At 44.5% G+C, this 288,358-nt stretch overlaps 6 protein-coding genes and 1 long non-coding RNA gene across 16 annotated transcripts; 5 read left to right on the forward strand and 2 right to left on the reverse strand.

Moving 5' to 3' along the window:
* Positions 1–14,585: 14,585 nt before the first annotated feature.
* Positions 14,586–39,121, forward strand: LOC139054656 (uncharacterized). 2 transcript variants are annotated; one of them, XM_070532037.1, is made up of 6 exons: positions 14,586–14,859; positions 22,288–22,468; positions 32,415–32,616; positions 34,503–34,785; positions 37,666–37,957; positions 38,997–39,121. In XM_070532037.1, exons 1-5 carry the CDS (start codon positions 14,692–14,694, stop codon positions 37,939–37,941), a joined length of 1,110 nt encoding a protein of 369 aa, XP_070388138.1. In that variant the 5' UTR covers positions 14,586–14,691; the 3' UTR covers positions 37,942–37,957; positions 38,997–39,121. The 2 variants fall into 2 exon arrangements, with proteins under 2 accessions (XP_070388138.1, XP_070388139.1); XM_070532038.1 differs by having other exon boundaries at positions 22,288–22,453.
* A 27,922-nt stretch (positions 39,122–67,043) lies between these two features.
* cutlet (chromosome transmission fidelity protein 18 homolog) lies at positions 67,044–205,189 on the reverse strand. The gene is made up of 22 exons (XM_070539145.1): positions 204,913–205,189; positions 195,817–195,969; positions 187,228–187,544; positions 179,737–179,817; positions 163,897–164,094; positions 157,975–158,124; positions 153,277–153,309; positions 151,077–151,174; positions 148,846–148,969; positions 141,459–141,574; positions 135,132–135,225; positions 133,870–133,968; positions 133,610–133,737; positions 130,861–130,926; positions 118,415–118,526; positions 116,924–117,094; positions 114,481–114,630; positions 94,313–94,443; positions 86,864–86,948; positions 74,642–74,776; positions 74,231–74,288; positions 67,044–67,426 (listed from the first exon to the last, which is right to left on the reverse strand). Exons 1-22 carry the CDS (start codon positions 204,986–204,988, stop codon positions 67,317–67,319), a joined length of 2,685 nt encoding a protein of 894 aa, XP_070395246.1. The 5' UTR covers positions 204,989–205,189; the 3' UTR covers positions 67,044–67,316.
* On the reverse strand, positions 176,996–178,690 carry LOC139054728 (piggyBac transposable element-derived protein 4-like). The gene is made up of 2 exons (XM_070532269.1): positions 178,315–178,690; positions 176,996–178,229 (listed from the first exon to the last, which is right to left on the reverse strand). The coding sequence occupies exons 1-2, from the start codon at positions 178,500–178,502 to the stop codon at positions 176,996–176,998; spliced, it is 1,422 nt and encodes a 473-aa protein (XP_070388370.1). The 5' UTR covers positions 178,503–178,690.
* Positions 205,190–205,334: 145 nt separating the features above from the next.
* Positions 205,335–214,024, forward strand: LOC139060191 (uncharacterized). Of its 3 annotated transcripts, none has more exons than XR_011514654.1 (3): positions 205,341–206,616; positions 206,748–207,043; positions 212,534–212,814. It is a non-coding gene; the product is annotated as an uncharacterized lncRNA (long non-coding RNA). The 3 variants fall into 3 exon arrangements; XR_011514653.1 differs by lacking the exon at positions 212,534–212,814 and adding an exon at positions 213,893–214,024 and having other exon boundaries at positions 205,342–206,616; XR_011514655.1 differs by lacking the exons at positions 206,748–207,043; positions 212,534–212,814 and adding an exon at positions 213,893–214,024 and having other exon boundaries at positions 205,335–206,616.
* Positions 214,025–226,856: 12,832 nt separating this feature from the next.
* LOC139060192 (polyisoprenoid diphosphate/phosphate phosphohydrolase PLPP6-like) lies at positions 226,857–246,303 on the forward strand. The gene is made up of 3 exons (XM_070539150.1): positions 226,857–226,951; positions 231,500–231,752; positions 232,940–246,303. Exons 2-3 carry the CDS (start codon positions 231,518–231,520, stop codon positions 233,350–233,352), a joined length of 648 nt encoding a protein of 215 aa, XP_070395251.1. The 5' UTR covers positions 226,857–226,951; positions 231,500–231,517; the 3' UTR covers positions 233,353–246,303.
* A 16,226-nt stretch (positions 246,304–262,529) lies between these two features.
* Positions 262,530–270,319, forward strand: LOC139060194 (uncharacterized). 5 transcript variants are annotated; one of them, XM_070539158.1, is made up of 12 exons: positions 262,530–267,224; positions 267,370–267,460; positions 267,801–267,984; positions 268,299–268,475; positions 268,700–268,768; positions 268,832–268,939; positions 269,025–269,081; positions 269,165–269,203; positions 269,269–269,480; positions 269,771–269,930; positions 270,003–270,093; positions 270,223–270,319. In XM_070539158.1, exons 2-12 carry the CDS (start codon positions 267,458–267,460, stop codon positions 270,263–270,265), a joined length of 1,143 nt encoding a protein of 380 aa, XP_070395259.1. In that variant the 5' UTR covers positions 262,530–267,224; positions 267,370–267,457; the 3' UTR covers positions 270,266–270,319. The 5 variants fall into 5 exon arrangements, with proteins under 5 accessions (XP_070395259.1, XP_070395256.1, XP_070395258.1 ...); XM_070539155.1 differs by having other exon boundaries at positions 267,370–267,984; XM_070539157.1 differs by lacking the exon at positions 267,370–267,460 and having other exon boundaries at positions 270,003–270,125.
* Positions 270,320–273,328: 3,009 nt separating this feature from the next.
* LOC135918213 (uncharacterized) lies at positions 273,329–286,469 on the forward strand. 3 transcript variants are annotated; one of them, XR_010569600.1, is made up of 5 exons: positions 273,329–273,800; positions 274,341–274,385; positions 274,447–274,618; positions 281,361–282,522; positions 282,948–286,469. XR_010569600.1 is itself a non-coding variant. In XM_065451906.1 (4 exons), the coding sequence occupies exons 1-4, from the start codon at positions 273,525–273,527 to the stop codon at positions 282,437–282,439; spliced, it is 1,572 nt and encodes a 523-aa protein (XP_065307978.1). In that variant the 5' UTR covers positions 273,329–273,524; the 3' UTR covers positions 282,440–286,469. The 3 variants fall into 3 exon arrangements, 1 of the variants encoding a protein (XP_065307978.1); XR_010569601.1 differs by having other exon boundaries at positions 285,778–286,469; XM_065451906.1 differs by having other exon boundaries at positions 281,361–286,469.
* Positions 286,470–288,358: the final 1,889 nt, after the last annotated feature.

Below are 288,358 nucleotides of genomic sequence, written 5' to 3' on the forward strand. Positions count from 1 at the left end.
TCATGTCGCTGAATACAGAAAAATGCAAAATAATCTCCTTCACACGCAAGCATAACATTTCCAACTACTGCTACGCCATTAACAATAACCAACTGTCGCAGGCATCATCTTATAAGTACCTTGGTATTAATTTCACACCCAGCCTCTCCTGGTCTCACCATATAACCACCATATGCGCAAGAGCTTCAAAATCTTTAGGATATCTACGTCGGAATTTACATAACTGTCCCACTCACGTTCGTCAACTAGCTCATCAGACCTTCGTTCGCCCACAGCTTGCATTCGCTACATCTATCTGGTCCCCCAGAACAATTATTTAATTAACATGCTTGAAGCGGTTCAGAATAGAGCCGCCCGTTTCATTTCACGCAATTATGGCAACCATAACAGCATAACGCAAATTAAGCTCAATCTTTCACTTGAACCCCTTAGTGCTCGTCGCGACATTGCCCTTTTATGCACTTTTCACAAATACGCATATATTCCTTCATCATTCCCACTTCACCTTGATGCTCCTTCCATTACATCACGTCGGTTGCATAATCATTTAAGTTTCACGTGATTATATGGGTCAACTCACGCCTTCAGTTCATCTGCTCTTCCTCTCACGATACGTTTGTGGAATGGTCTTCCAGACAACATCGCATCCGAACTAGACCACGATAGTTTCCGTCAACTTCTACACTCTTTCTTTTCGCAATAAAAACTTGCCACTAGTTTTTCCAATTTTCTTTTACTTCTTGTGTCATGTCCTGTATCTCACCCATGTATTTATTTATCTGTTATGTTTAGCGCTTTGAGACCAAAGACATCCATCATTTTTTTGTACCACTGCACGTGTTTTTCTGTATTTGTTTTTTTACCAGTATCCCACTTTGTACCCGACTGTATTTTTTATATTGAAAAATGTTTTTACTGTACACGCGATTAGTCCCTGCGTTTTTTATCAAGCACTACCGTTGTGCATCTTTGAAACACTGCCTACTGTTTCTGCGCCTAGAATCCCCACATTTCGCTGTCTATCCTTGGTTGTAATTTCTTTTCTTTTTACTGTCGTCATTGTGATTAGTACACTCTATAGTTTTTGTGTGCAGTTTCGCCATATGTATAATGCCAGCCAATATTTTTTTCGCGTTGTCCTCTTTCCTGCCCAACATTATATTGCAGTCATACCACTTTATCATCGATTCCTCCATTTGTTTGTGTTAAATTGCAAATTCCTTATATCCCCTTCAGAGGCATTTAAATCTCGCCAAGAGCTGGCGCTTTTTGTGCCTAAATCTGAGAAGACGGATGTGGAGTTTCACCGCATTACGTATGTGTACCGTGGTGAAGCGGTAAAGCTTCACAGTCGTCATTATTGAACGTATATAATATGTATTGCGGTGACAGTATTAGAAAATGACGTCAAATAGAGCGCCCCTGCAATTTTAATCAATCAGACGGCGCAGATATATATATATATATATATATATATATATATATATATATATATATATATATATATATATATATATATATATATATATATATATAAAAAGACGGCAGCAACGTTAACCAGTCATGAGTCCGGTTGACGTTGGGGGAAAGCGAAAGGGGAGGAGAAAGAAAAGAGAAAGGGGGTATAGAGACGTGAACGCACATTACTACAGGGTCAAAGGCGCTCGTACAAACCAGACGTTCTCAGAAAGCATAGAAGTGCCTTTACTGCCTTCTGAGTCAATGATCGGTGGAGACAGTGTTCTAGTATGTCTCTCCACTCAGAGGACGATCATCTAGTTTCCTGAATGCGTTGGACATATATTGTGTTTCAAATAGAGGACAGCGGCACAATAAGTGGTCAATGTTCTCCTCGAATCCGCGGACACTACATGTGGGACTGTTAGCCATGCCAATTAGTGCAGAATAAGCTTTCGTGAAGGCAACTCCCAACCACAACCGACACAGAAGAGACGATTCGCGCCGGTCCAGTGCGGTCGGAGGTCCGAGTTGCAGCGAAGGGTTTAGTCGGTGCACTCTGGTGCACCTTATATGTGCAGTAGTCCACTCAGCTAACAAGAGTGTGCGTGCTAGATTGCGAAGCTGTCTCACAGCATCGGCCCTTGAGAGAGGAATGGGGACGCAGCGGTCTTGTTGGCTTGACGTCCGAGCTGCCTTATCTGCGTCATCATTTCCAATGATACCTCAATGGTCTGGTATCCATTCAAAAAAAGGCCTTTCTGTCTCAAGTGATGGATAAGTTTCACGATTTCGCACGTCAGCTGATCCTGAGTTCCATGTCTGAGAAACGACTGCACACATTGTAAGGTCGGCCTTGAATCGCAAAAGACTGCCCATTTTCCAGGACTCTGTATTTATCACATGAAGCGCATCGCAGAGAGCCACGAGCTCTGCAGCTGTAGACATGGTGGTATGGGAAGTCTTGAACTGTTGGATTATTCCCATTGTTGGTATAACTGCAGCCCCACTGGAACCGGTTGATGTAGTTGAGCCATCATTACAGACGTGTGTTCAGTCGCTGTATTTCTCGTACAAGAGGAGTAAACTAGGCTGCTTGAGAGCATATGGCAGTAAGTCTTACTTTTTATGAAGTCCTGGAGATTGTGAGGTTTACTTGAGTGCGGCTCACACATCCTGGATGAATCGAATGTCTTGCCGCAGGTGCGTAACCTTACCTGAGAGAGGCACGATGCGCGAAGACAGTTGCACTGAATGTCGTGCAGGGCCTTTCTACAGGGAGACTTGCGACATGGTGGGTAGGCGTCCTGGCGAAGTGTCTTATATGCACACGCATTGTTTCAATGGTAATGTACGTTCTGACAGTGTAATCCTGAGCGATTGCAATAACTTCTGTCGTTGGCGCGCTTCGCGGTAGACCAAGGCATATCTTGAGGACTTGGGCTTGGATGCCTTAGATTGTAGCTAGGTTAGTTCTGCAGGTGTTAGAGACGACCGGCAGGTTGTAGCGCAGGAATCCAATAAAGAGGACCCTGTACACCTATAGAGTGTATTGACGCTCCTCAGGTCTTTCTTGCCAAGAACTTAAACATTTAGCAAATACCCGTCAGTCGTTTTCACGCGAGGGGTCCAGGAGAGATTTCTGTCAATAACCACCCCCGAAAATCCGTGACTTGTGCTGTACTAGATCAGCTATTCCTCGATAGATATCACGTATGGTGGCATCAATTTCCTGGTAAATGCCACCACGACAAACTTTTCACATGATATTTGAAGTCCTTGTTCCCGAAGGTAAGATGATGCTAAAATGCCTGCCTTCTGAAGCCGCGCGCGAAGCTGAAGTCGCGTCACACCCGACGTTCAAATAAAAATGTCGCCGGCATAGATGGAGAACCGAACGATGTATGGAAAGATGTCGGCGAGTCCAATGAGTGTTACGGGATGAAGAGCGTTGGGTTCAGTACTCCGCACTGAGGTGCGCCACGGTTACTGTAATGCTGGGAGGTTGGTCCATCCTCGGCAAGTATGGAAAATGATCTCATTTGTAGGTAGGTACTAACACAGAAATATATCTTGGCGTCAGGTCCTACTGCGCCTCTAACGTGCTAAATATCGCTTCGTGCGTTACATTATCATATCCTCCTGTAACATCCAGAAACAGGGCAGCAGATAATCTTTCGCAGGACTTCTATTGATCGATGCACGTCACCAACTCGATAACGTTGTCTACGGAAGAACGGCGACGTCTGAAACCGGCCATTGCGTCTGGTATAATGTTCAAGGTACCATTATAATCTTGCGAGAACCATCCTCCCCATTAGTTTTGCAATGCAGCTGGCAAGCGCAATTGGTCGGTATGATGCAATGTCTATAGATGACTGAGCAGTCGAATTAGGCGACTGGTCTTCAATTCCTGCGGAACCGTATATGTCTGTCAGGAGCTGTTAAACAAGAGAAGGATCACTTTCTGAGCCTCTTCGCCAAGATTACATGAGGCACGGTAGGATATACTGTCGAGTCCTGGCGATGACGAACTCTTGCACAAGGCCAGTGCAGCTTCCAGTGCGTCCACAGTGAAAGGACTGTCTATGCGGGGATCACTTGAAATCGGTGAGTGGTCGAGCGTCGATGTTCCAGCGGACCTAGTTTCACCAGCAGTCCTCCTGCAGAAATCGTCAGCGACGTCAATCGCTCTCCATTGTTGGTGAGGGGTCAAAGACTTGAAAGGGTGGGGCTGCTGAGGGGTGCCACGGAGACCGCGAACAGTTCTCCATATGTGAAACAAAGGTTTTTTTGGATGCAAAGTTTCGCAGGACATCAATCTTTGTGATGCGATTTTGTCCATGCGACGCTGAATTTTGCGTTCTTCTGGATAACCTCAAGCTGTATACAGACTTTGTGCGCCTGTATCCTCGGTCTCCACGGTGACGAATCGCATGAAGCTTCTCCATCTCGATGTCGGATTCGGTGCGCGTAGACGTTCTCGAAAGCGAATGCGTGGCAGCCTCTAGGACACCCTTTATAGTGTCCTCTAGGCTAGAGGACAATCCATCACGATAGCCGTCTTCGACCACTGATTTGAGCATCTGGAAGTTGATATAATGAGTGGCACCGGCTAACTTGGAGCCCGTCAGCTCTTCAGTCCTAAGATAAGTGGGGAGGTGGTCACTTGCCCGTGTTTCAATATCCTAAAGCCATCTAACCTTTCTGGTGAAGGAGCGTGAAACAAAGGTGAGTTCCAGGCAGCTATTGTAGGCAGTTCCACGCGCAGAAAGGTGGCGCTTCCATCATTTAACAAGCACAGTTCATGTGGGCAAATGACACTAATCTTCTGCCCTTCGAGTTTATCATAGAGCTTCCCCAGAGTTAGTGGTGGGCATAAAAATCTCCAGACATCACCCAAGGCTGCAGAGTCGCTGTCGTGATTCGCCGTAACCGCTCGCAGTTCAGCCGACTCGAGGACGATATGTAGGCTCCACCTACTGTCAAAGTGAACTTGCCTTTCTTCACTGTCAGACATCCGTACTGCTTTTCATGGTCAGGTGGCACTGGATGACGGACATACGTAAGATCACGTCGCACAAAAACGATAATCTTGCTTCATTATCCGTGTGTGGCGGACATGAATCACTCATAACTGAACAGTCTGATGTGAGCTCATAGGAGGCTCGCAAATGACGATAATGGGGAACTGATTCATGAGCACAAACTGTCGAAAGTCCGGCATGCGTGACTTAAGCCCTCTGACGCTCCACTGAAATATCGACACGTTCCAGACCTCGTTATGAAACGGCGTAGGATCTCCAGGGCACCTGATCGTCAGCTCTGTGGATCTCCAGGATGAAAGCTGGACTGGAGCCAGTGCGGTCCGTGGGTCGGGGCCGCCGAGGCCGGGTGTATAACATCGGATGTACGCGGACAGCCAATCCTGTATGCGAACAGAACCTCCCCCCACCCCTCCAACGCACGCGGAGGCCTCGGCGAGCCCGCAACGAACGGATCAGTCCGCGTTCCAGCTTTAGTGCCCCTTCACCGCAACACTCTGTGTACGCTCCACCACATTATGCAAATGTACTGTGGTGAAGCCAATATGAAACACGTATAAGATCTTTGCTGATAACGGTAGGTAGGTAGATTCCTGTCTTGCTTTGTTTCTGTGCGACATTGTACCACCTTCACGATCGACCCACATCGAAACGGAAATACATATGCTTGCTTTACACACCCATTTGCTCACCTTACACATTGGCCCGCCATATTGGTAACGTTTCGCAGAACCCAAGCAGTGCTGGATCCCGAACGTGGTACAACGTCGCATAGCTTCTACATAGCGCTAGCTGCTACGAGGATGGATGGATGGAGTAACTTTATAGAAAGGTCCTGCGAGCTACGGGGCGCAAGGTCCCATAGAGCGGGCTACTCCCACGTTGGGACCGGGGAGTTGTAACTCCCTGGCCGCATCGTGGGCTCGCTGGACGGCCCATAGCTGCTCCGCCAGGTCCGTGCTGCGTAATGCGTCTTGTAGCCTGGCGGAGTCTTGATCCTTGTTTGCGTGGGTCCGACCACACGGCCAGAGCAAGTGATGTACGTCTAGTGTTCTATGGCAATTTTCGCAATATGATGTTTTGTATAGGTCAGGCATGTAGTGATGTAGTCTGTTCTGCGTGGGGGACGTGTTTGTTTGAAGCATTCTGAACGTCAGGGCTTGAGGCCTGGTGAGCTTATTGTGAGGTGTGCTGTATATTCTGCGGTCTAGATAGAAGTGCTTTATGATCTCGTTATAGGTGGAGGGAGGGTCCCGATTCTCGCTGGGATGGTCACGACCAGAATAGGTGGCGTCGCGGAAGATTAGGTCTCGCGCGCTCCTGTGAGCCATCTCATTGAGATTGCGAGGGGCGTCCTCGATCTCTCCGAGGTGTGCCGGGAACCAGCAGATGGTGTGATGCTGCAGCGGTGCGGATCGATTGATTATTTGTAGTGCTTGTCTTGCAACTGTTCCTTTCTGAAAGGCTTTGACGGCCGAGCGTGAATCGCTGTAGACGTGGGTGGTGGTCGGGTCTGTGAGGGCGAGTGCGATGGCAACCTGTTCTGCTATCTCGGACTTGTGGGTCTTGACTGTGAGAGCGTTTCTCACTTGACCTTGCTTATTGATCGTGGTGGCAACGAAGGCCTTCCTGGTTGGGTACTGTGCCGCGTCAACGAAACAGGCTAGGATTTTCTTATCACGTATTTCGCGCAGGATGAACGATCCGCGTGCCAGCCTTCTGGGTTGATGGTGCGTGGGGTTCATGTTCCGCGGTAGTGGGCGAACCGTGTAGGAGTTGCGTGTGTCCGTCGGAACGCTTTGATATAGATTCTCGATTGCTGTGGTGTCATGGCCTAGTTTGGCTAGAATTTCTCTACCCGGTTTGGTTCCAGAGAGTCTTGTCCATTGAGCCCGTTCTTGAGCTTCGGCGATTTCTTCAAGTGTGTTGTGTACCCCCAGTTGCAGCAGGAGCTCTGTCTCGGTGTTCTTGGGGATTCCCAGCACTAGTTTGACTAGCTTCCTCAGTTGTACATTGAGTTTGTCCTTCTCCGCTACCTTCCATCTCTGCATGGCCGCCTCGTAGGTGAAGTGGCATAGCGCAAAGGCGTGTGTTAGCTTGAGGAGATTTTCTTCCTTAAGGCCGTGTTGTCTGTTGGCTACGCGTCGTATGAGATTCAAGGCATTATTCGACTTTGTCACGATCTTCTCCACTGTAGCGGCGTTAGAGCCGTTGCTCTCAATGAACATCCCAAGGACTCTGATTTTGGTGACGTGTGGAATGGTTCCGCCGTCTTTTGTTCTTAGAGTAACGACGTGTGTGTCTCTGATTTCGTTCTTTGGTTTGGTTTGGTTTGCTACGAGGAAAGGACTGGGGAATGTGAGCCGACCTGAAGGACGTGTAGTCTAAGAAAGCGTCTCAAAGGGCTAATTACGACGACGGAAGAATGGGAGACACTGGTACGCGCTATTTTCTGACAATCATTTTACTGCCTAAAACGCGGCAGCCATGCTGCCGCCATTTTTTTATAGTGTATAATAATCCATCCGATCCTAGAGCATCTATAGTGTAGGTACAAAAGGTAGCAGTAATGTTTCAGGAGACATCGTCTCAGAAATTATGTAATGAAAGCAATACGTCTGAAACGTAGTGTAATCCTTATGCAAGCATTAACATGCTCAAGAGTTCGGCTTGTCGTTGTGATTATTATTATTATTATTATTATTATTATTATTGTTGTTGTTGTTGTTGTTGTTGTTGTATGCGTTGCCTACAGCTGTTCCTGGCCCCACAAAATAAAGTTTAATTGTTTAATAATAATAATAATAATAATAATAATAATAATAATAATAATAATAATAATAATAATAATTTAATGATTAATCTTCTTTTGTCTATGCGGTATCTAGCATGGTGTGCCTTAAGGTTCCGTGTTAGGTCCGATTCTCTTCTTAATGTCCATCGATGACGTTTTCTCAGCAATCTTCTTTACGTTGACAACATCAAAATATTTAAGGAGATACGCGAGGTACGTTCGATTCACCTGCATCACCTCAACCAGTTCACTAGGTGCTGCTCATTGCCGTTCGTTTCAGCGGTGCAGCAATGGCGCCCTCTGAACCATGCCGTTCGGTTCAAAAGGTGCAGCGCTGGTTCACGATCTTTTTCTGCACCCTCTCCGCGGTGGGTGCCGGCTTGGTGCAGAGGTACGGGCGGTAAGCAGCAGCGCAGCAGACGGCACAGCACACATGCGCAAGCGCCGTTCAAAGGCGTGTGTGTGCCGTGTCTGTGCAAGCCGCGGGTGTATTAACGCCTCAGAAGCCGATCATGCCAGCAGCTCAGGACCTCTCAAACTTACGCACTCCGTGCACGTTAGCTGGGCAAAAACATAACGCCTGCACCGCGTCTGCACCTTGACATTCGTTTCGAGTGTCGCTCTGCGCCTGCGCCGCGGAAATTGCGCTGCACGATTCTCCGAGAGGGGAAGGGGGACAGTTGTCATCTTTTCCGATGCCTCCGCCCCGTGGTCAGACTAAACGCCGCACGCAACAGCCGCGTCACATCGGGGAGGAGCTTTGCGCCGATCCCCACTATCTTGCATGCGTAATCATGCGAACGACAATTAAAATTTGGAGTCGGCTATCTCGGAGCACAGACATGCTAGAAGAATTCACCCAACTGATACTGTGTAGAAGCACGACTGCCTCTGGCTTTTCAATACAAACATACACACTTACTGCAGTCACAATAAAAAGTTAATTATTCGATTTTAGTTAATTGGGCTGCCGACAGCGATAATTGTCATCTCTCTTTTTGTCCCCCTGGCCACATAACTTATTTGCACAGGTGGCCTTTGCGTGCCTCCCTGTGCCTAATTTTAAGAAAACCACAAAGCTTAATTTTGAATACATTGTATACAATAGAGTAGAAACAGTAGCTGACCAGGAAAAATTACATGGAAACTTGCAGAAGATAAAGAAATGGCATGATGAATGGCAAATGGAGCTAAATCTACTAAAAACCGTAGTTATGGCAGTCTCTCGAAAGAAAAATCCTTTAAACTACTCTTACTACATTGATAATTAGGCACATAAAAGAGTTGAAGAGCATAAGTACCTCGGCTTGATTTTTTCAAAAGATCTTCGCTGGAACGATCACACAGATTACGTGTGTTCTAAGGCCAGCAAGTCGCTCTGGTGTCCCAGGCGCAATTTGCCCTTCGCGACACAAGAAATAAAATGTTTAGCGTATAAAACACTAATTAGGCCAATAATTGAACATGCAAAGGTTGTCTGAGATCCTTTCTCTGCTACAAGCATATCAAAAATCGAAAAAATCCAGCGTCTAGCAGTCAGATTTATATTCAATAAATAGTGGCGGTCAGATTTCCCTTCTCAACTGTGTGTACTTACAGACCTACCTACTTTACAGGCTAGGACTAAATACGAAAGGTGGAAATACCTATGTCTTATTATTCATCATCGCATATAAAATATGTGGACTATTTTAAAATGTTTCGCAGTGAGACCTCTAGGCACGGTCATTCAATGGTTATTTGTACTACTGCCGTTCGTACTGACTATTTTAAGTATAGCTTCTTCCCAAGAGCTATCAGCGAATGGAATTCTCTGCCTGAAGAAGCCGTCTCATCCTCATCAGCTGAACCATTCATAAAACACATAGCTGACATACTTATTTGTGACATACTGAGTTCAAGCGGTAACTTGTACAAATGAAGGACTTGTTCTCTCGTGCTATCCATGCGTCTGTGGCATAATGTGTCGAGCATCGGTCTGCTGCGCCCCCTGGGCGACCTTGATTAAAATTCCACCACCGGACACGTATGTCTTTGTTATTGCGCAATTTAAGCTACCCGGACGGACGCCGGACGTGCGAAGAAAATGCGGGAAGTTCTCATTAAAAAAAGCACTAATTAATGGTGAATTTTGCAGCTATAGTAACGAAAAATCGCCTCAACCTCGGAATAAAGCCCCAGCTTGCCACCGACGCACAAAGCACTAAGACAATGCAGTGAAAGTATGCATAGGGGCGAGCCACGAAATAAAGATGTGAAATGTGTCTCCATGAAATTAATTAAATTAAGAAAGCAGCACTCGAGGAAGAATGGCGCAAACCAACAGGGACGAGATAGAAAAACGTGAACGAGCACAGTTGATGTTTTTGTATGTCGTCCCTTTCCGTTGGCGCCATTCTTCCTTGAGTATGGATTACCTACACGCGCAACAGTCAGTACTTCTGAGAAAGCGGTCTCCACATAAGAAAGATTGAAGAAGTGTATTAACTGCTAATAGAACGGAAAATTGGTCTAATTGGTTTACACTAAGCATGATGGCGTGTAGCGTCACAAAACGGCACTGTAGGGGTTGGAGGACGGGACTTCGGGATGGAAACCACAAACTTGGGAGGAATTTATTCTACATTATGTACAGGGACGTGAGCGTCAATTAACAGTCGTATTGTCATTACGGGCCGGCAGCAACTCGGACGCTGCGGCCCGCGGCAAGAAGTTCGAGAGAGGTGAAACAGGGAATCAGGGCATGTCCCAGAATCCTCAGGTCTCTCTGGAAGGCTTCTTATAAGCCCTTCGAGCACTGCAAGTCACGTCATGTTTGACCAATGGGAGAGTCCACTCCGATGACGCCACTTGCAGCCAATGGTAGGCGCCCGTGTCGTGGTGTCACACCTGGCGGGGCTCTCTGCTGTCTTGCCTCGCAGACTGGCAATCCACTTGTAGGCTGGAGAAGGAGCGGGGGGGGCGCTCGTGCACCTGCTTCATTGTCGGATGCCCACCTGCTCCCGGTGACTCGGCTCCGCAGCGGTGGCAAATGCCTTCTTCAAAGACGAAGGGGGTCGATTGAGCTCCATTGTCCCAGGCCCCCTTCTAATCCCGGCGACGCACGAACTTGTTGCCTTAAACTTGTTTGCTCGGCCGCTTCTCTGGAATGCGCTTTCCTGCTCCTGCATTCCTCAATTAGCTGTGCTGCCACTCGAAGCGGTTTGGGGAACTCGAAGTAGCCTCAGGAACCAGCTCCATATCTAACAGCACACAATAACGAACAAGGGACACATCTTGTTCCTTGTTGTGCGTCCCTTCGTTCTTGTGTCGTTTCGTCGCGCTACTTACCATTACGCTTAATGACTACTAACAAGGCGAGAATCGTGTTCGAATGACACGAGACTGTTTTGGTCCCGTTGGTGATTTTTTTTTCCCGCGCGTTGCTTGATTGCGCAGGCTCTCGCCTGCGTTCTAACAGCGCCTCAGTAAGGCCAAGTTAAAACGTGCCATGCGTCTCAACGCGCTCGCTTGCCCGCGACATGTGACGTGTGCAACGACGCACGCACTAGGCACACCTTTAGCCAACCAGAACCGTGGCTTCCGGCAAGCGTACTCGTCCGGGCTCGATTCCCCACCCAGGTCGTTATTTAACCAATTTTCTTTTTAAGTGTATTATTTGCTTTGCTTACGGGAACCACCCTGAGAAGTGCGACATCAAACCGAGCATTTTGCGACGTGTTTTTACTGTTTCCACCATCGGCAACTCCTTGATTACGCAATGCTTCCATGACTGGTGGCATCTTTACTGAATCAAATGCCTTTTATATTCAAATCATTTGATTTGTATTAATCAAAAGCCATATATATTGGTCGATTGTACTCCGCAGATTTCTCAGTACCTTATTGATGACATGGACGTGATCCATTGTAGGACGTCCTTCCTGGAGCCAGACGGTTCCCTTGGTTGATTGAAGTCAAGTTTTGTCCTGATTATGTTGGCATTCCTCCAACTCTCTGGTGCACTTGAAGTCGTGAAGTATTGCGTACAAAGGGCCGCAAGCTTTTCAAGCATAATATATCCTCCACCTTTGATGAAATCGACTGTTATTCCATTTTCTGCCGCTTTTCCACGGGATATGTCTTGCAAGGCACTTCTAACTTCATCGCTAGATATAGAAGGAACTTCTGTATCCTGTTCATCCTAAATTACTGTGCTAAATTACTTGGACACAAATACTCCGAGTATCGGCTGATTAGACGGACGGACGGACAGACAGATGCAATGTTTATATAGGGCAACACTACATAACAAACACAGAATTAGAACGATAGTACCGTCAGTTTTTTTGTAACTCTTATTAAGTTTCACAACAAGACCTGCCACCCTCTTGTTAATGCTATAGAATTCCTGTATGTTACCAGCTATATTCTTATTAATCAAGAATCCGACTCCTAGTTCTCGTCTCTCCGCTAAGCCCCGGTAGTACAGGACGTGCCCGCTTTTTAGCACTGTGTATGCTCCTTTTGGCCTCCTAACTTCACTGAGCCCTATGACATCCCATTTACTGGCCTCTAATTCCTCCAATAGCACTGCTAGACTCGCCTCACTAGATAACGTTCTAGCGTTAAACGTTGCTAGGTTCATATTCCAATGGCGGCCTGTCCGGAGCCAGGGATTCTTAGCACCCTCTGATGCGTCGCAGGTCTGACCGCCGCCGTGGTCAGTTGCTTAGCGGCTGCTGGGGACTGAGGGCCGGGGTTTGATTGTTGTATTCATATAGGAGGTTGTGGCCAAGTACTGCACCAGGGTGGCCAATCCTGCTCTGGTGAGAGAGTGTGTTACCGGTTCTGGTCACCGGGATCAGGCCACACTCCAGGCCTGTTTATGGAATTTTATCAACACGCGGATATTTTTTTCTTTTTTTTCAATCCGGTGGGATGTTGCGCGGCACCGGGATTCGAACCACGGACCTCTTGCCCGCGAGGCGGGTGTTCTAGCTCTATGCCACCGCTGCGCCCACTTGAGTGCCCACTTCGGACTATGTTACGTTTTTCAGCTGGACTGGAGTGTGTGGGAGCTATGGCGTCAACACGCGCCACGTACCCACGAGGGCGACTGGTCACGCGGAAGGAGATAATACCTTTAAAGAAAGAGATGACGGAAAGAAAGAACCAATTTTAGGTCGCACAACTAGAGTAAAACATGATTTCATAGTACAAACACCAAACGAGAAAGCGCACGACGATCTGCACTCAAAGCAGCCCAATTTTATAAACACACGAATGAACGTGCGGAGAGCAAGCAAATAGAACGATCCCTTGGCTGGCACTCAACTGAAGTGCACCGAATGACAAGACCGTGGCCCGAGAGCTTCAGGCCAGGACTGCTTCCAAATTTTTTCACCTCTCGAGTGGGGCCACCAACGGAAAACCACATGACCATTTCGCTCCCGCATCTGCGCCTGTTTTTCACTGCTCATCACTGCTCCAACACGATGGGGATGGGGGACGAGGAAAATTTAAAAGCGAAAATTGTTTTCTTTCTTTATTTCCGCCTACTTCTACGCCATCCCCCCTTTTCTTTTTTTTTGTCAACCTGCCATAACACTAGAGGCAACGGCACATACCCGCAATGATGATGTGATTTCTGAAGAAGGGAAATAAATCCTGTGGCAGTGGGCTTCGTAAGTAATGTTTTCATCCTGAAGGGAAAACTAACGTACAAAAATGCACCGATGATTGCGACACTCCTTAATGCGAAATTTGAGCGCAGCTAGGGTAGCCAACCGGGCTCAGTCCTGGTTAACCTCCCTGCCTTCCATTTATCATTTGCTTTCTCTCACATCCTTTTCCTCTGCCCGGCGGATCCTCCTCCGCGGGGCCTGGAGCACCTTACTACTTGGGAGGCTTGGGAGACCCTATTGCGCTCCGAGGACCCGGCCAAGCAAGCCATCGCCACAGGCCGGGCTGCCAGCGTCATGAGCCTCCGGGACATGAACGTTTGAGTGCAGTGGGGCCGTGCGGGGGCCCAAGGACCTGCGTGTCCGCAACTCCCCTGTGTGCAATAAAGTTATCACCACCACTCTCTCTCCTTTTCTTCTTTTTTTTTGAGCGCAGCTGTATAGGTATTTTAATTTCGCGATATATTGGCTGGCGCAGACAATCTGTCCCGTGCGGCACGTTGCAAAGGGAGCGAAGTGTGGCGTGACTGCCTCGCTGATCGGAAGATCGCGAGAAGAAGTGCGTGGGGTAGCAGCCGCAGACAGACTTCCGCTACACCCCCCCCCCCCCTTTCCATGCAACGCTTTGTTTCCATACAGAAGACGCGCGCTACTCTGGCGCCATCTCGTAGACGTTGTCACTGCAAAGCACCGCGTGGGCGGCACTACCCTTTTCTTTTCACGCTTTCACCACACCCTCCTCCTCCGCTTTCCTCCTCACGCTCTCTTCGCTCTCGCCGTTATTTTTTTTTTTATCCCCCGCTGCGTTCCGCGTTCGCTCTCATCTTTCTCTGTGATCCTTCGCTCGGTTACGAGGTAGGAAGTCGACGCCGATGGTCGCCGCAGGAACGGGTGCCTAAGAACTGCGCTCTAAAAAAAGTGTCTTGCTCAAGGCGAACGCTGAACTGTTGTGAGGCAGAAAGATTGACCAAGAATGGGCGGTGAAAAGTGAAGAGAATACAAAAGCAAAAGGAAGGGGGTGGGGCGAGAAAAATTGGAGTGTTTACCAATAGGGTCGATGAAGAGCGAGACGCATCCCTCACAGTGGGTATGTGCCACAGATTCTACGTGGGGTCATTATCGTCATCATCACGAAGTCGGCACGCGCGCACGGCTGACAAAGCCTCCCCTAGCAGGCTCACCAACTATTTGGTGCGAAAGGCCGGCTGCAGCCCGATCTTGACGTCTCGCGATGGACGTTAGCCCCATCGCCACCAAGGATTTCGTGGTGGAGAGCGTGCTGGAGTACCTGGACACTGACGAGCTGTTCGCGTGCGCCGAGGTGAACCGGTTGTGGCAGTCGATCGCTCTGTCGCTACTGCGAAAAAAACTCATATCCGTCTCTGTCTGCTGCGTGTCGGTAAGTCGATTTAATTTCGACCCACTGCGCTCATCGGTAGAGCCAGAAAGGCAGTCACATTGTGTGCCGACATTTCTGTTTGTATTCGTAGCGGTAATTGACTGTTTATGGGAGTATACGGAAAGGGAAGGAAAGGAAATTACGGCGGACTGCACTGTAACTGCCTGGCGCAGGCTGCTGGCACTTGAACGGCAGTCGACAGTGGGTGAACGGGGCTAGGGGAGTAAAAGGACAGGGAAGATAGAGGAGTCGATATATAGCTATATATAAAACTATTTTCTTCGCGGCGTTAATACCGAAAAAGGCGCACAGGGAAACATAGGGTTAAACGAACGAAAAGGATCTGTCCTGTTCTCTGCAGCTACGACTGCTCAAGTAAGCCTGTTTCAGATAGTTGCTTAACGACTACGCCTACCCTAAACCGAATGCCCACGTTCTATCGAGATGGTGGGAGTTGCACTTGCGCTCAGAAACCCTCCATGGCACAGATTTCAGGATTACTCGGCGGTTGAAGAGGTGCACAATTTCCAGAAAAGAACAAGGAGCTGGAGCGCGCTGCTTTTAGACGACGTAGGGTTTTTGATTAGGGAGATAGTTCTCTTACTGTGTATTTAGTTTTGAGGCTTTACTTACTAGCTTCTGTATCACTTTTATTGCCTGACTTCAAATACCGAAACCCCTTATTGGGGCCCAGAGACGTTATTTCTTGGCCTTTCTGAACAGGTATTGACTCTTTGGAAACAGTCATTATTGATGCTGGTTTTAAGTTTTTTAGACTACTTCCTCTCCTCCAAACACCTTCAGAAGAGTGCACCAATAAAGCTTGCAGAAATATGAAACTTTCGCAGACAATAAATAAAGATGGTTGAGCTTCATGAACGCAGCAACTTGTCGGAAACCTTGTTTTCCTTACTAAAGCACACAATAGTTGTATCCGCAAATAGTATTTCACACTGCTGATGGTTCATCTACCAAGAAGGACCAGAGAGCGTTTCTTACGAGTGTCCCACATTCTCGTAAAATCAGCTGTTGATACCGCTAGCATGTAGTGTTTTGCTCGTTTCGAAGGCATTCAGATAAGCTAAACGTAGGTACCACATGCTCTTGCGCCGAATGGACAACCTTGTGCTGTTTTAAAAAAGCGCCACTAGGAGGCGTGCATCATAGTCATATAACGACAAAAAACGGAGACGTACAAAAGCACAGTTCGATCAGGGTTGTGGGAGTTCATAGTGTTTTTTTTATTGTTTGGCCTAGGTGGGACATTAATTAGGCAGTATAATAGGAAGAGCTTGGTGGTGCAACCCACCACCCCGTTTCAAAGGGGACGCTCATAACATCCATCCATCCATCATAATTTTGACACGTAAAACCCCAGATTTATTCTTAAGCATGCGAGGCAACCTGACTCGTCTGGACGTCAACGAAGACGTGTCCTTTGCGGCGGAAATAACACTGAAACTGACGCATCTGAAGCTTTCGCGTAGCTTCATACTTGGCGAATATGATGCCATGATATTCAAACCTTTACTTTCTTCATTCTATTCATGTATATTCTCGTGATAGGCGAAATTACAGGCGTAGCGGTAGGAGATAGGAAAACTACAGTAATGGATTCTATAGCAAGCGCGTGCAGCTTACCCTAGTTGAAATTAAGGCGCAGAATAATGGACTTATGTAGGTCATGTAATGCGGATTGGATAACCGGTGGTCTACTAGAGTAATTAAATTTGTGCGAAAGGTAGCGAACTGGCAGTTAAATTAGATGGAGCGATGAAATTATCGGAAATTTGCAAACATAGAACGGTGTCGGCTGACATAATACAAGCGTAACTGAATCGATGGCACATGGCGTCGTGCTGCAAGTGGGCGTAATGATGGTGGTATAGTTGGTAGCCGGAAGCGGTGACTAAGCAGAAAGTTTTATTCCTCTCTTCGTTTAAACGCAGTAATGCAGTGTATACCGTATGTGCATATGGAAAACGATGTGGGCTGAAGCAAATTATTGCTTCTTTATCGGAAAAATAACAAAATATGTAATTTAAATTAGAGAAATCAAACGAAGAGATAGATTTTCAAGTAAGAAAACAAAAGCCGGTTGAGCGGCTATCCGCAAGTGGAAAGGCGAAACGGCGTTTATGACAAGAAACATTGTATTGACGTCTAACGCTCCTTGCATGTATATTATTTGTATTATTTGCAAATAGTTATCTGTTTTTCCTCCAAAACGTGGCAATTTTGGCTTCTCGTCTATAAGGTTTCGATGGCGAAAAGAGCATACAATTTGCCTTTTTTATGTTAGTGCGCCTGCCTTCTTAACTTTTCGAGCGCGATCGAAGCACAGCGCATAACTAATGACTACACAGAAGGTACGAAGTGAAGCGTGTTTGAGAATGACGTATGGCAGCGCCCAATCTGCATTAGGGTCGATCTCTATCGACTCGAGCTCAATAGAAAGCGCGTGTGTGACGGGGCCATGCATCCGAACAACGCAACCCTGAAATATAGGATGTTCTTTTAGCTTCACAAAATTTTAAAAATTCCCTATGGCAGATAGCACAATTCTAAGCATTGTTCTAAATTATTCGATGAGGCGACCATTAGTTTTACGAGAAATCATAATGCATAATTTAAAATTTAACGTAATTGCACTGATTAGAGTTCTAAATAATTATTTTACGGCACATATTTAATCTACGAACTGTAGCTAGTACGTCCGCCGCCGACGAAGACGACGAAGAAACCATCTCGACGACCTAATGAAAACACGCCGCCATCCCGACGAAGTCGCGAAGCCAAGACTACACCGACGAAAGACGGCTTGATGACGCGACGTTCCAGCTTCAGTTCAACGCGGCGCAGCCGTGATCCGACGCCAAGACACAACTGCAACGCCAGACAAAGAACCACCGACCTCGACGTACTTCTCGACGGCCACGCAGTCACTGCCTTAGTCGATACAGGGGCCGATTACTCTGTAATGAGTGGACACATCGCCGCCCAGTTGAAGAAGGTTAAGACTGCGTTAAGACTGCATAATTCGGACCGCTGGAGGACATCTCATTACGCCGACTGGAATCTGCACGGCAAGAATAACCGTTCATGACCGGACTTACCCTGCCACCTTCGTTATCCTCGAACAGTGTTCACGAGACGTCATTCTCGGCATGGACTTCCTGAACAAACACGGCGCAATCATAAACCTGAAGTCGAAATCGATAACGCTGTCGGAAGATCAAGCGATACCGCCGGAGAGCTTTCGTAGTCACCACGCCTTCAATGTTCTCGAAGATCAAGTGAGCATCCCGCCTCGCTCGAGCATTGTTATTTCGGTCGGCACCGAAACACCCGCTGACGTAGAAGGCGTCATCGAAGGCGAGCAACGTCTACTGCTAGACCGTGAAATTTGCGTCGCAAGAGGGATCGCTCGACTGCATGGAGGGAAAACTGAAGTGTTGCTGACAAACTTCAGCCGAGAGTTCAAGCACATCAACAAGGGCACGAAGATCGCGTACATCGAGGAAATTCTGGAAACCAGTAATGCGTTTGTCCTCTCGGATTCCGCCGCATCTACCCCGACGACCATGGTTCCCGAACCAGACTACGACATTAATCCAAGTCTCCCCGTTATTAAGCAACAGCAGCTCAGAAGTCTGCTCCAACGATACAAAGGCTGCTTTTCGACGTCATCGAGGATTCGACAAACACCAGTCGCCAAGCATCGCATAATAACCGAAGACTGCGCTCGACCACTCCGCCAGAGCCCTTACCGAGTTTCGCCGCGAGAACGCGAAGCTATAAGAGAACAAGTCGACGAAATGCTGCGCGACGACATCATCCAGCCGTCGAAAAGCCCGTGGGCATCCCCTGTTGTCCTGGTGAAGAAAAAGGACGGAACCCTACGTTTCTGCGTCGATTATCGTCGTCTGAACAAGATCACGAAGAAGGACGTATACCCCCTCCCACGGATAGACGACGCATTGGATCGGCTCTGCAACGCTAAATACTTCTCGTCAATGGACCTCAAGTCTGGCTATTGGCAAATAGAAGTCGACGAAAGAGATCGCGAAAAGACGGCCTTCATCACCCCAGACGGCCTCTACGAGTTCAAGGTTATGCCATTCGGATTGTGCTCGGCGCCTGCAACGTTCCAGCGCGTGATGGACACGGTTTTAGCAGGATTGAAGTGGCAGACATGTCTCGTTTGCTTGGATGACGTCGTTGTATTCGCCGGAAATTTCGACGATCACCTGAGGCGGCTTGCGACAGTACTAGAGGCCATCAAGTCATCAGGGCTCACTCCGAAGCCGGAAAAGTGCCGCTTTGCTTACGATGAGCTTCTGTTCCTAGGCCATGTTATCAGCAAATCTGGTGTCCGCCCAGACCCGCAAAAGACAGCTGCCATCGCACAGTTCCCGCAACCCATCGACAAGAAGGCAGTGCGTAGATTCCTTGGCATGTGTGCCTACTATAGGCGCTTTGTCAAGGACTTTTCACGCATTGACGAGCCGTTGACACGTCTAACTAAATGTGATGTTGAGTTCAAGTGGGAAACGCCGCAGGCCGACGCATTTGAAGAACTCAAACGACGCATGCAGTCGCCGCCGGTGCTTGCGCACTTCGATGAGTACGCCGATACAGAAATCCATACTGACGCCAGTAGCCAGGGCCTCGGTGCCGTTCTAGTCCAGAGGAGAAACGGAGTCGAACAGGTGATAGCTTACGCTAGCCGGTCGCTGTCAAAAGCGGAAGGCAACTATTTTACGACCGAAAAGGAATGCCTCGCCATCGTTTGGGCTACAGCAAAATTTCGCCCTTATCTTTATAGCAGGCCATTCAAAGTCGTCAGTGACCATCACGCGTTGTGTTGGCTAGCGAATATAAAGGATCCTTCAGGGCGACTGGCACGGTGGAGCCTCAGACTACAATAATACGACATCACTGTAACCTACAAGTCCGGACGAAAACACTCCGATGCCGATTGTCTATCACGCGCACCCATTGACCCGCCGCCGCAAGATGACGAGAATGGCGACGCTTCCTTGGAATGATAAGCGCGGAAGACTTCGCCGAACAGCAACGGGCAGACCCGGAGCTAAAAGGCCTCGTCGAATATTTGGAAGGGCACACCGACGTTGTCCCCAGGGCATTTAAGCGCGGATTATCTTCCTTCACGCTTCAAAACAATCTACTCGTGAAGAAGAACTTCTCACCAGTCCGCGCCAATTACCTTCTTGTTGTCCCGTCAGGACTTCGTCCAGAAGTATTGCACGCCCTACACGACGATCCGACCGCTGGACACCTCGGATTTTCCCGGACACTATCGAGGATACAAGAAAAGTATTATTGGCCGCGCCTGACCGCCGACGTCGCCCGTTATGTCAGAACATGCCGAGACTGTCAGCGACGCAAGACACCGCCGACGAGGCCAGCCGGATTACTACAGCCAATCGAGCCTCCTTGCCGACCATTCCAGCAGATCGGGATGGACTTGCTGGGACCCTTTCCGACGTCAATAACCGGAAATAAGTGGATCGTCGTGGCGACGGACTACCTCACCCGCTTCGCTGAAACAAAAGCACTGCCGAAAGGTAGCGCAGCCGAAGTGGCGAAATTCTTTGTCGAAAACATCCTGCTGCGACATGGCGCCCCAGAAGTCCTCATCACCGACAGAGGAACGGCCTTTACAGCTGAGCTCACCCAAGCCATTCTGAAATACAGTCAGACAAGGCACAGGAGGACAACGGCCTACCATCCGCAGACGAATGGTCTTACGGAGCGGCTGAACAAGACCCTCGCCGACATGCTAGCGATGTACGTCGACGTCGAACACAAGACCTGGGATGCCGTGCTGCCGTACGTAACATTCGCTTACAACACGGCGGTGCAAGAAACAACGCAGATCACGCCGTTCAAGCTGGTCTACGGCAGGAACCCGACGACGACGCTCGACGCCATGCTGCCGCACGTCACTGACGAGGAGAATGTTGACGTCGCTAGCTATCTCCAGCGCGCCGAAGAAGCCCGACAGCTCGCCCGCCTGCGGATCAAGAACCAGCAGAGGACCGACAGCCGACACTACAACCTCCGACGACGCTTCGTCGAGTACCAGCCCGGCGACCGTGTTTGGGTATGGACCCCGATACGCCGACGAGGACTGAGTGAGAAACTACTGCGACGCTATTTCGGACCCTACAAGGTCATCCGACGTATTGGCGCACTGGACTATGAGGTCGTGCCAGACGGCATTTCGCATTCACAGTGGCGCCGCGCACGATCTGAAGTGGTCCACGTGGTGCGCCTTAAACCCTTTTACGGACGCTGACGAACTTATTATTTTTTTCTGTGCTACAAGTGTTTTTGTTTATTGCTTTCGTTTGTTTGCAGCATCGGGTCGATGCTTTTTAAGAGGGGGGTATTGACACGTGTACTTATCTTTATCGGGCGACCACGTTTCGCCGCTTAAGAAATGTAATCGCACAGCGCGGCATGCGCCTGCATGTATCCGAAGTTTCTGGAAAGTTATCGATGCTTCTACCCGGCTGTCTGTTGTCGCCGAACCTTGTGTTATCTAATTTCATCGCGTGACGCGAATGGTGTAGAACATTGTGGAAGGCACGCGGGCCCGAACGATTAGTCTGGAACATTCGACGACTGCTGTATAAAAGCCGACGCGCTTTACCCGCTGATCAGATTTACGACGATCGCCGACTGTTCGCCGCTCTCGTTCTGCTTTAAGTGTAGCCTGTTTTGTGGGCACAGGTTCGCCCAATAAAAGCTAGTTTTGCTTTTCACAGTACTGCTACTGTGTTCTTTGACGTCACGACCACGTGACAATATATCGACTTAGCACGAATACTGTGGATGGCACCGGTTTCGAGATGTGTACCGTCAAATTTGCTGTAAAAATGCACTGTCGTTCTACTTACTTTTTTAAAACGAAAACGCAGTTTTAAGCATTGAAGCACAAAAGTAACTGGAACGCCAATGCATATGGTCGGGCACTTTGAAAATTAGTATCTCGAAACTGGCGTAGTCCCGAGAATTCGTTCTAAGTTGAGATGCCTTGCATGCTCACTAGCTACAATTTTTAGGTTTAGATATGTGCCGCAAAGTAGGTAATTAAGAAGTTAGCATAGTTATGTTAATTATTCAATTCGGTATTTTGATTTCTCGCAGAAGTAATGACCAGCTCATCTAGCAATCTAGATCAAGAGCTAGAATTGTGCTATCTGCCACAGGCAATTTTTAAAATGTGGTGCTGCTAAAAAGAAAGGAAAATAAAGAAAACAGCATGGGAAAGACCTCGCCACATGGCCTAAAGCCAGCGTTGCGCAATGGCCTTTTATAGCAATATGATCTGCTTCTGCGAGCGACTGCTCTTCGTTGCGAACAGCAGAGCAACGCGCGTCTACCACGCATGCGCAGGAAGCGGAGCAGTCCCTCCCGGAATCTGTGCTGGGCAACGTTCACGTGTGTGTTGACATCTTCTGCTCCAAGTTTTCGCGCTTCCGAAACATCGCGCGCATGGCCGGAATGCGACCTACACTCATCTTTCTCTCTTACCACGCCAACCTCATCGAGGACCAACGAGGTACGTCTATGTCAGGTAACTGCCATAATTTTGCAAGAAAGTGCGATTATTTCCGCAAAAAAAAAGTTAATTTGACAATTACTTGGCACGCATTTGACGAGTTTGCCTTATCCGAATGATGCGGCTGATCGCTAAAGAAAGAGCATGATTCACAGGACACCTTAAGTTTCCGTGCAATAGTTGTTCCACAGCTTCGCAACATGAATTTTGCGCGAAATAACAACCAGCCGCGAAACAGCAATTTCAAGAGCCCTTCGGCGTCTTTGCCTTTGACAGTGATTACGGCGTAAGGAGGCAGTGAGAAATGTTAACGGCCGTATGGCTTCTGCTCGAAATTCCCTTAAGAGGAAGCTTTAGCTCGAGTGCTCCTATCTAAATACATGTAAAAGGAGAATTCGTTTTTTTCGGCAACCACTGCACCAAATTTGACGAGGTTTGTTGCATTTAAAAGAAAACCTTAAGATCTAGTGACTGTTGGTTTCGAATTTTTGAGTTAGGTCGTGAATTTTTTATTAAAAATTGGCGAAAATCGAAAATTTTCAAAAAAACGAAACTATCAAGTTTCCAACTCTGTAACTCAACCACTAAAAATGATAATACAATTCTGTGAATTGCATCTAGTAGTACATCCAAAGCGGACAAAATTGATATGTTACGCATTAATATAAAAAAATTTAATCATAGGGAAATACAACTTTTGCAAAACCGTTGTAACCAACGTAACAAATTCACGTAAGATGTAAAATGACATATTGAATTTGTCCGCTTTGAATGATCTAATGAATGCCGTTTGCAGAACCACGATATCAGTTCTTTATGCATATCTATGAATTTGTAAACTTCGTGCTTCTATTCTTTTCAAACGGTCAAATATTTGAAAATCGTTTTAAGAAAATTCAAGCCCTAAATCAAAATTCCGCTCCCGACAGTCACTAGAATTTAACTTTCTCTTTCAAATGCAACAAATTTCATCAAAATCGGTTCAGGGGTTATCTCATAAAAACATTTTTGCGTTTTATATGTGTTTGCATAGGCCGCGTCGGAGTTGGGCCCGAGCTAAAGCTTCCTCTCAACACCACTGTGTAAAACGAAGGGACGGAGAACTGCATGGGATGGTCTAGTGTTAGCTTAAAGCTAAATGCTTTAGTAGACTTAACTGGTTTGGAAACAAGTCTTTTCATGCATAGCTTGTCATATATACCCTGTATTTCGGCAAAAACTATAAGTAACCCTTGAAAACAATAAGGTTATGATAGCAATTATACCGACACTCCAGGCGCCTTTCCACCGTCGCCGTGATGTCCCGAATGAAGGGAAAGTAGAGGAAAATGAGCAGCCTGCGCGTCGTATGTCGGCGGTCAAGTGATTTGCGAGAGCGCAAGCATGCAATGGTGAGGAGAAGGATGATGGCTTGGTGCATGGAGGAAGGAAAGGGACCGGTATTCCTAATATTTTACCTTGATCCTCCAAGTGTTAAGTCCAAGTCCAAGTGCCAAGTCCAAGTCCAAGTGCCACTTGGAGCGCGCCGTCGTCTTATCTTCTCGCGCACCCATGCAATGCTGGAGGCCATGTGAACGAGCAAGCGCTGCTGCGCGGCTCGCCTTTGTTCCAGGAAAATTATTTTTCTTCACTAGTCTTATGCCGGTCTCACATAGGCAATTTCGACCATGATCAAGCCCGATCGGGATCAAATTCTTCGATCGCGACTGCCTCCCTTCCGCGAGCTCGTGCAAATGAACCAATCGCGATCGAAGAGTTTGCATGGTCCCAGTCGAGTTTGATGCGGTCGAAATCACCTTTGCAACACCGGTATATTTTCTTTCTGAATATTTTCTTTCTGGACCACGGGTCGAAGCTTCGGGGAGTGTGTAATTCATGGCAGGAATTGAGAACGTTTAAAACGACAGAAAGCTGAGCCAGTTGGTAAGGATTCATGATGCAAAAAAAGATGTGAGGCGTGCATACAGGACACAAGAGTAGAGAAGTGGACAACGCTAACACCGGTCAAGCGTTCGTGTTGTCCACTTCTCTACTATTGTGTCCTGTCTGCACGCCTCACATCTTTTTTGCATAATGAAAATGAGAACAATGCCAGAGACGAGGAATCGGGAAAGCGCACCGTGTTTGTTTTCCTCCTGTTTGCGTACTCCGCACTGCTCATTTTAGCTCTGGAGCAGATATGGCTTTCGAAGCTGCGCTGTAAGTTGAGGTCGGGCATGAAATATGCGGTAGCTGGCCCATGCCGTCGTCCAACTCATCCACGCTAAGGATATTGTTGAAGGGAGGGACTTGTTCTAATCGAGAACGAGGAATACGGGTTTTATATATGTACAATATTTGCACGAAGACAGGAGATACATTTCATCAGTCTAGCAAGACTGATAAGTGAAGCACACCGGAACAGCCCAAAGCGGCTGCTTAAAAACCCTCTGTCCTCTCTAGATCCCTAGGTGAGGGAAAACTGCCGTTCAACCTTCGTCCAAAGGGAGCGTCCAAAGTCATCGTAGTCGACCCGTCTTTGAGGGGAAGGGTTCACACATTCACTTCCGCACTTTGGTTTCACTGAACACAACGAGATGAGCGTGTCCTAGTAGACAGGGGTTGATACGCTTGACCCAAACAGGCGCCTCTTGATTCCAGAGCTGACCCTGCAGTTAGCCGCCGCGTCTGCCATTTGACTGTGAAGATTTCTGGGGCCCGTGAGAAAGTGCCGCCAAATACCCTTTTCCAGGAGTTATCTTGCTCCAAGTAGACCATGTAGGCGACGGCGAAGCAACTAACAATACTCAGTCCGCAGAACGTGGCTAGCCTCGCTGGCGCTCTTAAGCTGTCCGAGGAGGCGCATTGTTGGCTTCCCAAAACTTGTCGCAGCGGGCCGGGAAGGGTTAGAAGGTCGCTTCTCCGTAGGAGGCACTCCCGCAGGTCGATCGAAACAACTGCAACGGGCTGAGAAAGCTTTGCAGGTCAGTACCCCTGCAGGCCGATCGTAACAGCTCCTCCATAGCCCGGAAAATCTCGACTGGCCAGTGCTGATAACCGCTGGGCAGGAAGAGAATGGCTGGTGGCAAGGGGGGGGGATGCCACCAGCCATTCCACCAGACTTGGCTTGCCGCGACCAGCTGTGAAATAATGACACCGCCCCAAAACATCCAACAATGACAGGCAACTGCAAAGCGAACCCGACAACACAATGCCGTATCTTGGATCTCACTTTAGACCTGCCAGGCTTCAAAGAAAACATAAGTGCAGGAATAACAAATGCTGCATTTCGCTATGCCAAATATTTGAAGAAATTTCGTGGTGACAAATTGAGAAATCATGGATGGAGTCCTGCTAAATGAAAGGGCATCTTCTTGACTTAAGAAAATTAACAATAACAACACCAAAATTTAGGCTGGATTCCTAAACGCAGAATTAAAATTAGCCGGCTCAAACCATCCGCATTTCTATGCAACTTTCCCTTCTTATATCTAACGGAGAAGTTGTATTCTTGGAGAGTGAGGCTCCATCGGAGCAAGCGGCCGTTTTTGTGTGACATTTGATTAAGCCACGTCAGAGGACAGTGGTCGGTCTCGATGATGAACCTCACTCCGTACAAGTAACACAACAACTTCTGGGTTGCCCAAACTAAACAAGCACATTCCTTCTCTGAAGCGTTGTAGGCTTCCTCTCTCACAGTTAGTTTACCGCTGGCATAGGGGATAGGATGTTCCTCATTATCGCCGCCGACCTGACTAAGTACCACGCCCATACCTCTGTCGCTTGCGTCGCACTGAACTATGAGTTCCTTTGTGTAGTCTGGCGCTCGAAGCACAGGACGAGAAACCAATTGCGTTTTCAAACCTTGGAAAGCGTCCTCTTTGTCCTTATCCCAGTGCACGCTATTCGTCGCTTCCTTTCGGAGGGCGTCTCTTAAAGCACTTGCTGTTTGCGAGTAATTAGGAATGTACCGCTGATAGTACCCCACAAGTCCCAAAAAGGAACGAATGTCTGTTTTCGTGCGCGGCTGTGAAAAATCTCCAATCGTAGCTATCTTCAGCTCGGCCGGCCGTCTCGTGCCCTGGCCGACAACATGGCCCAGATAAGTAACCTGCGAACAACCAAACCTACACTTTTCCGCTTTCATCGTTAAGCATGCTTTCCTCAACCATGAGAACACTTGTTCGAAGTGTTCTCACGGCTACTGTTTCCAGCTGTCCGAAAAAAAATTGCTACATCATCAAGATATGGCAAGGTGAACTCCTGCAAGTCTTTTAGGACAACATCCCTTAACTTAGAGAAGCTAAACGGCGCGTTCTACAGCCCGAAGCTGAGGGCGAGAGGGCGAAAAGTGCTTACAGGTGGGATGAACGCGGCATAGTGGCTGGCACTTTCTTAAAGGGGAACTTGCCAATATCCCTGCACGAGATCTATAGTTGAAATGTATTTAGCAGCGCTAACTCTTTCGATTCGTTCCTCAATGTTGGGTATCGGGTACAGATGATCCCTAGTGATGGCATTTAACCTCCTGTAGTCAACACACGGACGAGTGTCCTTATTAGGGGTTTCTACAAGTATTAGCGGTGATGTGTAGTCACTCTCAGCGGGCTGAATAACTCCCAACTCTAGCATGCGCTGTATCTCTGCCTCCATAATTTCTCTCTATCGTGGAGACACTCTGTAGGGCTTTGATCTTATGGGTTCGTTGATGTCAGCTCTACTTCATGCGTTATTAGTTCGGTTCTACCTGGCCGATCGCTGAATCTATCGAGATATTCCCCTAACAGCCCTCTTAGCTCATCATCTAGCTGCTCGGGTCTGAGAGCGTGCGAGCTTACCGACTGTTTTACCACTTCTTCCAAGCTGATTTCAGAGTTGGAGGTCGCCTTATACTCATTAAACTCGGTACTAGTGTCGTCCTGCACCTTGATGGTACAGTTCACAACTCCTCTCCGCTCCACGTACGGCTTCATCAAATTGCAGTGGTATATCCTCACCTCCTTCCTGCGACCGGGCAATTTCAGAGCGTAGTTAGTATCTGAAAGTTTGGGCAACACTTTAACAGGTCCGTCCCAGTGAACTTCAAGCTGGTTCTTTCTTGAAGGTTTCAGGATCATTACCTGGTCTCCGGCGTTAAACATTCCAAGACTCACATTCTTGTCGTAATAGAACTTGGCGTTCTTTTGAGCTGCTCCCATGTTCTTTTCGACTAGTTCTTGCCATGGGTTGCACTTAGCCGTTACAGCAGATTTAGCACGTATTCTACCACTGTTGGACTCTCTCCTCTTTCCTCCCACATATCTCTTAACATTCTCAGTGGAGAACGGAGGTTCCTCCCATACACTAGTTCTGCTGGTGAGAACCCTGTAGCCTAATCAGGAACCGTTCGTAAAGCAAACAAAGTGGCCGGAAAACAATTCTCCTAGTCCTCCTTGTACTATTTGACTGATGGTGATAGACGGAACTGTGTATCAACTTTACCCAGCACTTTTGTAAGAATGTGGGAGTCAGTGCGCTGGTGAATACTGACCCTTGATCCGCCTGAATTTCGGCTGGAAACCCAACTCGTGCGAATACTGTCAAAAGCGCGTCTACTAATTCGGTGAAACTGAGCACTTTCAGAGGGAATGCTTCTGGAAACTTTGTACCCGGACACAGCATGGTAAACAAGTACTGGTAACCCGACTTTGTCTTTGGTAGAGGCCCTAATGTGTCTATCAGAAGTCGTCTAAAATGTTCTGATATTAAGGGCACTACTTTTAGTGTAGTTTTCCAGGTTTCTCCTGGTTTACCCGAGAGCTGGCACGCGTCGCATGATCTTACAAAGTTTTCTACGTCTTTGAAACAGCCAGGCCAGTAGTATTCCATAAGCAATCTTTCCTTCGATTTGTTTATGCCTAGGTGGCCAGACCACCCATTTCCATGACAGAGACTCAAAAAGTCCTCCTTGTACTTAGTAGGCACGCCTAACTGATCTAGAATCTTTCCCTTTCGGTCTCTGTAGTGCCGATACAACAACCCTCCTCTCTCTTGTATCGTCACGTTGCGCCTAGCAATGCCTTCTTTAGCTGTGTGATGCAATTTGGCAAAGCTGTCATCATTCTTTTTCTCGGCTGCCAGTGACTCTCTGTCCACAGGTAAGATGTCATCAAAGTTCTTTGAGGACGGTGACAGTAACGACCCTGTCTCGCTTGCGAGTGCGTCAGTTGGCTCTTCCTGCAGGCGTGAACTTTGACACCCTAGTGATACGCTTTCATTGAGCGGGTCAGCTGGCAGGCTTTCCTCAGCCGTTTTTTCGTCCCTCGAGCCTAGCTCGGATTCGGTTACTATAGTTACCTCTTACCGCGATTTTACGAGCTTGGCCTCGCGTCAACGCCTGTACTACGCCCTTTCCCAGTGATTGGAAAAAATCTAAGGGCACTGCAGCGACAAAAGTTTGGAAACTGCAGCCTCGGTCACTAGCTCCCCAAACGGCCCACTTAGTTTGACTTTCGGCATGAGCAGACACAAGCTGTGTTCTTCTACAACCTGTTCGATCCATGCTACTTCTCCCGTCACGTAAGACGGATGGACAATGTCCATAGTGGCGGCACTGTCTCCCAGCACCCGGCATGGTTTGCCATTAACTTGCAGGTCGAGAAAATATGGGCTTAAACGTTCCATATTCTCGTCTTTTTCATCCACGTAGGAGAAAACTACGCTAGGCTTCCCGCAGTTTACAGCGATATGCCCGAGTTTGTGGCACTTATAGCAGCGCATCGGTCTAAAAGATTCGAACTTTCTTTTCTGCTCTTTTTGTACGGTTTCCTAGTTTGATTTCTCTTCGCTCTTTTCTGAAGTCTTTTCCTCCACGTCTACAGACTCCGGTCGTCTAGTCTGCGAACCTTTTTGAACTGAAATTGTTTCCGTGGTCCATTTCGACCGTCCCAATATACATCCTCGGCGTTCAGCTTACTACGCGTTGTGTACTCTTCGGCTAATTCAGCCGCCCTTTCCACAGTGTTTACGTTTGCTCTGTCTTGCACCCACACCTTCACAGATTGTGGGGTGCTCTTGTAAAGCTGCTCTAGGCAGATGCATTCAACAATGATGTCTCTGCTCTCGTACGCTTCCGCGCTTTTCAACCACTCGACTAAGTTGGCCTTTAAGCTATATTCAAACTCGAATATACCTCGCTATCCTTCTTGCCTGTGCTTCTAAACCTTTGCCGAAAAGCTTCGGCTGAAAGGCGGTACTTCTTCAAAAGACTAACCTTAACCTTTGCATAATCATATGCATCTTGTGCACTGAGTCTGGCGATTACTTCCGCAGCCTCACACGGCAAATAGACAGCAACCGCTGTGCCCAAGTACTCGGACCGAAGTTAATCTTCTCCCAAGTCCTTTCAAAATTTCCTAGGAATAAGCCCATGTTGTTCCCGACCTCAAATGGCTTTAACAGCCTGTCCATGCGGTATCACTCTGCCTCACTTTATCGTTCCAGAGGCCCTTTACTTCCTTGAGTCAACTCCAAACGTTTTCTTTCAAGGTCAATTTGCATTTTTCTTAGCTCACGTTCCTCTCTGTCCCGTTTCTTTCTTTTCCTAAGAAGTTCTAATCCAATTTCAATGTCCTCATCACTGGCCTGTTCAGAAATCAGCTGCAATAATTCCGATTTTAGCATTTCCTTGCGTACCTCTAGGCCCAGTTCCTCACCAACAATCAACAATTCGTCTCCCAGTAGTGTCCTTAACTCCATGATTGCTGCTTTACAGCCTTGATCATGCTCGCTACACATACCTAGGTAAACACAACCTAGCTAACAATCAACAATCTAGCTTCCCTACAGTTCTAAACAGAACAACCACAAAATGAGACTTGGTCTCATCGAGAACGAGAAATATAGGATTTATTTACGCTATCTACATGAGAATGTTACAGTTCATCAGTCTAGCATGACTGAGAGAGAATGCACACTCAGCAGCGGCGCCATGGCTGCTTATAAACACTTTGTCATCCCTAGATCCCTAGGTGAGGGAAAACGGCCGTTCAACCGTCGACCAATTCGGAGCGTCCAAAGTATTCGTAGCCGAGCCGCCTATGAGGGGGAGGGTGTACACACTCACTTCCGCACAGGTTTCAATGACCACACAAAGGTGAGAGGGTTTTCGCAGATACGGGTCTTGCCCCGACCAGGCGCCTCTTCATCCTAGTGTTGACTTCGCAGACAGTGGCCGCTGCGTCTGTCCGTTGACTGACGGCTTCGAAGACCTGTGAGACGGCGCCGCAAAACACTTTATTCCAGGAGTTCCACCGCTTCAAACAAACCGTGACGGTGACGGCTAATCTACTAACAACACTTGGTCCGCCGACTGCGTCTGGACATCCCGGCGCCGCTCGCTTGGTGATGCGGCGTATTGTCGTTCTCAGAAAGCGAGTCGACGCAGCAGGCCGGGCGCGTTCAAGGTCTAGTTCTCCGAATATCGCCACCCCCGCATCTGTGGCTGGCTGGGAAAATTTAGTAGGTCGGTACCCTTGCAGGCCGTTAGTAACAACACACACTGGACTTATTTGCTACCAGAAGAGCACGTCGCTCGTTGGAAACGTCGAGCTTTCATGAGACCTTGCGACAGGGTCTCAACGCAAAGGTTTGTTCGGCAGCTAGGTACTATCTGAACGATAGAAGTGGGATTGGATTCTGAATATTGAGGAACCATATATATGCTCGATATATGATTTTTCGGTTATTGAAACCAAGAACATCCGATATTGCATACCGTGTCTATCCAGATATACCCGTCGAAGCACTATCTGCCAGTCGCATGTAATACTGCACATACGAAACTGATCAAGCGGCGCGAAAGAAGACGTGGGAAAAAAGGGGTATGAAGCAGCAGTTGACTTGTCCTTCCGGTGAAAGTAGTTTCGTGTATACTTTTGTTCTCCTATCGTTCCCATTCTTTAATAATACGAGAGGAATCAATGTACTATAGGTCCGCAGGCGTGTACATTTAACGCGTACCACGTCGAAGTATACTGCCTGCCATAAGGCTATACCTCTCATGAGGATAACCTCTATAACGCGCGCATTTTTTTTATTATTGTACTACAACTTATATACGGGGTGACCATTTTTAAGTTTTCCAGAATCTTGAAAAAATCGCCTGTGGCTGATAGCACAATTGTTGTCCTTGAGCTGGATCATTCGAAGAGGCAGGCATTACTAGCACAAGAAATCAAAACACATATTTTAATTAACAAAAATTCACGAATTACCTTTTAGGGTTATTACTTTATGGCACGTACTGCAATTTACGAATCGTAGCCAGTGAGCTTGCAAGACGTATCCACTTAGAATGAATCTCCATTATGACACCAGTTGCGAGATATTATTTTCCATTGTGTGGGACGAAACACATGGACGTTCCAGTTACTTTTGACCTTCGTTGCATAAAAGCACGTTTGTTTAAAAAAGTAAAGAGGACAACAGTGCATTTTCACGGTGAGTTTTATGGCGCATACTTCCAAACTGGTGTCATTCTGGAAATTCATTTCAAGTGCATACGCCTTGCAAACTCACGGGCTGCAATTCGTAAATTGCAATGTGTGTTGTAAAGTAATTAATAAGCAGTTAATTAGTTATTTTTAATTAGATTAATATGCGTTTCAATTTCACGTGCAAGTAATGCCCGCCTCTCTGAATGATCCAACTCAAGGACTATAGCTATGGTATTTGCGATTATCACCCCCCCCCCCCCCCCCAGCTACGGAGCAGTGCCCTTCCCCTCCCAAACCTCACACTTTTTTGTTCCTTTCTTTTCCCTCGGCACATGGACCGAAGATCGTCATTTACGAAAATTCTATTCTGAAGGCCACAAAAACGTCAAAATGTGCCCCCCTCCCCCCAATAGTAAATGTTTCCGTTGTAAGGTCACTGCGCAATACGAGCACATCTCCACAGAGAAAGACGCGCCCCTTTCTATCGTCTTCGGCTTTCCTCGCAGTGACGCAGTGCCTGCGCAGACTGCTTCCTCCCGACTCGGTGATTATCTACTTCAAACTGGAACTCGTCCGACCCGCCGACGAATCCGACGACGGCACGCACGAAGGCATCTTCGGCGAGTTCCTTTTCCACGCCGACACGATTCTGCCCGCGCCGGCGACGTACGACGAGTCCTGTGAAGAGAAGCCGCCGGACAGCCCCGGGTGAGTGAGTCCATTTATGCCGCCACGGGCGGTTCGTCGTTGCGGGGCTTCTGTGGTCCCGGTCAGAGCAGTTACGATGCTGAAATTGCCGGCAGCGCAGTAACGCGCTGTGACAGCACCGTGTCTGTCTTCTTCCCCCCCCCCTTTTTTTTTCTTTCTTTTTTACGGAATAAATTTTGTTGGAAGTGGCGCTCTGTGTGTGTTGTCGTTTTCGCACCTTTTACCTAAAAATACCAAACCGACACGCCCCAATTTCCGTCCTAATGAAACTGATGAGATTTGACGTCCTACAGGGGCTATGAGAGATGTCGTGTGGTGTAGGCGCTCCCGATTTAAATTTGGACCCCCCTCACGAGTTTCTTTGTCGCGCATGCCCAAAGCACTGAGCGAGCAGAAAGGGACCCGAGGGGCCCCGAATTTTGCCAGCCACATTCATTTGAAGCCAACAGACAATGGAGTCAGGGAAAGCATAGAGAAAAAGCGTTTTTTGTATTCCGCCCCCACTGGAATGCGGCCACTGCGGCCGGCTGCAATGTTGCGCTTCAATTTGACAGTTGTACCAGTTGCAGTTCATATTTGACATGTATGAGGTATGGGCTTAAATTTATGCCTTACTTTTGGCATAAGATGGCCATAGTTTTCCTCGCGCCAGAAAACCAGCCCTCATTTAGTCCGATCATCCGGAAAAGCCTATATGGGACAAGACTATATTTGAGCGAGAAGCCACCAGTGAGAGAAAAAATGAAACATTGATTTTTGGCGTCGTAGACCACCTGCTAAAGAAGTGCTCTAGTTACGGTGCAAGCGAGTGTTAAGGGGCTCTGATATGAATTGTTGTTCGTTTCTGTAATTGTGCGCCTGCGAGACACTCGATCTTGTTGCTGGAATCACTGCAGTAATATTCTAGGCGTCGTCCGCGTGGGCATTGATCGAGAAAGCACAGTTTCCCGACAGCTGTGGCTCAAGGCCTGTGGCTGTTTGTGCCGTGCGCACTCGTTGAACAACGCCGGCGAATTCTTGCAAAGACGCAGCCTGTAGAAAAAAAAAAGCGAATGTTTCAGCCAGGGCGAAAAATACGGCGGATGAGTCGGCGCGGATGCGACACGCCCCGTTGCTCTTTGTGGCGTCAAGAACGGGCCCCGCGCAGGTTTCTCAAAAACGCTTTGAATGTCTCCATTATTTCTGCGTGAAATAATGCTTCTGCGACTCGCTCACTCAAGGAACAGCCACCCAAGGAACCCTGCACAAGCCGCATTACACATAACAGGACCAGTAAATGTAACGATTCTATGTCAACGCTATTCCTTTTCGCTTTTCGTCATTGGTCCTAGCGAGATTCCGCCAACGCTATCACCAAGGTCGGCCGGCCATGAATGTTAGTGAAAGGAAAGGAACCCTTACATTGCACCGGCCTAGCTGTTGAGAAGTTAGCAGTTGATAACGATCGAGAATCGTTGCGCACTCTCACCCACCATCAATTCGCACTGCTGAGCACGTGGTCGCGGTTCCGACTCGCAGCCTCGGCTGCCGCATTCTCGTGGAAGGGAAGCGCAAGAACGCTGCCCCCCCCCCCCCCCCCCGGAGCACTGTCACTTCGATGCACATTTTACAACCACGTGTGTCGAAATTAACACACGGCTCTATACCACGCCCCTCCTCGTAGCTCGTACATGTATAGTTATCGGATGTACGATAATTAGTTGATTTTCAAGAGAGTTTGCCGTTGGGCTAGTTGGGACACTGTATTAAGGTCGAAAGCAGCACAACTAACGGAACAAGCAAGGGATCGGCAATTGATTAGCCGGACAATATGAAATAACATTAATGGAAAGGCCGGCAGAGTTTGTTCGTGCGCGCTATGTATAGAGCACGCCATCTTCGCCCAGCCCGTCCAACCAGAGCAATGAGCCGCAACTTCATCCCGACGAGGAGCCAGCCGCACCGGCGTTGCCCGCGCCGGCCCCCGACGAAGGGTCCCCACCGGTGACGGCGCCGCTCACCTGGCCTCGGCCCCTTCTCCCGCCTAGCGGTGACAGCAATGGCGCCGTGTTCCACAACGTGCTGCCGGGAGTGCTTATGTTTCAAGCCCTGCACGTTACCGAGGCCAGCCTGGAGGCGGACTCGTCCACCTCCTGCTTCACCGAGGAGGCCACACACAGGAACGTGCAGGTGAGTTGTCACGTGTGGAGGCGCTTTCGAGCGCGTGCGCGGTTTCCACCAGATTCGTTCGCCCCGCTATTGGTAGCGAGGACCACCCGGACTTTGCAATCACACGGAGACGCGTGTACCAGAAGCTGTTTGTGCCCGCGGAATGACGCGCAAGGTGCCGACCAATATGGGTCTAAGTGGCATCGACATTGTATGTGTAACGGAGCAAACTTTCTCAACGTATTTCATTATGTTGTGAATACGGCCACACGTTCCCACTTGGCGACAGCTGTTTACGAAGTAAAAGAGGAGTGTGCTGTTTTGTCTGTTGTATATACCTTCCCAAGTTGCGACTGATCGTATTAGTGTAGCTGTGGTCTGATGAAATTACTGTAAAAAAATTCGAGGCAGTTGCTGCGTCATGAGCGTGTTGTGGGCCTTTGAAATAGTGATGGTTATTACCACCTATAGCTCAGATTTTCTACTTTTCTGCTGAATTTATTCTTGAGCCCAAAATCCATGGTTTGAGCAAACAAACCATCGACTCTAAAAAAAAGGTATATCATTCCTCTAAAATGTTCTTTTTTTTTTCATTGCGTGTTCCCTATTTTTACGCCACCGATCCTCCGTCCGTGTTTTACTATTCTCCATCGCCGGCTTCATTCACCTCTCCCCTACTAACTTTAAGAATATAGGCCTCAGGCAGGCTAACTATACGTCCTCATTTACCTCTGGATGGATACTGCAACGTCATTAAATACTACGGTTTCATATCATATACAGAAACCAAATTACTCATACGCGAAAGCGCTGACACTTTTCACCATGGCCTAGCAGTGTCAAGGCAGGCAACGTATCTATAAAAAGCTGCGACAAGATATCGCTAATTCTTTGTCTTTAAATGTAGGTGAGCCTATGTAAAAGCCGATTCATAATGCAAAAAAGGGGTAAGGCGTGTAGACACGGACACAAGAGAAGTTCACGACACGAACGCCGACTATCACCTGAAGAAAGCATTAAGGCGAAAAAAAGAAAGACACAAAACTCTGCGCATGCTCTGGAATGGTAGCACCACGTGTCACTCGTGTATACGTGCCGGTCTACGTGAGAGCGCCATGGCTTACACATGGTGCCACAGAGCACGAAATATAAATGGGGAGACATCTAGACTATCACAAGAAGCCTTGTGATCGTCTTGATGTCTCCCTATTTGCCATTCGTGTTCTCTGGCGCCGTATTACATGCTAAGGTTGGACTGCATTACTGCGTAGGTTACTTAACTGCTTCGCTATAGTTACTGCGATGCTTTGTAGCTTTGTGGCGTCTGAAAGGGATTAGATGTGGTCGGTTGTGGCGATCGGGCTGTGGAGAGGATGGTGCGGATGGTCAGGAGAGGGTGAGGAGTGGCGCCGAGTGGATGAAGGCTGGAAGAGAGGTAGTAACGCGCGCCGCTTGGTTAGCGCAAACGTTGACGTCATCAGATCGCGGCGGGTGGAGCGGACACGACCTGATGATATGACGTACTATGGGAATCGCTTAATTCCCGTAGTGTGAGTGTGCGATATCTACTTTTTTTTTGTATGTGTGCTCCCGACGAAGATCAAGTAGCATGGCAGTATCTGCATCGAGGCGGGCGCCCTCTGCGCCGCAGTGTTGTCACGATGTAGCTATGGAAACCACGACAGGCCGTCAAAGCTAACTTCAAAAGATAGCCTGCCACTGCGTTCTTTAGTGCGAAAGTAGCTCGCAAAGTTTGTCGTTGCGTTCTGCGTATTTGCTCTGGACCTGCTATGTTATAGCGAATGTTTTGCATAAGCGTGCGTATTGTGCCATTTGACCTCCTCTGTATGGCATACGAGCCCATTTAAGTGCCAAGTGCATTAACAAGTGGCCAGTCAATAAGAGCTGGATATTCATTTTGCGAGGTGCTTGTCGTGCATGACCTTTCTGCTTCACAAGGCTCCGAAGCACTGAGTCATGGCAACACGCATCATGTGCCAAATAACGGCTAGATGGCATCTAAACACACTACTTTGTACCGTTTGTATATCATGAAACAACATACCAACCTGCATAAAATGAAGATGAGCGTCTACTAAATCTGTGCACAGTGCTTGGATACTGGATGTAGGCAGCGCGCGCAGTGCGAAGGCGATTAAAACAGTTAACGTGTTTTGCCTCGACAGGTGTAAGCTCGAAGCACATATTGCTCCATGGAGCAATTATGGCTACCTGCGATACTACACACTGGAATAGACGGTTAGACCACTCTGAATTACGCGGTAGGTAATCAACATATATATTACGTCTCAAAAGTATGCCGTGGGCCGCGCAGATTGCACACAAATGTTCGAGTGTCACTGCGTATATGAAATCGTGTCCGCCTGGACCATGCATCGAACATGCACCGAAGGTTTCTTTACGCGTCGCTTACTTTTACGATTTGCGCGATGTTGGCGCTGCCATGTAAATCAATTATGGGACAAAGTATGCAAAAAGGACACTGCAGCGTCAAGCAAAGGCGCTCGCTCACTATATAGACTATGCATAAACTATTGATGTTTTGAACAGAAACATGGTTGACCCGGCGCGGTGGCTACTTTCGCGTTCAGCTGCCGAGCACGAGGGCACCGCATTCTGACGGCAGCGAAATGCAACAGCGCTTGTTCACTTAGAATGGAGTGCGCGTTAACAGAAAAAGTCTCAGACGGCCAAAATTAATCTGCAGCCCTTGGCTAAACGGCGGCGTCGTACCTCGCAGCCTACAGCGCTGCATTGAGCCACGGCAAACGTGGTCAAATTGCGTTTTGAACTCGAGGGTCGTGCGTGCATCTGCCGCGCTCTGCACATAGTTTATTTCCTGAGCTGAAACGAATTGACTTCTCGGGGGGTGTTCTACAGGTGACGTCGGCGGCGATCTTCAACACAATGCCGAGCAGCCGGCTGATGCCGTTCATGCGCAGCCTGAGCGAGAATTTCGGCTCGACAACCAACACCATCGCAGTGGCATTCCCGCGGGACCAGGAAGAGGCGCGGCAAGAGCTGGAAGCCTTCGAATGCGTCTTCCCCAGCGTGCCGGCGCTGGCGAACCAGGCCACCGAATTCAACGTCGACGGCCAGTATGCACCGCACGGCCGGCTCAAGCTCATCCTGCTTCTCATCAAGCTCCTCGACTGAGCAGGCGGCTGCACACGTAAATGCCATCAGCGTCTTTATTGTCTCCTGCACACACTATGAGATCGCCAAAGCACCTCGAGCTCGAATTGTTGGTGCAGCGATGGAATACATGGTATTTAACCCATAGTGAACGATCCCGACGCAAGCACAGAGTCGAGGCTTTCGTCACCCGTGTCTTTGCGCTGTGATCACTCGCTTCGCGCTAAATTTGATTCCCTCCATCATCGAAGCATGTTATAGTATATACAACTAGCATGAAGGAAGGGGCCGCGCCCAGAAAGAGTATACGCGTAGGTGGCATAGGCAAATGGGAGTCAGCCCCAGTTTCAACTGACAAATTGCGAGTTTTCTCAGGTTGGTACACCGACTGTCGTACAGAGGCCGACAGAGCACACGCTATATAGGGTCGAAAAAGTATCTCACGCATGGGCGGTACACGACTCCCAGGTGTGCAACGAAAGATAATCACTCAGGTAAAAAAAAAATCGAATCATACGTTTTAGCAAATGTTTTCGGTAAGGTATGAAGGATAACAAAACACACTTGCAACATTTCTATAGCGTACCTCGAGGGAGTTGTTTTCGAACACACTTTTCTGACAGTGTGTCTGGCAAAAGTATGGCTCCTTGTGCGGTGCATACAGAAATGCAAATATTCAAGGCATCCTACATGCATGCTTGCTCCGCACTTGCGCGTGGTTCGCGCAGCGCTCGCACCGTCTTTTCATTCCTGTGTCATTTCATAAGCGCTAAGGTCATGAAGCAGTTATCTGCGTCTCACTCCTCAACCGCGCTCAGAGTCATAGATAATATTTTTTTTCTGCTGTACTAATAGATATTTCAGCCACGTCCCGCACAATGGATGTGCAAAAAAAGCTCACGAACTCAACATTGCAATGACAGAGCAAAATACGAGACAAAGTAAAGCTGACGATACAGATGCTGGCTGTCAACTCCTGAACGCAGTATCATTTTGCGCTTTTGGACATATATGTGCAGTATAGCATTAGAATTTTGTACCAGAGTCTTTCGTCGTCTTTTTTTCCCTTTCCTCAGATCCGAGCAGTGGTGCGAAGATGGACGACTGGGCGTCTTCGTCGGATGCTTGCCCGCATGTGTACACAACTTTGTACATATCATACAACAATCGGCCGCCTGCACACAGCGTTTTATGCTTTTCGTGTGCGTGGTTGTTATTGCATCTTCTTGCTGTACACAAGTTCGCCGCCTCCAAGCTACCACTGTGAAGGCCGCCTACAATCGTAAATCCACTAATGCACAGGCTTCTATACACATTAATGCGTAAGGCACTACCGCTTCATCCAGCTTTTCTCTGATAGCCAAGTCGCATTAGCAGTGACACCTTTACGTCAGAACTTATAGCGGTGTTTGAATAGTGCAATTTCCGAGTCGAATCAAATACGAATATTCGAAAAAGAAAAAAAGAAAACCACAAGCAACGAATATCAAATCGGATATCGATTTTTTTTTCTCATTTCTAAAGCGACATGAAGTATGAAAGGTTCCGCGCAGTCCGGTTGGTTAAACAAAAGAAGGAAATCAGGCTTATATACATTTGCAGATGCACGTAAAACAGTTCACGAATACAAATCCGGAAAACTGAGAAGCTTGCAAACGATAAACAACTGCTCTCAATTATATGGAGCACCATGACAATGACAGGAATGAAGCAAGGAAACAGCGGCCACCAGGTGCAGGCAGTGTTGCCTTTGCTGAAGGAGAGAAGTGCGATATACAATATGATTGTATGAATGAAGTATGATTGTTTAAAGGGTCGCAAACATGGTGAGACAGGCTAAATATTAAATCGCAACAAATTACTATACAGGCTGCCTACAAGTGAGCCATTCAATTGAGTGACTAGAAATTATTACGCAGAAGTTATCTGCCCCATACGTTCGCTTAGAAACTGGTGTCCCTGCACCACAACCCTAGTCATACTGCATCAAGATCATTCGGAACAGTCCTCACATCCATCGTTGTGCGTCCCTCGAAACTCGAATAGGTCTTTTTAACCCTTATATATTCTAAAGAAACGATTATTTGAGAACTTCGAATAGTGAGTTCTCCAATCGAATGGTAATCGAAAAAAAGCAGGGACTATTCGATTCTTATTCAAAATTTCTAATCATCGCACATTCCTACTTATAAACAGCCTTGCTTCCTATATTCACATTTTAATTCAATCGTGTGAAGGAACTGCGTACGTCTTAGTAAACTTGTACTTTTAAGAAGCTATGCCTTTGATCCCCACTTTTTTCAGCTGCAGTGACAATTTTCGGGCTGCGCGAATATTCGATAATTCATAGGGATGTGCGAATACTTGAAAATTTCCAATAACGGATCGAATAGTGTCCTATTCAATTCGGTCTTCGAATCGAATAGTCTCCATTCGTAAATGCGAATACTTTTCGAATATTTCAAAACATCAAATGCACGAAATTATACATTAAATTGGAGCCAAAAGTACGGTGCGTTTTCACTCCCGCTGACATAATAGAGACATAAAACGTGAGAACTCGTGCAGTAGAGTAGGCTACGTAGCCTAGGTAGCCATATTTTAGAGGCTATATCACTCGCGCTCTCCTGTGCATGCGAAAAAACTACGTGTTTCTCAAAATGCACCATTCACGCTTTTGTTAAACAGGGCTTTATTATGTAATATCCAATGACAGAAACTTGCTAACCATAAAAATACTAGGATGCGGACATCGTTTTACATTAATTGTGATAACGGCTGTTCAGTATTCCAAAACTATTTGAGAACTATTCGACGTTCGATTCGATTGGCTTCTGGCACTATTTGATTCGTATTCGATTCGGTCTAAAAAAATCCCTACTCGCATGCGCCTAATATTTAGAGTACGAAACTCTTCTTTGCAATTAGATTCGTATCCAATTCGAGTGTTCACTATACGAAACTGTCGAACATACGTTTCTATTTAAACGTAAGGGATAACAGCATGACAACAGCACTTACTCGAGCCGCGGCGAAGAAAGGCCAACGTAAACGCCGATTTGTCTTAATTTGCTCTGCTTCGTGCATTACAGCTCCGATTGCTGCATAGAGGTACGGACGCATCAGTGAGCGCGTGGCGCAGCCAAATTTTGCACAAGAGCACCTAGCCTATCGGCAATTTGCTGTCTCGATTTAAGGAATGCACTTTTTTTATGTGACCAATCTCATGTCGGTTGCATCTCTTTAATCCGACTTGCAGTGCTGTAGTATTGCGCATGGCTCCTTCAACCAACACAACCCTGTGTGCATATGCTGATGTGTAGTTCTCTTGTTTCGACTATTACCGATCATTGTCACAAGGTATATGAAAGTTGTTTATTATTCACAAGCTTCTCAGCTGACCGAACGTCGAGTTGTGAGCTGGACAAATAACAAAAAATAAACCTCTCTTTTACCAGACTGCAAGACTCCTCAAACTTTATATTTCACTTTGTTTTGAAATGAGAAAATATTTCATGTTCGATTCGATATTCGGATCATGATTTTCCATCATGATTCGAAGGCCGTTTTTCACAAATAGTGGCATTCGATCCAGAACTTATCACTATTCGAACACGCCTAAATATTGTAAATCATGCTTCCTATCAATAACATGTAGAACATGCATGTTATTCGACAACGATGCAGGCGTCGCTGAGGAAAGAACGCATAGTATTAAACGTTAAAGTAGGTGCACATGTGACTGATAACGATTATCGTTGTACGGTTAAAGTACGCTACACGAAAAGTTAACGCTCCTAGAGGCTTTCGAAGTGGATATATTCGAGGAGGCAGGCAGGACGCCCGCACGTCTTCACTTTTTGCTTTTACTGTGTAACATGCCACCCGCGGTTACATGTGAAACATAACGAGGTTCTTGACAGGGTCAGAACGTCGATGTCACCGCAAAACGTGAAGAAATAACATGCATAAAAACACGGCTTTTCACGAATAAAAGTTCACGCACGGGAGTACTTTAATAACCTCCGCGCTACCCCCCCCCCCCCTTTGGAGCAGGACCGGTATGGACAAAACAGTTTGTGTACTAAAGCAATTCATACGAACATGCCTCGTCCAATCTGACAGCGAACGAAGTTATCGATGGCAGCCGCGGCCAATGACAAGCCGCTTTTGCCAAAGTAAAGATGCGTAAATTTCGTCCCAGTTTCGCAAGCTGCATATCCTTTCCCCGAAGGCAGGCGTGACAGACGTGCTCGCGTACAATAGGCACCTGGGGCTGAAGCTTTCCACAATTGACAGCAGGGCCGGTATAATGTGAGGATTCCGCGCAATTATGTTCCTCTGTCATCCACAGTTCAGAGCCAGCTGCAGTCTCGGTAATAACAAGGGCGGAGTGCCACTCAGATCATTGACGAAACTTGAGAAGGAATAGCACTGGCATACAATGGTTACATTACGCCGACCCAAGGACAGCAGCGCCAGAAAACACAGTAGTACAGCTGAGCGGAATCTTGTAGATTACTGCTGGGGCACAGCAGATGAATGTGATAATGCGTAATATGCTAACCGTATTGGATTGGGTTTCCTTCTTCGATTGCGCGTACCCACTGCGGGGGATTGGCCAAGATTTGGACGGTATTAGGAAGATGTTGGTATTACAGAAACTGGTTAAAGTGTCATGTGGAAACGGATAAAAATAATGTTTGAAGAACTTAAGGAAAACGTCTTGAAACAACTATGAATTCCTCCACGGCTTAGCAGACATCCCTGTAGTAGTTGCCAAAAGAGGAGGCTCCTAGAGAAAGGATACTTAAAATGGAGAAATATAAACCAAGTTGTGTGAACGTTGGTTCTAAGATGTTTTTCCTTAAAGCAGAAAAACGGCGGCAGAATAAGAAAAGATGATCGATGGTTTTATCTACTGCACAGAATGGGCACAGAGGGGAGGGTGCCAGACCAACCCTGTGACGATAAAAGTTTAATGACGGTGTTCGACAGCATAACCGGGTAATATTACTTCAGTTTTTCTGGTGTGAAAGGAATTTTTGTGCCAAGGGAATAGGAGGTGTCGATATTCTGAGAATTTGCTATCGCTGGATTCAAAAAGTCTAGAGCAATTGCATATCTCCTGCATTTAGTAGAAGTTATATAAGCTGATGCCGGAAATAATGATAGCACAGGTCCATTGAGGGCCGCTCTCGCGAGACTGTTAGCCATCTCGTTTATCTACAATCCCCCATGATCAGGCACCCAAAGTAATCTAATTAAATTTATGTGGTCAGGCACTAGAAAATTAAGTGAACGTAAAAGGCTAGCACCACTATTTGTTGTGAGCGATGTACACAAAGATAAAGAATCCGTTATTATCACTACCATCGATATCGATGAGTTTAGCTTACGTAAGGCTCATACAACAGCTAGAAATTCATCTTCAAATGCGTACAAGTAGTCCGGAATCCTAATTGAGAATGACCAGTCTAGAGCAGGAGTGAAAATGCCAATTTCAAATTTTTCTCCACACTGCGAGGCGTCTGTTGCGATGACCGTATTTATACCTAAACTCAATAAATGATCTTGAAATAGCCCATTTAATATATGTCGAGAGAGAAATTTTGCATTATTAGGGTAGATGTCCATCGCATATTATTTGTAGACTGTTTCGCACATCACAAATAGGTGGCACCTCCCAAATAAGTACATTTAAGGGGTTATTCAATGTTTGCACAAAGACCACCTGTGGTGTATGAAACCGGGGCCAGTGTACTCCAAAAAATGATGCAGGCTGGGAAATGAATATGTTTTCCAATCTTCTAATAGGGGATTTGTACATATTTAAGAATGTTTGCACCGTCATCAACCGAACCCTGCACAATATTGAGGGCAAGCTGACTTCTTGATCTAATACATTATTAGCCACAAATTTCGGCAATCCGCAGCACAATCGCAGGGCTTCCCGCTCAATCAGAACAAGGGGGCGTAATTCATAAGCTGGCGAACGAGAAAAGAGCACACGTCCAAATTCTAAAATAGGCCGCACGTGCATTTAAAAATCATTATTAGAGGGTCTCTCTGCATCCCCGACCAACTGTTGCACAGCTTACCTAGCATCCCAACTGATATCACTCCTTTTTTAACTATATGTGGTCAATATGGCCAAGCCAACTGAGGGAACCGTCAGCGACTACACCTAAGTAATTTACCGACTCCACTTGAGGTATAGTCTCGAGACGGTAGGATAGCGATATATTAACGGGATTGTTAAGGGGGAAAACCAATATTGAGCATTTTCTCACGTTAAGTGAAAGGCGAATCTTGTTTAACCAGCTTTCTATGGCGTAAAGATAGTTCTGTAGTCGATAATGTAGGGTGTGAATATCGCTGTCTGATGCATAGAAAGCAATGTCGCCTGCGTATACATATGTTTGTACATCTGGATGCCGAGGAATGGAACTCATCAGAACGTTAAATAATAATGGAGAAATGACAGTTCCTTGAGGAACACCTCGTGATTGATTATGTATGCTCGAAGAAAAGCCTCTTAGAGAGCAGTAAAATTTCCGCCCATTTAGAAATTCACATTACCAGTTTACAAAGTCATTTGAAAACTCTATATTTCGTAACATATCCAATAAAATTACATATCTACCATGTCGTAAGCTTTGGAGATGTCTAGTGTCACAATAGTATCTATCTGCCTTTGGCGCCATGCTGATTTTGTTCTACTCTCTAAGCCCAAGTGAGCATGCCAAATAGAACATGATGGTCGGAATCCAATTTGGCAGGAATTAAGCAAGTCCTTGGTGTCTACAAATTTTAGCATACGGGCATATAGTATTCTTTCAATTAATTTCACCGAATTTGAGGTTAGCGCGATTGGCTTAATGTTATCTATTGTATATCCTTCCCCACGGTCTTTAAGAAGTGGAATTATTTTCGCAATTTTTCATGAAGACGGAATCCACGAAAATCTAATTGAGTGACTTATAATAGCTAAAAGGTCATCTGGAGCTCACTTAAATAAAATTTTGATCATGGCAGAGGTTACCCATTCTGCTCCGGGAGCTGAGCCTGGCAGTCGCTCCACGATTTCGGCCAATTCTAACATGGCAATTTCTATAAAATCATGTGATGTCCTTCGTAACCTGGACCAATGTGTCAAAACTGACGAAAATCTAACTTCTAATCCCTTCGCGATTTCTTCTAGTGACTGTTTCCTTTTATTACTACTCAAGACTATGCAGTCTATATTAATTGGATGCCGAAGGACTTTTCTACTGCGGAGAAAACTGAATAAAGCGCGTTTATTTTCATTGGTAAATAGGAAGTCAAAATGCTTGCAGTCGTATTCTTCTTTGGCTTTTGAAACTGTATGTTTAAAGGTGACTCGAAAAAATTGATAATCGCTCCAAATTTTGGGACTCTGGTTATGTAATTTTTTTCCAAGCGGCTTTTCTCTTTCTATAATCACGAGCGCATTCTTCATTCCACCAAGAGCTATAGGACAGTCATTTCCTTCTTCTTCGAGCTCCCGCTTTTAGTTGTGACTGTGGCGAATTTAACCAACGTACAGTTAGCAGAGCTGTGCACGATCTCGTATATTACTGCTATGGCTAGCAGATGAATCGGATAATGTGCAATGCTATAAGCGTATTAACATCGAGTCATTTTTTTCCAAGCTCCAACTGCTGCTTGCGGACGCTAGCAGCAGTGACCCGAGCCAAAGAGATTCATTGAAGAGCGGCACGTATACTCAGTGGCACGTATCCGGTGGACCATGCATGCTGGCGTCAAAGAGGTTAACTGAAGAGCGGCATGTAGCCAATGTCAGATACTTAATGACCGAAGTTGGTCCGACGGTTGGTTACGAATCAAGTTCTCTCGGCAAAGCAGCTTTCGGTTAAACGCGTACAAACAGATAAACATACCGCAAACTGGGTGAAGATCCCGAATAATGCTAATCGCGTTGAAAACACGAAGTGCCCGTCCCACGCATTTGTTTGCACTGTTCATGTGTTTCACGGCGCGACACTTCCGCTCGCTCATCGCGAAGCAACAGAGCCCGAGATCGGCAAATGTTAATACGTACACGGCTGACCGAGATGCACTGACTGGTCACGGTCGCCTTCGAACGTGGCAGTGTAACGTGTATTGGGCGCACGTTGACAAAACCCTAGCAGTCAAAATTAATCAGGAGTCCCCCACTAAGGCGTATACCTCAGATCGTGGTTTTGGCAGGTAAAACCCCAGAATTTAAAGCTCGAAGCTTGGGAATTGGACTGGCAGAGGCTCGACGCGTAATAAGCCGACGAGACGTGAACAGTGCGCGCTGTCTATTGATATTCTTAAAATGGAGGAAGGAAGTAAACTAAGAGGGAGCATGAGGTCGCGCAGCCAATCTTCGTAAGCTAAGGCTGGCTATAATGCCGGTATATATATCGTTTTCTCCAGCTCGGTTTTATCCCTTATCACCTACCGCTCACGACTGGCCGATCGTGGTGATGACGTACAGGGGAAAGTGCACCTATAGGACCGCCGACACAGAGCAAATGGTCCCTTTGGCTTTTTTTCTCTCCTGTTCCTCCAAAATGCTGTCCAACATGTGACACTGCGCTCAGCGCACCGGGGCCCAGTGTGGTTTGCGGTGGGTTTAATCGATGCCCACTTTCTCCGATGCATTTGCCAGTACCCGAAGAAACGCACATTCTCTCCCTATATGCACGGGCAACTTCAGTCGTTTATTGCAACGTATACGTTTATCGTCTTCGTTGCAACGCGGTAGCGCGGCACCTATAGCGGCACCCATAATCTTTTCGGAAGTGCATGCACTGCTCGGAGGTCGAAGATATATGATCACGTGCTAGGCCGACTTTTTCTGGTTTCGATTTCATGACACGACACGATTTCCTTCTCAGCCCTAGAGACCGGTGTCGGCGACACAGGTGGCACATTGAAAAGGTCGCAGCGTCATCTGGTCACGACAGCAACTGCCGGAGAATTAAGGCATACCATTTCTCGCAGGCCCTAGCGTTCCTCCGTGTCCGCCCGCACGAGTCACAAGGTTTTCACGAGCCGTGCCTACAGCATCGGAGCCACACACTCATCTAAGAGCTAGGCGTTACTGTTGGCACATCGCCCAAAGCAGCGATTCTTACTTTTCTCAGTCCTTTCATCCTACAGCGGCGCGTCTTAAATGCGTGCGCGACTGAAGACCGTGTGCGTGCGAAGTAAGCAAGCTGCATGGACATGTAAATACAATGCCCGCGACTACTTCGCTGTCTTTCCCACCGATTTCGTGATTGCCTCGCCATACAAAGCAGCGGTCAAGAACGCGCACGCTTGTGCACGAGCGCTGTCACCGCTCCGTTGTGTAATGCCGAGCGAGCGAAAAAGCAACCGGCTTGCCGAAAAGCGGCGGTGACGCTTGCCGCCCCTACTTGCGAAATCAGGACGGCTCGTCGTCGGCCAGCCAGCTGCGCTTTGCGGCGGCATGTGAATTGCGCAACGATGCAAGAGGAGCGGAACCAAGTCGCGAACACGAGCGCGCATTTTTCTGCAGCGCACTCGATTTTCAAGACGCCAGCAATTTGAACTTTCTTTCTTTCTCTCTCTCTCTCTCTCTCTCCTTTTCTTTTTTTCGCCAGCAAACTGGAGTTATCATCCATGTAATGGGGCTGAACGTGTCCACAGCATGTGCGCTCGCATGAATGTCCAACGATTTTCGTAAATTTTTTCCTTTCTTTTTTCTTTTTTGCAAATCACGCGGTGGTGTGAGGAACCGAACCAGCAGTTATCCGGCTTCCAAGCCGAGCGCTTTAACCACTCGTTTGCCTTTAACTGCATGGAAACTATAGGAAACGGTCTGAAGGTGTTCATCTCCGGCCGAGTATATCCCCAGGCTACGCAGAGCAATGCTCAGTAGGAAGGAAAGGAGTTCGGCGCGTATATATATATATATATATATATATATATATATATATATATATATATATATATATATATATATATATATATATATATACAAAGCTGGCGCACTCATGCGGTTCTCTGATTTCATTCCGTCAATTACTACGATCAGAAGTTATCAGACGCTTTCTCGCACCTCTTTTCATCATGCACAGGCTCTCATATCTTCGAGCTGCCGCCCTAGCTGGCGTTTTCGAAGAGCACACAACCGCTGTTGCGGCTAGGGTAGCGTTCAAGGCCTGAAATTCCCCAAGCCCATCGACTACTACGTCAGGTTGTAGAAAGTGAGGGAAAAAGGATTTACTTAGCTTAGTTACACGGCCCCAGTACGGAAGTCCACTCCATGCAGGTCATAGTTAAACGTCTCAGTTCACATCAGGGGCCCTATAACGTAAAACTATTCCAATATGTTTTTATTCCAATCTCCTGACGTCAAATTTGAGTAACCACCGACGCAAGCATCGGGCGGTCACCCGCAGGGTTGTCTGAACAAACCAATCAGACGCTCTCCTCGTTCATAGGAGGTCACTTTTGTTTGCTTGAAAAACGAATAACATTGCGCACACTGAGCGGCTTGTCGTATCTAATTGGCTGACAAGAGGCGAGGAGAACGCTCAAGTGGAGAGGAATTCACTGGGGCAGAGCCAGTGTACTGAAAATTGATACCCGGATGAAAGGGGTGGTGCTGGCGTCTGCGATTGGTCGGCTTTCCCTTACTTAGCTTGTGGTGGCTGGTCGAAAATCACGGCGGCATGCAACGGAAGCTTAAGAATGACGCTAAAACTGACCCTCAGCAATGAAGGGTTGGCAGAATGAGGTGGTAAACGTGCCGCAAGGGCTCGAAAACGTTACACGGCCACGCAAGAAGTTTTATTATACGCAAATACACCCACGCTCTCCGGCAGGTGCGAGTAGCCAGCGTCTCAGCGATCGGCGGCAGCCATCTTTTATTCCTTTCGGAACGGGGCAGCCTGCGGCTATTCCGAAGAAAATTCAGTTTTGTTCGGCATATTAATGCATCTTTATCGCGTACACGTCACTTTGACGCGGTGAGTTTGTGCGGTTTTGTGACGTCGCGTGACAGGCAGCGGAAGTGGGTGCAGCCCGAAAACTTTTTACCAATAGCCGATGGCTAATGGCGAAAATGGGTCGAATCAGAAATAACTGTTTTTCTTTTTTCTGTGAAATCATGCATAATCAGTGTGTACACATCATATCAGATGGGGAGGTATCGCGGTTTTCGTGACGTCGCATGAGAGACAGGTGAAGTGGGCGTGGTCGAAAGAAGTTTTTGACCAATCGTGGAGGGCTGATAGGAGAATTGGAATAGAAAAGCTTGGAATAGTTTTACGTTATAGCGCCCCAGGACCCTCTGTCCTCACTCTAGAAAAGTATCTGCTTTTAATACCCTCGTCTTCCCTGGCGAGTCGACTAGGGAATCTGAAGACTGTCCAGCAGCAAATCACCATCATCAATTCCGTTGCATTACCACACCTATGCTCACCGTAACCCGCAGTAACTCCGCCTCCGAAGAAACTGGTTTGGAATCTCTGGAAAGAAATCAACCGGCGACTCCTAGTTCATTCGTCGTTGCCCCCCCCCCCCGCCCCCTTTCTTCTTCGCTCCGGCTGCCAGGTGAAGGGCGGGCTGAGGGCCTTTCGTGGAACCCTGCAACAGCCGGTTAACACGCTGTCTTGACGGCTGAATAAGTGTCGATGGATGGGGGGTGATTTGGCTCGTCTAATTAACTGCGCCTATCATTGTGGAAAGTTTCGCGCGCACTGAACGAAGAGAGAGAAGGACACAAAGACCAGCGCAAACTGCGCTGGTCTTTGTGTTCTTTTCTTATTGTCTTCGTTCAGTGTGCGCAAACTGCGCTGGTCCTTGTGTCATTTTCTTGTTGTCTTCGTTTAGTGCGCGCAAAACTTTCCACAACGAAGTTAAACCAACTAGTCCGCCTTTCAGTCTTACTGCGGCTAATAATTTGTTGTCGTGGTTCCCTCCTTTTCATCCTTTTCTCAGGTTTCTAGGTAATGGTGGGGTGAGCGCGTTTAGTCGTTGTCCACGCCGCGTTGACACCTCGATAGGAGGTGCGATGGCTTGACACGTGGCAAACGTTCAATTAACACCCTTGGTGGTGTTCATACGTAACAAACACCTCCGCCGCCAAGAGATCCGACCTGAGGGTGACCACATGTCAGGTTGCCCGAAGCATCGATGTTCGGTCACGGCCTCGGGTATCATTCTAGTTCTGATAGCTGATGTCACACGGCAGTCCGAGGGCCCAGCCGTCGCTTCGCTGTGTCCACCTCCCCGGGAATGCACAGGCACACACACACTCGTCGGCGTGCCCGAGCAACACGCCTACCGGACGCTATGATACCGTATCGCTTTACAATGTTTTACCCCTCTCTCTGTCTTCCTCCTTTCTAGTCGTGGTCAGCTCTCTACAACAGAGAAATAGGTTGCCTAACTTAATAACATCCCTAGCGATATATACAAAACACGTTTCTAAAAAAGCACAAAAAAACTCTGAGCTCGTGGCTCCGACCCAGCTCGTCTGATTTCTGATTCCAGCCAAATGCGATCATCTCATTCGTCTCCCGTTTCTTTCCGACATTTGCTTCAGCCATGCAAGAGGGTCATGGTCACTCTGGACCGTGAATTTAGCGCCTTCAATATCGCATCCTAGCCTTTGGATTGCCCCCCATTCCATGCAAAAACATTCTTTCTCCGAGGTGCCAAACGCCTCTTCCCGCGGTGTCAGTTTTCGACTGAGGTATCGAAGAGGGTGCGCTTCACCGCTTTCGTTAGTTTGGGCAAGGACGATACCTTGACCACGGTTGCTGGCGTCACACCAGGGAATGCATTCTGTGCAGAAGTCTGGCGAGACAAGTGAAGACAAAGCTTTCTTCTCGAGCAATCCACATATTCCGAATAAGCTCCGCTAATCTTCAACTCTTGTGCGACTCACGCACTAACCCTCTTTCTATTGTCCACAAAAGACCGGCACTAATGAAAAAAAAAAAAGGTGCTGCGTAGATTACGCGTTTCAATCTGCACGAAGATTCGAGCTTAGTTCTAACTTCTAACCAACGCTTTGTTTTTTTGTGTCCGAGCATGATACACATCAAAGGGACAGTACTAATCTTTCTAAATCGTGCGTTTAACAGCGGCTCCGCTAAATAACGCGTCTCCCCCCCTCAAAAAAAAAAACATCAAACATTATCGCGACCATTTCAAAAGTGAACTGCTGCTCAAGTGCGCGACTAAAGGTTTCAAACAATTAACCTAGAAAGGGCGGTGCAAGCGAATTTTTTAAAAAATGAAGCCTATCTACTACAAAAGCGACATATCGAAAAACAACGTTTCCAAATGTTACGAGCGCGAAAACGATACCTTAAACCGTATACTCGAGGCGGGCGCTGTCTGAAAGCTCCTGTCAAACTTGTCGACCCGGGAATACAAATGGCACGTATGTCATTCCCCTCGCTGCAGATCCCCGATACCATTCGCGCTGTCACCTGCCTTTCTGGCATTGCCCTCGGAATGCACTGCTTGGTAGGACGACGTCGCGTCACCTGACCGCCCGCGTTCTCCTCTGTCACACCGGCTACACCTCGAAAAGAACTAAACGAGGGGGAACATAATTGCCCCCTGGCTTTTGTCCTCTTCCGCGCCGAACGTCGCTTTCTTTTCAACCTCGTCTGACGACTGGGACGCGCTCTTCGGGCCCAATGGAAAGCGTCTTCCTTAGCATTTGAGGGTCACATTCTCTCGGTAAATACGTCAGCCCAGGGTTTCTTTGTTACTGATTTAAATTTTTCAGAATGACTTATTTTGAGAAAGAAAAACGCGCAAATAATTTATTTGGTGACAATAAAGCAACAATTTTATAAACATGTGCAGTTTTATACATGCTTTAATTTCTGAATACACGGATAAAATAGCATAAATATTTTTTAATGTGATAAAATTCACACAACTTATGTTTTTGTTCAGATTGGCTTGGCACAGCCCGTATTGTGAAACAGTGCGTTTCACTATCCGCTTTTATTCATCTGTCGTGCGGAGGGCGCGATCCCAGCTAGCAAAGACTGCGATACGGCGGCGTCCTGACCACGTCCAAACCAATGAAGAAAGGTCAGAAAAATGTAAAAAAAAAACCAGCGGATCATTAAATAATACGGCCCCACGAACGCGCGGTCATAGCAGAGGCGAGGCACACCATGTACGCGCCCGCAAGCAAACTCAGTAGTGTGCACCGGTTAGAAAAAAAGAAGTGAGCGGAAAGCTTTGCAATAATCAATTGTTAGATCACTAGACGAGATTATTTCAGGTGGGGGAGGGGTAGTCTGTAAATGTCCACCTAGTGGACATGTCCATTTCCGCTGCTGCTGAAGTGCTGATTGGCTGAGCTATGGAACAAGCGAGACAGGCCCCAAGCCAGTCTCCTTCTCACTCGTACAGCTCTAGCCAATCAGCGGCGGCAGAATACACTTACAGAATCCTCCCCTCCCCCCCCCCCCCGCTTTATTTCACGCGCGTCTCGCAAAATAAGTCACGCACGCTCGACAGTATCGCCGGTTTGCTAGCGCCTGCCTGTAAACAAAGTTCTCGCACGCCTACATGCAGGAGAGCCATGCGGGGCGGGGGGGGGGGGGGGCATTATCACCATCATCATCAGCCTCTTTTATGTCCACTGCAAAAGGACGAATGCTTCTCAGATAGCGCTAACGCTTGGAGTGATAAGAAACAAGATAGCGATCAGTTTTCCCAACGCCCATAACTCGAAACAAGCGCTAGAATGCCGATTATAAAGTGCGCAAGCGCGGGCGTGATAATGAGGCAGTATTGACAGGCGGAGCGGGCGTACTCCCAAACAACCGCAGTGGGAGCCACCATGGAGCGAAGCGAAAAATCAGTTTTGGCCGTGGTTTTGGCGGAAGTTGCAAAAGCTCCAGAGCGACGCTGGGAAGGCGTTTTATTGTCAAAAGGCGCGTTTTTTCAAACGTTCGGTCGCTGCCGTACAGGCACGGCGGCGACCCTCAATGGGTTAATGCGAAGCATATTATGTCACTCCCCGGGTTTTGTTACCTCGTTGTCCATCCGGGTTGCCTCAGCGTCCTTCAGTACCCCGCGTGTGGATGTGTAGGTCATGTCTCTGCACTGATCTGTCATGCGTTGCACTCCAGATGGCGTGAAGCATTCCACGGGAATGTACACCATACCGTTCTAACAGAATGTACACAATAGAATAAAATACTATACATCCAACGAACGTAAATATTTAAAAGAAAAAAATATATTTGAATAAGCTCACAATGCTTTCGACGAAATGCAAAATCCCTAAGTGCGTTTCTCTACTCAGCTCGTCTAACCTACCCGAGATGGTAACCCTCAATCGTGAGTAAGCCGTCAGGGGGGTGGTCTCTGAGGGTGCGGATTCGTGTCATCATACCTGCTGTTCTCCGTTCCTCGCACCATCTGTTGGATTTCCAAGGTTGGAAGTTTCCTGCGGCACGCCCAGTACCAGGTAGGTCCTGGGCTCTACCAGGTATAGGTGTCGCAAACCTCCAACGCTCTCCGGCCAGAGATGATGTTGCGTGCTGTTTTGAGCTAATCTGAAGTCCGTCTCGATCATGTAAGCACGATCTTTCTCATAACCCCAAAGGAAGAGCTCGAGTGGAGGGAGGTCAGGTGACCTATCCGGCCAATTAGCAGGCTCGTGCCTTCCAATCTATTTATTGCGCATGAGAAGTCGCATCCAGCCAGTTTCGTGCTCCGCTGCTGCTGTGTGCTGGTGCATGCCCCATCTTGCTGATGCTGCAGAAGTGGAAGAGACGACAGCGGGACTTCGCTGAGAAACTCATCTACCACTCCTTCGAGGATTTTGTCCACGTAACGCTGTCCAGTCAGTGTGTGATCGAAGAAGGTAGTACCAGAGTCCTTCAAGTAGGACTGACTATAGCACCGGAGTAAATTCCGCACCCCACATTGAACGACCACTGGTACTGGTGCCGATTGCGCTTTACCCAGTGTGCATTGTAGTCACTCCAATAGTGTGCATTATGCAAATTTACCTGGGCGTTTCTGTGAAACTTGGCTCCATCTGTGCACATGTTGTTGCTTAAAAAGTCCGGTGACTCATCGGCTTTTGTGAGGACCCCAATTCGAGAAATCTAGAGGGTTCTACTGGTCCCTATCTTATAAGCATTGGTGCTGGTTGAGGTGCTACGGCTGAAAGGCCTTGTCATTTAGAATCCTCCAAACTGATGACTTGGAAATCGGTGCCAGGGCGGCCACGTCCCGCATGCTAGCATGAGGGTTTGAGGCCATAAATGCTAGAACATCAGTGCGTAGGCTAGGAATCAAAGATGGAATCCTCCGCCGCTGTTTCTTGAAGCTGCCGGTTTGTCTCAGGTCTTCATAATTTCTGATGATAGTCGATGCGTTTGGTCGACCGCCACACTTCCATGACTGATATATATTTGCGGCCTTCCTGTTGTTGCCATTTGCAGCTCCCAAGGCAAGGATCATGTTTTGCTTCTGCTCATTAGAGAAAGACATGGCGACTGGGATGAAACAAAACGCACCTTTAAACATTTGCGCTGACGTTGTCAACTCGCTTTTGTGGCGATAAGTTTCATGGCAAAAAACAAAACAAACAAACAAAAAACATCCGCGCACTTTATTTACGCTAAGACAACAGGTATAATGGCTTGTTTCCCACTAACACCAAACGCGACACGTTACTTCGGCCGAGGCGCGGCAGATAAGGCCGATCCCGATGGTTCTCTTTATTTCCTTTATTTCGTTCTGGATAACTCAGAGAGAGCTTGTTCGAGGGCGCTGCTTTATGATGCGGGCGGGAGCACATACACGTGGTATTCTCCCTTTCGCAGGGTTTATTTATCACTTGGAAAAAATTAGTACGCAATTAGTACGTCGCTGAAAATATCGCAGTTACAAGTCCCTTGGCTGTGCCCACAAATGCCTCATTGACATTTTGGTAATTAGGATAGTACATCTCGAGTTAGATAATTACAATTGCCTAATTAAATCTCAGTAACGAAAAAATTATTGGCAGCTATTCCACTTTGGTGGAAACAATATGCACTAGGTTTTCTGCGAGTAACACATTGCTTTTTTTTAATCTTAAATCTTCGTGCAAGGTATTTGATTGCGGTACCCTGTATACATTTATGACCTTTGCATGCAAGTGACGATGTTTCCATCTCTAATAGATGTAAATTATTAGAAGTGGTTTTTTTTTCATGAGTCGTTAGCATTGCTTACTTGAAAGAGAAGCGATACTGAGACACATTTCATGTGCATTTCACACGGCGTTGATAAACGACTCTGCCAAAGGGGTCACTGAAGTCTACAGATTTTTTTTATTTCAGGGTCAAAAAAGCACGCAAAGCATTTTGAAGCGAGGTGAACATACATCAACATATTCACTCTCCAGGCACAAGTTATCCATACCTTTAGAAATAATTGTTAATTGGCTACCTCCTTCTCTCTAAGAAATATAATAACCTTTTTGTCCTGCGTATGTATTTAAATATATTGTATATGTGCATGGTGTTTACAGTGGAAGTTTAAAAGAATGTTGAAGTGAGAAATTACGGATGAGGCAGCCGCCGCTGGTACTTCTAATGCATTTGTCCTCATATTGTCAGGATTTGCGGAAATAAAGCGAAAGTATGAATTAAAATCCGTGCACGTACGCGCCAAAAATGATGCAGTAAGTTATTAGCCACGCTAAAATTTTAAGTGAAAAGGTCGAGGCAAGTCAAAAGAAATCTCAGATGATGCGGGCAACAGAACTCTGGTAATGACACGTTAGGTGTGTGTGGGGGGGGGGGAGGGGGAGGCGTCGGCATCGCCGGGGGGGGGGGGGAGAGCTCGGGCTTTGGAGCCCCCAACCCCCCACCACCCTCGTATCCGTCGCCTATATATGCTGAAATGGTGGCGTTGCAAGGAACCGAGCGCAACGTGCCGCTCTAGGAATGGTAGAAACGCTGGAAAAGGGGTTTATGTTTAAGTTTCCGCCTAAGAGAATGATGTTTTCTGGTATATTCAAATTAGAATCCGACGCTATCATGTCTAGGTTGTACTTTAGATTTTTTTTACGCATCTTACTTTGAGGAATTTAATTATTTCAGTAACGCCTCTGCGCCACGCGGAGGGCCTGCGTGGTTGTAGTTAGGAATGAATTTTCGCTATACGACGCCCTTAAAGTGACCCTGAAACGATTTTGACGATTTTCTACAAACGTACTGAGTCGTTAGAGTGGGTTCTTGTGATCATTAATTGACGCATCTAAGTGCTTCGCGTAAAGCGTGTAATTTATTATAAGATTTTTAAAATGCACATCGCTGCCGATCGCAGCACACTGCGCGGCGGAATTTTAAGCCGCCCCTACCCATATGACGCAAATCGCCCATATGACGTCAGTGGGGCGAGCTATCCGATTGGCTGACCTGGGCGCGTGATCGATAATTTTTCCAACTTTAAGGTAAACAAATGATGTTCGTAATAGTTGGAATGTTAGTTAATTTGTTTTTATAAGAAGAAAGTAACATAAAGGGAATGCACAAGAATATTTTTTCAGTACAATTAAGCACTTCCGGCACACAGCAAGTGCCGTTTGCTTGTGTTAGAACGTGCTCCGTCTTTGACGAGAGCTCCGCCGTCAGTGGCGGTCTGTCTTTTCGCGAGCGCAATGATTCGACTTTCTTGCGTTGTTGACTGCAAACGTACCGACTGGCAATATGTCAAGCTGCGACATAGTGTCCTTCTGCAAGCCAGTAGACGAGCGGACTGGCTGCAGCGCATCGGACTGCCGCTATCCGATCGGCGCCAAGATTTGCGCGATTGCGGCCGTCGCTTTACACCGGAAGATTACTAAGGCAATAGCGTTTCGCGAGTCCGGTATTAGGGCAAACGCAAGCGCGAAGGGGACAGGGCCTGGCCGTGTCCCGTTGCGTGTCGTTTCATGGGATGAACAGAAGCGCAGATGTGAATGGTCTGCGGTGCAGCCACCTGGTGGCACAGAGCTCAACCAGGCACAGTAGCAGTAACAAAATGTATTCGTCTTTGCTGCTGGTGTAAATTCCTCGCAGGAGTGTAACCGTTAACACGTTCTTTTTGTAAATGTTTAACATGTTTTACACTTGGTTAGAGCAATATTAGCTCTTTCTTTGGCTGGTTAAGCTCTGCGCCAACGGGTGGCTGGACCGTGGAGACCGATCAGGCAGCTCGCGTACGTCTACGCTTCATCAGTTCCTTCATCAGCTTGAGTTTATGCTTCCACCGTTCCGTCGAAACGTTCCGCTAGTGTTTGGTTAACGAAATACCAGACACATTCGGCGCTACGACAGAATGCTCGCAACGCACGCTACTTCGATAGCTCTCGCTTGGGGTCGACGGCCAAGCGGCTAGTGGAGAGGTTTCGCGCGGGCGGGCTCCAAAACAACAGGAAGTAGAGGATGTGACGTCGCATCGTGACGCAGAACCAGTGAAGGCGGAGCTTAGCCCCGATGGCTCGGTGAACGAGTTGGAGGAAAAGCATCGCTAGGGAGGAGGGTAACTTGTAATCACTTGTAGCTCCTTTAATACGTAACACTTCACTTAAATTGTCGTGCGAATGCTGTACTTAAGCTGTACCCTACGCGTCTACAAAATTTGTCCAAACCGTTTCAGGGGCCCTTTAACGCTATCGCGTTAAAATTGAAAGCTGTGTCTAAGCTGCCAGGCGACAAAATGTCGAGCATGTCACGTACATTTTCGGAAGTCGTTTTAAAGGGGCCCTGAACCACTTTTTATGGAGGCGGAGAAAGACACCCGAAGTGAAAAATGGGCTTGAAGAAAAAACCACAAAAAAAGAGACGCACACAGGAAACATACAAGACAGGAAAGAGCCTCTTTCCTGTCTTGTATGTTTCCTGCGTGAGTCTTTATTTGGCTGTTTTTTTTTTCTTAAATACAATGCACCAACTAGCCCAACAACGCGTTTTACTGAAAAACAGGCTATTTTTTAAATACCTTGTGGCATAAAGTACTTCAAAGCGTTCATCAGAAGCCGAGTTCTTGACAATCAAACACGGCATCCGCTTTGCTCCTGTTCCTTCTTCAGTGCCCTGCACTGCGAAGGCTACGTGGTAGTGGGGCGTGCCTACAACGCTCCGCCTTCTATGTGTCACTTTGGCGCGCAGTTCAAATTTTTTGACTTTAACGTAGACGCCACGACTTCCGATTTTGCTGCCTACGACGCGCTAAACGCAAGCCTAGACGCAAGTCAAACGCGCTTGTCCTCAGCGAGCCGCAGTGCGCTTAGCCAGTGGACTTGTGGCGGCACCTCGCGGCGGCCGTGGTATCTACGCTACGTAGCAGACTGCAGCTATCAATAGCAGCCGCGTACAGGAATCCGCTTTATTACGAAATAACGCGTGCAGAAGAGAATGAGGAGCAGGCTTCAGTTGGAAAAAGAGCGTTTGAAAGAAAGATGACTTCGCGCTCCGCTTGTGAGCTCCATGCGCCGCGTACGACAGCAAAACTTGGCTGAGATGTTCACAGCAGCGTATGCTACCCGCGGACTATGTTAGTTCACCAAGCCTGAGGGGTGGTTTCGGGCCCCTTTAAGAGACCATGTGACAATATGGGCAATAGTTTTTATCACAGTGTAGGTCATCGATATCAGGTCGAGCTTTCGCATTCAATTTTATTACTAAGCCAATCTACGCCACCGGAGTAATTATCTGCTTGCGCTTCGCGTCGCCGCTCTAGCGTTGAGAGGAGGAAAGCGGCGACAGGTTTCTCCTCCGCTTTCCTCCCTCACCCACGAAAACGTCTCAAACGTGAAAACTCGCACTCGTACAAAACGTGAGTAAACGTGGTGCAAGAGCACTCATGCGTGCCGCCATGAATGCAATGAAGGTCGCCGCATTCTGCCGTTTCACTCGATGATGATTTTTATTGGTAATCCCCCATACAGTTTCATACAATAGCTATTAAAGGGAACTCTGGCGCTGGTACCCATGGGAGCTGCAATCGGGGTGGTTCAGCCTGCATAAAAATCATGGGAAATACATGGATTTGCCTAAACTTCATCTTTCTGGCATCAAGCGGCTTCGTGAGTTGGTAAACTCATTTTCAACAAGGTACTGTGTAATAAATAATTAAGTAAACATTATTAAACCTCTCCGACGGCAGGATTCGAACACAGGGCCTCTACCAAAGAAGCCCGATATTGAAACCATTACGCCTCGGTCGCATTTTTTTTCTTTATTGTTACGCCACGGACGCATGCTTCAAAAAGTGGCACAGAACGCCCTTATGAATTTCTCGCGAGCTAATCAGCGCGCTGAGACGCTTGGCGCGTTTCGATTTGGCCACCTCGACAGGCTGAACCATTGCATTTAGTAACAATTGAGTGTTTATTTATTTTTATTTTTTATTTAGAAAACACCTTACAGGCCCTGTCGGGCATTGAGTAAGGGGGGCAATGTAACAAAAAACTGTGAAGTACAATGGAAACAACTCAAAAATAAACCTAAGACAACTGTACAGTGGCTGAACTAAAAACAAAACAAATCACAGCATGATCAAGCATAGCAGATATATAAAAGGAAGGAGATTATGTAAAAAGCACGCACAGGCGTTCACGAAATATTTTACGATCAGTTATCGTGACGATATCATCGGGAAGACCATTCCAGTGGGATATGGCACGAGGTACAGCAGATAAATTGAAAGCAGTGGTGTTACCCAAAATGCGCTTGAAGCTAAAATGATCGTAATCTAGAGGACGTACGGACGGGGGTTTCGAGGGGTAATATGCATGGCTTATCGGAATGAACATATTTGTGAAATAGACAGAGCAAAGCAATCTTGCGGCGGATGTCTAGGGGCTGTAAAGAAATATTGAGCTTGATCTGCGTTATACTTGACTTTCGATCAAAATTCCTAGTTATATATCGGGCAGCTCTGTTCTGGATGCGTTCCAGCATGGTTATTAAATATTCTTGGTGTGGTGACCATACAGCTGATGCAAATTCTAATTGCGGGCGTACGAATGTCAGGTATGCTAATTTACGCACGTCAGCAGATGAATTTCGCAAGTTGCGCCTCAGAAAGCCAAGGGTTTTAGATGCAGTTGCGCAAATTGTAGTGATATGCGGAGACCAAGAAAGGTTACTAGTGAGGTTTACACCAAGGTATTTGTAAGTAGTGGTACGTGACAGGTTCGTGTTATTTATGGTGTATGTGAATATGGAGCTAGTGCGCTTGCGTGAGAACGATATATTATTACATTTGGAAGGGTTAAGAGACATTTTCCATATATTACACCAGTCGGTAATAATGTGAAGGTCATGCTGCAAGGCGGTATGATCGTTAATAGAATTAATTGGTCGGTAAACAACGCAATCGTCGGCGAACAGTCATATGCAGGAGTAAATGTTTGAAGGTAGGTCGTTAATAAATAGGAAAAGCAGAGGCCCCAACACACTCCCCTGTGGTACACCAGACGTGACCTCAGTGACAGGAGGAGGACAATTGTTAAAGGGACCCTGAAACGATTTTGGCGATTTTCTACAAACATACTGAGCCGTTAGAGTAGGTTCTTCTGATCATTAATTGATGCATCTAAGTGCTCTGCGTAAAGCGTGTAATTTATTATAAGGTTTTAAAAATACACATCGCTGCCGATCGCAGCGCACTGCTCGGCGGAATTTTAAGCCGCCCCTACCCATATGATGCAAATAACCCATATTACGTCACATGGGCGAGCTATCTGATTGGCTGACCAGGGCGCGTGGTCGATAATTTTTCCAACTTTATGGTGAACAAATGATGCTCGTAATAGTTGGAATGTTAGTTACTTTGTTTTTGTAAAAAGAAAATAACTTAAAGAGAATACACAAGAATAGTTTTTTAGTACACTTCAGCACTTCCGGCACACAGCAAGTGTCGTCTGCTTGTGTTACAACGTACTCCATTTTGACGAGAGCTCCGCGGTCAGAGTCGGTCTCAGTCTTTTCGCGAGCACTATGATTCGACTTTGTTGCCTTGTGGACTGCAAACCTAGCGACCTGCAAACCACGAGTCCAGTATTAGGGCAAACGCAAGCGCAAGGGGACAGGGTCTGGCCGCTTGACTGTGCCGGGATGAGCCACGAGATGAGAAAGGCAAATGTGAACGGTCTGCACGGTGCAGCCACCTGGTGGCACAGAGCTCAACCATACACAGTAGCAGCAACGAAGTGTATTCTTTGCTGCTGGTGTGTATTTTTCGCAGGAGTGTAATCATCAACACGTTGATTTATAAATGTTTAAAATGCTTTACACTTGGTTAGAGCAATATTAGCGCTTTGTTTGACTGGTTAAGCGCTGCGCCAGCAAGTGTCTGGACCGTGCAGACCGATCAGGCTGCTCACGTACGTCTACGCTAAAGTTCCTTCATCAGCTTGAGTTTATGCCTCCAGTCATTTGCCGAAATGACCAGCTTGCCTGTTTTTAGCGGAGTACCGGACACGTTCGGCGCTACGACAGAATGCTCGCAACGCACGCTGCTTCGATAGCTCTCGGTCGACGGCCAAGCGGCTAGCGGAGAGGTCTCGCGCGGGAGGGGGCGTGCTCCTAAACAACCGGAAGTGAGCGATGTGACTTCGCATCGTGACGCTGAACCAGTGAAGGCGGAGCTTAGCGCCGCTCGCTCGGCGAGCGAGTTGGAGGAAAAGCATAGCTAGGGAGGAGGGTAACTTCTAATCGCTTGCAGCTCCATTAATACGTAACGCTTCACTTAAATTGTGGTGCGAATGTTCTACTTAAGCTGTACCCTACGCGCCTACAAAATTTGTCCGAACCGTATCAGGGGCCCTTTAACAACGGTAAATTGGCGACGAAGCGATAAAAAGTTTCCAAGCCAAGAAAGGGTTAGTGAGTCGATACCTAGATGAGATATTTTAGAAATGAGCCGGCAATGGGCAACGCGATCAAATGGTTTTGAAAAGTCCAGGAAAATGGCGTCTATTTGTTGACTGTTGTTCATACTGCTGTGTAGATCGGTGGTAAACGCAGAGTAAAAGTGTTCGCAGAGTATTCTGCATTTAGAAAAGTACACTGCTCTCAAATATAGGACAATGAAGGCAGATAAAGCGTATAATAAACAAGGCCACAAGAGCGTCTGAATACACAAGCACGAAAATCGGACAAATCCATGTACTTCCCATCATTCCCATTCCTATCGTATCATTCCCATGGTGGCTGAACGATCGCAGCGCCAGAGTTCCCTCCAGTGAAATTCTATGGTACCACCGTTGAAACGGCTACTCTAGGCGTTGCATAATTCTGTAATGTCGGCATTTTCAACCAATCAGGGGTGCCCAGAGGGCTGCTACGGCTTCTCAGATTGGCTAAAAATGTCGCCATTAGAAGAGAATTTGACAATATAGCACCTCAGGATGTTTCCGTGAAGGCAGCGCCGCTTGTGTGACCTTTTTTGCATCGTAATAAGCACAAAGAAAAGCACAATTGCTTCTAAAATATAACGAATGGGATTTTAAACAATAACTATAGTTCACATAACCACACTTACGCCAATCTGTGGTCACGTAGTTGGGACTTCACGATAGCACCAGTTTCACCGCAATGTATCGCGACCTACCGTTCTTTGCAACTTTCTGTACTAACTTAAAATTACAGTTCCCATTTAAACCGCGAACAGCATAGCAACAGCGAATAGCAGGGCCACGCAACTGTCTCTTGGAATGCAAGCTATTAATATCAGGCTCGCTGTTCAGGGAAGCGCGTTTCCGTGATCTTGATACGCAAAAAAGTCGCAGTTTCGTCCGAGTCGCAGCATCGAACACAGCCATAATAAGTAAGGATAGTTTTATCGGCCGTATAAACTTGTAAACATTCGCTTACTAAATAAATTAACAGGATAGTGTCAGCAGGCACAAGCAAACATGCACACATCACACTCGATGGCCGCGGGCTCTTGTCAAAACGCTGGCGTGAGGAAACGCGGCAGCAGCAGCAAGCGAAGTGACCTTCGTGCTGGCTATCGCTTTAACGTAAACTGAGCGGCGAGGACGCAGTACACGCAAAGCTACGAGCCGTCGGCCCACCCTAGACGGTGGCCCCAAACAAGATCCCATTAAAGATATACCCCGCGCGGCCGCACGCGGCTGCCCAAGTACAACGCTCTCCCTACATCCCCTCCTCCCAGTTCCTTGCGCACGATGGAAGACAGCGCGCTTCCTCCCCGCTTTCCTCCGTTGCACACGTGAGATTGAACCGCGATCGTCGGCTCAACCTTGCACGCTTTTCCTCGTACGTACAGCATAGGGCGCGCGGCGACAGTTATCGCCCTTAGACATTATAGGGAACACCACGGCAACGGCGACGACAAAACTGCGCCTGCAGTGTCCACACAATTGCTATCGCAATAATAATTGCCGGGATCTACTCACGCATCGTGGAAAGTACATGCGTGCTGTTATCGCCACCGCTCGGATCAGTAAAAGATGAACAAATTGCTTTCTGACTTGAGACTGTTGATGGCGCTATTATCGCGTGCGCACGGGTACGTAGTCACATGATATTTACCATATTTCGCGGGCTTCTCTATTTGCCGGAAAAAAGCAAATTCGAGATGTGTACCTTGCTGGTAACACTTCATCTGACGTGCCTTACATTCTATACCACCTAATTGACATATTGACAATTAAAACCATTAATAAGTTAGATGATTACTTTTGATTTAATAATCGGATGGAAGGGGCAAGAAAATTACTAGCGGTTCCTCAACAAGACTATAAACTACATGCACTTTGGTTTATTCTTGCATAATGATCTGCATTTATTTAAAGCTGGGTGAGTGTTTGTTTGGACAACCTGTATAGCTTCCTGAAGCCAGCAGAAGCTCAGTTCTAGTCAGTGCAAAAGATAGCTTTATTCTGCCACTGGCGAAGTTCTGTTGTATGGACATGTGTCTATGTGACACTGCGAGTAGTTGTGGCTTCGAGGAAGTTGCTCAAGGATTAATTTCTGTTGGAGCACAACATGGCAATACATATCCAGACAAAAGATGTCTTTCCTCATTACACCGCTCTCACTAGAAAAGGAACTAGTAGTGCAAGCCCAAGATAAGCTCACACTGGATATTTGGCAGCGAGGACTGAAGGCCATTGCATTGTGACTGATAAGTGAGCTGGTGATTTTTTGCAAAACCACTTATATGACTGCTGCAGCTCATTATTCTGATAGCCAGTGGCGCATGCACTCAATTGTTGCTATTACATGTGGTTTTCCACATGGATGAAAGCCCAGGGAGAATATCCCTAAAGAACTGCAGCAGTGTTTTGCTTTGCAAAGCTCAGAAAGGACAGTGTAGAGCTGCCAAAAGCAACATTTGCCACTAACCAGGGTGCAAATGTTATTGGGCCCTGAAGCCCTACTTTCTCATTAAGCAGAATTCTCCACAACAAGATTTCAGAACATTTCGTGCAATAAGAGGTCCTGTTAGCATATGAAAACCTTTAAAATGTGAAGGTTCTTGTTCAGTACCTCAAGCAAAGTAGACTGACAGCCCACTTAGCCATTGCGTTTGGCAGGGAGTTCCAACAAGGTGTAACTCAAGACCCTCACAATGTGATCAATTCAGTATAAGGAGAACTCTGATAGACACTGCTGGAAACACGAAACCCGGCTATTGTAGAGAGCATAATTCAGAACGCTGAAAGACCTAACTGATACCTTGCAAGCGTTATCTAGAACAAGCACCCTAGAAGAAAATTGGTCAAAATTGCAGCTGGTCACCTTGCATATTCAGAAACTTGAAAGGACAACTAAGGAAGACTTTGGGGCCTTTCTGTGCAAAGCACAGAAAGAAGCAAGATTCAAGAGTGGGTACTGCACTTTTTGAAAATGAAAGTCAAGCTGACATTGGAGAGCAAGATTCTCTGTCTTCAATTTCGGCAATTGTGCACAGTTGCACCTTCAGAAAGCAAAGAAATGTACAAAGTATATAAGCCAGTTCATTGCATCATATCCAGAGCTGCTGAAGGATATGGGCCACGAAGAGACTCCCACAAAGATGCCGGCCATATATCTTATCAATTCAGTGGAGTGACGACAAATGCACAGTGAATGAGATTGAAGATGGACTAAACATATACCTGTCTGATGAAACATCACATTGTTTTACACTGAACTTATTAAAGCTTTGGAGAGACAAAGAAACAAGATATCTCAAAGACCTGAGATAATGGACAATTTAGTGTTTTTGAACAAGAATTTGTGACACCTAACGCGCAACCTTTACTTAGATGAGAATAAATTGCTGTTTGCTGCATATTAGAATTCATGGCAGGGCTTGGGCTTCTGGCGCTGCCAATCAGGCAAGGTCAGGCAGGCATGTTGCTTGTAGCATTGGGCCAGCTTGTGTCTGTATTGGTGGCGCGTACAAAATTAATGATCTGGTCTACAAACTGTGTATTACCTTTACTTGACATTATACTGCAATTGCAGTGATTCGAGCTGCTGTTACATATGAGAAAATCATTCTATAGTTAGCGACAGCAGTGATAAACAAGCTAAGATTACATAGAATTTGAAATATAGTGCCAAAGGTTATATTTATTTTGAAACTTAATTCTGGGGGTTTTATGTGCCAAAACCACAACCTGAATATGAAGCACACGGTAGTGGGGAGCTCCAGATTAATTTTGACCACCTGTGGTTCTTTAGCATGCAATCAACGCATAGTACAGGACCACTTTTGCATTCTGCCCTCACTGGAATGCGGTTTCCTTGGCCGGAACCAAACCCACAACCTCGATTTCAGCAATGTAACACCATAACCACTGAGGCTACCGCAGCAGATCAAGGTTGTATTTACCATACTGTGCAGAGAAAAATTCTACAGGAAAATCTGGCCAGTTTATAGCACAACAGAGACAATGTAGGCTGAACAAAATGCTTACAAAAGTAAACATTGCGTGCAGACTTTCAAGGGTTACACAACATTCATTTGATATGCGTTCCATTTTCAATATTGTTTTCAAAATGATATGCTACACTATTTGCTTCATGGATGAACACATGGCTCCTCAATGACATTTGCTTCAAATGACACTTGCAGATACAGTCATGGCACTCGCATCATCCGTAGGGAGAGTTTGCAAAGTTATCCAGACACTGTTGCTTGTGTGAAAGGTGGCACAAAGATTCTGCAGAAACTGTTAGGCAAAAGCGGCACTAAAAGTGAATTCCCAGGAAGACCTAAAAAGCTAGTGCACTGAAATACAAACATAAAGGTGTTATCAAGTTTACGCTCCTCACAATGCAGACTTTTAGGTTAATCACTGTCACAATTTAACTTAAATATGAATATCAAGAGGGTTACTTGATAAATGAATCTGGGAAATGGTGCTGAATAGCTTGTCAAAAGAATTGCCGTGCACAATATTTTATTTGGATGCAGAAGTGTACGTAAGCTCTCAATCAGGTGAGAGGGAAAAGCAGATGGAGTGTCAAGTGTGGTTTTCTTTCCTGCTTTATCCAGTACTCTTGAGGAAATTGGTGAGAAGAAAACATTGCCAATTATAAACTGCATAGTTATGTTTATATTATATATATATATATATATATATATATATATATATATATATATATATATATATATATATATATATATATATATATATATATATATATATATACCCACTAAGCCCGTGACTGACAAAAAATATAATACTAGTAATAGCTGTAATGACTGTAGTAACTGATGACAAAAAGAATATGATGTTGAAAGTACTTTGACACAATGTTTTTACAAACTGTCGTGTGATCTTCATCCTGTTAAAATGTGCCCATTAATTGAAGTGCTCTTCGTACCAGAGCTGCGGATAGCATAAACAATAAACAGCTGTGTTTTCAGTCAAACTAGTATGGTTATACAAGAAGTGAAAACAAGGATGCATTTATGTTTCTTAATATGTGCCCGATTGCCAATCCAAGTCACTTTTTCTTTCCTGCCATGATATGTTGCTCCACAATAACTGACTGCATGTAATGAAGAGTAATATTGCCACTCAGTTGTACAAGGAACGTTCCAACACACACTATAAGGAAACCACAAAATCACACAGGGTCACACAGCATTTAAAGAGCATACATGAGGAACAGACATTGCTCCAAAAGGCAAAGAAAGCTAAGAAAAGCAAATAAGGCAACAGACCCAAATGTCATTAAGTGCTTACAAAAATCACATTCTTACACTGGGAAATAAATCAGTCCAAGATCAGGTCTCATCCAAGATCAGGTCGCATCCTTCAGTAAGAGAGAGCTGGACATGAGGCCAAATTTAAGATCACAGACACATTAACACACAATTGCAGAAAAATTTACATCTAACAATTACAAGAGATCCTTCATGCGCACTGTCCTTCGGACGGCATTGCTGAAGCCTTCTTTGAACTGGTACCAGACCTGTGCAGCTGGAATAATGCTCCCAGCACTGGTAGGCTCTGAAAAAGAAACCATAAAGTGCTCCTTTATTAAAGGATGTGGGACTTGTAGAAATTATTGCTGCCACAATTTCTTGTGCGAGTTCATTTGGAAAACTAATCTGTAAGATGTCAGTACCAAACATTTTCTGGGAATGTGTAAAATTGCAAATTTAGGTTGTTGTAGTCTTGGCATAATGAAATCGCCGTTTAATTAAATTTTAGGCTAGCAGTGAAATTTGGATACACCAAGGTTTGACTGGAGTCTCTTAATGCATTGTTGGTACCGTGGTGGCTGCATTTCAATGGGGACAAAATGCAAAAAACGCTCTTGCACTTAGGTTTCGATACATATTAAAGAATCGCACATTATGAAAATTAATATGGAGCCCTCCACTAGAGGATTTCTCATAGCCCTAGCATTGGTGTGGAAAATTTTTTAATCAATTTAATATGCTAAACATTACAGCAGAAATTAACAGTACCATAAGTAAGCCTATTTTGGCTCACAAAGTGCCAGTCTGTGCCTCCTCCAGTATGCCTAAAGTCATAGACATGAGTTTTCAGTATATTTAGGCATACTCAAAGTTGCAAAGCTGCCTGTGCTGCATCATGCCTCAATGAATGGTAATCTGGAGAAATGAAATTGAAATAAAATATGATTACAGGGCTCACAGCAGCTTTTATAGAAAAACAAAAATGTCTACGAATTTTTAAGGACTTTGAAGGTCCTGACATAGTATCTTCAAGAGTATAGATGTTTCCAACGAGGCTTCCTTGGGCATCGCCTAATGTCCTCTGGATTGTTGTGAACTACATGAGCGCCAGCTCAAGAACACTGCAAAAGTGTCAGTACACAAGCTCTGTATTTATGCGTAACAGTCCAGAGAGGAGGCACTCTTTTCTCCCAATGGAAAGGTCAACAGCAATATTGTGTTTGATTCATTTACAGGGTTTATTATCCCAAAGCAAACACTGGGGCTATAAGAGACGCTGTAGTCAAGGGCTCTGGATTAATTTTGACTACCTTGAAGTTATTTAATGTGAACCTAAAGTACACTAGCATTTTTGCATTTTGCCCCACTCAATATGCAACCGCCACAGCTGGGAACGAAACCTATGACCTTGTCCTCAGCATCAGAGTGCCACAGCCACTAAACCAACAATGGTGAGTCAAGTATGAGGCTTTCAGACTTGCGGCAAAGAGGGTTGATATGGCGTGAACAAGGTGCATTGAGCTTGGCATCCACATCACATCGACTTTCTTTTCATTCTTGTCAAACAAATTGCAGTGTGCATGACCTGTTCTGTGCTTAAATGGCAGTAAATCAGTTCTCAGTGGCCAGACTTGCCATGTGTCCAACTGCAGCAGCAATACAATGGATGACACACATCTTGGAATTTATCCTCAAGGAAAAAAAAAGGGGGGGGGGAGGGATGCAGATGAATAAAGCACATCAGCTGTGCCAATTCAAGTAGCTGATATTCTTTGTGGGAGCCTTGCAAGCACCACGAGGTCGGCAACACTCACTTCAACTATTGCAGCGGGCATGCCTACATGGTGTACCTACCTACGATCTTTTTGTATCACATTCTGCACAACACGTCGAGGCATGGCATATCATTAATAGCGGAAGGACGTGCACAAGTAAGCCCTTGATTATTTTTTATTAAGAGGAATTGCTGTGCCTAAAGAGTTATCTTTCTCGAGCACCCACATGTGTCCTTGATTGACAGATTGGTGCTGCCTTCCCTGGAACCTGTGCATATAGGTTTTGTCTTCCTTCTCTTTATTTTTTTTCTTTTGCCACTGTTCAAACTTCCAGTTGGTATTCAGCATTTGTGTTGTCCTCCTCACTGTACTTGTGCCCGTGTTTGCATGCCTGCCTTTCCAAACCATCGACAATTCTTTAGGCACCGATCACACTTGCAGCATACAAAGCTCCCCAGGCGTGGTGCACTCAGCAAACAAAGTTAAAATGGGTGTTTTGCTCGAAACTTGTGAGCAGTTTAAATGTGAAAGTGATTCAAAAGCAAGAGAAAATTCTCTCTTTTGGAACAGCCTTAAGCACTGCGAGAGAAACACTACAGGCTCAACATTCTACGATGATGATGATGTGTAGTGTTTTATGGCGCAAGGGCCAGGTTTGGCCAAAGAGCGCCATGACAAGTGGTAGTGTTAACGATGTATTACGGAAGATGTGACTTGGCTGTAAAGTGGCCTAAAAATAGTCGCTGTAAGGTGCGTAAAATCTGCGTGCTATAAAATTATGGCGATGACTAATGACGGATACTATGTACATTAAAATCCATCGTAAAAGAATGATGCAAAATAGAAAATATATAAGATTCTAAAATTCACTAGAGCACCACTGCCTCGTTAGAGCCCTTGAGACACAAGGGCCCAGAGGCATGTGCTACATAAAACATTTATCACAGTGGCATCCTCTGGAAAGAGGATGCGCTACGAGTTTAATGGTCTTATTACATGTAGGACAACGTCATTTAAAAAGTTGAGGATCGCCTTGGTGTCAAAAAGCGGTTCCTTACCAAGAAACATAGCCGGGTGTAAAGGGATGTAATGTTGGTAAGCAAACAGAAAATGTTTCTTTCTCTCCGTTTCGGCTTCCCGACACTCCAGGAGCACGTGGAGGACGGTAAGCCTCTTGCCGCATCTACCACAGATTGGGGGTTCACTTCCGGTAAGTAGATAATTATGGGTGCCAAATGTGTGTCCTATTCTGAGGCGACAGAATAGGACATCTGTTCGCCGAGATTTTGTTGGCGAGGGCCAAGAACCTAACTGCGGTTTTATAACGTGCAGCTTATTATTTATTTCTGCGTCCCACATGCGTTGCCAGTGGTTTCGCAGTTTCTTTCGTATGTAAGGTTTCAGATCTGTGAGAGGCACCAAAGCAGTATTATTAACAGCAGGGAGTGCAATTGACGTAGCCATCTGGTCTGCCAAAACGTTACCTTCGATTCCCCTGTGGCCGGGTACCCAGCATATGATGATTTGCTGGTTAGATAGATAAGCTTTGCACATGTCCGAATAGACCTCAGTAAGCACAGGATTTTTATGTTTGTAGGCTGACATCAAGGCCTTCACCACACTTAGGGAGTCAGTATATATAACGGCCTTTTGGAGTTTTGATTTCTTTATATGCTTTACAGCTGACCATACAGCGTAGGCCTCTGCCGTAAAGATACTTGTTTCTGGATGTAGTACATCGGATTCCGAAAAAGAGGGACCGACGGCTGCATAGGATACTCCGGCATGTGACTTGGAAGCGTCTGTGTAGAACTCTGTGCATGAATGCTTGTACTGAAGTTCTAGGAAATGCATTCGAATTTCTACCTCTGGAGCATGCTTTGAAACTTTTAGAAAGGATACGTCACATTCTGTGACCTGCCAGTCCCAAGGAGGTAATAGCTTGGTTGGGCGCATTAAGCGGTGCTCCAAGAGTGGGACATGCATATCATCGCTAAGCTCCTTCACACTCAGCGTGAAAGGCTGTCTTATAGACGGACGGTTTCGGAAAACTGTAGCACACGTTATATCAGTGACAGTATTAAAACATGGATGTTCAGGATTAGAGTGCACTTTAAGAAAATACGTAAAGCTGATGTATGATCTCTGCAAGTGGAGCGGCCACTCATTCGATTCGGCATATAAGCTTTCAATCGGGCTTGTTCTGAAAGTGCCAGTTGCTAAGCGGATGCCCAGATGATGGACAAGATCCAGCATCCTTAGCACGCTCGGGGCGGCAGAGTTGTACACTACGGCACCATAGTCCAATCGTGACCGAATTAGGCTCTTGTAGATATTCATTAGACACTTTCTGTCACTACCCCACGTAGTCTTGGATAGAAGTTTCATTAGGTTCATTGTTTTTAGACATTTTTCTTTCAGATATTTAATGTGTGGTATGAAAGTGAGTCTATCGTCAAGTATAATACCTAGGAATTTGTGCTCCTTGTGCTCCATTCTACAGCACTGTGATTACGGTGCACAAACGAGTACCCACACATTTTTCTTTTCTCATATCTAAAAGGCTTTCGTTGGGACAGTGGGAGTTGAAAGACCTTATTTATATGTAATACTCGCAAACCTTTGTTAACTGTTGTTCACTAATTATGCAACTAAACAATACAAAATGCACTGTGCCCTGCTCTTTAAGATGGCCAGTAAAACGCTTTTAGTGGTGCTCTTCTGAAGTGCACTAGCCAGCATATTTTTGAAGTTTGGCTGAAGTTAGCAGGGAAACCCTGTATATGTGACATTCTATTCAAACTAATATCTCTTTCATGCTTACCGCTCATCGTGGTAACCTGATGCCTATATGAAAATTTGAAATGCCACATTACACTTTTGAGTGCAACAGCACATGCAGCAGCACATTTCCTTTGTGCTGCCAGATGCTCTGACACATAATATGCAATTTCATTACAAATAGGCTGTGACTGCATGAATTTTGCATCCACTGCTGGTCCACTGCACAGAAGTGGACCAGCAGCTTCATTTGCACTAGGCCTGACGGTTGCCTTAGATGCTTAGATGCTTTTAGCATTGTTATAGGTGTTTTAACCATGGCTAGAACTTGCCTTGTAAATAAATGTATTTTGGATTACAAGCGAAGATTTGTACATTTACATGCATTCTCATCCCCAACGGTGTGGCCCAACACAGGAGTGTTCTGGTACAGTCTATGCTGGTTACAATGGACCCGCGTACAAGAGACATTTAGATTAACAGACCACATTTCAGCCTTAGTTTGTTCTACCTATTTTACTAATGCAACGAAGTTCACCTTTAACGGATCGTGCTACTATGACAACTATCGGCTACAGCGGACGAAATTAGCGGCAATTTTTGTCAAAATCGGGCATATAAAATGGACGTTTGCTGTGTCGACATGGGCTGGCAACTGACTTGCGAGGGTCAGCTGACGATCACGACTCAATAATATCATGCGAGCGAGAGAGGGAGGAAAACAGGGCGAAGCGCGCAGTCTTTCACGCACGAGGCACGGGAGGAGGTTCTACTTGGTGGCTGCTGTTAACGGCGCGGCCGTGCAGGTGCTGTATCTTAAAAGCAGTCTGTAATGTGGAAAATGTGCGTCCAGCACCAGCAGCTTCGTATGTGCTGTGCTTTCGACGTTTAGTTTGTGTTGAAGCGAGAGAGAGCCCGAAGGTCAATTCGCTCTGCGCTGCTGCCGCGCTTATCTTGCTTAATTTGTTATCGCAATCGATGCTTCGCCTTTCAGGCGAAACTGCTTCATTTTGTTTGTTTTTTACTTTGGACGTTTGTCACTCAATCTTTGCAATAAAGTTGTTAGACATCGCAAAGAAAGTTTCGGAAGTGAGGAATTTCGGATATTACAGACTTCAGATAAAACTGACGTTTTTTGTCGGTTTATGAGGGTCCCTTATAGTGAGAGCCGACTGTATTCACATCGTGGATGACTGCGTGGTGGCCAGTGTTGCAGAGAAGCCCCTTATCTGATAGGCTACAGCATCCTTAACTGAGCACAAGTACATGGGATTGGATCCTAGCCGCCAGTGCCATATTACAGATGCAGAAGACAAAAATGCTTGTGTACTTTAAATGCACACTAAAGGATCATGGGCAGTCAAAATTACCATGAAGGCGTACTACAAAAGTGTCCCTTGTAGCCTATAGTGTTGGTTTGAGAAGTTAAATCCCATCAACATTATTATTATATCTCACCAGCATGAAGCTGTCTATGGGCAGAAATTAAATCTATGACATTTGAAACTTCACTCTCGCAGCCTCTGTCAGCAGAGACAGTGTACATATAGTGCATTATTGCACTCAGTATGAGCTACATGAAAATGCATGGAAAAGCGGTCATGCATTATAGCTCACACTGAGCGAAATGATCCGAATGTGTCATCACTGGGGAAATTGGGCAAACACAAGGGAAAATATGTTTGAGTAGCGTTTACAGGCACATTAATTAAGCTGGAATTTTTTCCTGAATGAAGCAGCTCTTAAAAAAGCGCTGACAAAAAAATTTGTCTGGATTCTTTTTTTTCATGGATAGCAGCTGTAAACCCAGTAATTGCAGCATGCAGTCTAAATTCCTGAAAAATACTACAAATAATTACATAATCTTTCATTGCGGCCAGTTTAAAATGAATACCAAGTGCAGTATTGCTTTGGACATGAAGTAGCAAGCAGGTTACATAATGAAAATTAGAAGTGGCGGTCACACGGTACCATGCGTCACTGACAGGTACACCAGTTCGCTTGGCACAGTAAACACCAAGGGCCCACTGTGACTGTGCCAGTGATAGACGAGAACACTGGGCGCTCAATGGGACAAGTGTGTTCTCAGAGAATACAACAGCAGCAGACCAGGCTTACACCACATTAAATTCAAAGCACAGAGTAAAAGACAATGAAAGCGATAATTTAGCAGCACATCCCCAGCTTTGGACTGACACAGTCATGGTGCAGCCTTCAATTGCAAACACTAGGCTGATTGGCATGTGCGTCAGTAGTTTGTAATGCCACATGGCCACCAACGGAACAAGCTTCCTGCTCCCATGCCTTAAATTCCACTGCACTCGGTACATATTTTAAACTGGTTGCATGAAAAGATAACAAATTCGCAATTTTCTGCATCCTCAAGAAATTAAGGCTTCATTCCATAATCACAGAAGTGACAGTTATACCTAACAAAAAAAAAGGAGAGGAAAGAAAGAAAGAAAGCAAGACACACGGTTTTCAAGTGTACGATCCTTAATGAAATAAATACAGCATGTTGAATGGCCGATGTAACAGTAGCAACAACTCACCTGTCACATTGGTCACAACAGGTTTCTCAATGACACGGCCAAAGAAGTCAACGAATACCTGCAGATATAAATAAATATTGTGAGGTGCTACCTCATCCACCACAAAAACTTAATTTTCACAAGTCACTTTATTAACAACATGCCCAATGCCATTACAAAGGACACTTCCTGCTTGCAACATTAAACAATGCACCTACATACTGGCTGGTCATAACAATTCAAATATGGGCTGTTAACACAACCAATTAAAATTGCGAACAAAGCATACACCTGCATACACAGCTGTTTTAGAGTCTAGAAACTTTCCTGGGTCTATCATATTGCAGTTTGTTTTGTTCACGTGAACCCTAAGTAAAAAAGTGTAAAGTGTTTGATTACAGTGGCCCTTTGGAAGTAGTCCTTGTGTCTTACCCTAGCTGGCGGCTCGATAATCTTTGGTGCCGGCTTCAGTGCTGGTATGCTGCCTGTGCTACCAGGTGCAGTTGTTGAATGCCTTGCAACTGGTACCTCTGATGAGTCGCTTTTCCTCATTTTCTCCACTTCTAACTGAAAGGAGCCACACAAGACATGTCAGTATGAGCCAACCCAACATTATGCAATGTGCTGCACTGTAACTTTGTCTAAGCATAAATACACATGAATATTCTGTTTTGCTTCAGGACAGTGTTTCTTAAACTGTGGTCCACAGACCACCAGAAATGCTGGAAGAGATTCCAAATGGTCCCACGGTGACTGAAAAAGCACATTGCAGGGACTGCTGAAGTGACATGCTAAGCTCAAACTGGTGATGGTCGATACTCCTGTGGAGACAACACAGCATAAAAATAGGGGCTTTTTTTTCCCCTCTTTCTTTAGAGGTGCATGCAGCAGTGTTATCAAAAGAGCACTGAATTTTTGTTTTGTTTAAGTATGCCTGACGTTATAGTGCAGTGCAGGGATAAAAAAAGAAAAAGAAGAAGAACACTTATTCGTATTTTATTTGCAATGCAAGATATCATACAAGTCACATTATTCTTATACAGTACAACATCGTTATGACTGAAAATTGAAGCATATCCAATTTTATCCATACCTGCGAAAGCTTCCTTCTATCATACTCCCAATACTGAGAGGCTGTTGGCATCACGGTGCGGGTGGAATTGCAAGTAAGTGTGCCTATGTTACTGAGAAATGCGAAATGTAATGCTCAATGTTTAACGTGTCAACAGCCCTTGACAGGGCCAATTGCAGCCCTAATCGAGACATTGGTAAATGTCCTTTGGAGACGCAACTACATAAGAACACCATTTGTAATGTACAAACAAGTGCCACAGCTGTGTGGGAAACTCCCTGCTACATATGAACTAGGTAAAACTGCGGTGGCAAACCCGGGGAAAGTGGCAAAAACGCCAAGTCCACATGCTACACCTGGGCGACTGTAATTTGATACAATGCATTAAATTTAAAAAAACCCTTGCAAGGACTCATAACATGGTGTCAGAGATCGGCCCACCAAGCTTTGGTTACACAGTCTTAGGGATAGACCAAGTTTTGGTTACACTACCCCCTGGTTCAATCTCCTATTTTCTAATATCGCCTTAGTTTTTCCAGTATCTTAAATGGTTATTTTTCTGTGACACCTGAAAGTGGGAAAAATAGGGCAAGGTTTGGGCTTCCTACAAAACATAGTCAAGGGTTATAAAATAGCATATGTCGCTCCTTATGGACAAAATTGCAAATAAGCTCAAAAATGATATTGTTTTATATAATACTTAAAGAAAACTTCTTAATCCTGACTATTATTATTGAAAACATCAATAAGTGGTTTCCTAAAAAAGCACATGAGTGAAATTGATGAAAATTACAATAGGGCCTAAATACTAGCATTCCAAACATCCTTTTGCTTCTTTCCGTACGTACAAGAGAAATGTTGTATGTGCAGAGTTTTGGTGTACAAGCAGTGAAAACAGTTCTAAACATGCTTTTTAGCATTGGAGACGGTCAATGTGCATGAAATATGGTCAGGATGCAAACCACCCTTGGAAAAAAAAGAAAAGTGTAAAACATTAAACTTCTCCTGCTACGTAGGTGGTACCCTTGTGAGCTTCCTCCAAGCAGGCTTTCTATGCTGCACTGTGATGACAAGATGCACCTTCAGCTCTCTTTTTTTCAGATATTCTTCCGATGCTTCTTTGGTCTGTCTGGTGGATCATACTGAATAAACTTCTTAGTTGAAAGGATACCCAGCTCCTGTAGAACCACCTCGAAGTTCTTGTGGCCTTTGTTGAACCACAGTATGGATATAGAAGTGGCCATCTCCACAAGAGTGTGTGAATTCGGCTGGGCACTGGTGAAAATTTGAGAATGAGCTGGTGCCAACTCAGTCAGGGCTAGTCCTCACTTGACTGCCGTTGAAGCCACAAAGACAGCTTCAAACACGTTAGTATGCGAGTAGCATCTACAAGCGAGATAGGGGCGGCGAATTTTGTGGATCAACTGCCAAAAAGGAATGTGGCAGGGCGGCAGTGCTGCGCGCCGTGCAGGGGCAAACAGTCAGCGATGCGGTGTTGACACAGTACTAATGTTTGCTTTAAGTGCGGACAGAAAGGGCACTTGGCAAGAGTTTGCGGCGACTCGACAGTGGGCCAGAGAAATTGGATGAAACCGCATGCACTGCACAGAATGGACAATGTTCCCAAGAAACAGCCGGATGGCATGGATATTTAGGAAGACATGTGAACAATACAAGCGGCTGGACCCAAGCCCATGCAGGTACAAGCCTTCATTAATGAAGCACCACTCGTGATGGAATTAAAGGGACACTAAAGGCAAATATTAAGTAAAGCTAAAGTGATAGTTTAATGCTAAAAAATGCCTAAGACATCAATATTATCGCGAACTAAGTTTTAGTAATCAAGAAATTGAGGTAAATGCAGAACACGATTTGCGACTCACTAGGGACGTTCAAGTACAAGCCCGATGACGAAGGCACTCCTCATTTTATTTCTGTTGCTAGCATACAACTTCTCATAATAACACGATAATTGCACTGCGTTATAAGATGAAAGAAAATGCTACTTGTTCAGTTCAATTCAATGTTTAGAAAAAAGAACTCATTGACGTTAAAACACATTGGTAGGCTAGTTGGTTTTAATCCATGATAGAATGTGTAAGCACGACTGAACAAGGACGTAGAAAGAAACATACACTATAGATTTTATTTTTGCACACATCGATAAATATATACAGAATGAGTGGAAACAAACAAGACAACAAAAAAGAGCATTCAGTGGTGCATGTCGACGAGCCGTACACGTGTCCAAGGCATGATCAAAACATACACTGCAATAGTTACAACAATAAAATGGGAATCGTATCTCTTTTCCAGATAGCGACACTGGTGGCTTGTTCAAGCACCTTTCCTCTAATTTTGCGATTTCATAGGCCTCCATAATCTCCCTTGTCATCCTGCTATAAGCCCTATACAAAATAGAAGTACTTTCAAACATGGGTTTGCAAGGGCAATCTCGGCAATGAATGCCGAAATGGCCCGAGATTACTCTAGTGACGTTATATTGATGCTCTTTTAGTCTCTCACTGAAGCATCTGCCAGTTTGACCAACATGTGTTCTTCTGCACAAAAGCAGAATGGCGTTGTTGTGCCCGTACAACCAGCCCACATTCCGAATCTACAAGATGCAGAATTTATCCTGCGAATGCCCTTTGGACAAACCCGGTGCTGCACCGCAAGGCACAGCGCCCTAACGCTCTCTTGACAAGTCAAGATGCTGCGCCGCCAGGCAGCGGGGTCCTGTGGAGGAGCATCGGCGAGCGACATGTCCAAACGTGCAGCAAATTGCTAAACAGCCATGCGCTGGTCTCCCTTGCCTCTGGAGGTCACCGCGCGCGGCAAACTTGAAGTGGGTGGCCAGCACGGTCGCTGGTTGGACCTATTGGACGACCGTCAGGTGCTGGATTTGTATTGAGCCGTTTGAGTGACAACCGTTTCTTGGGGCTTCATAAGCCCCAACGCTGCCGCCTGGAGAACCGGACCCACCGAACCACCGTGAGCCGAGTGCCACTCTTGAGTGGAGTGAGATGTGTTACGCGTTGGAGTCTCGCCGGACGTCGCCGTGCGGGAACAGTCGCGTTTGCTGTTAGCTCTCGGCCCCCGTGCCAATCCGATCTTGTCCTGTATAATGATCTGTATATAGTGTATAAAGTCCCTTTTGTTATTCTCACCGACGCCTGACTCGGAGTCTTCGCTACCGACTAGAGAGCTGGCAACACTCTGTCATGAAATGGGTGACGAGCGCTACGGGACCACCTTAATGTCGCAACAGTGCAGACGTTATGAGTGCAGAGAGAGAGAGGAAACTTCATTCAAAGTCCTGGCTGGGGTAAAGGGAGGCAGGGGGCCGGGAGACTAGCCCCACTGGAGCCTCCCTTTCTCAGGCAGCGGCCAGACCTTGAGTGTTGGTGGCGGCGGCGGCCAGCCGGACAACCCAGATTTGATCCTTCAGGCATTCACTAAGCAGCATGGCCTCCCACTGCTCGGGCATGGTGATTCTGAATGTAGGATTGGTGCTGTGTTTGATGGTGTGTGGTGCTGCGGGGCATGCCCAGATAATGTGGTCGAGGTCTACGCATGGCATGTGCCATGTTTTGCAGCTTGGTGTGGAGGCATCGGGGTAGATGTGATGAGACAGGGATGGAGTAGGAAAGGTTGACATCTGTAAGAGCCACTTCGTGGTCAACTGATGCTTGTTGAGAAATTTGTCAAGAGGGGGGTATTTGAGGTGGGCTTTACAGTAGTACGTGAGGATCTTGCCAAAAGTGATCATATGCTCGCGAGTGGCTGCACCAGGAGGCTACGGCCTCATGATCAGGGGCTTGTGGATGGTGAGACTATCCGGAAAACTGCTGGCCAGAAGAGGAGCGACGTGCCTGGTGGATGCTTGCTCGGGCAGCACCGTGCGCAGCTTTGTTTCCGGTAAGTGGCTCGGGGCCCACATCAGGTGGACGCTGCAGCGACGGGAGGGATGTGTGCCGGTGAGACTGCGGTGCGCTTGGGATGAGATGAGTCCTCTGGTATAGTTACGTATGGCCGTCTTTTAAACAGTGATGATGCACGATGCAGTAGTCGATGCATAGGCGAGAGCTATAGAAGCCTCTTTGCCTTTTTCAGGATGAGTACTGCATAGGGAGCTGGTTATGTTGATATCGTTTCGAGCCCGTGATTGCAAGTGTCTTGGCTAAGTAGTCCGTGGTGTCGACATAAGCCACGTGCAAAGCGCCCTCATACCTATTGCCGAGTTACTGAGACCTTGCGGTGTGACGTGCTGTATTGTAGTCGGGGTGCATGTTCTTTGGGAGAGGGGCAATCAGGAAAGTGTCGTGAATGTCCAGCGGTATGGGAAGCTTGACTCCAGCCTGCGTGAGGTAAGGGATGCTCAGCTTACTGAGGACTTTGCATCCTGTCGTGGTGTGGGAGAAGTGTTCGTAGTGAGCTAGGCGCCGAGCCTCGATGAGCTCGTTAAGGGTATTATGGAACCATAACTCAGCCAGCTTTACATTGGCGGTGTTGGGCGGAAGGTGGAGTGCTTGTTTGTATGCTTTCTTGATGATGATATCAATCTTGTGTTTCGCAGCATGTGAGAGGCATAGGAAGGGCACAACATATACGATGCAACTGATGATGAAGGCCTGGGTTAGCCGAAGAATGTTGTTCTGTTTCATACCAGTATGTCGGGTAGCAATACATGTGATAAGCCGACCTATTTGTGCAGCGTGGTTGCTAAGATGATGTAGAGTTGCAGTATTCTTGAGGTTTTGGTGTATGCGGAGCCCAAGGACTCGGATAGGAGCGCGAGGGATAGGTGCGTCGTGGGCTGCCAGGTCAATGGATGGAGAGTGTGATTCCGACTGGCGGTGCCTATGAGCAGGTTCGAGTACGAGCAGTTTAGATTTAGCTGGACAACAGGAAAGACAGCGTGGCTCGACGTATGCTATCACTGTATTGATGGCTCCTTGTAGGGTTGCTTGAAATTCACCATCACTACCTCCTGCGGTCCAGAGAGTGATGTCATACGCATAGAGACTGTGATGGAGATGGGGAATGGCAAATAGACGTTACGGGAGTTCGACGAAAGCGATGTTGAAGAGCACGGGCAAGAGTACTGATCCTTGCGGTGTACCCTCACTCCCTAGCGAAATGATGTTCGATTTGAGCATCCCAATGGTTAGAATGGCTGTACGACTAGATAGGAAATCTGCAATATAGCGGTATGTGTTACGGCCGACATGCAAATGTGACAGCACCTCCAATATAGCGTTGTGCTTGATGTTGTCGAAAGCTTTTGTAAATGCCATTACAAACTGTTTGCGATGTTGAGTAGAACATGTTTTCCATTTGTTATTCTCTGAATTAACCTGTTTGCATAACTCCTGTAGACACTCAGGGGCAGAGAAAACCACGTCCACCGCCGACTTTGCCGCTATTCTATTGAGATTATGTGAAATACAATGAATGTATGGTACCACAGTAACTTTATTTGCTATAGCAGTCGTACTGCTTCCCTTCGATGCATTTTGACACTTCCTGCTCAAGCCCTCCACAACCGAGGTGACCCTTGACGTTACCCTTGACGTTACTTTTGACAACAATGTGGGTGTTCGAAAGGTTTCGTTCTAGTTCAACTCTACACCCCCCGTGCCTTCGCGTTTCAGTAGTTTCGCTATCGCTTAGTGCTGTTCTGGTTTTGATGGCTCGTGAAACTCCCACAAAATGCATGTAGCAGAGATTTGCACGTCTATGTTATGTCGCGGGTTGCCCGAATGGTCCACGCCACTTAAGCAAAAGCAGCTGCAGCAGCGAATCCACTGCTCTCTCTTGGCTCGGTTTCTCCATGGCTTCGCGTTTGCGTATTGCACAAAAAAATGTAGCACCGTCTGTTGGGCGCCATTTCACTCACAGACGGCTGTAAAGGGCCGAGATAGCATATGCGATGCCACTACTCCCGTCCTTGGGGGCGGGCAGTTTGAATTGCGCTGAAGGTACCCTCACTCTTCAGATGCGATTTTCTTTTAAACATATTTTCTTGGCCCAAAACAAGTGCTGCCATGTTTCTGGAATGGTATTTTAACAGTCCACGTTGACTTAATATTTGCCTTTAGTGTCCCTTTAAACACCGGTGCTAGTGTCTCCATCACAGGCAAGAATAAGTTCAATGCCATGTTTCCAGGGACACAATTGGAGCACTCTGACATCAAGTTGAAAAATTATTCAGGACAGCTATCAGCAGTCCTGGGGAAAATAATGGCTGCAGCAAAGCTCGGAACATGCAAAGGCAATGCTGCCAATGTTTGTCGTGAAAGGACCATGCCCGACACTTTTGGAGAGAGACTGGATGGAGGCATTCGCGATTATATTACCGAACGAGCTGAATGCAGTAACTGGCTGCAGTCCTGCTAAGCTTTTGCTAGGTAAGATGTCGAAAACAGCCCAGGACTTAATTAGGCCAGACCTCAGAATGGTAGTCATAGCAAAGCAGCTTCACGAAAATATTCGCAGGAACCGGATGTCAGTCAAGATGGCTAACCTAGAGCCAGGAAAACAGGTTCTCGTGTGGAATTTTCGACCAGGGCCAAGTTAGGTGCCAGCAACAGTGGAGTTGGACCAAGGGTGTACAGCAGTGCTGAGACTTCCGGACAGTTGCGTGTGGTTGAGGCAGTATGATCACGTATGAGCAGCAACATAGACAGCCAGTTCAATGACAACCAGGAATCACAGCATACTGCTCTTCTGAGCACTCTGGCTGCCGATCCGGTCACTGGGGAGGCGGGTTGATTGTCACTTGACACTACTACTGCAGCTTTTGCTGGGGACATCGCTGTAGGCCATTCTGACGCAGACACAAGCACACCCACTAGGTCCTCTAGAGGAACAACGCAGCACACTCCCATTTGTCGCAGTAGCTGAACCAGGATGGCTGTGGTGCGATACTTGCAGTAGCGAAGAAGGAACTCTCTTTGCTGATGGGCCTTTTACTTTTTTGAAATTTAGACAACATACAATTGTCCAGGTGAAGAGGGCTAAAGGTGACACACGTGGTCACCTGACTTGGCCCTAGACACCCTGCATTCATGCAGGCACAGTTGCACCATAATGAATGATGAAGTAAAAACAATTTCTTACAGGAAGACTACAACCACTCACATACAACAATATACATATGAAAAGTACACTGTAAATTCACATTAATTTAATTAAAAATTTATAATAACCACAAGTATGTTCACTTGACAAAAAAAAAGCAAGATATCTTAACTGGATCTCCTAAACAACAATAAAAAAATTTCACTTGACAAACATGTTCACTTGACGAAAAAATAAAAAAAAACAATGGAAGAAATCCTAACTGGCTTATACACAATTCAAAAAAGAACTATTCGCCTGTTTTCGGAAAGCAGGCAAAGAGGAACAGGTTTCCATGATATCAATCAGATCAGCATAAAGGTTTAACAGATTAGGAATTTGCCAACTTAATAGCTGTGTTCCGTAGTTCGTCCTACATTTAAACTTTATGAAATTGGTTCTACTAAATTCTTAATGGGATTTATGTTGGGTATACCTCAAAAAGAAGAGTTGTGTATCAATTCTGAAATATGAAAATGCAAACTCTGATAATCGCAGTTTATATAGTGATTCAATGCCCAAGATTCAGCTCTGCCTAAAATATAGTGATGTTGATTCGCATTGTGGTAGGTTTTCAATAAAGCGCACACTTTTTTTCTGTATTCGATGGAGGCTTTCCATGTTAGACCTAGTAGTGGTGCCCCAGACAAGCAGGCAGTAGTGTAGTCGTGAGTGAACAGTATTAAAATACAGTTGACATCGTAAATAAAGTGGCAACAGTAAGCGAAACTTATCAAGCATACCAATATGCTGTGCAATATTACGTTTAATATAGTGAACATGGCAAGATTGATGAAGGTTTTCATAAAACTGAACACCTAAAAAATTCCTTTGTGTTACCTTTCCTAGCGGTCGCGACTCAAATGTCACATCATTATTAATATGAACAGGTCTGTTAACAGGAGTAAAAACAATGTACTTAGTCTTGTCAACATTTATAGAGAGTTCCTTTGTGAAAAGCCAGTCAGATAGATTCTTAAGCCATAAGTTTACACGCAGAATGAAGGAATCTAAATTGCCACCAGAAAAAAATACACTTGTGTCATCCGTGTAAAGGATAATAGGATGGGTTTGTGGGATAGATACCATGTCATTGATGTACAAAAGAAACAGAGTAGGTCCTAGGATTGACCCCTGAGGAACCCCAAATTTTATTAGCTCAGAATTGGACGTGGCATTATTAATAACAACATACTGAAAACAACTGGAAAGGTAGTTCTGCAATAATTTAAGTGAAGGGCCTTGTATTGCATAATACAGTAGTTTGCTAAGACGTATATTATGTTTAATTGAATCAAACGCTTTGCTGAAGTCTGGAAAAACACCTAATGTGTACAAATGATTTTTTATGTTTTTAGTAAGTTTATCCTTGCAAGGCAGATTCAGTCGATTTCTTCCTCTGAAATCCTTACTGGCTGAGAGAAATTAACTGGTGTTTGTTAAGATAGGTAGTAATCCGTGTATTAATCACTTTCTCTACTATTTTGGAAAACAATGGTAGAACTGATATAGGTCTATAGTTACTAATGATACTTGCAGCACCGCCTTTAAACAAAACAGGAACTCTAGCCATTATCATTTTTTCGGGGAAAATACCTGTTGTCAAGATCAGATTTGTTATATGATAAAGTAGATTAACTATTACGTCAGTAATTGCTTTAATTGTTGCTGCCTTAATGCCATCATAATTGCAAGAACAGTTACTTTTGAGACCTAATATTATATCGTTAATCTCTTCAGGAGTAGCTGTATATAAGAAAAGGCTGTGTTGAAGATTATATTCCATGTATTTTCTAATATTACTGGGCGTTCCTGCAAGAAAATCTCCAAATTCCAAAAAATGCCTGTTGAACTCATTGGCAAGAACTTTACCACTCAGAACCGATCCTCCAATTGTCATTTGTGTAGGTAAATTTTTTTCTGATTTCTGTAGACGTTTGACTGTACACCACGTTTTTTGAGGGTCAAGGAAGATATTTGAAAATATATGAGCGTAGTATTGAATTCTAGATTTTTTAATATCTGCAATAAATTGATTTGTAACCTTTTTATGCTCTTTTAGAACTGTCAAGTCTTTAGAATTTACAAACTTGGCGAAAAGTCTATTTCGTGACTTGATTCGCCTAAGCAGGTCATGTGTAATCCAAGGCTTCCTTCCTTTTCTGCACTTTGCCATTGTTACAACTGGGAAAGCACAGCTTTCCAGTAGTAAAAAGGAAAGTTCCCATATCCTTGTGATTTATAGGCACATCTCTCTTCTTCGAAAGATATATAAAGAGGGAAGGGATGTTATATTTATGACAACCTGCCAACATGGCAGGGGGTGCTGTTTCAGTTGTATTAACAAACATGCTGCGGCCGGCCTAGTGAGTCAGGTGCTCAGGGAGTCAGGGAGAGAATCGAGGAGGTGAGAATGCGCTAATGGGGGAGGCACGTTAGTGCGCGTCTCCTCTTATACTCTGGCCACAGCTGTGCATGGCATGGCTGAACGTGGCTGCATGCGTCCTACCTATATTGTAGGTAATCTGCGGTGGATACAAAGGCTAGACCAAAGTGGGCTAGGTGACCCGAAATAGCTGATGGCTTCATGTGCGCTGTGTTATCACATGCCTAGTTCGCATTGAAGAGAGAGGGAGCATGAAGTAGACTTCGCTTGCTGCTGCCGCCGCTCTTCATCAAGCCAGTATTGTGACGAGCCCCCACGATCATCGAGTGAGATCTGTTCATGTTTGCCCATATACGCATGACACCACGCTTGTTAATTTGATAAGTAAGCAAATGTTTACTGCAATTTATACGGATGATAAAACTACAAACCTTGCTTCGTGTAGTTGTCTGATACTTTGCTACCACTATACTTTGCTATTGCTATACTAAGCCCAAGCGGACTGAGATGCACGTTGTGGCTTCGGCGTCTTTGGCAAGCTGGTGCGCTCCTCGATTTCGGACTGGGTCAGCAGCTTCTTCGAGCAAGGCATTTTGGTGGGAAGTTTTGACGTGCCCACTCGGCTCGAATTGTTGCAGCACAAGGCACTCACGCTTGTCAAGCTGGTAAGGCTTCAGCAGTCCGAGACGTGTGCTAGTTTTCCTATTGTGTAGTGTTCTAAGACGGCGACAGGAAACCGAAATGATACCGAGCTGGTGGGCGATGCCGGAATACAATGCTGCCAGAGTGAAATGTGAGGTTCACTTTGTGCTGCCTGCAGCAGAAAACGACGGTGAGTTTGGGTTATCGTGAATAAAAAGCATGCATTACACTTCCAACGGCACTATGTCACATGTGCTGTGACACATATAGGTGAAGATGCTTATTGCAATCAGGTTGGCAGCGATGGCTGTGAATGTGGCGTGCGACGAACCATTAGGAGATTTGCTGATACTGGAACAGGAAGCTGAGTATGCACTGACGTTTTCATGTGAGACAGGTAGGCGAGCACTGCAGGGAAGTTGCTGCAGCGGGGGGGGCTACTGTTCTCGACCGCACGCGCCTCGCGCCTTCTCTAGTTTACATGGGATCTAGCAGCCTGAAAACGTATCATACAAATGCAATTTGGCAATCTATTGAAAGTTCAGTGCGGAAAGATGGTGTTTTCTAGGAACATATGAACTGGTAAAAATAAAAATAAAATGGTAACTGTATTGGGTCATTTTTTTGTTTTCTCGATCGCAAACACGGGTACCAGAAAATCGTATGAAATGGGATCGTGTCAACGAGGTTCTACTGTAAATAGCTGCTGTTAAAATGCCTGCCTGTAACATTTCATTTATTACATGCAATATGACTGAATTTATTCCAGCAAACATGATTCAAATAAAATCACAGCCCTCTCAAAAGGAGGTGATTAGAAACTGACTGCAGTGTAACAAAAAAGTGTCATATGTTTTTGTAATATCCAACTGTATGCGTTGTTTGACTACCCGATTCCCCAAACATTTGTGATGACCAATTTAGCAATAAGCATGGTAGATGCTACTACTGACAGTATAGGAAACACCCCTTCAAATTTTTTAGAAACATGCTAAAACAACTAGGCAATAGCTACAATAGAGCCAATTAAGAAATGTGTAGCAGATATGATGATCAATCTGCACAGCACTGCATTAATTGATTGATTGCTGTTGTGGGGTTTAATGTCCATAAGCAACATGAACTATGAGAGAGGCTATAGTATAGGGCTCCGAACGTACACGCAAGGCACAGCACCTGAGTGTTGTTGCATTTTGCCTCCAATAGAATGTGGCTGCAAAGGCCAGAAATCAAACCCATGACTTCTTGCTCAGCAGCAAAATGTCATAGCTACCAAGTCATCACGCAGTTAAAACTGTGCACTAGTAATGTTAATAGGTGTCAATTCTGTCAAGCTGCTGAAAAGGAAGCAAAATAAAAGTCGAAAAATTCTGCCTGTTGCAAATGAGCAGTGATACAATATGGTTGCCACACCACATTCCATGCTTACCTCCCTAGCAATGAGCTGCTTCGTAGCATACGGGAGCTGTTGCTGTGGTGCAATGCCAGGAAACTGCACGAGCTCTTCAATGTTACTGCAGGAAAGTTTTGAGAATGCCACATAAAATTGGGTTAATAAAATGGTGTGAGATCAGAAACACTGAAGTCAGCCTTATCAATCTATAAAGGCACCCGAAACACCTCTTAATTATGGTAAACCTCCCTACTCACTAAACAACACTCTCATGAACACCTGAGACAAATATTATTTCAGAACAAGCAGCAGGTAATCTGCATTCTTGGTCAAAAGATTGTTTATCTTTTCCTTCAACTTGGCAAAAAATTTAAATCCTGGGGTTCTGCATGCCCAAGACATGATTATGAGGCATGCCGTAGTGGGAGACACCTGATTAATTTTGACTAACTCAGGTTTTTTAATGTGCATGTAATGCACAGTACACAAGCGTTTTTGCATTTCTCCCCCATGGATATGTGGCCGTTGTTGCCGGGATTCAATCCCATGCCCTCTGGGTTAGCGGCACAATGTCAAAGCCCCTATGTCACCATGGTGGGTAACCAACCCAGCGAAATTCCTACCGCTTTTGTTGCATGATGTGAAGTACCGATAAACATGGAAGCATTGGCCCAATTTCTTCAGATGTCACAAGAACACTGCGCCTGCAGCCAAAAACTGAGAACTTAAAAAGATCTCATGACTGATATGGCAGTGGTGCCATATATTGACAGAGAACAATAGCACTGTGCAGATAATATGGTCTCCATGATTGGACAGCACAAAAGACAGATCTTGGAGACCATTCCGATGCCAATACTCCATGTGATAATGGGCAGATTAACATGGGTAATGCTTCATCAGCACAGTTCAGTGTTAGACTTTCATTGGCCTGCTAACAACATTTTAAATGTTCAAAAGGACTGAAAACTCAAGTCTGCCATAATGAAGACAACCGCCTAGGATTTCCTATGGTTCTCTTTGCCATGTGATGATAGTCTTAATGCATTTCTTTTGATGAATTCTGTACCTAACATGATGGTGAACTAAATGTTTTACATTGCTTTACAGAGTATGTGTCGGTGAATGAAGCTTAAACAAATATAATATTCTGTGTCATGCATTTATGTGAAGTGCGCAGGTACTCATTAATTCAATCCAAACATTGGAAATTATGGCTATAAATATTGATAGGGCAACATCCACTGCAGTGTGCACTGCATTGTAGTTATCAGTATAGTTATACTTCAATACAATGAACTTCAGCATAACGAAATTTTCAATATAACAAAGTATTTAAAGGAGTCCTGATTCCCTTTTTATTGAAGTCAAGAAATGCATTTGACTTTAAAACAGACTATTTCAGAAATACTTTGCCGCAAAAAGTACTTCAAAGCGTATAGCAGAAGCGGAGTCATTGGCTCCGCTCCTGTGATCACCTGTGATGCCCTTCATGTTGCTCCACTGGAAGTGCGGTCTTCTTGTGGCTTTGCTAAAACCTGGGAAATGCCCACATGATCTCTCACATTATCGGCCAATAGCCTTGGCAAGCTGTGTCGGTAAAGTGATTGAGCGGATGGTACTGAGCAGACTGGAATGGCTACTCGAGAAAAGTGGTGGACTTCCTGATTTCATCAATGGATTCAGAAGAGGCCGATCATCCATTGACGGTGTGATCGACCTAGTATCTTCTGTTTAACATGAAAAGAGACAGCGTCGTCTGGTATGCGCAATATTTCTGGATATCAAAAGTGCCTACGACAACGTCTTCCACCATTAGATTCTTCAGGCACTTGAGGATATTGGTGTTGGTGGCCGCATGTATGCTTGGCTGCAGAGTTACCTCAGTGGCCACACTATTTTCATGTCCACTTCGGATGGCGAGACTGATAGACATGACGTTCACAGGGTGGTGTCCTTAGCCCAATATTGTTCAATATCATACTGGTGGGCCTTGCAGACGAGCTACCTGAAAGAGCGCGTATCAGTACGTACGCGGATGATATCTGTATCTGGTCATCTGAAGTCACACGTCCACAAGTGCGTGCAAGGCTCCAACGTGCGGCTACCATAACGGCGAAGTATTTGCGCCGTAGAGGCCTGCAACTCTCAGCAACTAAGTGTGCAGTCATGGCATTCACGTGCAAATCAATGTCACATTATCCAATCGTTGTAGACGGAACGGCGCTCCCTTTAGTCACCCACCAGAGATTTCTTGGCGTGATAATAGACCGCAGTCTTTCTTGGACCAAACATGTTACTGCGCTTAGGGCTAAACTGACCAAGTTCATACACATTCTTCGTGTAATATCAGGACTGAGATGGAGCCCCTATGAGCGAAGTTTGCTCCAAGTGTACCAGGCACTTTCCGTGGGCTAAATTTGCTACAGCATGCCTGTGTTATCTAACATGGGGTCATCTTGTATACGCACGCTGGAGAGCCTTCAGGCACAGGAACTACGTATATGTCTTGGCTTGCAACACTGCACGTCAACTAAGGGCACAATAGCGGAAGCACGGGCTTGTCCAATCGACATATACAGGTCTTGTGAACCTTTGCGAACCTATCTTCGCCTGCTAACCTGACACTCACACCATCCACTGTCAACACTTCCAAGCACTAACCATGACTGTGTTTTTCCTAAAGCTATTGCACGTCACGCAAGCATTATACCTGCAAGATTCCAGGCCACCGACATCCCCGCGACACCTCCATGGACATTGCCAAGACCACTAGTGAGGCTTCAGATACCCGGAATTATGAAGAAATCTCACGTTTCCTCCATTGGCTTGAAGCAGCTCACCCTGTCCCATATATTTACATTATATAGTGGGACTGTACAAGTATATACCGATGGTTCGGTCACGCCATCTGCCATAACGGCCGCATTTGTCATCCCACAACTTGGAATTACTCGACGATTTCGATTAGACCACAAATCAACATCTACGGCTGCGGAACTTGCGGGAATACGGGAGGCTGTCCGTTTTATGAGAACGCAGACACCCCATAAATAGACGATATTGTGCGATGCCAAATCAGTGCTACATGCGCTAAAATACTTTTTAAAGAAAGGACCATACTATCTGCTCGTGCTGGAAATCGTCGAACTTCATCACAGTGCCGAGTTAAGTGGCCACGTGACCACCTTTCAGTGGGTGCTTAGCCATTGTGGTGTTTTTGGCAATGAACTCACTGACAGTGAGGCAAGATCGGCCTCCTCTTCCTCTGATGAAGTACGGATTGCCTACTCGCGACCTGCCACCAACTCCATGATCAAGGCACTCATTCAGGACCTTAAAAAGGCTTACAGAGCCCACTATGACAACATTCACAGACGTCTACATATGATTGACCCAGACAGTAAATTCTGTTTGCCCCCGAAGCTTACACAAAGCAAAACATCATTGCTACACAGGATTCGGCTCGGCGTTGCTTTCACCCGTCGCTACGCACACCTCATCGGCCAATCGAACAGCCCTGATTGTGAACACTGCCAGATGCCTGAAACACTGCAACACGTACTGTGCGACTGCCCAGCATATATGCTGGAGTGAAACATGTTAGACAGTTTCCTAGCCAGCGTTGGCAGACAACTACTGTCGGAGGAAGCTATCCTCGGCCCATGGCCTGACACTGCAATTTCAATGCGTGCAACAAAAGTATTGTTGAAGTTTCTGCAGAACACCAAGCTCGACGAGCGGCTCTAGCGAGACAACTGTCTCATGTACATAAGCACTCACCACTTCTCTTATCATCATCATCCATCCCAATACTTTCACTCCCCTTCCCTCTTCCCCAGTGCAGAGTAGCAGACTAGAGCGCACTAGCTCAGGTCGACCTCTCTGTCTTTCCTATCAAAAAATTCTATTCATTCATATTCATGTTGCTCCCAGCCTTTCTTCAGTGCCTTGCACTGCGAAGGCTACAGCACAGCCGAGTGGTGCCCACAACGCTCTGCCTACTGAAAGTCTCCAGCTCAGAGGCTATCTTTTAGCTTACAGTTGATTTCCTGGTGTCTCATCCCTTTGCTGTGCAACAGTGTACTAGATAGCTACGCACTGCTATTCTGGCACCGAGTGACATGAGTAGCACATTTCCTCTTGCACTTATCTCTAGACTATCACACAATTTCCAAGGGTCAAACAAACTTCACCTTCATATTCGCTCGCGTGATTATGTTGGCAGCGCACACATCGGCTAAGCAATGGATGCTGCACTCCGGACTTGCGTTGAAAGGATTCCTAACGTAACGCTTCGACCATCATGGCAACACACCTCAAGGGTGCACAACTCGAGAAGCAGATGACCTGTTCGTCAGATGTTGGTGCTTGGGTCTTGAGTCGCGCTACAAACAGATACCCTACGGAGCCCGCTGTTGTCCTCAGCGAGCCACAGTAGCTCAGTAAGTGCATTCGTCAGGAAACCCCGCATCAGCTGTGGTATCTACGCTACGCTGCACATGCAGCTACGTGCAACTGTAGTGCTGAACTACCGTATTTACTCACATAATGACCGAACTTTTTTGTCAAAAAATTGATGCAAATTCAGGGGTGCGATCATTACACGGGTTAAATTTCCTGCGAAAAGAAATTTTCTTCTTTCATCCCGCATTTGCTGCGGGATGACAACAGGTCAACAAACAGGCGGCTGCTGCTGCAATTGGCCGCTGTAACAGTGCGGGACACCAAAACAAAAATGGTAGCCGGTGGAGCAAGCCCAACGTGCTGAACGCGTTTTTTTTATTCTCGCGTGTACATTACGTGCATGGAAACAGTTTCTTCCATATTAGTAATGAATAATATCATTAATATCGACAAGTGCGCAGCAATAACGTAGCCATGTCCACTTTGAGGGGACAGAAACAGAGATGGGCGCGCTTAGCTGCCAGTGACATAGAAACACATGGCGGGCATGCTGCAGAAACTGTGGCATTTGTCTTCACTACTATCCTAACACGGCACGTTTCCGCTAAGGGTGTGCGAATATCTTAGCTGTGTTATAAGCGTCGGCATATGAATAGGGTACACTTCTAACGTATCAGTGTAAACGTGGCAACTTTCCGCCTATGCCGAGGCAATATCGATACAGTGGAACCTCGATAAACGGAAATCGCTTAAATAGACCATCCACATGGTTGGTCGGTATTGTATTCATGGAATTGTATTCAGCTTTGTCTCTCAGTAAATAGAACTCCTGATAGACGGAACCAATTTGCATGGTCCTCTGAGGTTCCATTTAAAGAGAGTCCACTATATATACGTAAATGAAATCTGTCATGGACGCAGATGGTCAACTGGTTGAATTAGATGTGGTTGCTTGCGAATGCTCCTCTCAAATCGTGCACCAGAGAGCAGCCACCTTATGTCCTGAGGCATTTTAGCAACAAAGTTCAGCATATATGTCTTAATATGTGGAGCAAAGATTTTCGAATGCTGCATCATGACAGTGCACCAGTCCCCCCACTCATTCTTCAATATCTTTTGCATTTACAAAGAAGGCCGTGGTTCCACACACTTCTTCCTCACCAGACTTTACTCCCTGTAATTATTTTTTTTCTTTCCCAAACTGAAGACCAAGCTAAAGGGAAAGAAAGTGGAAATGGTAGCTGAGATCTATGGGGCAACGAGGGATGCAGTGAAGGACATTACACAACATGGCCACGAGGAGTGCTTTTAATCACTGAAATCCTGCTGAGACAAGTGCATTGACACTGGAGGGGAGCACTTGGAAGGAAGTCAATAAATTTATTGGCTGTGCTTCGTTTTTAATAGATGAAGTCCGGGAACTTTTGGATCTGCTCTCGTATGCACATTCTGCTTGGCTAAAAAAGTCCTAAACATTAAAAATAGGGGTAGGTAAATATTTCAAGTTTCGAATACGAATTGAATAGTACACACTAACTATTCTTATTCATATTTGAAAAAGAACTATTCAGTATTTTAGAATATTCAAAACTGACCAAATATTTCGCAACAAACGATTGTTAATGACTGGTCACTGTTCTCTGTCTGCTCACAAAGCTATCACAAATTATTAGAAATGAGGCAACGGCAAAAGTTTTCACAGCAATGCAGAAACAGAATGGGTAATGCAAGCTTTGCTTTCAATTTTGTGGCAGCAACCTACATGACAACCTGTTATTTTTGCTTGCAGTTCGTCATTCAGGGCAAATCAATAGTGCAGAAGGCCATAAGGTGAAGGAAAGTTCATGAACGTGAAAACTTTCAGCCGCCCAACTGTAGCATGAAGCTACAAATGAAACCCATACAGGTCTCTCAGAAAGAAAGCTTCACAGACATGGATAAATTTATCCTGGTCTGAGGATCGAACCTAGTTCACCGTTTTTCCTGGGTGGTCGCTCAACTATCTGTGCTAAAATTTTCATTTTCGTGCATTTTTTGGTGGTGTTGGCACTCAGGTTATCAGCAGTTTCAGCTTTCACGCTGCAACCTGTGATATTTTCCTTACAAAGGGCCCTTTTACATGTGTCTGCGGAACACAACTCCTCCAGCCACTTTCTTTTTTTATTTTCCAGAACTTCTGGCCTTCTTACGGCAACCATTTATTCAATGATTTTTAAAATTTGGACATACAGCAGCCTATATTTTTTGGAAAGATTGTTTGCAAACTAGGCTCTAAAGTTCTGGGAGGCATGGTACCTATTATACCAAAATAAGTATTCCTGCTGTAAATATATGTGTCTGCATTTGGCCATTCAATATTCACTTCAATACTTACTATTTGTATTCGATTTGTATTCGAGAAAGTTGTTATTTGCCCACCTCTAACTCAAACAGCAAACAACTGCAATCTCAATTAAACTTACTGCTATACTACTTGGCTCATCATTCTGAAGGAAAGATGTTACACAACGAGACAAGGACAAAAAGGGAGAGACATGGACTGGGGCCAGTTTGTCTCTTTTCTCTTTCTTACCATTGTTGTGCTGCATCTTTACTTCAGCAACAGCAAAGCATTTTGCATATTCAAAAGTGGCGACGCGTGCGTCAGCTCTGCGTCCCTCACGCTCTCAACAAAAGAAATTGATTATCTTCATGGCTGACGCTTATCCTTCTTTTTCTATTCTTTATGTCACCTTCATGATGTATTTATATGCTGCTTCTGCAAATAAAGCATTTGGTTGCTAGTCAGCGCTCTGTCCTGCTTACTCGCTCGCACTGTGTTGCGCTGTTCCTGTTTTTATCCTAAACTGCAATATTGTTTACTTTATTCTTTTGTTCAATACACCAGTGCATGGTCTTACTTAAAATACCTACAGAAGGAAGATAAAAGCAGATGTACAGACTCACTGGCACCCTCTGGAGAGAGAGCAGGCTGCTCAACACAATGTATTCTTGCACTCATACTAAACATTTCAATTCCCCCCCTCCACAGCCCCAAAGAATAAAGAAAGAAAAGAAGAAAAGCCTTGGGATACTAACGGTTCAAGGCTGTACTGGTAGACTCCATCAACATTTCTGGTCTGCTGGTAGGTGATGCTAAATGAGGACATCACAGCAATCACCTGCTGCAGCTGCTGGCGCTCCTCTTTGCTAAACAGCTGCATATTCACCTGGAATGGCAAGTCGTAAATACATTATAACAGCCACCTCGCCTAATGAAGCTGCACAGCTCAGTCGCAAGGTAACCAGACAGCAACATACTAAATAGTACTCATTTATTATTTATTTATTCGGAAGGATTTGCTGCAAGGCATAAAGAACATTAAAAAATTAAACAAAAGCTTTCAAGTCTGCACTGTGCAAGAACTGCAGCAGTATCATTGCAAACTTGTACATCACCAAACGATGATAGTTTCCAGGTAGGTCTGGCTTCAGTCCAGCCTCTTAAATTCTGGAGTCGGATCACCCTTGTTTCAGGATACATCTAAAGCAGGTGTCGAGCATTCAGCATTGTCAGAGGAACCTAGCACTTGGGACACGTTCCTTGGTTATTTTTTGTCGATCTACAATCAGATGTGACCGATGGTGTAAAGGCCACTCCAGCCCAAAGCCTCCGAAGAGATACTTCATGAGCTCGGCTAAAGATACAGGGAAGAAACCAGACACACGGGAGAATCAAGGTGCACGTGTCCTGTTGGAGGCTACATTTCAGTGCTTTGTGCAGAGCGTGGCGATCCGACAGAGGGGACAAAGTTGACTCGGATGAGGCAGGTGGTTGAGCCAGTTGGTCTGACCACATGTTGTTGAAATGATTCCAACCATACCCCTGTACCCATTGCACCTCAATGCTAAGGTGTGAGGACTTGTGGAGTCTGTGAATCTTTTGACAGGTTTGTAGGGTTCTTGTTACACGTTTAAGGCGTCTCACTGCACTAAGTGAGTGAGTGAGTGAGTGAGTGAGTGAGTGAGTGAGTGAGTTTGAGTGAGTGAGTGAGTGAGTGAGTGGAGTGAGTGAGTGAGTGAGTGGAGTGGAGTGAGTGAGTGAGTGAGTGAGTGAGTGAGTGAGTGAGTGAGTGAGTGAGTGAGTGAGTGAGTGAGTGAGTGAGTGAGTGAGTGAGTGAGTGAGTGAGTGAGTGAGTGAGTGAGTGAGTGAGTGAAACAACTTTATTTGGTCCACAATAGACGCGAGCAAACTCAACGTCACCTGGCTAGGCCCACTCCCGGACCATCAGCTGAAACCTGACGGCCCTCTCATGAGCCCTCTAGACTGCCAGGATTTGAGAGGTCTGGTCCTGGGCCCTAATGAGCTTCAACCTTTGCTCTTGGGTGAAAGGGGGACCGGCAGAGGCGCATCCCCACAGGACATGCTCGAAGTCCGCATAATCACCACACAGAGGGCAGTCCGGGCTTGTGAACCGTTCGGGGTACATTGTGCGCAGCGCCACGGGGCTCGGGTAAGTGCTTGTTTGCAAAAGTCTGAGAGTGACTGCCTGGGCCCTGCACAGTGAGGAGTGCGGCAAAGGCAGGAGTCTTCTTGACAGATAGTTATGTTTGCAAATTTTGTTGTACGAGCAGAGAGGCTCGGGTGGCCCAGGAGAGGACGCATTACCCAGTGCATGGTCAGTCAAACCTCGTGCAGCTGAGTGCGCCTCCTCGTTGGGGTTGAGCGATGCACCCTCAATGGCTCCCAGGTGCGCAGGAAACCAGGCCAAAGAGTGATGTTTGATGTCTTTAGCACTTTGGATGATATGTAGGGCCTGGGGAGCCACCATTCCCATCTGAAAGGCCCTTACAGTGGCCTTGGAATCTGAATAAATAGGGTCATGTACACTGTCCGTCAATGCAAGAGCAATAGCAACCTGCTCTGCAACGCTGGAACTAGAAGTGTGGATGGTAACACAGCTAAGGACTTTAGAATCGCAGTCGATGACCACTGAGGAGAAGGCTTCTTCTTGAACGTACGAAGCATGTTCGGTCCTTGTTCAAGCGGGCACTGGTGAGTAGAGCTTTAACCCTGGCTCGTCTTCGTCCTTTGTTGTAGGTGAGATGCATATTGTGCGGTATTCGGCGTATGTAAATCTTGGATCTTACGTCGTTGGGCAGCTTAACAGCATTGGGGCTGATGACCGTGGGGTTACATCCTGGCTTGCCAAGTATGGCTCGGCCCACTGGGGTACCGAAGAGTCTGACAAACTGGGAAAACTCTTGGGCTTCAACGATTTCTTCGAACGTGTTGTGAATTCCCAAATTGAGGAGGTCTTTTGTGTGCGTTCGGACGGGAAGGTCGAGGGCAAGCTTGAAGACTCTTCTGATTAGGGCATTGATCTTGCTGCGCTCCGACATGAGCCAGTTGTGCATAGCCCCTGAATAAGTGAGGTGGCATAGCACGAAGGCGTGGATAATCTGGATCAGATTGTCCTCCCTTATTCCGCGGTACCTGTTGGCGATTCTTCTGATCAGGCCGAGGGCGCTATCGGTCTTGGAACAAATGCGTTTGAGGGCGGCTCCACTGGCCTCGTTCAACTCGATAAACATTCCTAGGACCCTGATAGTGTCTACCCGGGGTACTGGGGTGAGTAGGTATTATTTACGCTCTTCTGATGTTGGGTACTGTAATAATTTTCTTGATGGCATCGTGTATGACTTGCAATTCAAGTAGTAATGAGTTGGGCATTTCTGACTCATAGGTGAGGGAAAATGAAATTATGGGGTGAGATCTCGTCCTCCACGCGAGGAAGCCGTCCCATGTGTGTACATGACACAGTGACCCTCAGGGACGGTATCACTAGGAGCAACTCAATGGTCATGTCGGTGGAGCCTCATAGTTTTGTTTGTGGTGAATGTTGTATAACACCACGGGGGAAGGTCTCTTTCAACGTAGTCTGTAGAGCTCATCCAGAAAAATGCGACTGAAGTGCTGCTACCGCAGCATTTTCGCATTCCTTTATTACCCTGCCTCGTTCACATTGTGTCACCAGTTCTGAAATGTTGTTAAGCGTGTTCTAGCAGAATGGGAATTGATGTAAGGCAAGGGAGCACTGTGATTTCTCCCACAGCATCTCTATTCACAGCCTCCAGTCTGGATCACTGCTGTGGAGTGAGTCTGTGAAACTGCACCTGTAGACAATGCGTGGCTGGAGAACTGGACACAAAAGACTGTGAGCCACAGTCTTGCGTGTACCTCGTGTGTGCCTGTATACCTTGTGTGTACCACAGTCTTGTGTGTATCTTGTGTGTAACATGCTCCTCCACTCTTCGACGTGATCCTGCGCACCAAGTGCAATGTCGTAAACAACGTCTAGACTTCTGAATGTCGAGCCCAAGCATGCACAGTTCTTTGGTGGGCAGTGTGTATGTTCGCCAACCTTCAGTGTAAAGGCAAACTGAGAGACCTGCTTTCTGCCAGCCTTACTAGCGACATGCGAACATGCACATAACACAATTTTTGGGTTGAAACTTTGAGACCAGCAGCTTGAGTGTACGTATGAAGGACGTCTACGGCTTCCTGTAGGTACTGGCATAGTGTAGCCATGTCCCAATGTGTGGACCACAGTGTGACATCATCCACGTCGATGGGGAATCTGATGTTTTGTACATCATGCAGTTTAGACACCAAAGGCAATGTTGAAAAGCAATGACATAAACACAGAGCTTTGAGGCACTCCACGGTTATCCATGAATATAAAAATGAATTGCCCAATTTTGTCACTTTGTTAGGGATGCTGATATTTTCTATGTTTCAGTAGTCATAGGACAACCTAAGCCATCAGAAACGCAACAAAGTTTGAATATTGACAAATAACGATAGGTGCTTTAGGACATGCATATTGTATAAAATGGAGATGCAATGTGCACACTCAGACATATGTTTCCATATTCTTGGCTCACTGTGGTTACATGCCACAGTCTGCAAAAATAAACAGTAGTGACTTGCGTATGATTGCCACATCTGCAACCAAACTGGCTTTGTGCAGGACAGAGTGCAGCAGAACACTGCTATAGCAAATCAATTAAGAATGAGCTAAACGCTTACTACAGTATATTTAGAGTTCTACTACAAGTGGTATCATGGAACAACAAACCTTACACAAGTGCACAGAGTCAGTTCAAAACTGAGAAAATAACTCGTTTTATTGCTATCCAAACCAACAGCTGGCAATTGCAGATGAAGGTTCTCCTCAAAAATGTCTATCAAGTGTACTCATAGAAGTGCCTCCAGCTTGGATTTCTTGATGCTTCGACCAATTTTTCAGAATGAAACAACAGCGCTGAGGCTCTTAATGTTCACTTTGGCATTTTTTTTTATTTCTTTCTATATAAAGCTTCTTCTCATTTTCTTTCTTTCCAGAGAAGATATAAAGATTCAATTCGAACTTGCATTTTCATTCAAGTACGGTCCAGCCTACAGCTAAGAAAAATATTTCTGTAAATAATTGTCCTTTTAAATATTTAAACAGCAGAAGGCAAAATACCAAGGAACTGTACTGCTGTCAGTTAGGGCCTAGAAGCCAAATTTACCAGAGCTCCGTAAATGAAAGACTGCTGTAACATAAATGCAACTTGCCCCGTTCTAAGCTGAATATACTTTACCAACTAAGCCTTGAGTATCTTAAATGCAAGTAATTTGATGTCACATTCTGGTGCTACAGCATTTATAACCAGTGTCTCTAAATTATGGGTAAGCAGTATTACCTAAAACTTGCATGAATATTTTGCACTCATTGGTCCACACTACACTGCACACAGTTTTCGAAAGCATGAGAGACACTGAAACTGTGCAGAAAGGCTTAGTAGATGACACAAGACATCACGAGAATACTGCAGTCTGCATGTCAGCCGTAATGGAAGAAACAGGCGTGACAAAAACATTGTCTTTCACGTTCTCGTCACCTTAATTTTTTTTTAATAACGAACAGCCATAGCCATACTATATACATACTATATACATACTATATACATACTATATACATACTATACACATACTTTCTGTGCCCATACAATTGCTCTGGAAGCAGTGTTCAACCTCACTGTCTGGTCTGCCCTCCTTGCATTTCTATTCTGGGCTGACAGCACCCTCTCTAGTGGTGCTATCAAAGCATTTGCGTGGCTAGCGTGCAGAAAAGGCGCAAAGGTAGCACATCTAAATCTAAATGCACATCTAAATGTTTACTAAAACGGGACAAAACTTGTTTCACTGGATAAAGTAGCAGATGAGGATAAAGGATGTAGCAATAAGTGTAAAGTAACGGCTGCTGTACATAAAGCAAAAAGGCGCTTTCATCTGCGAAGTTGACTATAGGCATAAACTTCCCAGAAAAAGTACTGATGAGCTTGTCCTAGCAAATTCGTTGTTGCGCTTCGTACTAGCATACTCTTATTTCGCCTGTAGAATTTCAGTAACATATTTTAATACAAAGAACTGCATTAGTCAAGAGTTTATACCGTCAAGCTCCATATATTAAAAGCTACTGAATCACTCGCTTTCTCGTTCTGCGCATCTTCACTAACAGTCACAAGATTATAGTGGCTGCATTTCAACATTAGAGGAAACATTGTTGACTATACACTGCGTCCTGAGTTCGGACTGCTAGTTATTCTAGGCGTCTGATCAGTGTCATTTGATCATGAACTCAAGATCACAACTTTTGGTGTATGACCTCTGTGAAAACCGTGCTCAAGTACTGCGACAGCGTGAGGTCTTCAAATATTCAGGCCCCAATCATAACAAGTTGTTCGAGATTATCCTAAGTTTTTCCACCCTCTGCTAACTAACTTTGCCTTTTATGTACTGGACGTGAACGACATTGCCAAAATGTTTGCACAGAAGCCACTATGACGGATGGTCTACAAGCTGTTGCTGCAAATGTCGGGCGGCACTAGTTGTGTTTCTGCTTCCCTTTCAAACTTCATAGTGCTTTTTTGCTTGGCTGGCTTGTAATACAGCTTCAATATGTAAAAGTGCAAGGAAGCATCTTAGGGACATATGAGAGCAATCACTTATGCTTGTTTCTTGTACACATACTTTTTGTGGCAGACTGTTCGTGCCAGTGTAGGTATTACTGCCACTTAGATACGATAAAGTGATAGAAGCTGCATAGAAAAAGGCCAGCTATAGAGGGTGCTGCACTATAGAATCTTCTTTTCTATATTGGGCTGGCACCATCAGAACTATGCACGACAGCCGGCACCCTGCACTCTTTGCACTGATTGGCAGGCATGAAAGCATACATAGGATACAGAACAGCAAAACTCCCCACCCCAAATCATTTTCTTACAATCACCACCTCCCCCTCCACTCTACCCCTTTGAACATTTCGACTTTCTTCAGCCTACTCTACATACCTGCTTATTCTCCTCCACCGTTGAGGGTTGTAGATTGGAGACATGTTACTGAAAGGCGGAAGAGTTGTCATGCCTAAACAGTTATATTTCACAAGTGCCCACACGAGTCCATGATTGGCAGGTTGGCGCTGCCTTCCCATAAGCATGCACAAATAACTTTTGTATATTTCTTCTTTTCCACTAGTTTGCAACCTTTCAGTAGATAGCATTTGTGTTGTCATTTTTTGTGTCCATGATTGCACACCCGTCCTGGCTTATCAAGAATCCCTACTAATTTACTCAACTTTCAGTCATTCTAGAGGAATACAGAAGAACCTTGTCCGTACGTTTTGGAAAAAAACTTGAGAAAAAACGTACCAACCGGGAAAACGTACAACCAAAAACGAACAATTAGAAAAATCTGACAGACTCAACTACTGTTGATATCTACGCAATGCTAAATGTTGTACAGATCGTTGCAGCCCGAGATGCCAACAGGCGTCAAGCTGGTGGTGCTCCAGAGGCCCGAGATGCGTTTTGTTGTTTTCCTATAGCGTGGTGTTTTAAGAGGGCGACAGGAAACCAAAACGAAATCGATCTGGTGGGCGACACTGGATGCCGATGAAGTGAAATGTGATGCCCACATAGCACCGCCTGCAGCAGGGAACAGCGGCCTGTTTGGATTATTGCCTACTAAAAGTGTGCAGCACATTACCAATGGCACTACGCTCCACGCGCTATAGAACAGATAGCTGAAAATGCTTATCACAATAGGTTTGGCGTCGATAGCTGTGAAAGCGGCGTGCCACGACCCGAGCGTAGATTTGCTGGTACTGGAATAAGAAACTGTGTGCGCTGACGTTTTTACGTGAGTCAGGTGGCTATATACTGTTCTAGAACACACACGCCTCACGTCTTGTTCACATGGGATCTAGCGGCCGGAAAACGATCGCAGTCTGCGGCAGGGAACGGCAGCGCGTTTCGGTTACCCCAATTAAAAGTGTGTGGAACGCTTCCAACCGCACCACACACTGTGAAACAGATAGGTGAAAATGCTTATCGTAATAGGATTGGCAGTGATAGCTGTGAATGCGGCATGCGACGACCCTGGAGAAGATTTGCTGGTACCGAAATTAGAAACTGTGTGCACGCCGGCGTTTTCACGTAAGATGGGCGGGTGAGTATTGAGGTGAAGCTCCCATGGTGGGCAGCTATATATTATGCGAAGCATATTAACGTAGGTTTCGGGCCTTCGCGCGACGCCCGGCGGTGGCCACCATTGGCCTTCAAGTGACCTTCAAGTAGGTCACGTGACATGACGTCACGTGATGACGTCACACCGGCTGCAGACAGGGCCTCATATTGCGCCGTCGGTCGGCTCCCGGCGGTGGCCACCATTGACCTTCAAGTGACCTTCAAGTAGGTCACGTGACATGACGTCACGTGATGACGTCACACCGGCTGCAGACAGGGCCTCATATCGCGCCGTCGGTCGCCTCCCGGCGGTGGCCACCATTGACCCTGAAGTGAGATCACATGATGTGACGTCACGTGATGACGTCACACCGGCTGCAGATGGGGCCCTTGTATCGCGCCGTCGGACGTCGCCCGGCGGAGGCCTCCACGCTTCGGTTCGCGCCGTCGCGCGCGACGCGGCGGCGGCGCCACCATCGCTGCATCACGTGATATGTGACGTCACGCCAGGAATGAAGCGGCGCGCGCCCACTGAGCGTCAGTCTCTGTGCCCGCAACCGCGCCAGCGTCTTTGCGCTGGGCGTGTATGCGGTCAAGATGCCTCCTAACGCTAAGGATACGCTAAGGTTAAGCCCAGTGGATGCGAAGCATCCACTGGGCTTAACCTTGATAAGCCTCCAATTTTTTGTTCTCGATCACGCACTCCTCGCACATTTTCTTGTTTACATGGGATCTAGTAGCCAGAAAATGTATCATACGATCGCAGTTTGGTGACGTACTGAATGTTGGTGCCAAAAAATCGTGTTTTCCGGGAACGTATAAACCGCTAAAAAATTAGTGTAACTCTATTGGGTCATTTTTTGTGTCCTCGATTGTAAACGTTGGCGCCGGGAAAACTTACGTAAAAGGAATGTATCAGCAAGATTCTAGTGTATATTGTAACCAACAGTTACGACAGCAGTTTCTATGAAAACTAACTTATTCTGGGCGAACCTGTGCCCGTGAACAAAAACTGACTGGGCAATCAACAAAAATGTCCCTCGAGCTTCGCATCTTCGACCGTCGTTCTCCTCTTTTTCGCCTCCTGTCGCATGCCAGTCCGATTCTCGTGCACGAGCCGCCGGTCTGTCAGCACCGGCCCAGCACTGCCTTGTGGTGCTTTGCTTGACACTTGCGGTGTGGCGGCTCTTTGAAACGCAGTTGGGATGTGGCGGTCGTCTTTTTGTTCTCGCAATGCGGCGGCATTAGCCCCCTCCGAAGAAGTATCGTCCCGATGCGTAGAGAAGGCCTAGAGAGGCAAACTGCTTTAAAAGGACAGTGGTCAGAGGATGGCCGGTGCTAGGCTTGATCGTACGTGAAAATTTTGTTAGTCAATGCCTTTCATGGTAAGGCTTCATTCGTACTACATGTACGACCTCTGGGCGAGTCCTGCGTCATGTGGAGCAGACTTGGCTTTCAGGAGTTACCTCGTAATTTAAGGGACTTAGACGGCGAAGTACTCTATAGGGGCCAAAGTCATGGCACAGTAACTTCTCGGAAAGACCGGGTGTACGTATAGGCGTCCATACCAACACTTTGTCTCCGGGGTTGTACTGTACCTCTCTTCGCCCTAGGTTGTACCGGTTTGCACCGACGTATTGCTGTTGTATGATACGGTGCCTTGCCAACTGCCATGCTTCTTCTATCCTTTTTATGTACTCACTAACGTCAGGGTTGTCTTTGCTGCTGTTGTTTACAGGTAACGTCGCATCTAGTGTCGTTGTTACTATCCGACCGTAAACAAGTTCAAATGGCGTGAAATGTGTCGTCTCCTGTACTGCAGTATTATACGCAAAGGTAGCATATACAGTAGAACCCCGCTGTTACGTCCCTCACTGCTGCGTTTTCTCGGCTGCTACGTCGTTTTCATCCGGTCCCGGCATAGCTTCCATAGGATCCAATGTATAAGGAACCCCGCTGTTACGTAGTAGCTGTGAAAACGTTCCCGCATGATGCGTCGCAACCCGAACCCGCCTGGGCTAAAGTAGGCAACGTGCTCCAACCGCCACTTTGGCTTTTGACAAGTTTTGACCGGGCTTGGCTATGGAACTGGCTGCAAGAAGCAGCACACCAGTTCGAGAGGCCACCACTAGGTGGCCATTCGTGAAAAATGCTCTATCATCACTGTGATTACGGTCGCCGCATGGTTTGTTGGACGGGTCGACTCACGGAGGAAGGAAACTCAGGAGAGGCCCTGATGTCACTCTTTGTGAAGCTATATATAGCTAAAGGGAAGCCGGAAGTTGGCGTTGCTCATGGCGTTGCTCCGCCTATCGGGCCAGCTCTCCTCTCTTGTTTACATTTCTCGCGAAACCACGCCACGCTGCACGCAACCGGGCTGCTCGGACGCACGCGCTGCGCAGCAATACTAAATCGTTAGCACGTTAGCATGATTAGCCAAAGAGGGCAAAATTTCCCGCGAATATTCCTTCGTCCGTTGCCATTTGCCGTGGCGCGGTGACGACGAGGAGCACGAGCCGCATGATGCCGGGGAGTTGCCAAATCCTAGCTTTGGAGAAGCTGTTGCGGCTCTGGACCTCCTCCGCAGGTCGCCGCACCTCACAGCGACGCTGACAGCAATGCGGCCTTCCAGGCTATTGAGAAACGTGTGGTGCTTTCTAGCGAGCGAAAGAAACGGCAAGCCACCATTCTAGACTTTTTAAAGTTCTAAGCGCACTCTGTGGAAATAAATTGTCTATAGTTGAAGCTGCACTTTTTTCATTCATTTTCGGAGCTTTCCTCACTGTTGCATTTTCCCGGCTGTTACGTTTTTTTTCCTCGATTCGGTGAAAAACGTATGAACGGGGTTCCACTGTAGTAGAACACTGTCCCATGTCTGATGCTCAATGTCTACATACATTGAGATCGTGTCACCGAGCGTTCTATTGAGCCGTTCCGTCAGGCCGTTTGTTTGCGGAAGGTACGCTGCGATTTTTCTATTAGCAGTATGTGTTAGTTTCATAACAGACTGCATCAAACGGGCCATAAAAGCTGTTCCTTTGTCTGTTATGAGTACCTTAGGTGCGCCATGTTGTAACACTATGTGTGTGACAAAAAACTGAGCCACTTCAATGGCGGTTCCTTTTGTAAGAGAAGATGTCTCACTATACCGAGTCAGATAATAGGTTGCTACCACAATCCACTGCTTTCCTGAGGTTGAAACGGGAAATGGTCCAAGTAAGTCCACTCCTATTTGTTCAAATGGTGCTGCTGGTGGCTGTATCGGTTGCAGAAAACCTGCTGGTTTGAGTGGCAGTGTTTTGCATCTTTGACAATCTCGGCATGATTTGACATAGTGCTGCACTGAATTCATCAACTGTGGCCAGTAATATTTTTGGCGGATTCTCGCCAGAGTCTTACTAACGCCTAAGTGGCCAGCTGTAGGATCATCATGGCAAGCTTCTAAGATCTCAGCTTGCAGTGATGATGGTATGAGAAGTAGAAACGTCTCACCAGTGTGCTCGAAGTTTCGTTTGTAGAAGACGTTGTTCCGAAAAACATACGAACACAATCCGCGTACGAAAACTCGAGGCACTTTCACTTGTTGACCCTCCAGGTACTCGATAAGCAGGAGTAATTCCGGATCAGTACGCTGATGATGAGCCATTTCCGTCGTATTCACAGCCCCAAGAAATGGGAAATCTTGCTCGTATTCAGGTGACGTAGCTTCGATTGGTGCACATGATAAGCAATCAGCATCATTGTGCTTGAGACCGGACTTGTAAACGACTGTGATGTCATACTCCTGTAGGCGCAAACTCCATCTAGCGAGTCTTCCAGAAGGGTCCTTGAGGTTCGCCAGCCAGCCCAATGAACGATGGTCGCTGATGGCTCGAAATGGTCTGCCATATAAGTATGGCCGGAACTTACTGATGGCCCATATAAACGCCAGGCATTCCTTTTCTGTAGCTGAGTAATTTGTCTTGGCTTTCGATAAGGTACGGCTTGCGTACGCAATAACTTTTTCTCCTCCATTCTGCCAGTGAATAAGTATAGCACCAAGACCAACGTTACTCGCGTCAGTGTGGATGTCCGTTTCGGCATTTTCATAAAAATGGGCAAGTATAGGAGGACTCTGCAAATGCCGTAGTAGCTCAGAGAAGGCATCTTCTTGTTCTTTCTCCCACACAAAAGGGACATCTTTTGTCAGTCGCGTGAGTGGTTCAGCAATTTTAGAAAAATTTTCTACGAAAAGTCTGTACAAGGCACACAGTCCCAGGAAACGTCTAATAGCTTTTTTGTCTCTTGGCTTCGGAACCATTTCTACTTCAGTGATCTTCTCAGGATCGGGGTGGATGCCTTCAGCCCTGACAATGCGTCCGAGAAAGCGGAGCTTGCGAAAGCCGAAGTGGCATATTTCGGGTTTTATGGTCAATCCCGCCGTACGAATAGCACCCAGTACTGCTCTCAGTCGCTGCACATGCTGCTTGAACATAGTGGAGAAGACCACCACATCATCAAGGTAGACGAGGCATGACTGCCATTTCAGTCTGGAGAGAACAGTGTCCATCATCCGCTGGGAGGAGGTGGGCGCAGAACACAGACCAAATGGAAGCACCTTAAACTCGTATAGACCATCCGGTGTCCCAAATGCCGTTTTTTCGCGATCTCGCTTGTCCACTTCTACCTGCCAGTATCCACTTTTGAGATCCAAAGAAGAGAACAAGTAAGCATTGCATAGTTTGTCCAAGGTGTTGTCGATGCGTGGGAGTGGATAAACATTTTGCTTTGCGATGAAATTGAGTTGCCTGAAATCAACACAAAATCGTAGGGTGTTATCCTTCTTTTTGACCAGGACTACTGGAGATGCCCACGGGCTATTGGATGGCTGTATTACATCGTCCTTGAGCATTTCCTGTACTTGACTTCTTATCGCTTCTCTTTCTTTTGGAGCCACTTGGTACGGGTGTTAGCACACTGGTATTGCAGGTTCTTCGACCACAATGCGGTGTTTTGCGACAGGAGTACGACGGACTTTCGATGAAGTCGAAAAGCATTCAGCAAACACTGTGACCAAGCTCACAATCTTATCTTTTTGTGGTGATGACAGCTCTCGGTCAATGTCGATAGAGGTAAGAACTCTGTCTAAAGTGACAGAAGCTGGTGATGCTGCATCGAGGGTTGACACATCCGCAAGTTGTGCATAGTCGTGAAGATATGCTATGGCTGTTCCCTTCGCCACGTGTTTTGCCTCATTGCCAAAGTTAGTCAAGAGAACATCCACACATCCGTTACGCAGGTGAACTAGGCCTCTTGCCACGCATATTTGCTTTTCCAGTAGCAGCCCGATATTTCCGTCTGCAAGTCCCTCATGGTCACGAAATACGTCGCTCTTTACAAAAAGAGTCACACTGCACCGTGCCAGCACCATCACGTGTTCATCCACAATACGGAGAGAGGAAATATGTGGCTGGTCAGTATCAGAAATGGTAACTGCATTTTCTGTAGAAAACGACACGCGTGATTCTTGCAAGTCGATAATTGCGCCATTCGTTTGCAAAAAGTCCATGTCCAGTATCAGATCACGGGAACACTCAGGGAGAACAATAAAGCTGCTGACATATGTAAAGCCTCTAATTTCGATCCTTGCTGTACACATTCCTATGGGGTCAACTAAGTGTCCCCCCCGCTGTACGTATTGGAGATCCGGTCCAATGGGTCAATACTTTTTTTTCAATTTTCTGGCGAGTACACTGCTAATAACTGAATAGTCCGCACCAGTGTCTATCAAAGCAATTATTTCGAAGTCGTCGATGATGACGCGCAACTCAGGAGTAACAGTGTCATCACTGCACTTGTTCGTTGTTTCGTCACTGCCGTCGTCTTGTCGGATTGGCGATGGAGGGCCTTCGGTGTTCCAGGTGTCAGCAGCCTTGCCTCCACAGGTTGCTGGCTCTAGTTTTCCCGTCACGGACTTTGTGAGCGACGCCTCGGTGAAATGGAAGAGGGACGCCGACTGGGCGACCTATAATGCATAGGTGCTGCTGATCGAGGTTCATGTTGCTGGGGGTTCCGAATAGTTTGGCGCGTAGATAAAAATGCTTCAATTTCATCAGGGCGCTCACCGTTACGGGGGCAAGGCGCATTCACAGAGAAACCACGCAGTCCTACTCGTCGATAGTGGCATTCTCAGTATAGGTGACCAGCCTGCTCGCACAGGAAGACTGCACTCATGAAGCCACCATCTTTCTTGTCTCACCCTCGCACACTTTCACTCGCACCTAAAGCACACAGTGTGATAGGATCTTATCGCACTTGGACTTTATACTGACGCAAGATGATTTCAAATTACGCGCCAGCCGCCTCCTGCGTCCGTGCAGCTGCTTACTGCTACCTGCGAAAGATAGCGGCAGTGAAGCGGGCAACACGGGCCCGCAAAGCACGCGCAATCGGAGCAACGTGCCATCAGCGCGGGACACGAGGGAAGAAGAAGAGGTGCGGGTCTCTTGCGAAAAGACTGTGGACGTTCTAGCGAGGCTCTCGTTTAGCTCTTTGTCGGGCACAAGTTCACCCAAGATAGATTGATTAAAGCAACGTCACTCAACTGTGCGTTACAAATCTGGTGGAGGTGCGGGGTATGATTTCAAGCCCTTCTCAAGCCAGAGAAAGGAGCCCGGACTCACGGCGACTTGGACCCATCGAGTTGACTCCTGTTCACCAACGCAGCAGTCGTCGCCTACGTGGTGAGCCCCCCGAGTTTTCCCCTTTGCCGGTTTCTATCGGAGCGTCAGCATCTGCTAGCGGAAACGCTACCGATATGACGACTCAAACCACGCCAACTCACATCGTGGTCAACTCGCCAATGACGCCAGAGCCTTTCCACGGCGACTCATTTGAAGACGCAGAGGACTGGCTGGAACGCTTTGAGCGCGTCGCTGAATTCAATGGATGGAACGGAGAGCGCAAGATACGAAATGTTTACTTCGCATTAGAGGACAGCGCTCGAACGTGGTTTGAAAACCACGAAGCGACGTTTCTGTCGTGGGATGCTTTCCGACGGGAGTTGCTGGCAACTTACCCGAGTACCGACCGCAGGGAGAGGGCCGAAGCTGCCCTGCAAGCAAGAAACCAGCGTAATAACGAAAGCGTGGCCATGTATGTAGAAGACATGTCCCGCCTATTCCGCCGAGCCGATCCGAACATGAGCGAGGACAAGAAACTACGTCATCTAATGCGCGGCGTAAAACAGGAACTGTTTGCAGGGTTGGTTCGGAGCCCGCCGCGCACCGTCGCTGAGTTTCGTGCAGAGGCGACAACAATGGAAAGCACGTTGCAACAGCGATCAAGGATGTACAACCGGGAGATGAACATCACCTCTGTAGACACAGTTCCAGCCGTCTTTGGAAATAGCGTGGAGATCATACGAGAGCTCGTGCGATCTGTAGTGCGAGAAGAGCTCCAGCGGCTACGGCTTGACCAGAACGCTCCAACGCCCTCATCCCTGGCAGACCTGGTTCGTGAAGAGGTCAGGCAGGTCGTCCGGGAACCACAGCTCAGTGCGCAGCCCCAAGCGCTACGACTGCGCCAACCGAGCGTCTCATATGCCGATGTGCTGCGGCACAGTCCCGCACGTGCTGACGTCGTCGCCACTTCTTCTATGAATAGCTCGATGCCTCGAACTACGCTGCCGCCACCCGAGAGAAGATTCAGGAAGGCTGATGTATGGCGCACTCCTGACCGAATACCCCTCTGCTACCACTGTGGGGAGGCTGGCCACCTGTACAGAATGTGCCACTATCGCCAGGCAGGGCTTCGTGGCTTTCCGGTGAACGCACATTGCCCCCGAAATGGTGAGCGTCCATCGGAAATCGAAGAATACCTGTCCACTCGTCAGAGCTCCCCATACGCCTACCAGCAACACCAACCTCGATCAGCAGCGCCGTTTAGGCATCGGTCACCGAGCCCCCGCCCGTCTTCAAGCTCCCCAAGACGCCGTTCACAGAGCCCGCTTCGGGAAAACTAGAGTCAGCGACCTCAGGAGGTAAGGTCGCTGCCGACGCGAAAAGACAAGAACCTCCATCGATGACTCCGAGCGACGACGAGGGACTCAGAAACCAGTGTCACAAGAGCGACGTTAGTTCCGATTTACGTGTGTTTGTTGACGGTTACGAAGTGAACGCGTTAGTGGATACAGGTGCGGATTACTCGGTAATAAGTAGTGAGCTTGCCAGGAAACTGAAGAAAGTGCTGACACCATGGAAAGGGCCACAAGTTCGCACCGCAGGAGGGCACCTCATCGACCCCGCTGGAAAGGGCACGGCTAGAATAGGAATACGAGGCTTCACGTACGTCGCTAGCTTTATCGTCCTTCCCGAGTGCTCAAGAGACTTGATTATTGGCATGGACTTCTTGCAGGATAATGGCGCTGTAATCAACTTGCGGGAATCATGTGTTTCCTTTTCAACAAAGCACGCTATCGCAGCATTCAACACTGAAGAAAAATTCGACGCCCTTTACATTGCCGATGACGACGTGATGCTTCCTCCTAGATCCAGCGTAGCCGTCGCAGTAAGAAGCGACGCGTTCAGTGACTGCGAAGGAATTGCAGACAGCAACACCAGTCTCCTACTCGAAAAAGGGATCTGCGTGGCAAGAGGGCTTGTTCAGCTGCGTGGTGGATGTGCCAACGTTTTCCTCACTAATTTTGGAAATGAGGTGCAACATGTCGCGAAGGGAACCGTTGTTGGCACCCTTAATAACTTCGTCCAAGTTACAGACCTGAGCATCCCAGAGATTTCAACATCGAAATTCCACGACGCGGATTCTGTTCTTGCAGCCATCGACATTGAACCAGGTCTATCGCCCAGACAGAAGGAGCAAATAGAAGCCCTCGTAAGGGAGTTCGCCGAATGTTTTTCAATGTCATCCAAAGTCCGGCGGACATCTATTGCCAAACATCGGATAATTGTCGACGAAGCAGTAAGGCCTATTTGCCAGCATCCCTACCGAGTGTCACCAAAAGAGAGAGAAGCTATAGGAAGTCAAGTTAAGGAAATGCTGGAAGATGATGTAATTCAGCCGTCGGCAAGTCCGTGGGCGTCGCCTGTGGTACTCGTAAAGAAAAAGGACCAGACCTTGCGCTTCTGCATTGATTATCGTAAGCTGAACGCCGTCACAAAGCGGGATGTGTACCCACTTCCAAGAATCGATGACACTCTAGATCGACTACGAGATGCCAAATTCTTTTCCTCCCTGGACCTCAAAAGCGGCTACTGGCAGATAGAAGTGGACGAACGAGATCGTGAAAAGACGGCATTTGTGACGCCAGATGGACTATATGAGTTCAAAGTGCTTCCATTCGGCCTTTGTTCCGCACCTGCCACGTTTCAGCGGATGATGGACACTGTGCTCACCGGTCTGAAATGGCAAACCTGTCTCGTTTATCTTGATGATGTCGTGGTTTTTTCGACCACCTTCGAGCAGCATGTAGAACGACTGCGGGCTGTGATGAAAGCGATTAGATCAGCAGGTCTGACGATAAAACCGCAGAAATGTCATTTCGGCTTTCGCGAGCTTCTTTTCCTCGGCCATGTCGTCAGTTCAGAAGGCATTCGCCCGGACCCTGAGAAGACTGCGGCCGTGGAGAAATTTCCAAAACCAACCGACAAAAAGGCTGTTAGGCGATTCTTAGGACTTTGCGCCTACTACAGACGCTTCGTCAAAAATTTTTCAAGGATCGCCGAACCACTAACGCGGCTAACAAAGGAAGACGCGCCTTTCGTCTGGTTGAATGAGCAGGAGAATGCTTTCAATGAGCTCCGAAAGCGTCTTCAGAACCACCCAGTTCTTGCTCATTTCGACGAGGAAGCCGAAACTGATATTCACACAGACGCAAGCAATTTAGGACTCGGTGCCGTTCTCATTCAGTGGCAAAACGGAGAAGAACGAGTCATTGCGTATGCTAGTCGAACACTTTCGAAGGCTGAAGTGAACTACTCAGCCACAGAAAAAGAATGCCTCGCGGTGATATGGGCCATCAGCAAGTTTAGACCATACTTATATGGCCGACCCTTCCGAGCTGTCAGCGACCATCATTCATTGTGCTGGCTTGCGAATCTCAAAGACCCATCTGGACGGCTAGCAAGATGGAGTCTACGGCTGCAGGAATACGATATAACGGTTGTATACAAGTCCGGTCACAAGCACAGTGATGCTGATTGCTTGTCACGTGCACCGATTGAATACAAGGAATCTACGCTTGGGGAAAATGAACACGATTGCCCGTTCCTAGGAGCTGTGACAACATCGCAAATGGCTCAGCATCAGCGATCCGACGCGGATTTACGCCTGCTCATTGACTACCTAGAAGGACACCCTGTTGACATTCCACGACCTTTTGTCCGCAGCTTGTCGTCGTTCGTCCTGCGAAACAATGTCCTGTACAAAAGAAATTTTGAACATAGTGCAGAGACTTTTCTGCTCGTCGTACCTTCAAAGTTACGACTCGAGATATTGGAAGCATGCCACGACGACCCATCAGCAGGACATTTAGGAGTGAGCAGAACATTCGCACGCATCCGCATGAAGTATTACTGGCCCAAGTTATTGAACTCTGTGCAACACTACGTAAGAACCTGCCGGGACTGCCAAAGACGTAAAATACCACCATTCAAGCCAGCAGGCCTCCTACAACCGATACAGCCACCGGAAACTCCATTCGCACAAGTGGGAATGGACTTACTTGGCCCCTTTCCCACATCGTCATCGGGAAAGCGTTGGATCGTAGTTGCAACTGACTACCTAACTCGATATGCCGAGACAGGGTCTCTTGTCAAGGGAACGGCCAGTGAAGTCGCTGATTTTTTCGTCACTAACATAGTACTACGGCATGGCGCTCCTAAAGTTCTCATCACGGACCGAGGAACCATTTTTACTGCCCATTTGACACAGTCCATCATGAAATTGACGCACACGAGTCACCGAAAAACCACCCCATATCACCCGCAGACAAATGGACTGACCGAACGACTGAACCGAACACTGACTGATATGTTGTCCATGTACGTGGACATGGAACACCGAACATGGGACAGGATACTACCGTATGCCACGTTTGCGTACAATACCGCTGTGCAAGAGACGACTCAAATGACACCTTTCCAACTCGTTTTTGGCCGGACCGTCAGCACAACCCTAGATGCAATGCTACCAGTAGATGAGACCTTCGAAAATGACAATGACGTCAGCGACTTCACACAACGAGCTGAAGAAGCACGGCAGCTGGCGCGACACCGCATTCAGCAGCAGCAACAAACTGACGCGGACCGATACAACTTGCGACGAAGAGACGTCCAGTATGCACCTGGAGACAAAGTATGGGTGTGGACTCCCGTACGGATGCGCGGCCTATCAGAGAAGCTTCTTCGTCGTTATTTTGGCCCGTATAGGATAATTCGCCGAATCAGTCCATTGAACTACGAAGTCGCTCCAGAAGGTCAAGTAACCTCATCACGACGGCGGCATCGAACAGAAATCGTCCATGTCGTCCGAATGAAACCGTACTACGACAGGCAATAACTGCTTCCGCCTACAAACTTTGCGAATTCCTGAAAGTCTGGAAACCACCGCCTTCTGTATGCGCATCGGGACGATGCACTCTTGGAAGGGGGACAATGACGCAAGATGATTTCAAATTACGCGCCAGCCGCCTCCTGCGTCCGTGCAGCTGCTTACTGCTACCTGCGAAAGATAGCGGCAGTGAAGCGGGCAACACGGGCCCGCAAAGCACGCGCAATCGGAGCAACGTGCCATCAGCGCGGGACACGAGGGAAGAAGAAGAGGTGCGGGTCTCTTGCGAAAAGACTGTGGACGTTCTAGCGAGGCTCTCGTTTAGCTCTTTGTCGGGCACAAGTTCACCCAAGATAGATTGATTAAAGCAACGTCACTCAACTGTGCGTTACAATACGGAACATGATGCGGTGCCACTTTGGCGGTCGCTGTTGTCATGCAACACGCGATTTGAGAGGAGAGTTTGCAAGCAGCCGCCTGTAATTAAATCATTTGACTATCTCTGTCCACGGAAGTTTCCATTTATTGTCTTGACATTCCTTTGGGCAAAAGTGAAATTTCATTACATTCAAATCGCATACAAACACACTTCATTATACTGAGGTTCTAAATACATGGTGTTCTATGGACAAGAGGTTATGAAAAGTTAAATATTTTGTTATATCGAGGTTTAACTGTATTTTTTTCTGCTAATGCTTGAATATGATGGAAAATTGCAGTAAGAAAAATTGGCTTCAAGACTGAGAAGTGCGCCTTGCTGACTACATATGACTGCCAGAATTCACCTGGAGCATAGATGGGGACTTCAATTTTGCATTGTTCTGTGGCAAAAGCCTCGAGCTTTCTTTGTGTCTTCTTTAAAGCGGAGCTTTCTTTTCCTACCCTCCTGGGTTTGGCATGGCAGCTGTTGGGTTGGTCCGTAGCTCATTGGATATATTAGCTGTTATATATTCAAAGGTTATATATGCGCCGAAAGTAAGTGAAATATCTCATCTGGGAACTCTCATCCATAAATTCATAATAACTATCTCACCTGGAAATTTCACTAAAAAAATGGTCATAGTTATGACCTTGCTGTAGCTATAGCCACAGTATACTTTGCACAGAAGAAAGCAACTATCAAATACTACAAAGGCAAAACCCACCGGTCGAATTGTTGGCTGTACGATGCACAACAACCAAGGTAGCACATCTCTGAGTAGTGTCGTCTCAGTCACAAAACAGCGTGCCTGTGGTGATGATTCTCCAATCACTGACACCAGTATGTTGTGCATCTGTAACTGCTTGGCTCGGGCCTAGAAATGTGCAGACAGAACAGAAGCATGACATAAGAATTTGTGATAGTACAGCCCCTCTGGACCCAAAGCACCGAGGTGTAAGAAAAACGCTGTGCATAAAATCTGTGGCTAAACACTATGATGATTGCAATCTAATAAGTACAACAAATATGAAGACATGACTAATGCAGCCGAGAAAGTGCTTGTGCCAACTGCCGATGCAAAATGCTAATAACAAGTTGTGCATTGTAATGGATGCATGCTGCTGTGCTGAAGCCTCCCTGAAGGCTGTTGTGTTGCAAGGATTGTTCATGCAAGTGTTGCTCCTGTGTGTAGCTGCTGAGTAATATGCTATGTGATGCTACTGCATGCACCTGCTAGAGTTCAAGGAGCACCTTTGACAAATACCCTGAAGAGCACTAGAGGACAGTACAGTCGAATCTCGATAATTCAAACTCGAAGAGGCCCAAAAATTTGTTGGAATTGAAGGAAGTTCAAATTAAAGGAAGCTAATTGAATGGGGGACTTACTTGCAGTGGTGCATATGCACTGAGCTAACAGATGAGTGGGAAGTTCCAGAAGATTTATACAGGTATTTACAAATCACAGGACACCTGTCACTAATGCAGTTATGGACATCTGTCACATGTAGAATCTCCACCTTCATTTTGAGGCCCTTTGGTGGGAGATATGTGCCCCAGCTCACCATGACACCTGCAAATGTAACAACTAACGTGTACCCTCCAAAGCCTAGCCAACGCGTAGCACCTCACGGCAACAAGAACAGCGACACCACTGGGCAACTGTGCCGACTGACTGGGCCTTAGCCACTGCTTCCCTCTGCGCCACAGCCAAGGTTAACATGTGACCAGAAAACAGAGGAAGGAGAAGAGCTCACTGCCATTTTCTCCATGTGGCTCAGATGGAGGCACATAGATGCGTGTTCCAGCGTGACGCAGAAACTGCGACCTTGCCATTTGAAACAGGGTGAAAGTCACGCCACCACAGTTGTTTTTTATTTTTCTTCATGCACGGCATTGAGGGGTCTATCCTAAGCTTTTCTTCTATGGTGGGGTCAGAGCAATGCTGGTCGGAGGCGCTGTTGCATGATTTGGCTTGCTGCCGACAGCATTGTCGAAGCGCGGTATGTTCAAATTAACCGTCGCAAATCCTTGCGCGTTTGAATTACCAGGCGTTCTCGCCCATAGGAATACACATAACTTTGATGGGAACACAGCATCAGTTTGAATAAACCAGAAATTTGAATTAAACGTGTTTAAATTAATGAGATTCGACTGTATTTATTAATTCAGCAAAGGTGCCTAAACACTAAGGTAATTCTAATATCGCTTTGATATGTTACAATTGACCTGCGACTGTAGCACTAATTTGCTTTGAACAGCAAGAAGCCATGTATCCCACCTTTCAAATATACTCCCTAAGGCTTCTGATCCTGCCGAAGCATTTTATTACCATAAAACAGTACTTCTCAACAAGGTTGAAATCAGTCGACAAAGCATAGTTATCAAACACTGTCTGCCTATGCACTATAATGATAATTTAATCCTTAACGGCCAATCCTGTAATAAAGTTTTGTGTCTTGTGTTGTAGAAGTTATTATATTGAAGTTGGTAAGCAACATATTTGGTGTGCCTCATGATGCCTGCTGCTTAACTATAGCTCCAAATTTTTATTTTTTACCCCCAAAGATGCTCACTTGTGCAGGGCAGACTTCCCAGCCAGTTGGTATTGCATCATAGAAAAAAAAAAACAGCACTTCAAAAGAACAGGACAAGATGGAGAGGGCACAAAAGTACAGCAGTGTCTGTGTGCCTTCTTCTCTTCGTCACATTCAACTCAAGTACCGTCATTTTTTTCATGATTCTTACTTGTAGCTTTCCAATATCTATAACGTCCAACTAGAGTACAAGCGTATGAAAGTGGGCAAGTTGCACAGTTTGTATAGATGTATGTGTCACAGCCTAAATGATGACAATACTGGTGCTATCATGTGATCAACATTTTTGTTTTTTTATTGTCCCGTTGTTATCATCGTTCCATATACCAACCGCCTCAAGTGTTTTTCTTAAGTTTTCACAGCATACCATGAAAATGACAAAGGTGCTCTCCATGGCAACATCAGCCGCACTGTGCAAAGTGCAGTACCATTTTTTCACTGGATACAAAGTTCATAAGCCTCTCCACGCACTTCACAAAGTTTCCACTTTTTAAAACATTTCTCTCTCTCTGCTGCCATTAAGCATAGCAAGAGTCTTCAAGCATTATTGAAAAGAACGGGCTTCTCAAATACCTCAAGGAAGGAGTTCTGGAAGACCATCTTTGTATAGGGCACAACTGAGAAAACACGGTGAAAGGCAGGTGCAATGAATGGCAGGTATGGGTACAGTGAGTAGTTCTGCAGGTGGTGCACTGTAGTCAGTAGCTGATCTGTGAAGCACAGCCATTCAGGACCTTCATGGATCTGTCAAGGGAGAACAAAAAGGAAAAGCTAGTGAAACTGAACAAGCATGCCGTCAAATCATTACATTAGGACAAGCACACAACGTTGAACTGTGGAACATCGACTGCTTCCCTCTGAGTACCATCACATATGAGGAGGCAGACAGAGAGGACTGGCACTTTGACATTTTGGCCATTGCCGATCTGTTAACGAGGCTCCTGTGAACACGAGACAATTATTATTGCACAGCATGCAGCAGGGAATTTACAATCTCGTGTCAAAAGCAGTGAACAGTTGCTTGCTCTCACATCTGCAATGTTGACATCAAAAGCAGTTGGCCCACCAACACTATTGGCTGATTTCGTAATTGCAAGAACATTCTCAGTAATACATAGTTGCTAATTTTGAGTTAAATAAATGAAAGATATATATGTCTGCAATCTCAAAAAGACAGGAAAATGATTTCATCTTTGCACAGCGCATAGCTGCATAGTCTACCACGGCTGCCATGGGTTGCTGCGATGAGCCCTTTGCCACCACGACACTAAACTTTTGGCTGGGACTTCTTGGCTTCTCCGTTGTGTTGCTTCCAGCGCGCTAGTGGAGACGAAAAGAGAGATAAAGCCGGGTATGGATGCGATAACTCCACTTATCCAAAAAAATTTTTAGCCATGAGATTGAAGAGATGCGAGCAGACGACGCAGCATAGTTTTACGTCACTATTTTTTGTGGCCCACGTGACCAAGCCATGTTACGTTTCCTCCTCTGTGACGTCATAGCATCCCCCGGAGCCCAGAAACCGAAACCGAAATCGCTCGGTATAATAATGCTATTATTAAATTATTTATCGGATATATATGAATCCCGCTGTGTGTATCGTGCTCCCTGAAGCATGACGCAACGTTTGAATCAACAAACGCATGAACGAAAATTTTGATGTCTCCACCCCTTTGAGTAGCCTTTACGGAATCCTGCCTGGTCCTTTGGTTGACAGAAGTCTAAGGTATTCCTGATTCTATTTGCGATTACCTTAGTAAATACTTTGTAGGCAACGGACAGTAAGCTGATCGTTCTATAATTTTTCAAATGTTTGGCGTCCCCTTTCTTTATTGATTATTGAAGATTATTGAAGAGATGCATTAGAATGTGTAATGTGAAAGGACACATTTGGTTTATTTCTAAGAGCATTCTAATAGGCTGAAATGAAACTGTAATTAAAGTATTCATCAATGTGGTTTTGGTTTTAAAACCCCCTACTTTTTCTGACTGCATAAAATTGCATCAAGACAAAGGTATGCTGTTGATCCTTCCAATACTTCTCTGGTCAGCCGATAAACTTACCAGTTCAAAACGAGGATCCCGAAAGTTGACATTGACATAATTGTCAAAAAGAGACTGAATAAGCTTCTCGTAGTCTCCAAATCCTTGTGCTGATCGAGCTAGGGAGTCAAACCTAGGACATAGCAGAAGCAATGAAAACTGATTAGTTCTTTTATGACAACTGGAAACATACTGAACATGTATGCAGGACTCAAAGGCACTTTTTTGTAAAGAGAGGGCAAAGCGAAAAAATTTCAGTTCAGTCTGTTAAGAAAAATACCACAGATCTTTTCATTTTGCGTTTGCATTCACTGACAAGTAGACAATCATTTTGTTCTAAGCTTACACACCTGACATTGTCCCCTACTTTAAAATAAGAACATTGTGTTAACTAAACTGAATACAATGTTTTTTTTTTAATTTTAAAGTAGGGGAATTCAATGTACAAATTACATATGTTCCACTGTAAGAACTGGCAAGAGACGGTTCATCACGTATTAACACATTATCAACAACAGATAACTGCAAAACCCGACTGCTGCTCCCCGAGTTTATACTTCAAGTACCAACATACAGAAGACACCAAGTATAGGCAAGGCGTACTAAATGTAATGAGTTGAGACCGGAAGTCAACGTGCTAAAAATGCTGTTTTAGGCACCTATAACAGCCATTAAAGCAGTAATTTGAGGTATATATAAGCACAAAATATTGTTTTTTAGGCCACGTATAGGCTCAATAAATAAGAACTTTCACTGTGAATTTGAGGATAAATTATGATTTTCTAAGCAACACTGCCCACTGAAACCCAGTTCTATGAAATTCATTTCATTGCCTCGATAATATGGAATGAGGAAAGCTGCGCAGGTTCCAAGAATTATGCGAACTTTAGTGTCACTAGACATTATGAGAAAAGTTGTGAAAGCAGTGTCAAAGCAGACATCAAGATTTTCGGGTTTCATGTCGCACCTTTTATCACCAAGTATTGGTGTGTATATAGAAAAAAAACTTTCAATAAACATTAAAGTTAGCGGCACATATTTGTACTTCAGCATGTTCGATGATCCAATGCCCTGATGAATTGCAGAATGTTCGCCGGTCAGAATCTTTGACCATTCTTTCAGTATCAAAAGGTAGGGGTGTGCGAATACTGAATACTATACTAGTAGATTTCGAATCAAATATTCAATATCGAAAAACTTAACACAAGCTTTTATGCTTCCAAATCTTGTGCAAGAAACACAGTGCTGCACGTGCTCAGGAGGCTAATCACATTATTTAACAAGAATCTTGCTAGCTATCAGTAACTTAGGTACCTATGAATCGAGATGCATAGTATGCTCTACTCTTAAAGGGAACACCAAATTAGTATGCCAGCACATATAACTCAGTTTCTATATGAAGGTGTGGAAAATATTTTTTTATTGATAGAATGTCTGTCAGATAGTATTAAGTGTTCTTTTTTTCCTCTGAAGCTGATGAAATAGCAAAGTTATCCTAAATAACAATGGGGTTTTCAGCACAATAGTTGGCCATATTTTGTGCTTCATAGCAATCTTCTACTGCTTAGAAAGTACTGCTCTCCAGCTTTCTTCCAGGAAACAGGAGGGAGAGTTTTTCTAACTTTATGGCAGGTGGTTCTTGTGGGTCATCGTCAGCTCGTTAAGGCCAATCTGCACAACAGACAAAAGCGGGAGAGTGTGCATCACACCACACGGTACTGCTCTGTGGAGTCATTGGCGCCGCAAGCGTCGACCGCGGTCAGCAAGGTTGGTAAAGAGTTCTCAAATTGGGAGGCCCATGGCAAGTTCGCACAACACTCCCCCCAACCCCTCTTTTCCTGACCGCATTCATCTGCACTCTGCGTCTGCAGCCAGGGGACAGTGCGTTGTCACATTATATTTTTGAGCCCGCCATGTAAATGCAAAGCTAGTCTTGTGACGGGTCACTCGTAGCTATGAAAAGAGACTGTTGTGCGCCTAGAAACACGCCATTCAGCACGAGGGGTCACCATACAATATTTCACAAAGAAGGCGGTAGTGAATATGTAACGGTCATCCCATGCAATCGCTTTTATCAGCGAGCCAGTTTGTCACCTTTCTGAGGGCTGAGCTACCATTGTGATTAGATCTGTGTCGATTCGGTAATTGTAACTTTGGTTGCCAACACCTGACGACACAGCTCCGATTAAGCCTAACTGGCTAGAAAGTGTGGCCAATGGTGTGGCTTCGACGAAAATTCACTGCCGGCCGATGTGATAACGGGCTGCAAATCGTCGTGGAAAGCTTATCGCTAATATGTTCCTATGGACGGCTCATCAATGATCGGTCGCAAGATCACTTGTATGAATTAGATTGACAGTCGTTGAAGTGGCGTTCGGGTCCGGAGTTGACCAGTTGGCAACTACAGCGAGCATATGTGCCAAGTGACAGCTTTGAACTGTGCGAATATGCGTGTGCAAACTCTGAACTCGCTTACGCAATGCAATCAGCATCCCTTACAGTGGCTAAATGGCCTAATCTCCACACATGCTTCTGTGCTTTCCACACGCGCTGCTTTTATTGTTCCCTCTGTTCTGGTAGCGTTAATCATTTCGATCAGTGGTTCAGTTGGCCTGGTCAAACCTTGTACCAGGGTCCTTCTTGTACCAATAAAGATAGCACTCCGTGGGAACACTGTGCACATCCAAGGCAACCGCCATGGCTAGGCTATTCACCAAAGGTAGATATTCGAGAGATTGAATACCGCATTTGCTCAAATATAACATACTCTTTTTTTTTTTTCTGAAAAAAAAAAAAAACGGGTCCAAAAATTGCGTGAGCATTAGAATGAAGTATGACCCTAGAGTTAGCGGTAAGAGGAAAAATAGAGGAATTCCAGATAAAGCTACAGAACAGGTATTCGGCTTTAACTCAGGAAGAGGACCTTAGTGTTGAAACAATGAACGACAATCTTGTGGGCATCATTAAGGAGTGTGCAATGGAAGTCGGTGGTAACTCCGTTAGGCAGGATACCAGCAAACTATCGCAGGAGACGAAAGATCTGAACAAGAAACGCCAATGTATGAAAGCATCTAACCCTACAGCTAGAATAGAACTGGCAGAACTTTCGAAGTTAATCAACAAGCGTAAGACAGCTGACATAAGGAAGTATAATATGGATAGAATTGAACATGCTCTCAGGAACGGAGGAAGCCTAAAAACAGTGAAGAAGAAACTAGGAATTGGCAAGAATCAGATGTATGCGTTAAGAGACAAAGCCGGCAAAATCATTACTAATATGGATGAGATAGTTCAAGTGGCTGAGGAGTTCTATAGAGATTTATACAGTACCAGTGGCACCCACGACGATAATGGAAGAGAAAATAGTCTAGACGAATTCGAAATCCCAAACGTAACCCCGGAAGAAATAAAGAAAGCCTTGGGAGATATGCAAAGGGGGAAGGCAGCTGGGGAGGATCAGGTAACAGCAGATTTGTTGAAGGATGGGGGGCAGATTGTTCTAGAGAAACTGGCCACCCTGTATACGCAATGCCTCATGACCTCGAGCGTACCGGAATCTTGGAAGAACGCTAACATAATCCTAATCCATAAGAAAGGGGACGCCAAAGACTTGAAAAATTATAGACCGATCAGCTTACTGTCCGTGGCCTACAAACTATTTACTAAGGTAATCGCAAATAGAATCAAGAGCACCTTAGACTTCTGTCAAGCAAAGGACCAGGCAGGATTCCGTAAAGGCTACTCAACAATAGATCATATTCACACTATCAATCAGGTAATAGAGAAATGTGCGGAATATAACCAACCCTTATACAGTGAAAGCTCGTTAATTCGAACTTCAATAATTCAAATTTATGGGTAATTCGAACTGTACGATTTGGTCCGGCCAAGCTCCACAGAAGTCTATGCATAAAAAAGCCCGTTAATTCGAACGCGAGAACGTTCCGCCACGGATAATTCGAACTACGCGCCATAGTGCCAGCGGCTTGGCGCCTGGCACACGGCCAGAGAAACGCGCATACTGCCTACACACTAGGCTGCGTCGCCTCCGGAACGGAGAGAACGGCGACAGAAGGCAAAATCGGGAAAAATATAGCCGGCGCTGTCTCGGCCAGAAGGCAGCGGCGGCTGCCTTCTCTCCGTTCTACGTTGACCTCCGAGACTTCTTGCCCGTCGCTAATCTCGGGGGCTTTGCAAATGTCCTGTGCTGACTATGTCGACGTGGACGAGGGTGCAGTGGTGTGTGGTGCGCTGAAAGATGAGGACATAATTTCTCAGGTCAGAAGCGCTGAACCTGTCGTTGCCAGTGGCGACGAAGAGGGGGAAGACGAAGCGCCAGTGCGGCCCTCCGCTGTGGAGGTCATGGCTGGATTGAATGCTGCCCGTCTCTTCTTCAGTTTTGAAGAAGGCGAAGAGGAGGCCTTCCGCCACTTTCGCTCGTTAGAGCAAAAAGTGGTAGCCTTCGCCTTCAAGGAAAAAAGGCGGACTACGATCTCGGATGTTTTCAAGTATTAAATTTCTGACATGCCCTACTGCTTCCAAATCGCAATGTACTGTTGTTCTCTTTCACTTTCGTTAGTTCGAACTTTCGTTAATTCGAACTGCAGCGGCTTCCCCTTGCGGTTCGAATTAATGAGCTTTTACTGTATATAGCTTTCATTGATTACGAGAAAGCGTTCGATTCTGTTGAAACCTCAGCAGTCATGGAGGCATTACGGAATCAGGGTGTAGACGAGCCGTATGTAAAAATACTGAAAGATATCTATAGCGGCTCCACAGCCACCGTAGTCCTCCATAAAGCAAGCAACAAAATCCCAATAAAGAAAGGCGTCAGGCAGGGAGATACGATATCTCCAATGCTATTCACAGCGTGCTTACAGGAGGTATTCAGAGACCTGGATTGGGAAGAATTGGAGATAAAAGTTAATGGAGAATACCTTAGTAACTTGCGATTCGCGGATGATATTGCCTTGCTTAGTAACTCAGGGGACCAATTGCAATGCATGCTCACTGACCTGGAGAGGCAAAGCAGAAGAGTGGGTCTAAAAATTAATCTGCAGAAAACTAAAGTAATGCTTAACAGTCTCGGTAGAGAACAGCAATTTACAATAGGCAGCGAGGCACTGGAAGTCGTAAGGGAATACACCTACTTGGGGCAGGTAGTGACGGCGGATCCGGATCATGAGAAGGAAATAATCAGAAGAATAAGAATGGGCTGGGGAGCATTTGGCAGGCATTCTCAGATCATGAACAGCAGGTTGCCATTATCCCTCAAGAGAAAAGTATATAATAGCTGTGTCTTACCAGTACTCACCAACAGGGCAGAAACCTGGAGGCTTACGAAAAGGGTTCTACTCAAATTGAGGACGACGCAACGAGCTATGGAAAGAAGAATGATAGGTGTAACGTTAAGGGATAAGTAAAGAGCAGATTGGGTGAGGGAACAAACGCGAGTTAATGACATCTTAGTTGAAATCAAAAAAAAAAAAGAAATGGGCATGGGCAGGACATGTAATGAGGAAGGAAGATAACCGATGGTCATTAAGGGTTACGGACTGGATCCCAAGGGAAGGGAAGCGTAGCAGGGGGCGACAGAAAGTTAGGTGGGCAGATGAGATTAAGAAGTTTGCAGGCACGGCATGGCCACAATTAGTACATGACCGGGGTTGTTGGAGAAGTATGGGAGAGGCCTTTGCCCTGCAGTGGGCGTAACCAGGCTGATGATGATGATGATGATGACCCTAGATCTGCGTTACCATATCGCCATCGGCACTTCAAAATGGCAGCCTCAAACTCGCTTCGAGGCTAGCTGCCATAGCTTCCTCCATGTGCTGTAGTATGCATGCTTAGGTTAGTCTACCACCTGTCTTCCTGTTTCCTGTGTTTGCTCTATCAGCTTGGAAGTACCAACTGCGAAGACACACCGAGTTCATCGTGATGCCGCATTTAAAAGAAAAGTGATCGTGAGTGCAGAGACTGACAGAAATCGGGCCACATCACGAGCATTCGAAGTTCCCGAAACTTGATGTGGGACTGGCACAAATAGAAGGAGATGCGTTCTACTCCGGTGGCTGCTGAGTATGGCGTGGCTGAGTGCAGCCACATGGGCCCTATCACGAAAGCAATCTGCAATGGGGACAGAGTCCACGTGTCTAGGCGCTTCGAGGGCCGATAGCTTCGTGTGCACTGCGTTCTCGTCGCTTGGTTTGCGTTGAAGCAAGAGGCAGCACAAAGGTCAATTCGCTTGCTTCTGCTACAGGACTTCCTCACTCCAGTGCTTTGATAGCAAGTTTACAAGGTCATCGAGTGAGACGTGTTTTTGCTTGTACGTGCATGACACTATGCGTGTTAATTTGGTTAATAAGCGAATGCTTACAAGTTTACACGGCCGATAGGACTACTATCCTTACTCATATAACTGTCTACTAATTTGCTATCACAATTGATGCTGCGTCTTTCGGGCGAAATTGCGACTTTTTTTGTTCATCGTGTTAATGTGTTTATTTGATCAGACTAGGAGTAGTGCAGCGGCGACAGTCTAGGTAGAGCACGGACTCCGAGCACAAGCAGCATTCACGAGCGAACACACCGAAGAGGATGACCCACTATATCCTTCCAATCCTTCTCTACAGTTACCCCAAAGAACGAAAAGGGCACCACCCAGCGACCTAACAGCTTGTCACTGTGAGTGGGTCATAGTAAATCTTGAGGCGGTCGACGTTGACAATGCCTTATCCACGACGACGCATGTCCAAAGATGGTTCAACTGGCTCGATCATGAAGTTGACCGGAGATGTGCGTTCAACAACATGGTAGGGGGCCTTCAAACTTGGGCAGTAGTTTCGATGAGAGACCAGGTGCAGTGGAAGGGACCCAAAGCCACATAAGCGCTGCGGAGAAGGACATGGGCACAGAAGTGGTGTCACCGCAAATGCTCTTGTGGTTCTCTTGGTCATTTGAAGTAAAAGCCTATGCTAGATCACAACATTCTTCGGCATGTCTGGCTGTGGCAGAAATAGGCGCACACTCAGATGCATCCAGCTTGTACGGAAGGATTGTGTCGATTGTGTGCGACAGGTATCGGCCATACAATAAGAAAAAGGATGAAAAGCCAGTGGTGCTCTGAGTGGCGGTATTGTAGGCGTAGGTTGCGAAGGGCAGAATGGCATTCCAATTTGTGTGGTCGGAGGCTACGTACATTGCGAGCATGTCGCCAAGCGTAAGGTGTGGGGTTCTCACCCGTGCTCTTGGAACAAAGAAACGACAACACAGTAGTGCAAACAATCACAAGGGCATTTATTGCACCTTTCATAGACTAATGCCTGCTAGCCAAGTTGCTATTCACAAAATATGCCAAAGGGCACGCAACAAATCGTGAAAGTCCGACTCACCGCTACCAAACAATGAGCGAATATGTTCGCCCCTCGGTTTTCGTAAGCGTGCGACTTGCATAAGCCACAACGTATTCAGAAAAGTGTTTGCATTGTGCAAGGACTGTGCTGAAACCACACCAGTGGCATCAGTGTGCACACTCGGGATTATTAGTGTGCACACTAACGCCTGATCGTTCACGTGTATGGTCACGCGAACGGTGGCGCGTTCGAACGATCGTGTTCGTCCATTCCGGGATAGGCCTCGCGAGACCGTCCCGCAGAAGCATGGATTGGTGCACGCGCAGAACGTCCGCGCCGCTTGCCGATCCCACGCCAAAGATGAAGAACCTTCTCCTTTTTGCGCCCAAGTAACACCGCCATTAGGTGGCGTTAGCAGAGCAACACTCGCGCCATCTCTCGTACTACCCTGCAAGCATACCAACCGCTGCAGTAAAGCCACGCGGTGAAGCCAGATTACAGGAGACGGGAGCTATGCGAGAAAACAACATATCAGGGGATGCATGAGAGTCGCGCATCCCCACAACAGTTAAAGCATTTTGTGAGGCCATTGGTCTGTGGGTGGTAAGCAGTAGTTGTGTGGTGCACAACATGGCATTCTTTGAGGATGGCTTCAACGACTTCCAACAAGAAGACACGTCCACGATTGCTGAGCAACTCCTGTGGTGGACCATGACGCAGTATGAATCGGCGAAGCAGGAAGGAGGCAACATCGCACGCTGTAGCCACTGGGAGGGCGGAATTTTTGGTGTATCGCATGAGGTGGTCAACAGCCACAATGGCCGAGTGGTTACCAGCAGATGTCGGGGGAAGTGGCCCATACGAATCGATGCCAATGCGCCTGAATGACCAGGAAGGGCAAGGTAATGGTTGCAGACTGGCTGGCAAGAGGCGCAATGAAGGTTTCCGGCGTTGGCAATCGAGGCACGAGCGAACAAACTTCTGAACGTAGCTGTACATCCCGCACCAGTAGTACCGCTGTTGAATGCGCTGGTAAGTTTGGAATAATCCCAAGTGTGCGCACTGATGCCATTGGTGTGGCCTCAGCACAGTCCTTGAACAATGCAAACACTTTTCTGAATACGTTGTGGCTTATGCAAGTCGCACGCTTACGAAAGCCGAGAGTAACTACTCCGTGACGAAAAAAGAATGTTTGGCGATCATCTGGGCTCTTACTAAGTTCCGGCCATATTTGCACCGCCGGCCATTTGACGTTGTCACGGACCACCACGCACTTTGTTGGTTGTCGTCACTGAAGGACCCCTCAGGCCGCCTTGTCTGTTGGGCACTTCGCCTAGCAGGACTACAATATTCACGTGTTGTACCGTAGCGGCCGTCAGCACTCTGACGACGACAACCTCTCACGCTCTCTCTTGTTTGACGACAATGCCAGCTGCTCCGTATCCCAGCTTGATTTCTTCCATCAACTTTCGCACCATTGCTTCCGAACAGCACAAGGACCATTGGATTGCCTCACTGATAGACTTGCTATCCGATCCATCGGCACAACCAACCACTCGCGTGTTACGTGGTCAAGCCCACTATTTCGCCATTCATGACGACCTACTCCACCGATACAATTATACCACCGATAGCCACCAGTGGTTGCCAGTAGTACCCCGCACTTTAACCAAATGTTAAGGTCTTTATTTGATCAGACTAGGAGCAGCGCAGCGGCGACAGTCTAGGCAGAGTATGGACTCCGAGCACAAGCAGCATTCACGAGCGTAAGCGCTGAAGAGGACGACCCACTATATCGTTCCAATCCTTCTCTACAATTGCTGAAACGTGCAGCCGCAGGAACGTTTTGGCAGAGCTCAGGCAAAGCCATGATCTCGTGCTCAATGATGCAGCGGACCGAAAGCACAACACGCGAGGAGGGCTCCTGCGTATGCTGCGGCTGTGCAAAGGTCAGCAATGACAGTTGGCGGGCAAGCTCCTCACGGATGGGTGCCTTAATTTCCTCGAGCAATGCAGACTGGTCCAAAATTGCAGCCAAACTAGCGAGGAGTTCATTGCCTGAGCAACGAGTCAACGACCGCTGCCACCGTAACTCTTCATAGCTTTGGCACAATGTGATGATTTTGACCACGGAGCGAGGATTCTTGGTGAGCGACATGTTGAAGGTGTTGTCTTCGATACCTTTCAGTACATGACTGATCCGCTCAGACTCCCCCACAGTCGAGTTTGCTTTCTTGTATAGGTCCAGGATGTCTTCAATGTAACTGGTAAATGATTCATTCACCTGGCTGCTGAGAGCGCACCCGCAAACACTGCTCAGCACGCAGCTAACGAACAGCGGGGCGACTAACTACATTGACAAGGGCGGTCTTGAAGGCGAAGCAGGTCGGGAAGTCTGCTTCGTGGTTGTTATACCATAGGCTGGTGACACCCGCGAGGTAAAACAGCACATTGTTCAGTGTGGTTGGTTCGTCCCAGTTATGCGCGCTGACCCTTTCGCATGTGGTGAGCCAGTCCTCCACATCAGTGTCAGCTGCACCAGTGAAGATGGCAGGGTTGCGGTGATGAGGTACACCAGGATACGCAGTCGGTGCAGCAGGAGGTGTTTGCTGGGAGGCGTCCTGAGGCATGGTAGATGCCAGGGTACGGGATTGAAGTTCCAGGGTGGGAGGTTTGAGGGCTCAGCACTCTCCACCAAATGTTAAGGTGTTTATCTGATCGGACTAGCAGCAGCACAGCGGCGACAGTCTAGACAGAGCACGGACTCTGAGCGCAAGCGCCATTCTCAAGCGAAAGTGCTGAAGAGGACGACGCACTAGAAAGCGCCGGAGAGGACTACCCACAATACTGTTCCGATCCTTCTCTACAATCGCAACTTTAGTGCATCGGGAGTAATTGTTTGTTTTTCCAAATGAAAGAAAGTTGAATTTCTGTATGAAAGCATGAGGTGTGTGGTCCTGTAAAAGAACTTTTTTTTTTTAGTCATGGAAAGCAGGTGCACATTACAATCAAGTAAATAAAGTATTCAAAAGATTGAATATTCGATAAGTCGAATATTAGAGTATTCGCACACCCCTACCGAAAACTTCAGATTTTTGTTTGAGACAGATTGAATTTTCGAACTCTATCAGCAACAGGTCCTTTGGGAATGATGACAAATTTTTCCTGAATGTCCAAAATTATCCCTACATTACAGGTTAGTGTTGTGCCCCATCATTCAAGTATCTCGATGATGTTGGCTAAAAACGTGATGTGGGCACAAAGTATGCCAAGTTACCTTCAAGTGTATTGTCGCATAGTGCAGCTTGAGCCCGTCTCACCACAATGTTCGCACCTACAGCAAAGCTATGTAGAACGGCCTTTGCACAGGCAAGGTGTTTGTGGTAACAATCGGCTGCCTTCAGCCAAGTTCCCCACCAAATGATATCATTATAAACAAAGTAACGTTAGAACAACATGCGGGAAAAGGCATTTTTAGGCTCTGAAAATACAATAACAGGCATCAACATCGAAATAGGCATCTATGTATAGGCATAAAAGTGCCATTAAAATGTTTAAAAATTATATTCTGGGGCTTTAAATTGTTTGAAAATTATGCTCTAGGGCTTTAAATGCCAAAACCATGATCTTATTACGAGGCACGCGGTAGTGGGGGACTCTGGAAATTATCCAATAAAACAATGTGCACCCAATTGTCAATGCAAATGGCATTCTGCCATTTTGCGCCCATCAGAATGCAGTCGCCGTGGCCGGGTTTCGATCCCGCGACCTCCTGCTTAGCAGCACAACGCCCTAGCCACTAAGTAACTACAGCGGGTACCATTTAATGTGTTTCTAGACCCATAGTTCATGCTTATATGTTGAAAAGGCCCAATAATGTTGTAAGGAAAAAAATTGTCATTTTAGCTAAAGTTCTCGTCTCTAGTCATGAGCGTTATAAAAGCATTAAAAAGGTACAGAGGTTGAAGACAATGCAGAACATTTGCAATGAGTACTGTCATTTATTTCCCTTGTGCACTGTTATAGCTTAAAGCAGTATAGTTTTCTGTCAATTTAACATCAGTGAATTTCACCTGCCCTTTAATTCTGTCATGTTCAGAAGCCCTCATTATCACCCACGTGGTGACCACTTTGAGTTGAGAGTAGGGAGCGTGAGAGGGAAGCACTTTCAATTGTCTATAAAAACACAATAGCAACAATTCATAAAGTTAAAAGCTGGACTGTATGGCTTGCTAACTAATGGTTTTATTCAAAGTGGTGTGATACCTACAATGTTGAAAAAATGTGGCATGCTTAGACACAGGCAGAAAGGGCCAATCAAGAGTCAGAATGATGAAGCTATCAAAGTCAGCTGCTCAGCAGACCATCAAACACTCATTGGCTGAAGGCAGTCAAAAATATAAGTGATTGTGCAGGCAAAGAACAATTATAAAATAAAAAAAATTGTATAAGGTCTGCAAGAAACCAACAAAAGGCTAGCATTGTAAGCCACTGACAGAAAAAAAAAATAGACAAAGCGAAAATGGGAGTATAGGAACTGAGATGTGATAAGAACTGCCAGCAAGGCACAAATGTCAAAAACTAATAGTCAAGATATTTCACCTGTTCATCAAGAAGACTGACAGGAAGTGTGCTAGCACATGCTTGTGCACGGTTTATGCTTTCCAAATTTCACAAGCAAGCTGGTTATGATATTTCTTTACTATGTACATGCCCTTCATCAAAGATAACGAAACAACACATCCTGCAATAACCAATCAGATTACTTACTACTTGCCATCGTTTCTAATAAATTAGCCTGCTTGCAGTCTGTCAATTTAGCTCCTGCCCATTTCAGCAAATGTGTCCCATTTGTTTCTTTACCTATTATATGTGCTGGAGTAATGCTTCCTTTATATTTACAGGATCAGTATTTACACATGCCACTCTGAATATGCGAGGAGGTTGAAACCGATCTTATTTATGAGCCTGTTGTGCAGCGCTCTGAGTGCAGTAACATACATACTTCAAAATTTGCCCTAATAAGACAAAACAAAACTATGTGATGATGTTGTAGGTGTAGCTGTTTCTGTGTAGCTGTACACTGTACAACCCTCAGCTGTGAAAATAAATTACCGCATATCTTCAGGCTTCTTCGCAGCAGTGCTGAACGCATTATCCATATGGTGCCGAAACATTTTCCTGCAGAAAATCAGAAGGTGCGGTTAGTCGATCCCACTCCATTTACCTGAGCTAAAGTTTCAATTATGTAACAACGTAAAACATGCATATTTATAAGACTTTTTTTTTTGTACAGACGCAACGGCAGACACAGACACACTATAATACAGTTTGAAAAGACACAGCAGACAAACTTACTTTTAATGGACTGAAATTATCACACACAGCATACTGCCATATGTTCTTCATTATCCTTTTCCTTGTTAACATTTGCTGCTGCCTGTTATGCAGTGTTACTCTGCTTTAATGCAATGTAAAATGTGCCTATTCTATTTAAGCATCATGCTGTTTCATTTTTAATTTTCTAATTCTGCTGTTTCATGTGCCAAAACCCCAATATGATTATGAGGCACGCCGTAGTAAGAGACTCCAGATTAATTTTCACCATCTAGGGATCTTTAACAGGCTCTTCACCGGGTCTGGCCACTTTGAGTTACAAATGCAATGCATACATTGTGCACTAATGATTGTGTCTGCTAAGTATTACATCACTACGCACCATAGAAAGAGCTGAAATTTTAAACCAAGTGTCGTTTGCACTTCTCACGGGTGCCACGCTCCCAGCCGGAGAGTTGACGTCAATCATGCAAATGTGCCTACGTACATGCCTACTATGCCTACGTACAGGCACTGTACCCCTACATACAGTGCCGTGGTGTCAGTGTCACAGCATGGCACTGTCAGTGTAACTGTGACTAGTAGTGACACGTGACTTCGAGAATATTCAAGACAATTAAAGTTTAAAGAAATAATAAGACATACAACTGCGTGTTTTCATTTTGCTTCGTACCATAGCAAGAGAGAGGTAATTCTGTTTCGCCTGCTTGTTCCCACATCGTGCAGCCACGGACACAGAGAACAAAACTATGTCATTTTCTACCGTGTTCCTGCACCATGATAATGCTATTTCATCCTCTCGCTCCTGCCTCAGTGCTCATGATCGTGGCACTGAATTATACTATTAATCAAGTGTTCTCGTGCAGAGCATGCAAAATCATCTGCTGCGCGAAACGAGACAAACGCAACAGCTCGCGCGCAAGACTGTCATTGAAACTGCGCCACTCAGCGAAGATGGGAAAGAGAGAGAGAGAAAGAAGGCAGGGCCTCTGATGTAATTGTCACACAGTCCTCTGGCTCCGGTATGGGAGAATGCAGGGAGGGAATTTTGCTTGCGGAGGCTAGACAGGGCAAGTGGAGAGAGTGTCTATGTTGGTCGTGGCACTCGCCTCCTGAAATCATGTGTTTGCAGCACTTCAAATATTTCTATCTCTGCTATTATTGAACTAATATGAAAAATTCTTGCAGTAGAACACTCCTTAGAGGGCACGTAACAACTTCTAGCGTATAACAATATTTGCTATATCGCCTGGTGAGGGGACCTTTAGCATGTACCCAATGCACGGTACACAGGTGTTCTTGCACTTTGCACCCATCAAAATACAGCCACTGCGGTCGGGATCTTATTCATGCTGTTGTCATTTCATCAATCTATAGCAAGGCAGGCTCGCCAAAATCAGATCACACATGCACTGCAAACACTGTTGTACATTTTCGAACACATAGAAGAACCACTGGCCACTCTCGAACATATGACACATGTATAAATAGCATGCAGCTTTGAACAGTGTCTTGAGATTGAAAAACAGAGAGCTATGATTGTCACTTTCTTGTAACTTTAAGTGCCGCTTTACTTTCCAGACATAAGTTCGACCAGTAAACAGTTTGCTTCTTCTCTTTCACCATCCCTGTCTGTTTTCTCATGAGAGCACTGTCATGGCAACATGAAAAGACATGTATATCCTGGCAATCCACATGTTCTTGTCAAGTTTCATACACCCAACACAATGTGTACCAGTACAAATTCAATTTATGACAAAGACGCAAACTTCAAAAACAGAGCAGTGAAGCCGACTTTATTACAGAGCTGTTAAGCAACGGTGTGCTAAAGTATTTGTAGAGTTTGTGAAGCCCACAATTTTGAATCAAACTCCTTGGTTTTCCCTCTGTTAGCCGATGGAACTAATGGCTCCATGTCAAGTTTGACTGAGAGTAAAAAGCAGCACACAGCAAAAGCACATGGCTGTTGGCACAAGGGCACAATACATGCTTGCACTGCAGGTGTAACCCCACATACTCACAATTGCCTCATTGTGTTTCCAAGTCTATGCTCTGGAGTTTTCAGCAAGGTAGAATAGCGATGCACTACACAATCGTCAGAGTTCAGTTTACTTCAGGAAACTGCCGTCTACCTTCCAAGGTATGCAGGTTGAAGCCATGTATTTAAGTGCACAGTTACAGAAAGTGTTACCTCAAATGAGACTTTTCTGAACGCTAGTAACATATTGCAATGTGTTTCAACTAACATCATAATAGCTCCGATGCCCGTGATGTCCCTCTCACCACTTATAACACTTAATAGGTACTCTCAACATACTTTTCCAAAACCACTGCTTCTAGAGGTTGTTCTGTTTCTTATACACCTACTTTCTGGATTTTTTACAAGACTTGCATAACCTAGGCAATTCTTCTGAGTGGCTTACTGCAGCAGCATCTTGGTTCAGGGGAGGGATGACAATGCAGGAAACTTTTAGGTCTTAAAAACTTTCTCATCAGTAATATAGAAATGAAATGAATAATGCCTGACCGAGCAGCCCGTGGTTTTTGAAACACTTCATGAAGCAGTGATAACAGTCCTTGCTGAATGTCTTTTTGGCCCACGTTGACAGTGTTCACATCTGTTAGTGTCAGCTGCTTCTTTCGGCCATGGATGAACTGCAAAGAATATTTTTATCACAAGTTCGAGCTTAAAGTCTCTCATCATGTGCACTTATGCATAGCAGGAAAGATGTCGCAAGCAACAGATATGTTGATATAAAGGTGGTGGTTCAGCACTCCTCATTTTACCTGAAGTGTAGAGAGGCAGGAACGCACATCATTTCCTGCCTTCTCACACAGTGCAGACACAGCCGTCTGCTCCCCTTTCATCCGTTCTCTTCGCATCACCTGCAAGAACACAAGACCAGGTTCTAATTCTTGCCAAACCCCAACATTCTCTACCTAACAATACTATGCATGAGGGAAAGATCAGACATGAAACAGCTGAATGAACAGTTAAGCCACTCTGATCCTGTGTGATTACTGATACGCCTACAGTGTGCTGACAACTTCACCTTTCCATTCCTCAGCTACCATGTACTCGTTGGAAAAGTAGGACAAACACACAGTATGAACATGAAATTAGTTGTAATGCAATGTGCAGAACACACAAGATGCCTCTACTCTGCATCAGCCAGAGCCCAATCTTGTTATAACTAAGCTGACAAACTGAACTCAAACTTGAACCAAAAACCATACCCAAACCAACATTTTTGCCAGAACCTAATCTGAACCTAAAATTGTATTTTTGAAACGTGCTTGAACCTGAACAAGCTTGAACTAAAAAAAATTATAAATGTTACTGGTTTGGAACAAAACAGTTCAAACATGACTAGTGATGCAAAGCCAAAAAAAGCATCCGGCTAAATAAAAGAGCTTTTCTTCCCCAGTCAGCCCATCCCACTAGCAGCCCATTATGAGTCGCAACACGGTTCATATGTGTGAGTTCGGATGCATGCTGCATATATGCCAAATTATTATTTCCAATACAATACTTGCATGCCCAGACTAATCACTGATAGCCTGTGCGCTTCCTATCAGGTCAAAACATGGAAACTTGAGGATCAAGTGCACGGTGCTCAATCAGTGCTCTTTATTTCCCTGAAGCAAAACTGAAGTGGAATGAAATCAAAGAGCATGGGCCCAGAACCTTAACAAAACAAAATTATTGTTGGTTTTATTGTATGTGTTCACCACCCCAGTTACAACAAGCCCAACTCCCAACTTGGCCAGTTGAGTCATGTAACTTGTTATTAGCCATGTTACTTCACAATACAGGCAATAAATAGCATGTAAACATTGCACAACATTTGAGCACAATAAACAAGCAACACATATACGTGGATATTAACACAGCACAATCTAACTTATCTCAGACTAGCTCTTGCACATTTGTCATCATATACTACAAGGAAGAAATCAGTAACATACCAACAAGAGCATCTCACTTATTTCAGGTTACCTTTCTGTAACCATTTCAATAAAGCTAAGGGATGCAGTTTTCTTAATACCTCCAACAGCCGAGTACAAAGGCGACCCTTCTGTGTAGATGGGAAGTGCAGCATCAATGCAACTTGACGCAATGGCCGCAGGGCTGGAACATACCTGTATAGCAATGCAGTTTTAGTCTGTCAGTATTGATATTCTGTAGCAGAAGCACCATATGGAGCCTGGACCTTTTGGGCTCTGAAGCCATACTTTGCACAGATACAGCCCATGCGACACCACAGTGGGCAAATAAATCATCGCCACCGCTTATGCTTAAGTGCAGAAAGAATGCTGCAATATTCTGAAACATATTATCCTGATGCTTACAGCCTGTCCAGACTTTATTATATGCAGAAAGTATTATAGATTGTGTCAGAAAACTTAGCCAGCATCACTAGTGCACCTAATAAGTATGGACATACAAAGCAGTCTAAAGCATACAAAGCTAGAAGTGGCATCAGAAAAACGAAAGTCATCAGCAAATGCCACAGCAACAATTAGTCTTGCTATAACATGAGTGATGAGTGTGAAATGTAATGAGAAACACCACCAGCTCAGTCAAGTGCAATTAACCCAATTTCCAAACTAATTTCCCAATTTCCTAACTTTTTCTTTTCTGTCACGTGCTGCCACTACGTGGCAATACAGGGAATTTTTTCCGCGCGCCTCCCTCTTTCGGTTTTCGTTGCATGGTTTGTTTTAGAGATATGCTCCCGCATGTCTATATACTACCGCTCACGCATTGGCGCACGCGCGCGTGGGTGGCGGTTTGGGTTTTGTTCCGTGGGCGGTTTTGGCTTCTTGCGCTTGCAAAACTGATGGCTATCTCATTACTAATCGCTCAAAGGGCAACCTCTTGTTTCTCGCTCGTTTAGTGCTCACAGGGGTGATCATAGGAAGGATGCCGCCGTGCATGCGTGTCCTTTTATATATATATATATATATATTTTTTAGGGAGACTCGCAATATCTAATTGCATCTGGTTGCCGATAAGATGAAGATTAGCTGAAGTTGGTCACACGTTTTGCTTTTTTGACGGGCACACAACCACACAGTTTTCTTGAGTGCACCCACCTAAGGAGCTCGATTTCGCTATGGACGTAAATATTAGTGTAAGAGCAGGAATATTTAAGACTTCTGAAATATTCTCGTGTGCACATTTTCTAAGCCTTGAACTATAACAATGCATCAAATTTTTCATTCTTATAAGTTTATTTCCTTTTGTATTGTTGTTATTCATGAATGAAGAGTACATATATACCAATGCAAAATATTTTTTTCTCACTTTGCGGTCACCCTAGATAAAATTATGGTACATTTTTTTTAAATAAGTCCATAAGAATTGGAATCTGCAATTAAAAAAAAAAATCAACCCTGGACGGTCGCCTATGGAGAAAAAAATCAACTTTCAAAGGGTTAAAGGCATAGAAACAATCAAGTCATGTCAACAGGACTGTTTTATCTGCGTGAGCATCTTCAATGCGTCAGAAAGTGTCATGAGGTGCCCATCTATCGGCCATGCAAATGCAGTCTCCCTAGGTGCAGTGTGCCTGGCACCAATTAAACATCTAAGGCAGGACACATCACACAGCTAAGTTGCCTTGTGCTGCACAAAAGACAGCTTACTGAACACTTTGTGGTGAGCAGAGGATAAAAGATTCCAAGAAGTTGCAATTAGGCATCCTTGTTAATTCACCTTTTGATTCAGGCACGTACCCAGGATATTTTTTCGGGGGGGGGGGGGGGGGGGGGCACCACCTCCATCATCATCATCATCATACTGTTTTATGTCCACTGCAAGACGAAGGCCTCTCCCTGCGATCTCCAATTACCCCTGTCCTGCACCAACCGATTACAACTAGCGCCCACGAATTTCCTAATTTCATCGCTCCACCTAGTGTTTTGTCGTCCTCGATTGCGTTTCCCTTCTCTTGGTACCCATTCTGTAACCCTAATGGTCCAACGGTTATCTAACCAGCGCATTACATGACCTGCCCAGCTACATTTTTTCCTCTTGATGTCAATTAGAATCTCGTCTATACCCTGTTCGCTCTCTGATCCAAACCGCTCTCTTTCTCTCTCTTAACGTTATGCCTAGCAATCTTCGTTCGATCGCTCTTTGCGCGGTCCTTAACTTGCTCTCAAGTCTCTGCCCCATATGTCAGCACTGGCGAAATGCACTGCACACCTTACTTTTCAATAATAATGGTAAGCTTCCAGTCAGGAGCTGGCAATGTCTGCCGTATGCGACCCAACCTATTTTTATTCTTCTGTGAATTTCCTTCTCATGATCAGGGTTCCCTGTGATTAATTGACCTAGGTAAACGTACCCCTTCACAGTCTCTAGAGGCCGACTGGCGATCCTGATGTCTTGTTTTTTTGCCCAGCTATTTATCATTATCTTCATCTTCTGCATTTTAATATTCAACCCCACTCTCACACTCTCTCTGTTAAGGCCTCCAATCATTTGTTGTAACTTGTCTGCATTGTTGTTGAATAGAACACTGTCATTGGCAAACCGAAGGTTGCTGAGATATCTGCCGTCGATCTTTACTCGTAAGCCTTTCCAGTTTAATAGCTTGAATTCTTCTAAGCACGCAGTGAATAGCTTTGGAGAAATTGTGTCTCCCTGTCTGACCCCTTTCTCTATAGGTATCTCCCTGCTTTTCTTGTGTAGAATTAAGGTAGCTGTAGAACCACTGTAGATATTCTAACGCGAAGGACGAGTGAGTAAGACGAGAAACTATTTACAGAATATATTTACAACAACGGTTGCAGCGCTGACCGGTTAGATTCACAGCGCGAGCCCAGTTCGTTCTTCCTCCTCTTTTCTGGAGTGATGGCACCTATGCGCCTCGTTCAAACAAACAAATACCACACGCATGTAGCAATATTTTCCAAGCGTTTTACGTAAGCGTTCTGTACTCCTTGATTATGTAGTGCCTCTATGATTGCTGGTATCTCTACTGAATCAAATGCCTTTTCATAATCTATATAAGCCACATAGAGAGGCTTATTGTACTCTGCAGATCTCGCGATAACCTGATTGGTGACATGGATGTGATCCATTGTAAAGTATCTCTTCCTGACGCCAGCCTGTTCCCTTGGTTGACAAAATCCAGTGTTGCCCTTATTCTATTGGAGATTATTTTGGTAAATGTTTTATATAATACTGGGAGCAAGCTAATGGTCCCATAATTTTTCAATTCTTTAACGTCTCCTTTTTTTGTGGATTGGTATAATGACTGCATTCTTCCAGTTTTCTGGGACCCTTGCAGTCGATAGACACTTCGTTTAAAGATCCGCCAGTTTTCCAAGCATTATGTCGTCTCCATCTTTGATTAAATCAACTGTTATTCCACCTTCTCCTCCCGCTCTTCATCGTTTCATGTCTTGCAGGGCCCTTCTGACCTCATCGCTAGTTATAGGAGAGTTTCTGTATCCTGTTCATTACTGTTTCTAAGTGAGGTATCATGACTGCTCTGGGTACTGTATACAGGTCAGCTTAGAATTTTTCCGCTGCTTTTACTATATCTTCGAGATTGGCGATGATATTATCCTTCTTATCTTTTAGTGCATACATCATGGTTTGGCTTATGCCAGGTTTCTTTTTTACTGATTTCAGGCTGCGTTCATTTTTTACGGCTTCTTCAGTCTTTCTCATGTTATAGTTTCGAATATCAGTTATTTTCGCCTTGTTGATCAGTTTTGACAGTTCCGCGAACTGCGTAACGCTGTGCGGCCGCCAGTCCCATACAACCGCGTAGAGCGCAGGACTCTGCGATTCTAGACGTACTGCACTCACCGCGAAAGGTTAGAAAAACACCCACATAAGCACAGCAGAGAAGTGGCTACGTGAGGCAGTTCGGCCGATAACTGTACAAGCGTAATTCAAAACAAGTAATTGTTCTCCACTTCCGGCGGCGTTTTCCCTACTTCCTTTTTAAATAAAAAGATGTTGATCCATAAATATTCTCATAAACAACGGTTAACTTTTTTATTATTCGCTTTTGCTTGCAGTTTGGTTGTTGCCTTGGCTCTCTCCCTTAGTAGATCGCTTAATTTCTCAACTCCTTGCGATTTTCGTTTCCAGTTGCCAATTTTGCACGAAAAGTGATATACAATTGGTGAAAAACAGACGAGGTAATGGGCGACAGCCATCTTGCTTATAGGTTTAAGGGTTATTGCAGGGTTTCATGATGGACGCTCTTTCATATTATTTTATTTCCCACCTTATCTAACCCATATCATGTGTATATGGTTCCGGGCATCTGCCAGCGTCACGGCGAGCCGTAACTCAAGGAAATAATGAAGCAAAGGGATAAGTTAAACGCAATTGGCGTTATCTCCGGCCGCAACTCGTTCCATGAGAGTACAGACCAGCTGAGTAACAGCGGCATCCCTCTCCTGGTCCCAGGATCAGCCTAAACAAAGAAGGTTGAACTAACAAAAGCAACAGCTATGCGCGTGACGGTTGAATAGATGGTGACAACTGAACGCATCTCCAGTTAATCGCGCGGGTGCGGAATCTATGAGAAAACTGTCCTTCACATTACAAGAGATGCCGATAACTACCGCCATCTAAAAGGAGTGAAAAGGCAGCATAATGCTGACCGATGAACAGCTGCCAAGTCTCAATATTGATCTGGCGATGCTTTAGGAATGTGTGAGGAGTGGTGGCGTGGGTGGGGAGGGGGGGTATGCCACCTGATTTCGGGGGGGGCCCGGGCCCCCCCGGGCCCCCCCGCTGGGTACATGCCTGTTTTGATTCACCACTTATCTCTTATAAAGTCATGGAAGACTGGGTGCCTAGGGTTAGGCGGTGAAATAAGAGGCCAACTAAAGGTTTTGAGCACATCAGCAAAACATAATGAAAGGGACAAACAGAGAGAGATGTAGACAAAGCTCAACATGTGAAGTGGGCTCAGGAGACTGAGGGACCAACCGGGAAGGCAACCAAAGCCATGTATTGTGGGTGATGCTCAGAATCTACTGTTCGTGATGATAGTAGATACAAAACTTTTCAACAACCAGTGTTGCAGGCTACACAGCAGTCAATGTGTCAGTAATAGACATTTCAATAGCCTGTGACAGGTTGAATAAAAATCCACGAATTTGCAACATTGGTCATATTCAACAGGTTGTTCAAGAGAAGCTTCAATCAACAGGAGGTTCAACTGAAACTTGTAACTTGTCGGTATTTTTGCATCCTAAACCAATGCATGTACTTTAAGGTATGCTGTGGTAAAGGACTACAAATTAATTTTGACCCCTAAGGGTTTCCTTAACATGTACCCAAATGTAAAAATGTGAGGATTCTAGCACTCCATGTAAAATAAAAAAATATAGCCCTCCACCTTCAGTAGAATTCGGTGTAAAGAAATTTTAAGGGCTATGCAAGCATCATGGAAGATATTGCGAAAGAACTGCACAGTATATAATGTCGTAATACAGGGAGAGTATTTTACAGCTTATAAGGTTATAGAGGGCAGCTGAATTCCTTCAATTTGACTTAAACAGGACAGGCAGGTTTGGTTCTGAATTATGCAAAAGTTGAAGTAATGGGTGCCTTCAAAATTTTTATTTAAACTAAGCATTTGTTTATTTGCAATAAATATAATGGTGGCCTGCACACTTGGCGACAGGGACTGTATATGTGATCTTGCAAAACAAGTGCACTCTAATGTATTTTTTTAACCTTCTCATAATAGCTGAAGAACCATATACGTACCACTAGATGATTATCTGCTTTTATTTCAGGTGCAGCAGTCAAGAGTGCAAAGGAGAATGAGGACAAACGTTTGAAAGAGGGCAAGAGAGATATGGAGGAAAAAGGGCTCTGTTGCCCATGCAATGTGCACGTGTTGGTCGCTGTGGCAGTCAGTTCCTCGAAAAATTGGTCACATGCGTGGTTGATCTACTGCACATAACTACTGCACCATCAGTTCATGTGATGGCAGGGTAGCCTCGCAGCAGCTGGATTTTAACAAAGGCACAATGTAAGAATGCCCGTGTAAGTCAATTCAGGTGCATGTTAAAGAACCAAAATCATCTGAATTAATTCTCAACTCTCCAACTATGACTTCTCTCACAGCCCCGATGTTGCTTTAAATGTTAAACCTAGTTATTCACTCTATTAATCAATCATAGATTCCAAGTGTTAATGCAGTTGTATGTTGAATGCCATCAATTGTTTGCATTTGAGGTTCAAAAGATTTCAAATTAGCAAGCTCTTTCATGCAATTTAATAAGCAGGCATCTATCTGTCAGGGCACTTGTCGAGGCACTCCTCGGGGCCGAATTAAGTGAAAGGTCAAATTAACCAAGGAAGTATGCTTTATCATGCTTACAATTCATTGCAGATACAAATGATGGGTCTAAGAAGCAGGCTTCCATCTTTCTTTTTCTTCTTTCCTGTGGGCTGGCCAGTGCTTTTGATCATGTTGACAAGTACATTGATAGAAGCCTGGTGCATGTAACAAACAAACAAACAAAAAGAAAAAGCAAGCATGACTTAAATTTAATGCTTTCACACAAACCATAAAAAGCAATAGATTCTCCATTTTTTTACTTTCCTACCATTCAACACGTAATAATCACAATAATCTGGTGCAACGGGCCACAATGACTACCCTGCCCAACCAGAGTGTCTACCAGGTTGACATCTCTAAATTCCCTGAGTTTTCCAGGTTTTCCCTGGGTGCCATTGCAAAATTCCCTGAGTGACACAAAACTTTGTTTTATGTCAAGATGGGCTAACACCATGTCGCCCAATGCTTTCACTCTCTAGTAAGCATGTTAAAAAATAAAAGAAACTTAATCCAGTTTGAATATTAAGGAGCAGTGTTTATTTTATTCAAAAAGGAAACAGAAGGGAGGGGTTAGTCAAATGCACCGTGAATAAAATTATCTTTGAAAAAAATGGTACAACCTATTGCAAATCAAGTCGAACATTCTCAAATACGAATAAAATGAATATGCATGCAGAAGCAAATATTTTCGAACATGAGCTATTTCTAGCAACTAATAGCAAGCTCATTAGCATAAGGCGCACACTTTGTCACAAGTGAGTTTCTCTATCAACAGCTGGTAAGTCATCCTCAACTGTCCTGAAATATGCTGAAGCAAGATAGCAAAGTGGGCGAGTTGGTTAGGATTCATCATACTTTTGGTAACAATGCAAGGGGACACAGATAAAAGGAAGAAACACGACAACACAGGCACCCGTGTTGTCATGTTTCTTTCTTTTGTCTGTGTCCCTTTGCGCTGTTACCAAGAGCACAATGTGCCCTCACATACTCTCAGCCCACGCACAACGCCTCAGTGTTGCATTTCCCTACTTTAAAGAGTTCGTTTTGGTTTGGATAGAGGGACATCTGCATCTCAGCTTCAGCCAACACTTCGCTTTTTGAGCTCAAGCTCCTTCAAAGAAGCGGCTGCATGTTTCCTTTCACGTTCATTCCTCAATGCGTAGGTTCTTCCTGTTCTCGTCCTCCTTCCGCCGCACGTTCGCTCCACGGACCATTTGAAGCATTCTCTTGGTAAGTTGTACAGTCAACGTCCCATTTTTCGGACTCCCTAGGGGCCGCGAAAACGCCCGAAAAATCGGGCAGTTTGAAAAAATGAATGCATATCTTTCATTGCCAAGGCCTTCAAGGCCTGCCAGTACACCTATTAGGCATATCGGTGCTCGTACTGTAACAGGAGATGGCGGGTGCACGCGTGTATAATTAAGGAATACATAATGTGTGCCGCGACAATTGCCCCTTCACAAGCTTGTTTCCCCGCAATACTTTTGCGTATGCTTCACTGCGTAACATTCTGTATTAAGGCAAAGCTGACCTTCGGAACCCGGCTTATGCAACGCGCCGTGCTTTCCGAGCTTTGAAGCCAATCGCGAGGACCACAAAGGCGCAGTCGGTGCCACTGCTGACATCGAGAACGGCAAGAAGTGTAATAGCGAACGCCAAAGCAGCTAGGCCTAGCGTTGCGGCGTTAATGGATACGACTGCCAGCGGATCTGCGTGTGGGCGCGCCGGCTCGAGGTGGCGAGGTTATCAAAATGGCGGCGGTGGTAAATTTGGTTAATGCCGTTTCGTGCCTGCGGTCACGGCAAAAAGTTCAGAAAATCGGACGGCGAAGGGTGCCTGCGTCCAAAATTCAGACATTCCTATACATTGACTCTATGGGATACATGGTAGTGCTGCGAAGCCGTCCGACTTATCGGGCGTCTGGAAAGCCGGTCACTGACTGTACACTGGTAACTCCTCCAGCCAACGACACGGTGTCAAAGATGATTTGTTACGATTCCTTTGTATGACGCGAGCCAGCATTACCACGACTTTCGTTCCCTTTTAATAAAATTACTGCTAATTTCCCCCGATAGAAACACAAATTCCCCGAGTTTTCCCTGAGTATTTCCAGACTATTCAAAATCCCTGAGAATTCCCGGTTTTCCCGGTTGGGAGACACCCAGCCAACTGTAGCAAAAACAGGTGTGTTTTAAGAGACATACAGAGCCACCACAGATTATCAGTGGGCAGTGATTTCAAAGACTACAACACACAACAAAGTGCTGCACTGATTAAAGGATGCCTTCTTCCCATGGCTGCCAGGCTCCCTATGACAGTGGACAGTGCCTTATGGTGTGTGCAGAATCACTGCGGGCCAGAAAGGATCACGCTTGGGTAATGCAGTGGTGACACAATACAACACTAATTGAATGGTAGAAGAGCTGCAAGTAGGGTGAGTGAGATTGAAATTATCTTGAAACAAAAACCTAAAGAACAAGAACATGAAAGCAAAGACAGACATGACACAACTAAGTTGTGAGAAGCATTGTGACCCGTCTGCCATCATTGCTTCATGCTTTTGTTCCAAGACCAACAGGCGCCTTTGTCACAAGGCTGCTAGCTTATCTGTATACACCTTACAGCTCATGCTTAAACAGCAGCACAAGCAACAATTGGTATCCTCATCAGCCTTTGAATTGACTGAAAAACAAAGCTTATGCTATGTCAAATGATGTGAAAAAGGAAACAGCTGCATTTTGCTCCCAACTATAATAGCCTTTGCTGAAGCAGCTACAAGCAGGGGAAAAAAGTAAACAGCATAGATACCATGGCAGCACGTGCTAAAAGATATCAACACTTGTCTCATGAGCATTTCTTTGCACTTGCATGCATAGACTTTAATTCAAAAATTACTAGTGGCAACTCTGGTGCTGCAAACTCTGTCGCTGTAGTTAATGCAAATACATTTACTACCTATAATTCCTATGATGGCTCAACTGCCAGCCCCCACAGACACAAGTGCCCAGTTTCCCATTAATAATTTTTGCAATAATCTCTATGTGCACAGGCATGCCAAGTTATTAAGTTCTGCCCTAGTGTTAGAGGAAGCGGAGAGGAAGTTAATGTGTGAACACTTATTTCAGTTACTTTGGTGAACTGACTCAGTTCATTTTTGGGTCACACAAACTTCAGATAAGAAAATTTCTGCCGTTCACAAGATTTATACTTCACTATCAAGATTATGTCACAGTGAGTTTAGCTTCGTTTCCCATGTAAACGTGGTCAACTGTTTAATGCTGGTGCAAATTTCTTCTGCTCTAACAAGACAAATTAGTCACTTTCTACAGTTTAAGCCACCACACATAAACAAACTGATCTTGATGCGATTTTTTTTAGCTATATATATAAAGCAGGTCACACAGAGACAAGGAAGCAAAAAAAAAAACATCTCAGCAACGCAGCCTGCTAAGGATAAGCCACAAAAAAACATTTCTTTAAAATATGTAGGAGCAGGTAACAAATGAGTGATGTATTAGCTAAAATCACTAGGCAACATCAAGTGGAAGTAAATAACACATATTTATGCTGCATAGCTGAAGGCAATGCAGACACATGCTTTTTCTACCCGAATGTGCGTGGCCTCCTCCGAGCCAGAAAAATGACCACAAAGAAAAAGTGGTCACCCACATTTCATGGGCACACAGGAAAGAACAAGGTAGCAAAACATCCACGACCTCCCAGATGACCAAGTACATACACTATATTCAGCTGCTTCTGTACTTTTGGCGCAACCTTCATCAAAGCAGTGGACAAAGCAGACTACTTTGTAGCCATGGATGAGTCAACCACCAATTTGCACAGGTGTATGATGCTAACGCACACAGCAGTAGGAAGGACTCATCACATATTGAATGCAATTTCACGTGTGAAATATCAGCAAGTTTGGTAAGGTGGAGATGTTAATTCACAACACACAAACTATTGCTTCAAAAATGCAGCAGGATGTGTTGGCTGATTGTGAACATTTCCTGAGCTTGAGCTGTAACCATTCAGGCCGCTGTTTCTTAGCCCACTGGAAACAAACCATGGTGGTCAGCTCTTTTCAGTATGTGAAGTTGCATCCTGCATACTATATTGTGGCATATATTTGTTTCATATTCATAGTTTACAACAAATAATATTCAAAACTTAAGTACACTGATGAAAAAAGAAAGAAAAACAACCTTTCAGAACAAGGTTTCTTCTGTATGGTTTAGGGTGAATATGGATGGTATAAACTATGACATGTAATATTTTTTAATCACAATAGTGTGTGCAAAATTCTCCAAGAATTAATTTTTTAGAAATAACTTGGGAGTTAAAGGGTATAAAAAAAACATATGAAGATAGAGACAATTAAGCCAAGGAAAGCATAGAAGAGATTAACTGCATTTTTAATTGAAATGAAGAAATAATAAGATAAAGGGACATGAAAGTGGGAAGAAAGACAACTAGACAACTTTAAGAAATGGCCATAAAGAGTAAAAAGACACAAATATGACACATTCTTCTGGTATTCACACATTGTGGTTTTGAGAATTCTTGATCTGCTTTTTACAACTTTGGCCATAAAGTTTCAAGACTGATTTATTATCTTCTCTAGAAATTATTCCCCAAAACAAATGTTGGTGCATGCATGTAGCGCCATCTTTTCGGGCTAAACTGAGCTATTTATGTTAATTGCTGTGGCAGCTGCTAGATGGCGCTACATGTAGAAAAATACATTGTCACTACTCGTCTGCGCATTCTACTGTGAGTGAATGTGGAGAGATGGACGTCCACCTCGAACAGCGTGTAAACATAAAATTCTGTGTGAAGCTTGGCAAGTCAGCCACCCAGACGTATCAGCTCCTTCGTGACGCTTACGGCAGCGAGACATTATCGCGGGTGCGAGTTTTCGAGTGGCACAAGAGGTTTGTTTCGGGGAGAACGTCGGTGGAAGACGACACAAGGCAGGGGCACGCAGCAACCTCACAGAATGAAAATAACGTGGCTCGAATCAGGGAGATCGTACAGCAAGACTGCACCATTACAGTCTGCATGCTATCAGATGCTCTCGACATTAGTAAGACAACATGCCACCTAATTTTGCGTGAGAACATGGGGAAACGAAAGCTGAATGCCAGACTTGTGCCGCACTCCCTCACACAGGACCAGAAGGACACGCGGGCACCAGTGAGTGCTGATTTGCTCTCCGAGGCAAAGGGTGCTGCATTCATTGACAGCATCATTGCTGAAGACAAAACATGGTGTTTTCAATACGATCCTCAAACAGAGGCACAGCGCCGAATGGCGGTCCACAAGCTCTTCGTCGTCAAGAAAGGTGCGGTGACAGAAGACCAAAACAAAGACGATGCTGATAGTTTTTTCAGATGCCAGAGGTGTCATACACCACGAGTTCGTCCCACAAGGGCAGACGGTGAATCAGGAGTTTTACATCCGCGTGCTCAAACACATGCGTGATGCACTGCGACGCCATCGCCCTGACTTTTGGGCATCTGGACAATGAAGCCTTCTCCACAATAACGCAAGGCCGCACACTGCTCTCAGCGTGACAAAATTTCTCGCCAAGCGCAGCATTACTGTACTTCCCCATCTGCTATACTCGCCTGACCTTTCCCCATGCGATTTTTTCCTGTTTCCTCATATGATGAGGGCCCTAAAAGGTCGCTGGATGGGGAGTGTGGAGGCCATTCAAGACGCCACGACAAAGGAGCTGACAGCCCTGCCAAAAGAAGCATTTTTCAACTGTTTCCAAGACCTAAAGAAGCATTGGAAGCTGTGTATAGACTGCAAGGGAGACTATTTCGAAGGGGTGCTGCACAAATGATGTCAATGTTGAACGAATTTTTTTAATGGACTCAGTCTCGTAACTTTACGGACAAAGGTTGTATTCATTAAGTTTAACTTTTTAGCTATTTAACAGTTCGTATATTTCTTTTTGGATGTGTATTATGTATCTGCATGTAGTACATCAACTGCCTTTCTTATTAACTATGCATTTACCTAACGTATGAATTTATGCCTACATTGTTGCCTGTATTTATGCCTGTGTTTATGCTTGTGTTTATGCTTGTATTGTTGATAAGCTTTGTACATTTTTCTAACTTACTTTACTGCTTTTTGCACTGCCATACTTTTGTACTAGCTCTCCTTATGCATGATATAGAGACCTGTAGGTACAGGTAAACCTTGACATAACAAACTTCAATTAACAAAATTCTTGACATAACAAAGTATATAATATTTTTTAACTTCTTGTCCATAGAACACTATGTATTTAGAACCTCCATATAATGAAGTGTGTGCATGCACAACTTCAATATAATGAAATTTTTCTGCTGCCACGAAGGAATACAGAGAAAATAAATGGAAACTTCTGTGGATGCAGATGGTCAGATGATTGAATTACATGCGGCTACTTGGGGACACACCACTCAAATTGCGCGCCGCACTACCGACTATCGAAGCGTTATGTTCCCTATAAAGCTTCAGTGCGAAAAGATCCTATCGCACCCCATGCACTGTATGCTTCGGGTGCGTGTGAAAGCGTGTGAGGGTGAGTCGAGAAGGATGTTGCTTGATGAATACTGTCTTCCGGGAGAGCAAGGGGAAAGGAGTGAGCTCACAGTAACACGATAAAGTGCACATAATTGCACGGGGTGGGGTTATAGGGAAAGGGGGGCAGGTCGCCGCACATATCCTTTTCTACCGTAATCGTGGCTTTGCGTAGCCGTCAGCACAGCTGAGCGCCTATGCAGCCCACACTCCCTATTTTAGAGGTAATCTGCCCATGTGCAAAGAGTGGGCATACAGAGATGGCATGGAAACATGTGCTCTGTGTTCCCACACGTTTAGTACTGGAGGTTGTGTAATCTTGAGTATCAGAGACCCATAGAAGCGAGAAGCAGATGAAGCATGCACTCCCCACTGCCGGCGCTTTTCATGATAGAGTTCTCCCACTGCAGGCGACACTATCAGCTGCAGGAGCGTTGTAGGCGCGAAAGTGTGGTTGGGTTCACTTTGTACCGCCAATGTGAAGATATCATCAACATGGTGTGAAACCGAATTTGTTTGTCGCCAACTCTCAAATTCAACAAACTGAATTTTTTCTCATTGAAATCTGCTTTTTCCAGTTGCCCGATAATTCTGAAATTCTTGTGGCCCTTTTCCGTGTAAGCAAAATTTATCAGTGACTGTACTTATTTGCATAAAAGGTTAAATTTCGATATAACGAAGTTTCAATATAATGAAGCAAATTGCCAATTCTACCGACTTTATTATACCAAGGTTTATATGTACGTTGAATAAACAAGTAAATTTGCAATGCTAGTGACACTAATGGCTAGCCAGTCAGGCTAGTACCATTCACAAATGGGATGAGAAGTTAAAAGGAGCATCTCACAGGTGGTGCGCCGTCAATCTCATCAATGACAAGGCAGTTTGGTCGTGGGTCCTGCCCTAACACGGCCTTCATTTGAGTGGCAGTTTCCAGAGTAGTTTTGAACACATCAGGGCTTCTGTCATCACTGCAAGGACAGGAATGAGAGATTTATTACAAGCCTTAAACACACTAACTTTATCAGCTAAGCTACGGCAGCCCCTGTAAACAGTGACCATACTACAGATTTTATCTCGTGCAGTATTTGCTTTACAGCGGTAGTGTACATGTTTAAGTCTACATCCCAGAAGTTTAAATTAACTGTGCATGTGTTTTGATTAGTGACCTGTAGCATTATTATTGCTGCTGCAAGAGCCCTCAAGTATGCAGGCCTACTTTCCGTAAGAGTTTAAATTGGTGCAGAAATTCAAACATCAGCTTACATCAATATTGTTTACAGATTATTCAAGGCACGAGACCGATAACAGCTACATAGTTAGACAAGGCTCTAAGCTAGATAAACCTGTGGCAGTTATCAAAGTGATCCTAAGCTATATTCAGTCAAAGAGTTTGGTCTCGCAAGACACTTCTAGTGCCCACGTCCAGGAAATACTGTCCCCCAATATTTTATAATTTAAATACCACAGTAGCAGCTGAGTTGAAGGAATTCAAAGCAATAAAATACTGTTCCATGCTCCTATGCATATCATTTAATCAGTGCTATTCCTCAACATAGCACATGTATAGCCTTGATTTCAGCCTTCAGAAGACGCGAGACGGTGTCAAGGGCCAAACTTACAATGATGCACTTTATTCTTTCCTGCTGTAAGCTGGGCCTACAATTTCAGTCACAATGTTTCTGCACTCACTGCTTCCACCAAAATTGCTGGCTTCTGCTGAAAACGTAGTCTTTCGTTTGCACTTCAGGTCCCTTCCATGACACAATGTTAAGGAATATTCAAACCTTGATATGGTAAGGCGCGCTACAGACTGTGCTTGACTACTTGATATACGATATATGCAGACCTGGCAAGGGAGAGTGTGACATAATACATACAGTAAAAGCTCGTTAATTCGAACCGCAAGGGGAAGCCGCTTCAGTTCGAATTAACGAACGTTCGAACTAACGAAAGTGAAGGACAGCAACAGTACACTGCGATTTGGAAGCAGTAGGGCATGTCAGAAATTTGGCGTGTCAGAAAGTGATGGCCTGTGCCGCGGGCACACGCCATCTTCAAGTCGAAGCTCTGGGTCCGACTGTGCCACACCACCGATGTCCACCGAAATGAACGTTAGCCAAGGCTTAACACTATCACAATGAATCGCGACGGCCGATACCTCCTAAGCTGAAAACAAAGGTGCACAACCGATGAAAACTGCCGAGACAAAGAAGCTGAACATGTGAAGGTGGCGAAGGTCCTGATTCGTTGGTTCTTGATTGCAAGCGCAGCTGCGACGTACTTGATTCGCTGTGTTTTGGCGCTTCCTGTGCCATCTCCGCACAACATTAGCAGCTGTGCAAGATTTGCAAAGCCTCCACGATTCGCAACGGGCAAGAAGTCTCAGATGTTACGTAGAACGGAGATGCGGCAGCCGCCGTGGCCTTCTGGCTGACCCCTCGTCGTTTAGATTATTTTCCGATTTTGCCTTCTCTCGCCGTTCTCTCCGTTTCGGAGGCAATACAGCGTTGTGTGTAGGCAGTAGGCGCGTTTCTCTGGCCATGTGCCAGGCGAGCGTAGTTCGAATTATCCGCGAGAAAACCTTCTCGCGTTCGAATTAACAGAATTTTTTATACATAGACTTCTGTGGAGCTTGGCCGGACCAAATCGTACAGTTCGAATTATCCATAAATTCGAATTATTGAAGTTCGAATTAACGAGCTTTCACTGTATATGTTCTTTTAACCAGACCCCCCGAAAAATTATGCTAGAACACTAGCAAAATGATAACCAAATGCTTGCCATCTACTAGAAAACCATGCATTGCTCTAATAAGCTTACAGCCGACCACCAGTTTATGGGAAGCATGCCACATGTATGGTGTACGATGCAATAAGTACACGTACGATGCAATAAGTACACGTATCCATTGGAAACATTTGACACTTTCTTCAACATGTGCAAGCATGGTATTCCCTTTCCAACTTTGTATTCTCTATTGCCACAAGATAATCGAAACCTCAGAACAGTAGAGATTCAGAACCACTGCAGTACTACATTAGACTGTTAGGAACTGGAAAATTAAGTGACTCCAACCTGGCATTGAGCTCCACAACATTGTAGCCAGCATGCCTTGCAATGACATGTGCCAGGGTTGTCTTGCCAAGCCCTGGTGGCCCATAAAGAAGAATGACCTATAAAATGCAAATTATGGAAGTCACAGTTTTGAACACTCATCTCGTCAAAACATGCTTGTGCGCATAGTATTAAAAAAGAAATAACGCTAAACAAAGTAGAATGTACCGGAGCACCAATAAATTAAACAAGCTTATAGGATGCCACCAATTACAATAACTAAAAAATAGCAAGAAACAATACATGGTCATGAAAGGCTTTTATGCATTTAGTTTGTGATGAAGAGTTAAGAATGCCATGCAATGTTGACTCAATGGAAAAAAAATAATGACACCAAGAGGGAGAGGAAGATTGAGGTCCCAGAACAAATAACAGATGCGACAGTACAGAAAATCGTATAAGCCAATTTTAGAATGAGCTACTCTTAGGCACAAATTTAAATGAAATTAGGCAAGCTGACCTGAAAGTACACTTACTAAATTCTTTCCATGTACTTCCATTTATGCATTATAACAGCATTGTCACTTCTTATTTTGTGAAACTGTGAACCTTGCACTGTAAACACTGCTACATACATATTTATATAATTGTCTTTCTTTTTCTTCCCTGGGCATCCATAGTCGCTTTCTAACAAGGAATCTTATTCGCTGTCTCGCCAGCACCTGCTTCTAAGGGTAGAGGGACCTCATCAAGCTGACAGTACGTCCCCTGCTCCCTGCATTACTATTCTTGGTTCAAAAAGGCAGGCATACAAAGGACAGACAATAGAAGAATTATAACACAAACACCATTTTGTGCCCAAGTTTTGTTTGCCTGCCTTTCCTTGCCATGAATCCTTACCAACTTGCTTAGCTTTCTGTTGTTCTAAGCATTTACTTTGTTCAACAAAATGCAGACATAAACTTAGTTGAAAATGAAGATCAAGGAGAGGTATGCTTTAGCATGTAAATTTCAACAGCTGCCGTGAGGGTGATCTATCTGAGATGGCTGACATGCACCCTTCACCATTTGCTGCCAACGCGTACTAGCTAGAAACAGGCATCATGATTTTGTTTCAAGCATGTGACTCAAGGTGCTACCATTACTACACAAGGCCTCCTTAGCGTAAAGAGCAGTACATTAAACCAAAATGGTGAGCTAACGAATTCAATGCCCTGCTGTCAGATTCATGTAATTAAGAATGGTGTAATATGCGAAGGCAAAGGTAGCCTAAAACAATTGGCTTGCAGCCTCAAAGGAACATTTAAAGACAAACGTGATGTCTAGCTAGAAAAGTAGATTACACTTTTGCCATGCCCTTAGCATTTGTTGCGCATAAAATGACTTAGCAGTCAAGAAAATTGCAATTAAAGACTGCACTTCCCACATGCATTTCACTTGCCAGCAAGTGTGCTGTCGAGATACCTGCTCTGTCACTATCTTTATGGCAGTTTTTCTCGCAGCCATTGTCACTTTTTTTTTCTCATCTCTGCTTATATTTTTTTTCTTGTGCTTGTACTGCTTAAGGCATGCTTGCTTTTTCACACCACCAGCCTTCTCTCTCAAGGTTGCATTGCTGTGTGTCTAGACTCGCAATGGTGGCAGCCTCTGTTCCTATCAATGCTGCTTTGAGGACACTAGTGAACATTGCTCTCTTTTATTTTCTCCATGTGTTTATGATGTTTGTGCACTCAATCTGCTAATGCTCTGTTTTTGTTTGTGAACTGCTGTGCCATGGTTTCAGCAAGTCTTGCTTTGTATGTATACGTTATCACTACAGTGATTTTTCTTTTCTCCTCCATGGTGCCATCACCAGATATTCTCTGGGGACAGAAGTTTGTGCATGGATTCATGTCTTCCTACACACACGTTGCAGTGTTGTATGCCAGCTTCGTGCCTCACGTCTGCCATGTGTAGTGGGTGGCCAGCTCCCAATCTCAAATGCAATGGCTGCGACACTACTGTTTAGGTTTTTTTTCTTTTCTCGCTTACTGATGCTAGATGCTCAGTAAAAGGCCCAGATATATTTTTCTAAACTACCTATCTATCAATTCAGCTTGCCATACTGTTTAAATTTAGTGTCACATTTAGGAATACAGATCAAAGCATCTCTTACACAATAAGCCACACAATTTCATTAAACAGTTTCACCTTGACATCAAAGTTAAAGAAAAAAGCTTGCCTTCTGCTGGGGTCTTTTATGTTCATCCAATTCCTGCATCAAAAAATAAAGAGAGAGAGAGAATCAACAATGAACATCAACAGAAGTGACAGTGTCCACAATTGCCAGTATGCCTTGTGCAATACTGGAACATAATATCTATTTCATATGTAATACACATACCCCAGTACAGGTGAGCAGCATCAATGGGTAAATTAATATTATGACATAGGTACAAAGGAATTACGAGTACCTAATTAAAAGTACAGCTAAAGTTTAGCCAAGAAAGGTTCTGATAAATGCTGAAGCTAAGAGAACTAAGAAAAATGAAGTCATTTAACTGCAGCGGGTCATTACTTTACGTTATACATAAATGAAGAAAACTAAAAACAAAACAGAAAAGAAGACAACCCATCATTGCTGGGATCAAAGAAGACAACGCATCATTGCTGGGATCAACCCTCCAATCTCAGGACATCATATGCAGGGATTCATCACCTTAAAAATAGTGGCGGTTGTCATCCCCTTCAACTTTGTGCATATTTACGTCTATATGTATATGTAACCTAGCCTTGAGACAGTGAGCTAATACCGCTTCTGGCTACAGTTGTTTTGTTGATGTGGAACATCCTATTAAACTGCAGGCACCCCATGAAGTACGGTCCTAAAAGCAGATATAGGCAGCTATAGCATTTTTTGATACCTGATCAATCTCGATTTGCTGTCTTACTTTATCGCCAATCTAAAAAAAATTATAAATAATATCCTTCCACAGTTAAATAGTAACACCCTCAAGATTTCTTTTAGTTTCAGTGAATGGAGGTCTCTTTTCTAGCTTTTAACCCTGAGTGTTGCCTACAGGCAACATACAAGAAAAATATTTTGTTCTTGCCAAGTTTCAGTTTAAAGTAGAGAGTTTTTGGCAAAAGGTCTTAGGCCAACAGTGAATGACAGACAACAAGCATCATTTGCTGGATTAGGGCCCAGAATAGAAGACGAGAAAGAAGTTTGGAACACAACTTGCTTTCTTTTGAAAGCACTGTCAGAGGAAAAAGACAGCTGCAAGATCCCCAGCTGCAGTGGTATCACACAGGTAACATAGAGCAAATGCAATCTACACCTCTGTTTCACATCCAACGAGCACTGTCTGTACAAGCTCTACACGAAGCCATAGGTGTATTGGGGTGAAGCTCACTTCCAGTGTTCTGCCAGGTGTTACTGACCTACTGTGGAAAGTTTCTGCAAAATATTTGTTTTCTTCTAGTTGAATATCCTTGTTCGCTGTGTATTGCCCATTTTGATGAAAAATTAAGCATTTCCTTCAGGTATATTTAGATGTCGTCCTAAAAGAATGTCCAGCCATTTTACAAATGAAAACGAATGACATTGAAAGAAAGCAAGTGCCTACTTTTGCTCTTTAAGTTGTATCAGCAATAACACAATCATCTAATTAATTATCAATTAATTATCAAACCTCACACTTTTTTGAAAATCCCGCATGGAGAATAGAATTTGCTGGCCGGAGCAAGTTTGACGTCACATGTGTATGTGTTGCGTGATCAGATTTTGCTGTGATAATTCTATCACACAGACCTTGCTAGAGCGACATTTTTTTCTGAAATTTTCGCTGCAAGCTGGTTCATATAGCAATGCAGCATGATGGCAAAGTACACGTGCTGTGCAATGGGGTGTGTGAGACGCACACCAGATGTGACTTTTCACAGGTTCTCCAAGTAAGTGTTGTAGAAATGCAACTGGCATCTAGTAACTTTAATTAGGTCGCCATCTATGCATAACAACAGAAATGGCCGATGCAGACAAATGCATGTCAGACTGTTTAAAAGATGCTGGATTGCAGGAATCTGCTGGCAGTACAACCACTCATCCCTACATGATGGCCGACATTCCCTGTAGGTGAACCTGGAACAACACCCTCACAGTCATTTGTAGAGTTGTATAATTCTAAGCGTTGACATTGACGTGGCATACAAAGGCAAGCCAAAATACTGAAGGTTGGACAGGTAAAATCTTGGTACCAGTGTTTCAGGCACTGCTGGCTGACATGCTGCCACTCAGTGTCGCTTTGTGTTGACATGCAGAAAGGCAAAAGTCGGAACACAAGAGGACAAAGCATGCTGGATTATTCTTCTTTATTATCGAAACTGTTTCTAGAGTGGCTAAAACAGGGTAAATCACAGCTGTCACTGCTTGACAACTCCAAAAAGCTTACACAGCTCTCCGTATTATCGGAAGACATGGTACTGAAGGTCGCAGAAACATGCAGTGCCTATCACCCGTGTTGCTCACACAGCTGGGAAATAGTAACAAATGAAAATAATGGAAACAAAAAATGTACTGCAGTGAAATGCGTCTCTGAACACTTCCCAAGCTGTACACACTTGGTAGCTCTTGTTAGGACAGAGCTTCTAGTGATAGATCTTTAATTATAATACAGTATTGGTATAAGCAAGAAAGTTAACTTCAATATGTTTACAAGCCAGCGGAGAGTAAAATGCACAACAAAGCACAAGCAGACAGCTCTAAGAGTCGCACGTGATACTATGGCACAATGACCGCCACTCATCAGGATATATCTAGGTTTCGTATGCATGAAACAAGAACCAAATAAAATGCTTTACAGGGCTTAAATTGTCTTGCAAAGTCCTCGTTGTGTTTTCACATGACGCACCACAATTCATAATGTTTACAATATCGCCAGACAATTCCTTTAACAAGTACCACATTTGATGCAATTTTCCTCATATTTTCTAATATAGCCACATCAGTTCTAGCAAATAACCAACACCATAATTTCAAAGTAAAAATGGGTGGCTGCTTCAGACAGTTACCTCTTTTGGAAGCATATTCCACAAAGGAGCAGTGTTACAACATTCTGAAGGCGGTATCAATCATTATGATTAAACCGCAGAGACCTGTTCACTCTTCCCTAGGCTGATATACAGGGCATTTCAGCTAACTTTAGCCAGAGATTAAAAATATGCTGATGCACTCTCAGACGATGCGACCAAATGCATGTTGCTCACTTTTTTATGTAGTGTGTCACGCTATTTCTTCTATTTTGCTTAATTAGATAATTAGTCAAGATTAATTAACCAACTTCTGAAGCAATGAAGCTAAGAAAAGAATTCCAATTAGAAAGTTGCAGAGCTGTTTGTAAAACATTCAAACAGTTTCTGTCTTTCTATCTATTAAATATTAGTGTTTTTCAGCTTACTACCGATGCCCGCGAAATACAAAAAAAAAAACCCACCACGTGACATGCCCGCTTGCGCGTCATGATTGCACCGCTCTCAAGCATTCCGATACAAACAAACATAGGATTTAGCCGGGCGTGCTGCCGCTGCGTCTGCTTATTGCTATCATGAACCACCACGAGAGGCACATCGCTGGCATAAATCGCACAGCCAACGCCTTCATCACTGCCCTGGGAGCCTTTTAAGCGGTAGCAAGCCCTGTTAGATGCTATGTTCGTTTGCACGCAGACAGTCTGGGGGCGCTGCAATCACGGCGTGCAAGCGGGTATGGCACGTGGTATTTTTTTGTATTTTGCAGGCATCTGCAGTAAGCTGAAAAACACTAATACTTAATAGATAGAAAGCTAGAAGCTGTCAAAGCGAACATTTTGCAAAGCGCTCTACTACTCTTTCATTAGAATTTTCCCCCTAACTTCGTTGCTTCAAAAGTTGGTTAATTAATCTTTACTAATTACCTAATTAAGCAAAATACAAAACTTGTGTGACACACTAAATACAAAAGTGAGCAACATGCATTTGGTCGCGTCGTCTTAAAGTGCATCGACATATTTTTAAACTGGCTAAAGTTGGCTGAAACACCCTGTATTTTGAATTGACAAAACAATCATAACAGAGACATCCCAGGTCTTCAGAGCTGTTTTGTAACACAGTACAACTAATACAAGCTAAATGGTAGAACCTCAGGATACTTGCTGAATAAAGTTAATGAAAAAGGAATAACCGGACCAGTAGCATTTGTTGCCAAAAAGTGAGAAGAGTGAGGGAACAGAGCAATAAGCCATGCAGAAGAAAAAAAAAAGAAAAATATATTCTATGGCTACTGTACAGATGTTTTCACAAAGAAGAACAATGAAAACGAGGAGGATAGAATTCTGACATGATGTCTCGTGATAAGAAAACATACTAAACAACTCTAAAGAAACAATGCTTTAGAGACCCATTTAACTTGTGCAGCTGGTGCATGTAGTGTAGACAAAAGTAAAGTTTCACTATCAAACAGTATGCAGCACTTGAGGATACATCAAGCAGACTTAGACCCAGAAGCTTTTCAGTATCTCAAGTTCTGCAAACTACTAATTATGACATGGGCCCAGAGTAAATTAGCGAGCTACAAACAGTTCATTCACCCTGCATGCCAGTACATGTAAGTGTGGGTGAGGGGCAAGAATTTCATTACAGGTAGAAGTAATTATGTACCCCTAACACTATGTCCAAGCATGGCCTAATCAGTGGCGAACAATTGATAATGACTAAGCAACCACAAACAAAGGGTTGCTATTGAAGTAATAAAACAATTACAATGAAAAATAATGTAAATAAAATATCCCACAGAAGTGAGACTCCAAAGCAAAAGAACAAGACAATGAACACAGTTAACCAAAAGCAGTGGCCATGTCCAATTGAGAAAGGCAGCCTTGTAATACAATAATGTGCCTTCTCTCACCTCTTTAACCTCTGGCATGTACCGCTTGATAAAACTGTTCTGGTTGTTTGCAGCCATTTGCTTCTCCTTTTGCGGCTTGACTTTTGGTGGTCGGCCAAACACAACACAGTCCCACAGTTTCAGCCATTGCAGCAATGTTCGGTTGACACCCTAGGAGCAAAACAGGTAAAGTCTTTCTTGAAGTCTTAGTGAAAGCACTTCTCTGTTGAATGAGTTGGGTTTTGTATGACAACTGTACCCAATCACCATGTTCACAGCTTTTTTGCACTTGCTTAGTTCTCATTAGACTTGTTTGGCTTTTAGGCATTTAGTACAATAGTCACATAGAGCGAAAAAAATTTGTTAACGGCACTGCTTTATCAGAAGCTGTTATAGCAGACAGGTCAAGCACAGACAAGCGCTCTTGGTGACAAGTGTCACTGCCTCTTCTACAGCCCCCATACAAAATCGCAAGATTAAGTCCCACTTCTGTTTTTTACAACTACAAGAACCCTCAAGTAATAACCTCCAGCAGTGTAAATGTAAAATCTAACCTCTCCAAGATAAAGTGAAACATGATTTTTGGTAGCCCACAATTTTGTTTACTGAATGCAGAAGCTTATGAAGTGACTTTTGAATTTAATTTAGAGGCCAATGAGCAATATGTATTTCATTCATATAATACAGAAAAGACATGTGCATAAACTTCCCATTAGCACTGCATGGAGTAGTTGTATATGGACGAATTTTACGACACATCATAAACTGCCAGAGTCTAAAAGGTAGCTATAGATTAGACGTGAGACAACTGGGTCGTATGCACAATGAGAAAGACTTTAGCAGGGTTGAGACAGTAAAAACAATTTCATGGCTAATTTACATACTGTGGAAATGTGACTGAATGTGTGGAAAGACTAGAGCTTTAATTTTATATGTAAGTACTCCCCTTGCAAATGAAAGTGACTCAGCTGTCAAGGGCTATGCAAAGTGAAAGCATACAGAGCATCTAGATGTCAACACTGCATGCAACATGCACTGCATTTAAGGTTTGTTTCCTAAACATATACAGCAATATTTCAGGCACTATTTGTTTGTTGGTCACATTTTCACCAACAAAATGCAACATTGTCGCATACATTCTTATGTTACAAGACACACCTAAAGTACCGAATTCTATATATCACCATGCCAGAATTAACTTGATCTCAAGAAAAATTAAATTGCACATTTCACTATCCACATTCACCACTGAATGGACAGTGGTGTGAATAACTCAAAGACTCTTAGTTTTGGGCCTAGAATGCATTTGGCACCCTGTTATGCCACAATCATACATTAAAATTTCAAGTACGGTAATTATAAATAAGAGGCGTTCCACTTTGCTTCTGCTTGTTTGCGTTTCATTTCAGTGTGACAGTATGTCACGATACATGTCATAACAATTGGAATAGTATTTATTTGTGATAACCACCAGTTGTCATGTTCATAAGCACATGTTGTAGATTTAAAAAATGAAAATACTGTTTGGGAGACCAGAATGTTCAATTTGTCTATTTTTTGGTGTTGCATGTATATTTGAAGTTCTTAGGCTTGTGCGAATTTCAATTTTTTCGTTTGAAGCGAAGGCAAAGCAAATAATAATTGCTGTCAAATAATTTTGAAACGAACAGTTTTAATAGTTGTGGGATCTTAATAAAGCCTTGACAGAAGAGCCAGATGCTGACAAATCTAGAAAAAAAAAGGTGGTTCTTCACTTGCCAGAAAGAAAACATGTTTGTTGTGGAGTCAGTTTATTCTCAAAGTGCCAATACAGTAAAAGCTCATTATTTCGAACCGCAAGGGGAAGCCGCTTCAGTTCGAATTAACGAAAGTTCGAACTAACGAAAGTGAAGGAGAGCAACAGTACACTGCGATTTGGAAGCAGTAGGGCATGTCAGAAATTTGGCGAGTCAGAAAAAGATGGCGTGTGCCGCGGGCACACGCCATCTTGAAGTCGAAGCTCTGGGTCCGAGTGTGCCACACTACCGATGTCCACCGAAACGAACGTTAGCCGAGGCTTAACACCATCGCAATGAATCACGATGGCCGATACCTCCTAAGCTGAAAACAGACGTGCACAACCGATGAAGACTGCCGAGACAAAGACGCTGAACATGTGAAGGTGGCGAAGGCCCTGATTCGTTGGTTCTTGATTGCAAGCGCAGCTGCGACGTACTTGATTCGCTGTGTTACGATGGCGCTTGCCGTGCCATCTCCGCACAACATTAGCAGCTGTACAAGATTTGCAAAGCCTTCGAGATTCGCAACGGGCATGAAGTCTCGGAGGTTACGTAGAACGGAGAGGCGGCAGCTGCCGCTGCCTTTTGGCTGACCCCGCGTCGGTTAGATTTTTTTCCGATTTTGCCTTCTCTCGCCGTTCTCTCCGTTTCGGAGGCAATACAGCCTTGTGTGTAGGCAGTAGGCGCGTTTCTCTGGCCGTGTGCCAGGCGAGCGTAGTTCGAATTATCCGTGAGGGAACCTTCTCGCGTTCGAATTAACAGACTTTTTTATACATACACTTCTGTGGAGCTTGGCCGGACCAAATCGTACAGTTCGAATTATCCATAAATTCGAATTATTGAAGTTCGAATTAACGAGCTTTCACTGTATTAAGATATCTTTATGCAAAATGCAAGTTTAACATTTATTACAGCTCCAGCAGCACAGAAATTTGTTTACAGGCTGTTTCTCACGGTTGTGCTTCAGTCGACTTTCTACTTAAAATTTTGCGGTGGTTGAGGCCACAGGAGTGTTTCATGTTTGCCTGTTTCATGTTTGCCTGTAGTGCGTTGTTGCAACGCTGTGAAGTGCAACCTTGACTGTGCGATGCCAGCAGATTATGCGGTGTTGCACAAATTCAGCTTGATGCTTTCCGCCTACACACAAGCTTAACCCATTACGTTTCATAAGTTCACAGATGGACTTCGTAGGCATGCTCGCTGCTTTTGTGGTCCTCAATCTAGCTGGTGCACATGATTTGCAGCCTGATCACTGATGAGCAGCAAACTTCCCGTGACAGCTTGCCATCCACAGTCTAACCTGCTTTGGCTGTTAGGCCTGACCAGTGCTGCTTCTTTGGGTGTCGGTCACTAAAGTTGCAATTTAGTGCTGCACCAACGCAAATCTAATCACAGTGGCCAAATGGCTCTCAGGAAGCCGTATGGCCTCTGCGAATATGTTTGAATAACTGAGCAGGTGCAGAAATCAGTTTGGCAACTGTAAACAAATTCGTCTTTGCCTTGTCTTGATGCAATGCAACATGCTCACCAAAATCGTAGCTGCCAATTATACAGATTTTAAAGCTTACCATATTTTTGTGAGTAAACACTTGCAAAAAATCTTTAATGTAACAGTGAAATTGAGCTGCAGATTATATGTGAATTATAATTTGAGGTATGGCTTCAATGCAACGTGCATTCCGCCTTGAGGTGTAATTTAACGTTAGCATGGCCCACACAGCCGTGAAACTACCTTAAAGGCAAAGTTCTCCACCCTCAGTGTTGCCGAAGAGGCGAAGAGCGAAGCCACTGGCCAACGATAGGAAGTGGATGATTTGTGCAGCCATAAATAGAGACCGTTTTTATGAAGATTTGGCCATTGTATGCAGTTATTTCCATGAATTATACGCATGGACTTTCTTTTCTTTTTCTTTTTATAAGTAAGTGTGGCTAATAAGCGAAAAAATATGTATATTCATTGGTTGCATATACTTCAAATAAGTCGACGTTTCGCCTGCAAGGCAAAGTATTGATTGCGATAGCAAATTCGTGCATAGCTATATGAAAGATAGTAGTTTTATCGGCCGTATAAACTTGGAAGCATTCTCTTATTAACTGAATTAACAAGCATGGCATCAGCGTGCACAAGCAAACATGAACACATCCCACTCTATGAGCGCGGACACTTGCTGTCAAAATACTGGTGTGAGCAAGCACGGCAGCAGCAATGAGCGAAGTGACCTTCTTGCAGTCTTATCACTTCAATGCAACAGCAGCGAGAACACAGCGCGCACAAAGGTATGAGCTGTCTGCAGATCATTTTCAAGATACGGCGCACGCGACCGTACGTGGTCATATAAAGTATGCACTTGTTGGCAGAGTCAAAGCCTCCAACCCTCCCTCCCGCGCTACATCCACACTTGCCTCCACCCATGGCACGCGAGATTGAGCTGCGATCGTCAGTTCCCCTTGCACCTGGTCGTTAAATGCGCAGCTGCTGGGGCACAATGCCTCCCCCCTCCCTCCCTCTCATCCCTCCAAGGCCTTTCGCGCGACAGAAGACAGTGCGTTTGCTTTCCCCTTTTTTTGTTCACGCACGCCAGGTTGAACGGCAATCATTGGATTCCCTCGCGTGCTTTCACTCGCACATACAGCATACATACGATGCACAGCAAAGGTGTTATCGCCCTTGGACTTTATACAGAACATCACGGCGATGCCGAAGCCGATGGCAAAATGTGCTTGAATTGTCCATATATTTTCTATCGCAATAAAACTTTAAATATTAAAATTAAAGCCATAGCGAATATCGAATGGCATAATATTTGATCGAATACAGTAGAATCTCATTGATACGATCTTCAGGGGAACCGCAAAATAAAACATATAATTCGAAAATCATATTATCCAAAGCAAGCTCCAAAAAGTATGAAAACAGGCGTACTTGGTGACAAACACAATAGCAAGGTTCGCGTGCTGTCAAGTAATACTGCTCCACAAAACATGTTATGCAGACCAGCGTCACCCAAAGCCACACAAACCGCTGCCAATGCACTTTTATTCAGCAATCTTGAAATAGCTTGCTACTTTGTGCTGAACTTTCGTCTTTTCAATGTCTGTAAAAAAAAGTTATTCTAGAAGTTAAAAAAGTTGCCGTTTCCTCACTCATCTGAGAAGCGGCGCACCACCAGTCGGTGTAGCCGCACTGCCCCTGCCGCGTCTTACTGCTGGGGGAGTGCCGCATGCGTTTCTCCCCCAGTGTGGCTGGGGCTTAACACACTGTTCGTGGGTTATTTGAATTGTATTCAAGCTAGTACACAGGAATATAAAGCAGTGAATTTTAGAAATACCAGTAAAAGCCCACTTCTGCAGTCATATTATCCAATTTCAGGTGAAAAAGCAATCACAGTAACCGTAAGAAAATACATAATTCCTATGGGACATAGGCTGGGAAAAGAAAAAAAAAGTATTATACCAAAAAACTTATGCAGAATCGTACCAACGAGATTATATTATATAATCACACAAGCCTAAAAATTCTACATTGCAGCACTACTTGTTGCATTTCATGTTCATTCTACGCTACCACTAAGAATCGAAACAATTCCTGCTAGCCTATCTTTCCATGAAGCCAACTTCTTTCTATGAAGTGCTTGCAGAGACATTGACAGACAACACTTAAAAAAGTTGACACCCTTTGGGTCGTATGTTGTCCAACAATAATCATCTGTCTTGCCCGCATTTCCTTTCTTGAATGCTGCGAGCCTGGTACTTCGAAGTCACGAACAGCTTGAGCGTTATCAGCATGACAGGATTCTCGAGAGGAAAGTAGTCAGTGCTGAGTTTTCAAGAAAAGAAACACAAACAAGACAGATGACGATTATTGTAGTGGGACAAGATACAACCCAAAGGGTGTAAACTTTATGAGAGTAAACTGCCTTCAGACGCGCATTTACATAGCGTTCTCAACACAGTCAATGCTATCTGGACTATTTAGTATAACAGCGGCAGAGGGACACTGAAACCATGCACTGTTTCAGACAACTTTTTTAGTTCCCACCAATAAAGAAAGTGTCTTCTAAGGGTTCTTTCCAATGAAGTGATTTTCTCCTGATGTATTCATGACCCCAGATATCTTTATTTGTCGTAGCTTAGTAAAGAAACACATAATTGGTAGAATACTCACATCATCGCTGAGCAGCTCCATGAAGTTTGTTGGACGATATTTCTCTACCCAGAGTGACGCCGATCTACATGACCCTTCTTCAAACCCAGGGCCGCCACCACTTTCACCAACCACCATACCCTCCGGAAGCGAATCCATCTCATGATTCTCAATCATGTTGGCAGTTTGCTCAGCCTCTGCTTGCCTCTGTCTCTCAAGCTGCAAGTCAAGAATCAAATATCAGCATTCAGCTCTACCATGCAATGGCTACCCAGATAGAAAAAGAAAGCACTAAATTCTTTTTTTTTATTACACTTCTATCACTTTTTTTCAGCAAACAAATTACAATAAGGTACTAATAACACGCACCATAATATGCCATATGCTTAAATAGGGCTTCATTAAAACTATACAGCATCCTTACTCACAACTCAAAAGGTAAATGAACCTATAAAAGATGCTCTGGAATAAATAAGCCTGCTGAATCACTACACAGTGTGGCCAACAACAATGGAAAAGAAAGCACTAATGCTTCCTTAAGTACAGCAGACAACCTACAAACATATCCAAAGTCTGTTAGTCCTTTCATGTGTCAGTTCGAAATCCCAGCAATGCTATGTAGATTCATCTACATAATTTTGTACATGTACAGTCAGCCGCAAAAGTTTGCAGGTTCTGCAATGCGAGGTGGAGCAACCCAAAACTGCATTGCTGCGGCATCTATCGTCACACAGCATGGTGCCGAGGCTCCCAGAACTTCCATGCCAGGCACGCTTTGCACAGCCTCGACACCACACTGTGTGACGAAAGACGGCACAGCAATGCAGTTTTACGTTGCTCAGCCACGCATTGCAGATCCCGCAAACTTTTGTAGCTGACTGCACACTACAGGGAAAAAATGATCATCACAAGCTGAATTTTTATGTGTCATATATAGCAAAGACAAAAACTCAGAAGCAGGCGCAAAGGTGAACCACACAAAACACGGCAGAAACAAAAGCATGTGCGAGTTGCATGCCAAACCAGCTCTTGCCAACTGGCACACAAACATAGAATATGTAATACGTAGCTGTAATGGCACAAAATAAATGGGGACATAAAAACAACAAATGTGTACCACAAGCATCAACTTCCAACTGAGGTTTTTCGAGAAGACAGTGCATATGTGCAAAAGCCACCCAACAGTGTACAATTCATAATTTTCTTTCATTTTTCCCCTAAGTACTAATAATATAATCACTAACACGTGGCCTGCAATATTTGCAGGCATGCATTTGGCGTTGCATGCTCTACTGGCACCACTGATAAAACTGCATCTACTACTCACACACCGGCAGCTCACTGAAGGAGGTTTGGACATAGTCAGATGGGAAGTCTAGCCCTAAGCATTGCGTGAACATGCACATAGTTTGACATAATAGTTCTGAGGAAACCCGCAAGGTGGAGAGAAGTACTTAATAAAGAGAAAATTAGACATCAACCTAATTATTTTTTTTTTCTTCAACTGCTAGGCTTTTCTTTGGAGGAACCCATATAGGTTTTCTTTGTAGCAATTGCTACAATTGTGTGCATGTCTCACTTTCCCTTTATTGAATGTGCACATAGCAGAATAAGCTTTACTTTTCACAATTGTGACGAAGACCAAACATAACCAGAACCTATGGCACCAGAGGAGTCACGAGAAACAAGTGTGGGGCTGACAGTGGTTGGTTGACACAGAGTCTGAATTACTTTAGCATGAACGGCACATGATGACTGGACCGAGTCTGTTTCAACATGGATGCACTTGGCTTTGGCATTCAGCCCAACTGTCAGCAAATCTCAATGCACAGGTCATGCTGCACATCTACTTGCTTGTGGCAATTTGTAAAAAATTGGTACTCCCGTTGCTTTTTAAGTGACCAAACTTTCCCCGCAGTGCGCTCATAAATTGTAGTTAGAAAGTGGTGCCCTCCTATTTCAGGCTTTTTTTGTACACAATTTAGGCAGCACCTTGTTAAGTGCAGAAATGGATGTGCCGAAATGACGCACCAAATGTCGCACTCTAGAAGTGCCACTGCTAAAAATGCTTAGTTCCGTGTGTATGCCTGTTACAACCACACCTCTCTATTTCTTTTATTTTTACTCTTTTTTTAGCTTTAGCAGATTTTATAAAAATTCCCTGGAGCATATAGCACAAGGCTATTTATGTGGATTACCTGATGAGGTAGACATTATTTACATGGCAAATCACATTATGTGAGCTAATTAATGTTCCACTAATTATATACCTCAGTGTACACATCCTATTTGCAGCATTGGAGCTGAGCTTTAACAAGGGTTAGACTGCTGGTAAATCTTCTGAAGACAATGTTGGAGCAGAAAAATTATTGAATTCGAAACAGAGTAATAGGAGTAATTCTTGGAACAGCAAATTAAAATTTGGAGCAGGTTAATGGGAGAAAAAACTCGCCTTTGGACCAGACCACGCCAAATATTGAACAGTTTATTCAAATAAAGGATAGCTATATTGTAACAGTAACTTCTTTCAGATGAATTCCTGCAGTGTTCTTTTTTAAACTGCCTGAGGGTTATAAACCAAAGTCAATAAATTAACTATGCTTTAACTTAAATAAATGCACTAGGTCTCGAAAGCAATATTGACACAAAGGCTTACAAAGGAAAATGAAAGCGAGTGTGAAGTCGATGCAAAAAAGTGCTGCCTTCTAGTTTCTAAAGCCTGTACCATTTTGTACCAGGTACAAAATTTCAGCTCACATTACACTCAAACTATCGGATAACCAAAACTGATACATAATTCAGACTCGCCCTTGCATATCATCACAGCCATATACAACTGAATGAAGAAAATTCATTTAGCATTTATTTCAATGTTTAGTTCATGCAGAAATTCCCTGTTCTGGCCTGCCGCTTACTGCAAAAAATTCACTAGCTCTTCCACTCTGTGAAGGACGAGCAACAAGGCTGCAGTGCGTGTTACCTCAATCGATGCACCCACGTATATATAGCTTTTATTATTATTATTATTTTTATTATTGAAGGACGCAAACAACGAATACATCTTTTAACTGTGGAGTAATTTATTCTTGTTCTTTCATGAAGTAGTGATGTGTGCAAGTACTGCCGCATGGCAGACGGGAATTCCGCAACATTTACAACTTCACTGTGAACTAACTAATTATGACAAGTAAATGAAACTCAGTGTAATGATAGAGTCGTCTTAGCAGCCAATTTCAGTATGATTTGTTTTGGAATAGTTTCGATAAAACAAGAGCTACAGCTGTTTTCTGTAACCATGCTCCCTCCGCAGATAGCCATGTATTGACAGCATATGGGAACTCTGTAACGTTTACAACTTCACTGTGAACTAATTATGACAAGTAAATGAAACTCGGCGTAATGATGGAGTCGTCTTAGCGGCCAATTTCAGTCTGGTGTTTTCAAAGATATCTACATTAGATTGAGCGCTACGAGTATTCGCGAGAAAATGGAGACAAAAATTTTTTCGTGTCGATGCGACGCATAGATGGATGGACATCAACCACTGCCGGAGCTATATACAACTTCACTGTAGAACATTATGATTGAAGACAAATTTGACCATTTGTGCTTGATTCAATTGTTGCTCAGCAGACTGCTCATGTTCCAATCATTTGAATCAGACTTGTCTAAAACTTGCTTTGTGAAGAAATGACCACATAAAGCCAACAGACAATGAAGCCAAGGAAAGCATCAGGGAAATTTCAACCACAGTTAATTTCCCCAATGCTTTCCTTAGCTTCACTGTCTGTTGGCTTTATGTGATCATGATTAACAGAATCTAGCCCCTTGGCTCCCATTTTTCTCTCGTGTGTGAAGAAATGTGTTTTTGGCCACCAGATAGATATTTTGAATTTACATGCATGCCAATGGGTGTGGCTGAAGCAGAGCATTTCAGCATTCATGCCATGGATGACAGGGCCATTGCCACTGTCATGCAGAAGCCTCTTATCAGCATTACTAACCATGGCAGGCGTGGCCAAGTAACCTGGCATATTACACTCTTAAATAAAGTTTGCACCCTTTGGGGCTTATCCTGTCACACAACAAGAAGTTTACAGTCACTTAAGCAAATGCTAAAGAAGGTGAAGGTGAAAGCCCGTATGCTAACGAGACATTCATTAAATTACTTTGACATTCTCATTCGAATGTGTTGTTACTTCCTATTACTTGTTTTCTCTTTTTCTTGTTCTCTTTTTCAGTCACCTAGACATCACCACTGGTTTTGTGTGGTTAATGGCACGTTAGAACGGCTGTGGCAAGTCTATGAAGATCATGAAGACACATATGCAGGTTCAATGAATGAATTTCTTTTTATTTTAACACTAATCGATGAGGGTAGTAGCTACATGGTCTACATGTATATATGGTGCCCTCTACTTTCTTGTAGTGAAGGCAGAATGAGAGGGACATGGAAAGGCAACTTAGACAAACACTCAGCGCTAACTTTCAACAACAGATTTATTTTCAGTTCTTGCAAGCATACTTATCCTCCTCAAAACGTCATAAGACATGGGTACATCGCTCAGCAAAGAACAAAACTGGGAAAATCACATGCGGACACTTCTGTGGCCACACTGATTATTTAGAATGCTGTCCTTTCAATGCAAACAAAGATAACAATCGAGCTCTTTTTTTTTTATTGATAACGAAATACTGGCACATGCACTTGAATTTTGGGGGCTAATGCCAGATGGTCAATTTTTCGACCCATGAGTCATGTAAAACTTTACCTTAATAATCGTCATCTATCTTGCCCGCATTTGCTTTCTTTAACGCTAAGCACCCGGTACTTCCAGATCACGAAAGGCATGCGCATTATCAACGTGACATAGCATTCTCAACAGGAAAGTAGCGAGTGCAGAGTTTTCAAGAAAGGAAACACAAACAGGGCAGATGATGATTATTGTTGTGAGACAAAACAAGCCCCAAAGGGTTCAAACTTTTTAAGGGTGTATATAAACCCAATAAGGCTTTAAGAACGAGTTTTTTACATGTATCAGCCTGGTTGGCAGAAACATGCTCATGTGCTTTGTTCCTTTCCGTTTCAATTTTTACGCCAAATATTTCACTTTTTCATGGGCAAGTACCACACGAGTATGTGGCCGCCACTTGGCCAAAAAATTATGCGGGTCCTTAGCACTGTGGGGAACCAAACCGATGGACACAAAGCTTCTTTGGTGTAGATGCTTGTGTTGATGCTAAATACGTGGATATTATGTGGTGTTACATTAATGTAGATACTATCAGTGCTCTTTGGCCAGAACTGGACCTTGTGCCATTAAAACCTATTAATCAATCAACCAATGTAGATACTACTATGTAGCATTATGTAGATGTCATGTCACTTCTTAAAAGGGCGTGCACAGTTTACCTCTGCAAATAACTATAATCCACCCCTCAGCAGGGCAACATTGGGTGTGCCACAAGACACTGGTTTATCGTCTCTACTTTTTTTCATCTACATCAATAACTTACCCGCTAACACTAAGAATAAATTATGTCTCTTCATGGACAACTGTGTCATATATTCCCCTATCAAAGGCTCGAATGACATCACTGCACTCCAACAGGACCTCGATTCCATCACAGTATGGTGTGAGAAAAGGTTCATGCCGCCTAACCTTACTAAGTGCAAAGCTCTCTCATTCACCTACAACTACAGCTTAACCAGTCACACCTACACAATAAATTTTGCTCCAATCAATCACGCCCCATTTCGCAAATACCTCGGCGTTCACATGACGTCAACACTATCATGGTGAACACATACTGACATCATCTGTTCTAATGCTTCACATGCCCTTGGATATTTAAAATGTAACCTGAAAACCACTTCACCTCAAATAAAAAAGCTAGCATATCTAACATTTGTACGTCCGCAGTTAGAATATGCGTCATTTATCTGGCACCTTTCCCAATAATATCTTACCTGCGATATAGAATCAACACAAAATCATGCTGCTTGGTTTATAACATCCGAATACTCTCATGAAACCAGCATAACCACACTAAAACGTAGACTTCAGCTAACATCACTTGCCTCCTGCCAGATCATCTCACGTCTCTGCTTGCTTCCCACCTTTTATTACCATCCGTACTCCAGGCATTTCTCATTAAATCCACCCTCCCGTACATCTTCCTACTTAAGCCACAGTTGTTCCATAGCACGCATTATCACCCGATCATCCGCCTCGAACACCTCATTCTTCCCTGATGCAATAACCCATTAGAACAGCCTCCTAGAAATAGTCTCATGCACTGACCGTAAATCATTCTCCAAAATGTCAAATAACCACATGGCTTAATTACTGATCCTATCTACCCCTTACTGCAACAAGATGTTTCCCTTTTTTTCACAATTGTTTCTGGCTTGTTCTTGTTTTTTTTTTTCTTTTGCTGTTCTGTTCATTTGTTCTAAGATAGTCGCAAGGATTAAAGCCCTCCCTTGTGTAATGCCTCCGGACCTTTAAGGCAAAAATAAATGAAATGAAATGAAAAGAAATTAAATATATGTTAAGTAGATTATAGATAGATGTCCCGCACATGATGACATTGCTTGTGTTGAAGCAATACAGGAGAATGAATGAAGTTGACTTTTTTACATCTTAAAGTGAGTGATTGTCACTGCTTCATATTCAAGCATAATGACACCAGCGACAGCTTCTATCCCATTTTCAATACTGAGACAGTTTATCTCACAGTGCCGCTCGAATTGAAACTAGGGGTGTACTTAAGGAGAAGTACGAAACAATACCTGATGTTTAACTTGTCTACATCCCTTGTAAAGAGATGATCAATCACACCTCAAAAACGATACATTCGTAAATGTCATTTCAGGTGACATGGAACTATACAAACACCAGCAGTGGCATATAAATCCACGCTACTTTGCGAATGCTTGCTATCTAACTCCTCCAAGCTAAGGCTGCGGCTGTTTTTACCTGTTTTCCCTCTCCGCACCCGAAGTTTGTGGGAGACCACCCGCTATGTCTACTCAGCGAGAGACTGACACCAAACCCGAAGAAGGAGGCAAATAAGCTACATCCTCATGCCACACCTGGACGACCATACTACAATAGCATTATCAGGATCGGCACAACCATGTCTTTGATTGCAGTGCCTCTTCGCATTAAAAATTACAATAATACCTTTGCAAGGACACATGTCGTATCACTACTTGTTGCTGGGCTAGTTGGTTCATACTTTTAACAATATAAAAGGACGTGAAACAATGTGAAATAATAGCAGGACAGGAAAAAGCATCACTCGCAAGTAAGTTTCCTCCTTCTTGTCCTCTTTCTTTCCACTTCAAATCGAATCACATGAAATCAATTATTATATTAGCAATATTACATCATAAAGTTGCATCTTGTGCACTGATGTCAAGACAAACCCACACAGTCTCCAGGATGAGCCTAATTTATTCGGTGAGACACCGAGCCACGACAAACCCCAGGAAAATAGGCACAGAAAGCTCAGTTTTAAAATTTCTGGCAAGGCCTCTTCTAGCATGCTTTCAAACACTTAATACTGTTGCAGAGGGGTAACTTTTGGATTGCATCGTAGTTTTGCATCAAAGGGTCTCCGGCTAGGTTGAACCACTAATTATGGCTCCCTTGCTGCTAGGACCTAGCACCAGGCAAGCATAAAGTGAGCAGTATTCAACAGAAGTGGCAACATTCTTGCATCATGCGTGTTTCAGATGATTATGAATTGAATGTCATTAAACTGAAATATTATTGGTGCACTGTTATGATATTCCTCATAAGCGACACACAACCCCCCAGTTTAAGTTTTTGGATTTCTCCGAGCGCTCCGAGCGGCCACGCCCCTGTGGCCTCCGCAAGTTGTTACGTGACAAATGGCACAGCAGTGTTTCCTGCATACTATGTCCCAGCACGTGTGCTTTGATGGTGCTTTTGCCGCTTGAGCTTATCTTGCGGAAGGATGCTTGCAAATAACTTTTACCTCGGCCAACATTATTATAATTTTTTTGCTTGATTCACCAGCCATACAGGCTACAAGCACATGTTCGAAATAGCCAACAACTTAGTTATATCAAAACCCGTGTCACGAAATTACTTCATTAAGTCACACAAAACAAAAATACATGGCTTTAAATGGAACTAAAATCTGGAAATGAAAATTGTTCTTTACACAGTCAATTTCGCTAAATCGAAGGTTGTTATATTGAGGTTTGACTGTACTTGCAAACCTATTTGTGACTACTCTATTCCTATAGCATTCAGTGGCTGCAGCTTTTGTGGTAACCTATTTCAATCAGAAATAAAATAGTCCTAAAATTATTTTATTTCTTTTTAAGTTTAACTCAAGACTGTACAATTTACTCTCTGAAGCATATATATGTATATATATATAGTGAATGTTTTCCTGGATATGGTAGTAAACATGTACTTATAGCAAGAGGACGCACATCCTAAAAACGTCTATTTCCAATGTTGACGTGAGAAGGCAAGGAAACGCTACTACTAGGGTGCCTTGATGTGCACGTCCCGGGTAATCTTAGCTACCACTCACGTACGTTCATGACACTCACGTAGACCCTTTGCGTTCTGCGTGCGTTCTGTACAGGCGAACTGCTCACACCTGAGAGCTCTACGTACGCAAAGCCTTTAAGTACGTGAAACTAAAACTGTCTAATAACACAACAGTGGTAGTGGACAAACAGGATAAATTGAAGTTCAAGGTGATACATTTCTACTAGTTCTGAAAAATAAACACCATGCACATTTATCAAGTGGACAAGTGACGCACGGCATGCAGACTCAAAGCCGCATTAAAGCACTGTAGCGACTAGGCAACATTGTAGCACCATAGAGTCTAGGCGTCGCACTTCAATTCAACACTTTTGTGCCTGCCATGGTACTTTTGCAGCTATGGCATTGCTCAATATCGCAGGTTCAATCCCAACTGCAGCAGCCGCATTTCGACAGTGGCAAAATACAAAAATGCTCGTGTACTTAAGTTATAGGTTCTCGTGAGAGAACCCAGTGGTCAAAATTAATCCATAGTCTGTATCTACCAACGTTACTAGACTAGCTTCAGTTGTCAAACTCTGTGCCTGTGCGCTTACTGCCGCTGTCACCACTCCTTTGACAGCCACCAGATGGCGGTGCCGTTCTATCGAGCTCCACTGCAGACACCTCGCCAGCCTTGAGCTCGTATGGACGGGCAGCTTGCATGTGTTTCGTGCTTGCTGGCATTCCCCCCTTGTCCGAATAAGTGATACCATGCGAAAGCGTTATCCACCTACAACAACAGATTTATCGGGCTAGTTGGTTCATACTGAAAGAAGAGTAAACTGCACGAAAAGAAGAGACGCATACGGCATAGCACAGAAGCTGCATTTCTAAGTGCTGTGTGTTTCTTTCTGCCCTCTTAACCTTTTGCGCCATTTACTTTTCACCTAGATCTGCTTGGCACATTTTCTTGCTACATTCACTTACTTAATTCTTGCTTACTTGCTTAATTGCATAATTTATTTGCTTAAGTCTGGGGCAGTTATAAGCCAGCTAGCAAGACCAAATTTATTATCCGTAAAAATAACAGCACAATTTCCTTGTGAACCACTGAATGCTTCATTAAAGAAAATGAAGTAAAAAACAACTGCATGCCCTACATATATAGCTAAGTCCTAAACTCTCCCAAGGGACATAATCTATGCAAATGATTTGTGCTCACGTGGAAACCAAATCCACCTACAGCAGCATGGCACGTTTCCACGCTTCCTTTACTTCAAGACTGGATTCCCAGTGCTGCTCCAGGAACCTTGCAGAAGAATGCATGCGCGTCACAGAATAAAATTTAACAATGCGAGCACTCAGTTACTGAAAGTGCAAAGAGCATCCACTCGACTCAGCATGTTCTCTTACAGCTCTTCTAAGATAGCCCAGAACAGGTCACCAAATCTAAGTTCAGTGGGAATGGCCGCAGGTGGAACGTCTGATTCAGCTTCCGAAGTCGTATGGCAGTCACTGCAGCCCGTCATCTTGGCAGCCTTCTTAAAACGTAGCTACCAAGGTAGTAGAGAACAGCTGCAGATGCAGAAGGGCGACTGTAGCTTTGTTGGGGTGAGTCCCTGTCTACCTCCTGACATTTTTTCAATTTGAGCGAGCCTTTGTTGTGGTTTGAAAGGGGAAAACTCGACATATTTGCCATTGATGTCCTCAAGAGTAAGCATCCGCCATAAAAATGGTAGCCAAACGCCTTCCATTTCACTTAAAGTGACTTCCTTCATAGTTTCAAGACTGGAACCTGGGTTATAAAAAATCTGCACTTCTTGTGCGTCTTCACATTGACTCCCACTTGAATGTGACAAGGTGAGACCAACTGCTTTTCCAGTGTTCTGCTCTCTTCATTTGCGTTTTCTTTTCCGGCGGCTTCGGCAGGTACAAGGGCAGGTTTGGAAACACTTTTGGCACCACACCCTCGGCAAGTGTCCACTTGCCTCGTGGCACCTTAATCGTCTGTCCGTTGATATTATACACATACCACATTAAGATGTCCTGCTCACGAAAGTGTAAATCACACACCTTGGATTTCGCAGAGTTCCCGGTCGGTCCGAGGAACCGCTCTGTTCAACGCCAAGCTAAGTGTCACATTGCTGGGAGCACAGAACAACTGGCGTGCCAAACTGTCGGCATCATTCCGATAGCCACATGTGCAGCCAGGAATACAGCATGTTGGCATCGTCTGCTCATATCCTTACAAATGTGGGGAAGGCTACAATTTCGCGAATGACATGCCTGCTGAAATCCGTCATAAACAACCAACGCTGCAACACGTGCTTCCTCCAGCCCGTTCGCGTAGCTGGCTATTAAGGAAGTGAAGCTGGGTGCGACTGCAGCACCACGAATGCACGGGTGCGTGGTGGTTCGGCGCAATGCCAATGAATTTAACAACTGAAGCTAGTCCAGTAACGTTGGTCACTATGGCATGTCTCATAATCCAATTGTGGTTTTGGCACGTACAGTCCCATAATTCTAGGAAAGTTTAACACTTCTGCCACGATACAATGTGCTGTGTGAGGCAATGGCTGTGTGAGGCAGGTTGTGCGTGTGTGGTGCACAACAATGCCTCAAGTAAACACATCTCGCTGTGTGTTCTGTGTACTATGCAGACCAACAGCAATGGTGCACGCATGGTAACATTTACCATCAACTAACTACTCTTGCATTGAAATAAATGCTGAAGAAATTAAACATTTACCATCAACATCACAGCTAATTATCGCCAATCAAAGCAAGCAGCACAGAAAGCTTCGCTTACGTCAATTCCCACAGTGAGTGGGATCCACATATTTTTTTTCCACTGATTTCCACTGGAGGGAGCTGGATTGCGCTTTGAGCATGTGGGCATAAAACCGCCAGAAGTCACCGGCCTTGTCCCAGAAGCGAGCACCAACAGCTGCTCGATTGCTGCCTGTGGGCCAGCGTTTCTTTTCTTTTCCGAAACAATGCCTGCCTGTTGCACAGTAAACTGCAGAAGCCAATCAGAAAAGTCTTCAGGGAAGACATTTCCCGTGAAAATACCCCGAAATCGAAATACAGGGAATGTTGCTGATTCCTTGATAGTTTTGGTTATAACCGAGCGTTCCGGAGGCCTTCAGAAGTTATACCCAGAGCTACATGAGCACATGTTTGAGTCAGCTGCTGAGTCGAACCACTTCGTGCATCTTGTGAAGTGTGTAGTGGCATCGTACATCAAGATTAGAATGCATCACACTCCAAAGACAGCGACTGCTAAAATTACTGGATCAAACATTCCCAAGCAGTTCACAAAACTGATCCTTTTCAGTCATCAATAAAAAAAAAATCATGCATATCGACCTCACATGGCTACTGTGTAAATACATGAGCTGTTCTGTTGTGTAATTTTTTACCGGTTTCATGCGCAGATGTAGCATACTTTTATGGCCTAACTTCTATGCACCTCGTGATCAGCAGAAACTGGACAGTAATTATTATCAGGCAGTGAAGGAGCTCATTCTGAGCTATAGGTAAATGTGGCGCTCAGGTTCTAATTTAGCCATTATTACACATCACTAATTACTTGTAATAATTATCACTAACAACCTACTTTTCCAATTCTATTTTTGTCAAGGCTGCAGGGTATCATAAATCGAGATATATTTATCAGTTGTCATAAAATATAGCTCAAAGCTTTGGTGCTTTCTATATGGCTGAATTTACTGTAGATTGTTCTCATCTGGCTCGTTATAGTTTAAAGCATATTGCAGATTGCAGCTTTTATAACACGCATGGGCAGTGCCACTGATCTCCACTAAGATCAGTGGGCCATGCCAGTAACTGCAACATTATAGCTCTTTTAACTCTTTCGGGACCGGGGAAAAAACAGGCAATTCTGATGGGTGTCAAAAATTATTTTTTATTACGAATAGTCATTGCGCTATATTGCTGCAATGTTCATCAAAATGTAGCTAATTAGATGGTCTTTCATGCATAAAGAAAGGTTAGACTTAAAAGTGATATATAATATTTTTTAAAAAATCTCAAATTCAAGATTTGCTGAAAGAACAACATAAAAAAGTTGGAAAAGTCATGGATATACAAGTGGAAAAACATAATAAAAAAAATTCAAGATATACAAAATGTGCTACAATGCCTCCTTTCTTGCTTGTGAAAATTTGGCACGCGTATCTACAACTGTCTTTTTTTTGTGTGAAATCTAGCTTGCACCAGTGGTCAGCCACTCAGGTCCCACGGTTCTTGTGCCACTCGACGAAGCAGTTCCGGGCAGTCGTAAAACACAAGTGAACTTGGCATGTGCTGCAAAAGACATTAGTTTTGAGCTCGATTTTCTTCTGCTCATAGCACAGCTTGCAGTTTCTGCGTTTTGCCACTTTTTCCGGCTTGTGGAGTGCATGTTTTGCGACGGGTGGTGGAGGCGTGTGTGCTTGCTTGGCACCGTCAAGATTCAGAAGCTGCCGAATGAGCTCTTCTCTAAAAGCTAGGTGGTCAAACCTGGCAGTGCGTGCCAGCTCAGGAATCTCTGGGTGCAATGTGCGGTGAGCTTGGAATAGTACGAAACTGTTCACTTATGCAATATCGATGCAGTGGAAGAACAGAGTCTTCCACCACCGTACGCTTCTCATGAGAACATTATAATATCCAATCATTTGATCCGATTTATCTACGCCTAGCATGCCAGCATTATAATCATGGATCAGCAGAGGCTTTGTTATAGATATCTGAGTCCAGGAGTTTTGCCTTCTTTCCCTTCTTTTTGCGGTGACCGTGTCATTTGCAGTATGAACCGTGCTCATCATGTTGACAACAAGCCGGTCTTTCCACTGAAGGTACAGGATGTTCTGATCGCGCAACCATCGAATGTCGCCACGTCGAGCTTTTTTTTCCCACCGTGCATCCTTCAGTTCGGCAGGAAATCCTCGGCGATCCTTGCGTGTGGTTCCGCAAGCCAATGTTTTTCGGCTGAGAAGATGACTGAACAGGCTAGTAGAAGTGTAAAAATTGTCCATAAAGATCCTGTAGCCCTGATCAAGATATCTGTGACACAGCTGGCAAACTACGTCGAAAGCTAAGCCATGGGGCCCTGGCTGCTCACGCTTACCGGTATACACACTAAACTGCACAGTATATCCGGTGCCAGGGTCAGCTAGGACCCACAGCTTGTAGCCCCATTTTGTTACTTTATCTTTGATATACTGTCGGATGCCTGACCGCCCTTTCCATTTCACCATGCGCTCATCCACGGAAAGATCGCGATGTGGCTGGAAAAGATTCGCTGACACTTCGTTCATGTGTTGCAGGAGCCACCACATGTATCGGAGCTTTCCTCTTGAACTTTGAGTGACATCGTCCAAGTCTGCAACTTGCAACATTGCGAGTAGAGCTATGAACCGGCGTCGCCGCATGATCCGTGGTGGGAGCAGACCGCTGTACAGATCTCCTACGTTCCAATACAGCTTCAGCCGAGGAACCTTCACAACGCCCATGTAAATTACGAGACCGATAAACTTTAGCATTTCACTTGGGGTGACTTCTTCCCAAGATCCATCGGAACAAGCATGCGTTGGTTTTTCCAAAATGTGAGTCCAAGCATACTTGTTCGTGTTGTCACAAATTGTTTCGATCACATTCATCGAGAAAAACAGAAGAAAGAAGTCCAGAGCAGTCAAGAATTTCTTTGATCCGCTTCTGAGCGCCACGCCCACTTCTGCGTCCAAGTACACGCCAGGTTCCCGTCGCGGCGAAAACTCAATCCGCTTCTGCGCTGGCGGCAGCAGATCATTGCCGTAGCTTGTTGAGACCCTATCAAGTAAAGATAAAATAATGAGAACATATAGCGAGCCTGTTCACCTACTCCAGAAAGAAATGAATGTGGAACTATGCTCACCTTCGGCTACTAGATGAAGTCCGTGGCTCATCATCATCCGAATCGGAGTCCGAAATAAAATCGGAGCTGCCGAAGTCGTCTTCAGACTCTTCGCTGCTCGGTTCATCAAAAAAATCCGTTGCCGAAGCAGCGGAATCGCGCGATTGACGGCGTTCTTTTCGAGCGACCGGACGCGAGCACGACGCCATTTTCCACTGCGTCCGCCGCCGCCGCAATCGAGGAAATTCTCTCTCGCGTATCGCCACCTGCTGGAAATGAAAGAAACTATGCCGAAACCGAGAGTCTAGTTCCTGACGACCTCCTAGATGGAGCTACATGTCCAAGCGCGCGGAAATTTGAACGGGGCAGTGCGCGCAAAACCGTCGATCATATATGATCGATGGCCTATGGGCCGGTCCCGAAAGTGTTAAATACAGCTCCTTGTACACTTATTTAGTTGCCCTCGGCTTTATACATATGAAATGTAAGCAGTTTTTTCGCTTTTGCACTAAAAATCTTACTACTAATTATAAATTTCATGCACTGTAATTCTAAAGGAACCGAAAAATGCAAGTGCTTTTTAGCTCCGTACCAATGGTAAAACAACTCTCCAATTATTATTTTTATTTTTTTACTTTATGCAGGCATATGCACTTAGGAATACACAGGGTGTCGTTTTTGAAACCTTTCCAAATGGCACGCAGTGCCCCACAAGTGAAATAGCAGCAATAGATAAATTTAGTCATAAACATGCAATGACTGTGCATATTGTAAAAACAAACATAATCACAGCGTAAAAACACTATAACAAGCGTAAATGTCCTCTGGCAGAAAGGTACACTTCAAGAAGCAATACTTCAAGCACGCTTCAAGAAGGACGTCAGGCTGATGTGTAGATCTTTTCAGCTTAAAAGGTGCATTCAGCCAAAATTTATTTGCATCTGTGGCTGCCCCATGCTCTATTGTCTTGCTCTGGCAACCACGAGTGAGTGATACTTAAGAAAGTACAGAGAAAGTGCAACCAGAAAAACAGCAGTAGCCCGACAATACTTCGTCTGCGTGCATTGAGAAGTGTAGTAGACACAAGCTTCCGGGCCAAGCGGCGGAACTTTCAGCGGCTTCACAAGCTCCCACCCCGGGTAGCGGCGATGCACCATCCAGCCAATTTAGTGGAGGTCAGTGGTTTTTTTTCATCCACTTTGATTTCCCTTCAACATATCATCTCATTGTTACCAAATAACTACCCCAATTCAAAATCTGTTGGCTTCATGTGGTTGTGACTAACAAAAACCGGGCTCCCCGGTCCCCCTTCTCATTTATACCACACACACACACACGCATGCATGCACACATGCACGCATGCATGCATAAAATTCAAATGCTCAAATAGAGCATACAAATTTTGCATACACCTTACAGTGAAACAAATGAAATAGGCCTTACCTCTGCCTGTGCATCAAGCCATATATCCCAGAAAGGCCGCGCCAGGAGATTGCCTTTTGGACGATTACTGGGCAGCAGAAGCTAAAATATAGAAATCAAAAGTATATACAGCAGGTATAAAAAAATTCAGAGGCAATTTAGAGGCAAATGCAAGAGAAATGCGTTAGGCATTACGTCACACCTCTTCAAGGTCCTGGATTCATGATTTAAACCGTGTTCACCACATTGCAAGATGTTGTTCAGGCGCTCACTCGACACACATCCTGCCTCTTCGAGGAGTGAAGTGCAACTGACGGTGGTCCGGAGCAAACCTCCATCAGCTGCACCACACGCACACGCGCGCGCACACACACACACACACACACACACACACACACACACACACACACACGCGCTCTTCTAAGCTTTCCCATCCCCTCTCTCTACCTCTGTCATGTGACTGTCTTGCCACACTTCGCACACATATATTTTTCCACTGTGGCACTCCTAATGCTAAAGCATTAAAAAATTTCACTGAACTTTCACTGGGTGCGCGGAGCCAAAAATAGGAATGGTTTCAGCCGTTTCCATGACGTCGGCATTGATTAATATACTTTATATTTAGTCACACGGCAAACTCAAACCAGTGGTGCTGATGGCATCACAACCTAGAGGCACTTTTCAGCTAAAGATATTAGGAAGCAACATTGTTGCTCACAGCTGCAATGAATGGCAAATCCAACTGTGTGTTAACAACACAGTTGGATAAGAATAACAACCCACTTATAACGATACTGGTTTTCACAATATATCGGTTATAACAATGAGAAGCTACTGCACCGTCAACTTTTGTATGTTTTCCCATGGTGAAATAACCCGCTTACTACAATTCCCCAATACTGTATTATCGGTTATAACGATGAAGTCTGGCTGCTGGGTGTTCGAGCTGAAAGGTAGTGAAATGCGAAATCCTTGAAAAGAAAAAGAAAACTAGAAATTCAAGCCGCTGCACGATGGACCGCTGTTCCAACAGTCATCACGCGCTCATTTTCTAGCCATCTCCGCACGGCTCTTTCCCGTTGCCCTTCCACCCCTCCGAACAGGAATTGGCTACGCCCATAGCTCTACGCCGCCCCACCCTTTGAAACACAAATGGACTGGGCCAACTGCGCCGCAAGCGGATTGCTCGCATGTTGCTCGCTGGCTCCTCATTCAGTTCAGTTCTGCGAACAGCTTGATCGCTCACAGTCGTTTTTGTTGGTTGTGTTGAAGTCGTTTCTGGCCCCGCGGTTTCTCAACTTCACTTGACTCGCCACCGAAACAAAACATGGCTGATCCACCCGCTGATCATCGGCAATGCAGGCCGTTGCCGGTGAAAAAAAAGTGCATGGCTATAGATTTGGAAACTAAGTGTTTCTAACCGATGAGACGATTGTCGCGAACATACTTGCATCGGATAGCTACGACAACGGAAGCGATGACGTGGTAGGGCAGGCTGCCTCAACAAGTAAGAACAAAATAAGTGATTCACCGTGGCATGCAACATTGGCAGCAGTGAACCTACCCAAAAACGACATGCTGCTGGCTGCGCTGCACAAAACAGAGCAAGTTAAGGAACATTAAAGGGACACTAAAGCAAAACACTCAATCAGTTTCGTATTTTAAAGCATTCTTTGAAATCTATATGTTTGCAATTTCGCAGTAATAAGTAGATTATTAAAAAAAAGAAAATCAAGGTCACAGTTGCCTTTATTCAATTTCGCCCCAAAACCCCAGTGCCAGTACATTAGTATGATGCACGGAGTAAGACATATAGGAGGTGAAACTCCCGTCAGCGCGAGCGAGCGCGGGCGACCAGATAAAGTCACAATTGTTGCATGTGCCGACGCTACCCTATGCAGTGGCGGCACCATGCGGCGCGTCGTAGAAGCAGCAGCGGAAAAAAAAAAAAGCAGCGCCCGGCGCTCACTCCGGCGGCACCCGCTCAAAGCAGACGACAAGCAGACGACACGGGTGTTTGCTTCAGCGGGCACGCCGTAACTGAACTGCGTAGGTGCGCGCACTCAAGAAAACTGTTTTGTTGTGTGCCCATCAAAAAAAGCAACACGTGTGGCAAACTTCCGCTAATCTTCCTCTTATCGCCAAGCAGCTAGGGCAACTAGTTTTCGCGAGTCTTATAAAAAAGAAAAGGAACAGAAACACATGCACGGCGGCATCCTTCCTAAGCGCACCTCTGTGAGCACTAGAGCGAGAAAGAAGCGGTCGCCCTTTGAGCGATTAGGAACGAGATAGCCATCAGTTTCGCAAGCGCAAAAAACCGAAAACCGCCCGCCACGGCGCAAGATAGCCCTGGCTACAACCAGAAGCTACGTATCATCTTATAGCTGTCATGGAAAACGCGTTTTATTTTTTACTGTGCTCAAATGGCTGAAGCGTAGCAGCAGTTGCTCTTCGGGCTACAAGCGGTAAAGAAGCGCGCGAGAGTGCCCTCAGTAGAAGTCAGGCGCGCGCGGCCGAACGGGAGCAACACTCGACCGGTTGCCCTGGCAACCGAAACAGCGGTAATTTCTTCCCATGCCGCCAGGTGCCGCCAGCATGAAAATATATCCGCGGGCTTGTGACCTTTTCTGGTCGCCGCAAACAGCGGAGTTTCCACTCCTATATTTCTTGCTCCGTGGTATGATGTCACGAAATTCAGAGCAGTTTTTGTATTTGGTCATTCTTGTATTTTGGTCTGGCACAGTAGAAGTTCTTGAAATTTGCTCATTTCCATCTTTGGCTGTTCTAGGATACAATTGAGCGATAAACAACTAGGATACAACTTGAGCGATAAACAGTCAACTAGGCCTGAGCAGTCGTAGTCAAAATCCATGACGTCAGGGCAAGCTGGTGCAGGTACTCCAAGGTGGTGTTGCCATCTGTCTTGTTTTTGTGCCTTTTCAGGTTTACCAAGCCTCTTTTCAGGGTATGAGTGTTTTTCTTTTTTTGGTACTGAGATGAGTAACTTACTAAAGCACCTCGAATAATTTTTATCTTTGGTATGCCTATAAAAAGGGACACTAAAAACAAACATTAAGTCAACATGGACTCTTAAAAAATGATTTCAGAAGGCTTGCAACGCCTGTTTTGCACCAAGAAAAATGCTTAGTTTAGGAGAAAATCACGTTTGAAGGGTCCGCATACCTTCAGTGCAATTAAATCACCTGCCCCCCGGTGGGGCAATGGTGACATTGCATACGCCATCGCCGCCTTTACTGCAGTTGGCGAGTAAAATGAAGCACGACAGACAGCACTACGGTTCTAGCAGAAAAAGCAAATGCAAGGCCATGGAGAAACCGAGCCACGACAGAGAGTTATATTTGTCCCCGCAACTGCTCTTGGTCAAGTGGCATTGTTCAGCCATCCCACGGCATCACATGGACCACATTCTCTGCTACTTGTAGTTTTGTATGAGTTTCCCGTGACAGCAAAACCAGCGCAGCACTAATGATAACAAAACTACTGAAACACAAAAGTGTAGGCAGTGCCGAGTTGAGCAAAAACAAACCCTTTTGACCACCTGCGTCATTGCCAAGGGCAATGTCAAGGAGTTATTTTTTCTAAAAATCTAGTAGAACTGGACAAGTAGCACTTTTTCCGTCTTATAATACAAAGCAGCGATCTTTTTTATTATGAGTGTTCGAGTACTAGTGACAAAATTATAATGAGTGCCTACGTCATTGGGCTAGTATTTGAATGCCCCGGTGGAGTCTCAAATCATGTCCTGCATTTACTTCAATTTCTCGATTACTAAAGCTCTGTTCACAATAATATTGACGTCTCAGACATTCTCTAGCATTATTCTACCTCTTTATTCTACATTCTCTAGCATTATTCTACCTCTTTACTTGATATTTGCCTTCAGTGTCCCTTTAAAGCTAAACTGCTTTGCAAGCTTGATATTCTAGACATTCCAATATTGCTTCATGAATCATCATCATCAGTGGTGCGAGCATGTAATGTTCTCTATTCCGTCACTGATATGCACTCCCAGAACAAGGCGTAAAGGCTAAGCACCTTGCTTGTTCATGGCCTACTTGTTTACCACGAGCTTTACCAAAAACTCGTATTATTATAGACATACAGTTGACAAAGAGCATGAACCGCTGTCCGGTACTCTATGACCATGCACACGTTTATAAAGCCTGATGCTAATATCAGTGACTTCAAGTTCTCTTGAAAACAAAGTCATACAGTGCAACGAATAAAGTTGCAAGCAAGCAACAGGAAATAGTGGACACTGCTTACATACAGAGCGGCATCACCCATCAGCCCTCCACGTGCAAAACTACTGCGTTGACCATCTAACCCATTGTAGCCTCACGATAAAAGTGTACCATGGCGGACATGTAAAAATACCATATATACTCGTGTAATGGCCACACCCGTGTAAAAGCCAAACCCACAACTTTGTAAAAAAAAATCCCCAAAAAGATATTTCAAAATTATCCGTGTATAAGCCACACCCTTGATTTTTTATAAGGTTGGCAGTGTTATCTGTTGTGTGGTGCGAGAACGTCTAAGCTTTCTTTTTTTAATCGGTGGCAAAACAAGGCAGCCGTGCCGAGTTTTTGATCGCCTCCAGGTACTAAAAGCACAGCCTCCGAAATTTAGTGGCTGGCTCCGACACACTGCAGTCGATGGTCTTTGGGGCTTCACCATTTATTCCAGCCGGCAGGTGACACACTATGGGAATAGACAAGGATAGCCAGAGCCAGTACAAGCGAGTACTGTAGTTCAATAAAGGCAAGTACCACCAAAAATATTTACTAAAAAAATGTATTTTTCTCCTTGTAATGGCCGCACCCCTGATTTTCACCCCAAATCTTAGAAAAACACCTGCGGCCATTACACGAGTATATATGGTAGATTGAATTGCATTCTGCCAGCTGTCACAATGGCTGTCTCAGTGGCTATAATGCCATGAGCCAATGTGGCCAATGAATGCAGCGGCAGGCAGTGGCACCATGACTTGTATGCAGCATTGTATTGCGTGGTAGCTTTCAAACTTTGCACCGCTAAAACTGTCGTGGAGCAACAATGGCATATTTTAGGTAAAAAATACCTTTTAGGAGCAGTATGGAGCAACAAATATCAGTCGGTGCAGATTGGAGTAATTGGTGTAGCATTCCCACTATTGAATACTTGTATACATTCAATTTATCAATACAGAAAATAAACGAACAGTGCTATATTTCCAATATGCACTGCAATAAAGCTAATCATTAAATAGCATTTTGAATATGCAAAAGCTAAATGTAGTGTCATGTACTATCAGCATAAATTCAAATGCAAACAATTTCAAAACTACTTCAATGCATTGTTCCGCTTCTAAGTTGACCTAAATTCATAACAGTGGCTTAATTCAGACTCCGAAATGTACTCTTGGGTATACCTCATGCTTAGCAACTTGGTCCAGAGCAATTACAAATCATACTTTCATGTAATTATGCATAACAGGCATTCAAATGAGTAATTTTCATTTTGCATTTCAATTTATGCTCATGGTACAAGAAGAGAGAACTAGGTTAGTTGGATACATTCATCATGCAGCAGAGCAAAGCAAGGACACACAACCGTGTCGACAATTATGTTGTCTCTTCTTGTCCATAGAGAGTTTTAGAATACAGGCCCCAATACTTGGGGCCCCAAAGAGCTTTGCCGGTGTTAGCATTGGGGCACGCAGGAGTGAATAGTTTTAGAATAGGGCTTTGCGTTTGTGGATAGTGTTTGTTAGCTGTTTAAGCGCCACTATGCCGTCAAAGAGAAGCTATTAGAAATAATTAAATAAAATAAACCATTTTATGATAGGAATAGTAATTTTCACTTGCGAGTATTCGCATTTAGTTGCAATTTAGAGGTTATTCTGTAAGCAGCAAACAATTAGTTGCGCTTAGTTTTGAGCAAACCATCTTTACGTGCCTTCACCAGCCAAGCTTAGCCGTGTTAGGCCTACGAGCGATAAAATCCACAATCGAATTCGGAATCAGCGCCGTCTAATGAATCAATCTTCATAACACAAACCAGTTGAGAGAAAGCGATAACCGCAGTCACTTCTCCTAGCTCGCGCCACGAATAGAACCCAGTTTGGTGCTAAGTTAGAGCCATCGCTTCGATGAATGCCGCCATGTTTGCTGACGCAAAGTTTTTGGGGCCGCTATTTGGGCTACCGCTAAATTGGTGAAATAGCGTTCCCAACACAAAACCCAAATGCAGTTTGCGTCTCGCGCATGCTCAGTGGCTTCGACGCTCCTCTTTGGGGCCCCAAAACGTTTGGGGCCCCTATTCTAGAACTCTCTACTATAATGCATCATTGTGACAAAATCAACTCCATAGTCTATAAAATCTTTGCGTAAAACACACTCGGAGGACTATGAGCGCAATACTCGCAACAACAGCAGTCGTGCATGTACCTTACTTTGTTGTGTGCTTTTGCACTGTTCATCCAATAATCAGCAACGTTCAGCAACATTGCTGCCACTGACCAAAATAAAACAAAACAAACTGAATTTCCACGTGAATGCATGAGAAAGAAAGGTTAACTATGAAAAAAAAAATTATTTTTAATCAGGAAAGAGATGATCCCAATGGTGCATTCTCACAGTTCTGTACTGTGGACATATAGTCCTGATAATCATTTGCAAGGAACCCATCAATGAGGTTCTACTGTACTTGGCTTATGGTACCACTACAAATTTATGCGTAAATTGATACCCTGGAAATGTGAGTTTGATCTGCTCAGCCAAGCGTAAGATAAATGTTATACTAGAACACACGACCTACAGTTGGCAGGACCTTGCAGTAGCCCATTGAGCTCTATACCGTGATGCGTGTATGAAAACATAAGTGGTTGTTTCCCTCATTCAAAACTTGGGTTATTCATTTATGCACTTATATAAACATGCAGCCCAGAAATCAACCTTTTCTTATTTTAATGCACTTGTTTAATGCACTGGCTACAAAACTCTACTCAGCTTTGAATCCACAATGATATGACTTGACCAGAGGTACACAGGCAAATCTGCCTCTTTAAGCAAAGTAATGCTGGAAAAAAACAGTGCATGAGGAGCTGAATTTCAAGTTGAAATTTCAAACCAGCTAGTTGCTACATGATCTGCAAGAATAAAACTACAAGCACTAAGGCACTTCTTTCTAGAACAAAAAGCTAATCACTCGCTTGTATCACTAAACCTGCCATGCCTGTCCCTCAGATGCAGCTCTTCACTAAAAGCATTTTCTCTTAGCACGTCATACTTGTAACTAAAAACTTCAAACAAACATTTGGCGCTTTTTTCCAATATGTCCGTTCATTTTAAGTTTCCTTGCGGGAGATATGGATTTAACAACATGTTAAGCCGAGTTTGCACAATCATGTATTACCCAGGTCACACCAAATACCAGCAATGCAGGTCATTTGAGCAACCACAAAGCTAGTTTAAATAAATGAAAGGCAACATAACTCCTGCCATTTACCTCCACATCATCGGCCCAGTTGTCAGCCCTAAGTCCAACAAACTTGAGTCGTCCATCACGACCCCTTAGACCAGTAGTGAGCACATATGAGCTGGCATCATCCCACTCTGTCTGGAACAAATCTTCCTCTGTGTTGGCAAGTGGCGGTGGTGATGGGACAGAAAGGTCATCAAGGGCTTTTCCTTGCACAGAGGTAGCACATGTAGCACCATCAGCATCATATTTGCCATCGTCAATGATGAGCTTTTTGGGTGAAGAAAACTCGGAAGGGGTGTTTGAAGCATCATCTTCAAGCCTCAGTTTTTTGCGCACCGACTCTGAAAAAAAAAAAATGAACCATTCCAGTCTGTGAAGATGGATGACCAGTGAAGCTGTTTAGCACACGACACAGACATGACATAGAATTTTGAACAAATGTACAAACATATTTATTGTCCTGATAGGTGGTCATCATGACGTTAGGTATGCACACACATTCTCGAATCACCTCTGTTATTAAATGCATCGGTGACCTAATACAACGAATGGCTTAATTATTGCCTTAAGCAATGGTTCATACCCCAGCAAATAAACAAAATTTTAACGCAGCCTCCCCATTACGACGACAGAAGAGAAATGAAATTCTACGCTGGAATGATGAGCGGCAACGGTGCCAGCTGTGGAAGAAGGCGAGGACAACGAATTCGCGAGCAGTAGCACGAGCCTGTTCGTGTGCTTGCTCCGAGGGGCGCCAATGAGCTTGTTCGCGGACGACAGAAATGCCCTAGCCATATACAGCTTCGATGTAAAAGACATTAAATAATTTGTTTTAAAGTGCAACACTACAAATGTTTCAGTTCACAACACATTTCACAAGCTTTTCATGTGATGACAAAGAGAACTAGCGATCAGGACACTGCAAAGAGACGGTCAAAAAGTAGGGAGGGGGAGATGGACACACAAAAGCAGCCACTGGTGTCATATTGTCTTGCATAACAATGCTTATAGCTTTGTTGCAAACTTCATTTGATGGGATGAATTAATGCCCTCTAATTTTAACAAGGGCAAAGAGAACTTCAACAACATATTTTTTAATGAGAATATAGTAAAATACACAGCTTGTATTGCACTGAAAACAAAAATCTCACAAATGCATGGTAGCACAGAATTTATAAGAGCAAATAATTCACATGAGTGTTTTGCTGCAAACAAAAATGCTTCCCCGATTTTATATATATTAAATATCCATGTTCCTCTGTCCTTTGCAGCTACGTTTTTTCAGTGATATGACAGATTTCCCCTATTTTAGCAACAATACCAAAGGCCCATGCAGTCAGTTTCTGATATGACATTTTATCACGCTGTCATGAAACAAGTTGCTATGTTATCGACAGACCGCTTGGTGCTGCTTACTTCCCCTGCATCTGATTTTCCCATTGCTTCAATGCCCAGCTCCTCATTTAAGTCACCTCTCATTCCGCACGCTAACACTGCAATGCCTCAAGAAGTGCCACCTGACAACCTGCTCCTCCCCTTTCAAACAGTGAGACTTGTGGTGACTAAGGTGGATGGTAGTTGACCAACCAACACAATAAGGGAGTTGTTGAAAAGGAAGAGTGGAAAAGTAGCAGTCTGCTTGGAACTAGCTTGAATTAAATGCCTCTGGCCACATTGCAGTACAAAAGTTGCACAAAAGACAAGGTCACCTTCTGCCAGTGATGCCGGTAATGATTCCAGATGTAAAAATTTGAAGGACCATTAAGCTTCACCTTTAAGAGTAGTATGCCGATAGCATTCAAAGATCCCTGACTGCTTCTCATGCTTCCCCGCAACTGCAGCTTATGTAACCATAATGTTTACCAGGAAACGCTGGCGGCAAACACTATGCACAAAGGCGAGCTTTCTGGCAGAAACATGGCCTCTTGCGTGGGCCGCGATGCGGAGGAGGCAAGCACCATCTGGAGGTGTTGCAAGGAACCAGGCGAGCTGCTCTCTGAACTCTGGATTTGCACACGCGCACGCACGCACGAATCTCGGATGCCAGGGCCAGTCTATGAATGGTAGAAACACTGAAAAAGGGGTTTGTGTTTGAGTTTCCATATAACAGAATTATGTTTTCTCGTTTTTTCGTTCGACGCAATAACCTTATCGTTTTTGGCCTACCTGAAACTTCTGGTGAAACCGAATCAGACTTGAGGGGAGCCGTTGTTGGTAAACTGTTTGAAGTAAAATTGAACATTATAGTGAAATCAGTAGACAGAATTCACCGGCTGGGCAAGGAAAAACTAAATAGCTCACGACCAGTCATCATGAATTTTTATATTCACTCGGAAAAGGAAAATGTGCTCAAAAGCTGTGGAAAGCTAAAGGGGTTTACCATTAGTATCAGCAATGATTACGCGAAGGAAACCGTCGATGTCAGGAAGAAGTTGTGGCGAAGCAGAAAGAGCAAATGGCACAAAAGTGAAGCTGATTCATGATAAGCTTAAAGTAAACGGTGAGCTCTACGAATGGGATCGAAAACGGAACATTCGTTGTCAGTGCAAGCATAGACAAGATAAACCAGGAAGTCACGACGGCTCTGAAGCTTCTGCTCATGGCGGATCGCATATGCCTGGAGCGTTGGATAGTAGGGGTAGGATGCCACCTCAGCCGGCGCGATCATAGCTCAAATTTCTTTCAATAAATTCGCGAAGCATTGTAAACAAAGTCACAGATTTAGAATACTTACTGATTACATACAGTCCCCTATGTTATGGTCATAACAGGCTGAATAGTGTCATAACCGATAACTGCATTGAACCGCCGGGATACAAGATTTTTCGATGGGATAGGGACACTCGAGGTGGTGGCGTGGCGGTGATAACTAAAAGCACAATGGTGGCAATAAAAGTGGATTGCCATTTACCAGAAACAGTGTGGTGCAAGGTGAATTACGCCAACATAACATATCTTATTGGAGCCATCTACAGACCACTTAGCACTCCACCCGAGTTTTTAGAGGACTTAAATATGTTTTTGTGTGATCATGTAAATGGAAACACAAGACTAATAACGGCTGGAGACCTCAACTTACCACATATTAACTGGGAAAGTTTTTCAACTGCTCATGTAGAAACCCGTAGCGCTGATAGGCTATTAGAGCTAATGTTTTCTTATAATCTCACACAAATTGTAAAAGATTGCACAAGAATCACCCCTACGTCACAGTCATTGTTAGACTTGGGTTTCATATCAAGTAAAGTGGCCGATTACGCTGTATCAGTTGAGGGCGGTATATCGTACCACAGAATGGTTGTGGTTGACGTGTTCTGTGACGCCAGCATTCGAGCAAAGCGTCATGTTCATGCACATGTTAAAGACTACGGTCGTGCTGATGATATGATTATCATTGAATTTTTAGAAACGTCGCTTGGTGAATTTCAGATTATATCAAGGCTAGAGTCGGTTGAACAGCTTTGGAAACATTTTAAGAAAATTGTGTAGTACTCTTTAAATAACTACTTGATAGATAGTTTAGATAACTCGCAAAAAAAAAAAAACGAAGAAACCCATGGATAAGCAGAAAAATAATTCAGATGAAGCGCAGAATAAAAAGAGTGCGCAAAAATAAAAGGTTCCCAATGGAAATATCTCGTGCAAAAGAAAACTTGAAGGCAGAGATTGCGCAGTCTAAAAAACAATTCTTTAATAACACCCTCACTAACTTCCTGAAGAGCTCACCACGAAAGTTCTGGCTGTTTTTTAAGGAAACTAATGAAGGAATTGAACAGATTGTAGAGGGAACGGAAGTAATTACGGAAAAGTCTGATATCGCTGAGAGATTCAATGGATATTTCCAGTCAGTGTTCTGCACAGACCAGGATGACAACAAAGAATATGACTCGGCTCCTATATTGCCACTTCAGGCAGATAATATTAATATTAACCGAGAAGGCATATTCGATCAGCTGCTCCTCTTGGACACAAAAAAGTCATGTGGGCCTGACGGTATACCTAATGAATTTCTGCGACAATTCGCGGAGTGGTTGTCGTATTACCTAGTAATTATATTTCAGAAGTCTTTAAATTGCCACTTGCTACCTCAAGATTGGCACAGAGCAATTGTTGTCCCAATTTTTAAAGGTGGCAAAAGAACAATGTTGAGCAATTATAGACCTGCATCTCTCACGCCGGTGTGTTGTAAAATATTTGAGCATATAGTGGCAAAAACATTAGACAATTTTTGGAACACTATGACTTATGTCCTTTTCAGCATGGATTCCACAGTGGCCTTTCAACTGTAACACAGTTGATCGAAACCATTCATGATTTCTGTGTTGCTATAGATGCCTGCGTGCAAGTCTATGTAATATGCATAGGTTTTGTGAAGGCTTTTGACAAAGTTTCACACCGTAAACTGCTTTTCAAGCTTCGCAATGTCGGTCTTAGGTGTACTCGGGTGTGCCACAGGGTTCCGTACTAGGGCCACTACTTCTTCTGCTATACATTAATGATATCTCAGCGGTTGTCTAATCAGCTGTAAAAATTAAGCTTTTCGCAGATGATTGCCTAATTTATTGTCCGGTAACATGGAAGATCAACTTAAAATCAGCCAGTGCCTGCAAAACTTAAGCTCATGGTGTCAAAAATGAGGTATGGAAATTAATTTTAAAAATACACTTACACACACATAACAAAAAGAAAGGAAGTGATCTCGTTCCCATATAATATTGCTGATAAAATATTGGTAAAAGTAAGTAGTTTTAAATATTTGGGTATAACCATAACAGATAAATTGAACTGGCGTCCCCATGTTGAAAATATTTGTCAATCATCATATCAGAAGTTGTGCTTCCTGCAAAGGAAATTGCGCCAGGCGACGAAAGAAGTCAAGTTGATCGCATACAAGACGTAGATACGTCCGAGCCTAGAATACACTGGTGCTGTGTGGAGAAAAGGTTTTAAAACATAAACTAGAACGAATTCAGAGAATGTCGGTTCGCTTTATCTGCTCGAAATATCAACGAAGTGACTCGGTCACTGAAATGTTAAAAATATGTAACTTGGAACCACTGGAATCAAGAAGGCTTCTAGAAGCAGCGATTGAAACTGATTTTTCAATTACTACACGCTGAGGTGAAAATAAACAAGGATGATTATCTAACGCTCTTTCACAAAAGGTTCCCACGAACAACATACAGTACATTCGTGCAACCAATAATAGCTCAAACAGACTTATTCCACTTTTCTTTCTTTCCTGACACTATTAAACTGTGGAACGAATTACCGAATGATGTGGTACAAAAATATACTGTGAGTGATATTAAGATTGGTCTTGATGAGTATTTTGCTCAAACTGTATAGCTTATTATTTATTCCTTGTATGTAAGTGTGTTTCTTCTACAAATGTTCTATGTGTTACAAATGTTATCCTACAAATGATCTTCAATGTTTGTTCTATGTACAATTCAATTACTGACCCTCCCTGTAACGACTCTCAAGTGAGGGTTAACAGTATGATTAAATAAATAAATAAATAAATAAATAAATAAATAAATAAATATTCAAATTACAATCTGATGCAATCATGTCTGTAGGTTGTGTGTAACTATTAAACTGTGGAACGAATTACCGAATGATGTGGTACAAAAATATACTGTGAGTGATATTAAGATTGGTCTTGATGAGTATTTTGCTCAAACTGTATAGCTTATTATTTATTCCTTGTATGTAAGTGTGTTTCTTCTACAAATGTTCTATGTGTTACAAATGTTATCCTACAAATGATCTTCAATGTTTGTTCTATGTACAATTCAATTACTGACCCTCCCTGTAACGACTCTCAAGTGAGGGTTAACAGTATGATTAAATAAATAAATAAATAAATAAATATTCAAATTACAATCTGATGCAATCATGTCTGTAGGTTGTGTGTAAGTCACACTTTAGGATTTTTCTGAAGCATTTTACTTTGAGAAATTCAATTAGTCTAGTAAATTCTTTGTGCTACACAGAGGGCCTGCATGGTTGGGTATGCATGATTTAGGACGATTTTTGCTGAAATGACAGTTGACGCCGGATGCGGGACACCGACGCCGAATTTTCTGCGACACGGGGGCCTTATTGCTATAATTAATATTGGTTCCGGGCTTACCAAGTACTTGTCAAGCTGCCCTTTCACTAAATGGTGCCTTTCATTCACTTTCGCGCCGATATCGCAGGAGACATCATCTGGCCTCAGAACCCTCACAGAACCCTCACAACCTAATGGTCTTCCAACCCGCAGGCTCATGAGAAAGTTTGTGCCATGCACTTCCCTGCGCTCATTGGTGAGATAACCTCTGGCACAGCCACAATGAAACAGTAACCAAATTATCTGCCAATCTACTTGACTGGAGAAAATCATGGCTGTGGAATATGGTAGACGTGGCTGTCATTGTGCCTCTTGCTTTTAAAAATTACATTAGATTCTGAGGTTTTACATACCATAACAATATAATAATGGGGCATGCCATAGTGGGGAACTATGGATTAATTTTGACTACCTAGGGTTCTTTAACATGCACCCAATACACAGCATAAAGGAGTTTTTGCGTTTCACGCCCATCGAAATACGACCACCAAGGCCAAGTTTTGATCCCGAGCCCTCGGGATTAGCAATGCAACCTCTTGCTTTTTATGTAGGTTGCGTTATAGGCCTTCGCGCCATCCCTTAATAAATACATTTTGTCATCATCATGTAGGTTGCTAGGATTTTGGCCGAGCCAAAACTAGCTTCTAGGAGGAGGGGAATGAGTCACGTGATGCCCGAGGAGTCTTGAGTAGTGCATTGTAGCACAAGCATATCAATAGTTTCTACAGCAAACTCACAAATTTGTTTTGTGAGCCGAGCAGACATCAGGTTTTGCATGTAGCAGCGTATGCTCGTACCCAAGAGATAGGAGAACCAGATGGTCCATGGACTGAGCATGGAACAGGCTCTAAGGTCTGCCATCTACACGTCTAGCTCAGCCAGGCAAGCCCTAGTTTGGGAGTTAAGAAGCTGCTTGTTTGATGACAGGCGATGATGTAAATGTTTTGTTTGCTAATGTCTCCATAACTCATGACAAACCACATTGAAGGATGAACCTAGGAAAGCTTCTGTATAAGCTTACTAAATCTGATTGAAACTGCCTATCATAACTTCATATTTTCTTAAAAGGGTCATGAAAACACTGTTCCAATTAATCATAAAATGGCCGCACTACTAAACTATCTTGTTGCATGAACCTCATGGTGCATAAATTTATTTATTTCTTCAACTTTAAATGGAGTTATCACACGGATACCCATCTTTCTCTCTCTTTTTGTCACTGCTAGCATGCTGCAAGCCAAGAGGGTAAAGTTCCAGCTAAAAGTTGAGTGTCGCGGCATCAAAGGGCTCGTCGCAGCACCCAAGTCCATCATGGCAGACTACGCTACTTAGCGTTCCGCTGCCATCTCGGAGGCTACGCGCAGCAGATGCACAGTGCAAAGATGAAATGATTTTTCTGTCTTTTTGAGATTGCAGACATATCTTTCATTTATTTAACTCAAAATTAGCAATTATGCATTACTGGGAATGTTCTTGCGAGCACGAAATCAGCCAGCAGCGTTGATGGGCCAACTGCTTGTGATAACGACATTGCGGATGCGAGAGCAAGCGACTATTCACTGCTTTTGACACGAGATTGTAAATTCCCTGCTTGACGCAGTACAATATTTGGCTCGCATGTTCACAGGAGCCTTGTTAACAGATCAGCAACATTTTTTTACTATGTTCAAAAGGTGTTTCAGGGACCCTTTAAATAAATTGCAGTTTTGCCCATAATGCCCCACAGTGACGTGAAAGCTAGAACAATATTATACATGTGATTCTTGCACTGTTTCACATGGTGTTAGTTGGAGTAAACATATATAAATGTGTGTGAGTGATATGCTTTTAAGAAAACCTTTTTCGATGTTAACTCTAGTCCATGTCATCTTCAATTGTGGAGGTGGCGCTCCCTAGTAGTAAAGAGAAGGACAAACACAGCTTCTTCCCTTTCTTTCCTCTCCTGCCTTTTACTTCTTACTGTTAACTTCAATTCTTTCAGCTTGGTGCTGGCTTATAGATCAGATGCAGAGCGTGGCGTCAGCCCATCATAGCTCTCCAGCTGCATCATTATTTTCTGCTGTAGCACCATCGGAAAGGAAATACGAAGTGCAGTAAGTCTTGCACAGTTTCGTGCAGTATTGGTTAGTGTAACATGTGGAAATACACATGGAGCAATCTCCTGTCAAGAAAACTTCATCACAGAATTGGCGTTACCTGGAGATAAGTGGAGAAACACAGCTTCTTCCTTCTCTTTCCTATCATGCCTTTTGCATTTTGCAGTATTTTTCTCTGGTGCAGTACTGGTGGAGTGGTTGAGAGGTAAAACCTCTGACTGCCATTCCATGGGACCAGAGTTCAAATCCACTAAGGGTCTCTTTTAACTTTTTATAAACTTTTCGCAAACCACTTTGGGATTTCTTCAACAGACATCAGCACCAGTGATGGACATCAAAACAACTAGGGGAGTGAGCCCATAACAGCTACTGCTGTAAAGCAAAAATAAAGGAACTAACCAAGGGTAGGAGTGCCTGCCTCTTGATGTGAACTCCCATCAGGATCATTCAGAGTCCTTTTTGCGACTGAGGAGCTGGACCGCGGTGTATCCAGGTCCGATACATCATCTCTACCAGACAGCACACGACCAGAAGGCAGCGGTGGTGGAGTATCTGCTCAAAGTAGAGAGAAGGCACTATTTTGCAATTCAATCAATTCACTTAGAATAGCCTCACATATTCTATACAAGCAAAGAGGAAGTCCATTCAGCATACCTCTACAGAAAAAGTATTACATAGATACCCTACTTGAAAGCTTCCTATTTATGTTCCCGTACAGATTTTCCCCAATTACTATGTTCCAAGTCAACTAATAAGCATTCTGATACGTGGGTATGCCTTAGCTGTAGCAAACAACACAGATATGTGATTTGGATGGGTGAACATAGATTGCACAGATAATTTCACCCTCCCAATACTAGTTCCCACCATAATTATGAGAAAATGTTGCGATGGTTGGAACAGACTGGTCTAGTTTTCTTTTCTCACTTCCTTTTATTCCTGTTATTTATGCCACACTCGTCAACACACTCCGTAACAGTCTAACATTCAACAAAAGATCAATACAAATTTAAATTGATAATTTTCGCAAGTTGCAGGTGGTAACATATTTTTTAAAATTTTTTTTATTACTTTGCCTATCTGTTTTGTTCTGTTCATTTTATAGATTTGTACTTGCATTGTTACCTTTCAGTCTCTTATATTTTGATTATATCCCCCCCAAATTAGGCCCTTAGGGTAAACAAATGCAATGAAAAAAGTGTCAGTCTGGTACACATATATAAGAACAGTCCCCTACAGCCTCTCAAAGCTCATAGACATACCATAAGGAAAACTGCAAAATAAGAATACATAGAAACATATTTTGGATGAGAGATCCTTGTATTCCAAAATGACCAATTACAAGACCTTCAAATGTTTCCATAATTGGCTAAGCTTATTACTAAAAATTTGCCAACTGCTTTTCAGATGTCAGCAATAGTATAGGTTTGAAATTATGCAGGTATATAGTGAGAATGCCGCTGACTAACTTACATGAACGTACTGCTGTTGCGAATGCTTCAGTGAAATCAAATTTCACTATGTAAGATATGTGGGACTTGCACTAGTGGGGCCGCAGCCAACTAAGGAGAACCATAGCATTCATCTCTTCCAACTGGAACCAAACAATCTTTTTTGGTGCCCAACACATAACAAGCTTTGCACTTCCTACAGAAAGTCTGACAGATATTTGCAGGCACCTCTGTAAATTATTGACAAATTGGAAAAAAAATAATCCCATAAGATATTCAATCAATACCTGTGTTTCCATGGGAGACAGACAAATATAGAAAAATAATGTATGTAAAACCTTGCTATACATGATATCACGCTCTGTTACCCACATATCTAGGGTAATTCATTTTGAGGGTTTTATATTCAATATCCAGGAATAAAAATTGGGCACCACAGTAGACTCCTATATGATGAACCCAGTTAAACCAAGCTTTTGGATATGAGTAACAAAGCGTAAACATTTGGTTGGTTTCTTATTGACCAATTAGAAAAAAAACAAAACAAAAAACTATTTGAACACAACGGCAGGGGTGCTATAATGTAAAACTATTCTAAACTTTTCTATACCAATTCTACAATCAGCCCTCCGCGATTGGTCAAAAACTTTTTTGAACCACCCCCACTTCACCCGAGTGCCGTGATGTCGCGAAAACCACGAGAGCTCCCCATCTGATATGACGTGTACACACTGATTATGCATGATTTGACTGAACAAAAGAAAAACAGTTATTTCTGATTCGACGCCTTTTCACCATTAGATCTCGGCTATTGGTCAAAGTTTTCGGGCTGCAACCACTTCACCTGCCTGTCACGTGACATCACAAAACCGTCAAAGTAACATGTATGCATTAAAGATACATTAATATGCTGAGCAAAACTTAACTTCCTTCTGAATAGCCACAGGCTGCCCCATTCCGAAAGGAATAAAAGATGGCTGCCACCGATGGCTCAGGCACTGGCTACTTGCACCTGCCGGATAGCATGGGTTTATTTGCATATAATAAATCTTTTTGCATGGCTGTGTAACGTTTTCGAGCACTTTCGGCACGTTTACGACCTTGTTCTGCTAACTCTTCTTTGCTGAGGATCAGTTTTAGTGTCATTCTTAAGCTTCCGTTGCACGCCGCCGCGATTTTCGACCAGCCACCACAAGCTAAGTAAGGGAAAGCGGACCAATCGGAGACGCAAGCACCACCCTCTTCATCCAGTTATCGATTTTCAGTGCAGTGGCTCGGCCCATCGAATCCCTCTCCACTTGAGCGTGCTCCTCACCTCTTGTCAGCCAATTAGATAAGACAAGCCACTCAGTGTAGGCAAGGTTATTCGTTTTCGAAGCCAGCAAAAGTTACCTCGTATGAACGAGGAGTGTGCTTGACTGGTCTGTTCAGACAACCCTGTGGGTGACCGCCTGATGCTTGCATTGGCGGTTACACAAATTTGACGTCAGGAGATTGGAATAAAAACATATTGGAAGTTTTACATTATAGGGCCAATGATTTACTTAAGCTGAACTTCGGTCTCCGCCACTGACATCTGAAACTCAGCTCAACGAGAGGTCCAGATCAGCAGACTTTAGGGAGGCGATTCTGTCAGCTGCATGAGAAGCTGATGGTCTTTCTGTGGGTACAAACAGCTATGCAAGCACTGACAACATGAAAAACTACACGGCTGGCACTACTGAAACATTAATTCAGGACATCCTCAGCGTGCCTCTGCAGGCTTATAGTTATTGTGAGGGCACTGATCAGGAACCACAAGAACTAGCCGAAAATGCATTAAATACTTTGGTGCAATTTGTTTTTAACATGAGAAGCTGAAGAATATTTTTGCAAGTTAGGTGAGATGTCAGCTTTTTGTGAAAATGTAAAGGTTTGCACAGCACCAACAAGCAGCAATCACTCAACGGCATAACAGTTGTGTAAAGCAATACAATGTATCATGCAAATTCAACAACTCTTTTTTTACATCTGCCTTTTGTTTCTAATACTGTTTAAATTTATTGTTTTACATTGAGCACATCTTCATGTTCCAGGAATAGTTTATATTTAGTCTTGCAGCTCACTTTCAATTAAGACAAACCCCTTATAAGGTGAATAATTTTCACAGTCCATTTGAGTTCTTAGCAAGAGCCTATTGAATCTTCTTGCGTCCTAAACTGCAGGGACGGACCAGGTTTTTCCTGAGAAACATTCGGGAATTCAGTTTTGTCTGGGCTATAGCAGGACAGAATATTCTTTATTTTCTCAAACAAGTTACAGAATTCTTCAAAGATGTCCTCGCCGAGACCCATGATCCTTCTTTTATCTTACACTTTAATTTTTCGAATATGTGGTCAGTGACCACAAAAGGCCTATAATCATCCAACAGCTGCCTCTGGTTGCTTTTCTTTTATTTAATGGGTGGGTGATAAATATCGCACCTTCATTAAACTTTCACCTTGATTATGGGCACCCTTTCCCACTGCACTGGTCACATTGGAACATATAGTATGTGCTGGAATTTCTGCACAACTCAGTAAAATTTAAATGCTGTCATGGTACTTTTCGAAAACAGAAAGAAGACAGTGCCCATTTCAGTCTTTACTCAGTCATAGTTGGGAAGTTATGCTTATGCAGATTAACAATGACAAGGTGGTCTGAATGCAGCAGCAGAAACATGCCATTCTAACTTTGCACTGTGCTTTTTCGCTAAAACTTATCACTAAAAGGGCACTAAAATGCCAATTTGAGCACTTGCATAATGTCACTTTGCCATTAAACAACTATGTATCCAGGAAGATGACTTTTCCAAGAGAAACAGGTTTAAGTGAATGAATGAATGAATTGGTTTTACATGGCAAAACCACAATTTAATTATGAGGCACGCCTTAGCGGGGGACTCCAGTTAAAGATCCATGGACCACCAAGGGATCTTTAACGTGTCCCCAATGCATGGGCATAAGTGTTTTTGCATTTTGCCCCCATCAAAATGCGGCCACCACGGCCGGGATTTGATCTCACAACCTCTTGCTTAGCAGCGAAACACCACAGCCACTAAGCCACTGCGGAAGGTAAACGGGTTTAAGTACTGGATGTATAACTCTATCTTATGGTGTAAAAAGTGTTGAATATATTATTGGACTTTATCAAAAAACGAGATGCCCTAAACATATTTTACTTTGACAGCAGCAACAACAACCAAATTCATGTTTCTATCTCAAGTAAATTGTAGCACTTGATATGGTTAAACCTCGATATAACAAAATTATTTTACTTTTCATAACCTCTTGTGCAAGAACACTATGTATTTAGACCCTCAATATAACGAAGCATGTTTGTATGCGATTTCAATATAACGAAATTTCGATGCCGCCGCAAAGGAATGCCGAGAAAATAAATGGAAACTTCCGCGGACGCAGATGGTCAAAGGATTGAATTCCAAGCGGCTGCTTGCAAACGCACCTCTCAAATCGCGCGCCACGCTGCAATAGCGACCGCCGAAGTGGTGCCGCGTCGTGTTCCGTATAAAGTCCAAGCGCGGTAAAATGCTATCGCACCTCCTGCACGGTGTACTTTAGGTGCGAGTGAAAGTAAGCGAGGATGAGACAAAAACGATGGTGACTTCACGAGTGACGCCTTCACGCGCGAGCAAAGGGAAAGAAGGGGAGGGGAGCGAGCTCGCGGTAATGCCATAGAGAAAGAAATTGTAATGCGATCAAGCGCGAGCGAGGTGGCAGGGGGTAAGGCGGCGCGCGTTTCGGCCATGGCTGCGCATGCTTGTAAGCGCGGCTGAGTGCATATGCAGCCGCTACCGCGTGTGCAAAGAGTTGGCGTGCCGAGACGGCATGGCACCATGTAAGCGTAAGCTGTCTACCCGCGCGTTTAGTATTGAAGGTTGCGTAATCTAGAGTTTCGGTGACCCGTTGGAGCGAGAGGCAGACGAAGCATTCGCTCCCCGCTGCCGGCGCTTTTCCTGATTGCGTCGTCCCAGTACAGGCGACATATCAGCCGCGGGGACGAAATGAACGCGAAAGCGTGGCTAGCTCCGCTTAATTCACACCGCCGATGTGAAGATATCGTCTAGGTACGTAGCATGAAACCGTATACCATTGGTCGCCGACTCCCAAATTTATCAAAATGGATTGTTTTCATATAATAAATTAGCTTTTTCCTATTGCCCGATAGTTCGGAAAATTCTGCGGCCCCTTTCCGTGTAAGAAAAAAATCGATCGGTGACTGCATTTATTTGCATAAAAGGTCGAATTTCCATACAACGAAATTTCCATATAACGAAGCTTATTGCCGATTTTATTGACTTAGTTATATCGAGGTTTAACTGTATTAAGTTTATAAATAATCATCCCACTTCACCTCCACTACTGCAAAGCTCAGTTATAGTGAACTTCGATACAGCAAATGTAAGCTCGATATAAAACGAGTTGAACTATATGAAAGTTATCAATGTGATGTACACTCATGTTCAATATGAGCAGCGCCCATGGTAGAAGAGGCTCCAAGATTGAATAGTGGCACTGATATATGAAAAATTGGTTTAATAAATACTAGCAATTGAAACAATGCTTAGATCACCAATTTTTCACATATCGGCACTGCCGTGTAGTCTTGGAGCCCCTTCGACCACAGGCACCATGCATATTGAATGCGACCGTACATCAAACTCATTAATTGCATCAAACTCATTTAGAAGCTGCTACCACCACCATAATGTATCTGCTTTCACTCACAATGACAGCATTGGCAGTGTCCTGTACCTATTCTGCACAGAGAAATGTGGCCTCGACCAACAATGCGCATAGCCTTAATGCCCTTGAAGAAAAACTCACAACTTAGTGCATGTACAGAGTGACTTGGCAAACTGGCAAGTCGCCATATCGCTGCACATAAAAGAAAGGCTTCTGATTTTAAAGTAGTTTGCCAATTTAACTTTATTAAATGGAAGGCTCAGTGAGCAAAAACATTTTTTTTTCATTTGTTATTTTTACATGAAATAATAATTAAACAATTTTGTTATTTTTGTTCCCACATGACACAATCTATTCTTTTGACCTGAAAGTGGTATTTGAGTGCAACACAGTAAAAATAAAGCAAGACTAATTAAAAAACAATTGTGTGCCATCAGAATATTTTAACTATGCTGTTTGTTTTTAGAGGTCCCTGGAGCATATTTCTTTTACTTTATGAAAAAGCCAAGCACAATAAATTCATGATACACTGCAAAACAGGAATATGATATACATGGGTTCAAACATTTCTATATATAAGCCCCCACTGAATACATTAAAGAATTTTCATGCATTCTGTAGTTCATTATAAGGTGCTCCACTCATTTCTCACTGTCTAATAATGTTTCTGCCATGTAAATTAAAGCACTCAATATAAAGTCTAATGGTATAACATAATAGTGTGATCTTCCAACTAGTTCTACAATTACAATTCTGATTATGTTGACTATAATCCTGTGCTAGAGTTCGACATGATTATCTCACAACATGACAGCTAATCACCATGCCTTTATATACTGAAGCAAAGATTCACAACAATGAATTTAGCAAATGAGTTTTTTTTTGTTCTTATAATGACAGCATAACCAGTATTCCAAGTCACATTGTGTAACCATGCTTACAGACAAAGCTGGAAGAGTTCTCAGTAAACTTTCTTCTTTCTCCTAATGCATCAAACAGTCAAAATGTTTTAAAGAAATCTGGACACCAAAGAAAAATATTTTAGATTGGAGTATACGAATTTCATGCAAGCTCATCCATCTACATTAAATATTTTAGCCATTCATGCACAGAGAATCATGCTACAATTCATACACTTGATGCATACAATACAATTCATACACTATTCATGCACAGTCATTAGTACATTTTTATAGTTCCTCAAGAACATTTCAGAAGAAAAGTCAACAAACACAGGTGACAAAAATGTTATGCAAGAAAAGAAAACTGGGTGAGTTGGAATATGAGCACTTGTGTCATTCCTTCTTTTCAGTCTGTGTCTTGCCTGCGCTGCTAAATCATGAGCATCATGAAAAGAAAGTTTGCATGAGAAGTTAATATCCCTACGGATAGAATTAGGGAAAATAGATTGCAATATGTCTGGATCACATACAAGCAGAGAACTGCAAGGTCGACCTGAAGCATCACATTCTGGACAGCTGTTGAGAATTCACAAGGGGAACCAAAAGTATGTTAAGAGAATACAACTTCTCCACCATCCTGCTCTACCAGGGAAGATGTCTACCAAGGGAAGACATCACCGCCTGACCACTTCACGCTAAGGAAAGGGCAATGCATGATGGTCGGAAATGATAAATGGTAGAGGGAGAAACGCATGCTTGGTACAATACACGCAGCTATCCACATACTGAACTAAAATGTGAACATAGTAGTATTTTAAGTGACCTAATACAGTGTACTATGACCTGTATGCTGTGATGAGTATATACAGACAAAGAAGATTAAAGGTGAATATAATGCTCATGGAGCATACAGGCTGCATGGAGAAATATTGACATCTTTAGGAACACACTAGAACTTGGCTTGTGCTTGTTACTTTCACAGAAAACTTAGAATTCTGACAGCAGGAAAACCCGGAATGTGCACCAAACAGTGTAGACACACCTAATGGTAGAAACTGCTGGTTAAGACACAAGTCCACACATTCATCGTCAACAGCTGTCAAAACACAGTGCACAACACTGAAAATGATATGATTAAATTAGTAATTAACAAACTTATCCTCTGGATTTGAGACTTGCAGTATCGCGGAAGGGTGAAACACGGCCAACAAAATTACAACCATTACAGCAAAATAACAAATGTTTAAGGCCACACTTGGTAATAATTACATGTGTGGTATGAGCACTTCTCGCACTTCATTTGTGCGTGAAGCTCACAGATGCAATGAAAAAGACTTTCTGCAAGCACAAAAAAATACATAGAGAGAAATCCAATGCACACATACAAATCTTATACGGTGTGAATCTTTAGTAAATCAGTTTATTTGATGCTATACAACTAAATGCGATGTGTACAATTGTTTATTTTTCATCCTATGCACTGTGTAATTTCGTGCAACCTTGATGTTTATACACTACGCCACTCACAAGCTATGCTGAAATGTAAGCACTAAATGAGGCAGATAAATATTGTGTGACAGCAACACGGCAATGTCGCAATAACAATTAGGGCAATGTTTGATACTTGTCGAGGAAAGAATGGTGATGAGGCGATATGTACAGTGAAGTATGGCAAGTATCTAAATACATTTAAGGATTCTATACACCTTGTGTCACTAAGGCACACACCCATTTTGGAGGATTCGAGAAGAATTGGCACGTGCCCAGTGGCAAACACTCATGAATACATTGTTGCGCCAAAAGGGGAAAACAAAGACTTGGGAGGGAGAGTACGAAACGACAGACTGAACGTTTCGTACCCTCCCTCCCAAGTCTTTATTTTCCTTTTTTGGCACAACAATGTATTCATTAGATCCCAACCAACTCACCCAGCAACAAGTTCTGCTCGGCGCATACTCAACGGCTCAAGAATGGGGTAGCCCAAATATAAAACATTTAAGATAATTAAAGAAGCTGTTGAATATCAAGTGCTGTTCCATTAAGAGATCTGTGCTGTTTAGAGATACCGGTTGACATTATATGTACAGTCTTTATGTCACTCTGTACGTGTGTGCGCATATATATATATATATATATATATATATATATATATATATATATATATATATATATATATATATATATATATATATATATATATATATATATACACACACACACACACACACACACACACACACACACACACACACACGGCGGCGAGATACCGACTGACCGAGCAGCAACAACCCCGCCAAACAAACCTCCGAAGGCTAGGCAAAGGAACGCCTGCTTTATAATAAATAAAAAGAAGACGGTCATGTGCGTTGAAGGCAGTAACTTTTGGCGCATCGATCGCTCAGACAGAGTGGAACTCACTGCTGTGGAATTCGTCCGCGAGCTCCAATTCATCTGCGTAGAGGTCGTCGTACTCGTCGTAGTCACCGTAGTCCATTTCGTCTCGTCCCGCAACACGGCTGAACGAGGCTCCTACTAAGTGCCTGTAATGTTCAGGCCATTTAAGACCATCAAAAAACAAAGACTGGGCTTGAGCGCGTTGCAGAACAATACTTTCTTGTATAATGTGATCTGCTTCCTCGCAGCAGCTGCAGATGACTACAGAGCATCTACACGCGTTCTGTGATTTAACTTTCACAAAAAAGCGCGCGCTCTGCTACTACTACCACTACTACGGCTACGGCTACCAAGCGCCAAGCTGCTGGCTTGCATGATGTCAGACATATCAGAGAAAGTGTCTACGTTCACCCGGTGAACGCAGCGCAAGCGTTAGGTTCACCCAAACGTCACGTCCGGGACGCCACATCCGGTCTTTGTTTTTTCACGTCCGTGATGTCACATTCGGCCTTTTTGGCGGCATAATATGGCATATGGCAGGCTCGGAGTGCACGAAGCGGTGGATCGCTTATTTTTCGGGCTTTTGCTTCTCGTAAGTATACTTCGTCTTTGCGTTTGATGTGCATCTACTACGCGTAGCTAATCTTTCGACTGCATGATGCCATATATAGGTGTTCTGTGATGATACTTTATAGCCAGGTTCCTCACGAGCTTTTGTGATGCATTGCAGGGACCGCCACACCGGCCAGCCAGTGCTACAGTGTCCTAATGCAGAGAACGTATATTACACGGAACTGCGCTCCTTCAGAGTTATTTAGAGTCTTTGTCAGAAGCACGTAACAGTAACATTACTTGGTTACGGTGCTGCTACATGGCAGAGTATTTGAATGGCAGATGTCCCGAGTGCGGCATGTAAGTACGTACGTACGCGCGCTTGTTTAGCCTAAATAAGAGTTTCTATTGTTCCCCAATGGAAATGCACATTCCTGATGCATGGTTCAGATCTGCCGGCTAAGGGCGGTAGTGAATAAAGTCACCAAATTGCGGCCTCGTTGCGGTCTCGCATTGCGGCCTCATTGCACGGTCGGGAAAAATTGCTTTAGAACCAAAATTTCGCTGCGCTGTCAGTAGCCATTCACTGATAAGCTTTCTCCGCAGCGTAATGCTCAGTGCAGATGTGATGGGGGTTGTGTGTGCGGTCGGTATGTGACCGATATTCCTGAACGCAGTGTCATTCAGCGATGTGCACATCTGTGGCTGATTGTAGAATGTGGGCTGTGACAGGAGTGATGGGGACCATGCTCCTGCCTCGGCCAAGGTTGCAGCGATTTCAGAGCTGCAGGGAGCGCCCAGGCAGAACCTAATCTCGGCCCTATGCTGCAGCTCCAGCTTCTTGAGACGGGCACGTGGTAGTGCCACGAGTGGGAGGACGTACCGCAGGCGTGAGGTGGCTACTGCATGGTACAGCCGCAGAGCCCACCTAGTGGTGCAGCTCTGTCCTCGGGCAACAAGCTGGGAGACTGCCTTGTGGACCCGGAGGACCTGGACATGCAGGGTCTTGACAGCAGGCAGCCAGGTCAGCCGGTGATGAACGTGTAGCCCCGGGTACGTCACTGCCGGGCTTCAAGGTCGCCTTCCAGTTGCAGCTGTGCAGCGGGCGGTTGCTCTTGGGTGGAGCAGCATGGCCTCCGTCTTCCTTGCCGAGATGGCAAGGCCAATGCTGCTCAGGTAAGCAGCGGCGGTGTCGAGGGCTCTTTGCAGAGCCAAGCGCGCACTGCTGTGGCTGTGTGGTGGATTTCGCACACATAGGGCGATGTGGTCCGCGTTGATGGAGGTTTTCACGTGGTTGTGGGGGTCAGTCTGCAGGACAGCAGGCAGTCGGGCCAGGTTGAACAGGAAAGGGCTCACCACTGATCCTTGTGGGACGCCCTCTACCAAATAGGTCCAGGGCCTGCTGAACGACTGGATAGGGCAGGCCGTCAAAGGCCCCCTTCATGCCGATAAGCACCAGGAGCGCGGAGTCACCGCAGGCCTTGGCCTCTTCCAGCGTGGAGACCACGTCCACGATGGAGTCCGCACTGCATCAGCTCCGCCGGAAGCCTATCTGCTCATCGGCCAGAAAGCAATGGCCTCCATCAGCTTGCAAGCAGCAGAGGTGAGTGAGACTGGCCGATAGGAGCTCACATTTTTCAGCCGGCCTTCAGGATGGGGGCCACGTAGGCTGTGCGCCATGACTCCGGCACCTGCCCTGACTGCCAGATGTTTAAGCAGTCAAGCAGGTGCAGCTGCTCGCTGGCGGCCAGGTTGCGAAGCATTTGGGTTCCTGGTGCACTGGGCTCCTGGTGCACTGCGATGCTTGGAGCTCGTGCAGCGTCAGCGGGTCCTGGTAGATAGCCATAACCTGGCTCGATGGCCACCCTGGGTGGTGAGAGAGAATGGAAGACGGAAAGGCAGGGAGGTTAACCAGGCTGAGTCCAGTTTGCTACCCTACACGTGGGGAGGGGAATGGGGAGTGAAAGAGGAAGAGAGAGAACTTAAGTGTAGGATGTCTATAGTCGGGCACTCAAGTCTGTTGCCCTCAGGCAGCGAAAAAGCGCTCGGACTGCTTTCTGGGCCAATGAACTGTGAGGCCAGGCTCCCAAGACTGGATGACAGGCCATTTACAGAAGTGAAGACCCTGTGTGGTGGTTGTGCAGGCAACTAGGCAGGCTGACGGAAGGCTGCCCTACCTTCAGGATGGCTGCAGTGCGTGGTACAGCCAGCGCAAACTGGTTGGCGAGGAGCTCCGCAAGGGCCTCTTCGCTGATGCTCAGCGTGATGGCCACGGCGAGGACAGGCTGTAGGCTTCCTCTCCTGCTGGTGAGGGATTTGAGCAGTCTCCAAGCCAGGGGTCCCCTGGACCTGCCCTCGATCCTGGAGGCACGAATGTTGAGCAGGTGGAGGTCCGGAGCGGGGGTATCTGGTTGGGTAGAGCACTGAACGGTGGCAGCCTGAGCACAATCCACGATGGCACTCGGGAAGTCACGGCCATCGTCCAACTTGCTGCAGTGCTTCCGGAACAGGGACCAGTCTGTGACGTAAGTTCTTGACCTAGGCCTTCTCCCAGACCTGGGGCTGATCACAATAGGGAAGTGGTCAGACCCCCATTTGTCCGAAGTTGTGGCCCAGGAGTAGGAGCACTGCTCAGTGTTGAGGGAGAGGTCAATGGCCGTGCGAGCTCTGCGGTAGACGTAGGTGGGCTCCCTGGTGTTCCAAGGTCAGCAGGCCAGCTCAGCTGATGGCATCTGTGAGGCCTTTGCCTCAGCGGGTGCAGCTGCGGCTTCCCCAATCCGTGTGGTGTGCGTTGAAGTCACTGCACAGGACTGCATGCCCACCAAGGCGAACAGCCAGCTGGATGAGGCTGGAGGGATCCCACGGCTTTCCTGGACGGATGCAGATGCTCGCCACAGCCGTGTCCTGGCTGCCAAGGCGTACCACAACGGCGCATGACTCCAAGGGGCCACCGGCGATGTCAGCAACAGGTAGAACAGCACGCGCCAGGGTGCTGGGGACATAGATTGCCGTGCGTGGCTTTCCTGGCTTATGGACTCCATCTAGGCAAGGTGCCGCAGTGCAACTGCGTGTGGCACAGGTGGTGGCACCCGAGTAGTCGGGAAGCCGTAGGTTCTCGGCCACGGCATATGTCTCCAGCAGTGCGAGTACCGTATAGTGCGGAATATAGGTTGAGGTTTTTTCCCAAAAATATTACTAAAAGTTCACCCCTTGACTTACATACCGGCCCTTGGCACAGCATGAATAGTCGTCTGGCAGCATGTAGGAGCGCAGACCTTTCGGCATCCACATTGTTATCGGCCCCTTGGTGACCGACGCGGCCCAACTCGCGGGCGCTGCGCGGTTCTTTATTCTGACGAAGTTCTTTATTCTATGGCGCAGTGCACCCGGAGCTCAAAGACAGGGTGGCGGATTTTGTCCGCGAGCATCGTGCCAGATCTTTGCCAGTCACAGCAGAACTCATCTGCATCAAAGCTATTGAGATCGCCCGAGAATCCGGACTGCCCAAGGAACAATTCAAGGGCTCCATTTATTGGGTTCGTCGCTTCATGCAACGCAAAGGATTTGCACTTCGACAGCGCAAATCAATCTGGCAGAAGCAGCCAGAGGCATACGAGGACAAGTTGGTCGAATTCCAGCGCTATGTTATCCGTCTCCGGCAGCAGCATGGCTACATGTTGGTACAGATCGGCAACGCTGATGAAATGCCGGTGTGGTTCGACATGCCGTCGCTCACCACAGTGGGCGAACTCGGCACAAAAGAAGTCGAGCTTCTTTCTACGGGGAACGAGCATTCATGGTGATGCTCGCGTGTACTGCAGATGGCAGAAAGCTGCCCCCATACATAATATTCAAGAGGAAGACGCTGCCGAAAGAGGCTTTCCCACGGGATGTCGTTCGCGTGAATGAAAAGGTCTATATGGACGAGGCCCTCATGCTCAATTGGATTAAGACCGTCTGGAATCGGCAACCAGGGGCACTCTTGCGGTGTCCGAGCATGCTCGTCTTGGATGCCTTTCGCGGGCACTTGACCGCAGGATTGAAGCTGGCACTCCGCGACGGGAGGACGGAACTCGCCGTCATTCCGGGAGGCATGACGTCAACACTTGAGCCACTGGACGTCGTGCTCAACAAGCCTGTTAAAGACCGTGTCCGTGAACAATATAATCAGTGGATGGCCGGCGACAACCTGATGACCCCAACCGGCCAGCTGCGCAGGCCGCCTCTCGTCACTGTGACCACATGGGTGTCGCAGGTTGTGCTCGCTGCCCGACGATATGGTGGTGTGGGCATTCAAGAAGTGTTGCATAAGCAAGAAGTGTTGCAAAATTTTTTGCATAAGCCAGGAACGCACACAGGAGTCCAAAGAACTTTGTCACCAGGAGAAAAAGTTACAGCACAGTGGGTCGAGTCGTAACGAAACTTGCGAGCGTCCTGGGAGACGTCGGTGTTAAGCGGGGCGAGGCGTCTGCACTCTGCGAGGCGAGACACAAACTGTTCCAAGAAAGGAACTGGTGGGGGTACAGGAGTCGAAAGGAATGATACATCAAGAATGAAACTTGGTGAACAGCCATAGATGAAGAAAAAATGTTAAAGTCCAGTAGTACGTTGCGTAGCCATGTTATAGGCGAATGTCATGAACGACAGGATTGCATCCCCGTTCATGTGGCCAGGGTAGATGTACAGTCGCATGCAATATGACTTGCAACACTCTTGTTCGTTGTTGAAGGGGCTCCACGGCTGCGCAGCAGCTCTGACATTCGAAATAGCAGTTTAATAGAGACCACTAATTGAAGCTGTGTTTCGGTCTGGAACTTACCATGTGTCTGCACAGCCGTACAGCCTTGGAACCCCTTCGACCACGGGCACTGGTGTTGCAATTCATATTGCACGTGACTGTACATCGCAATCAAGCTGTTGGTCTGCGGATGGTAACTGGAAGTCGTCTTGCGAATTGTGTTAGAGGCGCACAGAACTTCAGTAAGGATAGAAGAGAGGAAGACTGTTGTGGTCACTGAGGAGAACGCGCGGAGCGCTGCGGTGTAAGATAATGTTGTGTAGAAAGAAATCGGCGACTTCAGCAGCAGTCCAGGATGGTAGAGATGCTGTCTCCGCATAGCGTGTTGGATGGTCTACGGCCGTTGCAACCCAACGATTTCCATGTGAGGTCATGGGAAGAGGACCGTACAAGTCTATTCCAACTACTTCAAAAGGCGAAGCGGGACAAGGCAGAGGTTGTAAAGAGCCAGAAGGAGCTGTTGGGTTTGCTTTGACAATGAACGCAGGGTGCAACATACTTCGCAACGGCTGAAGATGGGCCAGGCCAGGAGCAGCAACTTCATATTCTGTTGTAAGTCTTGTGGTAGCCTAGAGGACCAGTCGTCGCATGATCGTGAAAGGCTTCAAGCACCTCACATTGCAGAGAACATGGTATGACCGGGACCCATTTGTTGCCATCGATGTGATAAATGTTGCGATGTAAAACCCCATTGTGCAGCTTGAATTGATTAAGTTGTCGACGAAGTCAGGCGTTTAGAGGTGACGAAGAATCTTCCATGCGTTGGAGAATAGTTCAGCAGTATGGGTCGATGCGTTAGTGGGACACAAGGACAGATGGGCTGTTGTGTCTTAGCCATTCGAGGGCTACAATGGGTAAAGCCGATGAAGAGGACTCAGGACGTACACAATCACGGAAAGGTTATGGTGAATCGTCATGATTCGGCAGAGGGTAGCAAGAGAGAGCATTGGTGTCTTGATGCTTCTTTGCAGCCCTGTAGGTGACATTGAAATCGTACTCCTGTAGGTGAAGCACACAGCAACCCAGGTGACCTGATAAATTCTTTAGCGATGAAAGCCAGCACAGTGTGTTATGGACGGTAACGACTGTGAAATGGCGGCCATGAAGACATGGGTGAAATTTTTGCACGGCCCAACAGCAAAGCACTCCTGCTTGGTTATGGTGTAGTAATTTTCTGCACTGGTTAGTGCACGACTAGCCTAAGCAATTACTCGTTCGCGGAATGTGTTGTCGCATTGTAGTAGAATGGCACCGAGACTGACTGCTAGCGTCGGTGTGAAAGATGGTGGGCGCGGTTGGATCAAAGTGGCGCAGTACTGGGTCTGACGTCAGGGCATGTTGCAAAAGCAGGAAAGCATGTTCACATTCGTCGGACGAAACAAAGGGTGCATTACTGGGGAGGAGTTGATGGAGCGGGGACGTAAGTGTAGCGAAGTTGCATATGAAGTGCCGGAAGAAGCAAGTCCAAGAAAACTGTGCATGTCTTTTTGACGTAGTGGACACAAAATTCGAGGATGGCAGTAAGCTTCTCGGGGTCCGGACGAATACCTTCTTTGCAGACTATGTGCCCCAGAACTTTGATGGCCTTGCTGGCCAAACTGCATTTGTGTGTGTGTGTGTGTGTGTGCGCGCACACGCGCGTGTGCGTGTGTTGAGCTGCAAATCAGCATTTGCAAGACAGGCAAGGACTTCATCAAGATGTTGCAAATGTTGTGAGAACATGGTTGAAAACACAATGTCGTCGAGATAGCACAGACAGGTTTTCCATTTCAAGCCACACAAGACTTATCGATCATGCGTTCGAATGTGGCAGGCACATTGCAGAGTCCAAAAGGCATCGCACTGAACTCGTAGAGCCCAACAGGGGTGGCAAATGTCGTTTTTGCTTTGTCGGATTTGGACATCAGTATTTGCCAGTAGCCTGGTCTAAAGTCAAGGCTAGAAAAATACTCAGCACCGTGGAGTGAATCTAGTGCATCATCCATCCGTGACACGGGGTGAACATCTTTGCGCACGATTTTGTTCAGCGCACGGTAACAGACGCAAGAACACACTGAGCTGTCTTCGTGACAATTGCAACGACATGAGTGTCAACAGCTCAAGTGACAGTTGATCCACGAGGCAACAGTTGGGGTTCGATTTGGTTTATTGCAGTAAGCAATGCAGACCCCTCAGAGAAGCGAATAAGGCCAGGGGTAATCAGAATTGCTCGAGATAGGGTATGGTCATAGGGTAGAATGAATACACCGCCATCCACAATGTTACAGGAGTTGACACCTATAATCTTTTCTCTAGGTGGCCAAAGAACGTAATCGGAAGAGGTGACGAGACGAATGCATTCTTCGTGGTTAGGAAGAGAATTGCCAGTGGCATCATCCAGTTGTGTGAGGTGCTGACGACAAGAGATAGAAGCAAACGCCAAAGATAAGAAGTCCCACCCCAAGATGAGTTCATGGGTCACTCACGAAATACCGCAAAAACAATGTGGTGAAGAATTTAGTCTATGGACACACGAACAGGACACTGTGCGATTGGACGAATAATAACCTTGGCCGCTGCACAAAGAGAAAGGCCGGAGTAAGGCAATTCTTGTGTTTTATAGAGTCCGAAACAGTCACATGGCAATAATCGCCAAGCGTCTTGTAACATGGAGCCACCTCAGAATTGCGCCAAACAAAGATGATGGATGCAGCCAGTCTTGCCAGATAACTACATTTTGACTATTCTGTATTGTTTGCATTTTTTGTGCAAAAGGAATTGTCGCCGACAGTATTATCTTCAGTGGCCTTCGGTTGACGTCATCTGCTACAACTAGCACATAAGTTAACTCCATAGCACCACTAGGATGGAGACATTGTGTCGTGGGGTGCTTCCTTAAAAATGGGCAAGAAGATTCTAAAGGAAAAGTGTGAGATGGTCACAGTAATAACCAAGGCATTTGGCATGGGAATGACCCAGCTATGAAAGTATTATCAGATGTGGACAAGCATATAATACTAAATGGCGCCTTGCACGAGTCCCAAGTGTCAAATGTAATGAGTATTGTGCATTGAAAGGGCCAAAAATGTTTTGTACATGCAAGGGAACACTATGGGCATTTGATAACAGTTGCTTAGATGTACTACATTAACAGGAACCAAACGAACTCCCTTAGACATAAGCATGCAGCAAATTCAAGGACTAGATGAAGCTTCAAAGAAGTAACTGCATTTCATGTAGGATAGGTGTGAATGACCTTTGTGCACGAGATCAGTGACAAAAACACTAAATGAATGCAGTACAGTGTCTGTATCATATCTTGTGCAGACCAAACTAGCCTGGAGTTTCAGCGTTCCTTGTCAGTTCATTTAAATAGGCACTACATTGTTCAAAGTGCAATATTGTTCTACAAAACATAATATGCAAGATGTAGCATGCTAACCCTCGTGGCTCAACAACTACTGAACCGAAACCTCAATGAGCAGTGAAGCTTCCTTGTAATTTTCATCGTAACCATACTTTCGCTCTTGAAAGTGAACCTCTTTAGTGAATTTGCTTGTGTATTAATTTTTCTTTAGGCAAGTATTTTTTATACATGTTAATGTCTCAATCCTGCTTTTTCTTTCCGGGGCTAAAACAAAATGCCTCTTATTTCACTTTGATCTTTTGACCTAGGAAGCCATCATCTGGTGCTGTGTACAGCAAGCACATGCTTCGGGCAAGGAGGGAGCCAGCACCATATCTACATCAGCAAGAACCTCGGTGCTCAAAATAAACATTTTCTGTGCAAATACCTGTCTTTTTATACTTCCAGCATGAATTAATAAGTTTCTTTTGCCTTCACATGCAGGAAGGTTTATAGGAATAAATAGTGACTGTTGAATTCCCAGGAAAAGCCTTGAAGCCATTCTACTTGTACAGTGATAAAGCACATGTGTACTTGAACTTGATAGTACAGAAACGAAAGGCAAAGTAACAGGCAAAATGCTCGGGGCAGCAGTCGTATAAATGGTAGATGAACACAGCTAATTGTGCTGTCCAGTTTCATTCAGTTTGACCAAATGTTACAAGAATTGCCTTCAATATGAATCATTCAGTTTAGCCAGCTAAAGTCGAACTCGTACAAACTTTGGAATGTCTGCTGGGAATTTTAGCATAAATGGTACGTGTGCATCCTTCAGCAGCACCACAAGCCCAGTAAGGTTTTTGCGTTATTGTCCCCCCTCCCTTGGGGTTATTGCAGTGTCTACTTCAAGTGCTTGAGGGTATAATGGAAAATGACTCCATTCTCCAATGAGAAGGCTATATAAATATGCAGGACAAGAGCTTGTAGGCCTGGTTATAAGCATGAATTAGATAAGTATAGACCAAAGGCAATATGAATACAATATGTTAAATTGCATCCATATGTGGGAACTGCCCACATCAAAGGAAAGAAAGTGCAATACTTGCAACCTACCAACATAAACATCAGTCTAGGGAAGGATTCTGTAAGGATCCACTAAGTGGACTGTTTCAGCACACACTGATTAGGTAGAGCTATAAGCTGGTAGAGCAAGTGGCAATCATCACCATGGGCTCTCGTGCTCTATTCATTCAGCATGTACTGGAATGGACAGTCCACTTAGTCAACACTTACAGACTAGCCCCCTAGGGCTGTGGAAGCACGCAGTATATTAAGCTTAAGTCTGGAGTGCTACCTTCTGCTTATGTGGCAAGTCCTCCTGTTTACCTGTTCCTTTCAACTGAGAGCTGAGCACTGCCTAGGTTAAGTCAGAAAAAGCAACCAGCGTCCATAGAATTCAAACTATTACTATTTGCCCTATATAAGGGGACAGTGAAGCCTAAAATGACACTTGACTTGGGCCATATTTTTCGCGATATGCCCGAGAATATTGGGATTTCCCATCAATTTTACCCTTCCTACATCACATAGTGAACAACCTGAAAACTTAACACTGTTGCGCAGAGCGATGAAGGGTCAGGATTTGAGCGAGAAAACGAACACATGACACCTGAGCGCAAACTATGAACTGGTTTATTTTTCTGCAAGTGAAGCGTACATAAAGCCTACACGCATGCACAGGAGTCCTCTTCCCGGTCTACCTACACCCTCTATTGTCAGTGATTATGCTAATCTCTTTATTGCTGAGTGAAATAGACGGCGGGCTGACACATGAGCCCTGTGGGTCCACCTTGAAGTTGTATGCTTCCACGACTTGTCTTTTCCTTTGGTTCCTACTTTTCAGCAGAATCATTGCCTTGTGATAATCACCAGTTGATAGTTTGTGCTCAGGTGTCTATTGTTTTCTCGCTCAAGTCCTGTCCCTTCGTCACTCCGCACAACAGTGTTAAGTATGTTGAACCAACTAGCACACTGCACAATTTTCCTGATCTTGAAAACAATTGTAAACTAAAGTCCGTGAGAAACAAAGTGTTCTGTCATGACATACAGATTTATGCATGATCACTTTGCTATATAAAAATACAATTTTAGCCAATGTTAACGAAGAGCTTCACTTCTGGAGTTCACTTAAATAATGTCTGTGATGCATTGTGACAGTACGAGGTCCTGGAGATCCTACTGTGGAGATATGTCAACATTGAGCCTATTCCTGTTTAATGTATGGATAGATGCCTTCACGAAGAGTTGGAGAAACTGCACAATACAATGTTTTATATCACATGTAATAATTATGCTGTGATAAAGTGTACACGCTGAGCTTAATGTTTTAGAAAAGCTCAAGAAAAGGCTCCAGAATAGGTATGATGGATAGGCAACCTTTTATTTGGCTCTCTTCATAGTGAAATCTAGACGCATCACCTCAGCCACACTTAGTAAAATCTGTGGGCTCGTACTGCCCATGCCTTTACTGCACAAGTTGCCTTGGTGCTCCCAGTCTTGACAGGTAACACTTAAGCACACTCTCATGCACGTGTTTGTTCCAAAGCTACAGCTGCTAACTAAAGTAACTCCCACATGCGATTCTGTAACTCTAGACCTAACTGCAAAAATGCATGCAGTACTACGAGTTTGGCATGGAGTCCACATGACATGTGCACAACTTCAAATTTCGTATAGGCAACAGATAACTGGTAACCTGTTAGAGTAAGAAAATGGATGCCAAGGAAAATTCACCCAAAGCCTTAGGCAGGAAAATGAGGTGTCGTGATGAGATAAATAGCAATCACATTTGATCGACTGACTAAAAGCTGGCAGGGGTATTGCATTTGACATGATTGAAATGAGCTGCAGCATGGCATGGTAACTGTGGCAGCCTTTACAATGCCGCGCTCTCTGAATTACACTTATGTGCATCCATATGCTGCAGCAACCAACTGTTTTTATTCAAGAAAGCCAGGTTTGTGGTTCAGCACACATCATACGCTGGCAAACTCACTGATGAGTCAACTCCCTGAGATCATCCCATGAGTCTGAGTGAGCCCAGCTGAGCAGTATTTTGGTGAGTTTGAGCCCGAGTGAGCTCGGCTGAGTAGTATATTCTTATGAGTTCAAGTGAGCAGCTAATTATAATTTTGGCGAGTCTAAATAGTGAGTTCCGATTATTTTGCCAACATATATATGGTCCGTGTACTTTCGAAATTCAGCTACGACACTTGCGCATAGGTTGGAAATTAAGCTTCTCGCCAAGTGACTACTGCATAAATGATCATAGAGCTAGCGAAGAACGATACGCCTTAATGATGCAGCGTGCCGCGCGGGATCCATGTGAGCAGCGTGCCAGCTAGTGGATGGGTGCGTGTTTGGGAAATTAGGGGGTTTCGACCCATCCACAGATAATTTACATAATACCTTTCTCCATAGTGTATTATTAAACCAAACATCAGGGCGATGGCGAAAATTCGCTTAGGGTGTCCAAAAATTGCTATCGCAATAATACACTATGGAGAAAGGTATTATGTAAATTATCTGCATGTGGATGGGTCGAAACCCCCTAATTTCCCAAACACGCACCCATCCACTGGCACGCTGCACACATGGATCCCGCGCGGCACGCTGCATCATTAAGGCGTATCGTTCTTCGCTAGCTCTATGATCATTTATGCAGTAGTCACTTGGCGAGAAGCTTAATTTCCAACCTATGCACAAGTGTCGTAGCTGAATTTCGAAAGTACACGGACCATATGTGCTCCGTTGCATCCCACATGCTGGGGTTAATTGCGAATGAAAGGGTGCGATTGCGAGCCGAGAAGGATGGCAGCTTTATGCGCGCTGTCCACGTCCCGTGATCAAGTGCGCGCTAGGGTCAGAGAGCGCGCGACGTCTCTTGCCTGGCCGTGCCCGTGCATATGGCTGTCCGCGCGCAGCAGAGTGCATATACACGGCCCGTGCGTGCCACATTTTTTAAAAGTAATTTGCGGCCGGTGTAAAGGCGGCAAGCCGACGTGGCTGCTGGTTTCACGAGTGTCAATTGGAAGTAGCGATATCTAAGTTTCGGGCGAAACTTAGAGAACAGTGACTTCCTTGAGGGGCCAAAATTTTGGAGCGCATCGGCAGCTATAGTAGAATGCAGTGTTCCATTGTAAAAAAAAAAATTGATGTAACAAAATAGAGTGCTGAGTGTTACGTCTTTGTTACATCAAGGTTCAACAAAAATTAAGCGCTGGAAATCAGCGCTGGACGCACATGCAACTCCTTACTCCACACAGAAAACATTTGAGAAAACATTTTTTTAAAAATACTTTGTACATTTGTATAAATCCCTACCTGCGGATATTCCTCTGGTTTAGCCTAATTATGTGCTGCCTACTTAACTTACTGACGCAGCATACGTATCATTGCGAAATTTATAATTTTTTGCTTTTAGAAAAAGCATCGAGTTATTGAATTTTGCGAACAGAAAAAAAATTGCAACTTCCAATATAGTGCGCTTCCTAGGCTATTAAATAGCAACAATGTTCAAGGAACGTACTGTTTCCATGAGTGGTTTACTCATGCAGTAAGATGTACTGCTCCTACACCTTGTAATAAAAAGCATATGCATCGACACATAGCAGCTGATATTCTTGCTTATTTTCTCATCACAGAGGTAGATGGGGCACATGAACCAATATGCTCACACAAATCAACGTGACCAACTACTGCGGAGACATGGCAACGAATTCTTTGTTTACCTTGTACACCACAAGTGCGAGGTTTGCGCATTAATTTGACTTCATGAAACCCTATTTATACTACAGGCTTTACGGCAATGCTTGCATGCAGTGCGGTGAAGCGCTCGACGAAACTGCACATATTATATGACTTGTTTGATATTAACTCGAGATGCAAACGTTTGTGCAGGCAGGCAAGCAATGTTTCCATTCACGCAGCGCACCAAAATAGCGAGGTATATGCATTGATCTGGTTTCATGACATCGTACTTTTTCCACTAGCTTTACGGCAGTGCTTGTGTATAGTGCTGCGAAGCACGACGGAACTGCACGTTATTATACGGTGTGCTTGAAATCCACTCGAGATGCAAACGTTTGTGCAGGCAGGAAACGAATGGTTTAATTCACGTAGCACAACACGAGAGCGCGCTCTATGCAGTCCTTTGATTGAATAAAACTCTATTTCTGCCACAGGCTTCACAGCAATGCTTGTGTAGAGGGCTGTGAAGCTCGACGCAGCTGTAACAACATCCCACAGTACACCCGATTTTTACCGAGTTTGTTTTAAAGGGCCCCTCACAGGCTACATAACAAATTTTGGTTATACACTGAAAGTTGTTACGTGCCCTCTAAGAAGTGTTCTACCGCAAGCATTTTTCAAATTGGTTCATTAACAGCAGATAGAGAATGATTGAAGTGCCGCGAACGCATGATTTCAGGAGGCGAGCATCGCCGCCTATATAAACACTCTCTCGACATTCCCCGTTTCGCCTGTGTAAGCAAATTTCCTTCACTGCGTTCTCCCATACCGGAGCCGAGGGGTCGCGGCGGGTATACCCTGCCGTCTTCTTTTTTTCACCGTCACCGGCACACTTCCGGTGACGGTGTCGCGCGAGCTGTTGCGCTTGTCTCGTTTCCTGTAGCGGACGATAGTGCGCGCTCTACACGAGAACACGTGATTAGCGGTATAAGTCAGTGCCCCAGCACTGAGGCAAACGCGAGAGGATAAAAGAGCATTCATGATCGCAATGCTGGAACACATGTAGACAATGACGTATAGTTTCGTTCTCTGCGCGCGTGCAAACGTCGGGAAAAGGAGACGAAACGGAAATTCATCTCTCTTGCTACAGTGCGAAGTAAAACAAAAGCACCCAGACATTCGGGTTGTATTTTTCATTATTTCTCTAAACTTTAATTAGTTCACTGCAGCAACAGATTCAACAAATAACTGATGCTGCCTTGAATCTAAGTCACGTGTCACTCTGAGTGCCATCACAGCACAGCCTGTGCTCCTATGCAGCAGCAAAGTTACGGGCATTCTTCTGCTTGCTGCTGCAATAACATTATGACACTTTAACTCAGAGGTGCGATTTTTGTTGTGTGAGATTATAGATAGCCAGTAGACTACTTGTCTGATGTTAAATGCTATGACCCACTGGCAATCCACGATGCACTCAACGAAAACGTTTTTATGCTGTGTGTGGCGTGACTCACCAGTGACCCACACGCAAGAATTCTCGCTCTTGTGTTGCCATCTGAGGTTTGAAATTGCAACTAATATATATTTTTATTGCATTGGACATGGGGTGGCATGTTTGTTTCGGAGAGTGGAGTGGCGGCGCATTTCTCAGTTGGGTTTCTTGCAAACTTTCGCAGCAGCCTTTGAAATACGTGCCATTGGAATAAGTACCTGCATTTTTCTTGCTACTCCCAAACTTTTCAGCGTGTCTAAAATAATAGATCCTCATGCCCCTTACGGATGAAAAAAAAAAGCACAATGCAGAGGAAACCAATAAACTTAGTTTTGGGCCAGAAGAATGCACCAGCAACTTCGCGATCACCAGCAGATGAGTCAAGTGCTTCAGTGTCAGATGTTCAGCAGTGGACAGTGAAATCAGTGACAAAGATAGTGTTTACGAACCATCACAGACCTCAGCCAGCATGTCGAATGGAGAGTCAGACCTGACTGATGATTCTGAGGTGAATGATTCAAGATACAATGCTCTCATTTCTCTCAGCCCATCTCTAGAGAAATGGACACCGGCAACAACCACTTCGCTTAGTGTGACACCACACGTACCCTAGGCCGCCCACTATTATTCAGTTGCCATCTAGCCGTTATGACCCATCTTTATGTTCACTGTTTATTACGGATGACATTTGGCAAATGATGGTCAATGAAACAAACAGGTTCACACAAGTGTTGAAGTCAACTACTCCTAAATCTAAATCACGCTTGAAAAATTGGACGGAAACCAATGCCAAAGAAATTAAAGCATTTATTCGAATACTGATTTGTATTGGTCTCCTCCGTCTTCCTACTCCCAAATCTAAATCAAAGTTGAAAAATTGGATGGAAACCAATCTCCAACAAACGAAAGCATTTGTTGGAATACCAATTTGTATTAATCTCGTCCATCTTCCTATCCGAGTCACTACTGGGCAAAAAGTAACCTGTATGGTGTTGAACTCATTCATCAAAATATGAGCCGTGACCGCCTTCTCCCTACTTTTGAGGTTCCGGCATTTTGCGGACAATTAACTGGTTGCAGAGTTGCAGGATCATGTCTTTAAGATCCATCCTCTGGTAGAGAAATTGAACCAAAATTTTTGCCACTGTGCTTGAGCCAGGAAAGGAGGTTGTGATAGATGAAACAATAGTGCCATGGTGTGGCAGACTTTCGTTCTTACAGAGTCAGGCTGTTCAAGGCATGTACCAAAGTCGGTTACAGGCTAAAGGTTGATGTATATGCCGGAAAGTGTGACTGAACAATTGGCATCGGACATGCCGAAGATGTATGCTTGAAACTCCTGCAAAATTACAAGGAAGTTGTGTGCCCGCTGTCCGTAGACAACTTCTACATGAGCTTGCCGCTCACTTTTCGCCTTCTAAAGGAAGACACTTTCATTCGTGGCACAGTTCACTCAGTGAGGAAAGGGCTGCCAAAAGATCTCACTGAAGTAAAGGTTGCAAATGGCAGTGTTACCGAACTTCAGTCCAAAAATGGAGTGAAGGCACTGAAGTGGATGGACAAGAGGCCTGTTCTGATACTCACATCTGTCGCCAAATATGAAGCAACTTTGGTGGACAGTGGGAAGAAAACAAGGGATGGTGCACCAATCATGAAACATCAGGCCGGTCTCGATTACAATGCAGCAAAAAAGGGCGTCGACTATAGTGACCAAATGACATTATACCACAACTGCCTTAGAAAAGGACTCAAGTGGTACAGAAAGGTAGCTGTTGAGTTGCTTGTTGGATGTGTCATCATAAATGCGTGGAACATTCGTGGCATGCTTGAAGGAAACTCTACGCCAATTATAAAATTTCAAGATGAACTGGCTCATTCACTGTTCGGCCCTCGTCAAGACAACATCGAAGAAACTCGTGGGAGAAGTGTCCACATGCTAAGAAAAACTGGCACATCGGCACACGACACTCAGTGGCTCTGCACTGGCTGCTATGCGGCCAACAGTACCAGCAGTAGCCCAAACACTACGGTGAGAGTGAGAAAAGTGACCACTTTCTGTGAATAACGCCCCGGCAAGCCATTCATCTGTTTGTTGTGCTTTAATTCTAAGCACAAGTAACCTGAGAAGCAAGCTAGCTTCAACTGTAAAATGAGTAGGATGAAAACTTCAAGACATGGCTAATGTTCATACTAAATTTTAGCCTTTCTCTAACTAATAAATATTTCTAACACAGGAACTGACTTCTTGTCTTTTTTAATGGCAAGCACTTTGTAGTTCAACATAGGTTTCTAGCATCTTGAATCCATTGAGGGGCTACAGAATGTATTAAAGAAAGCTAAAAATGCATAATGTTGTGCTGAATGTGATCAAGACACATGTACAAGAAACTATAGTCATTAGTTCGATGAGGACAGTAATGTGCTTTAGCAAGATAGAACTTTGTTACCAACTTGCCCACATTCACATCTTAACAGATTTAACAATGTTTCCACTACGTGGAGAACCTTGATCTACAGTGCTTTTATCATACTGAAGAAGGTTGGTGTTCCTATTATAACACGTGTACTTAAGAAGCTCAATCTCTCAGGATTTCATGTTGTTTTACTTGACATAAGCTTACGAGGCTTACAGATTACGTGCTCGTATCTCAACGTAAACACTTACTTTCTTTTCAATGATTTTCATTTCTGTAAAAGCACAGTAAATTTCGTCAGACGAGAAGTGCAAATGTGTTTTTTATTCTTTCATACTTGGTGCTTGCTATTATACAACTTACTTATATCAACTTGCTTGTTTAGAAAACTCATAAAAAACACTCCCCCCACCTTCTTCTTTCTTCTTTTACTTTCCATTGACTCTGACTTTCATTATGCTAATAAACTTCAGAAGAGCTTGCTCTCAGGCTAGTTTGTACACACTGCTAAGAATGAAAAAATGGAGAGAAAACGGGACAAGAAAGAAAGGCCTACAGAATGCTGATTTGCGCGCGGCAATCTATATCAAGGATGGGGTGCTGGACCAGGGAAGCTAAGAAGCCGCCACAACAAACTATGGGAGCTAGGTGAATGGCTTCGATGTCCACACAGAAACATAAATATAGGAATGTTATAGAATGCTGTGTCATTCAACAACCCCGTGAATGTTGAAAAGTGGGACAGTGATTAGCTGAAAAGAGTTTCAGAGAGCTCCAGGGAGTGGGGAGGATGATACAGTAAGGGGGCTAGGGTGGTGACACGCATTAAGGGCATCAAGAATGAAGTGAAAAATTATGGAACATAGGGGGATTGTCTCATCACTGCTCGATCGCTCAACACCAGATAGCTGTGGCCAGTTGCCTTAGCTGAGATTCACCTACCCTGTCATAGCATGTGCTGTGCTTGCTGCTTTGCAGTCTTTAGAATAGGCAGGTGTCAGGGAAGCATGCCCATAATGCCTGCAATTAAGTAATAGGCGACTTGCAAAATAGTGCCCGCTCTCTTCCATACACAGCCATGGCTGAACCACTCACTAGCAAATCTGGTAAGAAAATAACGCTGACCTTCACTGTTACTTGGACTGCAACAAGTCTGGGCTGCAAACAAGAAGACACAAGACAGAGCGCTGTCATGTTTTTAGCACAGTTCACTTTCCTAAGTAATGTACCAACAAGGTCATAATATACATTATATAAATACATCAATTTGTAAACAAAATGTTATTTTTAATATAGTCATTTTTAAAAACAGCACAAGGATGATAGCATAATTTTAGGCGTAGTCTTAGCAATGAAAAACTTTTGTCAGAAGTTAAACAAAGTTTTGGCAACGTAAAAATGTGCATCCTCATTGCTAAAGCATTCCTGTCTGGGGAGTGCTAGGAGTTTGTCTTGGTGTGATGTAAAACCCTCCACACATTTATATAGTGCGAGAGAGAGAGGTGATGGGGGAGTGGTAGTGGCCAGTGGAGAATCCTTCCCTGAAATGAATTTCTGGCTACGTCACTGAATGTCTGCAATGCCTTGTAATAGCAATAGGTCTTGGATGGAAACACTATAGATGATACCAGTGAACCTATTGAGCCTATTCCTGTTTAGTGAGGTGATGTATGTTTTCCCAAAGAATTATAGAAACTGTACAATGGAATGTTTTGTACCACCTGTAATAACCATGCTGTAAGAAAACAGATAGGCTGAGCTTAAATGTTGTAGGAAATCTCTTAAGAGGCTCAAGGATCGGTAAAGATGACTAACTTCTGTATTCTCCACTCAACCCTCCACCTGGATTCAAATGCACAGCAGCCCCACTCCTTGACACAGGCGGTTGCTTAGCTTTAATTAAACTTCATGTCAATTACTGTGAAACACAGCGTCGTCTTCAGTCAAGGGGTGGCACTGCGCTCATCTCAGTGGAATGAAGCTTCCAGTCATAGATGGTTTCAGAATACAGGGTAAGTGACCTCACATTTTACTCTCTTCGTCGTGAAATCTAGACACCAAAGCCTCGGTTTGAACAAGTAATGCTTTAAGCGCTCTCTCATGCATATGTTTGCTTTAAGGCAGAGTCAGCTTACTATTTCCTGCTTCTGCCACATGCAAATGACACAAAAATATCTCAATAAAATGATTGTGATTTAAGTGGTACACACTCTCTGCAATGTGATTAAATGTTTGTAATAAAAGAAGCACTACTCATGTGCTGGTCAGCATCTGCAGCATTATGTTCACCAAGATAGCTTTTTTGTCTCAATATATTCAATATTGTTGCAAATTTAAGAGGTTTTGCAGCTAACATGTAGCTGCCAACTTGTGTCTCGAGAACATATAGCTTTAGTTGAGAGGAGCGCTATATTGCATGAGACAAAGGAACATTTTTAGACTGCTTGTTTTATTTATGTGTGAAAAACAATTGTGAAGGTTTTAATAGCAAAGTAATACAGTAGGTGTTGGCAACGCGAACAAGCCATGCAAAGTGTATGCATTAGAAATGAACTATCCAGATGAGGACCCCCCACCCCACTGATATATGTCAATGCTATAATATCAAATGCTGTGACATTTAACACATATGGTGACTAAAAAAAAAGGATAACTAAAGCAAGAGCAGCATTAATAAAACAACAATATCAACTGCAAAATTTATACAATTTTTCTCAAAACTTTTATCTTTGCATAAACTGTGACCTCACACACTGTGGGCACTTTTGCTAACAACCTTCACATTTCACTAGTGCTAATCCTAGCTTCCCTTTAGCTTCTAGCTTGATTCTAGCTTCCAGCTAAACTGCAATGTTTTGAACGTCAGGGCATGTGCAAGTGATAATTAGTTTGTGATGGCCATGTGGATCTGTTTCTCTGCCTGAATAATAGGGAGAGGAGGGCAATATAATTGCCTTGAGAACTATTAAGCAGAAGCAGCATGGTGGATGAGGAGCAGTGGCCGGAATAAAACATTTCAGGAGTTCAATGTAGTAAGGATACAGGAGTCATATGATTAACTTCGCAAGAATATGAGGCCATTATAACACTAAGGGAAACAGACTGGCCCATCACACTGAATTTTCAAATATCGTAACTGGTCTAGAACACCTTGCACAGCTGCTGTAAATAGGAAAAAAAAAAATGTAGCATTGTCTTAAAAAGACAGCTTTTTTGTTTGTTTACTCTGCTGTGCCACTGTACACATTATTACTATTACTTTTTTTTCTTTTGGAACAGAAAGTCACCATATGCCTGGAGGTTTTAGATCACCTTCTTGGTGTGTGTGGTGAACAGTTCGAAAACATTAACATTGTTGCTTGGTTTATTGCCCAAGTAGAGGGGCACGTAACGACTGACTACGGAACCAGGCATGTAAATATGCACACCCTGTATCCAATCAACCCCTATATCAATCAATTTTGTACAATTAGACCTCCATATATTGAACTTTAATGTAACAAACCGTTTTACTTTGCAGAACTTATTTGGTGTGCATATAGAAATCTTCAATTTATTGAATTCTGTTTATCTGCAATTTCAATTTACGGAAACTATAAATTCTTCTAAAATTTAAATGAGGATATGTGTTGCATTTGAACTGTAAATTCTATGGACGTACAAGCGCTTTCCGGGAGTAAAGCTTCACGATTTCCTTCCAAAGTTTATTCGACTTAAGGACAAAATTCTGCAGCAAAGTTATAAACGACCACAGGTGACAAGCAGCTGAATGCGAGGTATCTGGTACAGACCCACGGGGGAAAACTTAAAAACCACAATAGCACACATTCAGGCGAGTATGTAAACGGGCGAACTAAGCAGGGAACAAAAACAACACAGCACTGCTTTCATAGGTCCCGAATGATCAGAGTTTGAGTCAGAGTTGGTGCAAGCACGCATCCGCAGATAAAACGGGCTCCCACCGTGCATTGACCAATACTTCGAGAGCTGACTCCTACACAATAACCGGGGTAGGTTACAGCACTTGTTTCTGCTCTGATCGTATAGTGTTCGAATGATGTCGCGACAACGCAAGTACTTGCAATAGGGGCGACGACCTTCCACAACTCCAGAACATCACAAAAGACCGTTTGCACATGTACTAACCAGCCAAACAAACTAACCACGGCAGCGAAGACCACTTAAATCGAACATACAACGCAAAAACACCTCGTAAAGGTTTCACCATAGAGAAAGGTTACACCTTGTTGCACAGACGCTCACAAGAAATTCAAGAAATGTCCAAAGCGCACTACCGCCGCCTTTTAAAAATCCAACGGGAGCCAAGCCAAATCAGTAATAAGTTGGCTATTTAGGTGAACGCAACGCACCCGTTAGAACCACCGGGTACGCCCAGCGCACTCGTTCGAACCACCGGGTACGCTCAACGCCGGCCCATATCAGATAACGTTGCTGTATTTGTAAACATACCATGTGTCACTTTGGCCGAAAAAATTATGCTTTGCGCATCACTGAAAGGAATACTGCTCGTCTAGAATATTAGGGTAATTACAGCATTTATTTTATGTAATATTTTAAAATTTTTTTGAACTGATTTTTGCTTGGAACAAAATGAAAAGTCGTCTAGCCACAAGGTTACCGGCTTGTTATGTTGTTCTGTTTTTGGGTGTTGCTTCATGCGCTGTTTGTTCTCTGTGTGATCTCTTTGCAGAAGGTTGTGAGAAGTATTTAAGGTAATCCTTCACCTCACGATTTCCATACTTAGTGGAATGTTTGGTAGCGTCACATATTACTTTGCTTTCTAATATGACTCGGTTTCGTTTAGCGGCTCTGCCTCGTTTCACTGCATTCATTTCACCTGTTCAAGTTTCGCTTGTGTGGTTATGCTACTGTGAATGTATTCAAAGTGTTTGAAGGGAAATGCGTGCATGATGGACTTTGCGGAATGGTGCAGTCCACAATGGTTTTCATTGGTCAAGCCGTTTACCATATAAGCAAAATTATCCGTGCGATGTACCAACAAGTGAAACCAAGGTGAAGCGACTGCACCACCGTGGTCTGCACAGCGTGCACACGGATTTTTGGTCGTTGCGAATTACGCACTCGCTGGTTGCCGTCAGTTTTTTTTCCTTGTGCGTAATTCACAGGTAATACAGTCGCTATGCTTCACTGAGCACAGTGTAATAAAAAGGAACGTATGTGAAAAGGAACCTTTTTGCAAGAAATTGACAGTCACATTACAATATACGCCATAGAGCGAAAGCTGCGCGCTCAAGACATTCATTGCATGACATTCGAATACCTCGTTACTTATTACTTGTTTTCTCCCCCCCCCCCCCGAGGTCGTGGATTTGAATGCCTTAATTGACGCTACCTTAGTTAACTGCGCCTTAATTCGCTGGGTTCGAATACCGCAACTCTGCATTAATTAACGGTGCCTTAGTTAACTTCGCCTTAACACGAAACGTTGTGGGTTCGACATAATCTCGAGGGTCCGGCTCCCACCGAAGATCGTGAGTTCTAGTGCCTGAATTAACTATATATCGTAATTAACATCGCCTTCTTTTTTTTTTCTTTCTTTTTTTTGCATGATGAGCGGCATCGGAGCCAGCTGCGGAAGAAGACGACAAACGCGAGAGCAGTGGCACGAGCGCGTGCCTGCGCGAGGCGAGCTCGCATGACTTAAAATTTCTGTACCGCACGCAGCATTTTCCATGACCACAGGGAGTATGAGCCACTTACGGCTTCCGCTTTAAAATAAAGAAAAAGAAATATAGGGAACTAGCGCGAACGGTGCTCTAGCTAGCTGTCATAAACGGGTTTTCTCTGTATTGGGTCGCAAGTTAAGTTGCAATACTTGATCGGGCACATTGACTTAATTTTAAAGAATGCATATTCCCAGGAAAAAGAATGTAGGAAACTGGCATAAAGAGTGCTCTTATCAGCAGTTCACAGGCTTAGTTTTATGCATATGAGATGCAGAATGGCGAAACCAGAGGAAGCCAAAGCACGGAACTTGCAGTGATGAAGTTATGTTTACTGCAAAAGATTGATTAACCTCTGCATACAGGATCATTTCCAGCCATTCGTGTCGAGTACTGTTACTGCTTAAACTTTTCATCCTATACATATTCCACACAATTAAACTATTAAAACAATTATTAAATGTCGCCAAATAATAGCCGTTGCATAAGTTTCAAATCTACATCAACAACTTAGCTTCAAGCCTGCTTTTTATATTGATATATCCTTAAATAAAGATTTCAGTCAGTGTAGAAGTAGCCTCAACCCTTAAACACATATACCAACCTTCTTTCACAACCCTGTTTATAAGAACTCCATAACAAGAGCAAGTGAAATTAAGGTCTTTATTCTGGTAAAAATATACAAAGTCATTTATACCATTACTGTATGATAAAGCTTGTAGAACACTATGTAGACCAAAGCAATTAAGACAGTAGTGTTTCATCAGGCTGTGCAACCATATACTTGCTCTTTGAGAACCAAATAAATTTTTCTCTAAATGAAAGTTAAGGAAGGCTGGAGCACATGTGCAGTTAAATGCATGACTTGCAGCTGAAGTCAAAGAAGAAAAACAAGAATCTTTTCGTGGGCTTACTAGATTTCTGATTAGATTTTTGTTTTTCAGGGTGGTGGGCTGGCAAGTCACTGTGGGAAATTTCATGGAGCTTCTGTTAACACCCTGCACTTTACTTAGTCACCTATAATGGGTGACAACCTAAGAATTCAGTGGCTTAATTATGTGCTGCTGTCCAAGTCAGAGAATTTATATAGATGCGCCAGCCAATTACATTTGCTCATTTTCATAAGGTCGAGTGTTTTCTGTTTTCCTACGTATTTAGACGACTAATTATCCGTACAGATTTATCTTTGTGTCACTGGTCTTAGGATTAAACCCGAATGTCTTGGCAAATCTTATGGCCGCTCATGGTATCAGCACTCAGCCAAAGGTAATATTTTATATAGAAACAAGCTTTTATTTTCTAATTAGCTTAGCATTTACATTCGCAGAGCAATTCTAGCCAGCACTGCTCTCTTTCAGAGGTGAAGTTGGGGCAAGCACTGGCTTCACCGCACTCATTCATTATGTTTCGGAGAGTGGAAGCATGGAGGACAGGTCCACTGCAGTTTTGTGGGCAGAGCATGTACTGAATGTATAGGCTGTCACTAAGTATAGTTCCATAGCAACATCTTGATTGATGCAGAATATCAATATTCCTTTATATTTATTAGAGCGCAACGGTGCTCAGCTCAAGCTTTCCCTCTAACACAACAGCCTTTGCTGGCCAGGTTATGTTCCACTCATGAAAGTTCTTTGAATTCATCTGCATGAATTGTTTCAACAGGCTGAAGAGCTGCATGCTATATGAAATTAATTTTAACCAATGTTGAAAGCTAACTGCCCTGTACTCTCTCTTTTTCACGTCTTCCTTGACTAAAGTGGAGGACAATGCGTAGGTTCAATGCAACTAACACAATTTTTCAATGTCCAAGCAAGAAACGTATTCGTATAGAGAAACTTGAAAATCAGCAGTTTAAAGTGTAAGGAAAAGTTATGGTTGTCTAGAGAAATTGTTGTTTACCATCACCACAGTCCTTTATAGTCATTCACATGTGCTGCACTAGACATGCAGTCTGCACTACTGTTTGAGCTGCTACTATCAACATACCATAAGAAGCTGAGACTGCATTCCATCAACAATGTTGCCATGACAATGGTAGATGGGGCTCTAATACAATTTTTTTTGCAGCATCACATGCTAAGGTTTGATTCCAGGGTTTTCTGTCTTTTTGGTGGACTTCACGACAAATTCAAGGTTGAGCGAGATGCGCCATGTTTAACAGTTACTACAAGAGAATGAAATGAGAGAGAGAGAGAAATTTGAGGGAAAAGCGGAGGGGTCAGCCTGAGCTGAAAGTCCTTTATCCTGCTACTCTACTCAATATATTCGGATGAAAATTACTGGAGGATTAGAAACGTGTTTGTAACTACTGGTAGATGCCATAAGAGTTCCCTTGTTAAAACTGAAAAGTCATGTGGAGTTTTAAGACTGAAAAATTGCAAGAGTGCCACTTAGGGAGCTACAGGGGGCTCCTAAAATTTGTAAGCAATCACTGTGAGAAAAAAAAAATTGTAGCTTGAAACTTTGCACAATGTTGGGGTAGTCCCTCTAAACAGTCCTGGTGGTTGCAAGATCTCTGAAAGATTACAAAATATATGGCAGGGTTTGAGTAGACCGAGGCAGTGCATTGGGAGTTCATGATGGCAGAAGCGTGTAGATTGGAGTCAGATGCAGTTTAGGAGGTAGAGCAAAGTGGATGTCATGCTTGCGCTTGAGCGTGCTTCTATAGTGACGTGATGCATGATGTCATGCTCACGTATAAAACAAAGCACGCTCTTTATTGGCTTTCACTGCCATGTAGTCAATGAAAAAAAGAAGATTACACCCAAAGAGCAAAAGGCCAAAGTCCAGTGTGTGTGCAGTGTCTGGAACAGCAAACACTATTAGGCATAAAATTGCTTGGCTAGTCAAATCATGCACACTTTCCACAAGGATGAAAAATTCCATATCTGTCTCTCCTTTGTCCTTGTGCAGAGTACGTGCTTTTTCAAACCTTTGTGCTGTTAAGCAGAACATTTCCATGTTTGCTACAGGTAGCTGTTGTTTGCTGTTGATTTTTGGTGACTGGACAGATAGGAGGAGACTGTAGCAGGTTCTGTGCCACATAATGCGTGACACTGTCTCTGGTGTATCAGGTTGCATAAATTCGCTAGGGTGCTTCGCCATACGCCTACCCTCAGTCTCTTCTGCGTTTGGGAGAATGAGGCACGTAAATTTTTAAAAATATGGTACTGAGTGCTGTGCTCTATGTGCAGCCAAGTGGTTTGTGCTCTGTGTGCCACCAAGTAGTTGTAACTTTAGTCTGATTTCTTTTTTTTTTTTTTTGAAATTATGTAGCCTTTGTCGAAAGAAACACAGCCACTGAGTGTGTGACCATAGCTGACTCCGTGGCACCTAGCTGACCCCCTGTCACACCTGCACGGCTAGAAAGTTCTGAAGAGTGGAAAAAACTCATGTCCTTGCCCTCTCGAGCTTCTAGCACTAGAGGTTTCACTAGTGCACTATGAGACAGCCAGGTTTCACACTCATGCTCCTAGTGGCTACATCTACTTTAGTAAAGGCTGTGTACATGGTTCTAGACACCGGTTAAGCAGTTGCTGCCATGCAAGTTTGCACCTGATATTTTGTATCATGCAGGAGAGTGGCAGCTGGGCCATGTCTGGCTGGAAACAGCACCCTCTGCTACTGCAGTTGAAGGCTGCTGATGAGCAGCTCTCAAGTGGCCTGTTCCTGGCCTCAAACAATGGTTCACCTTTGGCCCACTACCGGCCCACGATGCAGATGCTTGAGTACTCAGCACATGGCATCCCATGGCTCTTGGTGACATGCCTACTCATTTGGTTCGTCACTGACCAAGATTTGGAGGCATTTTACGTCAACTTGCTGATAGGTGCGTGCTACAGTGCTGTTTTTAAACTACATGTGTAGAATATTTGCGATTCCAAGCATAACTTGAGTGAAGATTGAATTTTTAATCTTTTTTTAATTACGAGTATCTGGTTGGGACCAGTTCACTGTCATTCACAGTGACTGTGCCTAGTTCATGGCAGCTTTTGCTTTTGATTAATCAAATAACTGTCAGTAGGTGTGTGCTTTGTTCAACTATAGTACTACACAGCCTTTAGCTTCTGCTTCCTTTTTGTTGTAAACAGAAGAAATAAATCCGTTATTCCATATAGGCCAAAAGGATATGCAGTGTAATATTTTAGGGAAAGTGGAGCAGTGGTAAGTGCAGAATCTTCTTTTAAGTTTGTTAGAATAAAAATGCAGGTCACCGTAGCAGAACTGTACCCTACCAATGGCTTCAATGTCTGTACTTTTAACAGTGCCAAAAAAATTGTTGCAGTTCTTGGTGGGCATTATAGTTGGCTGCTACAATACCTGTGCTGTGCAGTGATGTATTTGCTCTGCACGCATTTTCTCTGCATTTGCATTGCTTATTGCACTGAATATATGCTCATTTTAGCTCCACTTTGTTCTCACAGCACAGGTTCCAGTTCCTGTTGCACATTTTTAATGCATTTAGTGCAGTGGATATTGGGGTGGAAAATATCTGCAGCGTTTCTCATAACTGAAGATCCACTCAATCAGCCGCTCTCTGAAAGCAAATGGGTCCAGCTGGGAATGTTAAGGGGACACTAAGGAGAAATACTACATCAGCATTGACAGATAAAGAATTCTTTAAAAACTTGGTTTCTGTTAATTTCGCACTAAGAGGTTCATTACTAGAAGAGAAAACACAGGTCAAATGTTTATTTATTGAATTTCACAACAAAACCTCAGAACCTCTATGTAAATGTGATGTCACGGATGTCAAACTATTTTCTCATATTTTCTCTGTAGACGCATGCTCATGATGTGGCATTGCAGTCAATGGCAATGCAATTTTAGCTGCCGTTTTGCTGCTACAGGCGACAGATGCCAGCTTTTTCGCTCAATGGGCCATTTGACGTTTTCGCATCAATAAACAGATTTAGCTATATTTTGCTAAATGCAATGTGTTGATTTCAGTGGCCTGCAGTGGCTTCTGTTTAAAGCCATCGAACTCTCAAGTCTTATTTTTGCAACTACTTGCAGCACTCATGTTGGACCTCATTGCTGTGGCCTGTATTAAGGCAGTAGCTCGGCGGAAACGGCCCCCAGTCAACGTGCACGACATGTTCTTCACGGTATCAATCGATAACCACTCATTCCCATCGGGTCATGCATCACGTGTTGTCTTCCTTGCATGCCTGTTTATGAACTACACAACAATCAATGTGGTCTTCAAGGTTGTTTCATTGGTGTGGAGCCTTTCTGTGGTTGCATCACGGGTGCTGCTGGGACGGCACTATGTTGGTGATGTGGTGGGTGGTGCCATACTTGGACTGATTGAGTATTTCATCATCATGAACATCTTTTGGATGAATACTGACACTGCACTGATCGTTGCATCATTCTTCACAACATTTGATAACCTGCATGGTGGCATTAAGGAAGTGGAGGTTTGAACAAAGCTGGGTGGCGGCATGACACCTCTGGTTGTAGATAGTGTCGTCACTTAATGTTACAGCCCAGTGTTTTTGTTGCGATCACTTCATCAGCATCTTATTTTGGTTTGAAATAGTGTCAGCAACAGATACAGCAGCAGCATAAGACACCATGAAATAGTTTGCCGATGCTTTTTAGCTTACAGTAGGCTACATCTAAGATAAATTTGGAGATGCCTTCAAAATCAGCCCATCTCCTAAAAAGTTCGGCTCCTCGCCAGATATTAGCATTGTAAATAAGCAAGCCTGTTGCATTGATCACATAGTGATAATTGTTTCTACAAAATATTACACCTATATATGCCACAAAAACTGCTGAAAATTCAAAAGAAAGCCTGTGCATTATTTTTATTCATGCAGCCATTCTCCTTGCCCGCACGCTTGTCAAAGTTCTTACTTGTACAATCCAAGAAATCCAAGATGATTATACACTGCACAACGCAAAAATAGCCAGCCTAAGTGTGAACACGGGGGATTTCCCTGATTATCATAGTGCATAAAACTGCTGCCAGAACTGCATTGCACAGTAAGAAGGGAAGAGATTAAAAATTTTAAAAAAAGACGGACTGGGCTTGGCTATAAGTGTGATGTGAGGCCACTATAGCAAAAGGTAAAAGAGCAGTGTGTCTTGCAAAACACTATTCCAGGCAATGGAATAAGGCTTATGCTACAAGGAAGGCAGCTCCCACCCTTGCATTCACTTGCTTTTATCTCTGCCATTAGTAAATCATTTTGAACAATTGTTGATAAATTGCTTCCTGAAAGACACTTCACAGCTTCCAGTACATAGCAAATTTTTGATGGTGCCTAGAGAGTTGTGTTTTTTTTCTTTTCTTTTTTTTAAGTGCACTGAATTAGTGGAAGAATAAACAGAGGTCCCTGTTTTAGAAGTTAGGTTAGAGGTTTAGAGCTTATCAAACTATCCATCTAGACGAGGTCCCTCTTGAAGGGAATATACAGAGTATAATGCCAAGAAAAGAAATAAGACATACTTTTTTATGACGTCATAACAGTAAATGCATATTCAATAAAAAAAATGCTGACAAGGGAGTTCTTCAAGGGTCCACTTTCACTAGTACTGCATAACCCATTGAATTTCCTTCTTTATGAAATGGAGCTTGTGAGCATGATTCGGTATTGAATGCCAATCTCTTAATACAAACTGCAATGTTGTAAACTGAGACCCTGCATTGTCGCATGCCTGCACATGTTTATTCAAATTGTAAATTGGTGTTTGTGTCTCTGATTAGAGTTTAGGAACATAACAGAGCATATATCGTCCACAGCTTATGAAGCTAAATAAATCTAAGACCATTCTGTCTTGGGTGCAACCTGATTTTACTTTCTTTGGTAAAAACAGCCCAAGATATCCTCAAATGATGGAACTGCATCTAGAAAAATACTCACTTTCTGCCCAGTTAAACCAAAAGAAGTAGTAATAATGGAAATTAAAGGTGCTTAATCCCACAAAGCTCAAACACCATTCCAGATTAACGAAAATTAAGACTTGATCATCTTTATTTTTCATCATAGAAAATACATTTGTACAAAAAAAAACAGTGAAATGGCATTTGAGTTATAACAATTAGTATATTGAATAATTAACTAATTATTAACTGGGTTGTCGAGATATCCACAACTGAAACTGCTCTAACATGTCAAAAACACCACTATGGGTCCTGCATCAAGTTTCCCACGCTTAAATCAGCATTTTGAGGCATCAAACTTGGCGTATGAAAAATTATATGTTGGGCTTTCTCAGGTTAATATTTACTTAGTGATATATGTGAAGCCCATAAATGAATGCCTTTGTGTGTGTGTGTTGGGGGCCATATAACGATGCTTTCCTGTCCAATAACATAAATTAGCTTGTAGGTCAAATTATTAGGTGCTGGGAGCAGCTAATTATACTTTCAAGCCGAAAAGCTGTGGAGAACTTGAAACATGAAATCCTGCAATATATAAAAACTTTCACAATTTTGTGCTTTTAAGTGGAACGCTAAAACTGGGCTGGTAATGCGCAGCTGCAGTAATTGCAACTGTGGGTCGTTTACCTTGAAAGAACTATGCAGTGTCCCAGCTAACTTTAGCCAGAGTTTAAAAATATGCCGATGCACTCCAAGACGACGCCACCAAATGCATGTTGCTGACTATTGTATGGAGTAAGTCATGCTATTTATTGTATTCTGCTTAATTGCGTAATTAGTCAAGATTAGTTAACCAACTTCGGAAGAAGTGAAGTTAGATAAAAAAATTCCATTTACAAAGTTGTAGAGTGCTTTGCAAAACATCCATTTAGGCAGTTTCCAACTTTCCATCTATCAGGCATTACTGCTTTTTCACTTACTGCAGATGCCTGCGAAATACAAAAAAAAATACCACGTGACATGTCTGCTTGCATACCATGATTTCAACGCTCCCAAACGCTCTGTGGGCTGTGCCTGCTTATCGCTCTCATGAACCGCCGCGAGGGAAGCACGTCAGTGGCGTAAAACGCACAGCCAATGCCTGCGTCACTGTGTTGTGACCTTTTAAGCAGTAGCACACCCTGCTAGATGCTATGTTCATTCGTACAAGAAATGTTGGGAGCGCTGCAATCATGACGTGCAAGCGGGCATGTCGCGTGGTATCTTTTTGTATTTCGCGAGCATCTGCAGCAAGCATAAAAACACTACCAATAGATAGAAAGTGAGAAACTGTTTTTCTGACATTTTGCAAAGCGCTCTAGAACTTCCTAATTGGAATTTTTTGCCCAACTTTGTTGTTAATTAATCTTGACTAATTATGCAATTAAGCAGAATACAAAAGAATTGTTACTTACTCCGCACAATAGTCAGCAACATGCATTTGGTCGCGTCGCCTTAGAGTGCATTAGCATATTTTTAAACTCTGGTAAAGTTAGCTGGGACACCCTGTATAAAGCAGCAGAGTTGCGAATGGCGTGCTTCGCCATTGTGTGGTGCATGTCTGCTACCACGACTTATTCTGGCAAGACACAGCATGTTGCGGCACCTAATAGGTGTGGATCAACTTAGCAGACTGCAGCTCAAGTACAGCACACAGCAGAATCTGTGGTTTTCATATTAGGCGTTACGTAAGTATCTGGCTTATTCCTTTTTTTTTCATATCTTTAAAATAAGCTTTAACGTATGTTGACACTGTGCTCCTTGTAGCAGTTGTTTTATGTTAATTGTATATGCAGTTGCTTCCCATCTACTGTGTTTCAGCTTTTTAACCAATCACTGACAAGTTTGATTAATGGTAAAAAAAGAAAAAAACACTGCAGCTTTCATCAGTAAGAATGCTTGCACCAGTGCTTAGTCTCAGTTGGAAGGGACAGTCATAAAGCATCCTGTTGCTTTATTCTTCAATCTCAATATTTTCACAGGTGCTAGTAGAGCGTGCCTCACTGCTTCGTGATACACACTGCCCCCACCAACTTTGATGCACTTGCATCAGGGTTCTAATAATGCTTGAAAACCACCAGGAAAAGTGTTTCTTGGGCAATGCGGACACACTCGCACAACTGCCTGTAGCAGGTGTGTTGCAAGGATAATCCGTCTTGTATGTCTCGACTCCTTGAGTTGTTTTGCCTTTGGAACTTTTGCTGTTGACAAAAATGTCAAGACAACACACAAGCCACATTTTTGCACACTCACTTCCCTCACACACCTTAAATTGAAAACTATCCAGTTGCTCTTTCATGGTGCATACTTTCAAAGGGTGGTGACCTTGGGTGCTGCTTGCTAATGCCATAATTGTTGATAGGTAACTAACCAAAATATGAGCATTTTCCTAATGGCAGAACAGTGCACACGCCTAGCAGAGTAGCAACACAGCCGTCAAATCCCAGGGTGAGTACTACTGGAAAGACTTAATTTGAAGCACTTACTCTTTGTGTAGTGGGAATCGGAGGCTTCTACCATGGATTTTTTATGAGAAAAAGGTGTGACCTGCTATATACACTGAAAATGCCATAAGTATGTATGTCTATCACCATTCTGTAGTGCCACTAGTGAGGGTCGAGTGTTAGGCACCAAAATGTTGGAATTTTAAAAGTTTGTAGTGGCAGTTAGCAGTGAATTGTGCATTCACTTCCAGGCAGCTACAAAACTAATCAGGCATTACCAGAATAACTCTACTGATTATGCAGGCTGTATTCCATCCATGCCAACTGTGTGATACAAAATTCACATTTTGCTGGTTATCTCTGCCCATCAGCTAATGTTGACTACTTGGCCATCTGACTGAAAACAAGTATCCTTGTTAATTATTCCCAGAATAATGCAATGTACACTTTTTTTTTCCATATGTAGCCCTAGTGTAACTGATTGTCGTGTAGGTACTGCTACTGCTACACATGCTGCCCGAGGCATATCACTTCTTTGCAGAGCACTGACTCAAATGACACATGAAATAGAGCTAGCTGACATTGTGGCCTGATTGTCTTGCTGGCCCTGTGAGATATGGCTGCTTGAAAGAATGTGTGATGTCTGCTGAATATTGCTTCTGCACAACACGGCAGGTGCTGCATAAACATTCATGTAAGCAAGACATCACTGTAGACACATACTAGCTTGGGTTTTCATACTAACAAAGCCCATGAAAAATACTAATGGCCCATGATGTTTCCTCAGACTGGTTCTTAAAACAAGGGCATTTTCTTTCACTCTGCCTCATGGAATGAAGAGTTAAAACTTGATTCATGCTTTGTCAGATAACAGGTTATTTTACTTTTCTGATACATGCAGGGTGCAAATGGTCATTTACATCAGTTGTGGGCCACAAATATTGAAACTGGTGACTGCATGTGTTTTGTTTTACAATATCTACAGCGCTGATATCGTGACAGTCAAACAAGTATCATGGAGTGCATTTCAATGATGAAGTTACTTAAATAAAACTCTTTAACCAATGTCTTTTTAAGTTTTTTTTTTAGTTTTCTACCTATTGTTTGTTTGCGAAATCGTTATTGTAAGAACTCTTTTTCTTAAGAGACTATACGTGATTGCACATATGCAGTCGTAAGAACTGCAAGCTAATCATTGTGCTACATGTTTTTTTCAGTCTTTGTGATCATTGCAACAGTAGTGGTATATACTAAAAAAGTCTAATTTTTCAAAGCTATCGAACTATCTGCTAGAATAGATTCAGGCACAGTTGAAGTTCCTTCTTTTGCTTTTTCTCTTTGATAAATTTTGTTAAAACCTTAACCTCGCGGCTAAAAATTGTTATGGCATCCACCATATCATTGTTATTTTAGTTGCTGATAGCAGGCTTGCATACGCTTGAAGTGGAATATTTCGATACTATATTTATCTCCCATAGTTATGTGCCTTGACCATAATGACTAATAATTGTGCCAAAAAGAACCTCTTGTACTGGAAAAAAAGTTTTACATATATATATAAGGATTCAGTATATGTTGGAATGTTTTTTCTAGCCAGACAACTTGATAAGCAAGAGTGCTATGCAATGTCTTGCATGTGTGTGCCTGTAGCTGCTCTTAGTTACAATGCAAGGATGCTATCACAGAAGATTGTTCACAGTTCTACATACTACTCAAACATGTTATGTTGTCTTCCCAATTTAGACATGCTTTTCTGATATTGCGAAAACAGAGAACGCCTGAACTTATGCCAGACCTGGTTGTTCCTGAAATCGCCAGTCGCAGTTGTAGTGCTTGCACAATGTTTTCTTGGAGGCTCGTGTGTGACTTCAAGCTTGAAATCTGAATGGAGTTCGCTGATGCATGACCATGCCACAACGTGAATTCCAATAAGTATAACGTGACAAGTGTGGATTACCGAAAGGTTAAACATACTTGCATGTCACAGTGACATGTTTACACTGCGATGTTGTTGGGACTTAGTGGCCATGGAAAAGCAAGGTTCACTTTTCTTGCTTTTAGTTAAATTACTTATCATGTTCTACAGGGTGCACCATAATTGCTATCACACACTTGGGTCAGTAATAGTGCCTCTGATTTTTTAGCATTTCTCCACATTGTTTCTTCAGTATTTCTTTGGTATTTTGACCATATTTAATGCTGGTTTGTTGATTTTTTAAAAAATGGCATGCCCTAGCTCACATCAACCCACAATCTCGTCCCTTAGTGAAGCCAGACATTCTCTTTCCGAGGTTGCCAAAATTCCAAAAATTACTGCAAGATTCTCCACTGAGCTCTCAAATGTGGCAAATTTAATTACTTAAACCACAATGGCTATCTTCTCTCTGTGGTCTCTTCTCACTTTAAGAAAAATGTGAAAAGAATCCAATGCCAGCCATGAAGTATCAGAAGGTTAGCCTTCGAGCTGAACGTGTCGGCGACAACAGTGAGAAAAGCATTGCAAAGTGTAGTGGTGGTCATCCAGCTAGTTATAGCAAGTGTCCTACGCAGGCAGCGGCAATAAAGCGAAAGAAAACAGTTATCTTGGGGCCAACAGGAAAGGATGAGAAAAATATGACGAAGAAAAAGACGGAGAGTCGCAGAGAGTCGGACAAAATCAAATGGAGCTCAAAGAGTGAAACTGATTTCCCAAGCCTGAAGCCTTCTCCAGAAATTCAGGACACAGTGGTGCCATCGCACAATGGACCGGCTAAAGCAGTCAAATCAATGAACAGACGCCCCGTAGACAAGAAGACGGCTGAACAACCGGAACAGCGAAGTTATGTGTCTGCACTGCAGCGAACCCAATCGCGTTGCGATGAAAAAACACCACAGGAGGACTGTCAGCAGGTGCTACGTGCTCTCTTCGAGGCCTTGCGATCACACATAGAGAAGATGCCGGAGAGCTCGATGAAGGACATGCTCGACGTAGTCCTGGCTCTCGAGTCAGTGATTCTAAGCTCTGCCTCTTCTTAAAGCACCCAGCAATATAGATGCAGTCAGGACACAATGTTCACCATCTCACCCAAAGCTGCCACTTATTATGCAATGGAACTGTGCGGGTCTTGCGTGCCATTTACCTGAACTGTCGCTTTCCTTGCGCAACATGCCTGTGCCAATATTGGCCCTGTCCAAGGCTAGTCTTCCAAGTTTCAGATCAATTGCTGGTTATGTCGCACATGGAAACCAAAGTATTCTGACATTTTCGAACGGAAGTGCCATGCTATATGTCAGACGTGAAATACCACATTACGTTCTACCAGTTCAGGACCTTTGCAGCAGTGCTTTGGAAGTCACTGCTGTACAAATGCGGCTGGGAAACCGAAGCCTCAGCGTGGCCTCTGTATATCTGAGCTGTCGCCTGAAGGTCTCAATGGGAGAAATTATAAGAGACCTCTGCAGCCACTGCCCAGCTCCGAGGATTATATATGGGGACTTTAATGCGCACCATACTCTCTGGGGCAACAAGGCGATTGATGCACGTGGGAAACAACTTGTTAGTGCTTTAAGCACCGAGGGACTCTGCATGGCAAATGACAGCCAATGTTTTTTCGACCACCAGCCTCTTACAGTGTCATTGACTTGACGTTACACTCAGCGGACATCCTTGCATCGTCAAAGATGAGTAAAGATAAAATGGACGGCGACCATTTTCCTGCCTTCGTTAACATTGCTGGATATAGAGCCTTGCGGCCGAAGATCCTGTCCTGTGACACATTGGGATACGTACAGGGACGGCCTAAGCGAATCATCTGGAGACCTGTTCGTGGACATGCTACGTAGCAAGAGATTAGCTACCGCTGAACTGAAGCTACCCGACCACTTCCCCGCTCCGGATCTAAAGCCCAAAAATCTATGCGCTGCCCGTAGAAGAGCGGAACGGAGGCTGATGAGGACAAAGGGCGACCCACCAATGAAGACTATATAAAACAGGATTAACGCAGTGAGTCGACGTTACATAAGGAAACTAAGAAGCGATCAATGGGCAACATTTTATGAAAGCCTATCGGTCTTCATGCCAGTTCCAAGGATATGGTGGGTCGTTAATAACTTTGCTGGACACTTTCGACCAAGCAAGCCATTTGAAGCCCTAGCATTGAAGTTAGGCAAGACGCTCGCTTGTCTTGCGAATGCCTTTGCTGAAATATACTCTTCCGGCAGGTCAGCCGGCACAACCAACCCGCCTCCGCCGCTATCGTCGTCTCTAATGGATGCTCCTTTCACACTCAGAGAGTTGGAACTAGCTATGAGCAGCCTCCGACGTCGCTGTGCGGTGGGACCTGACCTTATCAGTAATCAGAGGCTGACTAACCTACCGGTTGAAAGACGACGTGATAGGCAGGCATTTTTTAACCACAAGTGTGGACCAGCGGGGATATCCCACATTTATGGAAGGTAGCATGGGTGGTACCTGTTCTGAAGCCTGGAAAGAATCCTGCAGCTCTGGACTCATACGGATTGGTATCGCTGACCTCCTGTGCAGCGAAGCTAATGGGGAAGATGGCGTGCACGAGACTCGCTTGGTATGTCTAGCAGGGTCGAAAACTACCATCGTGCATGACTGGGTTTCAGCAGCGTCTAAGCGCTCAAGACAATGTGCTGGACCTGCTAAGCCACATAGAACATTACAGTGCGGATGGCCTGTCGACACTTGCTGTTTTCATGGATGTTTCCAAGGCTTACGACTACGTGTCTCAAAGAGCCATCATCAGCCAGTTACAAGTTATAGGCGTCACGGGTCATCTCTTGCACTTCATACATACGTTCCTCAATGATCGTCGCATCAGAGTTCGTCTTGGTGACGCTTTGAGCGATGCAATACGTATATTTCGCGGCGTGCCACAGGGGAGTGTTTTATCTCCCTTATTATTTAACATTGCCATGAGTAGCCTCCCAAGAGCACTAAACCATCAAACACCAGTGAAGATATCTATATATGCCGATGATATCTGCATATTGGTCTCTGGCTACCAGCATCGCCGCCTCGCACGAATAGCCCAGGGAGCAGTAAAAGCCATTCAAGGCCACTTGGCAACGATAGGATTATCACTATCAGCAGAGAAATCATAATTCGTACTATTTCCTGGAGTGGAAAGAAAATCTACACGCTTGACGCTGAATTTGGATGGCCAGATTCGACAAGTCACCAAGGTCCGATTTCTTGGCATTACCTTAGACCACAGGCTACTCTGGTGCCGCGGTGTTGACCACGTTGCGGTGTCATCGTCACCCAGGCTACATGTGCTCAAGCGAGTCACTGGCATACGCTGGGGCAACCACCCAACGTCGATGCTACGGCTACATACAGCGTTGGTTACCAGTCGGATCCTGTATCAGCTACCTCTGATGTCACCCTCAGAGAGCCAATACGAGTGCTTAGAAGCCGTCCACAGAAAAGGTATCCAACTTTGCCTTAGAGTCCCTCAGCCAGCGTCAAACAAGTAAGTGCTCTACGAAGCTGAGTCGCGCCCTCTGCGACTTCAGGCTTTCCAGGCTCACATGATCCAGCTACTACGATTGAGTGAGTCTACGCCCGGCAAAGCCCTGTTACGACGTATAGGTAACAGGCCACGCTTACATTTTTATGCCGCACTGAACACGCTTCGCATATTAAGATTGTGCTGCTCGAGACAGAGGGAAAGGATAGAACCACCCTGGACATTCGAGGACATCACATGCAACCCAAGCGTACCACGATTGCAGTCAAAGAGCAGCATTCCATCTGCAGAAGCCAAGTCATCAGTCCTGGAACATCTGAACACGACTTACCCGAATCGCCTAAAAGTGTACACAGGTGGCTCTGTCAAAGCAGACGAAGACCACTGCACAGCTGCATTCTATATTCCATCTCTAAGATATACGTAGTCTGGCCGTCTGGACTGTATAGCCTCGTCGACAGTTGTGGAAAGCGTAGCAATAGCTTCCGCTCTGCACAAACTAAAGACTTTGCCTCCACAGAATGTGGTTGTCCTTACGGACTCAAAGGCCACGTTACAACAACTATACCGTGGTCTGCCATCCCTCAAGTTTCCACGCAAACCACTAGCCATCGTGAAAGAACTCAACAACAAAGGCTTCACAGTAAAGTTTCAATGGATTCCCTCCCACATTGGTATCTCTGGCAATGAAAAAGCTGATGCGCTTGCATATGCAGCGCTCTATCATCCTCCCAGAGTCAAGGCTCCAAAGAGTAATTAAGTGCAAAAATCTGACATTTGAAATCACTTTGCGTCGCTTTGGGTTCCACCGCATATGCCCTGCGTGACCAAGAAATTGCACCAAGAGGAAGCCTCACTTCTATATCGACCAAGGATATAGCAATCAAATTTAAAATCAACACTACAGCAGGGGTGTCACGCTCACACGCCCGACTTTATTCCAGCTGAAGAGTGGCCAGCGCACTACCCTGATCTGAACCCTATGGATCAGAGTAGCCCACATATAGCCCACACACACAACATATCTGTGTGTACTATTCTTGAAAAGAAGACCCGCACCCATTGGCATACCAGCATAGTTGCCCTAAAAGCATTGCAGGAACGAGTATGCATAAAAATTTCTCTGGTCTGGGAATACCTTGCAGGCTGCGATTTAGGCCTACCCAGAATGCTTAAAGGCCATCATCAAGGTCAAGATCGGAGACATTCAATAAAATGGATTGTATTGCATTCCTAATGCATTCGGTAAATGCCTTACAAATGATCTACTGGGATTTTTTTATTCTCAACCAAAATACTATACTCCATCTCATAAGCTGGTTGCAGCACTGCTGAACGTACGAGGCGTTCACTGATAATATCCTTGCGCAGCGATACATAGTTCCGGGCATAACTGGCTGATTATTGGCTACACTAGAGAGTTTTATTTTTGCTCGCTACATGGCATAGTACAGTAATACGTGACATTTTAGGACCTTTGCACATGCACATTGTACACCAAGAATTACTGTGGCAGTTACTGCCGGTAACTGTAATAGCCACCCCAACTGTGGCAACAAGGCAGCGCCCATACAGCACCAACCGCCTGCTTCGATCCGAATTCGCACCTGCTCCTGGCTCTCCACCCCGTCAGCAAAAAACAAGCGGCAAAATCCGTCGTTGCTAAGTCCGTCTGAAGCTGGAGGTCAAATCATTAGGTACATTTTGTCATAATTATTAAGATCGGCAGTTTGTTTTCACGTTGCTAGGACTATGGACATGGCACAAAGCCATAAAACTGGTTTGATTTCTAGTTAGCAGATTGGGCCATACATTAGCATTGGTGATGCGTTGACGATGCGGAACGCTATAAAAGCCTAATTGTTCACTGCATCATTAATTTACTACTCCACTCTAGCATGGTACATGATGACAGTAGCGTGCAAACGCCAAGTAGACGCTGTGAACATTTCTAAGGACTTTTGTCCATACTTCTTGCTTAGGAGGCTGCAAGGTAACTGCAGGGAAAGCGTACAGGTAAAGCGAACCTCTGCTGTCGCATGTGTGCATTTTTTGCATCAATCCACCGACTATGGAGCCAACCATAGAGCATATAACAGGATAGCAAGCAGATGCCGACTAGATGACGCGACGTGGGTGAGCACGTCACGAGGGGCATTCGACCTTCCTATTGGCTAAGAATTCGTATAGCTTCCACAGTGCTGCAACCAGTTTTTGAGATGGAGTATAGGCATAAACCTTGTGACAGTATTTATGGCACACCCTGTAATGGAATTTTCTAGTGCTACTAGATTCTACTGAAATGCACAAACTTTTCATGTCTGTGCAGCTAGTTGCTGTCATGACCTCCCACACTGCCATGTGAATTGTACTGCTTGTCAATATGGTTGGATGTAGAGGTACGAGTGGGTGTTTGTGGTTTATATGTATAGCATGTGCTTCATTGCAGCCCAGTAGTATAGCATATGCATACGCACAATATAAACTGTGGTAGCACAGCTGCAAATTTTTATTTTGCAGTTGTGCTGTTACCAAAGGATATTGTGAATACACCTGATAATCATGAATTGAACTGCACATTTAACACAAATCTTCATACACTTTGTGCTTTAGTCATTGGCTGAACTTTTGTGTAATGGCATACATGTGCACCTTGTATTAAATGTCTATTAGATAAGTTGCTGTGACAAGTGCAATATCATAGGGTTTGGTCTGGCTAGGGATGAGCGTAAACTGAAACTGTGATTAAAGAGGAATAAAAATTCTCTTTGTAGTATTGTGGGTACAAATTACGAGCATCATTGCATGCAATTTCTCTTTTAAAGGGACTTAATTATGCAATTTCCTATCATATCGGCATCATTAACTCCCACTAATGCCACTCAATGCCTGGGTCACCCATGTGCATTGAACCGAGATTCACACAACTGTGATAAGGATGTTGTTCATGTAACTTAGGCTTTTATGGTTGAATATTTCTGGATGGCTGTATTTCTTCTCTTATTCTGTGCTTACATGTAAATAGGTTCTTATTGTTCTCTCAGTACACCATACTGAAGGGCACAGAAATCTCATCGATGTATGCGTAATAATGTTCCTACCTCTAACGGTCGTTGGGCAAAGTGAAAATGTGGTCCGATATGCAGTGGCCAGCATTGGCAGTGATAGCAAGCGATAAAATGTGGTGGGTAACGACTGCAAGACAAAGTTGTCGTACCTGTTGTGTGTTAGTCTATGTGTAACAAAGTGGCATGCTTGTTTTACAAGTTGACTGAAGGAAGTTGAGCGCAGAGAAACACGAGGAGAAAAGAAGCCACTTTGGACACGCAAGCTCCTGTGTGCCCAATGTGCCTTCCTTTATCCTCGTGTTTCTCTGCACTCAATTTAGTGAAAATCTACCCATATTTCCATCCTTGTTTACAAAGTTGTGTTGATATCGAACTCTTGTGTAAAGCGTTTCTTTATACTGTGGAGATCTATTGTGTGATCTTTTGAACTCAAAGTATAAATGTTACTGGGGTGTGTCACTTGCTTCCTTTGCAGTATATACTTAAACAACAATAAAAAAGGCAATTTTGTCCTGTTTTTGGTTTGTCATATGTAGTAATTTATTTCTTCTTTTTTTAAAGCTGTACTCACAAATATGGCACAAGGCGCAATATTTGAGTGCTAAAAGAAATTTCAGTTACTACAATTTTGTGTAATTTTTAAGGAACTATGGCGCTTGCACAGCATTTGCATGAGAATACATAGGTACTTGAGAGTTGTTATGGCATACTTCACTGCATAGCGTAAAAAAGGCTGGTCAAAAGCACAGGTGATAACACACATTCCCTACTTCCAACAATTTTACTTGACAATGTGTGCGACAATGCTTGCAAGAGGCCATTATCATATCACTACAAGCGAACTGTCCTACACAAGAAATAGATTTGTCAAAATAAAAAGGTTGCTATCTACGCTATAACTCTGCCTCCGATAGAGCAGTTGAAAGGGTTCTGACACAGACATCTCCTAAGCGCTCCATCTTTTCAGCTTATTTCTTGCATTAAACAATTATGCAACGTCTACCACACTCAATAATATATATATATATATATATATATATATATATATATATATATATATATATATATATATTTATTTATATATCTTTTTTTTTTTTTACTGTTCAGAATGGTGCATTCCTTTAGCAAATGCAGGCACCCACAGGTACTTCCATGAGCTGACAGTCAGTGTTATGTGTACACTTGACATGACTCTCGACATTAACATAGCAGCCAGCAGTCTGCTCAACATAGTGTTTACAGTATGCAAGAGGTATAAGGTATATGGCAATGCTTTCCACACACTCCTAGAATTCTGAAGTTTTATGTGCCTCTGGTATTCTGTCCTTGACACATTTTTAGGCTCCAATTGGCTTGTCGAGTTTGTTAGGAGCAGAAAACACCACTTTCACACTGGCATATTGCACAACCCTCTGAAGGCTGCACAAAAGCTCATGCATGTAAGGGATTATGGCAACTTTTCACTGGTCCTGAGCTGTTGCTTCTGGGTTTTCAGCCCACTTTTTGATATACCTTTTTCAAAAGCTTTCTGAAACAACTAGCATGTGAAAAGGGTAATTGGCATTTGTCAACCATGATAAATTGTTTAAAAGCCCCAGTCTGACCACTCAAAGCTCGATAAACATGGCATAGTAAGTAAAATTACGCTTCATCGATGCCCTTGAAAAGTCTTGCCAGCACAAAATGACTGAGGCCTTTGACTTGAAGTTGTGCATACTTCACTGAAGAAGGTCTTCGTCAGCTGCCTTACAAGCCTAAACAAAGTAGCTGCAGGCACACTTGACCTCCTCTCTGTCCAGGTTCATCATCACCTGCTTTATGGATTCTTTCAGGGCATTCTTCATGATGACCAAGAACCAAGTACATTGACTTTTGCCTCAACGGCACCCCACTATCTTAAGTCGAGTGGGTTGCAGTTGGGACTAGAGGTGAGGGGCACAAGTCAGGGGACCAGTTGTTGGGCATGTTGTCACAAAGCCATGATTCTGTTTTCCTTGCCTTGTGTGCCAGAGCTGAGTCGTGCTGGAACACTTCCTTCCAGCTGCCACCTTGTGCATCCAAGGCTTAACAAGCGTCTCCAGCACATTGACATAACTGCCAAAAGTCAACTCTCAGGCCATCCTCAAATGGGGTGCCAAGGTCATCCACACTGCACACCACTGCCACATCACATCAGTCGCACCACATCACTCGCATTCTGGCATATGCAGCGGTCATTTTGGCAGTTCACTGTCCTGTCTTGAATTAAGTTTTTGTGCAAGAAGTGCCTCGGAAAGCCAGTGCTTGTGTGCTTCAGGTCATTCAGGCGAGCCTGGGCCTTCACGTTTTGGTCAAGCTTGTTCTTCTCGATTAACAGTTCGCAGTTTCTCAATACAAAGGATGTGTACTGCAAGTCATCACACACTGCCAGGCTGACTGTTGACCTCGCCTGCTTTTTCGAGGTCGTTCATGCTAAAGCCCAAACCATTGGTTAACCTTTTGCTTCAATCGCCAGCAGAACTCTGCTGTTATTTTGCGATCTTATTTGCCTTCTGTGCTTGGCTCGATCTGCAGTGATAGCTTCCTGTAAGTTGTATTCCCTGAAAGTCACGGCAGTGTGGTACAGAGAGAAAAAACTTTATTAATGAATGGTCCGGCAGTTTTGTTGTGGTGGCCTCAGGTGGCGGCTCGAAGTCCTTGGACTCGGGCGGCATCTTCGGCTTGCCGGACGGCCCAGAGCTGGTCTGCCAACTCTGAACTTTTGAGAGCCACCTCCCAGCGGTGGCGACGCCGATAGAGAAGGTCCCCGGCAGCCCCTGCAGCCGGGGCATTTTTTCATACCAATACGTACCATAATTTCCTGGGGCGTCTTCTTGACGCGGACCAATTTATGTATCGCTACCCTCCAATCGTGTTCACAGCTCATCATTGAGCAAGTCACAACTTGCTCATTATTTGGTGGTTCGTTGTCGATGTTACAGCACAGGCAGATGCAGTCAGTTATCTCTGCTGCATTGTTGCCAGGCTGAATGTGAAAAAGCTCAGCATCTATCTCAATAACCCTGTACATTGTTATACTTGGCACAACATGAGCAGCATGAAAGAGAGTGAGTTGAGACATACTCTTTCTCTGTTTCATGTTGCTTACTTTGAGCCAAGCAGAACGATGTGTTGTAAAACTTGCCCAAGGACAAATTCTTTTGGTTTTATGCAGCATTTTATGGGACACTGTGCAGCAAATGAATGTACTGCAGTTGACTTCCTTTAATTTGATCTAAACAGGATCAACAATATTGCTTGTATTATCCGGCAGGTCGAATTAAACAAGGCAGGAAAAATGATGAAACACACCGCTGATTCATTTGGCAATAGTATCTGCTTGATTTTAGCATATCTCCAAATTGAACGGTAAGCCACTTCTTATACATTCAGTGTAGAAAACTAACAAAGGAATGGCATTAGAGCTCTTAAGTGAAGTAGAAATTTAAGCACACCCAATTTTTCGGAAAGAAATGGGTAGTATGGGGGGGGGGGGGGGGGGGCTCTGATTTTGGGAACAAGAAAAATATTAAACCAGAAGACTTTACTTCTAGACAATACAAATTTATTCGCACCTAATCGTAACTCTCAGACAGCACTGTATTGCTTTTTATGAACCATAACTTGCTCTTCGTATGGCCTATTGCTTATTTGATATTCTGCATGTATCAAACGACTCTTCTATAATTATAAATAGGATATAGTGGCCCACATCTTACAATGTATGCAATTCTCTGGAACGGCAAAAACATGTATATAATGTTATTGTTGCTGTTACTTTAGCATGTAAGGTAACTTACCTTTCAAAGTAACTTTCATAATTGAAGAGTGAATTACCAACACATCATTGTTGTCATGCTATGCAAAAACTAATTCTGTCGTAATCTTGACAATGGCGTGATGCTGGCTAGGCTGGCATTGAGAATAAGCTTTTTTGAATCTGGTTTCGTAACTGATTGGCACCGTGCAGGCAAGTTTTGGACCGATTTTCATGGTGAAAAATGGCATGCATTAAAATTGGGTAAATTCTGTAACTATTCATTGTGAGCTATCATTCTTGCTTCAAAATCTTTATAGGGCAGGCAAAGAAGTGTTTTCGGCACATTTGATTGTAATGATTTACATGTAACCAGTTATGTATTTTGGTGCTTTTCTAATTTAATGATTACTTTGTTTACTCGGTAATGCTCACTGTAACTCAATTACATTTTTCAGTAATTAATCACATATAACCAGTTATATTTTTCAGCTTTGAACACTTAAGCTTGGCAGCAACTACTATACAGTGTCCAAAGGGATGAAAACATGTACGTGGGTTAACTCCTTCCCACAATCAGCTTCCTGCAGTTACGTCTCAATCACCTGAATATGTAAGGCTTTCAGATTCGCGCACCTCTCTTGGACATTCTACCTCTTGTCTCCAAGTAAATTTCTCTCTCCAAAAACATATATATATATGTTGTCGCAGCCTATTAGGAGACGGGAAAGCCGGCATAGAGGACGTGTAAAAGCTCTTTTATGAGAGCAGTCAATGCGACGTCGTTGTCGTCTCTGTTTTTCCACTCGCGCGCCACTTCAGCGTCGTTCTCATCGCCTGGCACATACCCGCGGCGACCATATAGGATGTGGCAATATATAGAGCACTTCCAGGAAAGGGAGGACCCTCTCTCTCTCTTATGGAAGTGCTTTTAAGCAGTCTTCATAGATGGACAGAACTGCAGCTCAAGTCCTCGCTTAGTGCAATCTATAACTTCTTTGAAATAGACAAGTTTTTTGGCCGTTAAACACTTATGTTTCTATTTGATATATACACGGGTCATATACAACTATTCTTGCTATTAGTCATATCATAAGAAGCCAACAAACACTGACACCAAGGACAACGTAGGAAAAATTACTTGTGCTTAACAAATTAAATAAAGAAACGATAAATTAATGGAAATGAAAGTGGATGAAAAAACAACTTGCCGCAGGTGGGGAATGATTCTACAACCTTCGCTAAAGTCTGTGAGTGGTGGCACTGGCTAACACTCTCAGGGTTCTACTAGGGAACAAATACCCAAGAAAGTGGATGGGGAAACGGTGCCGCGGCAGCTCAATTGGCAGAGCATCGCACCCGTAATGCGATGTTTGATGTCGTCCGTTGTTGAAACAAGGCTACATTAAAAGAGAGAGAGAGAAAAGACAGGCCCACGTTCACACACGCAGCCGGCCCCGCCCGCTTCGGTGGCTTGTCTGGCGCAAACACGCGCATGTATCTAGCCAATTGCTCTGGCATATCATGTGTACATCATTGCCTTGTTGTTAGGTGACACAAGAAAAGTAAGTCGCGATGTATGTATGTCAATGTATGTCAAGGACTTTTTGTCAGACAGAACTGCCTGCATGAAGTTCCAAGATGTTGAATCTCCAACACTGAAATTAGGAAGCAGGGGCACGCTGCAGGGCTCGGTTCTGTCCCAGTTCCTCTTCAACGTGGCAATGAGGGGCCTCCCCAAAGCTCTGAGAAGCATAGAGGGGCTAAATTTCAGTATGTATGCAGATTACATCACCCTCTGGACCAACCAGGGGAGCAATGCGAGCATCAAGGAGCACCTGCAGGCGACAGCGGACACTGTCTTGGACTATGCTGCCAGTAGGGGTCTCTCATGCTCTCCGCAAAAATTGGAATTATTCGTCTACAACCCAAAGTCGCTCCGGTGCAAGCGTAGCTGAGAATTTGACATTAAAGTAGGGGGAAACCAGTCCCAAAGGTAAACCAAATCAAAATCTTAGGACTTTTCATACAGTAAAACGGATATAATGATGGGGCAATAAAAAATCTAGAGGAATTTGCCACGCAAGCCCTTGGCATATTTAGAAGGGTCGCACTGAAAGAACGAAGCCTGAAGGAAAGAAGCTTGCTTAAACTAACCCAAGCATACGTAATAAGCCGCGTGTGCTATGCCACGCCTTTATTAAACATCAGGTCAGAGGAGAGGCGGAAACTCGGCTCGCTCATTCGACGGTGCATAAAGATCTTCGGCTTACCAATTAGCACCTCCACAGAGAAGCTCCTCTCTATGGGAGTGCACAATACATGGGAGGAAATAGCGGAGGCTGTCAGAATTTCGCAGCTTGAAAGATTAAGCTGAACGACCATGGGCAGAGCTATCCTCGAAATGGTAGGCCTGCAAACAGATAGGGGACTACGAGGCAAGACAAACATCTCGCTGGACTGCCGAGAAAATCTAATCATTCCCCCCCTCCCTCGTAACATGCATCCCATATTCAACACGGAGAGGAGGGAAAAGAGAGCAGAAGCACTAATCAAACGCTTTGATTCGATAGACAGCAAGTCGGTTGCGTACGTGGACGCGGCAAGTGACAAGTCGGGTGCGGCGGTCGCCTCGGTGGTCAACGGCCGAGGTGCCCCGTATCGGCCGCCACCATTAGAAACCGCAACTGGGAAATGGCTGAAGAATTAAGTTGCGATAGCGCTCACTTGCGTGGGGAACGGAAGCAAATTTTTTAATTAGCGATAGCAAGCGACCATCTGAAATTTTGGAAAGGGTAGGATCTCGCCGGAAGCGGCAAGGGTTCTGGCCAGTAGACGGCTGAGCAGAAAAATTTGCCTAATTTGGACCCCCGAACACACGTCCGTTCCTGCCAACGAGGCTGCCCACGAATTAGCCCGAGCTCTTTATTCCCGGGTGGCTGTGGAATCGCCCGAGTGCCGGAACATAGACGAGCATCTGCAAAATTTTACGGAGATTGTCGAAAATTATCGGCTACACAGGAGACTGGTGCCACCACCGGATAAATTTCTAAGCAGTAGAGACGCAGTCGCATGGCGGCGCCTGCAAGCTGGGAGCTTCGTAAACCCGGTCTGGGCATACCATGTTATGCATGATAGAGAAATCGATAAGTGCAAACACTGTGGGTCGAGAAGGACCCTCGATCACATAATCTGGGAATGCACTAGCTCCCGAGGGGCTAAAGAAAACATAAATTGTGGAGAGGCCTGGGAAGCCCTGCTGCGTAGCGAAGACCCTACTCCACCGCAACACACCATCCGCCTGGCGGAAGAAGCCGCGAAGAGTCAAGACCTCTTTGCTTGCTTCTAATCGCGGAGGTACCGGCCCACGTCCGGGATGGGGGCCGGGACCTCCGTGATTAGAAGGCCGTCCCCAAGGCCTGTGCGCCGGGGACGGGGAGTAGGGGCCTCTTAAGAGGAAGCTTTAGCTCTAGTGCTCTTATCTAAATACATGTTCAGTTCAGTTCAGTTTTATTTCCTTAAAGACCCCTTTGCTAGGGGTATTACATAAGGGGTGGGTACAGTTGGGTAATTCAAATATAAACACAGGTGTACAGAAAAAATTGAACATGGAAGCTATATTTTCGCAAGTGCATAAAAACAAAGAATAACACGTGAAAAAGCAGGTTATTGGTTAGCCAACAAAGACACATTTTCGAAAAACGATATCGGGCAAATGATTGCAACTATCTGGTGGGGAAGGGCGTGTGCGGGAAAAAAAAGACGAGGAAAAAGTATTTGTGTGGGAGCATGGGCGTAAGACTTGTAATGGGTGCCCAGTTTGTAGCGATATGCATGCGGGTGGTGTGATATATGGCTCGTGAAGTAAGGAACTGTAAAAGAACTTATGAAAGAGGCAAAGGCTGGCAGTAGCGCGACGACGTGCAAGGGGCTGTAGATCAAATTTTGCTCTTAGGGATGATACGCTTACGTCGTATGAGTAGGATGAATGGATGTATCTGACGACGCGGTTTTGAAAGGACTCGAGCTCGTTAACTAGATAGACTTGATATGGATTCCAGATGGGTGATGCGTATTCAACTTTTGGTCTGATAAGGGATTTGAAAGCTAGGAGTTTTACGTTCTGTGGGGCGTCACACAAGTGTTGTCTCATGAAGCCAAAAGTTCGGTTAGCTGATGAAAGTATGTTGGAAGTATGTGTACCCCAACTGAGATCACGAGAAAGTGTGACGCCCAAGTACTTAAATGATTCTACTGATTCAAAGGGAACATTTGCTATTGTATAAGAGGACAGGAAAGGGTTACGGCGACGGGTAAAAGATATATGTTTACATTTGTTGGGATTAAGAGTCATCAGCCAATTTTCACTCCAAGACTGCACATTGTTAAGACTTTGTTGTAAGGTGTTTTTGTCAGTAGCATTAGAAACTTGATGGTAAATCACGCAGTCATCGGCGAAAATTCGTATCTTACAAGATACGTGTTGGGGTAAATCATTAATATAAATTAAAAAAAGAAGAGGACCGAGAACTTATCCCTGAGGGACTCCAGAAGTTACAGGGAGAAAAGTGGATGATTTGTCATTTACAGAAACGAATTCGTAACGATCAGTAAGGAATGCTTCGAGCCATTTGAGTACGTTACTGTGTAAGTTCAAAGAAGAAAGCTTTAGTAGTAAGTGACGGTGAGGAACTTTGTCAAAGGCCTTTTCATAGTCCAGAAAAATAGCGTCAGTTTGTTGGTTAGAGTCAAGGTTTACATGTAAGTCGTGTAGAAACAGAGCTAGTTGCATTTCGGTAGAGAAACCCTTGCGGAACCCATGCTGTGCCGAATGAAAAAATTGATTCGCGTCCAAATGATTTATGATCAGGGAGTAGATGACGTGTTCCATGATTTTGCAAGGAAGGCTAGTTAGAGAGATGGGTCGATAATTTAGCGGTGTGTTCTTATTACCAGACTTGTAGATGGGAATGACCTTCCAGTCGTGAGGCATGGAACCTGTAGAAAGTGACTGCGAGAATATAAGACACAAAAATGATGAAGAAATTTATTTTGTATTTTTTAGCAGTTTAGAGTTTATACCATCTATACCTGCTGAGGATGAAAGTTTAAGGTTTTCAATTATGTGCAAAACAGCATCAGGATAAAACACCACGCTCGGGATGCTAGAAGCTATGTTGCAGGGGACATTAGTCAATGGAACGTTATTATCATTAGAAAATACTGACGAAAATGCATTGTTAAATATGAGTGCGCACTCAGTTTCAGGCATGATTTCACCCATATCATCGACAAGAGTTACAGTGCGTGTGTTACTTGGGTTGATAACTTTCCAAAATTTCTTGGTGTTGTCCCAAGTAACCACGGATATCCAGGCGACGTCCGACGGACGTCCTTTCTGGATATTCGGGATGTCCGTGGGACGTCCATGAATATCCGACGTACGTCCGAGGGACGTCCCTGGGGAATCCAAAGGTAACTGCTTTGGCGTCCGTAGTACGTCCGACGCGGACATCCATCATGGATATTCAGGGGACGTTCAGTATATATATATATATATATATATATATATATATATATATATATATATATATATATATATGTGTGTGTGTGTGTGTGTGTGTGTGTGTGTGTGTGTGCGCGCGTGTGTGCCCGGGGATATTCCAGATATACACATACCTTGAAGCAACAATAGCGGTTGGGACATCCAAGCACCCGACCATTAAATATATTACATTGGTCGAGTGCTTGAATGCATTCTTGTTTTAAAAAAACAAGAAATGAACCTACACCAACTTCCAAATACAATTAATCTTTTATTGTCACCTCATACATATACATATAAAGGCCAAAAAGCAAATATTTATTTATTTATTCAAAAGAACCTTACAGGCCTTATGGCAGGGCATAAAGTAATTAAGGGGGGCATATTAAACAGTAAAGATATAAAACGTTCAAATTTCCAAGAGGAACAGTGCCAGAAAGAGATTACCGTGTTACACAATATTGAAGGCACTAGGAATACAAAGCAATATCTGAAGGCACATGAACACTTGTTACTGTTAACAGACCAAAGGAATACCGTTTCTGAAAATGATATACAACATGGCAAAAATACACGATAACATACACTAGATTTGTCACTCGTGAATGGTATTAAATGGGAAAAGCATGAGTAACTGAGAGCTGAACGTGTCGGGATTAGATATGGAGGCTGTGTTATCAGGGAGGTCATTCCAGAGACGAATGACACGTGGTAGTGCAGATGAATTAAATGCATTTGTTTTAGCATATGTGCGCATGAAACTCAACTGATTATGTAATCTGCGTGAAAAAGAGTGTGGTATTTGTATTTGTAACCGGGTTCGTTTATTAGTGTAAATATATTTGTGGAATAAGCAGAGAAGAGCGATGTTGCGGCGGACATCTAATGGCAGCAACAGTAGGTCTAGTCTAATTTGTGTAATGCTTGAGTTTCTACTGTAGTTATGGGATATGAACCGGGCTGCTCTGTTTTGTATCATTTCCGTCATATTTATTAGGTAATTTTGATGAGGGGACCAAATTGGGGAGGCGAATTCTAACTGTGGCAAAATGAATGTGTGGAAAGCGAGTTTTCGAATGTTTGGCAGGGCATTTCGCAAGTTGTGCCGTAGATAGCCAAGAGAATGTGATGCTTTGGTGTATGTAGAAGTGATGTGTGGGGTCCATGAAAGATTCTCTGCAAGAACAACACCAAGGTACTTATATGATGAAGTGTGGGAAAACATAGTGTTATTAAGATGATATGAATTTTTAGAACTTACACATTTTCGGCTGAAGCACATCACCTCGCACTTTGTACAGTTTAGTGTCATGAGCCATTTGTTACACCAGTTAGCGATAAGGTTAAGATCTGCTTGAAGTTCGTCAGTCGTGTGAATAGGACGGTAGATTACGCAGTCATCGGAAAAAAGGCGCATGCAGGAAGTAATCTGGGCGGGTAAGTCGTTAATGGAGATTGAGAAGAGTAAGGGGCCGAGGACGCTGCCTTGTGGCACACCAGAGCTAACAGAAGTCGGGGAAGAGAAATTGTTAACAACAGTAAACTGCTCTCGAAAAGAAAGTGTAGCGTATTAGCCGGACGCCAGGGTGGAACAGACGTCTATTGATGCCGTGCCCTTTTTATAGGGTGATGAACATGTGATCTGCCGACTGATGCTTGCGTGGCCGATAAGCGATTATCATGAAAATGTAGTATGACACGCGATATCAATATACAATATTCCTTTCCCCTAAGATTCGTTACACAATTGCAAAATGTCTGGTTAGTCATCAATGCCATAACGTGCGATAGGCCGTCTAACGTGTGTTGATCTTCGCGTCTTGACCGGGTCTTGGGTAGCTTGGCCCGGTCTTGCCCCTGCGGCTGCTTCCGTGCTGACCGGCGGCTGTTGTGGTCGTCTGGCTGTAGGAGGCAGCCTGACGTGGTAGTCTGCACTTCAGACTGGATCGGCTTCGAGCCTCGTCCAGGCGCTCCTCAACTGGTTCCGGTGCCTGTGATGGCGTTCGCCGTTGTCCAACTGGACGATGTACGACACCAGGCCTCGCACTGCCACAACCCTGACCGCCTTCCACCTTGGACCTGGACAGAAGCTTTTAGCATAGACCGCGTTAGCGACATGGAACCTCTTAATCTCCGGTCGTTGCGGTTCCGGCACGTATTGCCGGTCCGGATGAAGTCTGTCCAAGGCTGTCCTCAGCCTTCGTCCGAACATCAATTCTGCCGGAGATTTCCCCGTGACCGAATGCGGCGTCGTGTGCTGTTTAAACAGGAACCGTGAAATCTTGCACTGCGTTGAACCTTCCTGTTGCTTCTTTAACTTCTCTTACCATTCTCTCCACCCTGCCATTACTGGCGGGATTGTAAGGAGCAGTGAAAATAGCACGCACACCATTGCACTTTAAAAACGTTTGCAACTCCGAGCTAGTGAATGCTGTGCCATTATCCGAAACGATAACGTCTGGCATACCGTGTGTCGCAAACATCTTCCTTAAGCTGGTGACGACAGCTGTAGCTTTCATGGATGACATGATTTCGACCTCAGCCCAGTTGCTGTACGCGTCTACCACGATTAAAAATACTTCTCCATTAACTGGACCAGCGAAATCAATGTGTAGGCGACTCCAAGGTTGATCTGGATTGATCCAAAAATGCACTGGAACCTTGGGATCACTTTGCCGGTTACTCTGACATGGCTGACAGTGTCGTACAAACTCTTCAATTTCGTGGTCCATTTTCGGCCACCACATGAGCCCTCTAGCTGACGCTTTCATAGCACTCATCCCAGGGTGATTTGCATGTAGGAGTTGAAGCACACTTTCTCTTGCTGCGTGAGGAATTACAACGCGATTCCCCCACAGTATGCAATCACGATGCAACGACAACTCCGTCTTCCTCACCTCGTAAGGCGCGAACTTGCTGTCCAGTTGTGTTGACGGCCAGCCACTAAGGATCCAGTCCTTTACCATGGACAATACTTTGTCCTTCTTGATCAGCGCAGCGATGTCTGCCGCCTGCAGCGGTGCGCACTCGACTGCTTCCAACAGGAGCACGTCCCCAGGTAGCTGTGGCTCGTCTTCGTCTCCCGGAGCTGGCAGACAACTGAGTGCGTCTGCGTTGAAGTTTTCTTGGCCTCGCCTGTACTGAAGGCTGTAGTTATACGCAGACAAACACAAAATCCAACGGAGCATTCTGGGCTCCAACGGAGCCCAGAATGCTGAAAGAAAGAGAGCAAAAAGACATGAATTAGCATTACTAAACTGCGAAAGCAACAGAAATGACATGAAGGAATTAATCTTGACTACATCACTTGAATAGCACTCATATCCCTGCCACACGGGCACATAAAATGACATTAACTGGGTAATGCCTTAAACTTTAATGTAATTTGCGGGGTGCCACACGGACATGCTTAATGGTATTCAAGCTTAAATGCCATTCGCAATGTAGTGCGTTCTCGTAACTCACTTTGCCGTCGAATGCATACTCTGGTTCCCAATGTCTCCCCAATCTGACGTGACTAAACGAACTATTAGTGAAGAACAATTAATATATTCTTGACTTTCTTTAAAAAATAGCTCTCTCTTGCGGCGTAGTGAGTTCTTACAATTATTGAAACTCACTTGGCCATCGAATGCGTACTCTCATTTACAATGTTCCCGCCGTGGCTGCAGTGACCATATCCTCACGATATTAAACAAACTTGTAGATCAAAACAACTAATACATTCTTCACTTTTTTAAAAGGAGCTTTTTATTTTCGTAGAGATCAGCAGGCGATCTTGGCGCTACTCACGGCCACAGCTCTAACCGTGAGCGCATTAGCCAGGAGAAGCTGTTCGATTGCACAGCGGCGGCTACTTGCCTTGTTGGCCTCATACTGAAGCCTTCGAATTTCTCAACGATGCTCGACTCGAAGCACGTATGTCAGAACAAACTGGAGCACACGGTCACATTTTTCAGGATCGCTGCTTGGGAGCTTTGAAGCTGTGAGCGCTATTTTTCCAATTTCAATGCTTTGGCTACGCTATGGATTGGCCGTCGAGCTAGCTTTGGCTTCAAACAGTTTACGGCTGGGTGTAACAATGACATTCCAGAAGTAAACTACATACAATATGCCAATTAATTAAACATCTGCTCCCTAGATGACTGTTTTTTATTGTATTACGATTTAATAATAATAGATAATATTTGAGGTTTTACGTGCCAAAACCACTTTCTGATTATGAGGCACGCCGTAGTGGAGGACTCCGAAAATTTTGACCACCTCGGGTTCTTTAACGTGCACCTAAATCTAAGCACACGGGTGTTTTCGCATTTCGCCCTGCAAACGAACTTGACCATTCCACTGCATCTATCGCCATCGCAAAGCTTAATGTCATTAAGTATGCGCATGTAGCAGCGACCGAAATATAATGGCATTAAGAAACTTAGGTCTTAAACATTTAATGCCATTAACCTCGCCCGTGTGGCACAGGTATAACACCTGCGATTAAGACATATGCAGCAATGGAATTATAACAAATTTCCCATGCCAGGGTAACCTGACAAGCTTACGCACATTCCTTAATGGCCAACATTTAACATCAGAAAGCTGTGAAACCACATAAACATCAATGGTACAAGAAGAAAATGGCTTATCATAGAAGTTTTCCTTCACCATGAATTCGCGACCAATGATGCAAGGTGCTTGTGTAGCTCTAAAGTGTGCGAAACTATCTACAATCACGACAGAGCCATCTATTATGCAGCAGTTATCAGGAACATCTACACTGAGGATGAAGCTAGCAAACGTGGCCTGTTTGTACTGGGGTGGTGCACAGGTACCTAGGAGAGGCCCATCTGAATGTTCTTTTGTAAATTTAATCGCGTTCAGTGATGGAAAGGTTGCCGCCCCCTTTCCCTCTCGCTCCTTTAAGCGGTTGTACAGCTGGGCAAGTGGAGTCTTGTGGCTTTTTAGAAGCCGCTTGAGGTACTGCATATTATTTTCAAAAGGAAATGCGCTGAACATGTCCAGTGGTCCGTGCTTGCGTACATCATTTGCAACATGTAATGCACAGTGAACATTGTAGGAAACCTGGTCATTTCCATACAATCTTGCAAAAGTTTTAACAAAGTACTTAAGAAGAGACTCGGCATAATCAGTATGCTGCTGGCACAGGCTAGGACTTGCCAGAATGTACACTGCACAGTGCAGCGAAAGAAAGTTCATGTAAAGATCAGGAGGTAGAACAGGCATGAGTACTACAGGCCCAGTGTAGAGAAGTAGTAGTCTGAATTCTGTGGCCTTCCAACGCTCAGCCTCTGCTACACTTCTAGGTTTGCGGGAAAATTCTTTAGGTACATTAGGAGCTAAAGATAGGTTTAAGTCAGACAACCGTCTTCGTTCTGCAGGTCCGAGACGGACCTCTAAACGGCCACCTAACCAAGCACTAAGCAACTTTTTCATAATGCCCAGACATAAAAGGTGCATGTAGTCAAGGGGTGCAGAGGCGACACAGTCTATGGGAAGCGTCATCAAAACTGAGGTGCCTAGGTGATGGTCAGGGTCAGTCTGACGCCTGAATGAATCATCGGTGCGCAAAGTGGAGGACCTCGCTGGAAAGCTGAGTCGGTTGTTGCTGTATGTGCCCTCTACTGTGCACTTTGGGCACCCAGAATATCCAGTGTGTCCTTTAATTTGAAAAACAAATGACCGTGCTGGTGCATCTAAAACAAAACAAGTTGACGAAACCTTAATTACCCGGTGCTCAAAAACCATTCCATGCGAAAGAAGCTGCTGCAGCTCACTGACAAGGGGGCTCAGAAAATCATTCGCTGAAACAGGCTTTGAAGGCCCAGCAAAAATGCCGACTACAAAGGGTGAAACTCTGCCATGCTCACCAATCATGCACTGTATTGGCCACAACTGCATGTTAGAACTCTTAGAAATTGGCAGTCCGTCAATATTAAACAACAAAGAAACATGGCTGCCCTTAAAACATGCTTCCGACAAGGCATTTTCTAGACTGCACTGCAAGCCAAAGTGACAGTATTGCCCAGAAGCCATGTCAGTTAAAGCAGGTGCACGTTGTGTACCCCTGGGCGTGGAGAGCAAAGTGCGAGCGTCACTTGGGAGAGATGAGGGGTCAAAGCTACTCGTCTTGAGCATCTTTAGCAGTGATGTGACCGCTGTATGCGTAACATTTTCCTTAATAGCCCAACTGCGCAGTCGTTCAGCAAAGTCAGAGGGCACCGATGAAGAGTCCGCGGTAGCTAAATCAAATGTAGGCTCCGGGGTCCTGCTAACCAGAGAACCCACACTCACCTCTCCTAAGGGATCCTCTTGTGACGCTCTCACAGGCGAGCCAAGTGAACCATCCGAAGAGTCGCTTAGAGTGGATCCATCAAGGAAGCAAGGTACATTGTCCGTAGTGCGCGCAGTGTCACAACCAGCGGCCTGAACTTCTGATGTCGCCTCGGTGCAGCGGCCAGAGTCGCAAGGCACACAAATGTTTGCAGGTACAGCACGACCACACGTGTTAACACATGCGTGAGTAGTACATGCGCCACTGCACATTTCTGCACTTGCGACTTCTCGAGCCGTTGACTGCTGGCTGCCGGTGCGAGATCCAAAGTCCTCGAATAGCATCTTTGTCTCCAGCGACGCTCTCTTTCGCGTATAAGGCTTCTCCTTAAGCCTAAGCATGTTGGCACCTGTGCAGAAAGCACATTTCAACACCCAAACGAATTAAAAAAGAAATAAGACGTAGCTGTCATACCTTATTAGCTGCAGGAGCAGGAGACTTTGGCAGGCACGGAAAGTGACAAACGAATCAACACACGTCCGCTGTTCCGCTGCCCTTGAAACAATCGCACAATGAAAGACGCCGTGACAACGATGGCTAGGCTTGGATTGGATCACTGCAAGGCTTCTGCTTTGCAAAGGGCCTATAACGCATCAACGTGCATCTACGCAAACTTAAATAAATTTTTAAAGTATTTTATTATTACACAGTGAAATATTTACTTATTTTGGAAATATTCGTTGTTCGATTTTCGCGTTTTGTGTTTCTGCTAAGGCTTTTGGCACTTTAAGGGCAGAAAATTATAGCCTCTGAGATTACTGTTACTACATGGCGGCTGTGACGTACTGTAGCTTTCGTATACTCGCTTTCAGCGCACGCGGGCACCAAAAGCATAGCCTTTGAGATTTGTTTTTGTTGCCTGGCGAGGGCCAATGCTCCGTCGCGCACAAGCGATAGTGCCATCGCCAGCACCATGGGTGATATATATATATATATATATATATATATATATATATATATATATATATATATATATATATATATATATATAAAGAACTTGAGTGGTGCTACAAGGTAAACAGAACAAGTATTTAATTTCGACAGTTTCGATCGGTGGACCGATCTTCATCAGGGTTTACAAAAAAATGGCAGTTCGGCCGTGGTAGGGAAGACACCAGACCGGGTACCCGGTCGTTCTTACATACATCAAACCGAGAGGAACAGTTGTGACAGTGATTGATTTTCGGCGCCTTGGCAGATTTACAGCGGCCTTTGGCAGCTATGCAGGGCAGTTAGAGGAAGGCGGAGTCACATGTATGTAGAGCAAGGAGGTAAGTGAGGAAAAAAAAAGAAAACGGAAAGAAAAAGAAAAAATCACACAGGAGGAGGGAGACGTAAAACGGAGAGGGAGGGGGGCGGGAAGTAGCGGCAGCTAGGTTCCCGTGCGCCCGAGGCAAGGAGGGAGAAAGCGGTCGCTCCGCAGCTCCAGTGCGTGGGCTGCCGTTGTAGCGGGAGCGGGTGGCGGGGGACACAATAGAGAAGGGGCCCAGAAGGAAGACAGAAGAGCGGCAACTTGTAGAAAGAAACACAGTGTCACAGTACAAATATACAAGGCACGGCCCGTTCCGGCAGCTTTGTGGTCCAGCTACGGTGCGACAAAAAGAAAAAAAAAATAGTTCCAAAAAATGCATGGGATTCGCAACGCAAGTGCGCCCATGGGCTTAGATTTAGGGCGTCGAGTTAAATAGCCTCCTTGTGGTCCAGTTTTTGAACGTTGTTTAACAGACGACTGACATCAAGTCAGCACGTGCGTATTTCAGGAAGGGCAATAGGTCACTTAGAATGACACTTCAGTGGCAGGGTCCAGGAAACTGAATTTATTGGTTTTCCGCTCGCCCCCTTGAGGCGTATGCGGAGGGGTGAGTAAGCAGTGAATAGCCAGCGTCTCAATTTTACAGTACATAGCATGTATTCGCGTTTCCCATGCACTTTCACGGCATATCTCGGAGGCACGTCATCCGCCCCGGACTCTCATTAATTCCTTTAGTGTACGTTCCAAATTTATGGATGAAAAAAGATTCTCTCTGCTCGCGTGCACGGGTGTGTTGGAAACCAGATTGCAAGAGCACAACGCTCACGCGTTCAAAGTAGTGATCTGGCAGCCGAACGTGCCTGGAGAAGGGTGCAATTGGGGAGACTTTTCACATGCGCGCGGTGATTGTTAAACCGTAGGCGGAAAGGGATCTCTGTTTGGCCGATATATATTCCTGCTTACACACCTCGCATCGAATTTTGTACACGACGTTACTGGAATCACAGTCAAGATTTTCGGTAATTTTATATACGAAGGGCGAGTTCGATGCTTCAGCCGTGTCTGCTGTTGTCATGTGACGGCATACCTTGCAACGAGGTTTCCCACACGGTCGACAGCCCTCGGGCGTGTTTGACTTCTGTGTCCTCGCCCTGACTAACAAATCCCTTAAATTTTTGTTTCTTCTATACACAACCCGAGGCGGCTGCTTGAAGATAGTAGCGAGTCGGATGCTCTAGCGTTTCATGATATTAAAATGGCGGGTGAGAATCCATGGCATTGACCCGCGGAGCACCGGTGGTGTATGTGAGGACCAAGTTTCGATCTGATTGTGTATTGGTATTGCTAACCTTTTCTCCCATTATCTGTGCGCGATCTAAGCTGCGGGCGCGTTCAATGGCATCGTCTACTATTTTTGGAGGATATTTTTGGCGTATGAGAGCAGATTTCAGTTCCTCCGCGTGTCGCTCAAATTGCGCAGATTGGGAACAGACTCTTCTGTATCTGTGGGCCTGGGAGTAGGGAATGCCTATTTTGCAGTGATGGGGGTGGCTACTATAAAAATGCAGATATTGCCGACGATCTGTTGGCTTTTTGTATAGGGACGGGGAAATGCGACCGCCACTCAGTGACAGAGTGACGTCGAGGAAGTGAATACTATTTTGGGAGAAGTTGTGCGTAAAGCAGATTGACGGGTGCAGAGAATTGAAATTGGAAATGAAGTCTAAGAGACTTTGTTCATTGTCGGCCCACACAAAGAAAATGTCATCCAGGAATAGCTTATAAAATATTGGTTTTACGGCCGAGTTTGCGAGGAAGGGTATTTCTAAAGATGCCATAAAGATATTTGCATAATTTGGCGCCATCTTCGTTCCCATGGCGGTTCCACTGATTTGCAAATAATGCTTGTCCTCGAACTCAAAGTGATTATATTTCAGTACTAGATTTAAAAGAGTCGCAACTGTGTCTTTATCTAATTGTCTAGGTTGGCTGGAGCCAGCGTAAGCTGAAACTACGGAAGCTATGCCCTCGGCGTGAGGTATGAATTGGTGTACAAAGATGCGACATCCAGTGACCAAGTAACCCCCCGCCGGTACCGTCAGGTTTGATACCTCCCGAAGGAAATGATTTGTGTCTTTAATGTACGAGGGAAATGAAGATGGGATGTCCTTAATGAGACTGTCAATAAAGCTGGATATTTTCTCAGTCACTGTTCCATCACTGGAAACGATAGGCCGACCGGGATTGTTTATTTTGTGGATTTTGGGTAGTAGGTAGAAACGGCCGGGGCCAGAGTTTCTTGGTATCAATGCTTTGAGCGTCTTATCGGTTATCTGCCCTGCCTTGCGTAGAGTGGTTAGGGCGTCCTTTATTTCGCTTTCAAATTTCTGGGTAGGATTGCTTGGGAGTTCTCTGTAAAATTTAGAGTTTCCCAGTTGACGGAAACCTTCGGCTATGTAAACATTCCGGTCAAGTACCACCACTGCACCACCCTTGTCCGCTGGCTTAATGACAATTGTCTGATCATCACGTAGAGTTCGCAGTGCCTGCTCTTCCTCTTTTGAGAGGTTGCTGCGGATGGGACGATGCCTCTCGTACTCTTTTATAATGTCTTTTTGAACCGCACAAATATACATGTCCAAGTATTTGTCGCGTGCCTCGCCAGGTGTCCATGATTTTTCGGAGAGTTCAGGTAGCTGGTCAAGACACCCTTCTGTAGTTTTTCGATCATAAAAGTACTCCCGTAGTCGCAAATTTCTCGCGAAGTCATCCAAATCTTGAAACAATTGAAACTCGTTCATCCTTCCTGACGCCGGACAAAAAGTTAGACCTTTCGAAAGGAGATTTAGTTGCGCACTCGACAATGGGCTACTCGACAAGTTTATGACATTTGAGGCGTTGCCCACCGTCTCGTGCTTTTTTCCACTGATTACTTCAGAACAATCGGTCGCCTCGGAGTCAGGGTTTTGGCTTTGAGAATCAGCTCTGATGGCCGTTGGGATATTGTCACGCTCCCGTTTCTTTCTTTGTTGTTCTTGGACATTGAAATTTTTCCTTCCCTCGTACTTTACCAGTTCCAGCACTTGCAATTCAGTGAGCTTTGACTGACACAACAGAAGCTGCTCCTCGTTTTTAAGTTGCGATGCTCTACGCACACTATGTTGTGCCACCAGACGAGTGAGCCCAAGCGAGCTAGGTCTCCCGTAGTATAGCCGTATATCCCGTATATATATATATATATATATATATATACGGAATCATACCTCATACACAAGTTTAATTGCCTACACCCGACAGGAATTGATTTGGCACGCGGCAACTTAGAATCTTTAAAAGCTGTAACTTAAATCTGAAACTCTCATATCATCAACCAATACACAAAACACATTAGGCCACGAGCCAACTTTAATTCTTAACCTCATCTACTCTTCCATTTCGAAAAAAATTTTTCCTGCCTACTACTCAATTTAATGTACTCTTTCAGGTTTTTACGTCTATACCAACTGTACGATCCCCTTCTTCCATGTACACTTGCCCCCGCCCGCTTCTGCGTGCGTTACCCTCCTGTTTGTTATACCGGTTTCGGCCCCCCTCTCCCTTCCCTCCCCCCTTTTTTTATCTTTTTTTTTAAACCCCCTCGACAACACATTCGGAAGTCAATATGCCTTTTTCGGCGCCTCAACCCAGAGTATCGCCATCTCTGGATGCCGCCGTAACGACACCTACGTTAAGCGCGTGGGGCAGTGCCCCTTGAAAGACCATGCCGCTGCCTGCAGTCACACCATACATTGCACCGCAGACGAAACGACGTCGCCACCTTAACTATTTCAAAATTACTCGGCGTATTACTACTATGCTACTCAAGTCACTTTCAGGAGGAATGAACGTTTATTTTAAGAAACAGCGAGAAAGTGTCCTTTCTTCGCCCTAGGTGGGCGGCTCTCTCAGTCCAGAAAGCCGTTGGCTAATGCTGCAGCCCGGGCCCGGTCCACCAGACTTCGCTGATCGTCCAGGCTCTGTGCCTTTAACATTGCCTACTCATGTTTTTTTTCTTGTGTGTGTGTGTGTGTGGCCGTTCTAATGCCTCAAAAACATGCCGCCAACGACTCCCCCTGAGTACCTCCTAACCTTTCGCATCTCCAACACGCCCCCAAGCCCCCGTATTTCTTAAAGATCTCATTTTTCTCTTTCTTTTTCTTTCACTACCCCCCTTTTTTTGCGCCGCCCATTACCCCACCCCCTTTCCCCCTTTTTCCCCTTTTTTCTGCTTCTATTTCTTTTCTTTTCTCCCCGCGTGCCCACTCTCACGCTCTCATCCTCTCGTCTTGAGAATGAAGCTCACAGACGTCGGACGACAGCGCTTGTTTCCTCTTGTAATCGCTCTCTTTAAAACCAGCCGCCAGCGACAACTTCCGCATGTGACGTCACTGCACTAACCCTTTAAAACTAACACGCCGACGATGACGAGGCCGCCTTTGACGAAGATAGGTCCTCCTGTAGAAACGTTGGCCAGCCTGTCTGAGGTACGTTATCCCTGTTTACAAACTTTATACCACTATATATATATATATATATATATATATATATATATATATATATATATATATATATATATATATGTAGCGCTTCTTTTTTTTCTGTGCGCTTGCTACCTTTGTACGCGTATAGATATTTACTTCGTCTGTCCCGGCGCCCAATTCAAACCTGAGCTCGGAGCGTGGTCGGCGCGGTCACTTAATTTGAAGTTTGCCAGAGCATGGTAAGTGCATCTATGCTTAGTGGTCCTTATATTAATATTTATGCAAAGCGCTGCCGTTATTTGTACTATTTATTACCCTTCGTTGATGGGCTAGCCGGCGCACGTGCGTCTATCCTTTGTAGCCTTGCATGTCACCGGGTGGGGGGCTCATGTCTTTGAGCAAATAAATTATTATTATTTAACCTGTCGCGCTGCAGCTAATCCGCCTTGACAACGATTAGCGTGCATGTGGCCCGGCCTGTCTGGGATGGTGTAGAGCGATAGCTGAAATAGTGTACCTTTTTTTTAAATGTATAGTTGGGTTTTTTGTTTTAATATGCGCGTGGTGGCATCATTTCAGATGTATGCAATTGTGGAGTTTACTGCTACAGAGGAAGTGGAGGTTGTGCCTTGCACGTGGGTAAATGGTGACAAATGTCTGTGGCCAAAAGTGCCATCAGATAGAGCCACAAGAATGGTTCGACGCGCAGCAAAACCAGATGCGGGATTCCTCTCATATGATGCGCTCGTGAAAGGTGTATTCCGTGAGTATTCCCTTGACTATTATGTGTACTGTCACTATAAATTCAAACGCCAGTTACGAAGTTATATTGCATTAATTGCTTTGTTCGGTTTACAAATTTACCTGCATATGTGCATGCCAGTGGGTTATTTCACTCTAAAATTTTTACTTTGAACTGCTCCATGCATGTTTAGAAACAGCCTCCAAAGCCATTGCACGTAGCAGTCGTTGTCATCACTTTACTGTCCGCGCTTCAATTAATTTATGTTGATGGTATACATGTGATCGTGTGCATAGTTTCGGCCTTCTAACTATTGTCAATGCACTATACCTCAGACACATATGAAGATGGCCGTGCAAAGTTGGAAGAGGCCCGGTTCAGGTCCGATTTATCGGAATCTGATGGCGGTGGAAAGCGGAAGAGAATTAGACCTTTGCGCTACAGTTCGGAATCTGATTCCGATGATGACCTTCCGCGCGCCCCCTTGCAGCTTTCCATGCAGCACAAGACACGTAAGACTTTTGTTTTCGTATTTTACCTTGGTCAAGTTGCTACTTTCAGTGGCACTAGTGTGTGGAAAAGTGATTGCCAGGTGGTGCACTACATAAGGATCCAGTAACATGAGTAACTTAGAAAATTTTAAATGGTGGCCCTGAGCTTATAAAATTCGCATATTTTTTGTTGGCAGACCATTTGGTGGTTGTTTTCAATGTGAGGTTTCATTGGTTTTGTTCAGCTTGCAGAGTCCCAAAAAAGCGCAGAATGGAGCCTCTGCAAGGAAATTCAGAGATGACGTCACTGCCAGGTAGCATATCAGCTCATTGCCAGCTAGGTGTCGTTTGATTGCACTGACCCTCTCTTTCTGCAGGTTCTAGTCGGGAGACACCCGCTCTTCCTTTCGAAAATCGGAATGAGGACGAAGTCGGCCTAATTAGGGATTGTGTGGCTGTGGCTGAGGTGGCGCAACAGTCCCAAGGTAAAAAGGTTTTCCCAATTTCATGTCATTTTGTTCTGTCTTGCTTGCACACGTTCAGAACCGAGTTGCATAACAAACACTGCAGCTATTATTGCAGGAGCTGAGAGTCAGCAGCATTTGGATGCCAGCCCCAGTGCCAATTGTAAAACTCACTTTGCCTATTTCTCACAGTTCCAACACACTTTTGGGGTGCTTGCTCATTAATCGCTGTGTTGCACTTTCCAGGTTGTCGACAAACCTCGGGGACAGCCCTGAGCAGTGCTGGTAAGTTTTCGAACAGCAGTACTCTGGCTTACTTTACTTGTTTAATGCTGTTTTCCCTCTTACAGAGTTTCAGCGGCGGGTTATAAACAGTTTAAATATCGTGAGGCACAATCAGGCTGAAATTATACAGATGCTGACAGTAGCCCTACAAAGAAATAGTCCTCCAGGTGCAGAAACTTCAAACACTCCTGAGCCAGTGCTGCGCTGCCCACTGGACAGTGTGCGAGAAGTCCTTGATTTCAATGAAGAACTGACTGAAGGAAAAAGTGAAGCTCTGGTATGGTTCAGTAAGACATTTCGTTTCAGATGCTAGCGTCTCGGTTTTGCTGAATATTTGCATATGTACAACCTGTTTCAAAAAAGTGTGCCAGTGAATGACCAACTTTGCTCCACTTGTTTCAGTGCATACAATTTTCGTCTTGTTTGCATTCACAGATACATGTGCTCAGTGGCCCTGGCATTTGCATCTGTGTAAACCCATTTCACTGCCACACCGACATCTCAGAAGATATGCTATGTACTTGCATGTTAGCTGAGAGTTACATACACATCCTAAATTTCTTCCAGGTTCTGGACCTTATGGGCTATGGAACAAGAACCCTGAACACAACTATTAAGTCAATGATGGCTTATATAATGAGTGATCAGGCTGCGTCGGAATTTAGTATGGACGGCCGCAAAGGCAAGGTTCGATTTAGGGACCTGAAGCTCGTCAAAGTTCTGTTCTGTAAGTGTACATCTTCACATCTGGTAGAAATTGACTGTTTCTTGAAACTTAAGGCGCGCCCATTTCTTTTAGCGGCTGCTCGGCGGACACGCCACCACAAAGACTGCACGGTAGACGACGTGCTCTACCACATAAAGGAGTGGCTGCGCAGGGCAAAAGAAAGGTGTGCAGCCACTGCTAAGAAAGACTGAAAGTGTATGTGAAATGGTTTTCTTGAGTAAACATTTGGCAGCTAGAGGTTGAAGCTAACGCTTAAAATGGAGTTTAATTATTACTTGTCTGTTTATTTCAGTTGCTGTACAGAAACCAGACGCTACTTCCGTGCAGGACCATGATGGTGCTTAATTAGCTTACAAAAGTGGAAAATAAAGTCTTGTTGAATTGTGGAATGTTTTCCTTGATTTTTACTAAAGCTTTACTAGACCTGTTTGGCTGCACATAGTGATTGAGGATTCAAAATGAAACAAAATAAGAATTCTCCACTTGTAGCATGCAATTGTATAATTATATGCAAATTTGAACACAGGAAACTACTTCCTGTTTTAAGAAAAAAACATGCCAAAAAATGCACGCAGGAATACAAGACTAGAAAGAGGCTGGACAGACAGGAACCAGCCTCATTCCCGTCTTGTGTACGTTTCCTACGTGCGTCTTTCCATTTTTTTTTTGAAGTCGCTTCAAATGGGCGCTTATCTATTCTGCTAGTCATCCACAAGCATTTTTTGAAAGCAAACTTCATTTATATGACCCACTGATAGAAAAGAAACGTATTATAATACTACGATGTTAAAATGGGCAAATTATATATCAAGTTGGAAATATATTTATTTTGCCTTTGCAAAGCGTAGACTGTGTCTGACAGAGAATAAAAACAAGCAAACATAATATGAACAATTTTCCGGCAATATTTTCATGTTAGTTTACATAATTATGTTAGCTAGTGTATATATCCTGGACATGCCTATTTACGGACAGCCAGCGGACGTTCAAAACTGGATGTCCCATGGACATCCCATTGGGATGTCCTTCGGACATCCAAACAGGATATGGACTTCTCCTGTACGTCCCACGGACGTCCATGTTGGATATCCGAATGGACGGACGTTGGGACTTATGGCGGACGTCCCACGGATATCCGTGGTTACTTGGGGTCTGTTAACATTTTAGGTAAGTCATTGTTGAAAAAAGACCATTTGGCATTGCGGACAGCATGTAAGTATTCACTCTCAGCAGTGTAATATTTGTCCCATGAAGTTGGGCTTGCTTTCAGCTTGGCACTACGAAAAAGTATTTTTTCTTATTTTCCAACCTCTCTAAATTGTTATTGAACCAGGGGTTCTGATGATTCGCACGGAATGTTAGTTTCGGAATATTCTTGTTTGCTAGTTCATTCATTTTATTTCTAAACAGTTCCCAGTTGTCTTGAACAGATCGTTCATTGAATGAGGTTTCAAAGACTGCAAAAAAAGTGCATAATTCTTCATTTATAGCTTCAAAATTTGCTTTTTCATACAGGTTGATAGTTTTGCTGGAAAGAACACGGGGTGCTGGGGCAAAGTCAAATGTGGCATAAATTACACTGTGGTCGCTGACAGGACGAAGGTAGGTAATTACCGATGATAATGTCTCTGGGGTCAGTAAGTATAAGGTCCAAAATGTTTGCGCAGTCGCGCGTTACGCGTGTTGGCTCTGAGATAAGCTGTGCTAAGTTAAAATTCAAACAGAGTCGATGAAATCCTTCGCCTCTGTGTTATTTATTGTGGAAGTTAGGTTATTCCAATCAATAATGGGAAAGTTGAAATCACCGAACAGAAGGATATGAGCGTTAGGATGGCTTACTGTAATCTGGCATAAAGTACTGTTAAGTTCTGGTGTGAAGTTTGGATTACTGGTAGGTGGCCTGTAGCACACACCTAGAAGGACATATCGAGGGGAAGAGCGAATAAGAAGCCATAATATTTCTAAGTTGGAAGAAATAATACAAGATAATTCACGACTACAAGCAATAAGAACGCCAACCCCGCATGCCCCTTGATGCTCGCATCGATAAACATCGAAGTTTGGCAAGTCTTGGACTACTTCATCGTGCCTAATTTCACTTGTGAGCCACGTTTCCGTTAGAACTAGCAAGTTGCTGTTAGATGACGCCACGAGATTTGATATTGTGTCACGCTTGGGAATGAAACTGCAGGCATTAGTGTAAACGATAGATAGGGAAAGGTTTTTCTTAGCGGCGGAAGGGCGGTTATTAACTGCACAAGTTTTGTGCAATGATTGCTACTGAATATTTTTAACCGATTTCGTCAAATTGTCATATTCATAGCGCTGGGAACCCATAACGAGCGTTTTGAAATGCAATGAAAAAGGCATAGATTGACTTTTGGCGTAGGCGTTAAGATGTTTTCGGGCATTCCGAACTGCGGGTGAAAAATCTTCGCTCACGCTATAATCCAAAAATGTAAAAGGAGAATTAGTTTTTCTCTGCAATCACAGCACCAAATATGACAAGGTTTGTTGCATTTAAAAGAAAAAATTAAAATCTAGTGACTGTTGGTTTCGAATTTTTCAGTTAGGGCGTCAACTTTTTACTGAAAATTGGCAAAAATAAAAAATTTTCAAAAGACGAAACTATGAAGTTTACAACTCTGTAACTCAACAACGAAAAAAGGTAACGCAATTCTGTGCATTGCATCTAATAGTACATGTAAAGCGGACAAAATTGATATCTTACACATGAATATAAAAAAAGTTTGTAATATGGTAATACAGCGTTTGCAGAGCCCTTGTACCCAACGTAACAAATTCACGTAAGATGCAAAATGGCACATCGAATTTGTCCGCTTTGAATGATCTCATGGATGCCGTTTACAGAACCGCGATATCTGTTCTTGATGTAGAGCTATGAATTTGTAAACTTCGTGCTTCTATTTTTTTCAAACGGTCGTATATTTGAAAATATTTTAAACAAAATTCATGCCCTAAATCGAAATTCCGCTTCAACAGTCACTAGAACTTGACTTTATCTCACAAATACAACAAATTTGATTAAAATCTGTCCAGGGGTTATCTCAGAAAAACGTTTTTGCGTTTTACATGCATTTGAATAGGTTGCGTCGGAGTTGGGACCGAGCTAAAGCACAGAATAAAGTACAACCATAGAGAAAGAAACTCTATGGTACAACAGCTTCAGTACAATAAAGTTGCTACCATCATCATCATCGCAATGTATAAGTTCATTTATGCGCAAACTTTTTAAATTTTAGTTAGAAAAATAAAAAATAAACATTTTATTTGTTAACTTCATTTCGCATTATTTTTTCCGATGCTCGCGCCAGTTAACGAATGGCATTGATACTAACGTGGCGTATTTTCTGTTTTCACCTAGTGGCGGCTCTTGAATTTTTCTTCTGTATCTAGTCGTTTATCTAGTACACTCAAGTCAAGTTCTGGCGTCGTGCTGTCGCGCGCAGAGAATGGAAGGATATCATTTTTCAACGTGTTTTAGCGCGCTGTCATGCTTTTTCATCCGCTCGGGTCTACCTTAGTGTTCATGTGGCACTGACTTGTAATACCGTTAGTCTGGTGCCCGTAAATATGTCGCAACAACCGCCATGCTCTGTTGTCGGTTGCAAGCCCAGTGATCGGCCAGGGCGCATTCGGCATAGGCTGCCTTGTGATGAAGCGCTGCGCCTTGCCTGGCTGCAATGCATTGGACTTCCGCCGACGAAGAAATTTGCGCTCGTTTGTGGTCGGCACTTCGCGCCGGAGGATTACACCCTCGACCCGCGGATGCAACAGGAAATGGGCTTTGCGTTTAGACCGGCGCTGCGCCCGGGCACGATACCAACGTTGTTCGTTCCGAACAGGGTGGTAAGTGACGCATTTTCGTGCTCAATCTGCGATCAATGCTGGTTTTATTAGCGAACGTGTTAACCGAGTACCATTTACTATTGCATATCGGTTGGCTCGTGCGCGCAGTGTGCTATTTAATTTCTTGTTTAATTCAGGCAACAGTAAAGATGCGCGGATTCAAACAAAACGAAACTGCTGCCGTCCACCGTACTTTAAGCACCACTTACGCCCTTTGTATTAGTAAATGAGCTAACCGAGTAATATTTTGCTACTGCGCTATCGACAGTGTTGTGCGCATATTAGAAACTACCGCTGTACACTGCTCTTAATGTACCGTCATTTCATGGTAGCAAACAATGCAAGCTAACGAAGGCGTATTCACGCGCCCAAAATACTGATTAGCGAAGTAATTTTTTTCTGTGAGGCATATGTGCAATAACAAAGATTTAAAAAAGAACTTCTATCTCAGTACATTGACCAGGAACTGCAGCAATGCCCATAGTACAGTAATGAGTGGACTTGCAGTGCACTTCATGCACCATTATTCTTCACTTCCAGCCTTTGCCTGCGCCATGCAGTAGTCGGCCTGAACCATCACAAACAGTAAGTGTCACGGCATATCTAAATGCAATGACTGATTTTAGTGGTATTGACACCTTTGTAGGGTAAGACGTGCAGATGCAGCCGAGCTCCACTGCTTTGCACAGCCAGCTCGCAGACGACACAGGATCTGTGCAGCCTCCGTGCGACATCCGAGGCTCACACACAAACCCTTAGAATCCTGCGCACAGCTGGTACCCAGACACCACGGCAGCCGAGTTCTGGAAGAAATGCTGGTGAGCATGGGCGGTCACACTGCTGCAATAGGTGGACTTTCGTGTTTAAATGAATACTACCTGTACAAAGCCTTGATAACGCACATGTACAGAAAAAATTCCAGTAGAAGTGACGTTGGGTTAATTATCTTTGTACAAAAGAACAGACTCGTGGACTAGTTGGTACTGGACCACTTACTCAGGCAAGAGAGCATGTGGGACAACAGAAGAGAGTGCTGCATCTTCATTCTCTTCTGTTGTCCGATGTGCTCTCTTGTGCTTTACCTCAAGTTACCTTCGTAATCGTCCATCTGCACCTCGTATTGGTCGTTATAAAGTGCTTGTTCCTGGTTGTCACACTAACCAACACTTTCATTCTTTCATCCCTCAAACTTGTAATGATTGGAACCACTTGCCCACCTCCATTGTATCTATTGTGGACCCCAGCGATATTAAAAATGCGCTTGAATATGTTACCTAATATTTGCTTTGTGTTTTTTATTTCCAGTTTATTGTTCCCACTCCCTTCTGTAATGAACGCCCTATGGGCCCTGAAGGTGTTCCAATAAATAAATAAATATGTTTTGTACTAATGCGCATACACATATATACACGTATTGCATATTTACATATGTGCATGTTTATTGTTTTTCAATATAGTTGTTGCCTCAAAACATGACTCATGCACACAGTATTTTATTATTTATTTTTATTTTATTAATTATACTTCAAAGGTCCCTAAATGGGATATTACATGAGGGGTGGGCACACATTGAAGAAACGGCGTATCAGATTAGGTAGTGTGACTTGAAAGATGGTCTTCGATGGCTTCATGCTTTCTCCATGCTTTCTTCTTCAGTAGGGTTTTCTTCAGGGTATCCAGCCCTGTTGATATTGCATGCAGATCCAATGCACATGTTATAATCAATTTCAAGCAAAGTTTTGTTTATTGGTGATGCCTATTTGATGCTATACGAAGATAGCTTGATTTGGTTTGGTTTGACGAGTTTGATCTAGTAGGGTGTGTTCAGATAAAAACAGACTGAGTGGTCCCGACTATGTTTAGCTTTCAGCGAAATTTTTATATGACGTGGGAAAATGTTTCTATCAACTGGCTGCATTCCTAATGACTGGTGCGTAACTAAAATAATCCCGATTTTCAAATCTGGTGATCATGCTTCTCTGCTTAATTATCATCCATCTCTTTAAGCAGCGCTATATGTAAATTACTTGAGCACATCATACACACTCAAGTCATCAATTACCTTGAAGACCATAACATTATTTTCAAGCATCGGCACAGTTTTCGCAAGGGCTACTCATGTGACACCAGACTTGCCGGATGTATTAATGACATACATGCACTGATGGACATTGGGTTTCAAGTTGATGTGATGTTTTTAGATTTTTCTGAGGCATTTTATCACATTCCACACCATAAGTTATTGCTTAAAGTTCCACAACTTAACATTCGCTCTAATATAATTGCATGCATCACCGATTTTTTCTCATATAAAGTTTACACCAGTTACCAATTCTAACTCGTTATGTTGATGTTATGTATTAAGTTCCACAGGGCAGCATACTTAGACCTATACTACTTCTAATTTACATTAATGATTTACCCAGTTACACAACGTCCAAAATCAAACTATTTGCAGATGATTGTGTACTTTATCAATGTGTAACATGCAACACTGATAGCAAATTGCTACAAACTGACCCAAGCCGCGTTTACATGAATGCGACAGTGTCGCATCACATTTCTAGTGCATCGCATTCATGTATACAGCGGTAATGCGTTACGAAGGTGCATCGCATTAATGCACCAGGCGAGGGTAGATTTACGGGCGCGAGTCGACTCTCGCGGAGCATGTAAATGCAGGATTGTCGCATTAGGAATTATGGAAAAGAATTAGCTGCGGGACTGCCGCGCTGGTGAAGCTGCGAGACAGCAACGCCCGAAGCAGAAGCAAAATGGCGTCCCCCACGGCAACTTCGCTCGCCGTAGCGTGCTCTACGCGAAACTATTTCTTGGCACTCGGCCACCAACGTGCACTCCGCCCACTACCGGAAACCAGTTACACTGGAAGTCTACTGCACTTATACGACACCATGTGGCGCTACATTCTCGCGAGAGTTAATGCGCTACATGTAAACGTCACATCACCTTTCCCAAATGCGCTTGGAAATGCGATGCGCCACTGTCGCATTCATGTAAATGGGGCTCTAGAAGCGATAAGTGTATGATGTTCAAATTGGTTAATGCCATTAAATATTTCCAAAACTAAACTCATGTCTTTCACCAATAGGCCACGAATTCCAACCACTTACTCCCTTGATAACCTCACTGTTGAACTTGCCACAACTTGAATAATCATGTTAATCTTACCATTGCCTCTGCTAACTGCACTCTTAGGCTTCTTAAACATAATTTAAGAGACACCCCAATGTATATTAAGAAACTAGCGAACACCACATTAATCCATCCCAAACAAGAATATGCGTCTGCCATTTGGGATCCCCAAACAAGCTTATATCATCGGTAACATCGAAGCTTTCCTAAACCATGCTGCGCAATTCATTTTTTTTTTTCAGATTATTCACGACACACCAGCGCCAGTTCCTTAAAGAATAAAGCCAAGTTTGACAATTTTGTTTTACAGAACTTAGCATGGATTCCTTTTAAAAAATTCTTGTTTCTCTAAAGGTAACGCATTGTATCCTGGCAAAATTTTTTTTATAAAGCTTCACCATAGTACTATTGGCCCACAGGAAGGTAAATATATGTCACCCACGCTATGTTTTTGAAAAATTGACAAACTTTGGTTTATGGGCAGCTGCCTCTGACACCGAAATCTGGGCGCTTTCAGGCCATTTCAATCAAGGTGATGAAGCTGAGGAATATTTGACAAATCTTCAAAAGGTTTCTCACAAGCTAACAAAAAAGAGTATGCAACAATGCCACATATTCATTTTGTAATAAAACCCCTAAAATGCCAAAATTTTATGGACATTTTAAAGTAATCATCACTGATTTTTTTATAGAATAACCACCCAGGTCTGGCAAATATAGTACTACAAAAATATGTTGCATTATTTTATTTTAAGTAAGAAAATTGAGCCTCTTTTAAGCCTTGGTGTTGTATGGTCCTACCAACAATGTGTCTTGGTCTAACAATAAAAATCACACTAATTGAATTCCTAACTCATTCTTTTTGTTGTAAAGAGTGGCTCATATTTTGTCTTTATTGCCTCTTTTTAGCCATGAAATGAGTTGAGCTGGAGTTTTCAGAGCTCCTGCATCCATATTCCTACTACTGTATGTTGAGGTAGAAAACATGCGAGAGCACATGCGAGTTTTTAAGACTAGTCGGGGTAAACTATTTCTGTCATTGATCGCTAATTGCATCTGCTATCTGAAATACTATAGTAAGAATATGGATGCAGGAGCCCTGAAAGCTCCAGCTCAACTCGTTTCATGGCCAAAAAGATGCAAAAAAGACAAAATCTGAGTCGCTCTTCTTATACAACAAAAAGAACGAGTTCAGAATTCAGTGAGTGCGATTTTTATTTTATTATTAGAACGAGACACATTGTTTGGATGTCCATACATGGGTCTTAAGATAGGCTCAATTTTCGAATTTAAAATACAATAATGCAACATGTTTTTGCAGTACTACATTTACCAGTCCTGGTTGGTCATTGTATAAAATTTTCATAAAAATCAGCTAAGATCATTTTAAAATGGCCATAAAATGTTCTAATTTTGGCATTTTCCGGCTTTTATTGTGAAATACATGAAGTTTGTACGTGAAGTTTGTAGATTGCAGCGTCGGTGTGGTTTATAAGATTCCCTTGTCATGTGGCAAAGTGTATGTAGGGCAGTCAGGCCGCTGTGTTAACGAGCGCCTTAGAGAACATGAACGATCCATACCAACAGGCACAGGTTCCAATTTGGCTCTGCATTGTAAAACATGCAAGTGCAAACCCCTGTTTCGTGATACCACGATTTTGAAGATGAGCCGTGACACCACCGCCCGAGAGTTATCGGAAGCATTTTTCATTCAGTCATTGGGGTCACAGTGCATTAGTGTGCCTTCCTTAACCTTGTACAACGCTGAATTTGGTTTTTTGGATTCTGTCGCATGAGTGCGCTCTTGGGATCGGATGTGGGTGGCTCCACCGCATGGGGCTCATGCTTGTTTGAGCGGTCTATAAAGGAGTGATGCAATAAAATTATGTCAGTTGAGAGTAGCGCCTTGTCCTGTCGTCTTTCTTGTGTCTGTCGTTTTGCGCTAAACAAAGTATTCATGGATTCGCACCAACTAGCCCGCCAACGCATTGTGCTGAAATACGTGGTGTTGCATTTTTTTTTTTTAGTTTGCAAAAAACCTTTTAAAGATTTGTCAGAAATATTTTTCAGCTTCATCGCCATAACTAAAATAGCCCAAAAACCCCTGGTTTTGGAGTTAGTCGGATGCAGCTTCTCTAAAACCAAAGTTTGTAAATTTTCCAAGAACATACTGTGGGTGACACAAATTTAACTTCTTGTGGGCCAATAGTACTGGTGACATAGATTTAGCAAAAAAATTTTGGCAAGGTACAATGTGTTGATTTTAGTGATAGGCCGTCGAATTTGTAAAATGTGCAAGTCGTTGAAACGCTCTTTTCTACCTTTAGCGAAATAAGAGTATTTAATGAGAGCAGCATTCCGGGCAAGTTGGTAATCCATTGCTTAAAAGATATTGCGCGACATAAAAAACGACACTGACGTGAAAGAAGACGACACACCAAGCGCAAACTTTCAACTAAGTTTATTGTGCCACTGCGTCATTTTATACATGGCATGCACGTAGATAAGTATGGTGCTGTTTCCTTCCAGAATGAGGCCGGCATGTCTTGCAGTCAATTTTTAGAACTTTTACAGATTTATCTTAATTCCACCTTTATCACTTGGGATAACCAATGTTTTTTGCAGAAGAGCGGAATTTGTATTGGCTCTTGCATTGCTCCCATTCTTAGTGACTTGTTTTTATCCTGTTTAGACCATGACATTTCTTTACAAGTGCAAGGCACTGCAGTTTTTAAAACATTTAGATACGTTGATGCTTTTTAATTTTCATTGACTGCTCTTCTGATGCCTTCATTCTGGAAGCTAAGAAAGCGTTAGAAACGTTTCAGAAGTGCTTAGCCCCCCTTCAAACTACTCATGAGCTGCCGGCAGATAGGTCTCTTCGTTTTCTTGATCTTCGCCTGAATTTTCAGGACTGCCACACGTGTTGGTCGTACGAGCCGCGAGCCAACAAACCACTTCTGCCGTATACGTCCGCACATTCCAAGCTTGTTAAGCGGGCCATTGTCAGTTTGTGCTTCAAGAATGCCCTTAGCAAGTCTTGCTGCCATGTTGTGGACGTAAGCTTGGAAGCGCAAACTTTACGGTTGTCCTTGGCTGGATATCCCAGGGTGGTGCTAGTGTCTGTCGCGGAACACATCTTAAGAGAAGCGCGATCCAGTACGCAAAAGTCAGTTGCCGATGCCCCTCCTGGCACACGCCCTAAAGTTAGTGTCATACCCTACATGCACGGGATTTCCCACAACTTGAAAAAGATTGCCCAAAGAGCGAATGTAAGAGTTGTTTTTTCTGCTCCCGACAAGCTCGGCAGGCTTTGCAGGCTGACGGATCCAAATGCCGTCCCTTCCGATAAATGCAGAAAGCATCACCGAAAAAAGTTTGTCGAGTGTGTACACCAGGTGGTGTACAGCCTTCCGCTTTCATGTGGCAAGAAATACATAGGACAAACTGGGCGTTGCCTCAATGATCGGCTCCGTGAGCACAGCAGCAATGTTAAAAACGGCTCTGGCGGTTTCTTGGCGATCCACTGTCGCGATCATGGGTGCAAACCTCTTGAGGATCAATGTACGATTGTTTCCCGTGGCAGCACGCAGCTCATCCGTGAGATATCTGAAGCACAGATGATCGCAAAATTGGGTGATGCGTGTGTCAGCTTCCCGTCTCTAGCTCTCACAGAAAAGGAATTACGTTACTTGGACGCGGCATCACACGACACGTAACCATGTTACATGATTTCGCACTTCATTTCCGTGTAAGCGCATGCGCGATCTACGTGCATGCCATGTATAGAATGACGCAGTGGCACAATAAACTTAGTTGAAAGTTTGCGCTTGGTGTGTCGTCTTCTTTCACGTCCGTGTCGTTTTTTATGTCGCGCAATATCTTTTAAGCAAGAGTATTTGAAATGAAATCCATGCTAAGTGTTGCAAAATGAAGGTTGATTCCTTTCTACAGAGACATTTTACTGCCTCATCAAAATTTCGCTGAAAATTAATATTCGGGATCCCTCCAGTGTGTCCTTATCTGGACACACCCAGTAATCATAGTGGGACATGCCTACTCTAGAAGATTGACCAATAATGGGCACACCTACTGGCTCATGCCGAGTGGCTAAATTAAAGAAAATAAATGAAATTAAAAAATGCGCTAAATATATTTCACCATTCCATTAACAGATTCATGTGCTTTAGAGATACCTCTGAAACGACATACGTGCAGATTGTATCAACCAAGTCATTTTCTTGTTGCGCAGAACACAGGTGGGCATACTTGGTCAGCATACAAGGGTTGTACATCAGCCATTTTGCTGGTACTTTCATGCATGTTTTCGTGTAAATTCAACATAATGTATACAATGTGACAATCATTAATGTGTAACTGCTGACAACTCTGCGTGTTACACATCAGGGACGTCCACCTCTCATGCCATGGCGCCTACAGTGTCGTGGACTCCCTCAAAGGCCCAAGTCTTCGATGTTGTTGTCCCTGTGGGGAACGGTCCCGAGACAGTCGTCGATGCGACAGCCTCAATAGTTGGCCTCTCTGAGGTCTACTGCGTTCAGCACATGGGAGGCCTCAACTTCCAAGTTACTGTCAAGAGCATGGCTTCCATGACTCTAATCGTCAATGCTGGCTGCCTTGTCATCGGTGGTGAGCGTTGTCTTGTTGTTCCTGTCGGCCTGCAGGTCACCGATGTATCCTGCCTCTTCTTGCCATCCTTCGTTCCGAACGAAGTTCTCATCCAGGCACTCTCACCATACGGCAAGGTGCTGTCTGTCAATGCTGGTCTTATGAGCGGACGACATGGTGTGCTCACAGGTACGCGCTTCGTTCGGATGGAGATGTGCACCACAAACCCTGTCCCCAATTATCTGCGAGTCTCTGGTCACCGAGTGAAGTTTGACTACCATGGTATACGAAGTGTGTGTCATCGGTGCGGCTCGAGTGACCACTGCCATGCACAGTGCACTGCACCATTCTGTGGCCATCGTGGAATCGACGGCCATGAAAGCAAAGGATGTGACTGTCCATGTCAACGTTGCGGGGATGGTCATCCTACGGTCGTGTGCCCTGAACTGCGCTCATACTCAGACGCTGCTGCTGGAGCTTTAAACACTACAAAAACACCTGACCCTATGACTTCTATGCTGGGTACATCAACGAAATCTGCTGTGGCTTCAGCCTCCACAATTGTGTCGCTTCCAACACCATCTCCAAAAGCTTCTGCGAAAGCTGTTGCTCCGTTGCATCTAAATGAGCCCCTGGCTACGGAAGTTGTCGGCAGCAATAACATCGATCCTGCAGGCCAACCGCTACCGACATCATCAAAAAACAGCGTTAGACTCTCACCAAGCCTGGATGGATTCAATGTAAAAATGGTGGTCCCACGAGAAGTAAAGCGTGCCCACATGTCAGCCTCTGGCTCGGATGACGCCCCAGCTCGCCGCACCAAGTTACAGCGACCGAAGAAATCTCGGCCTTCTTAGGGAGTGTCGAAGTGTGTGTTGTGATGTGTGGTGGATGCCCCCTGGAGTTGTTCCCAGGGTGCCGACTTGAACAAAACGACCAGGTCAGTTTGTTGAGACTTTCATAACCTAATGTGGCTGACGCCCTGAATATTTAATTAAATTCACAGGGGTGCCGAAGTCCTATAAACCAAGTCATAATTATCAATGTGTCCCTTGCTAAAAATTGTGACATTTTCTGTTTGCTAGAAACAGTTTTTCACCATTGGACATGTTCTTGCTTTCAAACGCATACCAACCTATATTGTCTTTTTCTCTTTTCCGACATCATTCTCTAGTGAGGTCGGTAGCATTATTTTCAAAAGAGCTCTCTGTTAGGTCATGTTTATTTTTTTATGATGGGACAAGGCAAATATTGGGATTTGACTGTGCACTATTTTCATTTAAGTTACGTATTTTGTGCATCTGCGGACCAGCGCAAAACACTGCCTAATGATTTTTTTTCATGACCTGGATGTGTATTTCCTAGACGGTTGTCTCATGGAGCTGATGTGCAAGGCCTGGGCTGTGGTCGATCTGACTGGAACACATGGGAGTTTTGTCATCTAATCCAGCACTTTTTGTTGCTGGATGCTTATTGACTCATACACGAATCTTGGTTTATCTGGACGCGGCGCGATGCTTAGCAGGTTATATCGCACCTATGTGCCAAGCACTTTAGCTCTGTATGTCTCACAATCTGATGTGATAACTTTACCTTTACCTTCATCTGCTGTTTATATCTCCGATCAAAGACCAGTTTTGCTTGAAGTTTGCCTCTCCTTTCTCATCAGTAAAACCTTGGCGCCTCGACATCCGCATTCTACATGACACGCGCTTGCTCTCTAGTTTGTCAAGAGCCGTGCATGTCTCTTTGGACCTGGCCCAAAGTTATTGGACGTGCTCAAAGTGCAGTGGTACTTACATCCTTCAGTTGAAGGATGTACCCTTGGACAACTGTTAGAAGAACTAGAGAATACTACCACAAATGTTCGTATTGCCCTTTGAGCCAATCGACTGACTCCGCTGATACAGGCCTGGAAGCCTGAACTACATAGATGTTTCCAATGCCTCATCGCAGCATCGTCTTCGTCAGCTGCTACTTGGTGATGCAGACATAACCTGTGTGCGCACGCAACCGAAGCACACGTGCTTCACAAGAAAGGCGCTTTTTAGACAGCCGAAGCCATTGGGTTCTGTGGTTACAAGAGCACTTCTTGTATGCCTCCCGCGCTTAATTCTTCACTCTTTGTAATGCATTTTGAAACGGCACCTACGGCTATGCAAATAGATCATGGTGCTCTAGGATCTACTACAATGCTTAGTGGGCTGCCTCAGGTTCCACCTAAGGCAACCCACCTGTGCTACTCCAGGTTCCACCAAAGGTTTCACAAAGATGGCTGATTGTCTTTGTGCACGGCTGTCAGCTGATGAGGTGAAGGAGTATTATCTTCCATGAAGTGTGGCTCAGCCCCAGGGCCAGACAGGTTGTCCGTTGAGCTTATTTAACCTTCTGGGAAGATATTGGTGCCACTTTCATGTCTGTTATTTGCCGCTTCTTTGAGAACTCTGAATTCCCAGTTATTGCAACAGTTGCATTGTGCTGATACGCAGTCATGATCCATCATCAATTCGTCCAGAGGATTGAAGGTCAGTCATGGTTCTCAATGTTGACTACAAAACCTTTGCAGCTGTGTCACTCGACGCTTGAGAAGCCGGATGCCTTTCTTAATAGGACACCATCAGGCATGCTCAGTCCCTGGCAGAGATATACATAGTCTCTCATTTGTTAAGTGGGACATGATGTACACCCTGACCGGATCAGCACGGGATCTCTTGATTTCACTAGATCAAGAAAAGGCATTCGATGGCTTTGAACATAGCTATATACTGTAGTGACGTTGTTTAGTTTTCCTCAAATTTTGTTGAACTTATTAGGAATGCCTATTCAAATATCTGAAGTATGTTGTTTCTTGATGGAGGTAAAAGTACACCATTTCCCATTATTCGTGGTGTTCGATCAAGGGTGCCCTTTATTCCCAGTACTCTATGTGCTCAGCCTTAAGCCATTTCTGCACTCATTACTGAGAGACCCTTATGTGCGTAGCCTCCCACTGCCTGGTAGTGGTGTGAAGGTGACGGCCTTCGCCGATGACATCACATTGTATCCCTTGAACAAAGGCACCTTAACCCGTGGCCTTTGTATTTTCACTGAGTATGGAAATATTTCAGGTGCGATGCTAAATTTTTCAAAATGTCAGTTGGTTTCCTACAGACATGCCGAAGTCCCTTTTTCCGTCTTAAAAAGAGCGATTCTATTCGTATTTAGGCCTTGATTACACCTATGATGGCATATCAGACTCTGTGGCTTTCAATTCATGAAGATGCAGTACAAAATATTCAGGAGGCTCAGGGGTATGATTTACACCTATTAAAGAGAAAGTACTTAGCACAGTCTCTATTTTGCGGCCATGTGTGGTACGTTTGTCACACTGTACAACCACCCTTATGGGTTAGCACATCATTACAGGCCCTTCTTAGTTCCTCCTTCTGGTCGGGCAGTACAGAACTGCTCTGTCAGCGGCACTTGGGCAGCCACATTCTGACAGTGGGTTCGCGTTTCCATCTGTGTCTGTTTGCTGCCGGCTGCTTGCTCTGTGATTTCTGCTCTGGCTGTTACTCGGTGATCAGTGTCCTGCACGTGAACTAGCCGGCTATTTTCTTTGCACAAAGATTTGTTACCTGTTCCTGGGCGTACGCTTAAATTGCAGGTCGCAAGTATTAAGCGTACCTTCATTTTACTTTATGGCCAGGTCATTTTATCGCCATGTACAACAGGTATGTCCTGATGTAGCCATCCTCGAAAACTGAGTTGTGAATAGAATGTCAGCTTTACTGCTTCCCCTGGTTAGCGCAGTGCGCCGTGCACATTCCACTAATGTGTTGTGGAATGCAATAATGACATCCTTTCTGCCTGGCCATCTGTGTAACTACATGTGGCTTCTAGGGTGGCAAGTGCTCCCAACACGTGACAGACTATAGCAGTGGGGCATGGTCCAATCTTCACTGTGTCCCAATTGCCCCCTTACATGAATCCTATAAGCATGTGCTGCAGCAATGCGCCATTGCTAGGATATTTTGGAGGGCCGGGCATGCTGGTTTCCGTGGCCTTGGAGTTTTCTGCTTTATCAAATCTGGTTGTTGCTCATGTGGCCACCTTGCACGGCTTTTAATTGCAATGGGGACCTTTTGTCTGTGACGTAACCGGTGCAAAGCAGTTGCCGTGTGAGATTGCTGCCACCCTCTGTTTCCACTTCTAGGGAGGCTCTGCTCAGACCTACTGTCATTCCTGTCAGAGGAGCTGTTCTTCCTTGGTGAAGGGAAGTTCCTTCGACAGTAGTCACGCTGTTTCCTGTTGGTGGCTGATGGACGCATATGGCTTAATTTTCGACCAGCCTGGTTCTTGTAGCCAGGCTATCGAATGTATTGATTGAATGTACAGATTATGTGGGAGCTCGTGATTTCTGTGTGTGTGTACTCTCGTATGCTTGAAAATTTTTGTATATGCACATCTCATAGCATCACTACATAATTATATAAAGTGCCCCCGTCACATCACCATTGTACATAACCATTGTGTGCATTGTACATATTCAACATTTTATATAACGTGACAGTTAGTTTATGTGTAACTGTACATTTCTGTGGGTCTATGTGGTTATATGTTAGTGAGGCCATGTGGACTCTGGGACATTTATTTAAAAACATGTTGTGTATACATTGCCCAGGACTCTGTATATGTTATCATCCAGTGAAATTGTGCCGTCATTGCAACTCAAAATGTTCGTATCATCTTTTGTCGAAATTAACTTTTTCTAAACAAATTTCTCTGAAAACATGTGCCATGTATATAGTGCTCACTCTGTAAATGATCTCACCCTGCTCGTATCATGCCATCACCATGACTAACAATGTTAGTGACATCTTGTTCAAATAAACTTTTTCTCTGGTATGGAAGAACACAGGGAAGGAATTTTGCTTGCAGAGGCTAGACGGGGCAAGTGGCGAGGTTGTCTATGTTGGCAGTTAAGCATGCCTCCTGAAACCATGGGTTTGCAACACTCCAAATATTCTGCTCATAATGAACCAATATGAAAAATTCTTGCAGTTGAACACACCCTAGATGGAATGTAACAACTTCCAGCATATAGCCAAAATTTGCTATGTGGCCTGGTGAGCGGCCCTTAAAATATTGACTGTTTGCCTGAAAGGCGAACTGACTGCGATAGCACCTCCTTGGACAGTGTTCTAACAATACGCAGGTCCGAGCAATGTGGACGTGATATACGTGTGTGCACCAAAATTTCCTGCACCCATGAAACCTCTAACACGCTGTGTAGGGCCTTTAATGGTATTGCACAGGCACCACTATGCTGCTTGTAAAGAGCCGCTCCAGCAATATTTTATCACTTTCAGGTTGGAGCACCGATTTTAAAATTTTTTGTTTCACACTTTTATTGTTTCGTAGTTTCTGAAGACAATAAAAAGGCCATGTGCCTCCATGAAGTGCACTATAGCGATGAATTCGCAAAATACTGAGGAATAATTTAATCAAGAACGTTAGACCTGGTTTGATCAAGAGATGGTGCTTGAATAGTATAGCATTCATATACGGCATGTATAAACATATAGCATACATGTACTTAAATATATGCCAAGCCGCACGGCAACGACGACGAAAATTCTTCTGGAATGTCCATCGATGTAGCAGTAAAATTGCTTTCGCATTAAGGAGTGTTCACATATCAAATAATGTGCCCTTAATAATCTATCGAACGGTTACTTGCACACATGAACTATTGCATTTTGCAAAGCAACAGCAAATGTTTTGGGACAGCTGAGCAGTGCACATGAAAAGTGACGAATGTGCTTTAGTCTACTTTACCTTAATACAAACGTGCAATAAGGTAAGGCATATTGGCCAAACAAAGGCAAACCTGAAGCGTAAGGTTCCTGCCAGCCGCAGTTGTCAATACATCACCTGCTTCAGTGTGGACAAGAGCCTTCACATCGTCGTTCATCTTGCGTTTCTCCCATTGCGTTTCTCCCATATGTGTTTCTCCCATTCGAAAAGCATCACTTTCTCTTCGTCGGCAGGATCTGGTAACGTGAGTTAGTTTGAAAGGTAGTTTGTTTTTGCAAAGAACATACCTTGTAACGGGTGGTATCCCCCAAACCTGAAGCACCTTCACATAATGGTATAATAGTAGTTTCCTTACAATATGTGGATAGCCACCAAACCGTTCTAACTTTACTAAATTCTCCTTTCGGCTCACGAATCCTCCAAAGCCTGATATGCCTTCCGTGGCGGAAGAACACTTCACGCACGACATTGGCCTGTGCACAAGTTCAAAATAGTCTTGCGAACGTGCAGAGCAACAGCTGCAGTGTTTTAACACTTAGCCGCAACATTGGTGTGGCAGTCGTTTGAATTCTTGGTTTGCTGACCTGAAATCAAGAACCCCATGTGCATGCTGCTGCAGGTAAGTTGTACAATAAATTTTGCTTTGTTGCTGCGTTGATCATAGTTTGCAGAACACATATCCCAGTGTTCTTGAAAGCACCTACAATGGCTGCAACCGCTACCACCTCAACTTTGTAGACGTGGCTTGCTCTGAACATGAGCTTTACCTTGACATTAGCAACGCGAAAGAATGTGTCCAAGTCTCATAGTTCGAGGAATCGTCACTATGATAACGGGAATGCTCTTTGTTGCCACAATGAGCACCGTGCATTGCAATCTCGCATGGCGATTTGCAACTTGATGGAATCGCCCGCTCCTTCCCTTAACCATTGCCTCTGAGATCGCGCACTGCTCGATCTCGGAGGCAATGATCATGT

The sequence above is a fragment of the Dermacentor albipictus genome, chromosome 1 (assembly GCF_038994185.2).
Source record: "Dermacentor albipictus isolate Rhodes 1998 colony chromosome 1, USDA_Dalb.pri_finalv2, whole genome shotgun sequence".
NCBI lineage: Eukaryota > Metazoa > Arthropoda > Arachnida > Ixodida > Ixodidae > Dermacentor > Dermacentor albipictus.

Coding starts and splice junctions, on each gene's coding strand:
- LOC139054656 (XM_070532037.1), top strand. CDS start 14,692: ATGGACGTTAGCCCCATCGCCACCAAGGATTTCGTGGTGGAGAGCGTG. Junction 22,469..32,414: donor ACGAGGTACGTCTATGTCAG/GTAACTGCCATA, acceptor CTTTCCTCGCAG/TGACGCAGTGCCTGCGCAGA. Junction 32,617..34,502: donor AAGCCGCCGGACAGCCCCGG/GTGAGTGAGTCC, acceptor ATCTTCGCCCAG/CCCGTCCAACCAGAGCAATG.
- LOC139054728 (XM_070532269.1), bottom strand. CDS start 178,502: ATGGCGTCGTGCTCGCGTCCGGTCGCTCGAAAAGAACGCCGTCAATCG. Junction 178,230..178,314: donor ACTTCATCTAGTAGCCGAAG/GTGAGCATAGTT, acceptor TTTACTTGATAG/GGTCTCAACAAGCTACGGCA.
- cutlet (XM_070539145.1), bottom strand. CDS start 204,988: ATGGACTACGGTGACTACGACGAGTACGACGACCTCTACGCAGATGAA. Junction 164,095..179,736: donor GGCTTGATGCACAGGCAGAG/GTAAGGCCTATT, acceptor CTTGACTTGCAG/CTTGAGAGACAGAGGCAAGC. Junction 133,738..133,869: donor CCTGCCTCTCTACACTTCAG/GTAAAATGAGGA, acceptor TATTCTTTGCAG/TTCATCCATGGCCGAAAGAA.
- LOC139060192 (XM_070539150.1), top strand. CDS start 231,518: ATGTCTGGCTGGAAACAGCACCCTCTGCTACTGCAGTTGAAGGCTGCT. Junction 231,753..232,939: donor TTACGTCAACTTGCTGATAG/GTGCGTGCTACA, acceptor AACTACTTGCAG/CACTCATGTTGGACCTCATT.
- LOC139060194 (XM_070539154.1), top strand. CDS start 267,162: ATGACGAGGCCGCCTTTGACGAAGATAGGTCCTCCTGTAGAAACGTTG. Junction 267,225..267,800: donor CGTTGGCCAGCCTGTCTGAG/GTACGTTATCCC, acceptor GCATCATTTCAG/ATGTATGCAATTGTGGAGTT. Junction 270,094..270,222: donor CTGCGCAGGGCAAAAGAAAG/GTGTGCAGCCAC, acceptor TGTTTATTTCAG/TTGCTGTACAGAAACCAGAC.
- LOC135918213 (XM_065451906.1), top strand. CDS start 273,525: ATGTCGCAACAACCGCCATGCTCTGTTGTCGGTTGCAAGCCCAGTGAT. Junction 273,801..274,340: donor TGTTCGTTCCGAACAGGGTG/GTAAGTGACGCA, acceptor CTTCACTTCCAG/CCTTTGCCTGCGCCATGCAG. Junction 274,386..274,446: donor GGCCTGAACCATCACAAACA/GTAAGTGTCACG, acceptor ACACCTTTGTAG/GGTAAGACGTGCAGATGCAG.